The 224,051-nt window shown below is 49.7% G+C and overlaps 5 protein-coding genes across 10 annotated transcripts; all 5 read right to left on the minus strand.

Annotated features, from left to right (window-relative positions):
* Nucleotides 1–2,241: 2,241 nt before the first annotated feature.
* On the minus strand, nt 2,242–9,010 carry ANKRD53 (ankyrin repeat domain 53). Of its 3 annotated transcripts, XM_073002178.2 has the most exons (6): nt 8,838–9,010; nt 7,615–7,750; nt 5,734–5,933; nt 4,867–5,031; nt 4,153–4,273; nt 2,242–3,192 (listed from the first exon to the last, which is right to left on the minus strand). In XM_073002178.2, the coding sequence occupies exons 1-6, from the start codon at nt 8,945–8,947 to the stop codon at nt 2,458–2,460; spliced, it is 1,467 nt and encodes a 488-aa protein (XP_072858279.2). In that variant the 5' UTR covers nt 8,948–9,010; the 3' UTR covers nt 2,242–2,457. The 3 variants fall into 3 exon arrangements, with proteins under 3 accessions (XP_072858279.2, XP_072858280.2, XP_078232918.1); XM_073002179.2 differs by lacking the exon at nt 7,615–7,750 and having other exon boundaries at nt 5,750–5,933; nt 8,607–8,978; XM_078376792.1 differs by lacking the exons at nt 7,615–7,750; nt 8,838–9,010 and having other exon boundaries at nt 5,750–7,580.
* A 3,523-nt stretch (nt 9,011–12,533) lies between these two features.
* On the minus strand, nt 12,534–37,351 carry LOC110079831 (shootin-1). 2 transcript variants are annotated; one of them, XM_020795196.3, is made up of 16 exons: nt 37,224–37,351; nt 35,078–35,133; nt 33,823–33,883; nt 31,473–31,567; nt 30,847–31,003; nt 29,044–29,141; nt 28,380–28,461; nt 27,807–27,901; nt 27,452–27,598; nt 26,498–26,651; nt 24,596–24,728; nt 22,712–22,761; nt 20,819–20,931; nt 20,446–20,505; nt 14,575–14,826; nt 12,534–12,861 (listed from the first exon to the last, which is right to left on the minus strand). In XM_020795196.3, exons 1-16 carry the CDS (start codon nt 37,270–37,272, stop codon nt 12,742–12,744), a joined length of 1,722 nt encoding a protein of 573 aa, XP_020650855.3. In that variant the 5' UTR covers nt 37,273–37,351; the 3' UTR covers nt 12,534–12,741. The 2 variants fall into 2 exon arrangements, with proteins under 2 accessions (XP_020650855.3, XP_020650858.3); XM_020795199.3 differs by having other exon boundaries at nt 34,989–35,133; nt 37,224–37,325.
* A 2,106-nt stretch (nt 37,352–39,457) lies between these two features.
* Nucleotides 39,458–87,241, minus strand: ATP6V1B1 (ATPase H+ transporting V1 subunit B1). Its single transcript, XM_020795195.3, has 14 exons — nt 87,102–87,241; nt 70,666–70,721; nt 66,197–66,295; nt 59,868–59,961; nt 56,247–56,324; nt 54,740–54,879; nt 50,392–50,493; nt 47,903–48,000; nt 46,656–46,779; nt 45,987–46,137; nt 42,255–42,337; nt 41,577–41,681; nt 40,834–40,963; nt 39,458–39,782 (listed from the first exon to the last, which is right to left on the minus strand). The coding sequence occupies exons 1-14, from the start codon at nt 87,208–87,210 to the stop codon at nt 39,622–39,624; spliced, it is 1,530 nt and encodes a 509-aa protein (XP_020650854.2). The 5' UTR covers nt 87,211–87,241; the 3' UTR covers nt 39,458–39,621.
* Nucleotides 87,242–97,091: 9,850 nt separating this feature from the next.
* On the minus strand, nt 97,092–137,563 carry VAX2 (ventral anterior homeobox 2). The gene is made up of 3 exons (XM_020795175.3): nt 136,478–137,563; nt 111,839–112,026; nt 97,092–97,850 (listed from the first exon to the last, which is right to left on the minus strand). The coding sequence occupies exons 1-3, from the start codon at nt 136,782–136,784 to the stop codon at nt 97,353–97,355; spliced, it is 993 nt and encodes a 330-aa protein (XP_020650834.3). The 5' UTR covers nt 136,785–137,563; the 3' UTR covers nt 97,092–97,352.
* A 36,148-nt stretch (nt 137,564–173,711) lies between these two features.
* Nucleotides 173,712–218,837, minus strand: SIGLEC1 (sialic acid binding Ig like lectin 1). 3 transcript variants are annotated; one of them, XM_020795165.3, is made up of 22 exons: nt 218,616–218,828; nt 211,773–211,855; nt 210,035–210,397; nt 208,730–209,026; nt 206,792–207,058; nt 205,491–205,745; nt 204,082–204,381; nt 203,327–203,581; nt 201,709–202,011; nt 199,485–199,742; nt 197,920–198,222; nt 196,111–196,371; nt 193,772–194,074; nt 191,265–191,516; nt 190,121–190,426; nt 188,751–189,002; nt 186,242–186,544; nt 185,405–185,659; nt 183,307–183,609; nt 182,367–182,502; nt 180,658–180,739; nt 173,712–179,324 (listed from the first exon to the last, which is right to left on the minus strand). In XM_020795165.3, exons 2-22 carry the CDS (start codon nt 211,819–211,821, stop codon nt 179,196–179,198), a joined length of 5,232 nt encoding a protein of 1,743 aa, XP_020650824.3. In that variant the 5' UTR covers nt 211,822–211,855; nt 218,616–218,828; the 3' UTR covers nt 173,712–179,195. The 3 variants fall into 3 exon arrangements, 2 of the variants coding, with proteins under 2 accessions (XP_020650824.3, XP_078250545.1); XR_013545739.1 differs by lacking the exon at nt 173,712–179,324 and having other exon boundaries at nt 180,659–180,739; nt 183,311–183,609; nt 218,616–218,837; XM_078394419.1 differs by lacking the exons at nt 173,712–179,324; nt 180,658–180,739 and adding an exon at nt 180,751–181,016 and having other exon boundaries at nt 218,616–218,834.
* Nucleotides 218,838–224,051: the final 5,214 nt, after the last annotated feature.

Consider the following 224,051-nt stretch of genomic DNA (forward strand, 5'->3'; position numbering starts at 1 on the left):
GGCGTTTGCCTGGATCCGGAGGCATGTTGGCATCATCTCTCCCATGGAGGACTATATTACCCTGACATGGTTCTTAACAAACTCTTAGAAGTTTGCAGTGTCTCTGTTTAGCTTTCACTGCCTTCCCCCCGCAATAGTGCAAGAACCTTCGGCCTCCTCCTCCTCTACCTGTCAGACTGTTAGCAAGGGTGGGGAGATGCCCAGCAGAGCCAGGAATCCTAGCCAAACGTGCCCGGCTGGACGTTGGGCGCTGCGCTGAGGTCTCCTTTTCCTTGCAGGATGGTGTCTGTCCACGAAGAAGGCCCCCATTTTTTGGTCTGGAATCTGCTGAGCTTGGGGAGCTGCTTTCAGTTAGACCACTACAAGATGGTCCTGTTCTGGGCCAGGCAGGACTCGTGACTCAGGTGTTCACAGTTGAGGAGGCTCTTGCAGAGCCCAGTCCAGCCTATCACGGCCCATTCTTAAGGTCATGCCTCACAGATATTTGGGGCCATCGTTGCAGCCCCGAGCGGCCTGGCTCTCTGCAGACCCCTGCTTGCTCCAGGGCAGTCTGGTTCCCTTGACCTCGTGGCCCCTGACTCAGATTCAAGACATCCATGGGGAACCACCGGCCCTCAGTCCACCCTCTCTCGGTCCTCCTGATCAGTCTCCTGGATGTTTGATCGAGCAGAGCTTTTTATTACGTTTATTAAAACATGTTTAAATGAGCCCCCATCCATGGATGCTCAGGAGATATACAAAGAGAACCCAAATAGTAAAACCGTGAAGATGGTAGAAACGGCATTCATGTCTCCAGCACGGCAAAAACAGTCAAAGAGACCGAGTTTTGATCTGGCCCTGACATGTTTGCAAACACGGAGCTCTCCCTCCGACCATCGGTCTGATCCCTGAGGGAATAGGAATGCCAAGAACCTGTCCCGTAATTAATATTATAGCCGTAAAACCCACTTCCCAGCTTCTGTGGCTGCTGGCCATCAGCACCTTGCTCGCCCTCCTGACCCCTAAAGGGGGGCGCCCAGGGCTCTTGGTCCCCTGGAGCAAAAGGCAACCCTTTAAAAAACAAATAACCTTATGAATCCTTTTTAAAAAATTAACAAGACAATCAAGTACAGACAGTACCCATCTGTGTTTTCTAAACCCCCGTGGGACTTTCCCTGTTGGGTTGCACCTTTAAACTGGCCGTCAAGGACCCTGTTTCTCTAAGCAACCAGGTGGGGCTGCCAGGTAGCAAAAACAAAGCAAGGGGTGGGGGTGGGGTTGGCCAAGCTCGCTGTGGTTCTCTGGGAGCTGGCGCTCAATCCAGCCCCTCTTGTGAGGTCTCAGCAGGCATCTCGTTCCTGCTCCTTGCTGAGTTTGGTTCTCAGTTCACCCCCCTTAACACCCTGTAAGCAAACAAGTTCCCTGAAATATACCTGTGACGATTCCCCAGTCGTCCACGGTGAGTTGATCTGGAAGTTGAGTCCTAGCAATCGGGACTTCTTCCGTATTAGGCTGAAACCTTCTGCTACTCATCCAAGTAGCTCCTTCAATCTGAGGAGAAGTGGTAGGAGGCTCCGGACAGATCCTCCACCTTGGTTTCACTTCTCTCTTAGATGGACAAGGGATGGGGGGGGGTGAGTGAAAATCCCACCTCTGAAGTCCTCCTCCACCCATTGTCATGGATCGTTCCCTGAAAAGGAGGAGCTGCCTGCTTTCAGCACGTGGCCGTGACTTCCCTTCAGCAGATTAACCTACCTTTGCCAAACACCTGCCTTGGCAGCCTCCTGGCTTTCTACCTTTACAGCCAGCATTTTTTCCCCGTATCTTAGTGGATGGTCCTAATTAAGGCTGCTGTGCTGTGAGGTCCTTGCAATTAGACCACCCCCTACTACTGAATGTGACCACTGAATTTTGGCGCAGCTGCTGTGGCACCTCACCCTCTCTGGTGCATGGTGCTCCTATTGCAATGAATTTCAGACCAATTCAGGAGGCGAGGCCTTTGACCGGAACTGGCGTTATCCAGAGGTTCCTTTCCCTGCACGCATCTCTCGGCCACCGGAACCCATCAGAACTCAAACCCCAGGTAAAGGGTGGGATGACAAACGCCTCGCCCTCATTCAAAAGACAAAGAGGGTGGTGACAGCATGAAATTCTAGCCCACGTTCCTGTGTGGCACACGGTCGCCCTGACTGCTGGGATCCCTGAGCCCTTCTTGGGCACCAAATGAGGACAGTGGGTTTAAAAGAAAGAAAGAAAAGAAAATACCCTTAGATGAACTGGTTTAATGCCCTTTTCTGGTTTCAGTGCTCTCACAACCAAGATAGGGGAATGCCAAGTAGATTAATATTCTTTGGTCCCTAAGAGGGCGGCTGGACAATTGCTGCCCACAGGCTGTGTCCTGCCATACAGCTGGAGTCAGAACGTTAAAAAGAAACTCTTGTGAGTCGCCGGGAGCATGGCGCCCATCCATGGAGCTGGCTACTCCTCACGGCGGCTACTACTGCTCAAGAGGGAAGAGGTCTCGCTGCCCTGGGCGCGATCCAACGCCGGACCCGGAGAGAGCCATTTGGGGTCGCTGTAGCTGGACAAGTGGGTCTTCAGCGTGCCAAGAAAGGCAGGGTCAAGGGTCTGCCGCAGACTCACTGCCATCTGGTCTGTCCATCGGTGCTCTGGGCCCGGGGGGCGCCTGTGCTTCAGATCCAGAAGGTGCCTCGGCCTGAGATCCTCTGGGACCTCCAGGCGCGTGTGTCGGGCACGCGGGTAGAGACTCTTCTCCAGGACGTCAAAGGGGAGGTCCGGCACAAAGGGGACTTTTTCCATGTTGTCAATCTGGATTTCTGGCTGTCCAAAGGCATTCTTGTAAAGAAACAGGAAGGAGGTGAAGTCGGGATCTGGAACCTTTTCTGGGTCAACCCCGATCCGGATGGTGTTGGGCCGGAAGATGCAAGTCGCTGGCGCGGAGGAAGGGTTCGTGCTGAAGTTCCACGCCCAATGTGGCTTACGTGGCACCTGAGCGGCAGGCCTTTTCTCCAGGTCTAGGGATGTGGGGGAGGGCACTGGGACGGGAAGGCTGGTTTTCCCCACATACTTCCAGAGGTTTGCTGACTGGCGCCTGCTTCCCAGAAAGCCCAGGATCCGGTCAGAGGGAAGAGGCAAACCCTTCTTGGCCAACCACTCATTGTACGCCCAGTGGTTACAGAAATCCAACTCCGCCTGCCGCAGAAATACACAAGAGGTCAAAAAAGAGAGGCCAGAGTGGCCAGGGCCTTAGGCTGTGGGTGGCCAGCCAGAATCTGGCCAGCCCTCACCAAAGTTTCCTTCGGAGCTTGGACAGTAGTTGCTTATTTGGACAACTCTTCCAAGAATTCCAGGCTGGAGAGCCTCAGAGTTCTCATCGGAACAGTAACTTTTCCAAGCTGTAGCTTTCCGGCTGGACTTGCATCTGCTCAACAGACTGGACAGCTTGGCAACCTTGCAGTGGTTGGGGGACACTGCTAATTTATATGATCAGATGCATGTAATTAATGTCCTTATTGCCCATATTATCAGTGGTGCCAGGCTATAGGTAACGGACATGTTAATACTTAAGAGTACATGGATGGGCATTTTTAAAAACTACTTCAGGGCTGCAACCCTACACACCCTCAAGGGAGGGGAAGCCTGTAGTGTCTGAGAGAACAGGCCTCAAGGAGTGCGATATAAGGACAGCTTCCTCAAAAGAAACGTGAGAACTGGTTGGGTTGCTGAAATCCTCATGGGAGCTCCGGGCCTCAGGAACCTCGGAAGGAGAAAGTGGAATCATCTCTCCACCTTCTTAGGTCCCTCCAGCTCCCACTGAAACACTTCTTCAGAATGCTGAGGGCAGGATCGCTCTCCACAGTCCCCTCAAGGGAATCGGACAGGTAGCCACCTCTACAGAAATCTTCAGAAGGCATCACCAGTGGTGGGGAATGGCAGGAACCACATTCATCAGGTTACATTTTCAACATCAGGTAATTTCATCCACCCTTAACATGCCAGGCCCCCCCCCTCCATGGCAAAAGAGCGCACTGGGGGTCAGAGGGAGGCAATTTGCTTGGTTATTTTACTGGCAGCCGAAATAATCAAGGAGGGGGGAGTGTGTATGTGTGTGTGTGTGTGTGTGTGTCTTTACCCCTGGGCGGTGCTTCTTACCTGCTGTCTTATAAGGAACTCTTTCCTCCTTGCCTCACATTCCATTTTGATTTCATTCAGTCTGCAGACTTCCTGGGCAAAGTTGGCCTTCTCCCTTTTCCATATGGCACTACGGAGGCACCTACAGAGGACAGAGCACGGAGCAGAGGGAGCTGCTTCAGGTGAGGGGCAAAAGTGACACAAACCCACTCCTCAGACTTGACACCCTTTGCAAAACGATCCCCAGTTTCCTACACAGACATCTCTAGTGGCCTTGGGTCCAGTTCAAAGACTTGGGGGGGGGGCTAAGCGACCCCCCTGGACACCCCCAGGGTTGGCCATCGTGACTCCAGGATCCTATGAGCTTGTTGCTTATGCCACACAAGGCATCTTGGGAGATTCTCACAAGAAAAAGTCATTTCTACGGGGTTAGAATTAGATAAGAACACCAAGCAGAAAATCTCTCCCCCAAGTTTTTTTTAGTGATGACTAAGATCCACCAGAGAAACGTATCAAAACAAAAAAACCACACCAAACCCTGGAGAACTTAAAACGCATGTAGACAATTCAGCAGTTGTCATTTCTGCTAATAAAGGTATTGCTCAAATACGAATTTTAGTTGCAGGATAGGAGAACTCTTAACATAAGGCAGTATGTGGCTTGACGGCCATGGTGTATGTGTGCACACGATACCTCATGGTCTAGTGTCTTGGTGCCCACTGTGCATGTACTCACTTTGCGGTGGCCTTGTGGCCCCACATTTTGCAGAGATCCAGGGGCTCCTGGCTGTCTGCATCCTTGGCATGGACGTCAGCACCAGCATCGACAAGGGGTTGGATGCAGTTCTCACGTCCCTCACTGGCTGCCTTGTGAAGTGGAGACACCCCGTTGTGGTTCTGCCTGACGATGGGGAATCAAGATTTTTCAAGATTCGTCAGTACTCGAAGCCCGAAGGCCTTCCCCCACCCCAGCCTGATGATGTGATTTTGCCCAGTACGAATTCTCAGCTAGTAGAGTGTGCATGAAAGAGAATTACCTGGAGGTCATTGCTCTTGAGACGGAAGGGATCTGAAGCCCTCCAGAATTTTTTTACATGCTTTTGATCCAGAGCCAGGACATGGAAAAAAAATTTTTTGGATTGCAATTCCCAGAATGCCCCAGAGAGTGTGGGTTCTAGGAACTGGAATCCAGAAAGGCATATCTTTGAGGCCTGATTCAAACTCTAAGCTTTTGTCATTTCATTTAATAATCAAAGCTTTGAATACTTTTAAAAAAAATTGTTGACACAGAGGTTAACAACCTTGTGGGGAGGCCAGGACCTGTTGGTTCCCTTGGAGATGTTTGGAATTTGCTGCCGCCTAATGTGGGGGTCCCCAGACGATGCTGGCTGCCTGGCTGGAGGGGAAGACTGTGTGAGCACTGGCTTCCTTGCTTGTCTTGGGTGGGCGGGGGCATCGCTAGCTGAGAAGTGTGCCGCCTTCCTCGTACTCAGCACCCGAGGCTCTTGTTCAAAGGGGAGCCTCTCCTACTCTCTCTTGGCGGCCCATGGGGCAGGCGGGACAGAAGGACCCCTGGGTTATGTCCCCCCCCCCTGCAGCTTACACATTGACGTCTGCACCTTTCTTGATGAGGTACTGCAGGCACTCCAGCGCCATGCCCCCCGCCTCCTTGCTCAGCACCAGGTGGATGGCCCTCCAGCCCGTCAAACTGCCCAGGTCCACACTGACACTGTACTTCTCCACCAGCATCTTGATGCAGTCCAACCGGCCATGCAAAGCCGCCATGTGGAGCGCGGAGAAGCCCTGGGATGAAAACAAAAAGGCAGAAAACGAGGGGACCTCGTTGGTCTCTTTGGCAAAACCAGCAGGCTTTCGTTGCCTTCCTGCTCCCTTGCATCTGGCTTCACACAAACACAGATCGAGCTAGGAAGGTCTGCTGCTATGACTTTAGGGATCCTCATCCTGTTTTGAGACACAGGAGGATGGGCCTCAATGGATTGGTGCAGGCAGAGGGAGGCAGTAAACATGGGACAGGGTCTGGGGAGATGAGCCGACTCGACTCAGCCATGACATCTGCAGGGTCCACCTTGAGGCAATCACCACCTTGCAGGATTATTGTGATGATAAGGTGGAACAGGTTCATGCATGCTACATGAGCTCCGTATGGGAAGGAAGAGTTTATCTATGTAGCACTTTCTGAGGATTAAAATTCAGCGCCTGGACTCCTGCTCTGCAGTTATGCATACAGTGTAACTTTTACAGATGAACTGCCATAAATTAAAAGATTTACGTAGACCTTATTGATTGCGCACTGATTCACACAACTTACAATACAACAGAGAACGTTTCCTGAGGTTTCTTAACCTAACAACAAATCACTTGTAAAACCTATGCCATTTGCTTTGCAGGGCAGCAGGATTTTCCCAGCGAAGCCAATGGCACCTAGTGATTTAAATCACGAGACCTTACTTGTACTTGCACATTGATAAAGCACAACTTTTTTCCCTGACCAAAAGACAGTTTGTGCCAAAACCTTTGAAAAAATGTGCACAATTGCACAAATCTTAATAAAATAATAAGCACTGCTTTGTTGCATGGATTTTTAAGAAGCAGACACCAATGATGGTTCTGTGTAAGCATGTATGTTTGTTATGCTGTGTGTTTGTGAAAAAGAAAATACGCTAGAGATAGTTTGCATAAGCTGCTCTAACAAAAGAGTGGGGGAAGTGCTTCGAGTCTCATTCTTGGCCAGGAGAGGTGTCTCAGAATCCTTTACATCCCGTCTCGGGGAGACAGGGGGGCCCAGCTGAAGGAAGGAACAGCGTCAAGCCCACAGCAGAAATTCTTAGCAATCGTCTGTTACAGAGGGCTCATTCTGCTTCATAGGGAACACAATGGGACGGGAGAGGTAATTACTCCCACAAACAACAAAGGCAGGATGCAGGCCACGGCTCTTGGCCAGTAATGGTTGTTCCCTCTGAGCTACCAGTGCCTTTACTCTATTTCATTCCATCTTCACTTGCTGTATTTCTTAAAGGTAAAAAGGTAAAGGTAAAGGTTCCCCTTGACAATTTTTGTCCAGTCGTGTCTCACTCTCGGGCACGGTGCTCATCCCCGTTTCCAAGCCATAGAGCCAGCATTTTGTCCGAAGACAATCTTCCGTGGTCACATGGCCAGTGCGACCTAGACATGGAATGCCGTGACCCTGTTTATCAGCTCACATTTTTACATGCTTTCGAACCGCTAGGTTGGCGGGAGCTGGGACAAGCGACGGGAGCTCACTCTGTCGCATGGATTCGATCTTACGACTGCTGGTCTTCTGACCCTGCAGCACACAAAGGCTTCTGCAGTTTAGCCTGCAGTGCCACCATGTCCCTTTATTTCTTAAAGGTGAGACACCCCAAATGGATTCGATAGGGTGTGTCAGAAAGGCACCCTTCTCCCCTGGTGCCCAAACATTAACCATAGAGAGGAGGGAATTTACATTAATATCCGCTTGGGTTGGAGTTTCGGCTTTTTGCAGGCAGATCTGGAGCCAGCGCACGTGTCCCACGCTAGCCGCATAGTGCTCTTCCCTTGCTTTAAACCTCACTGAGGGCTGCTGGGCTGCCTTGGAGGCACTAAACAAAAATGAAGAAGCAGGTTGAATTCATTTTGTTGAACTCAAGAGTAAAGTGGTGATTAAAATCATTAACAGTGCAGTATCATTGGAATAACACTGTAGCGGAGTTCCTGAAAAGGCAGGCTGTTGGACTCGATGGGCTTTGAGAACTTTCCCAACTTCTGATGCAGAGAAGTGTCACTGCAAATTGGGATTATGTGAGCAGAGCAGGGTGGAAATTCTGCCAAGGTTGTGGGGAGGGGGGGCCATGTTTTGCGGAAAGGAAGGAAAAAATCCTCACAGTGGCAGTTGGGGACAAAGCCCGAAGAGGACCTGGCCAGCCAGCCAGCCTCTGTGGCCACAAAAGGCTAACTGACCGCTCGGAGGAAAGACGGTCAATCGTGCCTCCAGGAAGAAGAGGGACTTAATGGGAAAAGAAGCCTCTCTGGGGCTGGGCTATTTCCTGGTCCACCTGGACGAACAATCTCTCTCTGGGGACGGAAGGTTGTGGTGGGGGACCTTTTAGAGCTCCAGAGCTTTTCTTTTGGGGGTGGGGGAGAAATGGGGGGGGAGGGACTAGCCCTCCCAGAATCCCCCAAAGCAATCTGGCCTGCCAGCCCCAGCCCCTGGGAGTTGCCCTCCCAGAAAGCAAGGACCCCCAGACCCTGCAGACTTACATCCGTGGGGGGGGGTGCTTTATAACGTGTGTGTGTGTGTGTGTGTGTGTGTGTGTGTGTGTGTGTGTGTGTGTGTGTGTGTGTGTGTGTGTGTGTGTGTGTGTGTGTGTGTGTGTGTGTGTGTGTGTGTGTGTGTGTGTGTGTGTGTGTGTGTGTGTGTTTTGGTGGTGGCTGAAAGCAACACCCCCCCTTTTATACCTTCCTCGGGGCCCCTTTCTCTTTTGAGCGGTGCACGCCAACCCTGCAGGGCTGACCACCAGAGGGGGGGCACCCTCCATCCCTTCTCCTCAGGGAAAGGCAGCCCCTCCCTCCCTTTCATCTGGAAGAGGCGAGGGCCGCCCCTCGGAGGCCCTGCCTGGGGGGGGCGAAGGAACTACAACTCCCAGAATCCCCCTCTCCCCGGTCGGCTCCTCCGCCCCCCCGACTGGCCTGTGGGAGCCGCCGGAGAGGCTGAGGCCGCTGGTGGTGCCGACGCGGGGGAGGCGCCGGGGGCCGCCGCGGGGACGCCGACGCCGCCGGCCGCACTTCGGGCTTCCCATCGCCGAGGACGGGGCGCGCCGGCGTTGCCTAGGCAGCCGCGCCGGAAGCCGCCTGGCCCCCGGGCAGTGACGTAACCGGAAGACGGAAACGCCCGCCCCCTTCGCTGCCGCCGACCAATCAGGGGAGACGGGCCCCGCCTTGCCGCCACGGGGGGCGGGGCGTGAGGAGGAGGACGAGAGGGGGAGGCGAGAGGGGCAGTTAGCTGCTGGACTACAACCCCCATCATCCCCTAACGGCGGCGGGAGGGCATGATTTCTATCAGGGATTGGCGAGGGGAGTGGGCTTGTTGGGGCGCTGGGCTTTTTCTGGGGCGAGGGACTGCAGCTCCCAAGGGCCCCAGCTGCCGGGGATTATGGGAGTTGTAGTCCAAAAGCTGACACTTTTCTCCTTCCTTTCCTTCCTACAGTTTCCAGTAGCCCCGCTCCCAACCTCCGCAGGCCCTGTTGTTGTTACAGATCTATTTTATATGTCGGTATACATAATTATATCTTATATTTTTGTTTTGAATGAATAAAAAGTAGTTAAATTACCTACTCCCACCCCAGTTAAACCCTACTCCCACCCCAGCATGTCTGGCTGGGGGATCGTGGTTCCTTCCAAGTGCCGGGATGTGTTGCACGTTAGTAACGCCTGGCGTTCTTATCGGGATCAGAAAGCAACGTTGGGAAGAGAGGTTCTCCTGTTCCCTCTAGTGGCTGCTTCTGATATTTCCTTTGAAAACACTTCCATTCAATACAGCCGCCTTCTGTCTTGCCATTGAAGGAAGATAAAAGTGGCACAAAGCATCTACAGTTCTTGCCAAAAGGCTGTGAAATGCCTTCTAAAAATAACATAACTTTTGAAAGTCAATCAGAACGAAGAGTGTTGAAAAGTTAAATTTTGTCCTACGGCTCCCACCGTTCCCAGGACGGAGGTTGTGTCTGGGAAATCGCATTCCAAAGAATGAATCAAGACTGGCCACCCCAGAAAACATCTGTAAACATTTATTATTTCTGCAGGACTATATTATACAAGTGTTTAAGACATCTGAAAGGTTCTGTCATATAAATACTGTACATTATTAATTTGCTGATTATTTTGATATATATGTTTAGTGACGGATTATTTCCAAGTGATTTTGGACTAACAGTCAGCCTGAAGAAAACACAAGTCATGGGCCAGGGCGTGGACTCACCTCCCTCTATTACTATCTCCATGCAAGAACTGGAGGTTGTTCATGACTTTGTGTACCTTGGCTCAACAATCTCTGACACACTCTCTCTAGATGTCGAGCTGGATAAACGCATTGGGAAAGCAGCCACCATGTTCTCTAGACTCACAAAGAGAGTATGGCTCAATAAGAAACTGACAACACATACCAAGATCCAGGTCTATAGAGCCTGTGTCCTGAGCACACTCCTGTCCTGCAGTGGGTCCTGGACACTTTGTGCCCGGCAGGAGAGGAAGCTGAACACCTTCCATATGCATTGCCTCCGACGGATTTTTGGTATCACCTGGCAGGACAGAGTTCCAAATAGAGTAGTCCTAGAACGAGCTGGAATTTTCAGCATGCATACATTACTGAAGCAGTGATGCCTACTTTGGCTTTGGCACGTCGTGAGAATGGCTGATGGTCGGATTCCTTTTTTTTTTTTTGTATTTTTTTTTTTATAAGGGATAACAAAAAGGAAAAGGGAATTGGGATGGTCGGATTCCAAAGGATCTCCTGTATGGAGAATTAGTGCGGGGAAATTGCCCCAGAGGGAGACCACAGCTGAGATACAAGGATATCTGCAAGCAGGATCTGAAGGCCTTAGGAATAGACCTCAACAGATGGGAAACCTTGACCTCTGAGCATTCAGCCTGGAGGCAGGCAGTGCAGCATAGCCTCTCCCAATTTGAAGACACCCTTGTCCAGCAGGCGGAGGCCAAGAGGCCATCCTGAAAGCAGCAAAATCAGGGAGCTGGACAGGGGACAGATTGTATTTGTCTTCAGTGTGGAAGGGATGGTCACTCTCAAATTGGCCTTCTCAGCCACACTAGGCGCTGTTCCAAGCCCTCCATTCAGAAGGCATCCTCCATAGAGGATGCCTACACATATTTGCAAGTGTCAAAAACATTTTGTATGCTATTTTGAGCAACTCCTTCACTAGAGACTAAAATCATGGTATAAATTCTTACATGAACATTTGTGAAAATCCTGTTGCTCATGTAACTCAAGCGGTATTAACATCTGGTGGCTAGATATCTGGCTATGGAGTCGGACTTAGGGAGTTCAACCCCCCACCCCCACTGTGCCTCCTGAGATAAGCCTGCGTGGCCTTGGGCAAGGTGGAAGACTCTGAAAAGGGGTGCCATAAGTCAAACTGAGATTTAAAAGGGATAAGTACAAAATTTAACACCTAAGGGGGAAAAATACACAGTTACAAGATCAGGGATACCTGGCTCAGCAATACTACAAGCAAGATCTTGGATTTGTCAAGCGGTCACAAGCTGAATATGAGCCCACAGTGTAATCCGGCTGCAAGAAAGGAAGACTGGAGGAACCGGGCATGGTTAGCCTTGAGAAAAGACTGGGGGAGATAAAAGAACATTTTTTCAAATACTTGAAAAGTAATCATCTGGAGGAGGGGCAGGATCTCTTCTCTTCCATCCCAGAGTGTGGGGCACAATCATAATGGGCTCAAAAAACAACGGGAAGCCAGATTTCAGTTGAATATCAGAGAAAACGACAATCAGACCAATGACCTTAGAAAGTGGTGAGTGCTCCAGTGCTAGAGACATTCAAGAGAAATTTAGACACCCGTCTGCCAGAGATACTTTGATTTCAGTTCCTACACTGAGCACGGGGTTGGACTTGATGGCCTTAGAGGCCCCTTCCAAATCTATAATTCTGCAATTCCTGTCTCTCTAGTAATGGTACTTTGTATTAGCCATCAACTGCAGCAAGGTATCACATATAAAAGCTCTCAGCATTATTGCAGTTAAAAATGCCAGCATTCTCCAAGCTCTGAACTAGATGTATGTGTAACAGACACAGGGATTTAGTGGGAGTGCAGCCATCATACTACATGTGGCACAATCTGTTCTGTGCCCTGAGCCCTCCTGGGCTTCCCATCTCCCAACGCAGCCAGCCTCGCATCGTCAGGGCACGGACAGTTGCCTGCTGTCTTTCCAGAGAAACCCAGATTTTTCCACCATGGGAACTGCTGTGAGATGAAAGATGTGTGTGTTATGTGCCATCGGATCACATGTGACTTATTGTGGCCCTCCTGGGGCTTTCAAGGGAAGTGAGATATTTAAGGAATGGCTTCACAACAACCACCCACGCTTGGTATGGACATGGCAGCTACGCCTGTTGAATGTCTCACGAGCACATCCCAGTCTGTAGCAGCTCCGTGTGATGCTCAGTGGGGTGCCTATCTAGAAAAAAGAGCTGACTCCCCAAAGTCAGGGGCCAGAACCCTCCAGCAGGTACCCGTTTCAGAATGTGACTTATTTGGATGACAGAATTCACCCCAGCCAGCCAAACTTCCACTAATAAGTTGTTTTTACACTAGATTTTAGTTTTGAAGCCGCTGCGCGTTCAGTCTCAGACACAATGGAATAAGTCAACTTTCTTTGATTTTATTCTGCACAGAGATGGGAAGGACAAGTTCTTTGGACTACAGTTCCCAGAACCCCAGAGAGAGGCTAGGCAGGGGCACTCTGGGGGTTGTAGTCCAAACATGTCCTACCTCTGGATCGATGCTTGTCTTTCCCCCTTTTGCCTTTGCAAGGGCGGCATATTCCTCAGAGAAAGGCTGGGTTCCTTCTACTGCCGTGGGGTCGCCAGAATGGGACAGATCCTCTCGGTGCTCCGAAGGGAAGCAGCTGTCTGCCGGAAAGCAAAATCCATGTCCTTGGGGTGGGGACCCAGGCTTTCGGGAATCACCTTCAGAAACAGAATAATAAAGAGCCTTGTGACCCCTTGAAGTGGAAAGTCTGGATCTGAACGCTAGTCCCAACGAGAGGAAAACCCTCCCATTTGGGCCAGTCCCAAATCCATGAGTGTCCTGGTTTAAAGTCTCCTTTCTCAGAGGTGTGGAGGAGAGCGGGTTGCACACCAGGCAGAGAGACGGGTACAGCCTGCATGGCCAGGGGTGGATGCTCAGTGTGAAGCGCGATGCAGGAGGCGAGATGTCAGTCTGTTGCCAGTGCAGGCCACCCACAGACGGATTAAACAGCCTGGAATGAGCGAGGCACTTCACACATGCTGTGAAATATGCCTGCGTCCTCTGACACAAACATCTGCTCTGCAGTTTATTACTGCAATTTCCCTCCTGATGTTGCAAAGGATGGTGGTGGGTGGGTTGGTTGGTTGGGTTTTTTTCCTTTTTCAAGCAAGGATTTGGCCAGACCTTGAAACATTACTTTTTGTATGATCGTTTCCAGAATCTTGCAGCCAACCTTGCCTAAGGACCATCTCCAACCCCTTGTGTTTATTTTGTTCCATTGTGCTGAAACCATTGAGCATCCTGTCCTGCCTTAACAATTTATTAACACTGGCCCCCCACTAAATTGTGGTGATGATCCGATGGGAAATATGTGTAACTTTCAGTGAATTGGGTGTGTGTGTGGGGGGAGGGTGCATGGCAGTCTGATGCAGCAGAAGAACCCCCCACTCAAAGACTAATTGTTTTTATCTGGCGATGGGCGTAAGCTTTGGGGATCACGGCCCATGTCATCAGATGCCTGAAGGGTTGCTAAATAAAACTTGTTAATCTGAAAGAGGCCTCCAGATTTGTTGTTATTTTTAACCTGTGCACTTAGAAATCATGATCCTGACACAAACCATTGGCAATAGAATGGAAGTTGTGAATGTAGGCGTAGCTCAGCTGCCTCTCCTGTTTCTCCTCTAGCGGCAAGGGGATCTGGTGTGGCCACATCTGGAAGGGCACAGGCTCAGATTCCTACCTGGCAACGAAGCAGGTATGAAGTATACATAGGCTGGCAGCAGGCCACTTTAGCCGGCCTTTGCCCTCAGCTGGAGTGCCGTCATCTCTTGGGGACATCTCTTGGTCCCTGGCTTTCTTGCACTGAGCACGGGGCTGGTTGAGATAGTTCTGCAGTTCACCTCAGGGCAGGAAGAACCAACCTATTCCTCTTCCAGATGTGCCTGGACCTCAACTCCTAGCATTCCTCACCATTGGCTGTTTGCTCAACGGGGGCTCCTGGGAGTTGCCCATCAACCCCTTGAAGGCCAGGCCTCTCTCATCCGTACAGGACACAACCTCAGTGGTCACATGGGCATGACTTAGAGGCAAGACGTTACCTCCTTCAGAGAGAGATTTCAGCATTCCACATTCTGAAGGGAGAATTTGAGCACTACTAGGGAGGGGACTCACGAGTCATGAGTTGCTGTTGGGTCCGACTTAAGCCACATGAGCGACTTAGACTCAACTCGGGGGGTGGGGGTGGGGGTTGAGACTCGTCTTGCAACTCAGATCCGTTTGTCCCAGTTGCGTGGCTGAGTCCCTGTGGGCCTTGTGGGAGGGCAGGGCAAAAGGGCTTGAGACTCGGAGTGAAGGCTTGGGACTTGGGACTCGGGCCCCGAGACTTGCCAACCTCCCTGAGCATCATAAAGTTCCAACCAGCGATTTCCTACCTGCTTAGGCTTTGCTGGGCTTGGGGGCTCCTTGAGAGAGGAGCAGACTCCTTGTGCCGTGGCCCTTGGCGCTCCTCCAGATGAGGTGCATTCAGTGGTGGCAGTGGGTTGCATTTGTGAGCTTGGGGTCTCGGCCGGGCAGTCCACCATCCGCCGCCGTCTCTGCAGGATGGACTCCAGCTGGTCATCCGTGAGCTTCTTCCAGAGGCTCTTCCGCTGGCTTGATCGCCTGCTGGGCTTCTTCACAGTATTCTGGGCAGAACAGTGTCAGAAGGGAACGGGCCAGGATATCAGCGGGTCTTGTTTTCCTGCCAAAATCAGAACCCCCTCCCCAGAACAGCCTTTCTCTACCAAGGACTAAGGGGGTGGCGTCTCCTCAATAGAGATATGCCAAAACCTTGTACATGGTTGAGACACCTCAATCCAGCCCATGGAGAATTCCGGGTATTGCTCCTGTCCAAGAGCAAGACACAAAGCACTTTTGTCCAGGTGGGCAATTTGCACAAAAGATCTCTAGCATCTTTTCCCTTTCTGAGGCTAAGCAGCTACACATGCACCCCAAAAGTCAGGCCAATTGCTCACAGAGATTGAAACAGTAATTCGATGCCTCTGACTTATGCAGCCAGAAGGCAGCAATTAAAGTTGTAAGTTTTGCATAGTTTTAAATTTACTGCCCCCCCCCAAAAAAGGCCATCTCACAATGGCTCAAAATTTCTCTGAGACCAAGGGGGGAAAACACTTTCTTCCTAAGGGCAATATTTTTCATGGTGTCAAAGCTTAGTGCGATCTCTCAAGTTAACCTCAGTAAGCCAAACCCTACGCTACAGCACCGGGCAAGGCAGAACAAACGCCTGATCAGTGGCTTCCCACACAAGGATGTTTTACTCATCGGGGCCTTGATTTCATTTGGCCCGACTGCAGAGCAGGGCACTACAGGTGAGCTAAAGGGCTAGACCTGGAATGACCCATTAGCCCATGCAACTCTTCTCCTGATGTTGCTGTCATCAAGTTAACCCCCCTCCCCGTCATTTCTGAATATTAAGCCCTGGAGCTTTAATCTGCTTAACTGATTAACCAGAGGCAATAAAGCTTGATAGCTGGGTGGAGGCATTGTTTTAAAGGCCAGGGGGGCTGCTGAAGGGAGCTTTTCCTTCTGGCGCCTTCATTCCCAGATTCTGCTTTTCTGGCAAAGGTATCACCTTCTGGCAGTTTCATTGATGAATCTGACGCTTTCCCCTGTTGTTTGCCTGCTTCTTCGTCTTCTTCTTAAAATCTTTTTCTCCTATTTGGTTTCATTTGTGTGCTGGTTGGGCAAAAACCACAGCAAACACTGAGGCCTCCCAGAGACAGCCTCAAACCCATCTCGCGCGTTCTTCCTCTAAGAGGCTGGGCTCCTTCCCATGCGCGTCTTTCCCTGTTTATTCTGCTTCGATTAATCTGACGTGCTAACCTGTACATCTTGTTTGTCACTATTTGCCCAAAGTATTCTAGCTGTCAGGGTTCCCCCCCCCCCGAAAGGCTCCAGAAGAAAGAAAGGCAAACATATTATCATCTATGGCGGACATGGGAAGAGAGATGGACAGAATGGATGCTTGCATTTAATGAGATTAAAGAGATTCTAGGGACTGACATAGAAAGATGTCCAATGATTGCATTACTCAATATACAGTATTTGGAAACAATCAGTTAGACAGAGGAAAAATGGAACTATCATTATGTTGAAAGCAGCAAGACTGATACTGTATCTGCAAGGAATTGGAAACATAATAATGAGGTTGGAAGAATGTTATAATGAGATGTGGAATCTTGCTGCTAATATTTTATTATTTATTTATTTTATTTATTTTATTTATATCCCGCCTATCTAGTCAATAGACCACTCTAGGCGGCTCACAACAGGGGTACAACGGTGACTAAAAACAAATTTACAAAGAAGAAAACTTTCAACCATAAAATTATAAACTAAGAAAAAGAAAAAAGGAAAATCAGGATTAGCTAAGGGGGGGTGGGGGGGAAGGCCTGCCGAAACATCATTGTCTTTAATTGCTTTTTAAAAATACCCAGCGAGGGGGCCGCGCGAATGTCCGGGGGAAGGTTGTTCCAGAGGCAAGTTAATGATAAATTAACTTGAGAGTTGAAAGCTAGAAAAGGATTACTGAAAGAAAATAGTTTTAATGGGATATGAAATATTTTTTATTAGGTTAGGTTAGGTGTAAGCATCCTTCAGTCTCGAAAGACTATGGTGACGTGCTCTGTATGGAGGACTTGGAACAGCGTCTAGTGTGGCTGAAGAGGCCAATTGGAGGGTGACAATCTCTTCCACACTGAAGACAAATCCAATCTGTACCCTGTCTAGCTCTCTGGTTTTGCTGCTTTTGTGACTTCCTCTTTGCCTCGGCCTGCTGGATAAGGGTCTCTTCAAATTGGGAGAGGCCATGATGCACCACCTGCCTCCAGGCTGAACACTCGGATGTCAAGGTTTCCCATCTGTTGAGGTCTATTCCTAAGGCCTTCAGATCCCGCTTGCAGATATCCCTGTATCTCAGCTGTGGTCTCCCTCTGGGGCGATTTCCCTGCACTTATTCTCCATACAGGAGATCCTTTGGAATCCGACCATCAGCCATTCTCATGACGTGCCCAAACCAACGTAGACGTTGCTGTTTCATAATGTATACATGCTGAATATTCCAGCTCGTTCTAGGACTACTCTGTTAGGAACTTTGTCCTGCCAGGTGATGCCAAAAATCTGTCGGAGGCAACGCATATGGAAGGTGTTCAGCTTCCTCTCCTGCCATGCACAAAGGGTCCAGGACTCACTGCAGTACAGGAGTGTGCTCAGGACACAGGCTCTATAGACCTGGATCTTGGTCTATGCCTTCAGCTTCTTATTAAGCCATACTCTCTTTGTGAGTCCAGAGAACATGGTAGCTGCTTTGCCAATGCGTTTATCCAGCTCGACATCCAAGGAGAGGGTGTCAGAGATGGTTGAGCCAAGGTACACAAAGTCATGAACAACCTCCAATTCTTGTGTGGAGATGGTAATAGAGGGAGGTGAGTCCACGCCCTGGCCCATGACTTGTGTTTTCTTCAGGCTGATTGTTAGTCCAAAGTCTTGGCAGGCCTTGCTGAATCGATTTATGAGTTGTTGGAGGTCTTCAGCAGAGTGGGCAACAATAGCTGCATCATCTGCAAAGAGGAAGTCCCGCATGCATTTCAGTTGGACTTTGGTATTTGCTCTCAATCTGGAGAGATTAAAGAGCTTTCCGTCTGATCTAGTCCGGAGATAGACACCTTCTGTTGCAGTTCCAAAGGCATGCCTCAGCATGACAGCAAAAAGATCCCAAAAAGGGTTGGTGCAAGGACACAGCCCTGTTTCACTCCAGTTCAGATGTCAAAGGGATCTGATGCTGAGCCGTCAAAAACTACAGTGCCTTTCATTTCCTCGAGGTCGACATCCAATCTTGGGAAGTATTTTAAAAAGGCCATCCCTGCTAACCAAGTCAAATGCTTTTGTAAGGTCTGTGAAGGCCACTAAGAGTGGCTGTTGTTGTTCCCTGCATTTCTCCTGCAAGTGTTGGAGGGAGAATACCATGTCAGTGGTGGATCTATTAGCTCGAAATCCACACTGTGATTCTGGACAGACTCTGTCTGCAAGCACCTGGAGCCTCTTCAGCACCACACGGGCAAGCAGCTTCCCTACAACGCTAAGAAGAAAGATACCACGGTAGTTATTGCAGTCGCCCCTGTCTCCTTTGTTCTTGTACAATGTGACGATGTTTGCATCCTTCATGTCCTGTGGTACTCCACCTTCCCTCCAGCAGAGACAAAAGATTTCATACAGTTCAGTGGTGATGATCTCCTTACCGCATTTCAGCACTTCAACAGGGATGTTGTCCCTTCCAGGTGCCTTGCCAGAGGTGAGGGAGTCCAAGGCCACATTTATTTCTGCTAGGGTTGGTTTGCTGTCCAGCTCTTATTTTTTTTTAGAAGCTCTTATTTTTTTTATAGAAGACGAATAAAGGTTATATCCCAACACAAGAATCATTATATTTTTGGAAAGAGACAGGGCACATGATATAAATTAAGACAACATGTATTGATGAAGATCTATATAGAGATCTATTCCCAATGGTTATGATCGTATTTGTCATTTATGTTTTTGTTAGCAAGTATTGTTTAATGGATACATGTTATTTTTCTTTAACTTTTTAAAAAGAAAGTATAGCTCCAGAAGGTGAGATTTAATAGATTCACATTACAGGAAAGAAGATTTCAGCTGAACATTTCCAAGACATTCAGGACATTAAGTGTCTGTTTGATAGCGGAATGGATGTTTTCGGAAAATCATGGAATCTTTCCTGGAGGTTTTTTAACAAGAGTTTTGGATGGCCACCTGTCAGGGCATGCGTGGGCTGTGGATTTTCTGTATCTGCAGGGGGCTGGAATCGACAAAGCTTCAGTCCCTCCCAGCTCTACAGCTTTATAAGTCTTTGCCTGAAATCCTGCTGAGCAGCTTTTAGAGGCCAATTGCTATAAGTCACACGACTCAACATGCAGCAGCCAACATCTAGGGAGATCTCTCAACTTACGGCAATTCACCTCTAATAGTTCCCCCGTTTGCGTAGCCGTGCAACAAGATTTCAGCTATTTGTTGTTTCTATGATTTCTAAAGTCTTTATTCATTGGTCCTAGTGCTCCTTTAGCAGTCACTCTTGTGGTCTAAATCTTACTAAATCTTTCTGCACTTTAGAATAAGAATGAAGAGCCCAGAAGATTTTTTTCTAGACTAAAACTTCCAGAACTTGCTAACAGCATATTTTTGTAATATGCAAATTTTAACAGTAATTTGCCTAACGAGTTAAAAAAGGTGATTAACTAATTTTAATTATCTGATATTCTCCTATGATCTATTTAGCTCAAAAATGGCAAAAAACCCAAACCCACCCCCTGATTCTAGCTTTTCACTATGGTATATTTACTGCTGACATTACTACATTTCCCTCTGAAAACAGAAGATCTCTCAAATAAGCAACTGAGATGGTGATCAAAGTTAACCAGTTGGGAGTCCCTGCAAGTTACATCCCAACCAAGGGTAAAGTTGGAGTCTGCTCCTTTGTCTGCTATATCTCATCATGATACCAATGAAGAAACTGCTGGATAGCTCAGTGGTTTAGTCATTTGTCTGCAGAGCCAGGAGTTTGATTCCCCCACGGTGCCTCCTTGAGAGGGTCTGCACTGGATGATCCAGAGGGTCCCTTCTAGCTCTGCAGTTCAAAGGATATTAACAGAAACACGTGTTGAACTGCAGCCTGTTTTCTTGTTTGTCCTGGAGGCACATCCAGTAAACATTGCTTTTTGGGCTCTAAATGCATGCTGTTTGGGGCATGGGAAGAATTGCAGTCCAGAACTAACATTTCCAGGTTGTGTCAAAGCCAGCATGAAGACACACAGCAACATCCATCTACTAACTACACAGTAGAGGTCAGCTTCACAATTAGGAGGCGATGAAATGTTTTCATCCCAGAGGTTGCCTTCAAAGCTGTGGTGCCCAAGCAAGCAATTGGCGGGTGAAGTATATGTTTATCTCCAGATGGCCAGTCTTCAAACAAAATTAAGCTAAGCTGTAATCTGCAATGTTGAGAACCTCACACTAGGATAAACAAACGGCTGAAAACCCTTAAGACAGTGGTCCCCAACCTTGAGCCTCCAGATGTTCTTGGACTTCAACTCCCAAAAATCCTGACCAGCAGAGGTGGCGGGAGCTGTAGTCCAAGAACATCTGGAGGCCCAAGGTTAGGGACCACTGCCTTAAGAGACCTCTCACGCTGTGCTCACAGTACATCCATTTTGACCCACAAAGGTGGTGCTCACCAGGAGGACCTGAAACTCCACGACGGTGCTTCTCCGCTTACTCGCTGGAGTGGATGGCAGCTAAAGAAGACATGGAGAGAGAGAGGAGGCCATGAGGGAGGGTTTATTCCTAGCTCTTCTTCCGGACGATCCCTCCTGAGCCAGGCACCCTTCCATCATCTGCGTCAGCATCGCTGCTGCAGATTATGGGGCCTGTTGTCGCTTACCAGGAGGCACCAGTTGGTATGGGGTTTTGAAGAGTCGTCAGGACCTTGTAGAATATGGTTTGGGTTCCCTGAATCAGGCTTGAGATACTCCTCCACCCCCCTGGTCTGGATCCAGCCTTGTTCAGGACCCTTTCCTTCCCACTGCCCACCGCCGTCTGCTCACTTACCCTGGAGGAGTCCCCAGCGTCCCTTCCCACAGACCGCAGCACCACCCCTCCTTTGATCCGGGCCATCATTTCTTCCACTGCTTTGGCTTTCACATCGTCATTTCGAGGGACCTCTGCAGACGAGGGAAGAGGAGAGACAGAGTCATTGGCCTCCCTTTGCAGGACCCGTGAAGTCTTCCTGCAAGGGCAAACTTAGGGGTGGGGTGGGACTGGCCATGGATGCAGCCCTCCTAAAGCCTGGCATTTTACAGGGAGCTCTATCGAACGCCACCCACATCGCCAACAAAGAGCAATGTTTCCTGGACCTACTGTAGCTCCTACCAGAGGTTGTGCCACCATCCATGAAGCCTCCTAACTGATCCTTTGAAGCAAAGGAGAGGGAGCAGAGCAGATGCTTTTTAAGCGGGATGGCCTCTGGAACAACAAGTGCCTCCCCGTTTCTTCTTGATACCAAGAATGTAAGCGTAGACCCACTGGATCAGACCAAAGGCCTGCGTAGCCTAGCACGGTGTTGCCTTCCTGATTTATTAAGACATTTATACATGGCCTTTCTGACTTAATTGAGCCCCAGGGTGATCCGCAAAGCAGCAACACCATTTCGGAATGGACCAGCCAGCTTTCACACCCACCCACCGGCAAGTGGAGAGAACCCTGTGTCGACTCTCAGAGTGACCCACCAGGTCCCCCCGTGCGAAACCCACCAGGAGCAGCTGCCGCACCCCACCCCAGGCGAGTGGTCTCCAGAGGTACAGGGGAAAGTCCCTTGTGATGATCATTCTGCCTTGCAGGAGGAGGGGTTTGCAGTTCAAACAAACAAGCAAGCAAGCAAGCAAGCAAGCAAGCAAGCAAGCAAGCAAGCAAGCAAGCAAGCAAGCAAGCAAGCAAGCAAGCAAGCAAGCAAGCAAGCAAGCAAGCAAGCAAGCAAGCAAGCAAGCAGCAAAAGGGGGAAATTGTCAAAGACCTGGCCTTGTCCATCAGTTCATTTACTGGCAGTAAATGTTATAGACATATTTGCATGGAGAAAGAAGCGCTTTCCTTCAGGGACTCCGGAGGCTCCTGTTAACTGTTTTCACAGAGGGATCCCAACATCTATTATTATGAGAAGGAAAAGCCTGTGTCTCTGCACCAGGCATAATTTTTTGCCAACGTACCTTTTCCTCCTAGTTTGGCTCTTGTTTTGGTCCTGCAACTCCACTCAGCCCCAGGAGGAGTTGAGGCTCCCATTCACCCTACCGTGTCTAAGGATATCTCCCTCTGGTCTCTCCCTGTCCTCCTCCCCTCCGAGCTCACGTCCCGACACCCTGTACATGCATGATATCGGCTTTCCCAGTGCAGAGAACCCAGGCAGACTCCAAAGGAAGCCAAACCCCCTGGAGGTCCTACGGATTGCTTTGCAGAAGCGGCAGAGGAGGAGAAGCCTTGGGGGATTAGCCCCCCTTAGTCTCTGCTGGTTGGAGCCGCAATGAGTCTTGTGGCACTTTCAGGACCAACACATTTCCTTTGTCATTAAGTTTTCCTGTTGTGCAACCTCGGGCCCCCAGATATTCTTGGACTAAAACTCCCAGAAGCCTTCACCACTCGCTGGGCTGGCCGGGGGTTTCTGGGAGCCGCAGTCCAAGAACACATCTGGGTTACTCACGGTTGGGAAGCACTGCTTGTGTCGGAAAGTTTATGCCAGATTTGCTGGTCTTTGAAGTTCCAGAAAAATCTCCAGTGTTCCTGAGAAATATCCCAGAAATGACCTGGTGTTTCTTCACAACAAGAAATATAGGATATAAATGAAGAATGTAGTGAATAGAATAGAATAGAATAGAATAGAATATTTATCACTGTAGTGGTGCTGAGGTTTTTGCAGCAGGATAAGTGCAAGGAACCTGGCCCCGCTCCACTTACCGCGTCTCACCAGCCGCACTGCCCTCCTCTGTCTGATGGCCATGAGGGGGCTGTGGAGTTAAGATCAGGTACAGGAAGAACAGTCAAGGGGTGGCCCACGTGGCACGGGAATCCCACTGCCTGGTTACCGATCCCCAGTAGTCCAAGAAGTGCAGAGGGTGTGTGGCAGCCCCAGCAGGGGCGCTCCTCGGCTCCAGTAGTGTGTGACTTCTTAGCTTGCTCTTTTTTTGGGGACTGGCCTCCAGGCCACCAGCACTTGGTCTGTTTTGGAAGCCTGGTGTCTTACACCGGAGGTACCACTTCTGTGTTAAGAATCTTTTTGGTCCTTGCATCGGGTTTGCATCACTTCCCATGGCTAATTGCAATTCCTTGGTGAGGTACCAGGGCCTGTTTGGGTGGCGTGCTGAGCGCTCAGCAGAGGTATGCCTCAGCACCTCATCCATCAGCCACAACAAGCTCTGCAAACCTTACGTGAACACCACCGTTCGGTTTCCTGCCAGTAGAGTGCATCTCTCTAACGATGGGCTATCTCTAACGCTATAATTTGGCCCACAGATGGTCTTGGCCCCCTTTCCTGCTGGCTCTCCCCTTCCTTGGTCCTGCATCACATTTCCTCACTCCAGAAGACCTTGCTAGAGATGCATTTCACAGGCAGAGTCTCAGGAGGTAGAACCCTAGGTTCCCCACCAAGCCCCCCCCCTGCTCTGGACAGCCCCAGCACTTCACGGCTTTAGGCCCAGAGTCGAGCATTTCCTCTCACCTGCTGTCGGACACGTGGCCCAAACCCTTCTGTAGGCAAGACACGGATGCTCCTCCCCACGTCTCTCAACCCATTTGAATGGTTATGTCTTTGGAATGAAGATGTGCAGTTTCCCAGACCACCAGGGCAACAACGTCTAATTGAGTGGGAAGGGAGTGAAGGCAATGTTCCAGCAGAGAAATTTTCCAGGTGGTTTGCATGTTGTTGTTGTTTGCTCATTAAGTCATGTCTGACTCTTCGTGACCCAACAGACCAGAGCACGCCAGGCCCTCCTGTCTTCCACTGCCTCCCGGAGTTGGGTCAAATTCATGTTGGTTGCTTCGATGACCCTGTCCAACCATCTCGTCCTCCGTTGTCCCCTTCTCCTCCTCTTGTCTTCACACTCCATGATTTGCATGGAGGTACCCTAGTCCTCCTTTCTCTCAGAAATGCAAGGAAGCCATGGGTAGGACCTTCTCTTAGGAAAGGAGGTGGGAGCACACCAAGGCTGAAATGGGGACTGAAACAGTCCAGTGAGGGACTGCCAGGAGGAGACTCTGTTGGTTGTTTAACTAAGGGCCAACCCGGTTGATAACTCGTTAGCACATCATTAAAGGTGGTGTTTCCTTAAGAGGAGAAAGAGGCCTCTTCATCCTAGCATAAACTTGCCCCAGAACCACTATGGGGGGGGGGAGTCAGGTTAAAAGGTATTTTAAATAAATAAAATTTGAATCCACTTACCGTATTTTTCGCTCCATAAGACGCACCAATTTTTTAGGAGAAGAAAACAGGAAAATATAATCTGTTTTCTTCACTCCATAAGACGCACAGACTTTCCACCCCCCTGTTTTGTGGGGGAAAAGTGCGTCTTATGGTGCGAAAAATACGGTGCTCTGTGCCTGGTTATTGGAAGGTTAAAAAGAGCTTGATTTGCACGTCAGGCTGAACTGGACATTGTGGACAGCCCTTCAGTTAGAAGAGGGAGTTCCTTAAGGTCAGAGCTGAGAGGAGGTGCCATGAGTGCATGGACCTCTGGATGTCAGCGTGACTTGCTTTGCATCCAGATGGAAAGGCTGCCCTGCTCCTGTGGAACCCCTGCAGCCTCCAAATTAAACAATGCAGTCTTTACGAAAAGTGGCACTTACTCCATGGGAGCAGAAGGGATTAGGGGAGGAGGAAGAGGTGGTGGTGGTGGAGGTGGAGGAGGATCCGCAGTGGGGCAAGCTCCAGGAGATGGATCTGCATTAGTCAACTTTGCTCCCTCTTCCAAGGATCTCACTGTAAGGAGAGGGATGGGACCGTTAGACATTAAGGAGGGAGGACGGTCCTCATGGTCACTTACTTTTCGCACATTTTCTTTCTTTCTTTCTTTCTTTCTTTCTTTTAAGAACAGAGTGCTTATCTGAGGTAAAAAAAGAGACTCAGTACTGATTATTTTAAATAAATGTTGCATCTAGGGAGTTTTGAAAGCTAGATCTTTTGGTATGGAGACTTGTGGAATGTTCTTTGAAGGGGAGCCAGGAGGCGCATAGGGTGGATCGGCCTCCGCCTGTGATGTCAACAATAAGACCCACTCCTAACCCGTGTACAATTTTGTTCTAAAAAGGATAGAGATGTTTCTTTTAAAACAGGGCTGAGGGACATTTTTGAGATTTGCCAGCACCAACTTGAGGGCCACATTCCCTAATATGCATATTTGATTTTTACATTGAAAATAATGCAACACTTATATTTTGTAAAGGCTCTTACAATAGGTTCTTAAATGAAAGTTTTCTTCAACTGAAAATCCCCCCCCTCCTCTGCCCAAAAAAAGGATGTTTAAGAAAACAGAATTCTACCGGTTATGCCTCACAGTGTAATTCCATCACAGTACATCTCAGCTGCGAGTTGTCACAACTGAAGAAGCTGGCATAGGCATTACCGACTGTGTATCTGATGTGTGGCTCAGCACACAACATCAGATGCCTATGCTGACTTTTTAACTTGTGATAATTTGCAGCTGACATTGATGAACACAGAGTAAGCAAGTGTAATTTTTCAGTTGAATTCTGGCCATTTTTTAAAAAGTGGGATGGGGTGCTGAAGACTCTCAAAACAAGCCAAAATGTCCCCCTTCGAGGGTTCAAGTGGACTTCTTGAGCAACTTCTTCTTAAAAATGGTTTCATGGTGTGCTCTCCCCTGTGAGATCTGCTGGGGGTGCAAAAATGTCCCTGGGTGAATTTTTGTCCAACCCCCCCCCCAGATTAAAACAAAGAGAGATCAAATGGTGGTGAATGAACAGACCAAGGGAGGGCTGTTTCTCCAAGTCCAGCCCCAGTTAAGGAGACACAAGGGGGGAATCGAACTTCCGATCCAGATTTAAACCCCTGAGCAATCCAGCCAGCTAATAACCTTAGAACGGCAGAGCCGGAAGGGACCCTCTGGATCATGAAGTCCCCTTGTCAGGGAGGCAGGGGTGGGCGGGAATCGAATTCCCAGCTTCTCCCTCCGCAGCCAGAGGATTCAACCCCTGAGCTAAAATGAAGAACAGCGGATACGTCCCCCTGGAAACATGAAGCTGCCGGATAAAGAGCCAGCCGCAGACTGGCTGCCTTCTGCATCTGCATCTCTGCAAACCTCCTTTGATTTTTTAAAGAAACACGTTTCTTTCTCCAGGCAACCTCACCCCTGCCCGGAGATAAAGGGGTCTTCAGCCTGGATGTTACCAATCTAATTTTCTTCATTTTGGGTGATTCATTTGGGTTTTTTTTTAAAACCTCTTTGTCCTGCCCTTCCCCCACCCTGTGCACATTTGTGAGTCGTGATGGAGCGAAGCGCAGCTGCACCACCGCCACTCCGACCGACCGACCGACCGACCGACCGACCAACCAACCAACCAACCAACCCCTCTGGGTTTCCAGCAGCCACTCCGGAAATTTCATTCAGCCAAATTCTGCTTTCTGAGACGTTCCTGAGTGTGGCCCCTGTGCTTCAGCCCATCTTTTTCCTGGTGGTCATGACTAGAAATGTGTTTTAAAAATGATAGGTCGTGCAAAACGAGCCGTACCTCGTTCTTCCAGAGCTGCCTTGCTCTCCTCCATGTGGACCAGTCGCTTTTCCAGGCAGTCTTTCTCTGCCTCGGCCAGGGCCAGGGCCTGCTGCAGCTTCTGCATCTCCTCCTGCTGTGGCCGTCGTGCCAGCTGGGCCTCCAAGTCCTTCACCTGGAGAGCCGAGAGGGGGAACGTGTTTGAGAGGCAGACTTCAGCTCCAAGGGGGAAGTCAACACACACACACACACACACACACACACACTGACCCTTGGAATGAACATGGAAATGCCTGGGCAGGAGAGTCATCCAACTTATGCCACACTTCTAATGGGCACTGGGGAAAGTTACTCCTTGAGGATTCCAACTCCTAGCACCAGACTACAACTCCCAGAATCCCCTCCAAGAGGACATGCTAGCTGGGAGATTCTGGGACCTCTTGTTCAGAAAATCTTTCTAAGTAGTAGGGTTTTGTTTTTGTTTTTTTGGCTACACAGAACATACCAAGGACTGAAAAGGGGACTTTGGCAGGCTGAGCACAAATCCTGCCCTTGTGTGGCGGCGCGGGCACTCTTTTGATCTTGTTTTCTTTGGGAATGGAAATATAATGCTGTCTTCCAGGAGGGGCTTGTCCTTTTTCCTCTGGGGCACCACAGCTACCCAAATCCACTGTCCAGCATGGCCAAGGATCCTGCTAGCTAGGGGATTCTGGGAGATGTTGTCCAAAAAAAAAAATTAACATTTCCCAGTCTTGTGTCCCTATGAGGTGTACAAAAGTGTCTGGAGAGGAGATCTTTGTAAAGTTTCTGATCCAATCCCTTTTCCAAATGACACTGGAATCCAGTCCAGACCTTCCCTTTTCCTTCTGGATCATCACCCTGTCTTTCTGGCCCAGGCAGAGACCCTGCCTGACCAGACCCACGGCCGGCCGCCGCCTCTGGGCTCAGCGGCGAGGTCTCCGTCCCACAGCTCACCCGGGCCTGGTGCTCCCTCTTGGCTCCTTCCAGCGCTCGAGTCACGTCGGCCACCTCCTCGAGGGCGTGCAGCAGCCGGGCGTCTGGCCCCACGTTCTGCATCAGGATCACACTCTGGCGGTTGGCCTCCTTCTGCTTCACCAGCATCTGGTCCGTGGGGAGGACAGTGGTCAGCCAAGGGGCAAAGCTCTGGGGACGGACCTCTCCCCCCCCGCCACTGACGAAGCTGGCCAAGTCTCGGCTTCGGGCCACCCGAAAGGCACACGGACCTCCAGCTGCCCAAAAGGGGGACGTAGACAGCACAAACTGAGAGGGAGTTTTTTTTTTGAGGGGGAGGCTCTGCTTGAATTCATACCAGGTGTGCAAAAGTCTCTGCTTCTTGTCTCAGTTCCTTCTCCAGATCCAGCTGCTGAGCCATGCGGTGGTTTTCCTGGGCGACCAGGCAGGAGGCTGGAAAAGGGAACGGAGAGGGTGGCCATCATCACGGTTGCATCAAAGGGGAGAGGAAAGGGAGGATGATTCTAGCAACCAGCCATTAAGGTGTCCCTCCGCTGTGGCTGCTTTGGAGATTGAAGGCTCTGCTTCTGTGTTGGGCCAGATGTTCAAGAGGGAGCCCTGAGTCTCCTCCCATCCCCTTTGAAGAAGGACACGTCCCAGTTCAGAGGGAACCACCCCTGCCTCTTTGAAGCCCGGCTGGTCTTCCTATTCTCATACCTGCTGCAGGAAATATTTCCCTTTCGGTTGCTACACAACCCTCTGGAGGGGGCTTTTAAATGGTATTTAGACAAATCTGGGGGAAGAAACTGCTCTCTCGCTCTGAGCTTCGACAAGCCTGGAAAAGTGACACATGTGTGTGTGTCTGTGCGTTCATGCATGCATGTGTACGCTTGCACACGCATGCACACATCTTCTCAGGGCCCCAGCTCACTTTGTTTCACCGTCTTCCAGGCTCTCTGGCGCTGCTCCATCAAAACCCGCATGGACTGCTTCTCAGCCGCCTCCTCCTCTAGCTTTGCTCCCACAAGATAAAACAAGATAAGAAACAGTCTGTTAGTTTGAAACAGTGACAATAATATTTCATGTCTATATAGAGCACAGTCCATTTCTACCAAGTGCTCTCCGTAGAGTCTTTCCAGAGCTGCAAAAAGTTACTTTTTGGGAGGATAGTTGCCTGAATTGCCATTTGGCTGGGGATTCTGGGGATGGTAATTGTAACTCCAAATAAGTTACTTTCCCAAGCTCTGCCTACTTCTGCAGTCCTTCTGCTGTGCTGGTGAAGCCTTGCTCTGCGGAGCCTCACAACTGGATAACACAAAGCATGCCAACATCAAAGTAATCACCTATGTAGGTTGGTCCCCAGCTGGACACCAATAGGTTCTTTCTTTCTTTCTTTCTTTCTTTCTTTCTTTCTTTCTTTCTTTCTTTCTTTCTTTCTTTCTTTCTTTCTTTCTTTCTTTCTTTCTTTCTTTCTTTCTTTCTTTCTTTCTTTCTTTCTTTCTTTCTTTCTTTCTCTCTCTCTCTCTCTCTCTCTCTCTCTCTCTCTCCCCCTTCCTTCCTTTCCTCCCTCCCTCCCTCAGGGCAAGTGCGATTACCTTATCCTGCAGCCACTGGAGCTGATCCCGGAGCTCCTTCACCTGCAGAGCCAGTTCTTTCTTCTCACCTAGCAGCCGGGAAACCTTTGCTTGAAGGTCTTGGACCAAAGCAAAGGAAAGAAAAGGTAGATAGCAATCGATTGAGAAACATGCCTGAAACTCTGGCTGCGGTTTTAGATTAGACTCTGCAAGGAGCTCTCCGGGGTGCTGAAACCTTTCCCCCCAGAAATTGGTTTAGCAGGTTGAATAGCTCCTGTAAAGGCCAGCCTAAAACCCGGAGTGGATTTGCTCTCTCCCCCTTCCCTATCACAAAAGTTGCCACCCTCCATGGCTGGGAAAGTTATTTTCAAGGACTGCAGTTCCCAGAAAAATCCCAGCTGCTCTGGGTGTGCCTCTGCTGCCCAGTTCTTTCGATACATGGAGTTCAATATTTAGGCCACCGGTTCATACGCACACGGTGCCTGGTTGTGGGGATGGGGGCCACACGAAATGAGTCAGAAACTCTGGTAATGAAAAGGTGAAGCATCCATTGCTTGCATTTACAGGCAGTACGTAGAGCAATTAATTAATGTCATGCATTCATAGGTTGAGGCATGATGGCTGTTTTTGAAGCCCAAGGACTTTTGCCTTCACGAAGCAGCTCATTCTTCCCGAATCACCTTCTGATTCTCAGGCCAGAGTTTTGGCAGAGAAAATAACTTTTGGCTAAGTTCAACGCTGTTGGGGGGGAATCACCTTGTTAGGCTGGTCTCTCCTTGTCTAAACATGGAGCAGAAGGCAAATCTCCCCTCCACTCCCCCTGGCTCCCTCATGCTTCCTCTTGTGTGACCAGTTGCATTGCCAACCTCACAACTGGTATGAGAACAGTGATATGTGATAAGGAGGCTGCAGGAGCAGTGGGACACTCACACAGTTCCACTCTACTTTTAGGTGACAAAATGCTAGCCATACAGTGCTAAAAAGCGCTGGTCTTTGTTTAAGCCTCCAGAGGAATACTGGGATTTATGGCTGTAACCAACTTCAGCTGTATTCCCCTCAAATCTCCCTCTGCAATTCCTGTTTTAGATAATAGCCACCTTGAGATCAGTGATAGTATACTGTGAGATTGTTTTTCTTTCCTCTTTGTGGTGTTTCCATTGCTGGTATACAGAATAAGCAAGAAGCTACCATTTTTTTTTTTTTAACCCCAGGCTGAAAAAAAGGATTGATTTCCCCTTTAACGGGGACTGATCAGCCCCTGGAGGCAGGTCATGACCATAAACCGCCTGGTTCCACTGTATTCACCCTTAGTGGCTGCCTGGCTGTTCCTGAATGGTGTGTCAAGTGATTGGTTTCATGGTGCTCCTCTCTCTCTCTCTTTCCACCCTGATTACTCTGCAGTCATTCCTCCAAATCAATTTGCTTATTGCTAGCCGGGGGAGAGAAGAGTCCTAGACTGTGTCATCCAAGAAAAATAAATTTTCTTAGATGGGCTCTAGGCTAGGGGAGGGACCAAGGAAGGCCTTGTCACAGAGATAGGTTTCATTCTTTTTATGCTGAAGATCCTGGCTGTGATCTCCAAAGGGTGGCTTTAGAAGACCTACTGCTGTTCAGAAGGTGGTCCTTCTAGCCCGGAGATGAACCAAGCCATTGATCTGGTTATGAAGCCACTGCATTGCTCCGAAAGGGCTTCGCCTCCTGTGCACCCCAGAGCTGCAGGTTCTTCGGTTGTGCCAGAGCTCACCCTCCACCTCCAAAGACTGTTGGGTGGTGGCCCCCGAGAGGCCTTTGAGCAATAGGACAACAAGGGGCCCCTCAACACACCTTTGATTTGCTCCTGATATTGACCCACCAGGTCTTCTGCCGTTTCGCTGGGAGCCTCCTCCGCGTTGCCCAGGTTCATGAGATCCCCAGGGAGGTGGCTGAGCAGAGGCAGGAGGGTGGTGCTGATCCATTTCAGGTTCTTGTTCTCTCTGCTCATCTGTGGAAGTGGAGATGCGCCGATGAAAGGAAAACTCACAACAGGGGCATAGAGGACTGCAGCAAACTCTGCCCTGGGACATCACATCGTATGTGTCGTGTGGAGGAGAGAGGAATTATATGAGAAACCAGTGAGAAAGAGGGAGATGTGGGTCTGTTGGCATAGATTCAGAGAACTCTCCAGACCCCACTGCAACTACCACGATCTTTCTGTCTGTCTCCAGGTTGTGCTCCTATGACCACCATCTCTTCTGTTTCGCCCTAAAGGGTCTTGACCACTAATTCTGAGCCCCAACCTCTGTGTGAAACCCCTGGGGGGAAAGGCCACTGTTCAAAGACAGCCAACGGGAAGCCCTCCACGGCACCCCGCTTCGTAGCCTTCATTTCTTGGTTCTCTGGTGCTAAACTGGTTCCGGGTCATGGCCACCCACCTTTGGGCCCTGGCGCCTCACCTACCGAGCCACACCCACCTGAGCCGCATAGGTTTCGGCCTGCTCCCGACATGACTTCTCAGTTTCGTACTCTGCCTCCAGGGTGGACAGCTCTGCCAGCAAAGTTTGAGAAACTGGGAACAAGAAGGTGAGGAGAGGGTGGTTAACCCGAAGACCAGCTCCCGGTGGATGGCACACGAGTTCTTCCAGAGACAATCGGGTGGGTGGGTGGGGTGTTGCTGAGTTGCTATCCTTGATAGGGAGCCCTAGAACCCAAAGCCAGAGAGTTCCAGAAAAAACATCTACTTCTGCTTCATGGACTATGCAAAAGCCTTTGATTGTGTGGACCACAACAAACTATGGCAAATCCTTCAAGAAATGAGAGTGCCTGACCACCTTATCTATCTCCTGAGAAATCTATACATGGGACAGGAAGCAACAGTTAGAACTGGATATGGAACAACTGATTGGTTCAAAATTGGGAAAGAAGTACGACAAGGCTGTATATTGTCCCCCTGCTTATTCAACTTATATGCAGAATACATCATGCGGAAGGCTGGACTGGAGGAATCCCAAGCCGGAATTAAGATTGCCAGAAGAAATATCAACAACCTCCCATATGCAGATGACACCACTCTGATGGCAGAAAGTGAGGAGGAATTAAAGAACCTTGTAATGAGAGTGAAAGAGGAGAGTGCAAACAACGGTCTGAAACTCAACATCAAAAAAACTAAGATCATGGCCACTGGTCCCATCACCTCCTGGGAAATAGAAGGGGAAGATATGGAGGCAGTGACAGATTTTATTTTCCTGGGCTCCATGATCACTGCAGATGGAGACAGCAGCCACGAAATTAAAAGACGCCTGCTTCTTGGGAGGAAAGCGATGACAAATCTTGACAGCATCTTAAAAAGCAGAGACATCACCTTGCCAACAAAAGTCCGAATAGTCAAAGCTATGGTTTTTCCTGTCGTGATGTATGGAAGTGAGAGCTGGACCATAAAGAAAGCAGACCGCCGAAGAATTGATGCCTTTGAATTGTGGTGCTGGAGGAGACTCTTGAGAGTTCCCTGGACTGCAAGGAGAACAAACCTATCCATTCTAAAGGAAATCAACCCTGAGTGCTCACTGGAAGGACAGATCCTGAAGCTGAGGCTCCAATCCTTTGGCCATCTCATGAGAAGAAAAGGCTCCCTGGAAAAGACCCTGATGTTGGGAAAGTGTGAAGGCAAGAGGAGAAGGGGGACGACAGAGGACAAGATGGATGGACAGGGTCATCGAAGCGACCAACATGAATCTGACCCAACTCTGGGAGGCAGTGGAAGACAGGAGGGCCCGGCGTGCTCTGGTCCATGGGGTCACGAAGAGTCGGACACAACTTAACAACTAAACAACAAAAGAACCCAAAAGGTCCCTACCACACTGGGTATTTTCTGGCATTACCAACTTTATCATGACACTGGCAGCTTCACAAGATTTGTTTGATTCTTAATTTATTCAATTAATTTCTACTCCACCTTTCTGCCTATAGAGAGACGACCCCAGGAATGATTCTGTTCCTCTGAGAAAGCCTGGTGCCCATTCTGTGGAGAGGACTGCTGGCCTGTCTAGGCAGGATCTTTGGCAGTGGGATGGAGAATTGCATACCTATGGTCAGGGTTTGGGGGGGCATGGGAAGTGGGGCACCAATACCTGTAGCAAGTGACCTGAAGGGGTTGGGTGGGAGGATAAGTGGATAAATGACCTTAGCATTTGTATCCCCCTCATCTTTTCCAGATCTATGTTTGCATTGCTACTCTTGGACTGGTTTTCTGCTCCTCCTCCTGTCTCTGAAGTTGCCTCCTGCATGTCCTCTTCTTAGCTTGGTCTCATAGCTTCTCCAGAACCTCTGAGCAGAGTTTTAGATGCAGGAGCCACCTGTGGGGGCTTCTCTAATAAGGTTTAGGGCTTTTCCTCTTGCACCATCCCTAGGTGGATTTCCTGAAACAATCAGCATGCCTTTTACTCAACGAATGAGTTTCTGGAGTAGTTAGTCCTGCTTAATAGTGGCAGGTTCAGCACAACCCCACCTACACTGCATGGAGCATAAATATCAAATGTTCTTACAAGGGTTCTGGAGTTGCCTGGGCAACTTGCTTTTCAGCGAACAGAATGCACATTTTGCACAACTCAAATATCTCAGCTGCCGTTGGTCTTCTTGTAGAATGGCACATGCTCCCCCCTTTAATTGTACTTTTTAAAAAGCCTCGTACCTGTCTCCATCACACCCCACTGTGTTGTCTTGATAACCAGAGAGGCAGCTAAGTTTGCAAACTGGGACAAGAGGGTGCCGTGATGCCACAAGCAGCTGAAAGAGGTGTGGCAGCCGGTGGTGTGTGTGTGAACTCACCATGCTCAAAGCACGCCAGCTTCTCCTTCACCTCATCTTTTTCTTGAACAAGAGCCTGGTCCTGGAGGGCGAGAAGGGAACTCGTCTGTCTGCATCTGAGGATTCTTTGTAGAATACTAGCCAAGAGCAGGGTGGGCGTCCTCTTCCTGAAGCAGGGGTTGGTGGAGCAACAGGTGGCCCTGAAGATCTGGTGGGACGGCCACCTGCGCCGGCCCCTAGCCAGGGTAAACCCAAGGGGGCAGCATGCTGGGGGTTGGAGTCTAAAAAACCTCCGCAGGACCACATATTGCATAACCAAGACCAGCATCGTGATACACCAGGACTGGGCAACCTCTATAAGGCCAAGGGCCATGGGTTGACCTGTGGATTTTGGAGAGCTGCTCCTTCGGTTCTCTCCCCCACCCCCACCCCCAAATCTTTTCTTGGAAATAGCAATTGCCTTTCCCCCCTATAAATGTACTCTTGCACCCTCTAGTGTTCATAAATATTTTCAAAAGTTTGGAGACTTTTAATTCTTATTTTACATTATTGCCAAGAAGAATGGCATACGTATTTCCTGATATTCCGCATCCTCAAGATAATGTGGTACTGTGAGGATCAAAGGGCCATGCATGGGGCTGTAAGCATCTCTCCCTCGGTGCATCTCAGAGACATCCCCCCTCCAGCCCTTGCAGGAGCCCCTCCCCTGGAAAAGTGTGTGTGTAGAATAATACCCAGAAAAAGAGGACTTGCCACCCGGACCGTTCCATAAAGGGCATGTCATTCTGAAGTAAGATGCCAAGAGATGTCAGCTTGACTGCCTATCAGCCTCCCTCGATCTGGTGCCCTCCAGATGTGGTAGACTACAGGTCCCATGGTCCTATCAGCAGCTGTAAGGCCATGGGAGTTGTAGTTCACTGCCTCTGAAGATCATCTCACTGGGGAAGCTGTTATACACTAGTGGTGTCTGAGGACTGGGTTTCACTGGTCAGGCTCCAGGCTGGAGAAGCCCTCCCCCCCTTTTGCCCACCAAGGAGGGAAGGATGGGAGGCCCGGGTTCAAGCCCCCATAGAGCCATAAGACATGTTGCATGGTTTGGGGCCGTCCCTTTTTCTCAGACTGATCTACCTCACAGGGTGGTTGTGCAAACAGAACAGGGAGAAGGAGATTTGCGTACAGTACATCACCTGGGGCTCAGGGAAAGGGAGGATGGGATGTGACTGTAAAGAAGTTCGATGTTCGAATCAGCCGCTGAACTGGAAGAGGATCTAAATACCTTGTCTTCTCCTTCGTCTTCTTCAGAATCTGGGTCAGTGTCAGACTCCAAAATAGCTGCAGAGGAGCAGAGGGAGGGAGGGCTCAGAAAGCAGGGCGCCTTTCCAGGAACCCAGCAGGATGATTGTACTGTCATTCTCTCTCTCTCTCTCTCTCTCTCTCTCTCTCTCTCTCTCTCTCTCTCTCTCTCTCTCTCTCTCTCTCTCTCTCTCTCACACACACACACACACACACACACACACACACACACACACACACACACACACACACACACACACACACACACACACACACACACACACACACACACACACACACACACACACACACACACACAGGTACCCTTCACTTCGATGTCTGCTATATCTATGGGTCTTAAGCTGTAATTTATCCAGCAAAAAATAATGCATGCATAAAATATACTGGGTGCCATAACCCCATTTCAGTCAAGGTCTGAGCCCATTGCTTCGTTGCTGGCACTGCAACTCATTTTATGACACCCCTTAGCCATGTGCTCTATTCATGTCCAGGCATAGATGTCCGCTTTTGGAGAGAAGAAGTTCTAATCATTGTCGTTTTGCCCTGGAATGGTCTCTGACATCTGTCATGACTTCTGTGCTTTTAAATTATCTCTCTCTCTCTCTCTCTCCTGGATCTTAACCGCTGGCCAGTGAAAGCAGACTTCCCCCTGCAGTGTTCCAGTCTTGGAAAGATAAATGCCCACTGGCTGTCACTTGATGGATTAAGGACCTTGCGGTTTGATTGATGTACGACTGCGCAGGAGACAGCTCTGTACAGATACTGTATCATCAGCCCTTCAGAAAGGCTGTTGCAGAAGATTACTTGGTGAACATCCTAGCGGTGCTTGGCGTGAAGTTGTGCAACTCCTCTGGCTAACTGAATCTAACTGAATCTAATGGATGATGTGCCCGGGTGCATCGTGGTCCTGCGCATCGTCACACACCTGACTGTGCACATGAGCTCCTTGTGAATTTGTCACAAATACCCATGGGAAGTTATGCAAATCTCATGCAAACACCAGGAGAATTCTAGCTATCACCATCACCACCATCATAATCATCATCTCTAGTTCTATTGGTTCTCGGTTCTTTAAGCCAGCTTTCCCCCCCCCCCTTCCATCACTTAGCTTTTTTTGTGTTTTAACGTGTTGACTTTGCTCATCTCTCTCTTTTTTATTTCGATATTCTTTCAATTCTTGGTTTTATATTGCTCGGACTGTAAGCCACCCAGAGTAGATTCGTTTAGAATCTAGATGGGTGGGATAAAAGCCAAATAAATAAATAAATAAATAAATAACATGAGAAAAAAATGTTCCCAATAAAGGAAGCCATGCCCTGTGACACAGGAGTGTTGTCAGTGTGATTTTGTTCGCGAAGGGGGTCCAGCAGGGTGGCAGGAAAGGAATGGGAAGGTCCCAGCAGCTCCCTGTTTTAATCCTCTGCCTCAAGGTAGGGTCCCATAAAGACCAAGAGATTTTGTGAGGCCCCACCTGTCTGGATCCAGACCTGGTCGCACATCCCACATGTGCTTACAGCATTTTTCCCAGACCTGTTTATCTCATTTTAGTTACATGTCTAGATTTTACAGCATTTTCCAAAATGTTTGCACCTATATACCTATTTGTGCACCTCTTTGTGAGGAAATGTATACAAAAGATGGGGGGGAAATAAATATGGAGAGTTGGCTTAGGTATAAAAATAAAACCGAGACAAACAAACAAACAAACAAACAAACAAACAAACAAACAAATAAATAAATAAATAAATAAATAACAGAGACAGAAATCTCTCTGAGTGGCTGAAAACCTGTCAGTCTTTAGCAGGTTTCGCCAACCTCTCACTGCAGTTTTCTATCTGTGTAATGGCATGCGGAGATAGACAGGTTGGGTTGGGTTGGGTCGGGTCAGGCTTTGCATCGCATTTTTCTGCCTCCACTTCACACAATTGGTTTGTTTGATCAGTTGCTCAACCAAAGGAAGACCCAGCACTAGACAGACAACAGCAGAAAGAGCTCACTGCCCTTGCGTGACTGTGAAAAGGTGTCAGCAGGATCCTGCCCTTTATTTCTAGGAAGACAGGCTCCTTCCAACCCCTCTCTTGTCTGGGTAGATTCTTCTCTCTTCTTACCTGCCAGCTGGCCAACGAGGCCGTCGAGGTCACGGCCAGAAAGCTCCATTGCGGGCTGCTCTGACAGGCAGCTGGCTCACATCGGCCAGTCCGAGGGATGTGCTGCGCTGCTCAGCTCCCTCCCTTCGGCCTCCACCCCCCTCCGCCTGCCCACCACGGTTGCATAAAATTGCTGGGACTTCTCCTGCATTAAATAAGAAGTGAAACCACTTCTCTTCCTGAGCGAGGCCTCTCCCGAGGAACAGCCAAAGAATTTCACTCGCTTTGCATTTGCAGCGATAGAAGCCAGGAAGTGGCTTTAGAGAAGCCGCCGTTTTGGACAGCCGCGCAGAGCAGAGGCCGGAGCGAAGGCTTATGTTTTGCCCCGCCTGTGTGGCCCAGCAGCTCCCTCCATGCAGGACACTCTTCTCTTAAGGCAGAGTTTTTTGGGTGGCCCTGCAGAATGGTAACCAAGGGCAGGGGTGCATCTAAACAAACAAAACAAACAAAAACCACCCACCTGGTTTGGCATGTTTGGAATCGATTTTGAAAATGCTGACTACACAACACACAGGGAAGCACAGATTATTTCACCTGGGAAATGTGCTCTTTTGGTTGGAAAGTCAGGTATTTTACTCAGCTGCAAGAGGGTCGTTTATTTTAAATTGCTAGGGAAACCGATGCTCTTTGAATCCTTCCAGCCCATGTGAATGCCTCTGCTGGTGAAAATTGTGTCTGTGAGGTTTGTTAAGCCAGGGATGGCAGGATATCAAAGTGGTTTGGGGCGGCAGGGAACCCTTGCAGTCTGATCGGAGAGGGAAAGGTTGAGTCAGGGGAAGCAGTCCCTCCTTAGCAAGCCCAGAAGCTGTCGATTTCCTCAGTTCCCCTGGTCAGTTTCTCTTTGCCACTCACTGGTGTGCCAGCCCTCCGGCCAGCCCGGGAAGGCTGCTCTTCTTCTCCCTCCCACTCCTTCTCCATTCATTCCCCCCCCCCCCCCAAAGTGTGTGTTTCTCTCCAGGGATATCTTGCAGTCTGATCGGTTTTATTTATGCCCCCTATTTGTTATACTGAACTAGCAGTAGATTAGATTGCAAGACTTTTTTTTTTAAAAAAGAAAATTTAAAATAACACGACAGCAACAGAGGCTAGTGGCTGTAAGAGGCAGCCAGCCCACGGGCAGGCAGGTGCAGGACAGAGCCTCAAATGCAATCGTTTTTAAAAAATCCGTGCAACCTCCTTGGCCGATAGACAACAGTTTAAAAACTGATTAAAAGCTTTCCCCAAAAGATGCACACGCTGACCCAAAAACCATGTGACTACTGCTTGACTTTAAACCCACTTCAAAAACCCTGATCTTTTCTCTGATGTGTTGACGTAGTGCAATCACACACCCTTGGTGCTTAAAATTTAAAATATCTGTGCTTTCAGTTTCTGTCCTCAGGCAGTGACGATCCCTGGATCTCTCACAACTGTTTGGTTGCCCTGCTCTCTCCCAGGTCCCTTTCAGACAACCATAGGGGCAGAGTTTGGAAACTAGGATCACCAATCCATTTAATGCGTTCCAATGGGGAAAACAGTCGTCATCTTGCAAAAATCGCCCATAGGGAAGCCATTTTGCGAAGTGCCAATCAGCTGTTAAAATCGCTGTGTTGCGAAGCATCGGTCCCGAAAACACCCATTTTGTGGGTCGCAGACCTAGCTGTTAAAATCGTCTTCTTGTGAAGCATTGGCCCTGGAAACAAACAAACCCCATCTTGCAAAGCATGGACCAAAACATCATCCAGCGGAAATCGCCCATAGGAAAGACTGTTTTGCGAAGCGCTATAGTGATCGGAAAAACTCATCATCATGCAGATTTGTCGTTTTCCAAGGTCATCATCTAGCGGGGCACCACTGTGTATATATTTATACAGGACACTAAGGGGCCTATTAGAGGCAGATTAAGGATGTGGATGGGGAAGGGAAGCATGACCTCCCCCTGCGGCCCTGGGAAGGAGTACGCCGTTGGGTCCCTGTTGAACGTTGATTTGCTTTTCTTTGGAAAATCCAAGACAAAGTCTTGTGGCCCCATGAAATGAATGGGGTGTTATTTGCCCGACCTCTGTGTGGACTGTGTTCTCCCTTCCTCAGACTCAAGAACCTGCTATTAAAGGAGACAGGGTGGCCAAGAGAAACTCATGAATCTTTCAGGTGAGGCAAGATTCTTCCTTGCATGTGCTGGAACAGACGCCAGGGGAAGAAAGCCATCCCTCAGAGAAGTTCTGCACTTTTATTTTGAATCAGGACAACGCGTGCCATCCATTCCTTGGCAACCATTCACAAACAGAGAGAAAAGCATGCGATGCGGAAAGAAAACACAGGTGGGTCGTGGCTCTGCTCTTACTCAGAGCAGAGCTCCCTTTAGGGGCCGTGCTGAGATTCAGAGGGCCGTGTCGGCGTTCTGGGTCGCCTTGGCCTCCCGAGGGTAGTATTCGGCAAGGATGTTCTCTGGGATTCGCTTCAGCAGCTCTTTGGGGAAGGTCCGGAGCAATTGCCAGCCAATGTCCAGAGACTCAAAAATTGTCCGGTTGTCGTAGGCCCCTGGGAGGAACGCAAATCATAAGGACATCAGGGCAAAGGTTCAAAATAAAGGATAAGGGATGATCTGGGTCCCGATGCCCTCGTGAAGTCTGGGGGGGGGAGAAGATCCTTGAAACCAAAACATGGAAGTTTGAAAACTAAAGTTCAACAGGTTTTAGAAACTGGAAGTAGTCTAGCTGGTAACGTTTTTAGTCTGTTGTAGCGCAAGAGAACATGGAAGCCTTGCAGCGCCTTTAGGAGTAACGAATTCTATTTTTCATAAGCTTTTGTGTGCCCATGAATAACTTCTTCAGATGAACGGAGTGGCTGTCTCTCTGGGGGCAGTTTAAAACTGTTGACAAGGAGGGTGTGTCAGGGCACAACTGGATTTTGTAGCTGCTACAAGACTTCTGGTTTCCCTTGGGAATACGTACTCTGTTCTGTTCCAAGGGCTCTGATGCAACCATTGGCACGTATAACCACACAAGAATTCAAGAAACTGGCCTTGAGAAAGTCAAAACCTGTCTGGAGATCCAGCTTCAGCCTCCCACTTGGCCATAAAGCTTCCCGTGGGGCCTTTGGCCAGCCACTTTTTCTCTGCCTGACTACCTCACAGAGTTGTTGTGGGGAGTGGGAGAGCGATGTGTGCCATGTTAAGATCCTTGGAAGAGAAGCACAATGTAAATATAGCCATTAAACAATGAATTAAGACTACACTCTGATGAAAAGCAAGGAGAGAGATAGTCACCTGTATCTTAAGGAGAGATCAGAGAATGATCTTCTGGGCTAGAGTATCAAAGGCATCTTCTAAGAGAACTTCTTTAAAATCTCACTGTAAGGTTTCCGCATCTTGTCTTTCAGAAGCTCCCACTTTTTTTTATGGCTCAAGACCAATTATTATCTTTGCTCAGAGATCCCATCAGGCAGGGGTGCAAATTTTTCCTTCCTTCCTTCCTTCCTTCCTTCCTTCCTTCCTTCCTTCCTTCCTTCCTTCCTTCCTTCCTTCCTTCCTTCCTTCCTTCCTTCCTTCCTTCCTTCCTTCCTTCCTTCCTTCCATTTCTGCCCAGCCTACCTTGTGCAATGAACTGCTTCTCGAACTTCTGCAGAAACTCCAAGTAGAGAAGGTCATCAGCAGAGAGGGCTTCCTCTCCAACCACCGCCTTCATGGCCTGGACATCCTTGCCAATGGCATAGCAGGCGTACTGAGGACGAGAGCACAGGACAGGGGTGACTCTGAATCCAGCCCCAGCCCTCACTGAGAAACAGCTGGGAATGGAAGTAGTTTCTGTCCTGATTATGAACAATGCCCCCCCCCCCCCAAATTCTGGGGTATTCTGGGAGCAGTCATTTAATACTTTCCCCTTTTCCATCTCCGGAAACAGCCCTTCTTCTCTGGGCTCCTATGGAAGCAGAACGCTCCCTAGAAGTCAGTTCTTCAGTGTTATCCATAAAAAGGAGGTGCCTTGCCTGGCTTCCTTTTGTAGACAATCTAACCTGAAGTTCCCTTTGCAGATCACTTTTATTTTTGTGAACAAGGTCAAAATAAAACATGACAGGCAAGCAGACACACTTCCCTGCTATCTGGAGTGTGAAGCATGAACTGGTGTATCGTCTAAGGAAACTCAGTGAGACGTGATGTGAAAGCTAGCTCTGAGCCAAACTTTCCCAGGGTCCAACTATTATTGATTTGGCTGTCAGGGACAAGCTCGCCCTTGGAGGGGTCTCTCTCTCTCTCTCTCTCTCTCTCTAGCCTTGGTCCTTGACCAAAAGCCCATTGTAATGGGGAACACCCCTCCTGGAGGGCCGAATGCTTACCAGCTGATTGGAGACATCTCCATGGTCCTTCCTGGTCATGCCTTCGCCGATAGCTGACTTCATCAGACGCGAGAGAGACGGGAGGACGTTGATGGGAGGGTAGATCTGCAACCCAGGAAAGCACACAGCACACAGACCCATTAGACTTTCAGGCACGCAAAACCCTCTCCGCGCGCACACATGCCTACAGATCTACCAGCTCCAGAGGGGCGATCTCCATCTCCATATCCCAGCATCTCCAAAGGACATAGTGACTGAAGGATAATGGGAGAGCTGCAGTCCACCATCCAAAGCAGTAGTTCCCAAACTTGGGCCCCCAGATCTTCTTGGACTACAACTCCCAGAAGCCTTCACCACTAGTTTGGCTGGCTAGGATTTCTGGGAGTTGTCGTCTAAGGACCTCCGGGTGACCCCAGGTTGGGGGCCACTGCTCTAGAGGAAACCGAACTGGAGAAGATGGGGGGGGGGCAAAGTCTCAGATGAAATGGCAGCAGGATGTATCCCTTGAGAAGTTTCCCAGTTTGGGGAAAGACCTTCTGAAGGTCCTGGCTCAGAGACGGGGGCGGCGGGTGAGGAGGGGGATCAGGAAGCTCATCCTTCCCTCTTTTTTTTCTCAGCTCTGAAAAGGTAGGATCAGGAGGACTGAGCGACGGGGGGGGGGGATCGAGGGCCACCTACCTGTCTGTTGTGGAGCTGTCTGTCCACGTAAATTTGTCCCTCTGTAATGAAGCCGGTCAAGTCCGGAATGGGGTGAGTGATATCTGGGTGAAACAGAAAACCAGGCGGGGGGGGGGGAGATTGTTAGCCCGTGGCCAGGTATACGCTGCAAGGGGCCCTTTCCCCAACAGCTCCATAACAGGTAAGTGTCCTGGGACCACAAGCACCGGAAAACGTGGTGACTGCCTTGTGAAGAAAACGACCGCCTCCCTTCAGTGTGGCTTAGCCCTGACGTTGCCCCGTCTGCCATGACTTCCGCCGGTCTTAAAGATAGAAAAGAACTACTCTCAGGGCCGTGCCCATGGTCAACAGCTTGTACAAAGGTTGATCCTAGTAACGGTCCTGCCCTTCTGTGGATAACAGAAAGGAGATCATTTGTGTCCTTCTCCGGTTCTCATTTTCATTCTTAGTATGACTGCAAATTTTTACAAACCAGAAGTTCCTTATAAGTGCATTATCTTTGCTGGTAAATCCACACCTCTTAGAAATGCATGCAGTCACAAGATGGGTCTTTTCCAAATCATGAACACTGAAAGGTTGGCCAGGTGAGGATGATGCCATGGGTTCCTGCAAAATGGAACTATCTTTGTGAAAACACTTTTCTATGAGCACCTTCTGTTTGGGCGAATTCCTGCAAGAGGTCTGTGGGGTGAATACCGATGGCTCGTGTTTCCTATCTCTTCCTATCAGCCTTCTCCCATGTGTGGCTTGTCTACTTTTTAAATTTTGTGTTACTTTTGGTATGATATTTTAGAGTTCGGTTTTGCCGAGGTTCTATTTTGACTGTTCGTAAACTGCCCAGAAAAAAAATGCTTCGGCACTAATGAGACAGTTTGTAAATTAAAATAATAAACAAACAAACTATTGCCAAAAAGAAAATACACCTACGCGTTCCTCCAGAGGACTAACTGTAAAGAAATTAGACTAATTTTTGAAATAGGACTAATTTTTAAAGAAATCACCTGCTTTATTTGGGACATGGTCTGGTTTCAGGACAAAGAAAACGCCCTTTCCTCAGAGCCAGATGCATCCAGCCCGGCGTTGTCGGCTCTGACAGTCCGCTTGCTCTCACCCACCGGTAGACAAGCACCGAGGATTTACACCCCTGGAAGTGCAGGGCCCTGGGATTCAACGTGGATGGGGCTGGGGCTAATGTGTCGCTCTGGCCACGAGCATCTCTCCTGTCTCCTCTTTACCTGCGAGGGGCTTGCACGCTGAAATCTCTGACCCCCCCACCCACCCACAACTGGTACAGCAGTTGCTGTCGTTTAAGGACAGATCCTTCTTTGCCGAAACCAGTTCCCTTGGCATCTCGGGCCCCCGACTCTTCCTTTTTGCCGTAGAAGGCCTCGTTCCAATTCTGAAGACTGAGAACTTCTCAAGAAACTGAAAGCTTTGGGGAATTCTGAGAAGAGGAAGTGAAATGTTGTTCTGCTTGCTCAGTTCCCGTTTCTCACTGGCCACCGTCCAGGGAAAGATCCCAGCAAAGGAGAAGCGACTCAGTTTCCCTTTCCAAGAGAGCCTGTGAATGTGCACACTTCGGGCGGTTGCTGTGTACTGCAGCTCCCATCAGCCACTGCTCACGTAGCCATGGGCGATGGGGATGATGGGACCTGCCGCTCAGCAACAAGAGCCCCCTGACCGCCACCTCCCACTTTAGAAAGGACCTGCTGGAACGGGTCTTGGAGTGGAACCTTCCCTGTCAATCAGCCGCACAATCATCCTCGCAGAAGGGCAGAGCTGGAAGGCATCCTGTGGTTGCTTGAGTCCAGACCCTGCCAAGAAGGCCCGGAGGGGGGGGGAGAACTGAACTCCCAACCTCTGGGTCCACAGCCAGATGGGTTTCAACCCCTGAGCGATGCAGGATAGAGGCTTGAGGCTGGGTGAGGGCAGCCACACGCCAGGGCAATACCTCCACCCCAAGAACTGGCTTCCTGACCTACAGAGCAGAACGGGGGCGGGGGGGGCAGGTCAAGGGTAGTGCAGCTGGGTGAGTAGGGAGAGCTAGAGCCACCTGCCTCCCACCTCCACCTTCCCCTCCTAAACCTGCTTGGCCCCTTCCCCCCCATGCGGCAGGACAGAGTGCTACCCTGATGGGAGGAAGCAGTTTTTGAAAGGGTGGGGGCACGGGGGGCAGGAAGAGGGTTCTGTTCCCCTTCTTGGGTCCTTGGAGGGTCTCTAGAGGGTAGCAAAGACGAAGGAAAAAGGGTACTCTTGGCAGGGACGTTGGCCAAGAGAGGGGTCGCACCAGGTAGGTGTTGGGGGGAGAGGAGAGGAGAGCAGCCAAAGAGCCCAGGAGAATTTCGCTCACCCAAATGAAATTGTTGTTGAAGGAGGCCAGAGGTGTGAGCATGCCGGAGCATCCCTTGGAATTCTCCCCTCACTCACCCATGGGGAGCAACATCTTCAAGGTTACAGGAATCCCTCTCCCTGCAGAGCAAAGGGCTTCCAGATTTCAGGTGTGTGTGTGTGTGTGTGTGTGTGTGTGTGTGTGTGTGTGTGTGTGTGTGTGTGTGTGTGTGTGTGTGTGTGTGTGTGTGTGTGTGTGTGTGTGTGTGTGTGTGTGTGTGTGTGTGTGTGTGTGTTTAAGGGGGGGATGTCTCCCTGCCACATCCGTCACTGCCAGGGCCACCCAAAAACGCAGCATAGAATCCTAGAATATTGGAGTCGGAAGGGGCCTCTAAGGCCATCGAGTCCAACCCCTCCTTGCTCAAGGCAGGAACCCTAATCAAAACGGATCTGACAGACGGCGGTCCACTTTTCTCTTGAAGGCCTCCAGCGCTGGAGCGCCCACCACCTCCCGAGGTCATGGGTTCCCATTGCTGTACTGCCCTAACTGTTGAGAAGTTCTTCCTGATATTCAGCTGAAACCTGGCTTCCCGTTGCTTGAGCCCACTATGACATATTCTGAACTTTGGGAGCATCGAGGGCAGATCCTGCCCCTCCTCTGTAGGACAGCCTTTCAAAGTCTTTGAAAAGTGCTATCCTGTCTCCCCACTCAGTCTTCTTTTCTCAAAGCTAAGCATGCCCAGTTCTTTCAGCCTTTCCTCACAGGGCTTGGTTTCCAGCCCCCTGATCCCCCTTGTCACCCTCCTCTGAACTTGTTCCAATTTATTAGCATCCTTCTTGAAGTGTGGCGTCCAGAACTGGACACAGTACTCAAGGGGAGGCCTAACCAGTGCTGAATAGAGGGGAACGAGTAACTCACAGGATTTGGAGACTCTTCTTCTGTTAACACATCCTGAAATAGCATTGGCCTTTTTTGTAGCCGCATCCCACTGTTGGCTCATTTTTAGCTTGTGTTCTACAACAATTCCAAGATCCTTCTTGCTCATAGTATTGCTGAACCAGGTATCCCCCATCTTGTAACTGTGCATTTTGTGTTTCGCCATCCCTTCACCCACGGGGACGTTCTGTGACATACGAAATGTTCACTTTGTATAGGCTGAGAAGCCATGTCCTAATGGAAGAAACTGGTGGAGATGATGGTGGGGTAAATAAATCCCCCATGAATTTTGCAAACTTATCCTTTTCTCAGCCTTCCCTCATCCCCCCCCCCAATTCCCATCCTTGAAACTGTTGTCTTCTTGTTGTCTGATCCAGATTCATCAAAGCTCCACTTTCTGAGCCACTGACCACGCTGGTATGAATGGAGTGGCTTCCCAGCCCCCCACCCCCAAATCTCCTCCTCACCATCATTGGGCATCGTCAAGATGGGGATCTGCGTAATGGAGCCGTTACGGCCTTCTACACGTCCAGCACGCTCATAGATGGTGGCCAGGTCCGTGTACATGTAGCCTGGGAAACCTCTTCGCCCGGGCACCTCCTCTCTGGCAGCTGAGACCTGGCAAGGAAAAATAGAGAAGTCATGAGCACTGGACCTATCTATCTATCTATCTATCTATCTATCTATCTATCTATCTATCTATCTATCTATCTATCTATCTATCTATCTATCTATCTATCTATCTATCTATCTATCTGTCTGTCTGTCTGTCTGTCTGTCTGTCTGTCCGTCCGTCCGTCCGTCCGTCCGTCCGTCCGTCCGTCCGTCCGTCCGTCCGTCCGTCCGTCCGTTCAGGCAATGAGGAGAGTTACGTGACTAATGTAAGTTACCTGTTTGGCTGTGTAAAATAGGTAGGCTGCCTCTGAAGGATGGATACAAGGACTTGTTTTGGGAAAGGAGGTGGTTATGCTGAATCCAGAATTTTACAAAACAGAACAATGTTTTAGCTACACATAGGACTACAAAGAAAACCAGCTTATTGCTTCCATGAATGATAGCACCAGCTTGGGGTCTGACCTTCCTGCTCCAAGCCCTGTTTGGAGACTTGTGGCCCAGCCACATTGCATGCCACTGACCTCACGCAGGGCCTCCGCATAAGAGCTCATGTCCGTCAAGATCACGAGGACGTGTTTCTCACACTGGTACGCCAGGAATTCTGCCGTGGTGAGGGCCAGGCGGGGCGTGATGATGCGCTCAATCCTGTGGGTGGGTGAAAGGCGTCAGAGGATTCCTTGGGAGAGAGCTTTTTCAGGGAGACCGGGGCACCCTTGCTCCTCATGCAAAGCACCAAAGGACACCGCGCCTGACAACAGGCCTTACACCAGGAGGGGAAATGGTGATTTATTTTTGCAGATTGATGTATAAGCTGTACAGCTGGAACAAGATCTTTGAACTAGTTTATAGCAGGAATGGGCAAAAGATCAGTTCTTGCTGGGAAACTACATCTCCCACCAGCCTTGGCCGGCAGAGTTAACTGGAAGGAAGTCACCCTTCAAGGACAGCTGGAGGACTGCCCTCGGCCGATCCCAATTCCTCTGTCATGATACACCCTCATTTGTAAAGGGAGGAGACTCGTTCTCAGAAGTCCACTGATCCTTGAGACAGGCAGCCTGGACACAATCTGGGAGGGAAGCCTTGCCTTCCCGCGAGGTTTCTCCTCTCCAGAGCAAGAACAAGACAAGCTTTCCTCCCCCTTTGATATTTTTGCAGTTTGTCAGTGCAGGAAACGACTGCCTTCTCCCTTTGCTGAGCAAAACGCACGTGGTCTTATGCAGTGGGCCCAGGAGTACTGGCCGACAGATCAGCGAGAGGCAAACAACTCATTCCATGCTCCTGATTTTTAAAAGCCCAAGGACAGGGCAGAGGCTTTGCACAAATGCACAATTTGTCATCTTTCCCTATGGAGAGGTTGCTCCTGTCAAGGCGCCTCACTTGTATTCACAGAAAATATCTTGCTATCTTGGAGATGAATTTATTTATTTATTTATTCCACTTATACCACGCCTATCTGGTCATTGAGACTACTCTAGGCGGCTTACAACACAAAATATATTTTTTTTTCTAATTGTGTAAACTATGTTATATAACATAGTTTACACAATTAGAAAAAAAAATTCCAAGATGGGAAGAAAGACAAAATAAATCATAACAAAAAGGGGGGGGGGAGGAAAATTAGGAATTAACTGGGGGGGAGGGAAGGCCTGCCTAAACATCCATGTTTTCAGTTGTTTCTTAAAGCGAGGGTGGGAGGAAAGCCGTTTCTTGTTCCTGTGCAAGAGAGAGGCCGGTCAGGGGTGGGGTGGGGTGGGGGGGCCTCACTCACGTGGGGTCATTGGCTAGGTTGAGGAAGAGGCAGACATTCTCCATGGATCCATTCTCCTCAAAGTCTGACTTGAAGAAACGGGCGGTTTCCATGTTCACCTGGAAGGAGAGTTTTCAGTAGGCCGAGTCACAGAAGGTGGGGAAAGCGGTCCCTGGCATTTTGGGGCTGAGGCTTCAGTGAAGACACAGCACTCTGGGCAAGCAGCGAAAGCACGTTCGAGCAGGCGGCTCTCCGTCCACGCTTCTAGGAGGTCTTCCGGAGCAGAACTCCCAAACACCGCTTTGTGTACTGCAGCTCCTATAATTCCCGAGCCAGCACAGATTTTCTACTCATGTCTGTGGAAACTCAGCAAGCATACATTTAATTATGTAGGCCACCTTGCATCCTCTCTAGGAGAGAGGTGGGGTATGTATAAACAAACAAACAAACAAACAAACAAACAAACACACTGAGTATTCTCGAAGGCTTTCATGGCCAGGATCTGATGGTTGTTGTGGTTTTTTTTTGGTTCTTTGGCCGAAAACCCCACAACAACCAAATACACTGAGTTTTGCAACCATTGGTGACTTTGTGATGAGTTGTAAAATGGGGTTAGTTTAGGCTTCTGCCTTAATATCCTTAAAGCAGGAGGCTTTTGAACCGAAATTGGCTAAAGGATGCTTCAGCAAGGTCTTCCTGCATTGACCAGGGATTGGACTAGATGACCCTCAGGATCCCCTCAAACTCTTATCATTCTGTGACTCAGGAGTGGAAGACCTGGATGCTGGAGCAGGTGCTAAACAGAGCGGGATGGCTCAGCGTTGAGTGTATTTTTTTTTTTGTTTTGCACAAATAATCCATGAAGGAGGGAAAGACTGAAAAACTGCATCATATCTTTTCTATCAGATATGCAAAGAACAGGCGTGAGTAAAGCACTGTCTGGGGCCACCCTAAGGTTGCACTTGTGGCTTCTCCTGCCTTTCCACAAACCTCTCTTTTTAAAACTTTCTTTCTGGGAATTTTGGCTCCTGGAAGTCTCCAGGAGGGGCGATGCGTTTTTGGAACAGATCAAACACCCCTTTATTGAACAACCCCCAACACCATTTCTCCCCCAAATGGAAAGAGGACCTCTAGCCACTTCCGTTGTTTGCTGTGTTACTTTGGTATTTGTGTGGCCTGTGCAACTGGGGGGGAGGGGAAGGCAGGAAATGGGCCCCTCGGGCCGAGCTAGTCCCCTGCTCTGGGGCTGGAAGTGCCCGAAGGCACAAGCGCTGCCTGCCATCACCAGACTCTCCACTAGAGGGGAGCAAGGCGCTACCAATTTGCCCACCTGCCAGCCCCGGAGATGCTCAAAGCTCACCCAGGCAGGAAAAAGAAGAAGGAAACCAGGCTTCTCATTGCTTTGGCTGGCTTCCTCTTGCCTTGCTCCTTATGGGCAGGACATTTCAAAAAAAAACCTCGATGAATCACTCAACTGAAGAAGGGCCAGAATTTTACAAGCTCCCCCGCGTGCCAAACCAAGTCTTGAAGCTGTCTGCATCCTGTCATATCACGATAACAGGAGACTCTCACCTTCAAGATTTTTTTTTAAAAGAACCCTTTCCAACCAACGTGATGCTTTTTGTGCATTTTTATCTTTGCTCAGTGGAATGATGAGGCTGTCTAGAATTGCACACAAATGAGGCTCCGGAAAGAGGGGGCCCCTTTAGCACCAAAACACACAACTCAGTGGGAAGTGCTGGGAGAGAAAAAGGAGGCAGATCGATAAAGTGAGGTAGTTCCCCCAGAAAGAGTGTCTTCTCTGAACAGGCAAAGAGGGACGAAGCAGTGAAAGAAAGGATATTGACACTCCCCTGTTAAGAGCGATCTGAGGTCAGTTGTTACTCCTTGGAATCTGGAAATAGGGTCCCTTCCAGAACTGCAGAGCTGGAAGGGACGCTCTGGATCATCCAGTCCAGCCCCTTGTCAGGGAGACACCGGGGAGACATCCTCTCGCTCCGCAGCCAGAGAACTCAACCACTGAGATCTCCAGCAGCTTCTCTATGCTAGAAAGCGCTCGTACTTCCTCCTGAACTAGAGCAGCAAATTCTAAGTAAGTCGCCCGACTATAAATCTCAGGACTTCACAGGTTGGAGCCTTGACAGTCTAAAGAGGAATCCGCCTGCGATCCCTGTAGGGCAGAGACACTCCGAGGGACAGAAGGAGGTGATCCAGACGAGAGGAGTTGGAGGTGGGCAGAGCGGACCTGGCAGGGTACGGGCAGAGGTTTCAGCATTAGAGGCAGAGAGCAAAGGGGGATGATGCTGAGGGAGGGAAAGAAATCCCACCACAGACGGAGCCCGGAAAGTAAAAAAAGGGGGGAAAGCTTCTGCTGATGGTCACCCGGATGGCCACCCTGACAGATGTGGAAAGGAATCATTTATCGGCACCGGTGCTGGAAAAGGCACGAGGAGGCTCTTTATCCCCAAGGTTCTTCTGGCGATGCTCCCCAAGACCCGACTGGGACTCACCCCCATAGCAGCGAAGACGATGGCGAAGTTGTCCTCGTGATAATCCATGACGTCTTTCGACTTCTTCACCAGGCCGGCCTGCCTGCAGATCTGAGCTGCGATCTGTGAGCGGAGAGAGAAATGGAAGATTGGGGACTGGTGAAGCCACAAAAGGGCAGGCTGGGAGGGGGCAGAATCTGACCCAGTGAAGCTCCAGTATTCCCAGGAAGTGGCTGTGCTCCTCTCTGGAAGGGGGGGGGGGAAATCCCAAGGTCCGATTTCTCCTCCAGTGGGAAGGAGATTCCAAACCAATGCCTGGAGGAGGGAGAGGAAGAAGCTAACCCTACCAAGGACTATGTGAAGCAGAGGCTGGACAACAACTCCCAGAAGCCCTCTACCAGCCTGGCCACTGACCATTGTGGGTGGGGGTTCCTGGGAGCACACCCACACCCACCCACCTACCCTGCCAACATAGCTACTGGCCATAGCTCTCTCTCTCTCTCTCTCTCTCTAAATCTCTGTGTTTATTCTTTAAAAAGGAACTTCTCCAAACTCTATTTTGTACATCCGTTTACATCAAGAAATGCTAAGGTACTCTTCATGCTGGGTAGGCAGGAGGTTGTGAGTTACAATTCAAAGAAGTCACTTTCCAAAGCTCGGATTGAACCCTTGTGGGCGGCCACAGGAGGGAGCAAGGGAATCCTAAACTAGGTGTTTATTTACAAGGAACCCGGATGGAAACGACACTCCGATCAAGAATCCGTTGGTATTTATTTATTTATTTATTTGTTTGTTTATTTGTTTGTTTGTTTGTTTATTTAAATATATGCTGCCCATCTAGACATGGTATCATTTGTAGACTAAAAGCACCCCCTCAAATCTCAGTTTCAAGAAGCAAAAAAACCATCACGTTGTAAGTGTAGAAAATCCAATCGGTAAGCCTGGAATACGAGCAAGCTTTGAATGTGCGGGCCATTGTTTCATTCCCTCTTGTGCTGGGGAGCTCCCTGGCGTCTTCCTGATGTTGTGGTCACCCTCACCCAGACCCATTGGCCTCACCCTGTGCCTAAATCCATGCAAAACTGCAGGAGAGATTCTGCAGAGAAAAGCCGACCGTGAAGCCTTTCCCTCCTAACCCTGCTTGGGGAGACTCCGTTGTGCACCCAGACCATGGCTTCCGAGCAGTGAAAAAAGAAGATGAGACTCCGCACAGCTTCAAAGGAACTCATAGGTTCCAGAGCGAGAGAGATGACCCGGGCTCTGTGAGAAAGAACAGGCCTCAAGGGTTCGGGGCTGACCGGAAGCGCGGGAGGTCACGCATTTCTCCAGGAGAGGACAAGACAGAATTCTCAGCTGCGTCAAGTTCCCTACGATCATTTCCCCTGGAGAAAAATCAGACATGGTTTGAGCATGTAAATAAAATAAAATGAAATTCCCATGCATCTTGTCCAAGCGGAAAAACTGCCCGCCTTCTGCTCGGGCTGGCATCCATCTCCTGCCCGCTGTGGACACAGGGGACGAAGGGCCACTTCACGGCCCCTGATTTCCACTCTTTGTGGTTCTGATCTTGGAGCGAGCGACTCATCTAACAGAGGACACCCCTGGCAGTCCTTCGACGAGTGGACAGTCCTCTTACTCGCCACCCACTTACCTAACCCTTGGAAGGAGGGAAAGCCAAAGGCTCTTCCGGTCCTCTCCCAACAATGCCACAGAGCATCCACTCACCACCCTGGGCCTTTTCGAGTTCATCATATTCACTTTTGTCTGTCACTCCCTATTTGTCAGGCCAAGCTTTCCAGCCAATTACGCCTCTCCTTGGGTGTGTGTGTGTGTGTGTGTGTTTGTGAGTGCAGAGACACATGCCGGCTGCTGTTGTTGAGAAGCCCAAATGGGCCCCCCCCTCCCTTCCAAGCCGCACGCTCCCCCCCCCTTGTTCTAAGACGTGTTCCACAGATTAGCCTTGGTATTTCAGGTTTCTCAAAGGGCAGGGTGAAGGAGGCCGGGCTGGCAGCCGCCGCCTGGCATTTCGCTCGGAACGGACGGGCTTCCACTCCGGCTGCCACCACCCAGCGAGCCTCTCTCGTTGCCTTCAACAACAGAGCAGGAAGACATCTGATCTGTGCCTCCCGTCTTCTGCGCTGACTTTTAAAGGGTGAGCAAAGGGACACAGAGATCCTAAAAGTGGGGGTTCGCCTCAGCCGGAGGAACTGTGCTGATGGCCAGGGCTCCCTCCGCGAGAGTCACAACATGTTCTCAGCGGCTTTCTGAGCCTCCCCATGGCAAGACTTCCTGCTCAGACTTCCCTCTGCATCTGCAAAGTTTTCTGGCTTCCCACAAGTCAGGGAACTTTGATGATGATGATGATGAGGAGGAGGAGGAGACATGATAGAGTGGCAAAATTAGTGCACAGGTCATTATGCAAAAAAGATAAACTGCCAGCCTCCAAAAACCCATGGGAACATCAGGTAGAAAAGGTGGCAGAAAATGAGGAAGGCAAGATCTTGTGGGATTTCTGGATCCAAATGGACAGACACCTTGAGCATAACACACCGGGACCTAGTAGTGACAGAATGAAGAAATGTCCGGATCAGCCGCCCAGAGTGGTAGAATATACCAGATGGATGGGATATAAATCAAATAAATAAATAAATAAATAAATAAATAAATAAATAAATAAATAAATCAATCAATCAATCAATCAATCAATCAATCAATCAATCAATCAATCAATCATCAACATTGCAATTCCAGGGGTTGCCACTGTTGAAAATGAAGAACTGGAAAAACTAACAAAGGACAGAGACCTGGCTATCGAAACAGCTCACCTCTGGAAGAAACACACTTGGGTGTCCCCTATAGTCATCGGGGCTTTGGGAACAATAGCAAGAAATTTCACACAGTCCTATAAGCAGTTGCAGATCTCAGAAATAACTCCCATCAGAGCTACAAAAAACAGCAATATTAGGAACAGCATATATGCTGCGCCGATATTTAACAGATACTTTGGTTTTCGGTTAAAACTTGTATCTGTTGTATAACACCATTCAATGTTTTTATAATCTTGATTGACTGTGCCTAGTTTTTTTTCTTCAGAAAAGTAGTTTTTGAAAAATAATGTGCTGTCAAGTCAATTTCGGCTTAGGGCAATTCCTTTTTCAGGGTTTTCCAGGTAGGGAAGTAGTTTTATCCTTCCCTTCTTCTGAGGACACCCTGGGACGGTGCAGCTTGCCCAAAGTCATACAGGTTGGCTCTGCTCGCAGGATGCCCAGTGCGGGAATCGGACTCCCAACCTCTGGATCTGCAAGCAGAGACTTAACCCACTGGGCTTATCCAACCAGGGAACTTTACTGGGTCTCATTCCCCTTTTTAATTTCTCTTTTTTCCCCCCTGTGGTTCACAGGAAATGGCCAAACTCTATGCCACTTTATCCCTTTTCTGGTGAATCCCACACAGGTAGAAGAGCATCCTGCACAGGGACTGTAACCATCCTGAGCAGCTTGTGGTTTCTTCTGCACCTTCCAGGTGAACCCCACGCAGGAAAGATGCTATTCTGTAATAATCCTACGCAGCCTGGCATTTTCTGCTGGGGAAAAAAAAATGGCCATGAAACCTCTGAGAAATTCCAGGAGATTTCTTGTCAGACTTCTCCCGGGTGGGGTGGAGGCAACTGCACAAAGAGTTCTTGCTGTCAGATGGGCATGATTGCCGAACCTGGAGTTCGTGCCAGTTCATTGAGTGCCCTTCCCAGTCCCGCCTCTTCTGGTGGTCGTCCACTCAGAGGCCGTGCCGACAGGAGGAGGCGGGTCTGGGAAGTGCCAAACAATCTGTTTGGCCAATAAACTGGCATTTGCTAAACTGGCAGTCTGAGCCCATCTCTAATCAGAAGTGAAAAGAATGGTTCTCTCTCTCTCTCTCAACTATATACACACCCTTCCTCTGATGAGAGTGCCTCTGTGTGAGCGCAGAGTGCATTTTCTTGTTCTGCATAAGTCCGTGATTTCAATGACCACAGCTCTGATTTTCTCAATACGGTGAGGCTGACCGTGCTTCCCTCCGGTGAGATTTGGGATTAAGTTGTCCTTTTCATTTTCAAACCCTTTGCAGGATTGTGGCTTTCACGTTTGAAAAGAACAGATATATTTCAATGAATGGATGGATGGATGGATGGATGGATGGATGGATGGATGGATGGATGGATGGATGGATGGATGGATGGATGGATGGATGGATGGATGGATGGATGGATGGATGATCTCTCAGACAAGATGCGGCACTCACAGCCTTCCATTCAGAGATGCATCACCTTGTCCAGGAAAAGATGGAGAGCAGGAAGAGCAAAATTTCAAAAGCAGCTTGGGGGTTCAAATACCTCATTGTGGGGAAGACCCGCTGCAGAGAAGATAGGGATCTTTTGGCCCCGGGCGATGCTGTTCATGACATCGATGGGCGAAATCCCTGTCTGGATCATCTCTTCTGGGTAAATACGTCCATGAGGGTTGATGGGCTGGCCTGGAAAAGGCAGGAAGGGAAGGGAAGGGAAGGGAAGGGAAGGGAAGGGAAGGGAAGGGAAGGGAAAGGAAGGAAAGGGAAGGGAAGGGAAGGGAAGGGAAGGGAAGGGAAGGGAAGGGAAGGGAAAGGAAGGAAGGAAGGAAGGAAGGAAGGAAGGAAGGAAGGAAGGAAGGAAGGAAGGAAGGAAGGAAGGAAGGAAGGAAGGAAGGAAGGAAGGAAGGAAGGAAGGAAGGAGTTGATGACAGAAGGAAGGAAGGAGTTGATGACAGAAGGAAAGAAAGAAGGAAGGAGTTGATGACAGAAGGAAGGAAGGAGTTGATGACAGAAGGAAAGAAAGAAGGAAGGAGTTGATGACAGAAGGAAGGAAGGAAGGAAGGAAGGAAGGAAGGAAGGAAGGAAGGAAGGAAGGAAGGAAGGAAGGAAGGAAGGAAGGAAGGAAGGAAGGAAGGAAGGAAGGAAGGGCAGAGGATCAGTTGTTGGGGAGCAGATTCAATGGAGCTGGCTGCTCCCCCCCCTCAGTCTTCCCTGAGCCAGCTGCTGTCCAGATGGACCACTGAAAGCCTAATAGTACAAACAAAGCCCAGTTTTTGTTCACACCATTAGGCTTTCAGCACACCCTGTTTCTCTTGCTTTTTGGGTACTCGATGGACCTCTGACCATCTTGGCTGGGGATAATGGACGCTGTCAGTGACACATCTGGAATGCTGCAAGAGTCGTGGAAGGCTGCTTTGGGGCAGCCGTGCAGAAAAAGTAACTTTCCAATGCCTGCCGATGTTGGCGGACTGGAATAAAGGGTTTTCTTTCCTGTTGGGAATTGGAGCCCCTGGATTCCCTTGTTTGTTTTTATTCCACCTTTCTCCCAAAAAGGGTCCAAGGTAGCTTACAATATACTAAAAAAAAATGAACAGTATAAAACCAAGAAACAGGGAACCATCACAGAATTAAAGAAGAATTAAACAAATATTGTATTAAGAACTCACACATAAAAGCAATGCTTAAAACATATTAAAAACAAGAAAAACAAGACAGTCCTCTAAAAAAATAAACCACCTTTCAGCCAATCACTAAGGGAAAGCCTGCCTGAAGAGAAAGATCTTTGCCTGCTTGTGGAAGGACAGCAAAGATGGGGCCAGGTGGGCCTCCAGTGGCAGGGAGTTCCAGAGTCTCAAGGAGCAGCCACCGAGAAGGCCCTCTCCCATGTGTCCCCATCAAGCGGGCCTGTGAGGATGATGGGACCGAGAGAAAGGCCTCCCTTAATAATCTTAACACCTGAGGAGGCTCATTCCCTTGTGAGCTGAACAAAGAACGGTCACCTCTTTATCAGGTTCTAGCCGGTTCAAAATGGAAAGGAAAGAGAGAAAGCTTACCATTGATGTCCAGGTAGTCCTCTGCCATAACCGTCGGCCCTTTGTCAATGGGCTTAGCAGAACCATTGAAGACCCGGCCTGCAGAAAGAAATGTCCATGGGATTGGGACCCTGCTCTGTGCGGAGCTGGGTGGAGCTTGAAAGACATCCCCCCCAAGGGAGGGGGCTCTTAAATCCAACCTCTGTATAGGTCAGGATATCCTGACTGTTATGTGTAAGATACCCGTCCCTCCTCAGTCTTCCTCCAAGAACCTCAGTCCAGTGGCTGAGATGCCACAGGCTTTCCACACCCGTTCAGCTGCGGGTATTAGCCATGGAGGTTTTTTGGGAACACAGAGCCCCTCCTTTGGGATGCATCCCATCCCGCAAAGAGGCAACGGTGACCCTAGTTGGGTTCTCAAGGTATGTGCAATGGTTGAAGAACAGTTTGCCATTGGTACCTCCCCAGGCAGGGATTCGAAACTAGGTCTCCCAGTTTTTGGGGCACTCTAGAACCGTAGTCCGGCTGCACCTCTGGCCAGCCACCCTTGTAGACCAGAGGCCTAGACCAGGGGAGCTCATGGCCTCACCCTGTACCTCTTTGACTCTACAGGTGAGAGCATGTAAAGCACATCAGCGCATCCCTGGCTTTAGGAGAAGGTGGCTTCACGCTGAGTGGTCAACTTAACCTTTCCGCCCAAGATCTCTCTCGTTTATTCCCTGGAGCATCTTTGCCCCCCCATCCCTCCCCCCCATGTCCCTCCCTTTATAGATTGGTGATCAGTCCCCCCCCCCAAGAGCGGATCAATAGGCTGCACTCCCAACCCTCCTCCCACCTTCGCCTTCCACCGGCAAGTCCCCTAATATGCTCCTTTCTTCCGGTCCTTTAAGGAGGACGGCGGAAAAGTCTTGCTGTTGTCACAGCAGATGAAGATCAATGCCGAGATGGGAAGGGGAAGAGGGAGCTGCGGACCATGAAAGGCCAGTAACCTTAGCATTCACCACGACGCATTCTATTTGTCTTAGACACACATCATTGAAGCACAAAAAAAAGAAGGAAGGGGGAAAAAAGAAGGTTCAACAGAGAGAGAGAGAGAGAGAGAGAGAGAGAGAGAGAAGGGGGTGGTTGTGTTGGTTGGGGGAGAGATGGAGGCAAGAAACCTTGGCTAAATCGAGGCACCTGCAGAAAACATGGGTTGGCGTCATGCTCTGGATAACCTGCCACTTAGCTGCTCGCAACCCCTTCCCGTACTTCGTTCCGGCCCCTTGGGATCAGTGCCGCAAGATCCCAACCCAACATCCCTGTTTGGCTTCGAATGCCACATCAACAAGAACACAATTTTGCAGGTCTGGTAACTCTGCCCTGGTTTCTGCCCAGCACTGGGATGGAGAGACGGGCCTCTCCCGGCTCCCTCGCCTTTATTCGTGGAGGACGTGGGGGAGTCATCAGGCGCACTTCAGGGGGAGGGCTGGGCCCTGCTGTACGGTCCTCTAGGGCACCCTCTATGAGGGCATGTCATAAGCTACGGTCCTCTCTGAGCCTTCCCCATGGGTGAATATACGGAAGCGGAATTCTCCAGATGAGGACTCAGAGAATTCTACCAGCTGATTTGAAATCTAGGGGGAGAAATCCCAAAATCTCAATATTTGACAGGGCCGTGGGGCCAGACAGGGTACCCCTTTGCCCCTTCATGCACACACACACACACACACACACACATGCCCTCAGTGGCCAGTTGCAAACCCTATGCCAGGTCTTAACAGCTGCCCATCATCTTTTATTTTCCAGCTAAAAGAATTCTAGACCAAAACGTGCCCTTTAGCATCCAGGATGCGGACAGATACAATGATGCTCCTCCCCCCCACCCGCCTTTTATTTTTATTTTGCTATGAACACATCATGTCCTATGCCTCATAATCCCATACACCAGCCTGCCCCAAACCAGAGCCCTCCCTGTTTGCACTCAACTGCAATTCCATCATCCCACCCAACATGGCCACTGGCCAGGAAGATGATGGAAGTTGCAGGTCCCCAGATGGGGAGGGCTCCAGCTTCAGAAAAGCAGTTACTAGGTGTCTCCATCCAGCCATCTGAGCTGAGCACGAAAAGACACCCCAGGTGGGCAAGCCTCGTGGCGCAAGGGTTCCCCCAGTGGAATCCAAAGGGGAGATCCTAAACTCCTGAGCAGCTGATCCTAAACTGAGAAGAAGACGTGAAGGGCTCTTTCTCTTCAACCATGAACCTTCCTTTATCGCCACATTGCCACTTTGCCAGTTTCATAGCCACCCCTCATTAGGAAGGAAGGAAGGAAGGAAGGAAGGAAGGAAGGAAGGAAGGAAGGAAGGAAGGAAGGAAGGAAGGAAGGAAGGAAGGAAAGAAGGAAAGAAGGAAAGAAGGAAAGAAGGAAGGAAGGAAGGAAGGAAGGAAGGAAGGAAGGAAGGAAGGAAGGAAGGAAGGAAGGAAAGGAAGGAAGGAAGGAAGGAAGGAAGGAAAGGGAATGGAAGGAAGGAAGGAAGGAAGGAAGGAAGGAAGGAAGGAAGGAAGGAAAGGGAATGGAAGGAAGGAAGGAAGGAAGGAAGGAAGGAAGGAAGGAAGGAAGGAAGGAAGGAAAGGGAATGGAAGGAAGGAAGGAAGGAAGGAAGGAAGGAAGGAAGGAAGGAAGGAAGGGAGGGAGGGAGGGAGGGAGGGAGGGAGGGAGGAAGGAAGGAAGGAAGGAAGGAAGGAAGGAAGGAAGGAAGGAAAGGGAATGGAAGGAAGGAAGGAAGGAAGGAAGGAAGGAAGGAAGGAAGGAAGGAAGGAAGGAAGGAAAGGGAATGGAAGGAAGGAAGGAAGGAAGGAAGGAAGGAAGGAAGGAAGGAAGGAAGGAAGGAAGGAAGGAAGGAAGGAAGGAAGGAAGGAAGGAAGGAAGGAAGGAAGGAAGGAAGGAAGGAAGGAAGGAAGGAAAGGGAATGGAAGGAAGGAAGGAAGGAAGGAAGGAAGGAAGGAAGGAAGGAAGGAAGGAAGGAAGGAAACCAAAGCAGGTGTCATGTTCCCTGCATTCAGCAACCTCCACCCCTTCTGCCCTGGTGTTCCCTCTGTCATAAGACGCAAGGAGATTTCATCTGAAAAAAAAGAGCATTGTTTAAATGCTGTTGGGTTATGTTACAATCCAAATGATACCACAACCCGGAGGTTCCATCCCCGGGGCTTTTAACCACCGTCTCGTGTAGCCCCCACAGATGTCTGGGGTACAGAATCCAACACACACACACACACACACACACACACACACACACACCCCAAAACAATTACGATGGGAATGACCGTGCAAAGCTTTTGAGATGAAAGCAGTAGTGCAAGAGCCGTGCCACTCCGTCCATGTGGCCCCACAGCTTGTCGCGGTTTGTCTCCCCACTCCAGAGCCCCAGTTCTGTGGGGACCCCACTCCTGACCCCCCCCCACTGTGGCCTCTGTACCTCTGGTTTCAGATCCTTTGTGAGAGGGAGCTGCTCCCATCCTGAGGGCTTCTTTGTCCCCCCACCCCACCCGCCTCTTTGCCTGCTGGACTCAGCTCACCACCACCCCCTTGTACAAGTGAGGGTCTTATGACAGGACAGAATTTGCTCTCCCTCCTGGTGGGGGGAGGAGAAGGGCAGTACATACCTAGCATGTCCTCGGAAACAGGGGTGCGGAGAATATCCCCCGTGAACTCACAAGAGGTCTTCTGGGCATCTATGCCAGATGTTCCTTCAAACACCTGCAGCAAAGGAAGGGGCCAGAAGGTCAATTACCAGCAATTAGGGAGGATTAACAGCCAATGAGGCCAGGCGGGTTCAGAGCAGAAGGAAAGGAGAAAGCCTTTGCTTTCTCTGTGTGTGCTCATGTGAGTTGCATTTTGGAGGGCGATCCCCATCCAGGAGGAGGTGAAGAGGGAAGAGGTTTCTGGTCTAGTCTTTCTCCGTGCGCTCCTTCCCAAAACCATCACTTTGGGCCCCCTTCCAACCTGTGCCATACGGATGAGCTGCCGCATTACCCCCCCCCCCCGCCATGCAGGTTGAGGATCAATGGCAGGCCTTGCATGGGTCATGAGACTCATTGTGGAAAAAATATATAACTTGCCAGCCTCTAAAAGCCCACGGGAGCGTCAGGTAGAGAAGGTGTCAGAAGGACAAAGTCAAGATATTGTAGGATTTATTGATCCCAACGGATAGACGTCTTGAAGGTAACACACTGGACATAGTAGTGATAGAATGAAGAAATGTCTGGATCATCAACATTGCAATTCCAGGGTATGCCAGAGCTGAAAATAAAGAATTGGAAAAGCTAACAAAGGACAGAGACCTGGCCATTGAAACATCTCGCTTGTGGATGAAATGCAATTCAGGGGTCCCTGTCGTCATCAGGGCTTTGGGAACCATATCAAGAAACTTCACACAGTACTATAAGCAATTGCAGATCTCAGAAATAGCCACTGTGAAAACCTTGGACTAAAAATCTGCAAAGCATGGCTATTTACAAATCTGGAAGGTTATTCCATTCATTTAATCTTATACACTACTAGCCAACTCATCCTTTCAACTGCTGTCTCTTTATGGTGCCCAAAGATGCTGTACATGATCATGAATTAAGCAACGTCTTCATACTCAGACACAGGAGTCCTCTTTTATAAAGAAAGGTCCTCTTTTTATTCTCTTTTGGCAGGGCTGCCCACTCCAAGGCTAAAGAGAAAGAACTGCCAGAAGGAAGGAGATCAAGGGCTGTGAAGCTGCCCATCATCCTCAGCTCAGGCCAGCTGGCCAAATCCTTGGCAGCAAGCACACAGATCACCTGCTCATGATCTTCCCTGCTGGAGTGAGATGCTTTGCTGGTTCATTTATGGAACCAAAATTGCCTCTAATTTTGCACTGCATAACTTGGCCAGGTGGGTAGTACAGTATAGAAGTTGAGCAAGCAAGCAAGCAAACATACATGCACAGGACTTGGGTGATTTTTTGAGGATGTTGGGTGCTGGTGCTGCCCTGCCCTGCCCAGTCGAGCCTGGTCCCTTAGGGGAAGCATGGCACCAGACCCTGCCCCTCTGGATGGTTGGAAAGAGTGCCAGAGCCCCCACGTCCCCCTGAGAAGGGAATCCAAATGGAATCATGGACCTCTTTTGAGCCCTTTTGAGCCGAAAGCCCATCCTTCCCTTTGGCAGGGTGTGCCATGAGATGGAAGAGGGCCCTCCCCAGGGAGGAGGCAGGGCGCCAGCATCCATTTGCACCCTCTGATGCTGCTGTGGATCTTGATTTCTGTCTCACGCGCCACCCTGTGCCAGTCCTGATGGGCACCCATGTCTCCTAGGAGGAGTCCCTCTGCTACCGGAGCCTCACCCCTCTTGCAGGACCACAGAGACCGTCCCATGCTCCCTCCACCCCTCCCAAAATCTTCTCAAAGCAACTCAGGCCACATCAAAGCGCCCTCCTAATTGGGTCTCAACAGGGCACAGCACACACACACACACACACACACACACACACACACACACACACACACACACACACACACACCAGCTCCCCCTGAGAGACCCCCACCCCAGAAAGCTGATGGATCGGAACAACACTTTGATACCCCTTTGAATGTGCGGACCTCCGCCCAGTCTCTTTCAGGAGATCCGGGGGGGGGGGGCTTGGAAAAGAAGGCTCACACATCTGCCAGCTGCTGTGCTGGGGAGGGTGAGGGTGGAAAGGTGGAATCAGCCTCCACTCGGCCACCCCGCCCCACCCGCCCCCACGGTCCAGCTGAATAGATAGCAGGCTGATCCTCCTAAGCGGCTTCTGCCCCAAAGCCAAGGGGTGGGGTGGTGGCCGAGCGGGCGAGCGTGGGGGGCTGGCAAAGCTTGACTCTCTAATAGGATTAGAAGGGCGCTCCAGAGGTCTCGGCGGCATTAGGGGAGCGAAGTTGGGCGGACAGCCAGCAGAGGCCCCCAGTGGGTCTCCAGCGCGGCTGCCCCACGTCCCTCAAGAAGGAGGAGGACCACTGTGGCCATTGCTGCCCCAGTGAGAGAGCAGCCCAGGGGATCAGCCCAAGGGCCGGTGGCAAAAGGTCAGAGAAGGTTGAGAGGAGCCTCCCCCCCCCGAAGAGACGGCCCTCTTCCCACAGAGGCCAGTTCCAAGAGGGGCCGAGCGGCCAGAAGGAAGAGGGGCCCTGGGCCGTGCTGAGCATCACTGGGCCATCCGGAGCACTCAAGACTATACTGCTAGGAGTGGAGAGGCTCTCCTTTGGTGTATGTGTGTGTGTGTGTGCGTGTGCGTGTATGCAGAAACAAAGCAGGATCAGGCCTGCTTAGTCCTTGAATGGGGGAATCATGAAGGGACAGCAGGGATCTGCAGGAAGAGCTGGAAGAAACCCTTGGGGACTGCAGCTGCCGGCCAGAGCTGGCAAGACGGGGTCAAAGGGACGAAGGGTCTTACTCGAGAAGAAGGCGGGTTCCTCCCTTCCTCACATGGACCCTGCTCCCTGTTCCGACACACAGGGGACACCCACGCTGCAGGAAGATATCTTCTTACAGATCCGGGGCGGGGGGGGGGCTTCTGGCCCTTGGTCCAAATCCCCCCTACATCCTATGGACTCAGCCTTGTGGCCGTGGCCTCTGAGGCAGGGCACGATCCTCGGATGGTCTTCTGACATTTAAAACAGGTTGCCCTTTCTTAAATGCCTCTCCCGCGGCTGAGCTACTAATTGGCCACACGGCCTTTCCGCTAATGTACGTATGTTGGTGCTCTTCACCCACCTCCTTTGCCTTTCGCAGCAGCCCCCCCCCCGCCCCAGCCCCTTCCTGGAGTGAAACCTCCAGGCGTTACTCTGAAATAAAGCAAGCTGGCAGGCTGAAAGAAAGGCTCGACCCTCCTGGAAGATCAGTGGTGGTGGTGGTGGTGGTGGGGGTGTTTCCCAACCCTGGGATGTCCTTAGATGACAACTCCAGCAAAGCCTTCTCCACTCGCTGCGCTGGCCAGGATTTCTGGGAGTTGTAGTCCAAGAACATCTGGGGACCCAACGTTGGGAAGCCCGGGGATAGAGGAAGCAGCTGTCACATCCTGGGATGTTCACAGGCAAAGGAGTTTTCTTAAGAATGGGCCTTATTAGGGTTTCCTTTTGACGCAAGGGTGCGTGGCTTTCCCGAAGAGAGGTGTTGACGACATGGGTGGCCCCCTTTAATAGCCAGAATGGGCCAGGATTGAACCCGGCCAGCTTTCTCATCTACTTTTGTTGTTATTATTGTTGTTTAGTCCTTAAGTCATGTCCAGCTCTTTGTGACCCAAATGGTCCAGAGCACGCAGGCCTTCCTGTCTTCCACGGCCTCCCGGAGTTGGATCAAAGTCATGTTGGTCGCTTCGATGACACTTTCCAACCATCTCATCCTTGGTCATCCCCTTCTCCTCCTCTTGTCTTCACTCTTTCTCAACATCAGGGTCTTTTCCAGGGAGTCCTCTCTTCTCATGAGATGGACAAAGGATTGGAGCCTCAGCTTCAGGATCTGTCCTTCCAGGGAGCACTCAGGGTTGGTTTCCTTCAGAACGGAGAGGTTTGTTCTCCATGAAGCGGTCTTCTACTTTAAGATCACGAATTAGCTGAAACGTACATTGGACCAACCTGGCATTGAGTGCCAGCCTGAGCAGATCCGGTGGTCGGCTTGGAAGGTCAGCGCGATTCTGCCCGCTGGGAGGAGGAACTCCAGCATGGGATGGATATAAAACATCTGGAGCATTCACTCCTGTGATGGCCTGCCCCCCCCCCCCAACGTCCTATCTCCCCCACCCATTGTCACAGATATAACCTTGCTCCCAATTTCATCCAAGATTAGATAACAACCAGGACTTCCCTCCCTCCCTCCCTCCCTCAGATGCCAAGTTTATCCGCCTAGGTCCCCTTCAGATGTGAGAGAAGGGTGGGCGGGTGGGCGGGTGGGAGCATGGATCCAGACACCACATACAAAAATCGGACAGTAACCCTATAGAACGACGTCTCCCTGAGAGGCACCCCTGATTCCTTCTAATCCAACTTCAGCTATATAAATAAAAATTAAATAAACTGAGTAATCAACTTACTAATAAGAAGAAGAACAGCAGCAGCAACTAGAAACAAGAACCTTGCTTTTTGAAAGACTGGTTCTGGTTTTTTGCCCCCAGTTGTGGTCCTTTGTGGCCTCTGACACCAGGATCCCCGCTTCTCACGCTCGGGTTTTCGACCCACGGCAAGGGCTTGGATCCGTGCGACGCCACGCGAGGCCAGGGCAGCTTCGATTTGCTGTGCTGAGTCGACCGCCACTATCTTTCTCGTTGTAACACTGACCCATTATATATTTATGGCCAGCGTCCTTGCAGGGCCCTGCGTTTAGCGGGATGGCACTCGTTCCTCAGTCTGCTCCAGTGACTGGCTGCTGACCCTTTGCTTGTGTTTCAGTGACATTAAACATTAAATGGCTCTCCTACATGCTGACCACCGCCGGAGAGTGACTGCCTTTGCCTTTTGGAGAGGAGAGAAACCGCTCGGGCTGGCATCCTACCCATCCTGATCTGCTCCCCTTTCTCACAGGAGACGTGCCTTTCAACTCTTGTCATTAACCCGCAAAATTATCTTAAAATTAATTTGCCAGAAAGTGATCCTCCATGTTAAGGAAACAAGAGAGTCAAACAGTGTGTTCCAGACTGCAGGTTATTAGAAGAAGGAATCGAGATGGACTGTTCCTAATGATGGAGGTTCCTTGGACTCCAGGCTTGGAAATAGCTACCCACACCACTTACCCACTGCAAACAAAGGAACACTATCTGCAGAAATATTTTGGAATGACCAAGTTGGACTCTCCCCCCCACCCCGCCCTTTCCTTCTCCCTCCCTGTTGAGCACGAAAAGGAATACTTAAAAAAAATTAGTTACAGTCACAGTTCCAAATGCCCAGCGTACCTAATTACAATTATGGTTTCACGTTTCTAACATCAACTATTTATTAGGGCTTGAATAAGCATCTTTTTTACAACTCTCAGAACCCTCTAGTCAACATTTTGGAGCTGCAGTGTTTTTTTTTAAATCCAGGTTTTGATCTTTATGTTGTTATTACTGGAGAGTAATTAAGCAGTTACTTCTAGTTACTTTTAAAAATCAGGATGCTACAAGCTACTAGCCTGTACCTTTAGTGACATGTCTGTAAAGAGGCTGTGGACACGTGGCAATAAAATCAACAGCTGTTGCTCTGCAAAAGGAGTGAGGTCACTCCTTATGCTACAACCTTGGTGATAGGAATTACGCAGAAGTAACTCCTTGGCTAAAATCCTGTAGCACGGCTATACTGGCAGAAGAGGCAATAGTGTCTCTTACAGCGACCAGTTGATGCTAGGAACCGAAATGGCGAGTCATTAACCAGCTGTGAGGGAGGCCGTTGACTTTCTGCTGATGCAACTACGCAAGAGAATTGTGGCCGTTGTTTGTAAATGGCTACTCCCAAGTTCTCTTTTCCCTATCCATAAAGTGGGAATCATACTGTTCTCTCTTGCAAGGTAGTAAAAGAGCAGGCGAGAGCATCTTTGAGGGGCTCAGGAGCCCGTTTTCTGCCCCCAGACGATCTCACTGGCTCTCAAAACCCAAGTCACTAAAATGAAACCGAAGGTGGCAGAAAGTGAAGCTCTCCTTTCCTCTATTAAAAAGTATTCTGGGGTGTTAGGGGAGGCCTGCGACCTATTTGGAAGGGGAAGAGCCATTCCAGGAGTTGCAGTTTACCAAGCTTGCTTGGGGGGGGGGGTGTTGCGTGGCGCTCCATAGTCATGCTTTGCCCACCCCAGGTTTGGAGAACCAGCACAATGAGTGACGTGCTCCACAAATTAAGAGGGTTCCCTATCTGGTGGCACCATTGTCAAAATGCTCCAGTGTTCAAATGAACTCAGGTGGTGATGGACCTTCTGAGACCTCAGTGTCCTGCATGCCCTCTCTCTCTCTCTCTCTCTCTCTCTCTCTCTCACCCACCTGAACAATTGCCTTCAGGCCGGCCACTTCCAGGACTTGTCCGCTCCGCCGAGTGCCGTTGGGAAGGGTGAAATTGACGATCTCAGCATACTGGGCGAACTGCAAGGAGGAACGAATGCAAGGCCACCGTCAGAAAAATGCCAGGAGGACCGTTCCTGTAGCTTTTCCCAAACAGCAGAAACATTCGGCTTAAGTAATGCGGAAATTCGTGCATGTTTATATTCCCTTCGCTTCAGCACATCTGTCTGGAATTGCCCTTCACATCTGAATTTTTGTGTGCATCTTCCCCTGGCATGCACCTCTTTGCATGCAATTTCCCCCCAAGACACGCATTCTTGATGTTTGATGCTGTTTTTCAAGCTGAGGACGGCATGTCTGCCTTCCGTGAACACGCAACTCAAGGGGAGACTGAGCCACAATCTCTTGAGTTAAAAGTTCAGCTGGTTCTCCTGGACATAGGGGTGAAACAAATTTCTCTCCCATGATTCCTAACCCGAGTGCACATTCTGCTGAGAACAAAAGATGTAACCGGGCAGGGCGTAACACAGGATCTGGAAAAAGTTACTAGGGGGAGCAGGGGAACTACACCTCCCAGCACCCCTCCAGCCAGTATGGCTACACCGCAAACACGGAGTTCAACCCAGGGTCTTCCTTGCCAAAACACCCCCTTTCTCTGCAGCCTGAACTTTGGACTTTAAGCTTTGCCACTAAGGGGATTTTGAGAAACAGCAAACTCCCAATTGCTGTGATCCGGCTCCTTAACTGATCTTATTAATCCCCCTGCTGCACGTATCGGAATGAAAGGCGCTATAGAATTGGTGCACGGCCATCCGCGTTACCCAACAAAGTGTATTTTAATTCCTCTTGTAACACATTCTTCTTGGCTGGGACATGGCATGCTTGCGTTTAATTGGCAACATCATGGCCCACTTGCAGATCTGTCAGTCCGGCTGCTTTCGAGGCAGCTGACGCCAGAAATTAGGTCCATTCTACTTTCCTACTGTTTTTCGCTCCAAGCCTAAACAGATTTATGTGGAAGTAAGCCCCTTTGATTTTAATGGAACATGTTTCCCAGAAAATATGATTGCCCTCCATCCACCCCAGCGCCTTCTGCTAGGGTCCTTTGCGGTAATCAGTGGAGCTTAGCTATAGGATAACTCAATAAAACCTCTATGGACCAAAGCAGAGTACCTCTGGGGTCCAGGTGCCATGGATAAAGAACAGAGGAACATTCATTTTCAGACCTCATGACTTGGGCATGACCCTGAGTCGCCTGGCTATTGGGTGCAAGGGATATATATGCGAAAACACAATAAAAACCAGAAAGTTTAAAAGAGACAAAAGCGTGGCAGCACTTTAAAGACTAACTTGTATCTTTTATCTTTTTGTTTTCAACGTGAGCTTTGAAGGACAAGTCCACTTCATCAGACACAAGAGGAGATACAACATGGCAAATATTTATAGATGGCATCAAAGTATGGTTCATAAACGCTCTGCTCCCAATGCAAGACTTTTATTATGTTCTCCGGCCTTATTTAAGTAGGACTTCCCACTGAGCTTCCAAAAGACACCTCTGAGCTAGTGATTAGTTTTTGAACCAAGAGGTACCAGGATCGATAGAACAGCAGCAGGCATAAGTCGAATCTGACAGAACACACAGAAGGGGTTCTTCTGAAAGTGCTCAGGAATTTGAAGCTCGCCCAAGGCTACGCAGGCTGGCTTTTCTCACAGGAGGTCCACTGGGGACTCTTCACTTCGGACCGTGTCCCAAACTCACTGAGCTCCATGGACCTGTTGTTACTCAGCTCAATCCAGAATGACGGTGATCCTTTGCATACTTTCCTAGATCGAGAGAACTCCGTAGGGGTTTACTATTCCCTTCCTCTAGGGGGAGCCCTGGGATGGTGCAGCTGGCCCAAGGCCACCCAGGCTGGCTCTTCTCCCAAGAGGCATCATGGGGGTGGCGTGGGGACGAGAAACTGAATTAAATACCTAACTCACTGAATAATCCAGTCAGCTTCAGGTTCAACCTGCTCCCCCCTCCTCCTGTGAAGGTCTTCTGCTTTAAATACCTTTCCACATCCTTGATGAAAAGGTGAGGTTGGGGTCACAAAGGAGTACACAGAAATCACTTTGTACATGTTCAAATGCTCCATCTCAATTATAAGGTTGTTATTAGATTATACTTTTTAAGAGCAATGCTAAACATCCATACATTACATTCTGCAAAGTCTCTTTGTGTGTGTGTGTGTGTGTGTGTGTGTGTGTGTAGGGGTGGGGGGAGCACATTACTGCAGAGCCAGAGCTGGTAGTTGGATTCTGTGCCTCCCAGGGAGAAAAGCCAGCCTGGGTGGCCTTGGGCCAGCTGCACAGGAGTCCCAGGGCAGCCCCAGATAAGAAGGGAATGGGAAATACTTCTGAGTAGGAGCTCAGAAGAGCACCACAGCATTTACCATCACTTGCCCTGCAGAATTTCTCTCTCTCATTCTCTTATGTCTTATGGGGGAACGAAGGAAGGAAGGAAGGAGACAGTCCGGTGAGAGAACCCAAAAGAAATGTCCATGGATTATCAGAAGCAAATATTTTTCCCCCTTGGCCTAGTTCTTACTCCTCAGTAAGCATACATAGAAGCATAAGCAAAAGATTAATACATAGGATTAAGAACATGTAAAGGAGGATATAGCCTGAAACGGTCTTTTTCACACTCCAGGACAAAAAACAACAGGCAGACTTTCAGTCTCATCGCTCTAACGGCCTCCCCATTTGACCAGCGAAAACGGCCATTTTTCACCTCCTAGAGAAACCCTCGGAGGCTTTGCACTCTTCCTTCCTAATCAATCATAATGCAAGGGTCTTCGAACTCATTCTGCATCAAGCAAGCTATGGTCTAGCCCTCTGGGTTATCGCTGGAGTACAAGTCCCATCAGCCAGGAGTGATGGGAGGTGTAGTCCAACAACATCTGGAGGGCTCCCAAGTGCCAATACACCCTGGTCTAAATAAACTCCATATCCGTTCAAAGCATCCAGCTACTTTATTCCGAAGCTCTAAATGGGCCATATTCAGTCATCCCTCGCCCTCCAAAGATAATCGGGGAGAATACTTGATGGACAGCTCCCAACACCACCTATCCGGCCGCAGGAATGGGAAAACACAGGAAGATTATGAATAGAAGATGACCACACTTTACTTCCGTCTGTCTGTAGAATTTGGAGGGTTTTTTTTGGATGGTGCTATTCCGGCGGGGGGGGGGGGAGGGCATTTCATCTGGTAATATGGCAAAATCTTATAAAAATGCAGCATTGGGAAAATTTCTTTTCTGACAGCCTTGCTGGTTGGGCTTTTTTTGCAGGCCAAAAACTGTAACTCTCCTAAGCTCTAAGGGGTGATCCCTGAGAAAGGCCTCTGTCTCTCTTGCCCTCCGATTCGGGAGATTTAAAGAAGCGTGTGAGCCTGTGGCCACCAGAGGGCGCCCCGCCAAACCAGGCATCCTTGGCAGGGCTAAGAAGCAGAGATGCTCAAGGACTCCCCCCCCCCCCCAAGGGTTGGCGAGTTATGCTCCTTGGATGCAGTCGAGCCCTTTGAGGGCCTGGATTCTGACTTTACTCTCGTGGGAAATCTCAAGGAAAACTCGTCTGAGCCCAAAAGGATGCCCCTCTGGATTTACACCCAGGAGCCGAAGCACCAGAAGAGCCTTCACGGAAAATACGCCGACAGCAGAAATGTTTGGCATGACCAGAACCTTTGGCGAAAGGTGTCTCATGTTAGAGCGACGGCTGGGAAGGAAGGAAAGGTGGGGGAAACGTGGGATTCAGCTTGATCAGCCTTCCCCCCCACCCCATTAATTGGCCTTGCACACACCCCCTTGTGAGCCATGGTCACTGTTATAGCTTAACTACATTAAATACCGCCCATGAATCATACTTCTGCCCTAGCTCTTGTTGATCTGTTTCACTGAGTTATTTTTTGCAAGGGAGCAAGGAAACATTTTAAGCCCTTCTATGGAAAAGCGTGGACAATTTGTGGTACTCCCATAGGTTGCACTGGAGGGCAGCTGAGACCCCGTGGCAGATCTGGACCCTCTGAAAGCGCTGGAAAAGGATGGGCCATCCTGTCTCATGGCCGTCTGCCCAGTTTATTGGACTGCGCACAAGCATTCCTTTATTTTAGCTCCTTAAACTATGCTTACCTGCCCTTTCTCCTTAACAAAAAGGATCCGAGGTGGCTTACCTCATTAAACACATCATAGATTAAGAACAAAAACACAGTAAATTATCCAAATATTTTTTTTTTAAAAAAAGAATTAAACATACTCGAAAAGTTAGGTAAAAGCATTACATTGCTACTAGCTGCCTGTCTTGTCGTGTTTGTTTATGATGAGTTGATTGTTTTATAGCAATTTCATTTTTGGAATAGTCAAAAGGTTTTAATATAAAGGAGTTTAAAATAAAAAACAGAAATTATCCTGTACCTTCACATTGTCCAGAACCACCAGTGGGCCGTTCACGCCACTCACCGTCCAGTAGGCTGTGGGAAAAGAAAAGATGGTGAGGAACAAAGACGTGGGATACGAGATATCATGAGGACTAGAAGAATGAGAAGAGCACAGGGATAGGGCACATCTGTTTTGGAGTCTTGCCTGGCATCATTGCTCCAATGTCTGTAGGCAAAGTTGTTAGTTTAAAACACCCGAATGGAAAGTCCTGTAGCTTTTGTACATTAATTCCATCTGCTCCCATCTCCTTTCTAGGAAACTGCTCTCTGGGGTGCAAGGAATAGTAATCAGTTTGTCTCAAATGACTACAGTAATTTAAACTTTCCTTTGCAAAAGCAGCTTGGTCTTGTGTGCCTTTGGCTTTGCTGATTGCCATTCTGTGAAACCTTGGCTTTATTTTAAGTGCCCCCCAAATGAATTTCCCTTTCTCTCATGTCAGAGGCTTGTTTCCCCATGTGGAAGAAGAGACAGCTTTTTTTAAAAAAAAGAAAGCTGCCTTTTAAAATTATACATTTCCAAGAGATCTGTTCCTTATGTCTACATGAACCCACAGAAAATAATCCCTAAATGTTTATAGGATGGAAATTCATAGTTCGATGGTCAATAAACAAAATCTGTTATAAATATATTGAGTGGATATCCTTTTAACCCCATTTATAATACTACAATAGTTTTGTTAAATATCCTGAAGTCCTTTACCCACTCATATAAATCTAATAAAGTGGAGGAACTAAAACATTTTCCCCTACAAAAAAGGGACATGTCTGCAGCAATTAACAAACAGGCAACTAATTTCAAAACTTTCTGGTGAAAATATTTTAATCTTTAATATAACCCAGAAGTTAAACTTTAGGAATCTGTTTAAAATAATGTTATATTTCTGTTATATTCATCAAACCTGCCACCATAAGGTACCTGCTACAAAACACAATAAAAAAAATAATGGAATGGATTCAAGCCTACGGCTTGATGTCTTCAATGTGTACATCTTTGCGACCCTAAATCTTACTTACATATGAAGGTGACAAATGCTGTCTGTACATATGTTTATAAACATTCTTTCTAATGTTTGTTGGTATGAAATGTTTTACAGTATCATGCAAAGTAACCCTCCCTTCTATATCTTTTCCCTAGTTTTGTAGAAACTAGAAATACTGTGCTTTGAATGTCAAGTTCTCAACATGTATCTTCTCTGCAATTTTTCCAATGAAGGCCATATCGATCATTAATTTGTCACCGAACACAAAGCTCTACATTTTTTTTGTAAGAGAGAAGTAAATAAGGGGGAGTGATTTTGTTTGAAGAACATCCTTTGGAAATTGGTAGATTCTGTGGTTCTGCATGAGAAGACCACCTTTCTGTCTGAATAGTTTCCTCTCTGTGTGTCGATAGATAGATAGATAGATAGATAGATAGATAGATAGATAGATAGATAGATAGATAGATAGATAGATAGATAGATAGATAGATAGATAGATAGATAGATAGATAGATAGATAGATAGATAGATAGATAGATAGATAGATAGATAGATAGATTTTTCTTCTTCAGGAGACTTCTCTCCGACATGCCATGGAGATGGAGGATCAGGAGGAAGAAACACCACTGTTTACGAAGAGAGGGCAGAATAGCTTGCACACACCCGTCCTTTCCCTCTGGAGATGACAGCCTCTTTGGGAAACTGGTCGGCCACTGGTCTGACTCCGCTTGCAGGCTTTCCAGATATCCCTTACACTCCGTACAGGACTTCCAAAGAGCAGCCATGCAACTGTTCCACTGCAAAACCCTCCCGGACTCCCCCTCGTCCGCTATGGGTGCGACACGTTTTATGCACTCTCCCCAGGAAACCGTGGGGTTCTTCGGAGTGCTCCAAATCCCCACTCGAGGTCTGCTCCCCAGTGTCCCCTGCCTGCTGGCTTCCATTAAAGCGGGCTGCGCTTTGGCCACTGCCGGCTCCCCTCCCCCCCGCGCCCCATCCCGCGCGGGCCACATCTCGTTGCGTCAACTCCATTAGGCCTGACACGTCCAGCCACCATTTCTGTAAAGGTCGTGACCTCCCCAGTAGGCCACAGCGAGGCCAGCCTGCTCGGGCTCACACATCTGTGCGCCGAGGCCCAGCTTGCCCCCGCTGTGAGGGGAGCAGAGGGCAGGGGGGACCGGGGCTTGTGTGTGTGTGCCCCACTTAGGCCTCTTTTGTTGTCGTCAATTTCCCTCGGGTTGCCTCTGGGGAGCAGCGGGTATTTCTCCAATTTTTTTTTTTTGCTTTTCTAGTCTTTTTTTTTAAGGGGAAAAATGCAACCACTGATGTTTATTTGGGCAAAATACCTGCCTGACCACGAGGGACCCTCCCCGGTCCACCCCATCACACTGATTACAAACATGTGCACATAACGCCCATCTGCAGCATCGGCATCAGCAGCACTAACAAGGGCCCCCTCATGGATTGCATTGGCTAATGTGTAATTAACATGGGGCGACGGTTCCTGGTCACTCTCTATGCAGGCGTGTGCATGCATGCACACACACACACATACACATACACACACACAGAGGTCTTTTCAATGCTACTTTCAGTTTGGGTGCAGCAAAGATGCCTGATCAGTCATCATGCTGGTCTTCCATTCTTCCAAATCATGGCTCCCTAAAAACACTTTGGAAAACACAGGGGCACCTTGTCAGTCCAAAGCCCGCCTCGTCCTGCATCAATCTAGAAGAACCTCAGGAAGGGCCACTTCGGGGTCCAGGGCACAGAAGGAGCTTCTGGGCTGCAGCTGACCTTCTGCTCGCTTTCGAGTGTGAGATGCCCATTCCGAACAGTCTGGTCTCTTCATCTGTTTGTCCCGTTCCTCTCTCTTCCTCCCCCCTCCCTCGGGGTTTTCTCCAGGGACCTCTGTGTGACGTCCCTCCTTCTCCTTCTCCCCACGTTATCCTCACAAGGACCCTGTGGCGTAAGGCCAGGAGAAGGGGACGCCGTGACTAGCCCCAGGCCACCCAGGGAGCATCCTATAAAGGAAGGGCTTGCACTCATGAATGCTAATCCAGCGCTCTAACCGCTACACCTCCTTGCTTCCAGACAATGCAATGGGCCACTCACAGCCCACATGGATCAGAACCAGGATCAATGGCCGGGCTCAGCCCGAATTATCCGTTCAAATTATTGCCCAGAAAATGTGCCAAGGGGGTGCTGGTGGAAGGGAAACCTTGCCAGGTGGGAGGCAAAGGGTGCCGGGGGGGGGGCAGCGTTGCCCATTGGGGTGAACCGGAGAGAATGAAAGTGGGAGGTTTCTATTTTATTTCATCATAAAGGAACAGGAAGGGGAGATGGAGACCCCTAGACCGGAACACCTCCTCGATTCAGATCATTAAGGGGCTGAGGCACTTCTGGAAAAGAAAAGGGGCATTTTCGTCTTCCTTAGCCCGGCCGGGTGGGTGGCCTGGGGGGGTTCCTCGGTGGAGGTGAGGGGAGTCAGAGGGAGAGGGGAAAAGGTGGCGGAAAAGCTGTTGGGCAGAACGGTTGATTCTGTGAATTTTTTTTTTAAAAAAGAGAGAGACAAGAAAAGACAAGAAAAGAAAGAGAAGGAGGGAGAAGGGGGCAGTGCCTCTGTGTGTGTGTCACACACCGGCAGACACAGAGGCCTTTGAGAGCAGCCTCTGGCCAGCCTGCGATTCCCTCAAATTCACAGCTCCCCATCATTGGCAATCTGAATTAACCCTGACAATTGTGTACTATTAACTCCCATGGGGCAGGAGGGAGAGGGGGGGAGCAGGAGGGGAAGGCCCAGGGAGCAGAGGAAATTGACCGTGCTGACAAAAGGGGACAACCAGCCCAACGACACCCACTCGCTAATTGCTTCCACTCCGCCAGCCCCCCCTTCCTTTCCCTTCCTCAGGCATCTGTGGGGTGGGGGTCCCCCCTTCTTAGACAGGCTTAAGGGATCCTCTGCAAACTCTGTGCTTCCCCCCTCCCCCAAGAGCATCCGCTTTCTGCCCTCAGGGCCTGATCCAGAACCCATGGACAGAGGTTTCACACTGCATTTTGATGCATCTAAATCTGTTTTGGTGATGCTTAATTTTAATATTCAGATTGCACTCTTTTTAGCTTTAATACTGTGTTTCAATGATGTAAGCTGCCTTGGATCCTTTCTTGGGAGGAAGGTGGGGTAAAAATATTTTGAATTTCCTTCCTTCCTTCCTTCCTTCCTTCCTTCCTTCCTTCCTTCCTTCCTTCCTTCCTTCCTTCCTTCCTTCCTTCCTAATTACTGCTGAGTTTAAATGTGTAACAACCAGAGGTGCTTGCTTATTTAAAAAAATATGTTCATTCATTCATTCCTCAACTTTTAAAACTCATGCCTCACTTGGATTTAACCAAATGTACACATCCCCAAACCACAGGCTGAGTGCCTTGCTCACAATGTTGAAGGAAATGGAATTTAATTTGTTGCTGAATAAGCACAACTGATTGTGGTCAGGGAAGGCACTTGAGGGGGAAAAAAACCAAACTCATTTCTGGCTTCAGTTAATAAACAGGCTTGGTTTTCAACCTCATCCCCACCAGCTAATCAGTGAAAAGTATGAATGGAATAAATTGGCCGGAGATTGAGGGCCTGGAAAGAAGGGAGCCAACTCCCAGCCAGCTAAATTGGTTGCCTGCCCAGCCTGCGGACTGGGTGATGAAATCTTTCTGGCACGGACTGAATTCCAGAAGGCAGACGCCTGCCAGGGGCTGGCAGGGTGGGACCTTTAGAAGCCGGACTAGCAATTTCCCCAAGAGGCACCCAAATGGGTTGCCACATGAACAGAATGATGGGCTAGCGATGCTTCCCCTCTTTGGCACTCTTCTGAAGGGCATGTCTTTGAAGGCAGAACCTTCTCCCCTCAGGTAAGGTCAAACCGACCGAGGGCCTTTAACCCTGAAGCTAGTTTGGGTACCGACTACAAAAATGAACTTCCTTCTGAATTTGAGCTTCCCTCGGTTTGTTTTGTTTTTATACGTTTATTTTTAAAACCGTGTTTGTATATTCTTCTTGTTTTTTTGGGAAACGCCCAGAGTAGTGGCTTATCCACTACATGGGTGGGGGTGGGGGGTTTATACATTTAAACAAATAAATTAAATGAATGAAATAACATAATTTTCTCATATGTTTCTGTTTTCTACATCCAACAGTTACGTCCACCTCGAGGAGACCTTTGAATGAATAGGATGCATATGTAAATTGATTTGATGCAATAGGTTTACTCTAGCTGGGATTAACAATTGGATTAAACAAAATGAATGTTGCTCTTTTAAACTGTTATTATTTTGACTGATAACACATTAAAACAGTTTTAATTCAACTGAATTTCAATATTAGACTTTGCTTTATAATCTTTTCCTATTACTGTTGGAGTCCACAAACTCCAACCATTACAACTTGATTCCCAGTGTGGCTTAGTGGACATAGGCTAGGACTCAGCAGGCCTGGGTTCAAATGCCCACATGGAAGCTCATTGAGAGGACATGGAACTGGCAAAGCCACTCCTTAAACATCTCACTGATCTTGAAAGCCCTATTAGGATGGAAGTTGGTCCCGTCTTGGTGCCGTGTAGCAACCATAAAGTGCAATTCAGTCATGCAGTATTTGCACCTGTTTTGGATGTGTGGGTGTGTTAGTTTTGGGAATGTTTTTGGTGCCTGTTTGTGTTTGAGTCCCATTTTTTGGAAGAAAGAGGAGCTATAAATCAAATCTCATCAAGTCAAGTCATTAAGCCTTCACGAATACATTCAAGTCATTAAATCTATGACTAGTTTCATATCATCTGTTCTAAATGAAAATAATCAGCCTGATGATTTACTTTGCAGCTCTGTTACCAAGCGCTGTTAAGCCCTGTTTCTACAAATACTATGCACCCTAACAGCGCAAAACGCATGGGCACAGCCCGCCCCCAACAGCCTCGTTGACACCCAGCCGAGATGCTCCTGCCCAACAAGGCCAAACCAAGCGTTGTTCTTTCTGCTGTCCAGTATCACTCGGGAGGGGCCTCCTTCTTGTTGTCACCCCTTCTCAAGAAAGATATGCAAACACCCTTTAGCCCCCATGGACTTCAATGGGGCTTAAGCCCACTTCTCTTTCCCTGTTTGCTAAAGAGAGGTGCCGCTCTCACTGTCAATGAGACGCTGGAGAGCTTGACTTTCCTCTGATCCCTGCTCAGTGGGGGCCAAATCCACCAGGATATCTCTACTCTGTTCGACCGCAGGGTTTTATGTTTATTGCTAAAAGGGCGGTTGAGGACCCTTCCCCTCTCCCAAGTGGGGCCCTCCAAGTGGGACGTGGTTTCCCATGTGAGCATCTGCGCAGCGGATTCAGGCTGGACAGCACCAGCAGCACTCACTGAGAAATCAGGAACTGCTTAGCACGTTAGGTTCCCAGAGCCCAGCGCAAGGATAATGTTCTCTTAACCAATTGGTTAATCCCAGGGATATCCGAGTGCAAAAGGTGTTTATCTCTTCCGAAAACATTGCACTTGAGAATGATACAAATGTTCTTTTTCTGTGCATGTTGCTTTGAGATCAGTGGCATTCTGTTGCCTTTGGTCTGTTTCCATCACATCCTACAGAAACGTGGCTGCCTGTGTTTAAAAGTCTCTGAAGAGGTGCCCTCCCCTATGTGGACCTTCAAGCCTGCCTCCTGCTGAAGCCTTTCTCCAGCCGTCCTCCCCTGACACGGGCCTCGGACACTACGCCATTCCTATAGTGGTTGCGTGCCCCTTCTGGTGCTGTGGCTCAGTCTTATGGAACCCCGACATTTGCCGTTGGGTGGGAGATGCAGAAGGCTCGGCTCGGCGGCTTCAGGAGAGTGGTCTCCAAACATTCACTGGTCCAGATGTTCTGGACTTCACTTCCCTTGAGCCTCAACCAGCAGAGCTGATTGGCAAGGATTTAGGGGGATGAATCCCAGAACATCTGGAGGATGTGAGGGGGAGAAGCACCAGATGGCTGCACCCTTTTGACTTCCTGGAGAAAGTGAATGTCCAGAGACACCCCCCCCCCCACACCCCCAGAGAATGGAGCCAGAGGAGCTGCAATCCTGGTCCTATTGCTCTGGAGAGAGCATCTTTCAGAGACGAGCCAGTTGGGGAGGTGTCAGAGGGAAGGATCCTTTCCTTGGTGCCCCCCCCCCGATTAAGGAGCTGGGCCTTTAGACACCTCCACCTGGCGCTTTCTGTCTTGGCTACCTTTCAGGTACTTGGTGGAGTCCTCTTCTGCTTGCCTTAATCATCCACACACTTGTGTTTTCGATCACCCTTTATGGGAGTGAAAGCTGGACTGTTAAGAAAGCTGATAGGGTTTTTTAAAAATGATTCATTTGAAATGTGGTCCTGGAGGGGAGCTTTGCAGGGACTGCCAGAAAGACCAACAAGGGGGGCCTGGATCAAATCAAGCCTGAACTATCTTTGGAAGCCAAAATGTTGAAACTGAAGCTGTCCTACTTTGGGCACATTGTAAGAAGACGGGGTGGTCCCAAAAGACAAGAATTCTGGGCATGGTGGAAGGCAGCAGGAAAAGAGGAAGGCCAAGTATGAGATGGACAGAGTCCCTAAAGGAAGCCACAAGCTTGAATTTGCAAGAGCTAAGAAAGGCTGTTGAAGGTAGGAGATGCTGGAAATCTCTGATTCATAGGGTCGCCATGGATCAGAGGCAACTTGATGGCACATAACAACACATCCACCTATGCTACCATGATGATGATGATGATGATGATGATGATGATGATGATGGGATGCCATTGTGACAGGTAATCAGTCATCTGCCTGGCATGTGGCTCCCTCCCTTTGCAAGTCCCTTTTCTGTGATAGTGTAAATTCTGTGCAAATTTTATTTATTTATTTATTTTATTTCTATCCTGCCTATCTGGTCTTGCGACCACTCTAGGTGGCTTCCAATACAAATCACAGAATAGTGATGTTGGAAGGGGCCTAACAAGGACATCAAGCCCAACCCCCTGCTCAAGGCAGGAATACAATCAAAGCATATCTGCCAGGTGATGATCTTAAGTTTTTCTTGAATGGCTCCAGGGCTGGAGCACTCACCAACTCCCGAGGTCACTGGTTCCATTGTCGTACTGCTCTAACAACTAGGAAGTTTCTCCTGATATTCAACTGAAATTTGGCTTCCTTTAACTTGAGCCCATTGTTGCATGTCCTGTACTCTGGGATGATCGAGAACAGATCTTGCCCCTCCTCTGTATTATAGCCTTTCAAATATTTGAAAAGTGTTGTCCTATCTCAGCTCAGCCTTCTTTTCTCTAGGCTAAACATGGCCAATTCTTTCAGCCTTTCCTCACAAGGCTTGGTTTCCAGCCACCTGATCCTCCTCGTTGCCCTCCTCTGAACTTGTTCCAATTTGTCAGCATCCTTCTTGAAATATGGTGTTCAGAACCAGACACAGAACTCTAGATGAGGCCTAACCAGTGCTGAATAGAGGGGGGTTAGCACTTCGTGGGATTTGGAAACTATACTTCGATTAATGCATCCTAAAATAGTGTTTGTCTTTTTTGTAGCCACATCACACTGTTGGCTCATATTCCAGCTTCCGATCTACGACAATTCCAAGATCCTTCTGGCTCGTAGTTTTGCTGAGCCAGGTATCCTCCATCTTGTAACTTCGCAAGTGGTTTCTTTTTTCCTGCTCCCCTAAGGAGTCAGCATCGGGAAGCCAAGTGGGAGAAGTGGGACCAACTCTGGAATGGGTTGTTGTTGTTGTTATGCTTATATATATATGTTGCCCCTTATCTTTATTATTATTATTATTAGTAATAGGTCCACAATTCCTCACACCTACGCTTGCACAACTGGGTAATCCAGCACAATCCCACTAGTGGGAGTTTTCATTCTAACGATGAAGGCGTACCACATTTCTGTGTATGTTTGATGGAGAAAGAACTTTGGGTTCTTAAAAAACAAAAACAAAAAAGTGTGACGAAGCGGAATGGGCAGATTCCATCCCTGCACCCCTTCCTCTTCTTGCATCTCCCTGAAACAAAAGCACGAAAGCACGTGGGTGTTTCCAGTGATTTATCTGTTTGTTTGTTTGTTTGCCTCCCCATTAGTGCAAGGGCACCAATTATCCTTGCAAGCCTGACAACAACCGGGAAGTGTAGCTCATTACATCCATCCTGGAGATTACAGAGAGGGAGGGAGGAGGCTGAGAGAGGAAGAGCGAATGTTTCTCACATGCTGCGAAGTGGACCAGTGAGGGCAGGCTGCCGCCACCACCAGCAAGGGCCCAAGGGCCGCGCGTGGCTTCGGTTCTTCTCCACAGTGGCCGACCCGCTTCTAGCAGCCGGTTGTCCCTTGCGTCGTCGCTGGCCTTCTTGATTGCGGCTCCCTGCTCTTGGCATGCAAATCCCCCCCCCCCCGGACAAGTGATTTCCTGGGGTGCGGCGGGAGAAGTGCATACGCATGGCTTCTTGTTGCAGCAAAAAAGGGGGCAAAGAGCCTTCTGGCGCCTGCATCGTCTGAAGCTCTGGTGAGCTCCGGCCTTGGATGTCACGCATCTGAGGAAGTGGGCTGCTGTTCACAAAAGCTTGTGCCAGATGAAACTTGTCCAGCTTTTGGGCCACTGTTTGCAGGCGTGCGTGGGCACCCGCTCTGGCTCTTCAAGGAAGGCTGAGGCCTTAAGGGTTGAGAGATGGATGGGTGGCTTCATTGATGGATGGGTTGGGGCCATGTCCTATTCCAGGGGCCATTAGGTCAACCCCCCCTACACCTCCCGCCCCTCCTCTACTCTGGCCGCCCCTTGCCGAAGGATCCCAAACTTTTCTGATGGTCCCTAGAGGGTCTGGGTTGGGCGCAACCCCCCCACCCCCACCCCCTTCTCCCTCTCGCTCCCTCTTCTACACCCTGCTCATTGTGCAATGTGTCAGTTTGTGCCGGACTGTCAAACACATCGGGGCCGTCCAAGCCGAGGAAGCCTTGTGAAAGGCCCCGCGGGAGGTGGCACACTATGCCACTAATTAGGGCCTACAGCAAAGGGTTCCCATACACACCTGCACGGTCACGTGACGGCCGGGGGGGGTCGAGGGAGAGCCCGAGAATGGCTGCTCCACCCAAGCGTGAATTCGAAACAAGCTGGACAGCCGGGGAAAAGGAGGGGGTGGTGGTGAAATTAGATTTTAAAAAAAGAGAAATACTTTCTCGCTCTCAGGGGCACATGTGCAGGCAGACAAAATGAACCTGGCATGTACCCAACTTGCGGTACAGCAGGTGGCGGGGCAGGCGGGCAGGTGGGGGAGGAAGAACTCCCCTCCCCGCATCTGGATCCGGTCGGATTCCTGGCTGCCCCTTTCGGAAACATCCGTGATCACCTGGTTGGACAGAAGCCCTAAGAATCGCGGCTTCTCACTCACCTCAAAAGCCGTCTGAAAACAAGACGACAGCCCCCCCCCACGTGACCAGCAAGTGTGTTTTTGCCTTTCCAGCACAACAGCCCTGAGATGTAGACCACAGAGAGAGAGAGAGAGAGAGAGCGCTAAGAGGTCGGTGGCATCCAATTCACAATTTGTGAACTTGAGGGCATAGCCAGGCATTTATGCCATGGCTGAGAGCCCCGGCATATTCCCCTGGCACCAGCTGCTTCGACATGAGTGGGAGCCACAGGAAAGGAGCTGGCTTTGCAAATCGTGCCCCGGCCTCCTTCCCCACCCTGGTGGGATTCAGGGGGCTGCAGCCCAGAGATGCAACGGTTTCTCGGCTCCGCTTGTTTTCTGGGAAAACAGCCTGCTTCTGACAGGCCCCCTGAACTTCTCCCCAGCTTTTGTGGCCAGCTTTGTTTGCCTTTGGCTAGGCTGGGTGGCCTCACCTATGGATGCCTGCCTGCCACCCTGCACAAGGCAGAGGCACCAGAATCTGGAGAGGAGAAGCAGGGTAGAGTTTCTCAACCTGGAGACGCACACGGAGCAGAAAGCCAGGCCAGCCTAAGGCCAAAGTCAGATCAAGCTGTGCCGCGTCCATAAATCTTATCAGGTGGGGTTCAGAGTGCGCTGAGGACCGCGAGCCTGTCCGTGTCTACGGAGAGGTAAGCCCCCCCCCCCGTGGGTTCAAGGAGACTTACTGCTGACGGCCTATATAGGATTCCACGACTGCTGTACAAAGAGGAGACCAAAGCAAAAGAGGGCGGAACTGGCAAGATCCCAGAAGAGCTGAGAGGGCTCAGCTGGACAGGAAATTTGGGGGCTCGGGTTCACTGATGCCTCATCACAAATGGGGCAGAGGCTTCCCAGCACAGCCTTCTATTGGAGTTTTATTTCCAACCTCGCCCGCTGCTTGTAATTTAAGCGACTTTTCTGGGCTGGGGCGCTGCTCTATCCAGTGCTAACCCATAATTCCTTCCAACTATTGACATTCAAAGAGAGCCCTGCCTTTCTCCTGAATGTTCTGTCCCTCATTTTAGTGGGAGTTGTTTGTTGCTGTTGATTTGTTCGGTTGATTGCTAGTGTGCGTGCAGTAAAGAAAGCAGTATACGCAAGACTGCAATTCCAAGCAATTGTAAGTAAAGGAAAAAAAGCTTATTCTTCCTCCTACAACTATCTCAGAGTGAGTTCTTGAACCTCTGAGAATAGTGTGGACACTGGAGAACTTAGTTCCCCCCTATAGATCTCTGTACTTCTACGGAGCAAAAAGAGAAATCAAAAATTCTGGAACACATTCATCCAGGTCGCCCAGAACGAAAAGGTCAGAAGAGGGATTTAGACACCAAAGCGTCTTTCATCCAGCAAAGCCCGCCACCGCAATCCAGGAGCAAGGAAGGGTGCTGGCAACTTGCCAAGGTTGGTGCCAAACGCCAGAACGTTTAAAAAGAAGATTAAAAGGAAAACTGCTTGGCAGCTTCGTCCTGTGGGGCTGGTGGCTGCCACTGCTCCGGAGGTGGCTTTGTGAGCGCTGGCTTCGGCAGCCGGTAGTCCCGTGGCAGGAAAAAGCCAGGTTTCGAATGCTGGTGTTCTTAAAGGACCAGCCTCTCCCCCCCCCCCCCGCCCTTGAAAAGCCACCCATCCTGCACGACAAGGGCCTTAACTGAACGGCTTCAATCTGGACCTGGAGGGGCAAACAACTGGCTTTCTGAAACGTTTCATTTTCTAAAAGGCAAGACTAGCAAAAATTATAAAGTTGTTGTTTAAAAAAAATGCATGAAGGAGATGACGGGGGTCCTCTCTCAGTTGTGTTGGGATTCAAAATGTTGGGGTGATGGGGTGCCGGGAGCCGATTTCCTTGGTTTTGGGCTGAGCCGGGGCCCTCCTGGACCAAAGCCGTTCTCCCAGGCCAGAGTGTGGGTTTCCCTCTGACCCCCCTGGACGTCTCCTGCCATCTGCCCCATTCTCCACACCCTCCCCCCCCCAGCTCTTCCGCTGTGCAAGCCCGCCGTGGCTGGGTGCCTCTGCCCTCCTCTCCTCCTCCTCCTCCTCCTGCCACAGAGGCTTTGACCCTGGCGTGAAAGTCGGCCCTTTCAGAGAGAGGGGCTTACGATGGGAGAGGCACATTCTGATCATACAGGCCTAACCCCCTGACCCTGCCGTTCCTGTGCCCATTAACCACCCGGCATGTTTTCACGCCTGGCAGAAGAGGGGTCTTGGAGGTTATGGGGAACGGGAGGGCCAGGACAAGTGGGGGGAAAGCGGGGCTGTATTGCTCACGGGGGGGGGCTCTTTGGCTCAGCCATGGGCAGCTCCTGCCCTTCTCTGGCGAGAGAGTCTTCTTCCCTTCCTTCCTGGAAACCTCCCTCTCTCTGTCCACCTCTCCTTGTCCACCCACCAATCCTGCTTGTCCTTGCTTAGAAAAGTGGCTGTTTATGGGTACAGTTCTCCTGCAGAACAACATCCTCTTGGCTTTGGGAGCAGAGTAGAACTAGGTCATTCCAACCAAGTACAGTGGTGCCTCGCTAGACAATGATAATCCATTCCACTGAAATTGCTGTTTAGCGAAATCATTGTCTAGCGAAAAGCATTTCCCCATTGGAATGCATTGAAACCTGTTTAATGCGTTCCAATGGGGAAGAATCGTCGTTGTCTAGCGAAGATCGGCCATAGGAAAGCCGCTTTGCGAACTACCGATCAGCTGTTTAAATCGCTGTCTTGCGAAGCTTAGGTCCCGAAAACACCTGTTTTGCGAGCGCGGAGGAAGCTGTCAAAATCGTCGTCTAGCAAAAATCGGTTTGCAAAGCAGGGACCAAACATTGTCCAGCGAAATTCCCCCAGAGGAATCGCTGTTTTGCGAATCACTATAGCGATCGCAAAAAGTCAATGTCTAGCGGAAAAAAACGCCATGCGGGGTAACTGTCTAGCGAGGCACCACTGTAAAAGGAGCCAGCCAGCCAGCCTGTGTGTGTTGTGTATCGAATGTTGGGCTGGGACTCAGGAGGTCTGGGTTCAAACCTTCGCTTGGCCCAAGCCACTCACAGGGGGTGGCAATGGTTAACCATTCCTTGCCCATCCCAGGTGCTTTGAAAAACCTTCAGATGTAATGTGACAGCACATAATACAAACATGGTCAGGAAACGTCTTTTGCAAGGCCTGGGTGAACCTGAGAAGTTACTTTTTGAGTGACTTCTCCTAGAATCTTCACAGTCCCAAAACGTAACTTTTCTGAGCCCTGTTTTCTTCCTTGAACTCCAGAGAGCCCTGCAGCAGTTGACGGACTAACCCGTTGGAGTCCATGTTCACCTTTCTGTGGACGGCAGCCTCTGCTTCCTCAGGCGCCCAGCCCGCAGCTGAAGCAGGCGCCGATCTGCCAACGTTTCTGCCAAATAAAACTCCTTGGACACCATCCAACTGGCGATTTCCACTTAGGTAACCCAAATGGCGTACGCGTTATGGCAGCAAAGTGCCACTCAGCACCAAGGTGCCAGTTGTGTTTCTGGGCACACACTGAGGAACCTAACCAGCCCCCCCCCCATTCATTTGTGTCAATTTGCTGCTGCCCTTTGGCTTGTGGAAAGGCAAACCTGTAGCTACCCGCTTGGGAGCAATCGGAAACGACCACCTAATTGTAAAAAAAGAGCGAAGAACGCCATTCCCTCCTGGTTCCACCGGGACCCATCCACTAGAAATAGCCTTAAATTTCCCACCATGCATGGGGGCTACATCACTTCCATTCCTGCCTGGGGTGGGTGGGTTTCTTTCCCTCCCTCCCTCTGCACTCCCCCGGGTGCTCATCCCCCAAACAGTCCATCCAGAACTCTGAGCAGTGGGGAGGGCAAAACACCGTCCACCTGCTCCTGAATCACCGTTTGCTTTTGTTGCCACTGATAACAAAGCCCTCGGAGTTCACCAGCAAGCGAATGCCTACCTGGGGCTGCAGCCGGTTTGGGCCGTTCATTTCCGGCTGTGCCGAGAAGCTTGCAGGCTCGGGCTGAATCCCGGAGGCTTTAGCCAGGCCTTGTGGGTGTTCCTCTTGGCCAAGGTCACCCGGGCGTTTCCTTGATGGAGGGGGGCCCTCCTGGCTGTGAACAGCACCTGTTTGCGCTGAACCTGGTTCTTCCAGTAGGAAGAGCACGTATTTCTGGAAGCTGAGTAATGAACCTGTCCTGAATCCCTGCCCTTTCCAGAACCATCGGCTAAACTGGCTCGGAAGGATTCTGTGACCAGAAGTCCCCAAACCAACCTTTTCCAAGTTCTGGGCATTTCCATTTCCATGCCTGCACTCTCTCTCTCTCTCTCTCTCTTGCTGTCTCTGACATAAACAAAAGTCAGTCCCACCACATCCGCCCCATGGGGGGGGGGTGTATACTGAATCTCACAACAAGAGAAACCTGCCCATTCCAACAAACAAAGAGATGGGCTGTGTTAATTATCAGGCGTCTGTTTTCAGTGACAGCGAAAGGATGCCAGGGTGCCACTGCCTCTGGGAGCAGAAGTCAGCTTTTTTGTTTCCTTTCCTTTTTTTGCTCAAGTCTATTTCCCTTCCAATACACCCTGTATTTTATTATATTGTTTTTACTTGTCTTCGTTATTGTTTGCCACCCAGAGTAGACTTCGGTCTAGATGGGCGGGGTATAAATTGAATGAATGAATGAATAAATAAATAAATAAAAATTCATCCTCAAAGAACCAACTACTAACAAGCTGACCACAGAAAGTGTTTCTCTTCATTTATGCCCTAGGAGGTTTGTCCACAGGACAAGCCAGGCATTCTTTTCCCCTATCTGAATCGCTGCTGTATAGGAGAAGGTTTGAGAGGATTTGGCAGTATGGGTTTGACGCATCAACAGGTAAAGAAAAGACCCATAACTCTGTTACTGAATGAAGACGCTGGTACAACTCTTCATTCTGTAACAGTGTTATGGGTCTTTCTTTACCTGTTGATGCGTCAAACCCATACTGCCAAATCCTCTCAAACCTTGTTTCCCCCCCCCTCAGAGTCTTAAGAGTACTTAAATATACTTAAATACATATTTTACAGTCTTCTCCAAAAGTTTCTGCGCGCTCGTGCTGCTCTGAATTTCCATTCCACCATCCTGCCTCCAAGGCATCATACATTATCTTCTCATTTTCCTGTCTGCACCTCTAACAGCTTTCCAAACACACAAGGTTCTTCTCCCTCCATCTGTGCATCTCGCATCAGACCACATGCTTAAAATGATATTTATCTTAACATAGACTCAAGCCACACTTGAGCATCCCTAAACACACATGAATGTTGTGTTCCTGTAGCTGTTATAACATGGATGGGTCTGGAACAACAAGGGTCCCAGAAGGAATCTCTCTTTTAAAGGACTTTCCCCCCCCACCTTAGATATTGTACAGGTAGGCAAGGTGAACCCAAGCCTGTCACGCCTCACAGAAGGTGTCTCTTTCCCACAAAGGTGGAAGATCCTCCCTAGGCTTGGAACAGGTAAGGTCTTTTTCTGGTTAGCCTTATTTTGCAAGCGGAAGATAACCCTAGGGCTCAGAACTCCGTACTCAAGGCTAACCTGGAAATTCAGAAGATGGAGTTTCACAGCTTTACTGTTAAACCCAGCAGGCTGTTGCTGGTTTTTTAAATGGTTTGTTCTGGAATATCTAGATGTGGTTTTCTCTGTATTTTGACAGAAGGCAAGAAAAAAAGAGAGGCATAATAGTCCAGGAAGGAAGCTGTGAGCTTTATGACTAAGGGCGTTCATGCAGTACCAAAGTAAGGCTTGGATTTCAACTGAGGGGTGCCTCTTACAGTATTTGAAATCTGGTGGCTTGTCTTAAACAGTGGGTGCAATTTTGAGGCCCTGCTGTATTAAGTGTGAAATCTGTGCAGATTTCAGGGTGGCTACTTCTCATTTTTCTTTTCTTTTTTTTCCAGAAAACACACCCACACCTGTGCACAAACAACATCAAAGAGTCAAAAAATCAGGGAAGGTGATGTCCCAAAAAATGGGTACACAACTCAAACTGTCCCTCACACATACTCACTCAGCCTCGGATGGGTGGTGTAGTCCCTGGTGACCGCATGAAGGTGCTCCCGTGCCCCGGCTAGAGCTCCTGGGTGGCCACTCACTCTCACGTCCACCTTGGTAGCCATGCCCTTGGAGTGGCCCGGGGAGGAAGGAAGCGAGAGCTCACCTTTGCAGTCGTTATATATACAGTACCAGGTCTGTCCGACCGGATCCGGCTGCAACCTTGGGCTGCCCCTCCCTCCTGAATGTTGTGCCTGCACACAGGAGTGATTGTTGGCTGTAAACGCTTGGGCCGCTTGGCAGGTCTGGGCTGCCAGCTGGATCTGTCCTTCCCTCTCATCTGAGCTGTGGAGGGACTGGGCATCAGGGGGTTTTGAGGTCAAGCTAAACTTCCTGCAGAGTCCTGGGCCTGGCACGGACTCTCCTCCTCAGAGGATCGGCGATCGGCGTGGAGGTGAAATGCAGAGGAAGAGAGCTGTTAAGTCAGGAGAAGGGGCCAGGTGGTTTTCTTAGTCGCCGTTTGGCTTTTCGGCTGGACATCAGTCAGCACAACAACGGGACGACGGGAAACCCTAATCCAATTGTAGGAAACTTAATCAGAAGCATCACATCCTAGACACAAGAGGGAAACGTTGGGCTCTGCAATAGCCCTGCCCCATTCGGAGCATTTGGCCCAGGTCAGGATTCGTGGTGTAAGTGGACTCAGGGCTCACAGGACAAATTCAGAGTAACAGGGACTTTGACATCCTTTGTCAGTCTCCTGAGCCTTTCCTGTTCCCTCTGAGACGAGCTACGATTCCCAGGAACTGTGCAATTCTGGATATTAGGGATCGGGCTGCCGAGCAGGAGACTGGGAGTTTGATCCCTCGTGGTGCCTCATTGACAACCCCTGCAGTTCTAAGATGATGATGATCACCATCATCATCATCATTATGAGGTATTCCTGTTGTACTATAAAATATATAAGGGTAAATGGATTTTGAATGGGCCATTGAGAGCCATTAGCTTTCCAAAAGACTTGCTCCTTATTTGGTGAAGTGGACCCACACATTTTGGCGTTCCCCTTATGGGGCAGGGCTGGCTCTGGGGACTGTCCTGATGAGTCGCTGCACTTCCAGGCCGACCGTCCCACAACTGATCAGGATGCCGGGTTTTTAAGAAGAAAGTCAGGAAACTGAAGCATAAAGGAAGGCGAAACCGGCAGTGCAGGGCATGAGAATCAGACCTTCCATGGGGTGCCCGAAAGCGCTTGATCAGTTTTATCTGGGGAAGAGGAGACGGGGAGAGAGGGGACAGCAGGTTTCAAACATCAGCAGGTCTGAAGACAGAGCAGGCTTGCACTCGGCTGCTCCAGAGGGAGCGAGAGGCAAAGCCACAAGTAGAAGAATATTCGGGAAGTGGATCTGGGCTAACGTTCATAGAAATGTCCTTTTGGCAGCTGCAAGAGCCACTTGACAGCAAAACTAACTGCCCGGAGAGATGCCGGCGGCTTCTTTGCTGGAGGCCATTTCAGAGGTGCCTAGAAAGGCACCTATCACAAAGCCCTGTTAGAACCCTCCCGTGTTGTTGAACTACAACTCCCGGAATGCCTCACCGTTATTCATGCCGGCTGGGGCTTCTGGGAATGGAGCCGCTGAGGACTCAGGTTTGGGAACCCCTGCCGTAGATGATGATACATCTTGGGCTGCTAACTTTCTGCCGAGCCCATGAGGCTGGCGTAGGAAGCGGCCTCTTAAGATCCCTCCGAGATTTCTATCTTCTCCACACAGATGAATCTTCCTTTTCAGCAGGACTGTGTGCAGCCGCGCGCACCCGCTCATCCTCACCAGGGTGGCGAAGTGGGTAGAGCGGAGGACCGGGACCTGTGTTCAAATTCCTGCTTGACCATAGAAACTGACTGGTGGGGGGAATGGAATGGTTAAACCACTCCTTAAATATTGCACTTACCTTGAAAACTCTGCTAAGGTCACTGCACTTCGGTTCCTCCTGGAGAAGCACATCATGATAATAGTAATTCTGTCTTCCCAACGAACTCTGGGAAATGAAGTTTTTGTGAGGCCTGGGGGCAGAACTTTCTGACAGAGATTCTCTTGCTAAACTACAACTCCCAAGATTCTTTGCAAGAAGCGGTGGCAGCTGCAATCAAGCTAAACCGACACATAGATGTGTGGGATGAATAGGTCCTTGTTCATGGGGAGATCCAAAAAGAGCTGGACCCATAGAATGTGGCAGGACACAAGGGTGGGCCCCACCCATTCACCTGCCCCTCCTTGCTGGAGAAGTGGGCAAACCCTCTCTGGCCCAAGGGCTGACAAGCCGGGTTGTTCTGGAACCATGCCAACTTTGAAACAATTTGTGTGTGTGTGTGTGTGTGTGTGTGTGTGTGTGTGTGTGTGTGTGTGTGTGTGTGTGTGTGTGTGTGTGTGTGTGTGTGTGATTTGTGCTGTGATTTCTTAGGGATGGAGGTGGGGCAGGAGAAATAAAAAATAGGGGTGTGTGCCTTTTTTTGGTGTACCTGCACAGCTTGGACAGAGAGGTACCAAAGCTGAGGACTGCTGGGAAGGCATGCTTCATGCACCTTGTCCTTGTGGCAACCGACGCGCACTCTGTGCGTGCCTGGCAGAACTCTTTTCCTCCCACACCAAATTCCTTCTTGGGACATGCTCCATTGCTGGAGACCATTGCTGGAGATTGTCCCCCTGCTCTGGCCCCTTGCCTAAGGACACCTAAAATACAAGGCACCCCCCCCCCCCCCCCGTCTGCTGGCTTCCAGTTCAGCCAACCCTTTGTGCTTCTTTGATGTACAGGCTGTTGCCAGAAAAACAACTAGGAAGCATTTACTTTGTGTTCAAATGACGTCTTGTTTATATTGGCAACAATGCAAGTTGATTGTGTCCTTTAAGGAAGGTCAGGCCGGGACGGATGTCCTTTTTGGAAACCAATGTCTGCTGAAAGGATTCAGGGATTGGAAGCACCCCCCCCCCCAAATTCTTTATTTCATTTTAACAAATGCAGATCTAAGCAGAGGGGTTGTCGTGCAGAAAAACCCGCACTCAGATATTGTGTTGAACTAGACCGAAGCTGTTAGGGTGATGAAAATGGCTATGCTGGAAGGCCCTTGATTTCTTTCTATTTCCGTCCCACTCTTTTCTCCACATTTCAACAAGAAACTCAAAACAAAAGCAAAGCATTGGAAGGAGAGATGTGTTCATTCATGGGTTTGAAAATGGGATGTTTGCACTGGGTGGATTCACTCAATCAGCTCTCGCCTTTGCTCGGGCAAGTTTTGTGTTTTTCCATTGGTGGAAAACCTGCAGAACCTGTTTAACCAGAACCAACAATGGGATGAAAGTAATGCCCCCCCCTCTCTGTGTGTGTGTGTGTGTGTGTGTGGTTGTGCATGCATGCATGCCTTGGACAGAGGTGATGAATGCCCCCCCTCTCTCTAAGACCACTTTTAACTCTGTGTCTTGCAAGGGAAGGCTAGAACTCCAGAAGGAAACAGTCTTCCTCAGAAGTGTGTCATCTTTTACTCATCTTCTCCTGAGCTTCCTAGCAAGCAGCCCCAAAGTTTCCAGGGGAGTTGGTGGGAGGGAGGGAAGTATCCAGACTTTTGGCTGCTCCCAAATCAAAGCCTGGCTCTTCTTGGTGGGGTTTTTTCCTGTCTTCTGCCCTTCTCCTTTCTTCCACCCTTTTAGAATCAAAGGCAGCCCTGGAAGAAGATCCATGGATCAAGCAGATCCATGGATCGCTCCTGTGTGTCGGCAGTTCCTCCTCTGCGCGCAGGCCTGCCTCCCCTCCCCTGCAGCGGCCTTAATGTCTCTTAAGGGGAGCATTAGCCCTTCGGTACAGAAGAACGAGGCCATCTTTGCCCAGGAATCATCTGCCAGACAGGGCTTTGCTTTTAGCACCTTTTGCAGTGAGGGGCACCATTTTTAGTGAGAGAGCCCTGGAGGAAGGAGGGAGGGAAGGAAGGAAGGAAGGGGCTGCCCACTCAGCCGTGGTGAGAAAGCCGGAACGCCCGCCCGGCACCCTTTCCTCCAACCCAAGCATCCTGCTAAGTGGCTTCGAAGCACTCTCTGCTTCCTTTCCGCCTTGATCCCAAGAGAGGTGCGCCCGGCCGACCAACGTCTGAGAGATGCTCAGCTCTCTTTCCCATTTCTGTTAAACTCTTCCCTTTCCTCACCCGCACCACCCACCCCTGTTTTGTGCCTTGGCTTTTGAAAGCTGTCAGAAATATTCTGGCAGCACCTGAGAGTTCAAAGCCTGCGGGTTTTGTCCACCGGGAAAATTATGATCAGACCCAAAAAAGAAATCGGGGTTAATTAAAATTAAAAGACAAAAACGTGGCACGCACCAACAGAACAATTCATCACACCCCATAGTCCTTCACGAGGCAATTTTCTTAAACTGTTGCTGTGTCAAACCTGTTTATCAGTGACACAAATGCTGGGACTTCTTCCCCGTATTGCTTATAAATCAAACCATCAAATACTGTATACATAATCACTGTTCCTGACTCAGCAGCCAGAATCTAACTCACTGACCTTTCCAGCTAGCGTAGTTTGGATGTGACAATGATACTGATGAGGATCATGACGTGCCGTCAAATCAGTTCTGACTTGTGGCTACTCTTTTTCAGGGTAGAAAATACCAAGAGGTGTTTTACCTTTCCTTTCTTATGGGGAATCTGCTGGGACCACTGTGCAGCTGGCCCAAGGCCACCCAGGCTGGCTTTTCTCCCAGGAGGCCCAGTGGGGCATGGGGGGGTTTGAACTCCCAACCTCTGACTCCACAGCCAGAGACCTAAACCACTGAGCTAGTCAGCTGTTCCATAATCATTAGTTCCAAAACTAAGATCATGGCCACTGGTCCCATCACTTCCTGGCAAATAGGAGGGGAAGATAAGCAGGCAGTGAAAGATTTTATCTTCTTGGGTTCCAGGATCACTGCAGATGGTGACAGCAGCCACGAAATTGAAAGACGCCTGCTTCTTGGGAGGAAAGCGATGACAAACCTCGACAGCTTCTTAAAAAGCAGAGACATCACCTTGCTGACAAAGGTCCACATAGTCAAAGCTATGCTTTTTCCAGTAGCCATGTATGGAAGTGAGACCTGGACCATAAAGAAGGCTGACCGCCGAATAATTGATGCTTTTGAATTGTGGTGCTGGAGGAGGCTCTTGAGAGTCCCCTGGATTGCAAGGAGAACAAACCTATCCGTTCTGATGGAAATCAACCCTGAGTTCTCACTGGAAGGACAGATCCTGAAGTTGAGGCTCCAATCCTTTGGCCATCTCATGAGAAGAGAAGTCTCCCTGGAAAAGATCCTGATGTTGGAAAAATGTGAAGGCAAGAGGAGAAGGGGACGACAGAGGACGAGATGGCTGGACAGGGTCATCGAAGCGAACAACATGAATTTGACCAAATTCCAGGAGGCAGTGGAAGACAGGAGGACCTGGCATGCTCTGGTCCATGGAGTCATGAAGAGTCGGACATGACTTAACAACTAAACAACAACAATAATTTAGTACTTTAGTTGTGATATACACAGCACTAAAGCAGTTAGGGCCAGGCAATGAACCAGCCCAGAAACGGAGGCCTCCCATGTGGGCTCCCTTGTGGGTCACACCACCTGGCAGCTTAGGTTGGTGAATACGCAGAAGACTGGGCTTTCTCTGTGGCAGCCCACTAACTGTGGGACTCCCTCCCACAAGATGTCCAAGCTGGCTCCATCCCTTTTGAGCTTCCACCTTGCACTGGTTTGAGTGTACTATAGAAGCTGGCTTTAGGCTTGATTTTTAAACAGCACTTCAATAATCTGTGTTTAAAAAGTATTACTACCCCTCCTACTTCACCTTGGGAGCCCTGAGTGGCAGAAAAGCACATGTGTGAAAAATAAAGTAAATCGTTCAGCAGTGCTGGCTGACACAGGCACTGAGGCAGAATGTCCCCCCCCCCCCCCATCATTGGCTCCCTGATTATTTATTCAGGTATCAGCAGGACCCAACCTGGAACCTTTAGCATGCAAAATTTTCTCTCACATATTCCTCTGTCACTTTCAGCAGTTTCAAAAAGGAAACATCTCAATTGCCAAATAGCTTTTCAGACATTCTGTTCTTAATCCAAAAGTTGGTAGGTTTGTCCCAAAAAGGCTCCAAATTGGTAAGAGAAAGAAACGCCTTATTTTCAAAGAATACGGCAGCATTTCCACCTTCAAAAATCTTGATAGATGATATGCTGAAATGGCTTTCCTTTTTTGCTTGTTTGTTTCTAAAGATCTCAAAATGAGTAAGAACTAGAAACACAGTATCCAGCGCAGACACTGTTGATTTCCAGACATAAACAACTGAGTAGCATATAACCCAGCATCAGTTTTCCCGAATCCCTGTTGGTATTTTGTATCTTGGTCTTCGGAGGAACATCCTTACCCTTGAGGATCTTTTCTAATCCCTTCATTCCTGCCCTTCCACGGCTGAGCCTCCTCCTGATTTCTTGGCTGCTGCAGCCCCCATTTGGACGGATGATGGAGCCAAGGTGTACAAAATCTTTCACTATTCTGATTTCTTCATTGTCAATGTTAAAGTTGTGTGGTTCTTCAGCAGGCATGATTTTTGCCTAAGTAAGGACTGCTGCATATAGCTTGGTCCTAGGAGGTGCTGGGGATCAATCCTGGCAACTTCTGCAAGGGAACGTAAAGCATTGTGCTTTCCCACCCAGTGGCTTGCCCTGTCAGCCTGCTTTTCTATGTACAAGGCTCTGGAGCAGCCTCCCTGAACCGCAGAGCGCAAGCAGCCAACGTAGCCTCTGAAGCCCCTTCCGTGAATACTTTGCCACGTGCGAAGCCGCTCCCAAAGCTGCTGAGGAGACCAATCCAGCTCAGACAACCTTGGGACCAGTATCTGGGTTCTGAGATCTTGGGTTTTTCTCTTTCTTATCTGTTTAGGTGAAAGCTTCATACCTGCTCCACCACCTCCTCCTGAGGCTATGTGTTCCATCATCATACTGCTCCAACCCTAACCTAAGGCGCTGGAGATCTGCAGGACTGCAATCCCATGGTGCTGACTGGGGATAGGTGGGAACTGTAGTCAAGCACGTTTGAGGGGCCCCTTGTCAGAGAAAGTTGGTATGCCCTAAGTACGACTTTGCAAGGTCTCCCTGTGATTGTGATTCAGCAGTCCTGAAACCAGCAAAACCAGGGAGCTGGACAGATGGCATTTCTCTTCACTGTGGAAGGGATGGTTCCTCTCGAATTGGCCTCCTCAGCCACAGTAGATGCTGTTCCACGTCTACTATTCAAAGCACATTACCATCGTCCCTCGAGACTGAAGGATGCTGACATAGATTGTAAAAATAAGAGGTCTTTTTTCCTTCATTCTTTAGAGTTTGGTGTGGACACAGGGTGGGCTGGCAGAGCATTGGCAAGATGGGTCTCCCCACCAGAGCAGAGCAGAAGGACGGGGGGCAACCGAAGAAGCAGAACGGTGGTCTGGCAGTACCCTTATCGTATCACTGTCATGCTTTTTTTTAAACAATTGCTCTGTGGCTTTGTCTTCAGTCCCAGACAGACTCATCCACAGAGAGGAATCCAGAGAGGAATCCATCTGGAGTACAGTTAAGAAGCTCCTCCTGCCCCTCTTTAACATGACAGGAAGGTTTGAGTGTGTCAAGGAAGCTGAGAGCCATAGCATCAGATGGCTAGATTTTATTATGGATCTTGAGCCCCAGCAGGGCTGCCCAAGGAGACCACCCTAAACGAGCCAGCCTATTTTGAAAAAAAAAATCCCCCCCCCTTCAGATTCTTCTCAGCCCCACCACATACACCTGTCTTACCTGGCAGGGGAAAAAACAGAATTTAAATAAACTATGTGGTTTATTTCTTTCTCTTCAGTTCCCCCCCCCCCCATGTGATGAGGGGGTACGAGTGTGTCAGGGAAGCCGAGAGCAGTGCGTTCAGAATCCTGGCAGGGTCACCCAAGGCAAAATGTTCAAAACGGAGACACCAGGCTAAGATGCGTACACCTTCTTTGGGAGTAATGGTCACATCGACAAAAGAGAATCAGTTGTTTGAAGAAGGCAAGGATAAACCACTTCTGAATATTTCTTATATTGAAAACCCTATGATAGGTCATCCAAAATGAAACAACAGATAGTGCTGGAAGATGAGACTCCCAGATCAAAAGGCACTCAATCCTCTATAGGGAAACTCTGCATCCAGTGTACTAGAAATAACACACAGCTGTAATGAAGAGATGCAGTTTTTCCCCCTGCAGGTAATACTCCTGTGAATTTCTTTTGTTTGTAAAGGGCATCCGTTTCATTTCTTTGGTCTGTTGCTTAATGGTTGACTGGTGGTTGTAACAATAAATGTTGCTGATGACTGTTTTGGACTATGTGGCTTTAATTCTGCTAATATTCTCCTGATTAAAGACAAAATGGAAGAGAAATCAGATAAGTGTCTCCCCCCTGCCCCACGGCCCCCCACCTTTGTTGTATTTATTATTCCTTTAAAAATGTGCTATCAGGCAAAAACAAAAGAAAAGTAAAAAAATATCCCCAAGGAGAGTCAGGACTCATCAAAATGGAAGGCGCTGCGCAGGGAAGCCACGTTTACCTGGCCGTGTCACTTCTGCGTGTGCGTGCGTGTGCCTCTTTTGCTGACCCGAATGCATTTAGTTTTATGAGCAGCAGAGGTGTCTGACCATGCGTCCTGTCCCCGAGGAGGGTTGGGCTGGTGTGTTGAGATTTTGATGCGACTACAGTAGGTATTAAATATAAATGTTGTTTAGTTAAATGTAAAAGGCCTGATTTTACCTGAGTCATTATACTGATTGTGTTCAGATGTAGTTACCGAAGTTTGGGACTTAATGTTGTACAGCTGTGTTACATGATGAAACTTTGTGTAACTGAAAATGAAATCATTTATTTTTCTGATTGGTCCCGGAACCATACATAAGTCACGTGTAAAAGGGAAATTTTATCTGCTGTTAAGTGAGATCACTTTTTCCCCCCGTGCTGTGTGTCGCGTCATGTCATGTTAAGCTGCCAGATGAATGTCTGTTCTCTCTGTATATATGTGAATAGACTAAGCTGATGGTTTACTCTCTCATTGTCATAGTGTCTATGCAAACTAATATCTCCTTACTTGGCTAACGTTATGAGAATCCACGTATAATCGAAATTCTCAACATCTCTCCCCCATGGCAGGTCTCTGAACAGGGCTGGGCAGCCCGCCATGCATCCATCCATCCATCCATCCAGGAGGCGTGAGCGTCCGCTTTCTTGCCTTGAACAGGCGCTTGGACTAGATGGCCTTTGACGCCCCCACCCTCCATCTCTCCGGTTCCACATCATCCCACTCTGCCTGAGATATAGCAGTGCAGAGGAGAGACCTCCAAACCATCAGAAGAAGTCTGTGCAAAGAGACAAGCGTCATCTCAAGAAGGAGGCCTCCTCACCTCTTCCTTGTCCTCCTGCTTTTCATGTCCAGGGCTCTGTTCTTCCTGGAGGAACATCACACTCGGTCTCTCTCCTCTCTCTCCCCCCCCATACCTGTAGACTGAACCTGGGAAGGAGCCTCATCCTGAGTCCAGCCACCCATCGAGCCAGCCCAGTGGAGGCAGGGAGTCCGTCCGGGTTTCGGGCAGAATTGCTGCCTGGCCCGCCCTGGAGATCCCGGTGAGTGGGGTGTGTGTGTGTGTCAGTGGATGGAGGCGCTCTCTCTTCCAAGTCATAACCAGGCCCAGCCCTGGTTGACTTCCAAAATCAGGTCAGATCCAATGTGTTTAGGATCCTAAGGAGGAAGAGGTGTCTCTCAAGTGCAGAGGTGTCCTGTGGAACTCCCAAACACAGCCCCGTCTTCCCCCACCTGGCCTCCTCTGGATGTGTGAGATGAGCGCATGTGGGCTGCCTGGGGATGATAGGAGCGGTAGTCCCATGACCTCTTCCGGTACCTTTCTCCCCACCTCCACCCCGGTTTCCCTCCAAGCCACTGACTCGAAGGCAGGTTTTGTCCGTAGCCGTCGTTTAATTTCCGTGACAGGAACACACACTCACACGCACGCACACACGCGCAACAGGCACACGCCGCCCAGCAGGTGGACGCGCTTGGTCGACGAGTCTCTGAAGCCCCGCGGGGGTTGGGTCGGGGGGAAGGTCGGGAAGGGGGGGATCCGGTGCGGGGGAGGGGGGTTGCCGTCGGGGGAGGGGAGCCGTCGGGGGGACGAAGCGGGGGCCTTCCTCTGACCGGCGGTGTCTTTCGTGGGGCTTCAGGGTCCGCCCTTCTTGGCGGGCGGGGGCGGCCCGTCCTTGCGCTCCAGCCGCGTGTAAGGCTCGAAGGCCGAGGCGGGGCCCAGTCCGTAGGTGGCCCCCAGCAGGGGCGCGCCGCCGAAGCAGAGCGGCGGGGGAGGCGGGGGCGGCGGCGGGGGCGGCGAGGCCAGCGAAGGCACCTGCAAGCTGAAGGCCGCCGGCCGGGGAGGGCTCCCGCCGCCGCCGCCGCCCCCGCCGCCCCCGGGGCCCGGCGAAGGATGCTCGGCGGGGCCGTTGCCGGCGGGGGGGCCGGGCCCGAGGGCGGGTCCGGGTCCGGCCGGCGGGGAGAGCAAGGCGGGCGGGGCCGGCACGGGCACGGAGAGCAGCCCGCCCTGCTCCAAGAGTCTCAGGATGTTGCAGGTGGCGAAGGACTCGGCGGTGGGGCCGGCGCGCTTCTCCGAGTCGCGAGTCTGGTCCTTCTTCTGCTTGGTGCGCCGGTTCTGGAACCAGACCTTCACCTGCGCGGGGAAAGGACGGAGGAAGAGAAGAAGAAGAAGAAGATGATGATGATGATGGCAGGGGAGGTGGGAAAGGAAAGGGGGTCCCATCACCCAGCCCGCCCGCCCGCCCGCCTGGAGAGGTCAATTCACACATTACGCGGGAGCGCCCGGGAGGCTGGAAAGGGTAGGGGATCAACCCCCCCCCGGCGGCGCTGAGCTGTGGAGGGGCGCGGAACGCGCTTCGGGGGTTTACCTGGACACACGCGCACAGACATCCTCCCTCCCCCCCCCGCCAACGCTTTGGCTAGATTCGGGGTCAAACCCGGAGCGGACTGGCCGAGTTCTCTTCTCCCGTCCCCGCAGGGGGAGTCAGCAGCTCCCACCGACCACTTCGTGGCGGATGGAGACCCTGCTTTGTGCAGGGAAAGCCCCCGGGTGAAAGCCCCGCCATCTCGGAGGGGGGGACAGGACAGAATCTGGAGGGGGAAAAACGGCAGTGTTTTGGACTACAACTCCCAGAATGCCTCGGGCAGCATGGCCACGCTCAGCATGTGCCTTCCTCTGTTCTTATAACAAACCCACAGTGGTAGCGCAAATGGCTGGGGCAGTTCCTTCTCTCCTCAAAACTGAAAAAAAAATCCCGGTTTTAGTTCTGCATCTGGAGAGCGGCTTGCCTTAAAAACCATGCATTCCACACATGTGATGCAGCAGGGCAGAAGCATCAGAGATAAGAAGCCCAGTGCAATACCACTCAAAGACCATGATCCGTGGCTCTAAAATTAATTGAAAGCATGAGCAAAAGAGGCGGGGCGTGCGCGAAATCCTAGCAGGAAAAACGGATCCAATGCACCGCTAAAGCGGAGGTAAAGCAAGGGAGCTCAGAGGGCGCCACCCATCTCTGAGAGGCCCCCTCTTCCCGGTGCACCCCCCCACCTGATCTTTAATGGCAAAGGTACCTACTGTACTCACTAAAAATGCCACCCTTTGGGATGCTGAAATAGGCATTTCGAAATACTGTGTGGGCTCCTCTTTCCAAGGGAACCTGGCCTTTGCAGGGAAGTGAAATCCCCACCCACTGCTCTTTCCAGCCAAATGCTCTTGCTAATGCAAAATATTTTTCTTGCGGCTCCTCTCGCCCTCCCTAAGGGTTGCCTGTTGGTCTCAAAGCCGTCTAGGTGGCAGGGCACCATCTTCCCTGTGTCTGAAACGGGGGGGGGGGAGTGCTGCTCAAACCCGGGGCCACCCCCTTCTCCCAGCCAGCTGAGTAGTGGGGGCCTCAGCATTGCTGTGTGGGGTTTATCGTGCAATAAAGAGGGCTGGGGTGACCTCAATCTGTGTAGGTTCAGCAAGGTCTAAATAGGATGGCCGGGGGCTCCAGAAAGAGTGTGTGATGTGAGGGGGGCCGAGATGACCCAGTGGTGGACAAGGTGGTGGACAAAGAGGGCAGGAGGGAGGCAAGGTGTAAAGTACCACGCTCTGAAGACTTAATGCGCATCTTAAATGGACTGAGCCGCCCCGAAGGAGAAACAGGCAAGCCACCCGGATGTCACCGAGGGGGGGGGGGGCTAAGTAAGCGGAGGCTGCTCTCTGAAACCATCATCATCTTATTGGGTCGAGCAGGCCGCTGGACAAACCGAAATGCCAAAATGAACAGCGGCTGGGTGTTTTGTCAGCGTTTCTGCTGTTGACGCTGCCGGTTTCATTCACTCCCCAGGGAGCGCTTTGAGTGGTTGATTCTGAAACATTTGGCTTTGAGTCCTGAGGATCCAGCTGCACTGATGCTCAAAAAGGGCCGCCCCCCCTCCTCTCTTTCCTCTCACTTCCACTCTTTTTTAAAAAGAGGCTCTGCCTTCCTTTGTAAGATATCTGGGGCAAGAAGGTGCAACCTGCTCCTCTCCAGGCTGAAAACAGTTGAGTTGGCGCATCGTGGGTGGATAAACACCTTTGTTCTTTATGGAGGAGTTTACCAGAATTCTCAAGACACAGATTTGGGAAAATGGGATTTGAGATTAAAAAATAAAAAATAAATCAGAAGTAAAGCTAGCCAATTTTCTCATTTCTAATTATCCTGGTGGTACCCAAACCTGGGTCCTCAGATGTTCTTGGACCACAACTCCCAGAAATCCTGGCCAACACAGCTAGGGGTGAAGGCTTCTGGGAGCTGTAGTCCAAGAACATCTGGAGACCCAAAGTTTGGAACCATTGTGGGTTGAGTGGTTCCCCAGTTCAGTTCCCCACTCAGCCATGGAAACCCACTGGGAGTGTGTGAGTGGGGAAACCAGTCCTTAAATATCACCTTGAGAGCCCTACCAGGTTGCTACAAGTTGGTTCTGACTGGATGGCATATAAACAACCATGATCAGGGGAAAACTCCATCCCCTGCACAGGATTTCCGACGCCCCAGAAAAGTGCAAGTCATCGCTGTCTCAATTCTCTGAGAGTTGGTCCTTATGAATCATAAATCGCATCACCCAGGTGTAAAGAGGGAGCAATCCCAGACCTTGATAGGAATCCAAGTTTTGCAGAAGTTTAAAAATAATTAAGATAAAATCAGAAATGGAGGGGTGATCTCCCCCGCCAACAGCAATGAGGGTGGGGTATGGTCTATGGTAGCAGAATGGCAGGTGACTATTAAAATGGGGGCGGGAGAAAATAGGGTGGGAAGAGAATGGAGTATGCTAGGAAAGGACATGGCTGGCTGGAAACTCCACCTCCCCACAAAAATACCCCAAGCCTTTAATTCAGCAATCTGCTATTGCAGGTCCCAGCTTGGCTTTCTCTTGGGTGCCCTTTGCATGCAATGCACAGTCCCACTTCTGAAACCCAGTAGCATGGACTGATTGGGGCCAAGGAAGAAATGGGTTGCAAGACTACTGTTGACCCAGATGATAAGTAGTGAGCAAAGGAGAATGGTTGTGTTTTGGATATGCACTTTTGCAGTAACACCACCGCCAGCAGCAGCAGCAACAACAAAGTGGTCCATAACAAGATGTGGAATAAGAGGGCTTGCAGTGTCTCCAAAAGCTCGCGCCACAGAGAAGGGAAATAAGTTCTAACAATTTTTATGATATTTGGGGTAAATTTGTGGAATTTGTGTTAGTGAAAGGAAGGGGGAAAGCCTCTAAAGAATACTCAATACAATTTTGGAGAGGTAATCTGTAATAAAATATTATTAAATAGAGTCCCATGGGTATGGGGCACACGTTAGAATTTCATTTATAATAAGCACTATTATTTGTATTTTTTTTCTGTTTTTTTGTTGTTATGTATGTTTTTCTGGTGTTTTTTTTTTGTATTATAAAAAAAAAAATTAATTATTAAAAAAAAACCAAAAGCTCGCGCCACATGAAAACTGAAGGTGCCAAAAGACTCTTCATTAATTTTCTTGCAATGAAGACTAGCACAGCTGTTGTCCTTCTGGAAGCGCATACAATTGACCACTGTTTTAAGGAATGTCAATAACCGCAAATCTTGAAAGAAAGAGGAGGAAGAGAGGTGGAAAAGTCCGTGGTGGTCTGAGGAAGGATCCCACAAAGTGGGTGGGAATTTTCATCCCTCTTGGTTTGACCTCCCAGGGCAGGGACTGAGTTTTCCTGGCTCCTTTTAAGGAGAAAGGCAGGAGAATTATGCTAAATAAATATATTTTTTTGGTGGGGGGCAAAGCAAAACGGAAGAGTGTTTGACAAATTTGACTCTTCTCACTTAGAGAGCCACTGGATCTGTAGCAGGGTAGACCTGCAGAGTTAGCATGCTATAGAGGCATTAGGACAACGGATTGGTTCCAAATTGGGAAAGGAGTATGTGAAGGCTGTATATTGTCTCCCTGCTTATTTAACTTATATGCAGAATACATTATGCGAAAGGCTGGACTGGAGGAATCCCAAACCGGCATTAAGATTGCCGGAAGAAATATCAACAACCTCCAATATGCAGATGATACCACTCTGATGGCAGAAAGTGAGGAGGAATTAAAGAACCTTGTAATGGGGGTGAAAGAGGAGAGCGCCAAAAATGGTCTGAAGTTCAACATCAAAAAAACAAAGATCATGGCCACTGGTCCCATCACCTCCTGGCAAATAGAAGGGGAAGATATGGAGGCAGTGACAGATTTTACTTTCTTGAGCTCCATGATCACTGCAGATGGAGACAGCAGCCACGAAATTAAAAGACGCCTGCTTCTTGGGAGGAAAGCGATGACAAACCTTGACAGCATCTTAAAAAGCAGAGACATCACCTTGCCAACAAAAGTCCGAGTAGTCAAGGCTATAGTTTTTCCAATAGCGATGTATGGAAGTGAGAGCTGGACCATAAGGAAGGCTGACCGCCAAAGAATTGATGCTTTTGTATTGTGGTGCTGGAGGAGGCTCTTGAGAATCCCCTGGACTGCAAGGAGAACAAACCTATCCATTCAGAAGGAAATCAAGCCTGAGTGCTCACTGGAAGGACAGATCCTGAAGCTGAGGCTCCAAGCCTTTGGCCACCTCATGAGAAGAGAAGACTCCCTGGAAAAGCCCCTGATGTTGGGAAAGTCTGAAGGCAAGAGGAGAAGGGGATGACAGAGGACGAGATGGATGGACAGAGTCATCGAAGTGACCAACATGAATTTGACCCAACTCCGGGAGGCAGTGGAAGACAGGAGGGCCTGGCGTGCTCTGGTCCGTGGGGTCACAAAGAATCCAACATTACTTAACGACTAAACAAGAGGCGTTAGAGGGAGATCACGGTTCCAGTTCCCACCGAGCCATGAAACTCACCAGGTGGCCTTGGGCAACTCATTTTCTCTCAACTTTGCAGGGTTGTTGTGGTGATGAAATAGGAAAGGGAAGAGCCATTTAGGTTGCCTCAGCCTCATGGTAGGAAGGCAGAATATAAATTTAACGAATAAATAAGTAAAGGAACCTATAATGCATTCAGGAATATTTGCTATCCGGTTGTTGAACTCGGAAGAGATGGAAAAGATGCCGCAGTTCACTAACCTTCAGGCTCCACATGTGCACATTAAAAGCAGGCTGGGAATTGAGAGGAAATGAACCTCATAGAATCTAGTGCATCCATTTAGTCACATTAAGATACAGAAAGGGAAACTTGAAATCACAAACAGAAGCAATCCTTTGTAATAACTATAATCCTCAGCTGGGGGGTGGTGGAAACAGTTTATACCTATAAAGGGTGGTGATGGTGACGGTTTCTAAAGGCCTGCACACCTGCTTTTCTAAAAGAACTTTGATGCCTGTGTAAGCAGGTGGGCATCATATCTGTGAATATATTTAAAAAATGGAATTCCCCAGCTCTTTTCTGTCCCTGCATGATATGGACAAACAGAATTGTGTGACGCAGGTCATTGATGCATGGTGTCAGGTACACAAGCACAGAGGGAGGGAGGGAGGGAGGGAGGGAGAGAAAGAGAGACTATCACCAGCAAAGGGTGAGGGGAGGAAATGAATTAATTCAAAGTCACACACAAAAAAGCCTAAAACAGGGTGCTAAAATCTTAGCATCTCTCCACTGGACCATTTTCTTCCTTTTATGGAGAGACCTCATTCTATCAGTCTAGAGAGGTTCTAGGTACTGCATCTGTGCTGTTTGTTCCACCTGGCAGCGAAGCAAATTCCGTTTCCTAAGGTGCCTCCTTTATAAGCTAAAGGGTTGCAGCCTTCAGAGCTTGGAAGAGTTACTTTAGGGGAGGACAACCTCTGGAAGAATTTTCCGAGGCCGTGGAGGCCGGTGTGCCTATTTACAAGCTGGCTGCTGCTGCTGCTGATGGGGCACCAAGGTCTGGTCTATCAGATAACAGCTCCCTCCACCAGGACCGTCCAGAGCTGGGCCAATTTCCGCGGTGCTGGATCGGGATTTATGGGCTCCAGAGATCTAGAAACAGGCCTTGCAGGCTTCCTGGGTCTTCACGGCTCTCGAATGGACCCAGGGTTGGAAAGGGTGGCCATCTTTTCACCTGGCTGCTCAGTTTCCGTCCCAGTTGGGAGGCTGTCGGCTGGCTTCCTCCACGCCTTGGGTGGCCGTGCAGGGTGGGCGGCTTCCTTCGGCTCTGCGCTTCTCTTCCCCCCCCCCCCCCAAGAAAGGAAGCACGCCTGGTGTTCCTATCATCACCAGGCAAGAGGGAGGACTTGCTGGGGGGGGCGGCGGGGGGGAGAGTGTGCGCGTGTGGGGAGAGAAGGAATGCCATGCCTCCAAGGCAGACGGAGCGCGCCAGGGTGATATGGCCGTATTTGCTGCCCTGACAAAGGCTGGGTTTGGGGTTGTTGTTCTGTTGTTGTTGTTTTAAAAGGGCCTTGTCAGAGTGAGAAGACTTAATTAGGCACCCAGGGGACTTCGACAGAAAGGGTGGACATATAATTATTTTCCATCAGCAGAAAAGCGTCTCCTCTCCTGTCCCCCCAATTAACTGGGTCTGGACGGAGGAAGAAAAACCACCTCTAGCCGGGGCTGGAGGGGGGGAGCGCTGTGACGGGTGGAAGTGTGTGTGTGTGTGTGGGGACTCTGCAAGGACCCCCCCCCCACTCCCATTGCACAAATGACAGAGAGAGAAGGGGGAGGGAGGGAGAGGCAGGCCCTGATTCATTCTCTCTGCGTCAGGGCGAAACAAAAGCGGGCACAGGAGAGCGTGGCTGTAATTGCAGGCTTGTAGGTCCCTTTTTGATCCGAGCTTGAAAGGCTGGCATTTGTGAGCAGAAGCACTCAAAGGAAAGCATCAGAGCTCAATCTCCCGAGCCATTTGGGGAGGGTGTGTGTGTGTGTGTGAGAGAGAGAGAGAGACGGGGGGGGGGGCGCAAGACTTGATTTTGGCAGGGATGCCTAGTGGAAGGGCACTGAAGCCCCCCTCCTTCCTTGCGTCCCCAGGGTTTTGGGGAAAGGGCTTCCAGGTCAAAGGGCGTGGCTTCTCAGCAACCTTGCAAAAGGACAATTATGGGACTCAGAGGGCAGGCTGGGCTGCGGGTTAGCTCTTGGGAAGAGGGATGTGGGCGCCACGAGAGGGAAGAAGAAGCCAGCCGGGCAGAAGAAGCAGCCCACTCCTCCGACACGTCTGCCCACGGGCACAGCTTTCTTGTGGGGAATGAGACCAGCCCAGGCCTTGCTACAGAGGAGTCACCGGCCGGCCACCCCCAAGCCAAGGGGGCACGAAGCATGTGGCACCTCTCTCCCTTTCCTCCTTGAAGGAGCTTTTCCATGCTTTTAACATGAATCCTTTTGGGGGGGGGTTCTCGGCATAGGTGGGAAGGAGAGGAACGCACCATGGGCCGAAATAATCTACATGCAACAGTATCAGTGGGAGGGGAACACTTTTTTGGCTTATTTTCTCCTTCCTCCAGAACAAACCTCTGAAGAATGTAAATCTGTGCAATAGTTATTTTCTTTTCAATCTACTATATACTTGATTTATTTCTTTAACAACATGAAATGCATAACTATGTCTCATTCATAATTTCGTAAGTACACCAAATTGTGCCCTTCAGTTACATTCTTTACAGCTACCCTTTGGCCCTCCTTGAGTGACATCAACGAGAGAAGCTTATGATGACTGTTTCTGTGCTATCATGCCAGCATGTTGCTTCCGACTCATGCTCCCCCGCTGGATTTTTAAGGGATGTTCTAGGGATGGTTTCATCCTTTCGATGACCCACATAAGTTTCCGTGGTTGATTGCATCCTGCTCTGGTAGATCTCTCCTACACCACATGGATCTCAAAGGACATTATTGCTCAGGAGAAAAATGCACTTTGTGTGCATGCGTGGTGGCGCTGCAGGTTAAACCGCAGAAGCCTCTGTGCTGGAAGGTCAGAAGACCAGCTGTCAAAGATTGAATCCACACGGCGGAGGGAGCACCTGTCGCTTGTCCCAGCTCCTGCCAACCTAGCCGTTTGAAAGCATGCAAATGCGAGTAGATAAATAGGGACCACCACAGTGGGAAGGTCACAGCGTTCCGTGTCTAGTCACACTAGCCACGTGACCACGGAAACTGTCTACGGACAAACGCTAGCTCTATGGCTTGGCGATAGGGATGAGCACTGCGCCCTCCAGTCGAACACAACTGGACTAAATGTCAAGGGGAACCTTTACCTTTACCTTTACCTAGTATTACCTCTGAAAAGTATCCTAGAATCATGGAGTTGGAAGAGGCCTCTCAGGCCATCAGCTTGAAACCCCTGCTCAGTGCAGGGGTCCAAATTGAAGCAGATCGGACAGAGGGTTGCTATAAAAGCCTTGTCCAAGCAAAACTGTGCATAGACCCGGTAACAGAAAAAGAGAGCTGCAAATAACATTGCTCTGTTCAGTTGAAATACCCATCCCTTCCGGTCTTGCCATCTGAGGGGGTGGGGGCAAATGTAATTATGAAAGGTGCATAAAAGATAAAGGGATAATCTCAGTGCTTACCAAATTAAGGGCTATCACCACATGTGGATAATTGATCTTGATTACAACACTGAAGACACTAAACTTTGCAATCTCCATCAGAAATCCCTTTCTTCCCACAGTGTAAATTGCTGGGCATAAAATATCAGTATCAGGCACTTCGTGGTAGTAAAGACTTGTTCTAAAAAGCACCTCTCTCATTCCAAAACAGGGATGTTCTATGTGAGGTTATCTTTTCCACGGTCTCATAGATTTTAAGTTTTTCAACAGGAACAGTTTTTTTTTAAAAAGTCCTTTGAATATTTATATTTATTTATTTTTAAAGGAAAAAAAATTCCTGATCCCCACCCTCCACTTTTGCACCTCTTGTTCTCAATCAAGTTTCTGTTTGGTGCCCAGTACATCATTTTCCCTGTCTTTTGAGCCTGCTGTATGTTTGTGAAAAGAAGCTAAGAATACAAACAGGGTCTGTCATACTATGGAACAGGGCTTTTGGGAGAAAGAAGTACACAAATGTATTGCCCATGCATCATGTCAATAAGTCATCTTCAAAATCTGAAATTATTTTGTTGGGTTTCAAACCCTAGGGGTGCCTTCATTTCCCCTCTGAAGCAGAGCCAGTTCCTGTGGGGTTTCTAAGTGAATTGTGCCCAGCACCAGCAGTGGGGTGGAGAGCAGGTGACCTGGTAGACCCTTAGTAACTCCCGGTTGGGCTGGGAATGCCTCAGGCCTGCCACTCCCCAAAAGCTCATCCCAGTGCAGATAGACTACCTTTCCCAAAGCTACTGCCTTCCCGAGGTGGCGGGGGGCCCTCTTCATCCTGACCTTGGAGCTGGATTTTATGGATATCTGTGAGTGATTCCTCCAGAGGCTAAGCAGACCCTGGAACGGGCCATGGCAGCTGGCAATTCCAGGAGACGTTGCCGGAGCAAGGCGCTCTCCCAAACTCTGTGGTGAAGGCTTCTCCTCAAAGTGTTTCTGTGCCATTTGGGACACTTTCCCCTCCGTGCCGTGGTGCCCACATAGCAGGAACTGGCCAAGTGTGGAGGCGTGGAGGCCGCCACTGCCTGGCGTCTGTCCCAAAGCCTGGGAGCCAGCTGGAGAAGCCGCTTCCATTGTGATGAGTTGCTCTGGCTGCCCTGCCAGCCACCTGGCCGTAGGAGGCCGTTGGCTGCCCTCCACGTCTGCCTCTGCACCGTCATCGCCAGGAGCCACAGTTCTCTCTACTTGCCTTCACTTCCAGAAGTTGTATTAGAGCTCACTGCTCTTTGGCCACGTTGGCTAGTGTTGGCCGGTGCATTAGGAAGGCTGGGGACGTTCACGTGGCTTTGCAGCTGTGGGCAGCCAAATGTTTCTTGCCAACCCAAAATCAGGCCACAGAGTTGATGGTTCTGTCTGTCTGTCTGTCTGTCTGTCTGTCTGTCTGTCTGTCTGTCTGTCTGTCTGTCTTCTGCTCAACATCAGATACACTGCCTCTGTGCATAGAATCTCTGTTTAGATCTTGTAGACAAACGGATGGTGGTCAGTTTGCCTCTATCAATGTGGCTCCATGAAATTCACAATTTATATCAAAAGGAAAAAAAAGCTATGCTTCCAGCGGCATGGAATGGCAGTAAAACAACCTAAGCACGTACAGAAAACATGACTTAAAAGCTGAAGAGTGTCGGAACACATTCAGGTGGCTAGACATTCCAGCATCGATTACAGTACTGTATATCATAAGGGCTCCAACAGGAAATGTGGTGCAATAAAGGTAGGCCTTCACCTATTAACACAAAATCAGTTCAGAGAAACCCAGTGAGTTTTTACCTCAGGGCTGTAACCTAGGAAGGAGAAACTGGGGCTTTGCCCCAGCACACGAAAACCTAAAAGGCACCAGAATCTACAGCGAATGTTCTGGTGAGTCTTAAGGAACTCAATGGCGACAGTTCCCAGCTCAACAACAACAACAAATTGTGAACCATCAAGTCAGTTCTGACTTATGGGGACCCCTTTTGGGGTTTTCTGGGTAGAGAGTAACTCAGAAGGGGTCTCCCCTTCCCTTCTTCCCTTCTTCTTGGGGTGTCCTGGGACTTGCGCTGCTTAGTCACAGCTACACACAAACATCCTTTTTCTTGCTGGCAATGTGGGTACGATATTGTGCAGCATTATCAGGACATTTCCTGGTATTTTGAATCGGCGGTAAAGCAGCACAATATCCCACATTCATAAACCAGAGGGTTTTTTTTTTTTTTGAAGATTTGTATTGCCTAGCTTTTTAACATGGAAGTTTAAGTATATATACACTACACACACATTCCAACAGAAGTCTCCTTCATGTAGAATTAGCCAGAGGATCCCAGAAGATGAGCAGATGATGAGTACGATGGTTGCTGTGAGAGGGCAGAAGCAAGAACAGCTGAGATGTGGCTGAAGTCCCTCTGTGTCAAAATATTTTGAAGGGCTGTTTTGGAGGCTTAATGAAATGATCCAGCAAAGGTTTGAGGAAGCCATCACAGATGATGAGGGGGTCTGGAAACCAAGTCCTAGGAGGAAAGACTGAAAGAATTGGGCCTGTTGAGCCTTGAGAAAAGAAGACTGAGGGATGATAGGATCACACTTTTCATATACTTGAAAAGTTATCATACAGCAACATAATAATGTGCTCAAGCTATTAGGAAAACTTCCTAACTGTTAGAGCAGTACAACAAAAATTAATTAATTTGAAATGTGGCGTTGGAGGAGAGCCTATAGATATCCTAGACAGCCAGAAAGGCTGGAAAGTGGGTGCTCCATCAAGGCAACCCTGAACTAGAGCAAAAATGAGTAAACTGAGGCTATCCTACCATGCACATATAATGAATATACAGAACTGACCAGAAAAGACAACCACCTGGAATCCTTTGATATTTCTGCGAAAAGTATAAAGATCTAAAATGGGACAAATCATCTCAATAACAGAATCCTCAGCTGTTAGTTTGTAAAACTTGAGTAGAACGTAGTCAAAAAGACAATATTACTAGGACTGGGGGGGGGGGAGCAGTAGGAAGAGACAACAACCTAACATGAGATGCTGTTAGTTTGCAAGATCTGAGCAGAGCTCTTAATGATAGGAGATTTTAAAGGTCATTATTTCATATAGTCGCCACCACACCTCAGAAGTGACTCGATGGCACATAGCATCTTTGGAGGGTGGTTTTTTTGGTGGTGGGGCAATTGTACAGTGACAAGATGGGTGGAATGGTTGAAACTATGACAGGATATAGGCACCAAAGCTTTGCTAACAACGAGTAAGTCCATCCCAAGCCACAAAGCAAAAGCCAGTAATTTTACAATGTAAACAAAGGAGCTTCTGAATATTTGTTTTGTATTCTTTTTAAAATATCTTTTAAAATGCTTTTACAACCTGACACAGAATCCCTTTGTAATGCCTGTCTGGCCAGAAGGAGTTAAAAAGTTCTCCTGCTGAGAGTCAGTTAACTGGGTCCTGACTGACAAGGTCAAAAGTTCAGATTGCCCCTTACCTAGAGCTGATTTCCCCTTTGAAGACTAGTGTAGGAGCCTGGTTTCAGAAATGGTTACTGAAAGCACTCAGAGTTGGATAAACACAACTGCTCTGATCTTTTCTAATGCAGAAATACTTTGAATGTGCCTTACAAAGTTGCATACTAATTCCTTGGAGATGCATGACTGTCTCCATAACCTTTCAATGCCCTACAGACTTCCAAACATGAAGGTGCAACAATGTCTATACACTTTGGACTGTTCTTGTGGATAAGCCTGTGTTACAAAGGGGTTTATGCTTCTGGCTGTGGAGCCAGAGGTTGGGAGTTCAATTTCCCACTATGTCTCTTTGACAGGGGCTGGACTCAATGATCCACAGGGTGCCTTCTGGCTCTGCAGTTCTAAGATGATGATGATTAAAGTCACTGCTTTTCCTTTTTGAAAGGACTTTTTTGTGAATCAATATTTCAACCCCTGTGGTCAGGATTCTTTCCAAATTTAAGAAGGTGGGTTGGGCCAACCATTTTTTTTCAGTTCTGTAATCTGTTTTAAATCTGGGGATACTTCCTGTTGCTTGTTTCTGCACAAGGGGAGGGTAAACAGCTTTTTTTTTATAAAAAAAAAACATAACTCAAAACCCCTTTGCCCAAACTTTCCCAAAATTGGCACGGAGCAAGAACAATCTCTCTGCTAAAATTTGTGCCAAATTTAGTGCTCACCCAAAGTCCCATTTCAATGTTATATTTTTTTTTGTTTGGGCTGCCCCCATTCTCAGAATTGCCTTGTAGAAAGCTGATTTCCTCCACTGCACAATAACATCACTGTGCTCTTGTGTATTGATATTGAATTCTAATAGATTCTGATCATTGAACTGAAATGTTAACTTTTTTCCTACTATGGTCATGTCAGTTGGTCATTTGGGAGTTCCAGATGGGGGGGGGGAAGGTAATATTTGCAAGCTCTAACGTGGAGCAAAAGCACCCGAAGATGAAATTCTCACTCATTCCTATATGTGTAACATATTCTCCCATACAGTAACAAATTCCTGCCATTGGCCAGTACGAACGAAATACTGGACAAAACTGGTGTTTGCATAACTTGCTGTGGCTAATTACAGCTGATTACTGAGGTGGTGGGGTGTGTCTCAGTCACATGCCTGATTGTGCGTGTGAGATGCACCCCAACACCTTGTCAATTGATCACAATTAGCCATGGTAGGTTTTGGGCAACCTTACTGAAACACCGACGGGATTCCAGCTACTGCCGCTGTTACACCAAGCCTCCCTAAAACCCATTTTTCAGCCTCTCCCCCCCCCCCCCGCTGCCACCAAAACCCCTGGCTAATCCAATCCGGGCCTTCTCCAAGGACAGGCTGCTGATCCCCTAGCCTTCCTGGCCACCTCACATTCTGCCATTGAGCCTCCCTCAGAGATCAGCACATTCACCCAAGCTCTGAACCTCCCGACAAATAACCCCATATCAGACAGCTGAAAACAATAACAATCTTCCTACAGTGCAGTAGTACAATCCACAAAGGACAGGATGTCACAGCCCGGCAGCGTGTCCAGCAATGCTTCAGCAAGAAAATATGGACCTGCTCAGACACCCCAAGGGTCACCTGCTGCTCCCCCAGGCGAGAGGACCCAGTCTGCCAAGGGGGGGGGGTGAGCAGTCACTAGAAAGGAGCCCCTTTCCCAAACTGGAGAATCTCTCACTTCTGGGCCTCCCTTCCTTGGAGGGGGGGGTCACCTGGCATATCTCAATGGGCAAGAGGACCCTTCTGACCGTACGGCAGTTCCCCCTCCTCTGCAGATACAAAGACGGAAGCAAACACCAGCATTTACACCGAGCCTCCAGCGAAGGCAGGGGGTCCCGTTTAGCTGAGCAGTTGCTAAGACCCAGAGCCTGGACAGGTTTATTGGAACAAACCACTAGCCATGCTGACTGAGGAATCCTGGAATCTATTGTCCAAAATAATAATAAAAAGGACCTTTCAAAGCTCTGCTAAGGCCCAAAGACGGGGCCTCAAGAGTCCCACTGCATTCCCAAAGCCCAGGGTGGTTGGTTGGTTGGTTGGGCCACCATGTCCTCCGATGCTCTCCCCCGTAACCTCCCTGCGCCCCCCACCCCCCGCACACATACCCCCGGCTGCCTCACCTGTGTCTCAGAGAGGTTGAGCTGCCGGGCGAGCTCGGTCCTTTCCCGGCCCACGACATACTGGCAGCGCTGAAACTCCAGCTCCAGCCGGTAGAGCTGTTCTGCGGTGAACGAGGTCCGCGTCCTCTTGGGCCGGTCCAGATCTAAGCCTTTGGGAAGGACAATCTCCCGGATGGTCCCTTTGGCATCTGCAGGAGACAGCAACCACAGAGGGCGACTTCACTCCCAGGTCTGGCAAGCTGGAGGGAAGGACGAGGAGGCGGGTGGGGCCCTGGGGTTCCATACCGTCCACACCAGCCCTGGGGACATGGAGCTCAGCCACCGTGCAGGCCACTGCCCCCGGGAGTGGCCGGGACCAGGGACCAGGGACAGGCAGGGTCTGCTCAGTATGGGGACCTCTCTCTCTCTCTCTCTCTCTCTCTCTCTTGTTGAAGGACGTTTCCTAGCCTCCACCGAGCAGCAAATCTTGCAAGAAGGAAATGCTGCTTGAAAAAAAAAAGATTGGGTTTCACTCTTGCCCAATGAGCTAGACTGGCTTGGGGATTTTGGGGAATCTGTCATTGAAAGGCGGCCTGGCTCTGAGTTGGCTCTTGCGCTTGGCTGGAAGTGGTATGGCTCAGGAGGACCTGTCCGCATGCCACAGAGGGAGCGAGGAGTGTCTCTGGAGCAAGGCATGCCCCCCCAATTGCCACTGAGAATGGCCCCTGCTCCCTCTGCAGTTCTAGGCTGCAGCGGCAAAGCATCGGGCCCCCCTCTCTTGGCTTGCTCAGACCTCTCTCGTCTGACTTCTGGGAACCACCGTTTCAGAAGGAGGTCAACCAGCTGGCTCCTTTCCAGTGGAGGGAGTCAGAGGGGGGCAAAAGGTCTGGGAACGGAGCCATAGGAAGGACATAATTCTGCCTCCATGTTTAGCCTGGAGAAGAGAAAGAGGGAGTCGTGACGGCCCAGCAGTAAGGGAGATGTTTTCTGCAGCTCCAGAGTGCAGGATCTAAACCGATGGGTTCAAATTAAAAGAAAGGAGCTCTTGCCTAAACACTAGGAGGAACTCTCTGACCGTATGAGCTGTTCCGCAGAGACACAGGGGAACCTTGGAAGGCCACAGACAGACTTCCCCTTGAGTTTTTTAAACAGGAGCGGGATGGCCCACCTTCCTTCCATGCAATGAGCTTGGTGCTTGTCTTATCATCTCCTCCCCCCTCCCCCCCCACTGTATTCTCACCACAACACCCCGCCAGGGCAGATCAGGGTGAACAGAGGCAGGTTTTCACTGCACATTGCAGAGGGCTGAGCTCAGCAGCCTTGAATCCCTTCCAACGCTCGCCGTTCTATGATGATTTCAGTCTCTGATTCTGGGGGGGGGGGAAGGCGGGGGGATCTCAGAGAAGTGGCAGCCCCTGGCACAACAGATCCTTGTCGGCACATTTTGTGTGTGTGTGTATGTGTGTGTGTGGCAGGGGGTTCAGAATCAAGGAGCTGCTCTCCTCAAGCTCATGAAAGGGAGAGCAGCACTAAAAGCCAGTCAGGGTTAGATGCTCAGCTGCATTTCCTTCTTTCCCTCCCGGGCACTCGACGCAGCCAGCCTGCTTTGCCTCCTCCTTCCTTTCTCCTCACCACAACAGCCCTGCGAAGGAGGCCAGGCCAAAAGATGGGGATTAGCCTGCAGTCACCCACTGAGTTCGGTGGCGGAGTACAGCAAGGACCTGGCCCCCGCCGAATGTGTGAATCTCGACACCACCACACTTCTGCATGAAGCCACTCTAATGTTTTGAGAGAGGCGAGGGCCAGCATCGACCCGGGCACCAGGCGGAGATGGCCGAGGTGGAGGCAGGTGACGACAGCACATCGTTCTGCCTCTGCTCCAGGGACCACTGTCCAAATCCGCATCGGTGGATTCCGCAATCATCACCTGAATCTATTCTGCCCCCGCTCTCAAGACATGCTATAAAGCAAAGGGAAAACTCCATTGGCCAAACTAGGGTCTGCTGGCCTCACCCAGGCCATCTGGGGATAAAAGACGTTGGGGTCCAGCCCACCTGAAAGGCCTTGCCAGAGAAAAAGATTCCACACCAACCGCGTATCGCACTGGTCATCCCACCCCTTGCAGGTGTTCTTGCCCACTAGCTCCTCAGAAACCTGGGCTGGTCCTTCTGTCCTTCTGTAGCCTGCTGGTCCCACTCAGGCATAACCCTACATCACTGGAGAGGCCGGTTGTCCAGGTTTTTCTGGACCTTTCTTTCCTGTGTGGCATCAAAGGGACAGAGAGACTGGACACTCCTCGGTGGGAGTACCACAGACGCAACCTACGTGGAAGACTCTGGGTGGTGGAGGGGCTGGACTAGATGACCTCAAGGTCCCACATCATTCTAAGGAGTCACCCTAGCATTTCACTCTCTAAGGAGATGGCCCATACCAGCCTAGAAACCCCAAGGATTTCTACAGCTGACTCTCAGCCTTTTTATTTACTGTATTTCTTTTTTTTACAAAGCAGGGAAAAGCCACTCTTTCAGGCTATAACATCCAGAATCCCCCACTGAATATAGCCATGCTGGCTATGGATTCTGGTTATGGTCATTTGCAAAGTAATTCCAAACCACCCCACACCCCACTATGCATGTTCTCTTGTCAATATGCAAAATATTGTAGTTTTCAAGAGTCTTCAAAGGGCTTGCAATATCAGAGCAAAGTCCATGTTCCCTTCTGTTTGCACCAGCAGCAGCCACATCAGCATAGATGATCTTCACCCTTCTGCCCCACTCTGTCTTTAATATCACACAATAAGGGATAGACTGCCTTTGATCAGGGAGGCTCCATGGGAAACACCCTTCATGGGCATGTTCTGCACAAATTGTTTTACCATTTAAAAAGACACTGAAGCTACCCCTAGGCCAGGTGGCTGTGAAGTCCACAAAATAACTGCACACAGCTTTGAAAACAACTTTTTTTTTTGCTACCTTAACCCCACTGCCCACTCACTTTCTGATACTGTACTAGGGAAAACAATGAATTGTGACATTCTGAAGTTGCAAGAAAATGCTGTTCATTTGGCTGGCACCTCACAGTGTATAAATTTACATTTGCAACTAAGCGCATTGCATTCCGGGGCAGCTCAAGGACTGAACTGAGAGGAGCCCCGTCCCCACATTCAGGAGACAGCCGCCCCTCTCTCCCCGGCAGAAACTGGCTGGGCTCAGTCTTTCCTCACATGGGAATGACTCTGGCTCCTTTCCAACGTTCTCCCTCCCAAAGTGGACGCTTTCCTTCCCTGCTTGATTGCACAACGTGGCCCAACCTTGGCAGCTTCCACCAGAAGGAGAGGGTGTTGGCTTTTTCACAGATCAGCCCTTCTGCACCCAGGCTAAACTGTGCATCTCCTAAAAGGACTTTCTGATCATGCAAGGGAGGGAAATATGTGTGAAGCAAATGAAGGTGAAATACTAAGTTTGTATTTTCCTGGAAATGGACATTTTCAGAGGAATTGATCTACTTCTGTCCTCTGAAGATGCCCATGGCCACAGAGACGGGCGAAACGTTGCAAAGAACAACCTTCAGAACACGGCCAAAGAGCCCGAAAAACCCACAACAACCATTTGATCTACTTCTCTTCAAGTACAAGCCATTGTGGTTTCTGTGGCACCTTAAAGTTGAACAAGGTCTTCTTGTTTTGTTTTGGCTTAAACTATTGTGGACCCCAGCCTGCTTCTCCAGATTTTCTTCCCCGGACACTTTCCCCCAACTCCCTCCATCTTTTGAAATCTTCTTCCTCCCCTTTATAAATTTTAGACCTAGACTGCACAATCCTTTTTTAAAAATAAAAGAAGTAGAAATGGAATGGGGAAAAGAAATGGAAAACCAAATGCTTTGCACCTTAAGTGAAGAATCATAGAATCCTAGAAAAGTGAAGTTGGAAGGGACCTACAAGACCTTCACGTCCAGCCCCCTGCTCAGTGCAGGAATACAAGCAGCTGGCTTCACCAAGAAGGAACCGGAGCATGGGAAAGTTACTTTTTGGACTACGTAGTCCCATAATCCCCTAACCTGTGGTCATGAAGGCTGGAGGATTATGAGAATTGTAATCCAAAAAAAAAGAAAGAAAAAGAAAGAAAAAAAAGAAAAAGAAAGAAAAAGAAAGACGTCTTCAACGTCTGGCAATTCATGAAACTCCCTCTCTTCTCCTTCTGAACTCAACTTGAAAGTCCACTTCGCTCTGACCCCTTTTCAGGGTTTCTTCCGGAGTCTGAAGAGCTGCCTTGATTTCAAGTCTGAAGATGTGCTCTGTACCCTCTGTCTTGCTGGAGGAAAGCAAGCTCAGAGCAAGTGAGCAACATGGATATCAGGGGAGTCCTTCCCTCCATGCTGGAAGCCAGGGCCTTGTGTCACACCAGAATTCCCAATTAGGAAAATGGGGCCTGCCCATGCAGAACCAAAGGTGCAGAAATCTTGATAGTCTCTGACGATATGTGCCCACACTAACGTCAGCCCCACTGAGTTCCGTGGAGCCTCCTCTCCAGTAAGTAGGGATGAAGGCACTGGTTTAAAGGACAAAAATGGCACCTGACCTGAGTCTGGAAATTACTGCCAAACGGTTTAACGGCAGGCCGGGCATAGGCGCTCCTCTCCTGGATCTCTTTGGGGGTAATCAGTCTTTTGCAACAGGGTTCCACATGGTACGATTCTGTGGGCTAGGAGGCGGAGCGGTGTGACCTTGCCAACGACAAATCCATTTCCAAAAGGAACACAAAAGCTCCTTAAGACATCACCTGCTGCTTCGCCATTCATCCAACATCCTTTGCACAACAGGAGTTTTAAAGACGACTCTCTTTACCCAGTTAAAGCATTGAGACGGTGATGTTCTGCTTGTCCGAAAACATCCAGCAGCACGAATGGAAATAACAGTAACAACAAAAAGAACCTCTGATAAAAATTCAGTTTCAAACAAAGCTGTGATATGACTAATGCAAAAGAGTCACTTAAAAACACCCTGCAGATAAGCTTGAAAACTAGAAATACAAGGAGGAGGAATAAGAACATAGCAGAAGAAAACTCCAAAATGCCTTTCCTACAAAGAAAAGGCTCTTTTTTTCCTGAAAGGAAGGGCATTTCAAAGCTTTGCTTTGGTCACTCATCCTGGTCAAAAATGGGATGGGTGTGGGTGGGATCCATTGTGGGGTGACCTTCTGGTTTCCATGTTGAACACAGAGAGCGGTGTGATCCTCAGACCAGAGGACCTCCACAGGAGCCGTAACTAGCCAGTTGGGCACCCAGGGCTAGCACCATGGACTCCTGCCCGGTCTGCTTTGAGGCATAGGCGTGGATCCTCAAACAAGAAGATGTTCTGGGAGAACTGTTGTCTCCCAGAAGAAAAGGAACAGGAACAGGAGGTTCACCTTAACATTTTGGTGCCCAGGGGGCAAAATCCCAGGTACTCCACCCTATTTATCACTCTGGCCTCCAGACGGTTTCATTCAGGCTCCAGTCCACACAAAACAAGCCCTGCCCATTTATTAACCCCACCCACTTTTGTCTCTGGCTCCGCCCAGTTACCTCTCTAGCCACACCCAGAAGGCAGACCAAGTCACTTCATTAAGAAGAGCAAATCGTCTCTTCCTTTCCTGAGAACGGTGATAATAAGCCAGTATAGAAAGGCCAGATTTCCGTTTAGACAGTTTGCACAGCTAATCTTGGGGATAATTTTGACTTTCCCTCCTACTGAACTTGGGAAAGCTACTTTTTTTGAACTATAGCGCCCAGCCAGCTAGGTCAGGTACAGAGGAAAAAAAAAAGCTTGTCATGAAAATACAAAACAACAACAACACAAAACAAACAAAACAAAACAAAACTCAAAGACCTTAAAGTTGAATGCCAACATCATCCTCAAAATACATGGGGGGGGGGGTTGTAGAAGGCAGCAGCAATCCAGTCCAAGCAGGTTCCTTACCAGCCAGCCAATTGGCCAAATTCTACAGGAATAGAAACTTCTGTGCCAGCAGGGAAAGGACAAGAGGAAGGGGAAGGGTTTAGCTTTCCTTGGGGTGGGATCCTGCCCCACCCTTGGGAGCAGCTGATGAACCACTTTAGGGTGAGCTTCATAAACTCTTCTTACCTGTCCAACCCATCAGCCAATGTCCCCAGGTTCATTGATGCCTTTACGATCAATCCTGGGGCCAAACCGCCTTGACAGGGAACATTACCTCCAAAAAGGAAGGCGAATGGCATCAATAGGGTGCTGTGAAGTGTGAGTCAGCAGCATTATCAGCAAAACAACTGAGGGAGAACCTGATTTATAGCTTAGCTGGTTTTAAAATGTCCTTTTGTGTCTATTCGTAACGGATATTTTTTCCCCTCAATATCATGTAGCTTATATCTTCTTGTGCCATCTGAGGGTCTTTTCTGGGTACCCACCAAATGAAGGGATTAAAAACAACCTCACAACAAAGCAATAAATACAATATCCATGATAAAAATACAGTGATCCTGGCGCAGAACTCATTATGCAGTGTATAACATAGATGCAGTGGTTCCCTGTTCTGAGAGAATGGCATGACATCAACCAACCAACCAACCAAACAAACAAACAAACAAACAAACAAACAACCAATCAAATGATAGTCTAAGTGAAGGTCAAGAGAACGATAAAATCAGTGCAGACACACCTTTAAAAGCCTAAGATCCTCAAGCCCCCTGGGAAGAACCCCAAAGTACCTTTAGAACTCCTTAGGAAGGAAAATCTTTTGCCTGACGATGAAAAGCCTGCCATGTAGGCACCAGGCAAGCATCTGCGGTAAGAGCATTTGCATAACCCAGCCAGGGTGCCACCACTGCAAAGGCCCTGCCAGAACTCAAGTGGGGAGGGCAGCACTCTGGGAGGGGCCGCCAGCGGATAACCTCAAGCCTTCCCTAGGTGCCTGCGGGAGGGAGAAGTAGCCCTTTGGAGGGCTGGAGGGAGTGGTCATCCTGCCTCATGCAGGGAGGGCCATGTGTGTGTGTGTGTGTGTGTGTGTGTGTGTGTGTGTGTGTGTGTGTGTGTGTGTGTGTGTGTGTGTGTGTGTGTGTGTGTGTGTGTGGTCAAGTTGCTTCTGACTTTTGGCATCCATGTGACTTAATGTCCTCCCAAGGGTCTGTAACAAATAGAATAGTCTTGCAAACTGAAAGCAGAGGCTTCTTTTGCTAAGACAATCCACCTTGTTTTTGGGGCTGCTGCTTTTCCAACTGCCTCCCACACTTCTTAGCCTCCTTGTATTTTCCAGGGATTTATGTGTTTGCAAGACACATGCAAAGCTTCTCTTTTGTTGGTTTAACCTCTACTGAAAATTCAGACTTAATTTTATCTGGAATCCACTTTATTTGCCTTTCTGATCACCTGTAAGACTCTCCTCCGAAGCCACATTTCATAGGAATCCATTTCACCCCTGTCGGCTCTCTTCACTAGCCAGCTCCTCCATTTGTAATCAGGAATGGCAAGATTTGGATGGCCTTGGGTTCTGTTAAGGATCTTTCCTGGCTCCTTGATAGCTGCCTTTCCGAGTCAACTAAGTCTTCTTCTGAATTCTTGGCTGTGATCTCGGTTTGGATTGGTGGTGGAACGAAGGTGTAGGTAATCCTTAACCATTGCAGTTTCTTCATTAATGTTCACAATGAAGTTATCTCATTATTTCATAGTCATGATTTCTGTCTTCTTAATGTCAAACTGTGACCTCCTTTTGCACTTCCTTATTTAACCTCCTTCAGGAGCTAGCTGTTTGGAATCATAGCTGCTTTCTGCTAGCAATATGGTGTCACTGACATCTCTTAAATAATTACTGGGATTTCTTCTACCAGAGTTCACTCTTCCAATGGTCCAATCCAACAGGAACAGTATTATGTTGGGAGAAAGCCTTTCCTCTTATGAATCCAGAAGAACTGAGGATTTTCCACTGGCTTCATGAGGGAGGCCCTGAGGGTATTTTTTTCCCCTTCGCCCATGTAACTGTCTGGCCTCAATAATTGTTTCTGGGTTGCCAGATGTGAACAAAGGTGTAACCAACCAAAGTGCAAAAATCAGAATTTAAAACGTTGAATTGTAAAGGTGATGAACAGACCTTTAAAATTCAGTTCATACTCTCAGCATTAGTCAAGATAAAGAAGTACTTCAATTACCTTTTATTTTAATCGTAACCATTCCAAATCCATACTGGGCGGCTGTCCCTCACTGAGTCTGTTAAAATATCGGGACCTGGCTGTGCAGGAATGTGGCCATATGCTCGAGAAGTCACTGTTGGTTTGAGTGGAGGTTGCCTGCCAGAAATTCGCTGCAGACTGTTTTGCCTGATACACAGCCCTAAACTCATCCACCTGGGAGCCATTGTTATCCACCGCACAGCAAATTTTAATGTACATAAGAATAACAGTAGCTTGGAAAACAACCTATTCACAGAAGAAAGAGATACGGTGTAAGCAAATGCAATAAACACATAGGAGTAAATGTTGATGGAAGTGTAAGTCTATATTTATATTCCTGTATAAATTCCACTCGGGGGCTTAGGCAAATATTAACTCTGTTCATTCAAGCAAACAAAGCGTCAAGGTTTATATTCTTAATTGAAGCAATTTACCGTACTGAATCAGGCAAGCTTTTGTGCAATACACTCGACACAAAAGCGGAACGTTTTCGGTGATACCAATTGACGGGGTTCGCCGAATGCTTGCCTCCCTTTCTGCCTCAATAGACGCAATTAAGCCGGCGCAACGCAATGAAATGCCAGAGAAGAGGCGACGGCTTTGGTGGCAATTTCACAGAAAACAAGAAACCGAAGGCAGGGAGAATAATAGCTGCGGAGCGGGGGGCGGGGGTTGGTGGGGGCGGGGGCAGATCCCTTTCCCCCATGCCGTGTCTTCCAGGTGTCCGACTCCAGCTCCCATCATCCTCGCCCGGCATGGCTATTGGTAGGGAGCCTGTTTGGATAGCCGAGGGGTGGCGAGACTTGGCACCGTGAAAAGCTCAGAATGCAGCGGGGAGAATGGTAGTGTTTTGGCTTTCTCTCTTCCCCCCCACTCCCCAGTAAGGTTTGCAGGGAAGGGATCGTTTGGGGCCTGCGTGATGATGACGATGATGATGATTTTTAAAAGCCACGGACACCCTGCCTCTCTGCCTCGATTACCAGCACCTAAGGGTTTGCTTTGGGGGCCACCTTTTGCTTTCTCAGAGGGAAATGCATCTGGAAACGCCCCGTTTCCCTTACAGAGAAGGTCCGTCTAAGGATCCACACTCAAGGCGGCTTTTCCCTCGAAAGCAGCACCTCGGGCGGTGCGGACCGCATCCGGCCGGGAGCGCGCGACGGTCTCGCCACAGGCGGAGCAGAGCGGCTTTCCGGCGGGGTCCTCCAGTTTTTCGGGAGAGGCTGCGTTCTGTTCAGCCAAGCCTCCCCCTCCCCCACCCCTCCCGCCAGCTTTTCCTCTGAGGTTTTCCCACCAGCTTGCTCCCCCTCCTCAAAAGCTGTCTCCCACATGGCGGGGGCTCTTCACCCGGTTCGCCTCCACCTTCTGGTTGAATCCGGGGAGCCAGAAGTCCGCTAAGAAGGGGGCTCCTCTCCAACCCGGCTCTCCTCCCAGCTTCGCCCGTCTCGCTCCGGGCCTTTCCTTGGCCTGCATCTCGTGGAAGGTCAAGGCTGCTCTGATTCCGCCGCAGACCACAGGCCCGAACCCCCGGACACCTCTGGCTTAATGGGGAGGGGGCTTTTGGGCGCTGCTGGGTTAGATACCTGCCTTCCCAGATAGCCAGGTTCCCACCGGACTCCTTTCGCCTGCGAGGAGGTGTCCTTCTGATCCTTGCCATTAAATGCCCGAATCAAGGGTGACCGCTTCGCCCTTTTCTGGCATCTGCTGAGGCGCTGGGCTCCTAAGGCGCAAAGGAGAAGGTGGGAAGAAATTCCCTCCCCCCGGGATGGAGTTTGAAAGTTATACCTCCAACTCAGCCTGCGGCCCCTCCCCCCGCCAACTCACCTCTAACACCCATCTGCCATGAGTGCTTGGAAACTCTCATTTATAGTATTTCTCTGCATTATCCACAATATTTGGATGCGGTGACCTGAGGAAGTGAACTTTGACCCCGAAAACTCACAGAGGGTTTGAATTTTTTAAAAACTTATTTATTTATTTTTATTTTTAGTGGTCTGATCAAGGTAGCACCTGCTCCTGCATCTGTACCCTGTAAAGTTCTCTTTGTCATTTTCCGTCTCTAAGGGTACATACTTTCTGCCTGACCTGCCTCGCAGGGTCGTTGTGGAGGTAAACCTCTCTCTCTCTCTCTCTCTCTCTCTCTCTCTCTCTCACACACACACACACACACACACACACACACACACACACACACACACACACACAGAGAGAGAGAGAGAGAGAGAGAGAGAGAGAGAGAGAGAGAGAGAGAGAGAGAGAGAGAGAGAGAGAGAGAGAGAACCATGCTCTTAGGATCCTGTGCGCAATCTAAAGGAAGCCACGGAGGCTCAGCACGCGCCAGACTCCTCTCAGACCACCTTCCAGATGAATCGTGGCCACTAGCGGTGTAGCAAAAGCAGCGAAGAATCCTGTGGCAGACAGAAGACTATCAAGATTTATCGGGCAGAAGCTTTTCGTGAACTCCAGCGCAGTTTCCTCCGGTACACGAGAGAACCCAGGAAAGCTTCTGCCGCGGGAAAGGTGCCAGTCTCTGGGGTAACACAGGAATCCTCGTTGTTTTAACGGCAGCGGATTTCGCGTGAAAAGGTCTGCCATTTACAAGGTATGTATCGAGGTATTTACAATGGACGTTCCGTAGATCACGGAGGGACCCAGCAACCGATCCGTCAAAGATATTATTTGCCTTCCATTAAAAACAAAAACCATCACAACCGTGTTGCGCCCCGTAAAGAGCAGCAGATACGTGTCAGCCTGAGGTCTCCTGCCTGACGGTCCCCTTATCAATGTCTTCTCTGTGGAGGTGAATGGCAGGTATTTTCACTATGCAACTGGCGGGCGTCCCATAGCTTTGAGTCACCCTGTCCCACATCATACAAACACCAGGCGCAGGTTAGATTGACTGGAACACATTTTTCAGACAATTCTCTTTTCCTCTTATAAGAAAATAAACCAAAGAGCTAGTTAATTTTGTCAGGTAAGAAACTATGGGTTGCTCTGAAAGGAACTCGTGTGCCTCAGTACTTAATTGTCCTGGTGTGTAACTTGTATATTGTGGACAAGAAGTGACAGAATATGGAGAGAGAGAGAGAGAGAATGGCTTCCTACAGGCAAAGTTGGCAGAAAAGGGTGCGTCTTATCTCCTTATCTGTTCAATCTCTGTCCAGAACATACCACAGAGAAAGCAGGACTGGATCCAGATGAAGGAGGAGTGAACCCTGGTGGAAGAAACACCAATAATCTAAAATAGGCAGAAGACAACATCTTAACCGGCAGAAACCACCAATGACTTGGGACGACTGTTAGGGAAAGTGAATGAAGTAGCGAAGCAGGACTGCAGTTGAATGTTGAAAAGAAGAAAAAAAATCATGGCTGCAGAAGAACTACACAATTTTCATGCTGACAATGGAGACATTGAAATAGTTTTTAAAATTTTGTTATTGTTTTCTTCCTAGTTTCAATCATCATTTCAAATGGAGACGGTAGCCAAGAAATTAGAAGTCTAAAATTTGGAAGAGCAACAATGGAGGAATATTCTAGAAAAAGATAATTAAGTGTAAAGATGTGTCCCTGGAGACCAAGACCAAGATCACCCATAAACTTGCCTTTCCAATCACCATGTATGGTTGTGAAAGCTAGAAAATTAAGAAAGTTGATAGGAAAAAAATTATAATGCCAATAATTTGAAATTTGTTGCTGGAGAAGAGCTTTGAGGAGTACTCTGGATTGCCACAAAGACAATGAAGTTGTTCCTAGATCAAATCGAGCCTGAACTATCTCCAGAGGCAAAAATGTTGAAACTGAAGCTGTCCTATTTTGGGCGCATGAGAAGGCAGAATGCTCCGGAAAAGAACATAAAGCTGGGAAAGGTGGAAGGCAGCAGGAAAAGAGGAAACCCAAACAGGAGATGGACTGAATTCCTAAAGGAATTCACAGGCTTGAGTTTGCAAGACCGTAGCAGGGCAGTTCTGGAGAGGACATTTTGGTGATGCCTCATTCATACAGCAGCCTTGAGTTGGAGGCGACTTCACGGCAGAGGACAAAAACAAGGTGCCAGTGATGTGACCGAAGGAGATAACCGACCCGCCTTACAAAGCTCTTCTAACCAGATAAAAACGAGACATAGCCGGTTTTTTTTTAATTCTACTTATTTCCTGTATTATTAGGTTTCTCCCCGGCCTCTCTAGCCAGGAAGAGCGCTTGCAGGAATCATTACAAACTGGACAAGTTAAAAGCAAACCTGCTTTTTTTGTTTGTTTTGCTTTGTTTTGTCTGACATGATCGAGCCAGTAAGATATATTTTTCTGCAAAAGGCATACATCCAGCCCTCCCGTAAGAAGAAGAGGAAAAAGGCGAAGCGAAAGATAGGGACGAAACTCAGTCCTTCCTCCGAGGTGCCTTTTCGCAGCGCGTTTAGTGCGTGAGGCTTGCTCCCTCGTGCAGAGTGAATAAGCCTCACCATGAAGAGTGGCCTAGTATTATTACATCGGGTCCCATTTTCGACTCTCCGCTCGAACCCCCAATTTTAGACCACAGTTCGCCAGGGGAGGGGTTCTGAGGAACTGGAAAGCTCGCCTTGGCGTACCTTTCGAGCGATCCACTGTTCTTTTTTCTTCTTCTTCTTCCTGGAAGCCCCCCCCCCCAAAGCTCTTTAGACTGGGGGACATATCGTGCGCCTTTGAAAGCAGGGCTGTCTTTAAAACCAAACCAGGAGCGCATCGATCGTCTTTCCGCTTGGAGCTCCCTTCGCCGTTTCCCTACGTTCCTCCCGCCGGCCCCCCCCCTTTCTGTTTTGGATAAACATTTCCTTTTGAAAGTTGCGATTGCAAAAGATCCGGAGCAAGGGAGGTAAACACTTGCCCGCCAAGACCCTTTTTTTCTTTGGGCTGGAAAGAGAACGGACCCAAAGAGGCCGCCCGGGCGCGGCGAGAAGAAGAGGAGGAAAGGCTGGCGATGGCCGAGGAAGGAGGACCGCCGCCGAGAAAGGATAGGAACGTCTTTTTTGGGCACCGATTTCTGTTTAAGCCACACACAAAATGAATTATAATAGCGTTCCTCTTTCCCCCTCCCGTGGCCGCGAAAGGGCCCCGTTTCTTTGGAATTTCCCCGGACACCTTTCGAATGTCCACGCTGGCCGATCTTCCCCCGTTTTAAAAGAAATACGTACTGTTTTTTATAAACATCTGCAGGGTGACATGGATTTAGTGAGCCAGGGGCAACCGAGAGTCTTCTGGCAACTTTATAGCAGTATAGTTTTGATCGGCCTGAGCCTCTGAAGGGCGGCAGAGCCCAGAATCAGCAGCCAAATAACACCTGATCGTTTTTAAAAGGCCTCGAGACTTCTGTTGGTTCTCCTGCCACGGGCTAACGCAACTCAAGCTAAAGGGTGTTATTTTGGGGCGGATTCCGCCCTCCACCTCCGCCGGCCTCAGTCTATTCGGAATTGGATGGGGGGAAAACCTCTCGTGAACATTTCGGAGAGATTTGCCGAGAGGAGACCTGGCAGAAGTACTTGGGAGTTGTGCTTTTTGCTTTTTTCGTTTTTACAAGGGTGGCTCATAAGTATGGCTTGCAGAGGGAAGTTGAACCCCGTTGGTGCTGGACGAAGCGGGGGAGGCTTTTAGGCCTAGCAATGAATGCAGAAGTTTTCAAAACTGCTCCAAGACAGTTGGGCCTGGAGGCACCGGAAGAGAAAACGTCTGCGAAGCGCGCACACACACACACACACACACACACACACACACACACACACACACACACACACACACACACACACACACACACACACACACACACACACACACACAAAAACTGAAGCCCTAATTTTTAGCGCATTTAGAGATGGCCGTGAATGGGTTTTAAAGTAAAAAATGAATTGAGGAATGGATTCGTGGATTCGTCAGAAAGAAATTCGTAAATTCATAATCACTGATTTGCTGACCTTGAATCGGGAATCAAAACGAACCACTTTTTTTTTCTGGTTCGTGCCCATCTCTACCACGATCATAGGGGACGAGAAACGATCTGAGGCCAGCACAGCATCTGAAAAAGAGTGTGGGGCATGCTGCTTAAATTCCGCCCAGAATTGTGAGCCACCCAGAGACCTTTGGGTAGAGTGGGCGGCATATAAGTTTAAATAAATAAATAAATAAATAAATAAATAAATAAATAAATAAATAAATAAATAAATAAATAAATAAATAAATAAATAAATAAATAAATAAATAAATTCCCTATGGTAGGAAGTTCCCTCGCCCGGGAGATGGGCTCAGGATGCTGGGGCTAGCGGTCCAGATAGCTGCCCTCTCCTTCACCGGCAAGGCAGGTTGTGCCCGGAGGAAGGCAGGCGCAAAACGGGGCCAACCAAGAGTCCAGGAGTGGAGGGAGATAAGGGCCGATGCAGCTCTCCCCCAGTTGTCGTCCCGTTCCTTTTCTCCCGGCCTTATCTCTCTTTCCTTCGCCCGCTTCCAAAGAGCGACCTGGAGGAAACAGCGATCATATTCAGGCCGAGGAAGGGAAACATCCCTCCCTCGCTCTTCTTTTCACTCGGGATAAAAGGGAAGGCGGAGAGGCCAAACCGGCCGGGTGCGCCGGAGACCCGTCGCGAGGTGCCCTTTCCACCCATCTTTTGTCCGACTTGGGCTCTCAGGATAGGGCCCGTCTCCAATAGGTTCACCGGACACATCCGGGCGCTTCTTGGGAAGGTCCTTTATGGGTGGGTCGAGGGTGAAGGCCGCGACCCTCCTTTCTTTTAGGTGGTCATATTTAGATCGAAGGGAGTTCTCGGAAAATTCATGGGGTCTCCTTGCGGCTCAGGTAGGGGATACGGCGCAGTTTTTCTTTCCCCTAACCCCGAGTTTCTCGGCCAACCGAGAGGAGAACGTCTCCTTTCCTTCCTTCCTCTTTTACTATTCTTTCTCTTTCTTTCTTTCTTTCTTTCTTTCTTTCTTTCTTTCTTTCTTTCTTTCTTTCTTTCTTTCTTTCTTTCTTTCTTTCTTTCTTTCTTTCTTTTTTTTTCTTTTCTTTTCTTTTCTTTTCTTTTTTCTTTTCTTTTCTTTCTTCAGCCATGGAAATACCTTGGACTACAACTTCCATCACTCCTTTGCGGACATCATGGGAAGTGTAGTCCGACCCATCGGAAGGAGGCCAGGCTGGAGGATGCTGCGCCGGCTGCGATTCCGACCCCATCTCTCCTGGCTGGGGTTCCTGTGCGCTGTGTTTCCTGTTCCTTTTTCCCCCTCTCCCTCCCTCTGGAAGTAAACCTACCTCAGCCTTTTGCATCTCTTCCCAGAGGATCGTGACCTGGGCCCGGCCAGAACCGAGAGAGGTGCGTCTGGAAAAAAAAATCTCCTGCTTCTCATAGAGGATAGGGAAGGTTCCTTGAGCCCTTCTCCCCTTGCGCCTGCCGCCTCTTCTGTTTTCCTCAGCTGCGGCAGAAAGGCGATCCTCAAGCCGCTCATGCCGACGTCCTAGCGTTTGGGGCGCACTCGCGTCAGTGGAACCCACACGGGCGAGCCGGGATCCTTTTCCCGGGCGGAAGTCTCACTGACTGGGCTGTGGACCGGCTGACCGGCCTCGGCCAAGCCTCGATCGCCGAGACTCCGGGGTCCCCGACTCCCGCCCCGCTCCTTTACAAGCTCTTCGGAGGGCAAGCCGGAGCGCACTTACTTGGAAGCTGTTGTTGTTGTTGTTGTTGTTGTTGTTGTTGTTGTTGTTGTTGTTGTTGTTGTTGTTGTTGTTCAGGCGTTCAATCCTGTCCGACTCTTCGTGACCCCGTGGACCAGAGCACGCCAGGCCCTCCTGCCTTCTACTTGGAAGTAAGACTCGTTTAATTAAACGGGCTTTCCTTCCCAGTCTTTTGGGCCCTTTCAACGAGAAAGGCGGGGTAAAATATTTTAAATAAACAAATAGAGACGGGAATGAGATTGGGCCCTGCCTGGAGCTGGATTTGCAGGTGTGTTTGGGTTTTTGTTTGTTTGTTTGTTTGTTTGTTTGCAAAGGGTGGCCTTTCAGTTGGGTGTCGGGGAGAATTAGGCCGACCGTTAACAGGATTGTGGGCGAGCAATCCTACGGACCACCACGTATGTGTCTTATATACATTGCTCTGTCTGCACCCTATTGTATCACTTCCTGCAGAGAGCGAGAGCGAAAGCGTACAGACATACATACTTCACACCAAAGCAGCAATGCCTTTCCCAAGGGCTACGATGGGCTGTCCCTTTCTTTCGCGCATACGGATTCATTCTGCAATAATAATATAATTTATTTTGATTCAACGCGCAGAGGTGGAATAAATATGGAACACTGATCATTCAGAAACACGTCGAAAGTCCTGGCCTCTGTGAAACAAATTAGGAATAAACCAGTTACAAAATGTTTTGCCTTTTAAATTTTACAGAATGAGGGGGAAATAGATGGCTTTCTCTGTCCTCTTGACTCTCAGGCTATAAATAGTCCGAGTTTGTAAGTGGCCAGCCCCGGAGACGAGAATCGTTATTTTCCCTTTCTCCAAATAAAATAAAATAAAATAAAATAAAATAAAATAAAAAGGGCATACTAGAGAAAAATAGACAAACTCAACTTTGAGTAATAAAAGGGCGGAGGAATTAAACACAAATTAACGTGTTCTTGCTGAAAGAGCATGCATGCATTTCCGCTGGAGGCTGCGCGAGAGAAGCGTTCTATTCTGGGCGGTTCCCAAGCCCGCCATCACGCCTGTTGAGAAAATAACAAAAATACTTTTCGAAATAATTCCTGGGGGGCGACTGGCGCCCCCTCCTAGCATCACTCTGCCACCACTTCATCCCCCCTCCCATCTAAAGAAAATACACCCCAACGGTGACCATGAATTAAAAAGGAAGGGTTGTTGTTGTAACTCGGTTGTCACCCCACTGGGCAGAAAGTGCCAGGGTCTCGAACAGGCCCGCGCCCCTCTTGAAGAAATACCCGGGCGGGGGCCAGCCTGCCCGCCGCCCTTTACGAAAAACACAGCCTCGGCAGAAGGAGACGCCGAGAGCGGCCGCAGAAGATCTGCCATTGTTCAAAAGACAGGCTTGGCGGCGGCGGTTCTCTCGGGCCTCAAATGCAGTAGGGGAAAACGAACTGTTCCGAGAAGGGAAGGGACCTGCGCCCCAGCGAATGAGGAGAAGGACCCCGTGGGGAGGCTCTTCCAACGAAACACTTGCGGGGGGGGGGGGGCTGGGTTTGTTTACGAGGTCGCGCGGCGAGGAGTCCTAGTGGACCGTGCCCGGTAACAGGGGATATTTCTCGTTTATTCCCCCCTTCTTTTTAAATAAACTCTCCCCGTCTTGATCGCGTCCTCACCGAAAGCCCGAGGGAGAAAAGTCCACCTCGCCAGCAAAACTGTGGCGGGGATTAGATTCAGAAAGAAATTCCAGGCCCGCTTTCTTTCACCGTAAAATCGTCGGTCCTCAAAACCTATCCATATTTTTCACCTATGGAATCACACCGGGACATTTCAAGGCTATGTGCAAACCCTGCGCACAGACCGCACCACCAGGCCGAAAGGGCTTTGGGCTGTGGGATTCGACACGTTTGCTGTCAAGAAACGACCCTGTAAACCCGGGGGGGGGGGCTTTGATCGTGGGCAAAAAGTGGAAGGGCGCTCAGCCCAGGCCTAGCCGGCCGAGGCTCGCCGCGCACAACAACGCACAACAACTACAGTCCAGCCGCTGGAAGGCAAATCTCTTTCGGATCCGGGCCCGTCGGCCCTCCCTCCCCCTTTCCATCGAATCCTAATTTTCCTGACTTCCAAAATGGAGGGGGACGCACCATTTATAGGGACGGAGACCGAATCTCAAGGCCTCCACCGATGCCCTCGGGCTTTACAATCCGACCGAATATTTGAGACGGGAGAAGAAATTTCGCCAGTGCGGGGAACGGGATCCGAAGGAAGGAGGAGCAGGCAGGGAGACCAGGGCAGCGGGACCGGGCCGCCCAGCCCCTTGGCCTCCGGCGCCTTCTTTAAATCGTCTCCAGTCTCGCTTTTGCCCCACCCGAGGCCAAAGAGCAGGGCCAGCGCCTCAGATCAAATGCAGGTGTGCCGGGGGGGGGGGGGCGGCAAACCTCTCCATCACACCGAGCAGAGGCTGCGGTGGCAACATTTAAAATGCGCTGATTTACTAGGCCTGGAAGCGAAGGTCCCCGAGGCCTCCGCTCCAAACCGGGCCGGAGCCGTCGGGCTCAAAAGGCCTCTCGCGCCGCCGGATCTTTCGACAGGAGTCCCGCAAGGCCGCGCCCTTCGACTCGCGCGTAAGTAGAGGTCACCGGGAAATCACTGTCGTCCCCAGCCTGAGGGAAAAGGCCCGCTCTGGTGCCGTTGGAGCCCTGGTCGCCAGGGCAGAAAAAGCGATAAATAAATTCCTTATGTGAATAAACCGGCATTTTAAAATGGACGCCATCCTAGGCTGTTTTCAAATGTTATTCCAAAGTGTAGCTTCGTTTCTACGCATAGGATACGGACCTTTAAAAAACGTCAACGTTCTGCAAGGAGGCAGCCTTTATCTGGTGCAAACAGCCTTCCTCTGTTAACTGGCCAAGGCGGCATCCAGGATTAAAATACAGGCGTTTGCACAATTGTAGAAAAATTATCCCCGCCGCTTCCGTTAACGGGTAGCAAGGCTTACCTACAGAAGGATCTGTATAGGAGGCACCGTTCCTTTAATAAAGCGCAACTGTAACCCAGGTAAATTCTCATCCCCTCTTCCTACACCTGTGCAATTGGTTTTAATCGAACTGGCTAGCCCTCACTGTAGGCCAGGATCCAGGCCGCCGGAAGCGCTTGCCCTGGGCCAGCCTGAAAGCCACGGGCCTCCCAGGGGCCCTGCGCGTGCTACGGCTCGGCTGGATCCCCGCCTCTTGGCTTCCCTCCTTGCGTGGGGCCGCGGGGACCTCCTGTTCGGAGCTCCCCGGCTCCCGAAGTCCTAGGGCTCAGGATAGGCGCGCTGCCCGCCCGCCGCTCTCATTGCAGAGGCGCGCCTCTGGCTCTCGGCCTCCCCGGCGCGGAGCTCCGGGCCAGGCGGATCGGAGCTTGCAAGCTTGCTCCCGAGGAATTTGGCACGGAGCAGCGGCTCTCGCCCGTGGCCCCGTGGCCTCCCGATGACCCCAGCTTCTCGCGAGGTACCCAGCACATCCTCCAGACGTCAGTCGATTTGTAAAGAAAGCCGAGCTCCGCTTCGGCCCTTCGGGGACGCGCAGAGGCGGCCACGGCCCGGTTGGCTCCTTCTCCCTCAGCCGACCCCCAGCGCCACAGCCCCGGGGCCCTAAATTGCCCCGGCCCGCCACAGAGGAGCCGGTCCCCGCAGACCCGCGCCTGGCCCCGGCCGAGACCAAACAGCGAAGCCGACAGGATGACCTCGGCAGGAGAGGCTGGGTCTTCCTTGCCGGCCGGCGGCCTTCGCACAAGGTCAGCGGACGACCGGACCGAGGCCCACGGCAGTCCGCGGGAGTCCCGCAGTCCCGCCCTCGCTCTCTCCTTTCCTCCCCCGCACACCGCAGAATTACAGGTCTGCCGAAATCAAAATGAATCATGCGAGTAAAGTCGGATTTTAAAAGGACACATTTCGCTTTTCGCGACCGAAAGAGGGGCCTTTGCAAGGAAAGCGAAGCTCCGGCCGTGGTGCGATCAAGATCGCGTGGAAAGAGGAAGCTTGGAAGGGGGCTTATGCGTTTCTAGGGACGGGGGTGGGAACCAGCAGACCCAGAGGATGAAAGGAAGGCTCACATAAAAAGATCGGGGCGCTAAGAGGTTGGGTTGCGCCGCTGGCCCTTGACAGAAGAGGCCTATCCTGCCCCGGCGGAAGGCGACAACGAAGAGCGGGCAACGAGGCCCTTTGAACAGATTTCCACCCTCTTGCTCCCGTGCAAAGGTTCCGAGGCCTGACTGGGGTGGTGGGGGTCCCATATCAATCCTGGAGTTCCTCGCCAGGGCCCGGCAACGAGAGGCCCGAGGCGAGCACCTGCTGCAACGGGGCCCGTTACCCTTATGGTGGGGTGTGTGTGATCAGAGCGCTTGTATAGCGGGCCAAACCCATACACGTCCCCTCAGAATTCAGTCCCACGGAGTTCCAGGGAGGTTACTCTTAGGTAGGTGGAGACTCATCTAACCTCAATCTCGGCTCCCAATGCGTATTTGTTTAGAGCCTTTAGCTTGCTTTCCTTTCCACAGAAGGCCCATGTCTTGCAAGCAAACGGGTTTAATCTCATTGCATCAGTCCTGCAGACCTGGTCTCTCTGTGTGGAACCACACACAGGTAGCGAGTGAAAATTCAGCATCAGGTAGGTAGGGATCGACAACGTGGAGCGATGTGACTATTGCAGGAGGACGGAACTGTACGTCCTACAGTTTATAAAGCAAGGCAGGTTTCCCTACGCTTTACGCTTTCCCCGCTGATATCCACAGAACGTCCACACGTCTCAAAAGCTTTGCCCCCACATCAGATCCTGCGCCCATCTGGTGGTGGAGCATTCTCTGGATCCAGAACGGGTCCATTGCCTCAAACTACCCAGATTTCAGGCCTACGGAAAGCAAGTTGTTCTGGAAACTGGCTTCCCGATCCATGTTTTTTGGGCTGTGGCCTACACGGCCTTTGATACCGTCGCCCTCGGGCAATGGGGGTTTCACACAACCCTTCCCCGCCGGTCAGGGCCCAGAAGGCGAAGAAGCGTGAATATAGCTGAAAGCCGGACACGTGTAAATAGGGAGTTTGCACATCTATGAACATCTCGGATTTATAGGCACAGTATTACTGTTATCTATCTATCTATCTATCTATCTATCTATCTATCTATCTATCTATCTATCTATCTATCTATCTATCTATCTATCTATCTATCTATCTATCTATCTATCTATCTATCTATCTATCTATCTATCTATCTATCCATCCACCAGCAAATCAACACAAATAACGTGTAACAGAACCAAAACAATAACGAAACCAAAAGCAGGATGGCACTCACAGCGGTGTGTCTGTTTCTTTCGGTGCGCCAGGCGCTTTCGTGGCTCAGCCGCCCAGTTCTTGGGAAACACAAGGGACCGGGGCCTTTTGCCAGGACAGAGAAGGCCAGTGGGGAAAACTGGGAGATCCTTCGACAGCAGGGCGCGGAGGGAGCCATCTTGAATCAGGGAGCGACCAAGGCCAAGAGGAGCCACCCTGAGCTCCGGCGCCCTTCCACCGAGCCAGCGCTTCGCGGCTTGCGCTTTGGGGACAGACAGAAAGGATGGCCGGCAAATTCAGATCTCTCTCTTTCTCTCTCTCTCGTCGCCAGAGGGCTGCGGTTTCTGTCTGTCGCTCTGTCGGTCGGTCTTTCGCAGGCCAGCCTCCCTGCGGTCTCCCGCCCGCACCGCCTCTCTCCTGCCTCCGACATTCCGCCCTTCCAAACGAACGAGATTCAACCTGTGCTCCCTCCCCCCTTTTTTTGCTGTCCATCGAAAATAGGGTGGAAGAGATTCCGAACTGGGGGGGGGGGAGATAAAGCAAAATGGACGGTGGGAGCGGGCTTGAGAGGAAACCCAGGCCGAAGGGCGGTGGGCGATGGTCGGTCGGCTCTTTCCACACCCGCTGTGGCCAAGAAAATAAACATATAAATAATAAAAATAATAAATAGAGCAAAACTAAATTTTTGAGAGAAGGATTTCTCCTCCCCCCCCCAACCGCAGGCTTTGCTCTCCAATATTTGGAGCTTCCGCTGCAAAGAATCTCACGCAAAATGCGGGGCTAGGCCTGGGTTTGTGGCGCCGGGGAAGCCAGCCGGTGTCTCTGGAGGAGGCGGCAGACCCGACCGGAGCACAACCCAAGCGGGACGGCCCAAGAGGCCTGGCCTGGCCGGAGGGGCTCGGCCTGCCAAACCAACGGGGAGCGTTTCTCAGCCACCCGGCCGGCCGCCTTCCATCCCTTCTCCTTCGGGGAAAGACCCCAGCAGGGCCGGCGCAGCGCAGCCCCCCCCCCGGCCGCCTTGGGGCGCCTTTACTAGGCGTGCAAGGACTCAAGCCCGGAAGGAGTCCGGATGGGACCACAGAAGGCACTCCCCGCTCCCAGCACCCCAAGGGGCCTCCGCCTCTCCAACGGAAGGCCGCTCTCGGCGGCCCAGATCCGAGAGGAAACCCAGGGAGGAAGAGGCGGTTTCTGGGATCCAGACTGGCTGCCGATCCCCAAGGACAGCGTTGCCCTGGGATCCAAAATATGCGCCGCCGACGCTCGGAAGACAAAAGCTGGGCTTCCAAAACCAAACCCAGCCCCAAAGCCGCCATCCTCGCGTCTTAAAATGGAGCCCCTCAAGGCTAGCCAGACCTTCGGGCTGTCTGTCTATCTCTTAGGCCCCAATCTTCCGACGAGAGAGAGAGAGAGAGAGAGAGAGACGCACTCGGAAATGAAGGGGGGGGGCAGAGAGAGATCCGGAAGCACCAATGGCACAGACCCAACATGAGATGCCGCAGGGTGACAGGCGCGCAGACCTCCGGGCCCCGCAAGGGTGGCACCAGCAACGCCACTTCGATGGCGGACAGGCGGCGGGGAGGGTGCCGCCGGGAGCAGAAGCAGGAGGAGGAGAAGGCCGGGCGTAAGCAAAACACCAGGTGGTAGTGGCGGTGATCCAGTTTTCCCAGTTATGTATTTCCACGTCCCCAGCTAGGCCTATTTCCCTCTGCTTTCCCTCTGCGCTGCCTTTCTGCTGCGGGGGAGCCCCTAGGAATCTACTGCCACCGACCCCTTCCGTGTAAACGGAAACCGAACCAAGGGACACCCCTTTGAGATCGACGCCTGGGTTTCCCTGTGCTTTCCCTCTCCCCGTCCCCCTCCTCGGCCGCCCGCCCGCCTGCTCTGGTGCTTCTCCCTCGTCCGCTCTCTGGGTCTCACAACACCCAGCGCGGCGGCCCTTCCGAAGCCAGCGGGTTCACTTCGGAAAAGGCTGCCCTGCTCCGGGTCCGTTCCTTTAGCGGTGTTTTCCCTGCGCCTCCGAGCCAGGGGGCGGCCAGGCCCGACCCAGTCTGTCATCCTCAGAAGGTGCTTACGGGGGCGGGGGGGGATCTTGGTGGCGAGAGACGGGGAGGGAGGTGGAGAGGGAGACATAACGGGAGATGAAAGAAAGGAGAGGGAAAAGTGGCAAGTGAATTGGAAGCTCCCGCTGGAATCTCTCTCTCTCTCTCTGGCACCAGACGCCGCGGGTTGGGTTGGGTTGGGTTGCTGGTTGGGTTGGATCTGTTGGAGTGGGAAGGACCCCCCCCCCCCGCGGACCTGCGCCCTCCGTTTCCTGGGGAGCGAGCGGCAACTCCACCACCCGGTCCACCTTTCTCTCCCCGGGGGTGGGAAGCGAGGGGCCCGCTCCTGCTCGCTCCCTCCCTGGCCCTGCCTCTCGCCCAAAGCCCCTGCCGGGGGCTCCCAGGGGCAGGAGCGGCCACCCTGGCTCTCCACGGCACACTCGCCAGGCTACGGCCAGGAGGTTTAGCAACGGAGGGAACGCCAGGGCGAGAGAGAGAGAGAGAGAAAATAGCTTTTTGACTCGGTGATGCTGCTGTGACGCTATTTCCCTGCGACAACTGTTTGCAAGCTAGGGCAGCCACCTGGAATTATTATTAGTACAGCAGCACGCACGCTCACGCACGCGCACACACGTTGCCCTCAAAAAAAAAAGAGAGGGGGGGAACCACAACAACGGGGCAGGAGGGGAAAAGACGAGGACAACACCATTAAACACCCCCCCTTCCTCTCCTCCTCTGGCGACCGGCCAAAAACCCCTTTCTATGAGCAGTTGGCGAGGCTGGTCCTTCTCTCCAGTAACACCCCGGGAGAAACATCTGGGATCAGACATACATCCGAATGGCCCCCTCCTCCCCGAAAGATGCCTAAAGCGCAAATCTCCTCATTCTGTCCCCCTCCGCTACCACCAGCACCCCACGCCGGCTGCTCCCGCTTGACAAGAGGCAGGCATAGGGGGGAAGGGGGACATGACAACGAGGGGCCATCTGGGGCACAAGGGGGGGCTGAACGTGTGCGTTTTTGTTGGGGGGCAAGTCAGAAAGGGGAGGCTAGGGGCTCAAGGAGCAACACTCTGATTTGGCGGAGGGGGAGAGGGGTGAGTGAAAAGCCACATCTGGAGGGAATTGGGCAAAGGGGGACGTTGATGTGGCTTCCCACCAGCTCCTGCCAAATCCGAGACCCGGAATAAGCCACGGGGTGCGGGTGGGTCTGCTTGGAGGAAGTGGGGGAGGGAGTGAAGGAGAGAAAGAGGCGGCAGAGAGGGGACTGGTTTGCTTTTGGGGGCGAGCGAGCTGGTCAGGGACGAGCGATGGCGGAAGGAAGCCCCACAGACTGGAGATGCAGAAGCAAGCGGGGGTGGGGAGGAAGGCCAGCTCGGGGTGTCGGTGAAAAGCCGGACCTCCCACCTCCCACCTTCGGTGCAACAGAAGGAGCAGGAGAGCAGCTGCCCTGGGTTTTTCGGGGTAGCAGGCACGCGGATGTTCTCAGCCCTTACCTCGCACCAGAATCCGGCGGCAGTAATCCGCTTCGCCGGCCGAGGTTTGGCTGTCCGTTTCCGGGGCGCACTCCTTGGAGGAGCCGGGGCTGGTGGCCGACGTTCCTGCCGCCAGATCCTTGAGCCCTCCGCCGCCGCCACTGCCTGCAGCCTCGGCGCGCAACTTTGCGCTGTCCAGCACCCCGCGGGGCTCCTTCTCTCGGACTCGATCCGGGGGGCCACCGAGATCACCCAGGAGGAGGGGGCGCCTGCCAGCATCGCTCCCCCCATCGCTCATGCCTGGGGGCACCCCAGAGGGATGGAACATCCACACGCTTCCCCCTCCACTTTCTTCCCCTTCGCCCTCCTTCTCTCTCTGCTCCCCCTGATGCGTTCCCCACAAATGGGGGTCAGCAATCGGGGACCGGGAAGCCCCGCGAGGTGATCCCAGCGGGCAGCAAAGCAGGAGGCATGGTCCCTCCCGGAAGCGTCCAAAGCCCACCTCTGCCTTCACTAGATTATTTTTTTTTCGCCCAAAGAAGAGGATGCAGGTACTACACACTCACAGAGAGAGATTCCCCTAAAATCCTTTCCTTGAGGATAGCGATGAAGCGGCCAAAAAGTCAAAAACTTTCTCCGTCCGCATCCGGGCTCCTGATCTTTCCCACCCCATCTATTCTGCTCCGGCTCCCCGGCGGCCCGGGGGAGACTTCAGCAGGCTGGTTGTGCTCCCTGCCCTTTCCATTCCTTCTCTGCGCTTCTGCCTCGCGCTCTTTCTTTCTATCGCTGTGCGTCTCTCTCTGATGAGCAAAGGGGAGGAAAAAAAAAGACCAGACGCGAGATAGCAGAGCGCGGCTGGCCAAGCCCGCCTCCCTCTCGCCTGCCTGCCTGCCTGCCTTCCCACCTCCCTCCCTCTCGCTTTCCCTCCTTCCCTTTCACATCCTTCCAGGTTGGACGTTCGGCGGGCGGCAGATCGATGCGTCTTTGGCAACATGGATGGATGGATGGATGGATGGGTAGAATTTAGGAGCGGGTGGGGGTGGAGAGGTGGGAGGGAGCCAACCCGATGGAGGAGGAGGAGGGAGGGGAAAGCCAGGAAGACAGCCCATAATTTCTTCTCCGCCCCTCTTTACCCACCCCCGCCTTCTCTCTCTCTTTCCCCGGCTCCTGTTTGTAAGAAAGACGTGCTGTGGCATGGATGCTTTTCGGTCCCTCCGCAACCTCTTTGGCGAGCGAGGGAGGGAGGGAACAGAGATGCGGAGCAAGACAAACAGTGGCAGTAATGCAGCAATTTTAAATTGACTGGCGGCCACACACGTAATTTCCTGCTGGCGAGTCCCTTGCCATTCATCGACAGACAAAGAAGCGCTCCTCGGCTCCGCTCATACTCTTCCCCCGGCCGCTCTGCGTGCGCCTCCGCGTTTCACCAAAATAAATAAATAAACAACCCACCCCTTTTAGATGCAGGGGCAAAATACCCGCCCAGGCAAGCAATTCCGAGACTAATTCTGAAGGGGAAGAGTGGCCATGTCGTCACACTGGTAGCTGCAAGAGCCAGAACAGCCCAAAGAACCATCGGCCTCTCCGGGCGCGCCTGGTTCCGAGTTGCGCGGCTGTGTGCGTGTGCGCGTGGAGAGGGGAGCAAGAGAAGGGTGTGTGCCGGGTTTATTCGGGCTCTTAAATTTCAAGCCATGCTGGCTGTCAATTTCAGGCCCCTCAGGCTCGTCAATTTCGGCTCCTTGTGTCAGTTTCGGGAACCCAGTGGAAGCGAGGGCTCCTTTACCAGGGTCGGGGAGGCTGGCGGCGGCGGCGGCGACTCCAGGGTCTGGCTTAGCAGAAGGGAACCAGTGAGCCCGACAGCCCAAGAGGCCCCCCAAGAGAGAGAGAGCGAGAGAGAAGGAAAGGTGGAGATGGCGAGGTAAAGGGTGCTGCGGATGCTTACTTGTGATGCTCGAAGGGGCTTATGAAAACATCTCGCCCGCTTCGGAAGGTGCCCTTCTGTTTTGCCGCTTCCTGAAGGAAACGTTGGTTACCGTGATGAGCAGCGCGGTTGAAAGGGAAAAGGAAGGGCGGGCGTGATCCTGCAGCATTCTGTCTGGAGGAAGAGAAACGGAGAATCAGGCGGTGCCTTTTACGTTTCCAAACAGGCTTTCCAAAAATAATGGTTTCCAAAAAGCTCAGCAAGGAGGATCCTGTAGGTGAGGCGGGTTCATTGGGGAGAAGAGCTGATTGGATCGCGCGTTTATCACTTGGTGGAGAGGGATCTTTTTCTCTCCCCCCCCCCCAAGCCACGCACGCTTCGGTCTCCCATCGTTTGGGAACGATCTTCCTCTTCTCGTTGATGGTCCAGCAACGCGAGCCATCTTTACTGAACCGAATTGAAGGCGAGGGGAGGGAAGGGCTCTCCTCGCCTGTATTTTCGGAGCTGCTGTTCTTGAATGGCAGGCCGAGGAGTAACTCTGTCAGGAAGCCCCTCTTCATCCCCTTCCTTGTACTGGGAGTGATTTATTTTCAGGGCTGTGGCTAGGGGACTAAACGGGTCCGGAGGGGATCCGGAGAGCAATTCCATAGTCTCACCGCTTCCGGACAGAGCTTCCGTAACCCGGTTTCACGCGTAAAAGGAAACACCACGAAGAAGACTTCACCTAACGTTCAGAGCCTTCTAACACATTATTTGAGATTACTGTAGTTCCGGAGGTGTAACGGCATTGACACTCTTATTTCTTCTGTTCCACTTCTTTCTCAGCCAGCCAGAGTTAGCCGCTGGTCAAATAAAGGGCATCACGCAGTTTTTAGGATTTAGAGGCCCAGGGGCTTTCAAAGGGACCCACTCACACTAAGAGAAGCCGGTTTGGGGCACCTGCTCTCCGCTGCCTCTTCCTCGCCGCCCGGAAAAGACCTGGCAGGCCGGTGGAGGGTTTATTTCCCAGTCACCATTTCCCCGCGAAATGCTGCGCTTCTTTACTGGGAAAGAAACGTAAAGGTTCTTGCTCTCGAGTAGCAGTCCTCTGTCGGCGTTCCCTCAAGCCTTTCCTTCGGCAGCTCCTCGGGGGACTGGGGTTTTCCCCGCTCTGGGCAAGGCCTGGGAGGGCCGCTCGGCCGATCTGCCCGGAGCTGCTGGAGAGGCAGGAAGGCCTGTCGCCGGCTTTCGGCCGTTGCTACTCCCAGCAGCCCGAAATCAAGGGGCCTACAATTGCTCGCAAGACCTCGAGTGGGGTTGAGACCCGGCCGCTGCTCCACCGGGCCCCGTGGCGGAATTTATGGCCGGGCCTGGGGCTTTTCTCCGGGGCAAAAACAACCCACGGGCGTGCGTGTCTCCCGGGTTTTGCGAATGTCGAGCAGAGAACGAATGGGAAGAGGCGAGACGGGAGGCGAGGAAGCAGGGGGCTAGGGTTTCGGAAACATCGCCAGCGACCCCAAATGCACCCCTCGCCCCTGCCAACTTCCTTGGAAATCCGCCTCCGTGTCTTCAGCCGCCTGTGAGTCTGTTGCTTGGCACACCCGGGCGGCACCGGTGAGCTTCAAAGGCCTCCGAACCCGGGCATAGATTTTCGTTCCTACTGAAACCAAGGGCCCGCGGGGCTTTTCCCCCCTTCCTTCTTGGCGTCGCCGGGATGGAACGGGGTGCAAAGCCAGCCCGAGATGAGATCCAGCGAGAGAAACAGGTTCCGATCGAGAAATTCGCCTGTGCCAGCTCCCAGGAAAAATATTATAAACAAACAATTTAAAAAATAAAATAAAAATGAAATGAGCAGGGTCTTCCCAGGCTCCCGTTTCTTTTCCGGAGGTAGCGGTCGGGAGAGGGAACTCCACAAGGATTTTTTTAAAAACTGGATTGGGTCCAGTAAAAAAGAAGGAAGGGAGGGCAATTTTCCACTTTCGTTTCCGAAGAGTCTTTCTTTTAAACTGTGAACAAGGAGATAAATTGAGGCGGTTTTGAGAGGCTGGCAGAGGAAACACTCTTTGGAGCGACCGCCAGAAGCAAAAATAAGCCTAACCATTTGGCAAAATCACAAACACCCCCCCACACACACACACATACCCCCACAATTTGGGTTGCTTGTTCTTTTTTTTAAAAATGCCCTTTAGAAGTCGGTTCGACTCCTAAAGTTTTTTTTTCTGTTCTCATTAGCGAACATCTCTCAGCTCCCCCACCTCCGCCCCCTCCAGCTCACTCCTTGACATTTGTGCGAAAATTGAAAGCAAAAAGACAAACCATTTTTTTAACCGAAAGATTGGAGGAAAAGGAAGAGGCTTCTAGAAACTGGGTTAAGCGAGGACTGGATTTTATTCACCAGGGAAAACCTCCAGGTACAAAACAAGCGCCTCTTTTTAGAAGGAAAAAACCAAACAAGCAGAAGGAGTGGAAGCTACACCGAAAAACCATCATCTCACACCGCTTTTCCTGGGTGGAGGTCCTCGTTTGATTCCATAAAGATCTGTCCCCTTGCAAATCCAAGATCCGGGGCTTATTTTCAGAGTAACTCCCAACTCCATCGGAGGTGCAGGATTTACAGAGAAGATGTTATCTCTTTAGGCTACTAATTTCTCAAAGCTATTTCAGATTCCTAATATGTATCGGTGGATAAAATAACAGTGAGGCCACACACCTAGAGTCACATATTTTTGTCACCTTTCTCCCTGTCTCCCTCTGCCCTTCCTTCCAGTAAAGGATGCGCTTTCCTCTCGTACTGCGAGAAAAGGGACCTCAAAGAGCTAATTCGTGGATTTTTCGCAAGTGCGCCTACATGCTAAACGTTAAGCGACCGGAGGTCGTCTTTCTCCGATAGCTTAAAGAACGCCTGTAACGTTTTTCATGTACAGATCGTGAGCCATATGCTTGGTGGAATATTAAGATTAATGAAATCAATTCCCTTCTGAGCTGGTTTATTTTTGTCCGTCCTAGAGACACAGAGGAAAAAAAAACTTGCTGCATTATATACTGTATTTTGCAGGAATCAGAAAGGCGTCCATATTTATCCGGACAGCCCTGGCAAAGGATCGGAAATCCGCTGGCAGAAAGCCCTTCTCTTCACCAGCAGCTACAACTCACAGCCAAGGGGGGATCTATGCCCCCGATCCTGGATACCTCGAACAGGGCGAGAGAGAGAGAGAGAGAGATGCCCCCCCGCGCCCCCAGACTCAATTCTCAAGGCGTTTTCTCAATCCTGGTACTTTTGTGGGAGCTGGCCAGCGGTATGAGCTGGTGTCCCCTTCCTAAATCTGTACAGGTCACTCCTTCTGGGAACCCACCTCCCGCCCAAGTGCACCAGCCCTTCCCCCAAAATTGGCACCCTTTGTTTGAATGCCTGCTTGCCTGTTTTTAAGGCTTATGTGATTTCCTGTTTAGCTTCCGTATTAATCTTTATTTTATTTTATTTTATTAAATTTATACCCCGCCCATCTAGACAGATAGTCTACTCTGGGCGGCAGAGTAGCCTATCTGTCTAGATTGTAGAACATAAAGAAGGTAGAACATAAGGAAGGAAACTTGGCTTCCTTCTTTATTTTCTATCTGATCCCTTTGTAAAGGGAACACTTTATTTTTCTCTTTTTAATTTCATTCCACCTTTGGGTCTTAATGACAACCTCTGTCAAGGGTGTTGTCCGGAATACGTGTACTAAGAATCCCGGGGCCTCTTTTCCGCGGCACACAAAGCATCAAAGCGGGGAAACCGCCCCGGGACATTCGGAGTCTCGAGTGGGAATCCACGCTACCCGGCGCACCCAAAACAGAGAGGCAGGTGGTTCCTTATTACGAGACCTTGGAAAAAAGCCGGAGAGCTGCTGGACCGCCGCCCCCCACAACTAAAAAAGGGGAGCAGGTTCTCTGGGAAGGGCACCCCCAATTTTCAAATGAAGCCCTAGGGGTCATTCCCGCTCCTTGCCTCTTAAAGCCAAGGGGTCTTCAATCTGAGGGTTCCTCCCGCTAAAAGAGAGACTACTTTTGTGCAGCCGGAGCGAACAGGGAGATTGGGCCCAATGTTTCGGGTGGGTGTCAGAGGCAGGAGCTCTGTTTTCTTATCCCAAACGATGGAGCTCTTTGGCCCTGGCCCGGCCGAGAGAAAGTCGGGGGAAAGACTGGGCAGAGAAAAATGGGGAAAAGCACGCGGTGGCGTCCCTTAGGCGAAGAGAGCCCTTCGCTCTTCTGCCGTGTCTAAAAAGGGTGTACAGTATCCGAGGCCGCCTCCCAATGGGGTCACGGGAGTCGCTTGTCTGCCTCTTGTTTCCAAAGAACGGGTGGTCTCGGTGTATTCCCTTTGTTTTCACACCCTCAGCTAAGGAAACTTATTTCCCCCGCCCCACCCCAATCACGTCCCTTAGCTCGCTTGCTTTCTATCCCCTTCACAACCCACCCACCTCGGTGGACAGGCGGACATTGGAACCGATGGAGGCCAGGCTCCTAAGCATGCTCGGGTGGCAGGGGGGGGTGTCCCTCTGGAATGGAGAAGCAGGGGGCTGACCAGTGGGCACTTTCATTCCAGCATGGACCCCGAGGGGGCTTATACACGTGTCCAGAAAGTCTCCCCGTCCTACTTATGATTAGGAGTATGACTCCCTCTCCCTTAAAAATAAATAAATAAATAACGCCTGTATGCCGCCCTTCATTATTTATTTATTTATTTATTTATTTATTTATTTATTTATTTATTTATTTATTTATTTATTTATTTATTTATTTATTTATTTATTTATTTATTTATTTAAAAACCCAATGAAACTGGAACGGCTTGTAGCAAAGGTTCGGAATGAAAGACTGTAAGTCTTACATTTCAAAAAACCCTCGTGGGATCGCCAGGCCTCGATGTAGCAGGCTTTTTCTCTGAACCGATGTTCCCCCTCCTCTCGGCTTGTGTCAGGCCGGTGCGCGCGCGATGGGAGCTGGAGGGGCCCCCTGGACCCAAGGTTGCCAGCTGAGGCTCCCCCAGAGCACAGGTCCCAGGTCCTTTTCCCAGATTAAAATCAAGACATTTGGGGATTAGGTCCGCATTTTAAAACACTCTTTTGCCCACCTATCTGCTGGATGTGTCACAATATTTTAGACGCTTTTTTAAAAAGACGTTTACGTACATTTGCTTTTATGAGCAAATCTTGAGAGCTAAAGGTAAGCAAAACCGAACGCATACCCTAGAAAACGAAAGCTTAGTAAGATCCAGATTTCTCTTGCCCGCTTCCCTCTTCCCTTCTCCTCCATGGACCTTCCTGATGAAAAGACAGAATTCTGTAACGCTAGAACACTCTTTCGCGCCTTTTCTGACTGGCCTCGTGTCACCGTAGTGGCGGTTTCGAGCTTAAAATATACGGTGCATGAACCTAAACGCCATGGGAAAGGAGTTAAGGAAACCGGCTCGGAAGCCGGAAGGCGTAGGGAAAGTTTTCTGCAAAGGTAGCACTTTTGCTCGCTTACACTCTGTACATGCCTAGGAGTACGCACAGGGGTTTATATCTATACCTGTACGTATATAATGCATGTAGAATGATGCAGGGGTGGTACATCCATGTATTTAGGTATCACTCGGAGGAATTCTCAACCTTTTTCTGATTTTCCTCTGGGTTGGGCCACGATAGCGGAGGCTCTGCGGGGAAGGTTGCCTTTGGCAAGGATAAGGCACCGGGTTCAAACCTCCGCTTCCCTCTCCAAAGGGATCCGGGGGGGGGGGCGCAGGTAGGGGAAATCTCCCTCTCTTTCTGCCTGCAGGGCGGGAGAAGCTGCGTGAGATCCCTCTGGGCGAAGCCGTCCGGTGGCATAAGGCGGCTTCCCTGGCAGGGCGGAAATCTCCGGGATTTGGTTTTTCAGAATCTCCTGATCTCCCCGGCAGAGACATTTCCTTCTTGGCCTCCTTTCATCTTCTGACCTTAAACCGAGCTGGACGAGAAAGAATCGGAGTTGCGCGGGTGGGCGAGGAAGGAGAGAGAGATGGACGGTCTGCCCGCGCACCCTCGGCCCGTTTTGTTCCCCAGAAGCTCAGTTCTGTTTTCCTGCGTTTTCTGCGATCGCTGTATTGAAATATCCCCGCGTTGTTGTTTCCAGAGTAGTTCACAGATGGAATCTCCACAAGGAACAGAAAACAAAACAAAAGCAAGCGAAAGCAAAATAAATAAATAAGGCAAAGACGCTGTTGCACTTTAAAGCGTACTGCTCTATTTTAATGTGAGCTTTCGTGGAACAAGTCCCCTTCTTCAGACATAAAAGATAACACAAAGACTACAGAGACCTGGCAAAACATTCATCGAGGGCTCTCTGATAAAGGGACAGTGGTGGCGGATAGACTCAAGAGGCCCTGAACACTTGGTAATGATGTAAGTAAAAAAAGAAAAAAATGGCTTGTTTAAAAGAATGGTGCTGGAGGAGAGCTTTGCGGATCCCCTGGGCTGCCAGAAAGACCAACAAGTGGGTCCTAGATCAGATCAAGCCTGAATGATCTGTGAAAGCAAAAATGTTGAAAGTGAGGCTGTCCTGCTTTAGGCACCTCATGAGCAGGCAAGAGTCTCTGGCAAAGACAATAAGGATAGGAAAGTTTGAGGGCAACAGGAGCAGAGGAAGACCAAAGACGAGAAGAATAGACACCCTAAAGGAATTTATCCAAGAGCAGAGCAGAGATGTGGCGGACAGGACAGTCTGGAGGTCACTCCTCCATGGGGTTGCCGTAAGTCCAGGGCTGCTGGACGACACCTAGTGACAAGATCAAGCGTGACTTAATAACTGTTAAGCATTCAGTTCTCTCTTGTTTCGAAGCTTTGTTCTTTCTAGACAGAATGTCAGTCATAGACCTGACGGGGTTGCCCATCACCAGACAAATCTAACCAGGAAATGGGACGAAAATGTTTCGAGCAGGCCGTGAAGCCCCCGCGGTTACCGAGCGGCGCTTCTCCCACTGACCCGGGGGGGGGGAGGGAAATCCCGCACCAAAGAGGAGGCGGCTGCGCCGAGAATATCCTCCGGAGCAGCGTTTTGCAGAAGGTCGTCTTTCAAACGAGATGTTCCAGCCGCTCTGAAGTCGATGAGGCGGTGACTAGCGACGAAAATGGAGGGAGGAAGAGAGAGACAGGGAGAAAAATAACACCCCTTACTCTCGAATTTCGCAGACACCGGAAGACCGTGGAGCGTTATTTCCAGTCTCTAGACCTCTCCAGAAAAGGGGTTCGCTGGGCTTTTCAGGGCCCCAATCCGTCGGGAAGGTAGTGGCGAAGGCAGGGGTCCTGCACAAAGCCACTTACTTGCCATTTCTCGTATCGGGGAGGGCATTGTATTTATTTATTTGGTCCGAAACGTGGGCAGACCAAGGAAGAATAAACGAACCGGGCCTAAGACGGACAAACGGGTTCTCCTGGAGAATCAACGCCGCTCCTTCTCCCCGAGGCCTTAAGCCTCCGGGGGGGGGGGGACACCCTGGGATTCCTGGTCGTTTTCAACCGCAAGCCGACCCTGTACAAGCGGGGAGGGTTCTGGACGCGGCATCCCGTGATTTAAGACGGGACGCATTCCTTTCGTCAAAGCCAGGTTTTGTTCGTGCCATAAATGCAGAGCGAGGCACGTGTGTGGGGGTTCAGTCCGGAACAAAAAGGAAAACCCGAATCGGGGCTTGAAAGACAGACAAACCGGCAGGGCCCTGGAGGCGCGGGCGGGATAAAAGACCGGAGGAGATATATATTAGTCTATCCCGTGCTGAAAGGGAATTAGGGGAAAGAGAAATTGCCGAAGCGCTCCTCAATAGCAGGATAATTTTTTTTATTCCCCCCCCCCAAAAAAAACCCCGGCAAAGTAAAAATATGGTTTTTGTTTGTTGTTGCTCTTAAACCGCACCATCCGCTGGGGTTCGGCGTCGTTTCCAGTTCCAAAAATGGTTAGCAGAACGTCTCACTGGCTGGGGTTTTCTAGGGAGGCGAGGTCTCCTCCTTTCTAGAAAATTAAGCGCAGAATTGGATGTATGCAGAGGCCCTGTTAAATTCGGTGGGTTTATCAATATGCGAAGACGTGGGCCATTTCACCGAAAGCGATCGGTCCGCTGTCTGCTTCCACGTCTCGGGGCCATCCTAGGCGTGTCTACTCGGAAGCAAGCTCTATGGAGCTCTGTGACGCTGGCTGGTGGCGGTGATGGGAAACTGCCGCCTACACCTGCTTAAGTCACTTTGACACCCAGGCGCCGGTCCATCCCAAGCACACCCTGGAGCAGAAATTTTCCAGTCTTGCTGACAAACCCGCCGGCTGGCTTTCGCTGCTTCCAAGCCGACCTCCCTTCTGTTTGGGGCCAGGATTCGAAGCAAAGAGCCGCAGCGAGGGAAGGTCTCAGGTCTGCAGTTCTGGGCTGACCTGCCACGGTGTTTTTAAACAAGACCAGAGAAATAAAACACTGTCCTTTCCGGATGCAAGCCGCCTTAGGTCCTTTTCAAGGAAAAAAAAAGTCGTGCTAAAAATATGTTAAATAAGTAAATAAATAAAATAAGCAGCTGCTGGCTAGAGACCCGACTGGAGTCCCGGAGACCCGTATTGGCACTCTCCAGGCTGTTCCTACGCTGCACGCCTCCTTTAGCCTTTCGATGTTGTTTCGGTTCGTCCCTCCATAGAAATGGGTCTAGGAAGCGCGAACTCCCCCACCAGGAAGACTTGAACTTGAGAGGCCGTCCCGGTAAGGAGGAGGTCACGAGAGATTTCCTGCGTTGGAAACCCAACCTAACCTCGTGATGTGTTTCCAATGGAGGCCAGGGACAGGCAGAACCGGACCCTACCCCTAGCCTTAGATTTAAGCGCCTACTGCCAGTCATTAACCCTCGAGGAAGGGCATTTCAACCTTTTAAAACAGGAAAGGCTCACACGAACTCCAAAAAGTAGTCAAACTACGGGAGAATAGGGCGGGGCGGGGGGGACACCTGGGGAGGGCCAGATTTCCGTCCAGGGCTGAGGCCCCCCCTCCTCCAACTCCTTGCTGAAGTTTGGCCGCTAAACCATCCTCGTTAATGATATTGCTGTTTGACTGGCATCGAATACTTCGTGGTTGAAACGATGGGATCCTAACCAAGCGTAGGCAGCCATAAGCTGTGGCGAAGTCTGCGGGGACGGCTGGTTCCGAATTAGCCTTGGCTGGGTTAGGTTTGTAGAAGTCGCGAGAAAGGACCCAACGAGGGCTTAGTTCCGGTCACTTCCCCGCCAGACGGGAGCGATCCGGAATGGAACTCGGTGGCGAGTACGAGGAGGGTCAGCCTGGCTGCCTGATCAAAGGGTTTTGTGGGGCCTTAAAGGTTGGCCATGGCCGAGGAACCCCACCCACCCTTCTGGCGAAAAGCCAGCAGGACTCCGTTTCTGATTTTCAGCGCCACGTGGAATGAAGCACACGCTTCCAGGTGCCAAGGATGCTGGAGAAGTCAGCGCAAGTTGCGCAGCCCAGTGCATTCCGGAGAGTCATTTCCGCGGGGGTCCTCCCGTGGGTTCCTGTCCGACCGGAGGCTCCTCGCTGTTCTTCCTTCCTCCTGACCTGCTTCAAGGAGAGGCCTCCCCTCGATGCCTTCTGCCCGTCTCGGCAGCGATGCCACCAGGATCACCCTAAAGAAAAATAGGCGAAGCTGGCTGGTTGACACCTACAAAATACAAGAGGAGGTAATCTTTCTGGAGGAGGCCACCCGAGGAAAAAGCCCTGGGATTCAACCCGCTAACTAGTACAGTCGGAATGGAATGCCTGCCAGCACGGGTGACCACGGGGAAGGACGGGCAAGGAAATTGAACATTGGTTGTTGCAGGTTTTTCGGGCTGTTTAGCCGTGTTTGGCCCGAAAAAACAACAACCCTGCAACAACCATCGGATCCCGGCCCTGAAAGCGTCGGAGAACACAAATTCACTGCATTTTTGCATGCAAAACACCCTGCCCCGGGAATCTACGCTATGCACACTATTTATGGAAATCAGGGTTCCCACCCTAGCAAAGCCGGCGAAGTGGATTCATCCACAAAAACGTACATTGAAATATAAAACCACTAAGAATCACGCAAATTGCAAACTTTGGTGGCTAAGCTTGCCCATGAAAGCTTGAAATGTGTGTGATTTTTTTTTAAAAAAAATGCTGTTCAATAAAAGCATCATTCTACTTTTGCGTTTCTGCACTTCGGAGCCCCACGGCTTTTTCCTATGAAATATAAAAGTGAGTGGGAATTCTTGCGTTTTGGTTTTTACTTGGTTTTGCTGCTGTCTGGCAATGCTTACACAGACGAAAAGGGCTACTCTTTGGAACACATTCACCGAAATGCATGAGCGGACGCTGCAGGTGGCTATCAGAGTCTGCTCGGGGTTTTTCCGTCATGGTCTCTTCTTCTCCTCCCAGCAGCGAAGAGAGGGGGGGGCACATCGCAGGGTGTGGCAACAACCTCCAGACTGGGGGGGGGAGCTTTCCCCTTGCGGGGTTCTTCCTGCTCCCCCCTGGCTGGAAAGCGTTTTTGACCTCCAAATTTTGATCCGAGACTAGAAGTAGAGAAATTAACAACTCCCCGCAATGTTCAATAAGATGCTCTCTTGAACGTTCAGCCCACCCTGACAGGCTTGAAGGGGTCGGGCGGGGAGGGGAAAGTTTGGGTTAGGGGCCTTAAGGTGAAATAAATATATTCTCATTCCTCCTCAAGAAACCAATCAAGGGGCGCAAACTTTCCTTGCGCGCTGCTTCCAAGGCTCCCCCCTCACACACTCCCGCCCACAAACCCAAGGGTCGCCTCTGGACCACCCCTACCCCCCACACACACACACAGTCCCTTGGGAGACTTAAAAGGAAAGTAGCAGGACTTTCCAAACACTGATCAGGCTGTTAAAAGGACGCCGAGCAGATTTCACCACATGTGTAGATAAAACCTGGAAAATGACGGTTCGAAATGAAGGAACCTGAGGAAAGGGGGAGAAAAAAAATGGGGAGGCCGGGAGGGGAAGGAAATGCGGATATTCAGTAAGAAGAGAAAGAAAGTTTTCGAAACGGCGTCGCTTGACGACCGCGGAAGAAGGCCCAAGGCTCGCTCAGTCTTCCTCGAGAGTAAGGAAGAAGGCCGAATTGGCTAAATCCGCTAAGCAAAGTCCTCTGGGTTTGGCCGATAGAATTTAAGGCGTTCTTATTATTGGGCAGAGTGTTTTTGTTTGGCAAGGCTGGCGGCGAGGAAGTTGGCTCCTGCTTGGAAAACCTTCACAATATATATTTTATATACAGTATATGTGATTCGCCGTCCTTGACCAGTCTTGCTGTGCGAGCATGTGCTCCTCTAATTCCATGTCCTAATCCGAAGGGGCCTGATCACGTTTAAATGTTCTCATCTTTATTGTGATGCATATTCACTGTCCTTCTCTCTCTCTCTCTCATTCTCTCTCTCTCTTTTTTTTTCTCCCTGAGGAGGCCGGCTTAAAACTGCCCTTTGTATTTCTTCTACTTTAAAAGACTACAAATGCAAAACACTGTGAAAGGAGTGCCCTAAAGAGGATTCCTACTGCGGTGTAGTGGGTAGAGGGATGGACTAGAAGAGGGTTCGAATCCCCCCTGCTCAGCTGTGGAAATTCACTGGCGGGAGAGTGGAACTTAGTGAAACCCCTCCTTAAATCTCTCCCCTACCTTGAAAGCCCTGGGAGGGCCCCTCCAAATCGGTTCCCTTGACAGTACAGAACACACACACACGTTGTGGAGCCATGGCGGAAACTTTAAAGGCGGGATAAAAATATTTTAATTTAATAAATAAAGGGAGAACTGTCCTCACCCCCACCCACCCCCACAGAGTGTATGTCTTGGGAGAGGGTCAAAGGTAATGGAAGCCAGCGAGAAAGCTGAGCGCCCCCCCCCCCCAGGGCGGTTCTCCTGCGCAAACTCCTTAGCGCCTGACTCGGAGGACAGACCTCGCTGTTCTTCAGGGGACTGGCTGGGAGAGACTGAGGGGAGGAAGCAGGAGAGTTCATCTCGAGGAAGGGAGGCGCCGTTTCTTCGGTGCCGCGCCCCTCCCCCGTTTAGGATCGGACGCAACCGTTCCGGAACCGGATCCGCCGCCCCCCCCCCCGGCGGCCCACACGCAGCCTTCCTCCCGGGCCTGCGCGCCCTTTTTCTTCTGGCTAATCCGCCTCTGATCCCGAAGTGCGCGACGTGGCTCATCCTGGCCCCCTCCCCCACCTGCTGCCACCACTAATCAACCCTCCGGATATCCCAGCCGCCCTTCAACTCCATCCCGCTCTCCCCCCCCCCCCAGATGCCAGGAGGTGAACCGCGCTCGGGGTTGTGCAAAGGACACGGCCTGCGGCCCCGGGAGGGGGGGGTCTGGGGGTCTGGGCTTGCTCGCCCAGGCGAAGCTTCCCACTCCCGCCCCCCACCCCGCCCCGCCCCGGGTAAGTGGCTTTCGAGAGCTTCCTTTGCGCAAAGGAGGGCCTGGGTGAACTTTTGCTCCCGCCGGGAGGGGCAAGATCCCCTCCCCAACCAGGTGCAGCGGCGGGCCAGCAGACGGGCCCGCGCAGCCCGATGCGCGCGAGGCCGTTTGGGCGCGCCTCCCCGGAGACGCTTCCCTTGCCTTGGCCAGCGGAGGCCGCGCTCGCTTCCACCCGGCCCGGCCCGGCTCGAGCCGAAGCCCCAGCAAGCGGGCGAGGCGCAGGTCGCTGCCTCCCGGTCTCCCGGGCTCTTTTCGGGCGGCCGCACTGGATTCCCCTTTCCCTCGGAAACCGGCGCAGGGAAGCACGCGGTGCCGGGGGATGCGCCGAAGCCTGAGCGCCGGAGGCCCGGCGGGGGTGGGGGGTGGGCAGGAGCTGCAGGAAGAGGGCGAAGCTCCTCATTCTAGACTCCCCAAAAAGCAGGCTTGGCTAATGCCCAAGGAGGAGAGAAGAAAGAGCGCCCGCGATCCATCCCTGGGACCTGCCCCCCCCCCCGTGCCCACGTGCAACTGGCAAAATTCAAAAGAGCCGGCCGGAGGAGATGCGGCGTCCCGCCTTGGTTCATACCCTAGGTTTTCCGATTTTTTTAAAAACCCATTTGCTTGTTTATTAGCTCTGCCCTGCCCTGAAGGAACTGAGAATGGTATATCGGGGTCTCCTTCCCGCTGTCGTTTCCCTCGGCCTGTGAGATGACAGAAGAGGTTAAACATAGAAATCGACTGGCCCAGCAAACAGTCGCATTTTGAAGCCGGGTCTCTCCATCTTGTTTATTCATTTATTTAAAAGGGTCTTACCCACTTTCTCACCTAAAAGGATCCAGTCCATCTCACAGCCACCGCCTGGTGGAGAAGGACCCTATAATTATCCACTATAAAAGGCAGAAACTCCCTCAGCGGCTCAAGGCGGAATCTGGAGCCCACTCTCCTTAAACCGATTTCCAAATAAATACACCTGCGTCTAGACAGGAAATGGCGATCCAGTTGTGGGGGGCGGGGGCCAGGGAGAGAGATCAAAGAGATCTTCGGAAAACCTATCCGGGTCCCTCGAGTAGACGTTGTCTAGAGGGGCGGGGTAAAAATCAAATAAATAAATAAATAAATAAAAGTACCTCTCCCCCCAGCCACCAGCCCCCCCCCCCAGAGCGGCTGGTGACTGTCTGAGTCAGCCTCTACAGTTTGACTTCCGAAAGCACCTGGCATACAGAAATAAAACTCGAAACATTTTTGGGGGGTGGCGACGTAGGCGGAATTCCTGGCGTTGCAATCTAAAAATTAAAAACAATTCCGAAAGTGTGGTTAGGGCCCTCCTTGGACCTAACATTTTTTTACCGGGGCTTCATCAGATGTTTTGTGAACACACACACAAAAATAAAGAGTTTTTAAAAAATGCAAAAACTCGATGGCACTTTAAAGACGGGTTTTTATATGTTTTGAATGTGAGCTTTCCTGGACAGTTCCACTTCCTTAGATATAAAAGAAAGATACCCCTTTCTACAATCAAATTTGTTCTTGATGATGTTGATCATATGGATTTAAAACGCATCTCCCCGTGCTGCCTGGGTTTAGATTAGGCATCCGTCAGTCTCGGGAGACTATGGTATGGTGTTCTGTATGGAGGGCTTGGAACAGCATCTAGTGTGGCTGAGAAGGCCAGTTTGAGAGTGACAATCCCTTCCACACTGAAGACAAATCCAATCTGTCCCCTGTCCAGCTCCCTGATTTGGCCTCTTGGCCTCGGCCTGCTGGACAAGCGTCTCTTCAAATTGGGAGAGGTCGTGATGCACCACCTGCCTCCAGGCTGAACGCTCGGATGTCAAGGTTTCGCTTTGGTTGAGATCCATCTCCAAGGCCTTCAGATCCCACTTGCAGATATCCTTGTATCACAGCTGTGGTCTCCCTCTGAGGCAATTTCCCTACACTCATTCTCCATACAGGAGATCTTTTGGAATCCGACCATCAGCCATTCTCACAACATGCCCAAACCAACGTAGACATCGTTTCAGTAATTATAAAAATTACAGCTTGTTCTAGAACTGCTCTATTTGGAACTTTGTCCTGACAAGTGATATCAAAAATGTGTTGGAGACAATGCATATGGAATGTGTTCAGCTTCCTCTCCTGCCATGCACAAACGGTCCAGGACTCACTGCAGTACAGGAATGTGCTAAGGACACAGGCTCTATAGAACTGGATCTTGGTATATGCCTTCAGTTTCTTATTAAGCCATACTCTCTTTGTGAGTCTAGAGAACATGGTAGCTGCTTTGCCAATGCATTTATCCAGCTCGACATCTAGAGAGAGAGTGTCAGAGATCGTTGAGCCAAGGTACACAAAGTCATGAACAACTTCCAATTCTTGTGTGGAGATGGTAATAGAGGGAGGTGAGCCCACGCCCTGGCCCATGAGTTGTGCTTTCTTCTGTCAGATTGTTAGTCCAAAGTCTTGGCAGGCCTTGCTAAAGTGATTCATGAGTTGTTGGAGGCCTTCAGCAGAGTGGGCAACAACGGCTGCATCATCTGCAAAGAGGAAGTCCCGCATGCATTTCACCTGGACTTTGATCTTCGCTCTCAATCTAGAGAGATTAAAGAGCTTTCCGTCTGAACTAGTCCAGAGATAGACACCTGTTGCAGTTCAAAAGGCGTGCTTCAGCATGACAGAAAAATAATCCCAAACAGGGTCTGCATGAGGACACAGCCCTGTTCCACTCCGCTTCAGATGTCAAAGGAATCTGATGTTGAGCCGTCAAAAACTAGAGTGCCCTTCATTCCCTCATGAAAGGACCTGATGATGCTAAGGAGTCAAGGAGGACATCCAATCTTGGGAAAGATTTTCAAAAGGCCATCCCTCCTAACCAAATCAAAGGCCTTTGTGAGATCTATGAAGGCCACTAAGAGTGTCGTTGTTCCCTACATTTCTCCTGCAACTGTCTGAGGGAGAATACCATGTCAGTGGTTGATCTATTAGCTCGAAATCCACACTGTGATTCTGGATGGACTCTGTGTGCAAGCACCTGGAATCTCTTCAGCACAACACGGACAATCAGCTTCCCTACAATGCTGAGAAGAGAGATGTCACAGTAGTTATTGCAGTTGCCCCTGTCTCCTTTGTTCTTATATAATGTGACAGTGTTTGCATCCTTCATGTCCTGTGGTACTCCACCTTCCTGCCAGCAAAGACAAATGATTTCATACAGCTCCCTGGTGATGATTTCTTTACACCACTTCAGCACTTCAGCAAGGATGTTATCCCCAAGGATGTTATGCTGGAGGCGAGGGAATCCAAGGCCGTTGGTTTGCTGTCCAACTCTTCCAAGACAGGCAATGTTATTAGAGCCTTTTCGGTTACTACATTCTCTCTGGAATATAGCTCAGAGTAGTGCTGCACCAGGCGGTCCATCTGCTGTGCTCGGTCCTGGATGATCATGCCTGTAGTAGACTTCAAGGGAGCAGATTTCTTCTGTATTGGACCTAAAGCCTGCTTGATACCTAAAGCCCACTGATGAGTGGAACTGCAGAGATAGGCTTCTTTCACTCCCCACAGTAGGTGAAACAATGGATCTCAGAAGAGTATTTCTGACCAAAAAGCCAACACCATGTTTCCTGTTTCAATGTTTTTCCCTGCCAGAAGAATGATTTTTTTTTCTTTCTTTGACAGAGCCTGAGTCTGGCAATCTAATCTCTTGCAGGGCAACAATGTCCATCTGCAGTCTACTCAGTTCCATGTTGATGACAGCTATCTTGCCCACATCGTCTATTTCCTGCAGGTCACTAGAATAGCCAGGTGTCATTGTCCGAACATCCCAGGTGCCCAACTTTAGGGCAGAAGTTTTCTTACCATTGTTGCATGGTAGAGGGTTATCGATCTGCTTGTCAGCTTTCACCGTTTAAAAACAGAGTTTTCCTTCTCCTAGATGGGCTGCCTTCCAAGATTGATGAGCCCCACCTACCTGGCCAGCTAACACTTAGAGCATTTCTACCTAGGCACCTCATTGGCAAGAAAACAAACATGCCACAGGTGTTACAAGTGCAAGAGATCCTGCACTCTCCATCTCAACTGATTGGTCAGTGAATTAAAAATGGAGGAAGTCTGATCCTACCTCTAAAACTTTGGTGTCCCCCAGGTGTATACAGTGCTATTTGGCTTTCCTGTTTACCAGGTTAAAGTCAAAAATAGAATAAGAGAATTTGGCTTGCTGTTAGGCGTGTGCTTCTGCTCACACACATTTAAAGCCAAAATCCCACTCTCTCTGACCATGTGGTCAGGGAGAACAAAGGTCAGCCTAGAAGAAAATACCTCACCAAATAAAATGTACTCCCAAACATAGCTCACCTCCTGCCTCAGCTTCCTCTTCAGGAAAAGGGCTTAGAGCTTCTGCCAGCCGACATTTAAAGCCAAAACCCCTTCCCCCCCTCAGACTATGCGGTCAGGGACAACAAAGGTCAGCCTAAAAGAAAAATGCCTGGGTTGCCCCATTGAAATATGCACGAAGGGCGAAAGATTTATACGATCTGAAGGGGGTGGTCATGTGGAGTAGCGAAAAAATACTGGAAGAGAGTACATGCTATGTTACAACAAATTTTGCTCTGTAAGGTGCCACTAACCCCAGAATTGTTAATTGTTATAGATAAGTCAAAGGAACACATAGTTATATACTGTATACTATTACGGCAGCTAGAATTGTATATGCTAGAAATTGGAAAAGTCCGACGGTACCGAAACAAGAAGATCTTATTGAAAAGATACGGGAAATAGAAGAAATGGATATCTTATTAGAAGTCATGAAAGATCAACCCCTGAAAAAGGTAACAGAAAGATGGGACTTACTCAACAAATGGATTGAATCAACAGGCAGCAGCTGAATAATATATATTGAAATGAGAACTTTATCTACAAGGCAGAAAAGAGTAAATAGAATAATGTAAAATCTTGATATGGCAATAGGTATAGATCGGATACTAGTATGTCACTGTCTCCCCTCTACCTCATAAATTCCAATTCCCTTTTTCCTTTTGTCACCCCTCATGTTAAAATAAAAAATAAATAATAATAACAATAAAAAAAGAAATATGCACGAAGGGGAAGGAAGGAGAAGAAACTCTGCAAAACTAAGATCTTATTTTCCCCTTCTTTGTTATTCTGTGGAGTCCAACGGATTCCAACTTATACCGATCCTATGAATCAGGGACCCGCTCCGGTCCTGCAAACCCAAGGCTGTGGCGTGGCTTCCCTGATTTAGACAACCTAAATCAGTTCCATTCCAGATTCCTGCCTCGTCTGCGACAAGGAAGCGTAGATCCTCTGTGTGTGTGTGTGTGTGTGTATGCGCTCTCTCTCTCTCTCTCTCTCTCTCTCTCTCTCTCTCTCTCGCTCGCTCGCTCGCTCGCTCGCTCGCTCTCGCTCTCGCTCTGGCCATCTCCTGCCCTGACGCCCTCCCAGTTCAAATCAAAGCGGGGAGGGGGGCTGGCCCCGACACCTTCCTCCCACCTGCAGGGGAGGGAAGCCTTCCCAGGACTCCAGCCCAAATCTCCCCCACCCACCATCCACCTTTTAGAGGCCCTGCTGGGGGAGGGTGTTGTCTGGCAGTGGGCCCGTCTTCCTAAGAAGGCCACCCGGGACTTGCATCAATGCGGAGTGGGGGAAAGGCCAGTGAGGTGGGGGGGGGGAGGAAGAATGCAGCTGTCGCGGAGGGAAGGGAAGCGAAGGCAAAGGGAGGCAAGAGGTCACCGGAAGCAAAGGTCCTCAGCTCCAGCAGTAGCCCTGCAGTGGAAACCGCCAGCGCCAGGCGCAAAAACCCTCAGGCCGGCGAGAAGGCAGACGCCCTCTCCCCCCCCCCCCGGGGCTTCCGCACGATCCTGGGCCTGGAGCGGGAGGGTTGCTCTTTTGATCGCAGAGGATGCTGAACGGGGAGCGGGGGGGGGGCGACGGTGAGGTTGTGTGGAGGGAGCCCCAAGGTCTGTTGCGGGACATGCGTGCGTGCATGTGCATGCAAGCAGGCAGACGCAAACAAGAGAAGTCCCTCTTCAAAGAAGAATCGTGATGCATTGTATTTATTTAAAACATTTTTACCCAGTCTTTCTCCCGGACAAGGATCCAAGGCGACTTACATCGTTAAAAACACAACATTAAAAGCTAAAAACCATAAATTATTCACATATAATGAGGAAATAATAATGTTATGTTGAAAGGGCTAGGTAAAAAGCATGACTAAAAACAAATTTCAAAGCAGCAAAATATAAACTATCCCTTTTGTTGTCTTCTAGATAGCCAGTCACTGAGAAAAGGCTTGCCTGAGGAGAAAAGTCTTGGCCTGCTTGTGGAAAGACAGTAAAGATGGGGCCAGGCAGGCCTCCAGTGGGAGGGAGTTCCAGAGTCTAAAGGAGTAACAGCAGAGAAGAAGGCCCTCTCTGTGAGGATGATGGGATGGAGAGAAAGGCCTTCCTTGATGATCTGAACACCGTTCCACCAGAAGCATTTATTTATTTATTTATTTATTTATTTATTTATTTATTTATTTATTTATTTATTTATTTATTTATTTCTGGATGTTGAAAGGCTTTTCCTTAAGGCTTGCTGCTGGCTGAGTGGCTGCCACCCCGAACCCACTTCCTTGGGAGTAAATAAACTCCGTTGAAGTCCCTGGGAATTCAGAGTGGAGGTTCATGGAGACGTTTCCTCGGACTGGGGCGCGAGGCGGGGGCGCAAAACCAGAGAGCTTGCGGCGCAGGAGAGGGCGAATTGCGCTTGATCTGGCGAGGTGAGCTTAGAAGGAAGCTGGCGTCCGCGGGAGAAACCTGGTCCCCTTTCCGACGCCACAAGACGCGATCTGGGACCGAACCCGGGCTGCTGCTGACGTCCAGGGAGGCCCAGCGCTCGGAGGGCAGCCCTTGGGCGCTGGATTTTCACGGGATCGCGCGCCGGCGCAACGTCTCGGGAAGGGTGGAGCCACATGCGCGATCCTGAGCCACCAAGCCCTGGCGGGGAACCAAGGCCGCCACAGCTTCGGCTCCTGCTTCACACACACAAGCCACTTCTTCGGTCTAAGGGTGTCAAATACTGGCATCTCAGCTGTAATCTTTCTCGCCAGTTTATTTCCCCACCTTATTAAAAAAACAAAACTATTATTCGTCCCCAGGTGAAAATCTTCGATTCTGCAGTTTCTTAGATCAAAGGAGCCAAGAGGCACCCTTGTCCTGCCCTCCCCTACCCCTTCTGGGGACACCTTTGGCAGCCTTTCCCTTTGGCCCCTTGGGGTGTCGCTAGCTTCTCTCCCCGCCCCCCCGCATTCCATCTTCCCTCAGCTGTCTTTTACACGCACGTGTATGGGCTAAATTGGGCATATCCCTACAGAAAAGCTTTTAGTGTGTCAACAGTCCTGTAAAGTAGTTCAGCGGGAGGGGCTAAGCCCTGCTTTCTACTCTCCCCTTATACAATCCAGTTACCAAACCCTTTTACTCCAGAAAAACGTGTGGTTGAGCCCTGCGCCCCTGCTGCTGGAAGCTGAAAGGACACCGAGGGAGGAATGCATGGCACGTGTGAACGGATCATCCCGTTTATAGAACTGCCCTCCCCGTGATAAACTTTCAGATTGCATCAAAACTCTAGGGCCCCACAAGGCGGCCTGTGGTAATTACGGTACAGTACAGTTATCCTGAGTTGGCTCACAAATACATGTGAACGCAGCCCTTACCATCAGGGTGCTAATTTCCTAGTTGGCTTCTGCGAGGTTTCTCTCGATCAAAATGTGAAACACGGACGTGGAGGCAAAGAAGTGGAAAGTGCCACCGGAAGCCTCCGATTTTTGCAGAAGGCAGGCGGTGCAAACTCTGGGAAACATGCCTGCCAGAGAAAAGGGGAACATTGGCGAAGCAGCAGCATTTATTCTTCAGCTGAGACGTCAAGACATCGGCGGGTCGAGTCCCAATACAATCCACAACAGCCACGAGACCCAAACAAAGTTAAGCGCTTTTCACCCCTTCCACTTCGATGGCCGGAATATGACCCGAACCCCCTGTAACGAAAAACAGGGGCGAACCAGGGAGATTTACTGCGAGGAAATCGCGAGTAAAATCGACGCGGCCACGTCCGTAAGAATTCGTAGGCTTATGCTAAGAATTTTTTTTTCAGTCCTGTTTATGGCTAGTATAAGAAGCACCATTTTGTAATAGCTTGCCAGGCGGGATATTGACAAAATTGTAAGGATCAAGCCCCTTACTCACATTAGGAATGTGTTGACAGTGTTGTAAAAAGATCGGAGGAAATTAAGAACCGGGTGACACGGGAAGACGATAGATGAAACAGTAAAGACAGCAACACTCCGACTGGAACACACACACACACACACTTTGTCCCGTGGAATATACTGAGATTTCACTTCCAAATAAAAATACCCCCAGAATTTTCCTGCTGGGGGACTCTCGAAAAGTTCTGCCGGAAAAGGACGGGTCTGGAGAGCAACGGTCTTCGACGTCCCTGGTCGGTCAGCGACCCGTGCTCCCGGCTGCAGGGCAGCTAACCTGGGGAAAGAGGGACCCGGTGGCTGGTTTCGAACCTCCGCTTTGCTGGCGGCTTAAGCAAAGATGGGGTGCAGACCAAGCAAAAAGGAAAACCCCCGAAGCTCCGATGATTTGTGTCTCGCCAAAATAAAAATGAAAGCAAATCTTCTAAAAGGCCAGGGAACTGAGGTCAGTAACAAAAAAAACTGTAACACCTCTAAAGCAGGAATCAGCTTGACGGATCTGCACTTTGGTTAAAAGGCTGTGGATGCCTTTAAATGACGGGTGGACCCAAAGGAATATATATATGCTGTATATATATTACAAGGGATTATTTTATTCTATTGTTTTACTTGTGTTTTTAATATTGCTCTTATTATGGGTTTTAATAGGATAGATGTTTAATGTTTTTTTAATAGTTTATTATTAAACTGTAATAGTTTATTATTTAGATTTTAGCTTTGTTTCTTTTAATACTATTAGCCGCCTTGGATCCTTTAGCATAAAGGTGGAATATACATATTTTAAATAAATAAACAAATAAAAAAGAAACTGAATTCTAGACCTGGAAGGGATGTCTAAGGTCATCTAGCCCACTGGTTCTTAACCTTGGGTTACTCAGGAGTTTTGGACTGCAACTCCCAGAAGCCTTCACCACCAATTGTGCTGGCTGGGGTTTCTGGGAGTTGCAGTTCAAAAACATCCGAGTAACAAAGGTTAAGAACCACTGAACTAGCCGATCCCTCTTCTACTGATGCAGACTATCTGCAGGTGGATGCCCTACCACGTCTCCAGGCTAAATACAAGCGAGCCTCTCAGTCCTTTCTCACCGGGTTTCCTTCTTAAACTGCCCACAAATGAACACAGGGCTCCAGGGGAGGTCTGGCCGAAGCAAAATTAAGTGGTGTCATTTCCCCCCCTTGATCTGGACACTCTTCTACTCAGTGATAATTCCTCTCTTGGTACAGTGTCACACTTTCCTTCCTTAACTATCCTACACTTTGCCAGAACGTTGATGCTAACCAAGTTTATGACCAGCTTAAAAAAAAAATACAACGCTCGTTTTCTGCATCCCATTTCGATCTGTGCCAGTTCCGGAAAATTGTAAATTGTTGGACTCCAACAGAATATTCCCCGGAGCTGCGAAAATGGGTTGCAGTTCTATAAAAATCCAGGCGGAAAATAACACTGCTGCTCTTTTGTATCATCCGGCTGCGAAAGGCTAACCCAGCTATCCGCGTGCAATGTGGGTTACACAAATACCTAGGCGTAGACGCGTGGGTCTGTAGCACCATGTATGGCAAAAAACACAACAAAAAACTACAACAAAGAATTGTTTAAGGGGGCACACAAAACGGCTCGAGGGGGGGGCTGTCCTGATAGGGACACGAAGAAGAGCCGCCTGGTGCACCCCGATAGCAAGAACCCGCAAGATGTTCACCAAAACGGGGGCAGGAAGAGAGAGGGGTGGGTCTGCACCGGGGAAACTACGTCTTGCGGAAATGTCTTCGTTTATTTTTCAAAAGCAGAAGCGGCGCGTGTGGATCGAGCCCCTTACTTTAAAGGCACACCGAGGGAGCCTGCTCGGGCACCCTGGGAAGGCGGAGGACGGACAGGAACAGAAGAAAGGAAGAAGGCAGAGAGGAAAGGGATGGATGGGTTGAGGGACTGCATTATTTAGAGCCCATTTTCCTCTACTGAAACCTTGGTGGTGTTTTGTTTGTTGTTTGTTTGTTTGTTTGTTTGTTTGTTTGTTTGTTAGTTAGAGACTAAGGCTGGAGGGGTCAAGGAGAGCAGGGCCTGACTGTAGCGGCGTTGTGGGAGGTGGGTGAAAAAGGTCACCATGGAGGCAGGTGTTGGCGTCGAGATCCTCCGCCCCGTCCCCCTGCCGTGAGATTGACACCAGAGAAAGAAGACCAGGCGCCCCTCTGCCCTGCGCGCTTCTTGAGCTGGGCGAGAAAAAATAAAGAGGGGTTGAACCAGGAAGGAAAACACACGCTCCGCGAAGAACTTTGACATTTTAGTGGGAGGGAAAGAGGCACCCTCTCCGCCCCGGACGAGGAGGGCCTGGGGAGCGCAATCCCTACAGAAAACCGCCCGCCCCGCGGCCTGGACACGAACTGGAGATGCGCCTGCGGGAGCGCATCTTGCGCCCGCTCCAGAGGTCCGGGGACTTTCCCGCTGGGAGGAGATGAGGAAGAGGGGATGCTCCCTGGGGGCCCACTTTGGACCGGGGAGTCCCCGCTGGGCGCCTCAGGTGGGGGCCCCTGTCTTCCCGGATGCCCTTCCTTTTTCGCGATCCAGGCGGCCTTTCACAGACTCTGAATTCCGAGGCCAACGCGGAGCCAGCGAAGATGGGACAGTTGGAAGGCACCCGGATTTTTTTTAAAAAGAGGACGGCTTCCTTTGACGGGGCACGTTTTACCCCAGTTGTACTTCAGTGCGAAAATTTTTGCTTAGGAGGCGAAAGCCCGTTGCAGATGGATACGTCTAGAGACAACCTGAAGTTTCGAAGAGAAGAAGGGACCACCTAAAAGACGAAAGCCCGCGGAATATGGGAACTATCCTGTCCTTTGCTGTCTGAATTAATCCTCCTCCTTCTCCAGTGCGTCATTTTGCTTGGAATCCTTACTCACGCGTCCATGGATTAAGGTCTCGCCCTGCAAAGTCTAGGGCATCCGGGTTGATCCCTTGGTATAACATTTACCTTTAACTCTGGTTCGAAAATGGTCTTGTTGTTGTTTAGTCGTTAAGTCATGTCCGACTCTTGGCGACCCATGGACCAGAGCAGCCAGGCCCTCCTGTCTTCCACTGCCTCCCGAAGTTGGGTCAAATCGAAAATGGTAGATAGCTGGAAAAAAAGAGAGAGGAGAATTTTGATCCTACCGCCAGCCTATGAGATAGACCGTCTTCTCTCATTGAAGTCTTCCCAGGCCTTGAGATGGGGGGGGGGGGGGCGCGCTGGAATGGGGCCTGAGCAGGTCTTCCTCTTGGTCCAGCTGCCCTCTCAGGCATAGAAAGGAGAGCTGGTTTTCTTGGTACCGTAAGACAGGGTCTTATATTAATTTTTGCTTCAAAAACTCATTAGGGCTTATTTTCAGGGGACGTTTTATATTTTCTCATGTTCAACCAAATACAGCCCTGTCCTCTTCTTCTGGTTGCTGCACAAGGGTGGAGGGCGGAGGTTTCCCTTCACTGGGGCTTATTTTTGGGGTAGGGCGTATATATTACAAGCACCCTGGGGGGAAAAACCTACTAGGGCTTATTTTCAGGAAACCGGGGTAGGTGCTCCCAGACCCTGGAAGTCCCTCCCAGAGGGGGCCAGGCTGCCCCCCTTCTCTGCCCTCCCTCCACCAGCAGCCCCAGGCTCTGCTATTGCTCAGGTGGGCTTTGGGCAGCCGGGCAGCTTGGAAAGAAAGGGGTTCTTTTGTACGATAATTTTGTTCTACGTTTAAAGGCTGCTAATGATTTTAGTTTATGTGCTTTTAAAATCTCTTCATTTGTGGATTTGTTTTTTAAACAAATGTAACTGGTTTAATTTATATTTGTACCTGTTTCTATCATGATGGGAGTGGCGTTCCAGGCCGGGGAGTGAAGGGCGTTATAAATAAAACCAGTCAGTGAATCAATCAACAACTATATACAGTATTTTTTAAAGTGATAGTGAGAGTATTGTGAGTTGCCTTGAGCATGTGAGTGCAAGTGTGTGCAATTCTCATATAAACTATAAGTAAGTGAATGGAAGAAGGAAGGAAGGAGAGAGATAGTAAGGAAGGAGCTGATGATGAGTAAAAGGAAGGAAGGAAGGAATAGGAAGGAAGAAGAGAAAGAAGAGGAAGGAAAGTAAAGGAAAGAAAAGAAAAGAAAAGAAAAGAAAAGAAAAGAAAGAAAGAAAGAAAGAAAGAAAGAAAGAAAGAAAGAAAGAAAGAAAGAAAGAAAGAAAGAAAGAAAGAAAGAAAGAAAGAGAGCAGCATGCAGAGAGCAAGATGAAATGAAACGAAACCCACGGAGTGGAGTTGATTCGGGATATTTTGGCTACATTTAAGCAGCTCTTTCATTGGATTGTTGAAATATCTTAAGTAGATGAACTATCCAGTCCTGCAGAGATGGAACAACTATCGGGCACTGCAGAACTGGAGGTGGAGTGAGCAGAAAAATGCTTGTTTGGTTTTTTTTAAAGTCCTGGGCTTTTAAACTTTTATGTCCTCCACTTCAAGGTCTGCAATTCCTAGCTTGATGAATGTGGGCAGAATAAAAGGAAAAAGAAGAGGTTGGAAAAAAAAGAGAGAGAAACATTTCATGGTGATGTTTGTTAGATCAAAATCCACTTCTTCAACCCGAAGGAAGTACAAATGCATGCCCTCTGGCCCATGGATACATATCTCCATGGGCCAGTGAATATTCAGATAATAGACCGAGTGAGGGTTCACACAGGAGCGGGGGGGGGGGGCCTCCAATTATTCTTGGAGGTGGGCAGGCCCCAGCCAGGGTGGCAGAGGGTGCGCCCTGCCTATCTGGTGGCAGTCACAGAAATGCCAAGATGTTCTCCCTCCACCCGCCCATCCACCCATCCGGGACAGCAACGTGGACCTCAGGTAATGAACATCCAAGTTTCAATCGAGCGGGGGAGGGGCCCTTTATCTCTTGCCTGCATCCTCATCCGGACACAAACACCCACCCCTTGGGGATGCGTGGAAGGCTAAGGGTGCCTCTGGGGTGAACCAGCTGGCCTTGGAAGAAGTGGCTCCTTGTTTCCCCCTTCAGTGTTACCAACCCTACCGAGAGAAACGAGCAGGTCCGCTTCTGGGGAAACAGGCCGCAGAGGAACCTGGCAGGATTCCCAAGCTGACATTTTAAAGCATACTTTGGCGCCCCCCCCCCTGGATTTTGCAGGGGGACCTCAAGGTTGGGGCCAAAGAAGAGGGTCTCCCCTGGGTGGCCGGGAAATCCCGGCAGGGACCGGAGAAGGAGGGGAAGGCAGGAAGCAGTGGAGACGGGGTGGGGTGCACGGTGGGGGGGGGGGCTCCGAATGCTGGGGGTCCCCCTGGTCGCTCCTGTCCCGTTTCTGGACCGGCTCCATCCTCGCCCCGAGCCTCCGGTCTTTCCCCCGACACAGACACCCGGAGCCGGCGCTCCGAGGCGGCCGCGGCGGTCTCCCTCGGCGCCGGGTCCCAGGTGCTGCCCCGGGGCAACAGAAGCGCTTTTGTTTTCCTTTGATGAAAGGCCGCATTCAGCGTGTTTACAAACAGGGCCAGCCGAGGAGGAGGAGGAGGAGGAGGAGGAAGGAGGCGGCGGGAGAGCGGGGCAGCAGCCCCAGGCCAGAGCGCGTGGCGGGGCCGGGAGAGGGCGGCCCGAGCGCTCCCTTTTGCCTCTCTGGAGCCAAAGAAGAGCGGAAGAGAGGAGCGGGGAGGGGGTCGGTGGGGGGGGGGCCGAGGGAGGAAGGAGCCCGCCCAGAGAAAAGGCGGAAAGAAGGGCGGGCAGCGCGTCCAGACAGGCCGATGTCTCCCTTTTGGACCATGATAGGGGCCGATCAAGGTCTCCACTTTCTACCTACACAGTACAAAAGAAAAGAGAAAAAAAAAAGGCTCGGATTTCAAGGGCATCAGACTTTCAGGACTCTCAGGCTTCCACCCCGAGCGCACAAACCAGACAACACGGGGGGGGGGGGGAGTTTGAGGTCTCCCTGGGAGTTGGAAGCCCGCCTCGCGGTCTCTCGCCCCAACGCGATGGCGCCTGGCGCTCATTTTGCCGGTTGGGGAAGGAAGGAAGGAAGCAGCTATTGATGAATAAAAGGAAGGAAGGAAGGAAGGAAGGAAGGAAGGAAGGAAGGAAGGAAGGAAGGAAGGAAGGAAGGAAGGAAGGAAGGAAGGAAGGAAGAGAGAGAGAGAGAGAGAGAGAAAGAAAGAATTTATTTATATAATTTATTTATTTATTTTAGTTATATCCCGCCTATCTGGTCGGTTAAGAAAGAAAGAAAGAAAGAAAGAAAGAAAGAAAGAAAGAAAGAAAGAAAGAAAGAAAGAATGAATGCAGGCAGGCAGGCAGGCAGGCAGGCAGGTGTGCATTGAAAAGCTGGATTTGAAGTTTCTCCCTTCACTTGAAAAGTAGTGCTTTGACAACATCGATTCATAGCACACGGTTTTGAGAGGCTTCTTTTTTTTTACCCATGTTAAATTAACACCTCGCAGGGTGTTTTTTTTTAAGTCCGAAGCGGCTCGAGTCCACCTAACAGAAACAGCAAGAAAATCATATTTTTACAACCGACTTTTTATTTATTATGTTTTTGTTTTGCTTCTCAGTGCTTATTTGTGTCCTTCCAACCTCCTTCTCAAATTATCCTTCAGGAAGAAGGTTCCTCCTCCTCGTTGTCGTTGTTCCTGATTTATTATTACCATCCTTCTCATTACCTGTTGCTCTTGAAAGGAATTTCCACAGTAGCGGAATTCCTTTATAGGGGACAACTCACGTATATTTCTTTCAGGAAGATTGCCTTCAAAACGTCTCTAGGAACCCTTATATAAACATCCGCAAGACGGTGGCGGGGGTGTCTCACACACAGAGAGAGATGCGCCTTCTTTGGGACGCATTTGCGCCTCCGCGCAGTTTTCCCATATACCTTTCTTGGAGGTGTGGAAATAAAAATCACCTTCGATCTTTTCATTATTTTATCTTCATTCGTATGTCGCCTTTTTTCTAGTGAAGGGACCCAAGGCGGAGAGCCACCAGCGTGGAAAAATGGATCTTCGTTAAAAAAAATATGCAGGGAAACATATTCGCCTCCTGACACCGTTCTGCCAATTGTATTGCAGGCGCTGTCTGGAGTTCTACCTGATCATTAACGAAATGAACCGAAAAAGAGCGGAAGAAAGGTGAAGCTTAGGCATAACCCCGCTCTTATGCCTCAGTTTTGCGTGGATATTCACCGTCTCCCCGCTTTTTACCATTTTAGTGTGGTAATTATTTGGATTTTGTGGTTGTTGAAATATTTGCGTGCTTGCTGTTTTTCAGCTTTTAAATGTCGGCTAACGACGCTAGCCGCCTCGGGTGCTTTTTAAAGAGAAAGGGGGGGGGGCAAAAATAACGTAAATAAATAAATCATGAATGTCTTTTGAAAGGAGCGGTGGACTTTGCAAGGAAAAAGGATAAACGACCCCCCGCCCCCGTGCCTCTCTTGATGGCTTGTAAAGAAGGTGGGGGCCGTTTTCTGGGCCCCGAAGGAAGGATCGGGGCGGGGTTCTTTGGGGGGGGGGAATAAAGTCTCTTTGCTGAAGCTTTGCCCCTCAAAGGTCTCGGAGGGCTTGTTCAACTCTCTCCCTCTCTGATCAGGAAAACACCGACACATGATGTCGTCCCTCTCCCCGTCCGTCCGTCCGTCCATCCGACCAGGCACAGCGACTGAAGCAGGGGGGGAAAAGGCCACCAAGACCTCGGGTGTCGCACAGTGTCATCCTCACCATCATCTCCCGGGCAGATTTAGAGGTGAATCCTCCGGTTATAGCTAGAGGAGGGACCGTAGCTGAGGGATCGGGACCCTGATTCCACCCCTCGCTTCTCCCCTCGGAGCTGCCAGTCTTGGGCTTGATCGGCTTCGGGGAAAGCCGCGGCCTCGATCCACCGCCAATCCGAGGGGGAAAGTCTCCTGGCGCCGTCGATCGAAACGACAGCAAGAGATCTCCCAGCAGGTCTGGACCTCTTTATGAGGAGGAGAAGGACCTGGCAGAAGGGGAGACGGTCTGGCTCGGGGGCAGGGGCGGGGGTGCCTTCGAGGAGGCCCCCCGAAACTCCCCCTTCTGTGGACGGCTTTTGTCTGGAAGGCCACCGCGCATCGCCAAGACACACGCGCTTTCTAAGATGCGGAATGCTGCTCTTTAAGGCTCAGCGACGCCCAGCACCTAAAGGCCAAGGAGCTGCTAAGACATGAGGAAGCGGCCGGCTGCAGCAGCAGCAGCAGGCGCTTTCAAATCAACTGTAGGGCGCTCCCAGGCCTTCTCCGGATGCGTGCTTTGGGGGCTGGGCCGAAAGAGGGTCCCGGGGGGGTGGTGGTTCCCAGAAGCGCCCCCCAAAGCCCACAGCCTGGTAAAGCGCTTCTTAGATGGAGCGAAGCAGGGCGTCGGGGGTGAGCCAGCTTCCTAGAGCCCCAGATCGCCTTTCTCAGGCCCGCCAGTGGTTCGAATCCCAGCGGAAGGAGAAACAGATGTGTTTTGGGGGCTCGATTCAGGAAGCCGACAGGGTCGCAGCCTTTCTGGAGGAAGCGAAAGAGGAGCAGCAGGGAGGTTTCGAGAGTTCAAGGCGGCGCAGAAGCTCAATGGGGTTTTCAGTTCACACCAAGGAATGCTGGGGGAAAGCAACACCTTTCCGCCCCGTTCACCATGTTTTGCATAGAGACGCCTCCGGGCTTCCATAACCCTGAGATCTGTGTCCCTGTGATGTATCACATGGGCTGAGGATGGACTTTGGAAGCTATGAGTAGGGCCTGGAGAGCTGGAGGGGAGGGGGCGCTTCTTTGGGGACTACAGCTTCCAGAACTCTCCAGCCAGCTGGGATTTGTGGCCCCAAAGGAGAACTGCCCGACCTTTCCCCTTGAATCCCATTCAGGTCTATTCTAATGGTTATGGAGATGGTTTGGCCAAGAGTCCCCCCCCCCCCATTGGGTTGAGAAGCGACTGCAGAAATCCAGCCCCCAAGACAAATAGTAAGGATTCCCACCAAGGTCTTCTTGCTACCCGCTTGGCCTGGAACCCACTTCCCAACCTAAGGGAAGCCATCTTTGCGAAAAGCATGGCGGCTAAGAAGAGCACATGGACAAACCAAGGAGTTGGGCTTGTGGAGGAAGGCTGTGGATGTGGCTGGATCTCTTCCCCAGCCAAGATCCCATGGAGGGGAAGAGATCCTGGGAGCTGCACTCGGAAAGGAAGACCCTCCGCCCCCCCCACCCTTGCTGTCCAAGCTCTACTTCTGAGGGACAGGGAGAGTTTAGAAACACGCTCCACAGATGTGAAGCCCTTTTTTCCGTCCCATTTTTTCTTATTTGTGCAAAACTCCAAAGCACAAATTTTACAAGGTCCATCTTCAGCATTTCCCCTTAAAAAGTCCCCCTGGAAAAGGGCCTAGAAATCTCCCCTCTCCGGCCTCACGCTGCTTGCTGCTCAAAATAGGGATTAGACCCACCTCGACCCCCAAAACCCATTTTGAGAGGCAGGTTGGATGATGGAGGCGGAAGGCCAGCAGCATCGAGAGCATCTTGCTGTGCCTTCACGTGTGGCCGCTGGAGGTGGCTTTTTAATCAGATGCAGGGCCCTGAGCTTGTAACAGTCTCTCTTTTTTTGCATTTGAAGAAGCATGGCTGGTGGCCAAGTGCCTTGGTATGAGCCAGGCTGTAGCAAAAAGGTTCAAACCCCTTACGTCCTGCTACCTCTTTGGAAGAAATGTTAAAGCAGACAGAGCCATACCTTTCACAGAACTCAGTGGGGCTCAAAAGTCCTGCTGCCTCTTGTGGAAAGATGTTTTGCTACTGGTCACTATACCTTTCCGATTCATTTTCTCTTGTTTGTTTCGACTTGCTTCATCCCAGAGATTGTTTGTAATATAACCACTCCATTTTCAATGATATTTTAAAGTTAATAATTACTACTATTTTGTTTTTGTGAGGTTTTTTAAAAAATTGTATCTCTTTTGATTTATGTTGTGAGCCATCTGGGGTCCACCCAGGAAGCAAAGCAGGTGATTAAAAAAAAGTCATAAAGCCAGACTGAATAAAATAATAAGATAACAAAATATGGAATAAAGCCATGTCAGCTCCTTGAAGCATGAAGATGGCTTCTGACGTGCAGCTTCCTTCTGTGGGACTTGGCATGGCTTCTTGCTCATCTTCGGTCTGAAGGCGTTTCTGCCCCCACCTTGGCAAGCAGGTGGGAATGCCATAATCCAGGAAATTGGAGGAGCTCATCTGAGCCTATTACATAGGCCCCTGAGATTCCCCAGAGGGAAGGATGGGGAGAGGGGGAAAGCAGGGAAAAACACGATGATGGCTGAGGAATTGGAGATATGGGCAGCCGGGGGGGGGGATGTTTTGATGCTGCAGCACAGAATAAGCATGCCTGCTGCAATGATATGTAATATTAGCGCAACAGATGGATAGTTTGGTAATAAGCTGCAGATAAGCTGGTATTCTAAATCAGTTTTTGAGATTGGTTCCTTTTTACAAGGTTGCAGATGATGCTGCCTGCTACCTCCTAGGAGGTGTTCATGTCCAATACCAGCTCCTTTCTGTCTGAAGGCAGAGCGCCATATTAATTTTGCATTAGAAGATCTTGGATATATATAGATGCCTCTGTACTTTTAAATGACAGTTCTGTGGTTTGAGACTTCACTGACTATCAGCGTTATATATAACCTTTCAAGTATTTCTAAAGGTTTAAAAACGCTATATATGTTTTGTTTCCATTCTAAAATCATGTTCTTGTTGTTGTTTCAACTTAGAGCACTCTCTGAGAGATTTACAACACAATCACATGAGGAATATTAAACAACAACAACCACAGCAACAGACATTGCAGCACCAGAGCTGAAAATAAAGAATTCAGAAAACTAACAAAATGCAAAGATCTGTCAATGGAAACATCTCGCCTCTACAAGAAACACACTTCAGTGGTCCCCGTAGTAGTCACTGGGGCTTTGGGAACAATATCAAGAAATTTCACACAGTGCTATAAGCAGCTACAAAACTTGGCTATATTAGGAACAGCATGCCTACTGTGCCAATATTTTACAGATACTTAGGTTTTTGGTTAAAACTTGTATCTGTTATATAATACTAGTCAATATTTTTATAATTTTGACTGTGCCTGGAGTTTTATAACAACAACAACAACAACAACAAAAAACACTGTGTTAGATAATTCCTGTTAATTAATGACTGCACCAGCACATTATTTTAATGCTAAACATGTGCCCACATTTTAAAAAAAGGATTTTCAATTTGTATAGCTAGCCTATTCAAGTGATGAACTATCACTTCTGAGTCAATCCCGATTTATGGACAGTTGGGGATATCTCTATATCTAATATGATATAGCCTAGTAAGAAAATGTGGCAGTTGAATTTATTGCCTCCTCCTCCTCCTCCTCCTCCTTCAACCAGCTATCAATGGGCTTTATGCACTCTCTCTGCCCCTTTACGTATAGATAAAACCATTAAATCCTGCTGTTGCACTGAAGCTCCATATGAGGAACAGTTGGGCTGCTTTGCTGAAAGAGCAGCCAAGTCCCTAAGCTGGCATATACTCTATTGCCTTCTGAACAGATGGCTCGAAAGCGCACTTTAGATCACAAACGCAATTGGCAAAGTCCAAATGGTTTTCTCTTAAAGCACGAGTAATAAGAGTGAGTTTTCAAAGAGCCTCCCACTTTAAAGTCTTTGCTTCCAAGATCTCTCTCTGTCTCTCTGTTTGAATTTCAACTTGATTTTTTCCTGCAGGAAGCTTAAGGCAGAATCCATAGTTCTGCCCTCCCTTTTATCCCCGCAAGCATCCTGTATGGCAAATTAAGCTGGGCCAAACTGACAGAGGAAACAGCAAGGCTGAGCAGGGTTTTCATCTCCGCCCTCCCTCCCATTGCAGGGCTTCCTCTTCTGGACCACACAGTGCTAGCAGAGTGAGGCCGGTGAGGGTTGAAATTATGGCTATGAAACAGGAGTCAACATCCCTGAAATTCAAAGCTGGATAAAGAGAGAAAATGTCATTCACTGTAAAAAAAATGGAGAGAGAAGGGCAGGAAGAAGAAATGATGGGCTGAAACCCTCAGAGGCTGGTTTGGAGGCAGCACAACATGGAGAGCAGGAGAAGGAGGAACAACATCCACTGCTTCAGGTCATCCATGTAGGGATAGTGCCGGAGAAGGTCCCTGAACATGGTCACAGAAGCCCCTGATGCTGACTTCTATGCATGGGCGGGGTGTGTGTGTGGATGCTGATACCCTTCCTGGCAGAGATCCTATGTGTGGTCTCTTGCTACAAAGGAGGGCAACAGCTGCCATGGCTCCCAAGAAGGAAAGGAGAGAAAACCTTGAGCCAAGCACTGTGAATTTCAGCAAGTGGTTGCTTAGAAAAGAGAAGAAGAGAGAGGACGATGCCTCGGGTTACCTGCCTATCCACCTCTCACCTCTTCTTACCACACTGGTTACTTGTTTCAATGCGCTGTTGCTTTGACTTAAGTCACACTGGTTCTGTGCTGTATGATGCCTTGTAAGTAGTGGCTCCTGAATGGCGGGGGGGGGAGTCACCCCAAAAGTTCAGGCTGTTTAGAAGTTGTTGTGCTGTCCAGGAATCATAGTCCAAGAAACTAAGTTGGCTGAGCTCTGTCACTGGATCAGAAAAAGGCAAACGCGGACAGGTGATGGATACCACGTGAGAAGGCAGAGCTGCCCCATCAGTGCCTCTGGGGCTGCTTGAGTGACCTGGGGACACACACGCATGCACGCACGCACACACAAACACACCAGTGTCACAAGGCAGGCCATAAAGCAGAAGCCTTGTCTCACTTGAGAGGGTAATTGCAGGAACGCAACATGGATTACTCACGATCTGTAGGACAGCAGCTGCCCCCTGTCTCTCCCTCCAAACCCCACAGAACCCAGCAGGACCTCTGAACTGTCATCCGGGATAGTCTTAGGTGGGGACTGCCTGCTAGCGGTCTAGCCCCGAGGTTACACATGTTCGAGGAAGATCTCAGCCAGCTCTCTTCAAAACAGGCAAAGGGCAGAGCACGGCAGACTTTGGACGAAGCTGGCGTCAACTGTTGTTTCGTCATGTACATGGTCTGTGGATAAACCCTGACAGAGACACAGCCGTGACCTTCACAAAAAGGCGGGCCTGTCTCAAGTTCTTCTTTTTGACCTCTGCTGAACCTCTCTGATGTTCTTTCCACCGTTTGTGGGCCTTCTTGGGCCTGCCCTTTCCCAGAGCGTGGTGGAGAAAGGTCCGCTGCTGTGTTTTCCTCAGACGCTGAGCAGACACAGTCGCTATTCTGCATGCATGGCCACATCCCGGCCTCCATGAGGCTGTACCGGGCCCACAATAGATATTCAGGCAGTAGTTCTTTCTGAAGGCTGTAGCTGCCAGAGCATCCTTCACCCTCCACCACATAGCCAGCATGGCTGTTGACTATGCTTGGTGGGGGATTTTGGAACGGTAGCCCCGTGAGTAAGTCTGTATCATGCAATGCAACATATGCTTATTTACGACAAGCAAGATATGGCATCCATTTTTACCTCCATTTTAAATGTTTTTACACAACGTGTTCAATTATATCATGTATATTATGTTATGTATATTATGTATATATATTATATTATGGGGATGTGGTGGTGGTGCGGGTTAAACTGGAAAGCCTCTGGGCTGAAAGGTCAAAAGACCAGAAGTTTGAATCCACATGACGGAGAGAGCTCCCGTCACTTGTCCCAGCTCTTGCCAACCTAGCCGTTTGAAAGCATGTAAAATGCAAGTACTGTACATAAATAGGGACCACCTCAGTGGGAAGGTAAACGGCATTCCGTGTCTAGTCGTGCTGGCCACATGACCATGGAAACTGTCTATGGACAAACGCTGGCTCTATGGCTTGGAGACAGGGATGAGCACTGCGCCCTAGAGTTGGACACAACTGGACTACATATCAATAAAATATAAAACATGATACATTTCATCATGAACTGTCAGATTCAATGGTGGGAAACGGTCAGTTCACTTCAGGATGGTGGATTTGACTCAGTCTGATGCACATCTCTAATTTTTGTTAATTTTGTTCGCCTTAAGCACAATACAATAAATAACAGGCAACTTTAAAAGTTACACATGCTTTATTGAACAATTATAGAAAACATAAACATGGATGGCAGCCATTATAAATACTGCAGAGAAGTGTTATCAATCAGGTAACACCTCTAGTACAGTATAAGAATATTAGCACAGTTGACCAGTGTAGTGATTTTGGGTCCTAACCATCCTGGCTTCATGGCCTTCCTTCTTGGCTATTGGGTTGTCCTTCCTACAGCCCTGTCTATTCTTAGCCAAAGTCAAATATGCTCATGCTTTAAAATAAGTCTCCACCAGTGATACAAAGGCCATCTTTTTCTGTCTCTCTATTCATGGTTGATAGAACACAGAGAAGCTCTTGCCGGAGATGTGAAGCCAACAATGTGTTATAATTAAAGAGGAACGGTGCACCTCATCCATATAATCCAAATTATGCTGGCACTGAAATCAACATTTGAAAAGAACCAGCAGATTTTGGCTGTGACACCCTGCTCCCCCCCCCAGGAAAGGAATGCTTTAGACTTAGTGACAGCAGGGGGGGGGGCTTTGGTTTTGTCAGGTGCTCATTATGTCATCACACAAACTCTGAACCATTTGTTTTGTCAAATTTATTAAATACCATTGTCTGTCAGGTTTCAAATGAAAATCCTAATTACAGCTTGGCTGCTCGAACATACTGTCAAAACTCAACGCATGAAACACACAGTATTGAAAATCAAATTATAGTGGATGCGAAGTAGCAGGTTACGTTCCATATGTGATAAATATTCTGGAGAAAAAGACGTAGGCTTCTGTTGCGTACACTCAAGGCAATGAACACCCCACAAGGACAACAATGTTGATAAGCCGTATTAGAGGACAAGAAGAGAAGCTTCCTTACACTTTGATGGGGATGAAAGAACCCAATGTGCAATAAACCACACCAGAGTAGGTTCTATTGATTCAAATGGGCTTACTCTAACTGTGATTTACTTTAAGATAGTAAGTCACAGTTTGAGTAGGCCCATTTGAATCAATGGAATTTACAGGGAAGTTGATTTGCCAAATCCAAACGGATTCAGTGGGCCTGCTCCAGTGTAACTGACTCTGCGAAGCCACAGGGTTTTGACCAATATTCTCCAAGTGGAACGACCCAATTGCTCAATGGCTGACGAGTCTTTCTAATTAAGATGGCAAAACACAAAGAGGAGGAGGAATGCTTAGATATCATGAGATCCTCAATGGAGAAGGGGTCCAGCTGCCCACAGGCTTCCTGGGGAGGTTGGCCCTTTTAGAAGGTGCTTGACTTACCAGGGACCTGGTGGTTGAAGGACAAAGGTGCTTTAGCCAGCCTCCCAGTGACAATGAATTACTCAGACAAAGGAGCCAGTCAAAGTGAGGAGTTATATGAGGACAGACAGTCTCGTATAGTGGCCAGGCCAGTTCTTGGGAGATCAAGGTTCAAAGCCGTGCTCATGCACAATGCTCACAGGGTGACCCTGAGCCGGTCTCTGTTTCTTAACCCTACACAACAGGATTATTGTTGTAAGGGTTAAAACAGGGCTGCTGGTGGTCATGAGCTACTTCAAAGGGCAGGGGGTAATGTGTTTTGACCAAACTCCGGGAGGCAGTGGAAGACAGGAGGGCCTGGCCTGCTCTGGTCCATGGGGTCACGAAGAGTTGGACACGACTTAATGACTAAACAACAAAATGTGTTACCCATAGGAAGGAAGACCACTAGGCTTATTTTCCAGCCCTACCTCCAGATGGCCCCTAATTACAGCTGAGATCTGGTACATGCAAAGGATGTTATCTGCACATGCTGCATCCTTAAAAAGTACTCATTGTAATGCTAAGCCTGATAAGGCCCAGGGAGGACATAACTGGCCTGGCATTCACCTGATCTTCCTGGATCTGATGGCTGCAGTACCCATTCTGGCCATTTTCAAAGGTGGCGCTGCAGAGCACCAGGAAATGGGCTTGGGGGTTGGGTTTCTCATTCTTTCTTCTAAGAAGCCCCTGTGGCGCAATTGGGGAGCTGGCATCTGGGCCCTGGTGCAAGATTGCCTTTGGTAAGAGCCCTCTGACGGCTCCCACCGTCTTCGGTGCGCTTCCCTGCCAAGGCAGATGTTACGTAGCCATTGCAATCTGGTTTCCACTGCACTCTGACAGCTCTCTGAGATAAAAGCCCTCATCAGGCCCTTGGGGACTCAGTAGTTTAGGCTTAACCCTCCCCCACCCCATCAAAAGGCTCCCAGGTCAAGCCACACAATCCCTAGCAAGAGAGAACCAAAGGTCACAGAGCTTAAAAACCACAACAACACAACTTCATTTCAAACCAGAAATGACACAGTTTTGACTGCAGCACACCCAAGGGAGAGAGGGTAGCTCCACCAGAGAAGTGGGGGGGGGGGAGAAGCGATGCTTTTGGACTACAACTCCCAGAATCCAATAGTCAGCATGACCACTGGAATTCTGGCTGTGATTCTCAGAAGAGCAGTCCAAACTGCCCCCCCCCTTGCAGCCTTTTTACTGGATTTGAGCAGAGACCGCCGCTTCCGTGGTGCTGAGCGGGGCTCTGAGGCCGGCTGGATCACCCGTCTGCAAATGTTGAGGCCACGTTAAGATTGGTGGAAACCTTTAACTGATCTGGCTAGCAGGTCCCCTTCCACATTGCAAAGCCTGGCTCTTAGGCTGGATGGCTCCATCTCTGCTTCAGCACTGCCACCTACACACGGTCCTCAGTTGTGCACAAGCATCCACCCCATAGAGATAGAAAAGATGGGCTCTATTTTAAGCTTTCCATCCTGTCTCAACCAGTCTCTCTCTCTGTCCCTCCCTCCCTCCCTCTCTCTCTCTCTCTGGAACCTGACACTAGGAGATATTTGTTCTTGTCAGTTTCATCCTCCACGTAGTCTTCTCCAGAGGCCAAGTGAGAAAATGCTAAAAGGGGTTGCACATATATTCAGAGATGTGGATCCTTTTCTTTAAAAAAAAAAAAAAAAACCTACAGCGCCTGGAATACCCCAGTCACCATGGTTAGTGGCCACACTGGGTGGAGGAAACTGGAACTGTAATCCAAAGAAATAATTTTATTTCTGTGCAATGGTGCAGTTTGTATAAAATATGATATTAATAGATGTGCGGCCTCTCATTCATATAGAAAGATTCCTTCCTTGCCGACTGCTTCCATTTTTTCAACTCAGTGGAAAGCATCTCATCATTGCTTGCTTGTTTGTATCCTGCTTTCTTGTGGCCCTTGAAGTTCCTCCGAGCAACACGGTTTCCTTGCTTGCTGACACTGGAGTCACTCACAAGCGTCCGTGCGGAAGGACCTTCCCGAATGCCAAAGCAAGGGCTCGCCAGTCCTGTTCCCTACACAGGGAAGCTGAAGGGTGTGTTAACAGAAGGTGGGGAAAATATTCTCCAGGGACAGGAAAGCACATTTCTGCCTTTGCCCCCATGTTGCCTCGAGCAGTGGCTCTGAAACCTTTAAAAAACCCATTTTGCTAAAGAGGAAAATCTCATTCCCTCCCCAATCATGTGAACATTTGCAACTATAGACAAAGCCTTTGCAAATTCACAAACTGGCGACATGACTGCACATCCTATGGTCACACAATACAGCACAGGCTAAGACAGCAGGATATGTAATCATCCCCTCCCCATTTTCCAAATCATAAGTATCATAACCTCCCCACGCCGCTGCCCCCCCAAATAAAACCCTACACAAGCCTCCTCCAAAATTCTGATATCAACCTCTGGAGACCAGGAGCACGGCTCACTAGGTGGGAATAGCAAAGGGACAAAGACCGCGTCCTAGTCTTCAAGGGAAGGTCCCACCCTCCTTTTTTTTTTTTAGAAGAGTGACGGTAAAAGCCATTCCCCATTTAAAGACCAACAACAGCGACTTCCTGCTAGACTGGGTAGGGGAGAAAATAATGAATGGGTGGAAAGATGGAGTAATTCTTCATGAGCCTTCTTAAGCTGGACGAAGGTCTTAAAGTTCTCCATCCTCTCCTTGCCCTCAAGATTACTGTCAGAAAGCCTTTCTCTAGCTGCCTAATTTTTCCAGTTTATTATCAAGAACCATGGTGTTTACCTCTCTCACTCAGGGAGAGGACGCAGAACATAGAGATCCTGACCTCTAGCGGTCGAGACCAAGAGGCCCGGATGGATTCTGTGCCTTGTTTATTCCGTGAAAATGTGCAGGGTTTGGCAGAGAATCAGAATCGTGTTTGGCAGACCAAGCTGTTTCAACAGATTTCATTACCCAGAAAAGTCACAACAGCAGCACCGGGGTGTTAAAGAGGCTGATGAGAAGGATGATGAGAACCAGAACACAGGAAAGGGACTTGGCTCCCAATGGCAATGTCAACAGACAGACTCTTTCTTGGGAGGGGCTGTGGCAAGATGGTTAGAAAAAGGGGATGTCTGAGATTTCGCTGGTGGACTGAGCAGAAATAGTCGGGTAGAGCTAGGAACCTTCCTTTGAGGAAATCATTCAGGACGTGTCATTTTTTGGAAGTAGCTAACTAGTATTAATCATTACTTTAATTGTAGCCTATTTTAAGACACAGCTTTTTAATTTGCAAGAAATTTAGAAACCTCTTCCCCATAAACTGCTGGAGAGCTCAGTGGTTTAGTTCTCCAGCTGTGGAGCCAGAGGTTGGGAGTTCAATTCCCCCACTGGGTCTCCTTGAGAGGGGCTGGACTGGATGATCCCATGGGGTCCCTTCCAGCTCTGCCGTTCTAAGATGTTGCTGCTGATATGTTACAGCGGCCTCCAGCCCTTACCCCAAAAATAACCTGAACATGCTGCCCACCTAAGTAACTTTTAAAAGAAGCGAGGAACAGTCGCACATGACAACATGAATGGAATGACAATACAGGATATTATGTTACCTGCTGCAAAGGGACGCTGTGAGCCTGCGGTTGCAAAAGAAAATCAAAGTATCACCACTTTAAAAATAGAGAGGGGGTGTCAAATGGAAGTGAACCTCATTTGTTGTGGGGGTTTGGAACTAAGGATGTTTAGCTTAACAAAGAGAAGACCGAGGAGGAGAGATGATAGCCCTCTTCCACGATCTGAAGGGTTGCCATCGATTTATTCTCCATTGGGGAAGAGGGCATCGATTTATTCTCCATTGCTCCTGAGGGGTAGGACAAGAACCAAGGGGTGGAAACTTGTCAGAGAGAGAGCCAACTTGGAATTAAGGAGAAATTTCCTGATGGTGAGAACCATCAAGCAGTGGAACAGCTTGCCTCCCAATGGGGTGGGTGCCCTGTTGCTGAAGGTGTTCAAGAAAAGATGGGACAGCCCTCTGTCCGGGATGGTCTGAGGTCTCTTGCCTTGGGCAGGGGGTCAGACTAGAAGACCTCCAAGGTCCCTCCCAACCCTACGATGATTCTATGATTTGATGGTGTTCCCCGCAGCCTCAAAGGATGCCAGGGCAGAAGATCAGCCCCCAATTCTGCCACAGTTACACACACACACCCAATATAGACACCGCTGATGTTGGAAGTGACCCCACCAACAGTTCTGGAGTGTGTGTCACTTGCTAATGGAGTGGGGGAGGGCAGAGGAGGGCACCGGGTATTGACCCTCGTAGAAATATCTAAGGAGCGAATGTACCGAACCAAGCCCCGTGACTCATCCATCCCATGAGGACGTGAAAACTCTTTGATGGGGCGACTGCCAGGCTACACAAGGCTGCCCGCGAGGATGGCAGCCGGAGGGGACCTGATGCCCCACCTGGCACGTGCAGGAGACCAAGGAAGGGATGAAGGAAAAGGTGAGGCCACCACCCCCTCCCTTCCTTTTACTTGCCACAGCTGCATTTCAGAACCTCAGAACTTCAGGCCTCCAGAATCCAGAGAGAAATCAGAAGCTGTGAAAAGGTGTATATTTTCATGCCAGTGAAAAATGGTGTGGATAGAATGGAGAATATGTGGGGTCCTTTCAACACGGGATTAACTCTCATGTCCAGCGTGTTGCCCTTCAGCTGACCATCATCCCACCACATCCCTCGCCCGATCAGCAGAGTTCTCTGGCTGCTTGGGCTCCCATTGGGGAGATTCCCCCCCCCCTTTGCCCTTCACAAGACACTTGTGCAGCTCTGCCCAGGTGAGGCTTCTTTGGGGGGAGCGCCTGTCTTCGTGGGGAGCCTTTGATAGTAACAGCAGAGCCGTCCCGATGGCGGAGTCTCTGGGCTTGGCTCATTCAGCTGCAGAAAGATCCAAATCACCTAATCAGAAAGGGAATCTGGCTGCCGGCTCTGCATTCAACACCACGGCCTGACTAAGAATTCAGATTTTCACAAAATCATTTCAGCCTTGCAGAAACCCACACAGTAGGAGAGGAAGGCTCTTGTCTGGCCAAACCCATCGGGCTTATCCTTACACTTGCCCCGGATCTAGTTGTTATTGCTAGGGTGTTGTGAGGGTTTGTGAATTCAATCATTAAAGGCTCCCGTGAGTCTAAGGCCCCCACCCCAGGGAGCAGGGCTGGCTGTTGCACCTACAGTATGCGTGATGCCCAGTTCTGGAGATGGACGGACACCATTCCAAAGCCTGCATGGCTTGGATCCAGATTCACTCAAGGCCTGCATCTCAGGGGAAGTATACCTTTTCTGGCCGTCCACCCCACAGGCATATTTGGTGAGGATAGGAGGGAGGACCTTCCCATGGGCTGCTCCTAGGCTGGGCCTTTGTCTGCTTTCCTTCCACTGGCAGGCAAACCTCTTTTTCCTTAGGCAGACCTTTGGCCACTTACTGGGAGTCGCCGGGCTGTCCTTTGAATCTGGCTGGAATTTAGAAATTTCTGTCTGGCGTCTTTAACCTTAAAGGGGGAATGGAAGCCTTCTGATCAAACGCTCCGAAAGGATGAAAACAACATGGAGGCTGCGGGCTTCTTCCTTGTGAGTCAGTGCTCTGGACCCGGCACCATCCAAAACAGGGACTCGCACAGAAGCACAGCAGGCAAGCCCTGCAGCGTCTGGGCAAGTCATTCTTTTGCAAAGAGCATGGGGGAAATTCCCTTTTCAGCTCCCAGAATTAGCTACCTGTATATCCACCAGCCATGCTGCCCAGAAGACGTTGGGATTGGTGGCCCCGAATGTAGCTTTTCAAAGTTCTGCTTGAATGTACATGTTAACTGCAGAAATCTCTCTTGTGAGCCACTTAAACAACAACAACAACAACAACAACAACAACAACAACAACAACAACAACAACAACAACAACAACAACAACAACAACAACAACAACAACAACAACAACAACAAATTGGCTGAAAACCTGTTGCACTCTTGGTCAAATTGCATCATGTTAGTTAAGGAATCTCTGTAGATTAAGCCCTTGCACACCAAATCATGAGACCCGATAGGCAACAGATAACGTTACGGAGATTTCTTAACTGACAGCATAGCTGGGCAACAGGATTTCAGCAATAATCTGCTTCCATCCTGGGGAGTTTCCCACAAGGAAGCTTTTCTGTTGGCCTTTATGTTTTGCTGACCAACTGCTACTTCTGTAATAAGAATTTCATATTGGTTTAACCTGGGCTGAGTCGTCCTTGCTTTCCATTGCCAGTGACCCCGCCTCCTTGTTCTTCCACTTTTTCCATCTTGAACGGTGTTCACTGGAAAATAGAAGACAGGTGGTTCTGGTCGTTTCTTTTGACATGATTATATTACATCGTAAGCCTATGTATCCTGATTTCATGCCAGGAGGAACTTAGAGTAAGCAGTTACCCAAAGCTGGATCAGACCAACAGCCGATGTGTCTCTTCATCCTGTTTCCCTGGAGTGGCCAAACGGGTTTTTTTGAGAAGCTCAAAGGCACCACAGGAGTTCAATAAAACTTTCCCAGTAATATGTGTCTTATTCTCCATGAACTTCAGCTTCTGTTCATGTCGTCTAAGGAGACAACCAGACAAACATATAGCTTGCCATAGGGTTTGCTATTTCTGCTGTTTGGTTCACCCTACTGGCTGCAAAAAAAGGCCAGTGCTATTTGAGGATGCATTAAAAGAAGTATAGTCTCCAAATTCCATGAGGTACCAGTCCGCGCCCCCCCCCCCCCTATTCAGCTCTGGCCAGGCCTTGAGTCCTGTGTCCAGTTCTGGATGCTGCACTTCAAGAAGGATGCTGACAAACTGGAGCAAGTTCAGAGGAGGGCAGCAAGGAGAATCAGGAGGCTGGAAACCAAGCCCTGTGAGGAGGGATGGAAAGAACTGGGCATGTTTCGCCTTGAGAAAAGAAGACAGAGGGGTGAAAGGATAGCACTTTTCAAAGTTGAAAGTCTGTCATTCAGAGGAGGGGGCAGGATCTGTTCTCGATCCCAGAGTGCAAGATATGTAAGAATGGAAGCTAGATTTCAGCTGAATATCAGGAAAAAAATCTTAGCTGTCAGAGCAGTACAACAATCAAGCCCATAACCTCAGGGGGAGGTGGTGAGCGCTCCATTGCTGGAGGCATTCAAGAGAAAATGGGACAGCGCTCTGTCAGATCTGCTTGGATTTGAATTCCTGCCTTGAGCAGGGGGGTTGGACTCGATGACCTTCTTGATTCCCTTCCAGCTCCATGATTCTATGTTTTCATGACTCTACGAGTCTACTTTCTGGCAACCACACATGTTTTAAGTAAAAGAGATCCACCCTGCCCTTTTTTGTGGGCTGCTCTGCTTCTTTCTGTCACATGCTGTTAGCTGCTAAATAATCACCACTGGTAACTGACTGCAGCAGCAAATACGTACTATCAAAGCAAGGCCCTCCCTTCTTCCTACAGGCAAAGCATTAAACTTTCATATTCAGACCGATAATAGATAGAAGCGTTTGCATTTATGGATTTCATAGGAAATTTTAGTCATCTTATCTACAAGCCAACTGGACCGTCATGGGACATTTATGGCTGGTAAGCTTCAAATGACCCATCCCTTGAGGAGAAGTCACCTCTGTGTTCCAGAGGCAGAATTTGCCTATGGATTGGGGTGACTTCCTGGTTGGAGAGACAAGACGTGCCGGTGAAATCTGTTCTTGCCTCCTGATGGCCCATCACCAAGTGAGCAAATTTGCCAACGATGGGAGGCGTTCAATAATTGTCTCATTACTTAAGGAGTCCCTCCTTCTCATGGTGGCCTGTGTTCAGCATAGGGCTTGGCTTTATGTAATGAAGACTGCCTGGACGTACCACTCGGGCAGGCCGGCCGGAGGACCAACTTAGGGATTTTTTCCCCCTCTCCTGCTCGAATGGCTGGTGCACGCTTACCAGAAACCATTCTTTTGAATCCCAAACACCAGGCCGCAAAGAACTGCTGCACAGACCAAGCCAATGAATACCCCAGCCAGGATCTTGAACAAATGCAGGTCTGCAAGGGTGGCAGGCAATGCTGGAGAGGGGGTTACTTTTGACAAGGGGAGAAAAAGAAAGGACAGACATTAAAATGGCTTAATCGGATGCCAGTCTCCCCTCCCTCTCCCCCCAAGGGGTGCCTTGTGGATGTCTTGGACTATAGCTCCCATCATCCCCAGCCAATGTAGCCATCAGCTACAGATGATAGCTGGACAGAAGAGCTAGTATGTACACTAGGGAAGCCAAACCTCTTGTACCACAATGAGCCTGTCTGAACTAGCTTTCCCTTGATCTAGAATCTTAGGTCCCTCCGGAGGCCTAGCATGCCTTCCCGTGGCCATCAGCCATTGCTGCCTGGGGTCTTAGACAGCAGGAGGGATTTCCTATCACCAGTGAAATTATCCTTTACACGACACCGTCAGCGGTTGTCAGAACCCAAGTCACAATGCACTCCAGGGGTGTTTGACAACGACTCTGATTTGAGAGGGGTTTTCATCTGATCTTATGGGAGCTCTCCAAAGTGATGAATCCCATTTTCAAAATGGGCTCAGTGCTTGTGAGAACTCCTTCGAAGTTTGGGCTAAAATCCAGAGTGGATTCACCACCCTCACGGAATCGGAGTCTTCCATCTCCGCTTCTTTGCTTTAAACGGAGACGGGAGAAGAAAGTTGTACCTGTGATCTTCCATATGCAAGGCAAATGTTCTTCTCGACCGAGCTATGGGGCTCCCGACCCCCACGGCCAACCCTCTTTAATTTTCCTCTTTGTCCCATGGCTGCCATAAGGATGCCCCAACCTCTCCTGCAGCAGAACCCCCTTCTTTCTTCTCTGCTGTCACCGTATAAATGTGACTTACTCACGGCGCTGAAGTTCATGGCACTGGCCATGGTGCCAAGAGAGTTGCCAGCCCAGCACAGATAATGTCCCGAATCCTCTGCAGTGAGGTCTCGAATCTCCAGCCTCAGGCTGTTGTAGGAGAAGAATGGGATGAAGCGCCGGCTGGCAGCAGATCGAGAGCCGTTGGTGCTAGCCACGAGTTGACTTCCTTTGAACAAAGCCAATTCAGAGCGTGGATGGCTATCGACTTTGCAGTAAATGATGCCCGCTTTCCCCCTTTGATTGTCCAGGTAGGCACTCATGGAGGGGCTCCTGGGTGCATCTGTATGGACAAGAACACCAGGAACGTTGTGCTGGATCAAGCCAAGAAAGGATGACTGCACTACTACCGACAGGTGGGCAGCTGAAGGACTGAGAGCTGCACTTTTAGCCAGCTGCCTTGGGAAGCCCCACAAAATTCCCTCTGGCTCCCGAACCTGGTGCACAGGCAACCCACAAGCTTTTAGCTTCCCCCTGGCATCACAAGGACTCTCAGTGTATGCTTTTAGAGAGAAGTTTTAAATGCTAAGGACTCAGCTAGAGGAGGTAGATTCACAGGCACCGGTTAAAATGCAGTACTGCAGTGAAGGATCTGCTCACAACATGAGCTCAATCCCAACAGGCGCAAGCTTTTGGACACTAGGGAAATGCTTAGCTAGCAGTGCTTTTTTTTGGGGGGGGGAAAGGAAGCAGAACCTCTGCCAGAGCTGAGGAATTCCCGCCGAGGTGATTGCACCTGTCAGCAAATGGAAAGGCCTGCTTAAGCGTGACTCAGGCGAGCACGTGGAAGATCCACAGACCTTTAAAAATGCGCAGTGGCCATTCTAGAAAGGAGTGCTGCTGTTTTGGAGAAGCGGCTGGAGAAGGCACTTCAAAACAACAAAATCAATGACTCATTTCATCTGACATTCCTGTTGCAAAAGCTGTCGCTGCTCCTAGAACTGTAAAATTTCCAAAAAGTCAGCTTTTTTTCTGAACAACAACAACCCACAACTTTTTCCCCGTTTTTTTTTCTGTAAAAAAACGGTCATTTTTGGAAATTGCACATCTCTCATCCTCAGTGCATTAAACATGTCCAGTGTTTTCTGGAAGAAGAAAAAAATGGGGGGGGGGGTTCTGGAAAAAAAATGATATTTTTGGAAACGTTGTACTCTCTAGCCCACTCCACCTGGATGGTTTCCCTCTTGGAAATCTTCCACACACATCCTTCCCCGGTTGTTGCTCGTGAGGAGGGAAAGCCTCCTCAGGGGGAGCAACAGGGAAAATGAGGGAACTGCAACAGCAATGAGATGCAGAGAAAGTGATCTGAAGCAACTGAGGGAGGATAATAAGCCAATCGGAAGGTAGCCTGGAGAACCCTATGGCCTCTTCTACATCTTGGTTTAGATTACTACTCATAGATTCACTTCCTCATTGTCCTCTGAAATCCCTTATTGCTTCCTCCTCCTCCAGCTAAACAGAGGCCTTTAATTCCTGCTCTGGACCAGGTCATCCATTTTTCCAGTAGTGATGTACGGAAGTGAGAGCTGGACCATCAAGAAGGCTGACCACTGAAAAATTGATGCTTTTGAATTGTGATGATGGAGGAAACTCTTGAGAGTCCCCTGGACTGCAAGGAGAACAAACCTATCCATTCTGAAGGAAACCAACCCTGAGTTCTCACTGGAAGGACAGATCCTGAAGCCTAGGCTCCAATACTTTGGCCATCTCATGAGAAGAGAAGCCTCCTTGGAAAAGACCCTGATGTTGGGAAAGTGTGAAGGCAAGAGGAGATGACAGAGGACTAGATGGTTGGACAGGGTCATCGAAGCGACCAACATGACTTTGGCCAAACTCCGGGAGGCAGTGGAAGACAGGAGGGCCTGGCGTGCTCTGGTCCATGGGGTCACAAGGAGTTGGACACAACTTAATGACTAAACAACAACAACCAGCTCATCTTTAGGAGCTTCTGCAACCCACTTGAGCACTCTTCCTCCTGCAGTGTGCCTGAATGCCTTTCCTGAATCAATAAACACAGATTTTCATTCCCCCCCCAACCCATTTATGTTTTTGTTTTTCAGCCCAATTAGAAGACTCACAAAGTACATTCAAGCTGACGAAGGCAGACGTTAGGGTGCCCATCGGTCCCGCTGCCTGGCAGTGGTAGGAGCCCGCATCACCCCTGGCCACATTGCCGAGTAGGAACGACGGGTCGGGACTCTCCCGGAGCCATTGGCTGTTCTTGTACCAGGTATAGTTCATCTCTCCCATGGCTCGGCTGGCAACCACACAGGTCAGGTTGGCTGAGTCCCCTTCCTTGATATCTGGAGAGGGATCAATGTTGATCCTTACACCTGGGGAGCCAAGATTAAACAGTCATGACCCTTGTTTGTCATGATGCAATTCTGACAGACCCATTTGTATAGCAAAAGCTCAGTAGCAGCTAAAAAAAAAAACAATAAAGAGTGAAGTCCACGAAATATTCATGTTCTTCATTGTGAGGAAGAAATTATATGTACAGTACATGAAACTATCTTGCGTTGCCAGGGAGCAGATGCATGAGCAACTCCAAAGACCATTCAAGGAGACCCCCAACACCCTTCATTCAGTGGCTCTTTGTAAATAAATCAATAACTAAATTAAGTCAAGCCACATGGGAGGAGCTTGATAACAGTTCTGGTTGCCTGTGAAGACAACCCACCTTTCAATAATCCTCAGGGTGAAGAGCTGCTAAGAAAATCAACTTGTTCTCTCTTTTAGAGTGAAGGCAATGCCCTTACTCTGAATTGACTTAGTGACATCGTCATTCAAGTCGTATATCACTGACTAGGTGGCCATGTTGACTGTGAAATTCTGGGAGTAATGCTGCAAAGAAGCCATATTTTCAAACTCTGAAAATACAGAGTATATGGGGAGGGTCTAAGTGAATCACTTACTCTCCACGCTGAAGTGTATGGAGACCGTAGAGTTCCCATAAGTGTTGTTTGCTAGGCAGTGGTACTGTCCTTCATCCTCCAGAAGGATCTTCTCGATTTCCACTTTCAGGGAATTATGTGCTGAGACGACGCTGAGCCGTTGGGTAGGGAAAGTCCCAGGATTCCTGGTGGAAGCCAGCAGTAGGTTTCCTCGGTACAGAGCTACCTCGGATGGAGGGTGGCTCTCCACTGTGCATTGTATGATGGCACGGTTCCCTGACTGGGTCTCCAGGAAAGAGATCAGGGACGGCTGTTTTGGAGCATCTGTGGGGGGAAGGTACAAAACCATATGTCAGTTACAAAAGGGAAATAACAAAGGAGGTGGGGGCAGAAACACAGGGTATGCCAAAGCGTGTGAGATCGAGATCTCCCCTAGCACAGGGACACAACGCTATGACACCACAACAAAGTGAGGGGTGTTGTTGTTATGTTCCATCCAGTAGGGAACTGACTTAGGGTGGCCCTAACAGGGATTTAAGTGAGATATTTAAAGAGTGGCTTAAGCCGTTCCACCTTCCCCAGGGAGTTTCCATAGACGAGCAGGCATTTGAACCCAGATCTCTTGACTCTTAGTCCATCGCTCTATCCACTGCACCACACTGGGGGTATCCAGAGTAAATGTAGTCCCAAATAATTGACAACTCCCACGGTCTGGGAGGTTTTGACCCAGAATAACTTTAGTTGGCCTCATATCGTTGATGACGCTGATGACACCCGGCTCTACCTCTCCTTTTCTCCAACCACAGTGGATGCCGTCCCATCCCTTCGCCGCTGCCTGGAGGCTGTACTGCAAGGGATGCAGGAGAATGGGCTGAGACTGAACCCGGACAAGACGGATGTCCTGAGGGTGCGTGGCCCCTCCATCGGTGGCTTGGGGGACTCCATCACTTTTGGAGGGGGTGACTCTCACCACGAAGAGTGAGGTTCGCAGTTTGGGGGTCCATCTGGATCCATGGAAACCCAGGTGGTGTCAGTGGTCCCCTCTGCCTTTTTCCATCGGTGGCGGATTGTCCAGCTGCGTCTTTATCTTGATGTTGGGGCACGCACCACTCTGGTCCATGCACTTGTAATCTCGAGATTAGACCACTGTAATGCGCTCTACGTGGGGCTGCCTTTGAGATTGATGCGGAAGCTTCAAATGGTGCAAAATGCGGCGGCCAGACTTCTCACTGGGGCGAGAAAATACCAGCACTTCTCTCCCACTCTGGCTGCCTTGTATTGGCTTCCCGTTTGTTTCCACATTGATTTCAGAGTGTTAATGATGACATATTAAGCCCTAAATGGTTTAGGACCTCAATATCTAGCGGAACGCCTCCTCCCACCTAGATCTATCCAAATCACTTGTTCTAGCCAGGGAGGGCAGCTGAGGGGCCTAATGCCGAAGGAGGCCCGGAGAGAAAGAACAAGAAACCGGGCCTTCTCGGCAGTGGCTCCTTGCCTTTGGAACAGTCTGCCCACACAGATCTCCCTCGCTGGATGTTTTTAAGAGCAAACTTAAGACCTGGCTCTTTAGGCAGGCTTTCCCGCCTGTCATCACCTGATTATTTTTCCTATCTTGACCTATATTATTACTATTGTTTTTTATTTTATTATATTGTTTTTATTTTATCTATTATTGCTAGCCGCCCAGAGTAGACTTCGGTCTAGATGGGCGGGGTATAAATCCAATAGATAGATAGATAGATAGATAGATAGATAGATAGATAGATAGATAGATAGATAGATAGATAGATAGATAGATAGATAGATAGATAGATAGATAGATAGATAGATAGATAGATAAATAAATAAATAAATAAATAAATAAATAAATAAATAAATAAATAAATAAATAAATAAATAAATAAATAAATAAATAAATAAAAGTATTGCCTAAGCTGGTTCTCAGCTCTCTTGCCTGGTCTAATACAGCTATCCTTCCTGTACTGTTTACGACACAAGGATTTCTTCTCCATCAAAATATTACTGTTGGTGGAAGCCACATGTACATGTGTATTATTTACAGCTCAGTATTTCTATCATCATCATTGACACTGTTGTCAAAACATTTTGTCTTAGTCTGAAAGAGATAGGAGGGGGTTGACTGATGATATGACCTCACTGGCACTAGCCAATCAGTACAACTGGTGTAAAGGGAAAGCCTGCTGCAAGGGGGAAAGGACTCCCTTAAATTTACTCCAGTGGGCAGACATCAAGACAGTCTCCATCACTTCACACATGATAGCTGAATCCTGTGTTCAGTAACGAAAATGGCGTAATTGCTGTAAACTGAGACATCTTCATAGACATCTTTTCCATGAAGAATTGCGTGAGGTGTTGTGCCATGTATGCAGAGATTTCTGAAAGCCATTTGCTTTCAAAAGTTAGGCCATTTGCTGAACGGCACAAGGGGATTCCAGCCAACCATCCCCCCCCCACGCACGCACACTGTCAAGTAGAAAGGGTTTCTGTCAAAGACCAAGGTACTCACAGAGCACGCGCAGAGGGACAGGTGGCGAGGTCCGTACGCCTCTCGCGCTGCGTACTTGGCAAGAGTACGACCCCACGTCGTGGGTGGTCACAGCTGGGAAGAAGAGGGAGGGGGCAGAGCCCTCCGACAGCCACTTGGAGTTCTTGTACCAGGTATAAACCACGTTTGGGGCAGAACTTAGATCTTCACAAGTGAGGGAAACGTGAGCCCCCTCGCGCACGTCCGAGTCTGGCTGGATCACGACTCTGGCAGCTACACAAAGAACAAAAATATGGCTCAAGTTGGTTGGATGCCAAGGGGATGCCTCCATTCCATTGGAGGGGGGGGAAGGGCCCATATGGCTTTTATGCTGGTCCAGCCGATGGCTGGAACGTGGATCTTTTCAGGGAGGCTGAAGGGGGTTCTGCTCGGTTTTTAATATGCAAATATTTAACAGGGCAACATTGACATGTCATTTTAAGACAAAGTGTTTTGTTTTTTGGGGGGGCCGGAAAAGATATTCCAGAGCCTGGATGGAGGGGCCATGCTGACCTGGAGATGTTGGCAGGAACGCCTGCACGGGTGGGGCAATGACTCGGTGAGACGCATGCTTTGCCCAAAGCAGGACCTGATCTCCTCCTCCTCCTCCACAACATCTCCATCTGGGTTGGGAGAGACCCTCGCCTGAGATCTTGAAGCTCCAGTGACCCCTCAAACGCTCAAGGCTGTGCTCCTGACGGGGGATCATGAATCTGCTGTGGGTTTTAGCTTGAACTTCACAGGAGCCTTTCAAGACACAGAACCCTTGAATAGGTCTCTCAAAATTCTGGGTAAAAACCCAGAGCGGATACACTACTCTTCACCATGTTGAATCAACCAACTGGCTTGGCCAAGATCAGGCTCATGTGTTTCCTGGAGAAGAATCTTTGTCAAGATTTTCACGAGACTCACATATAAAACTCGCTGGGGGATGCAAAACATCATGTTTCTGGTTTCTTCTGCTTATCTTCTGCAAATAAGCTTATCTCATAATTTGTGAACAAGGAAGGTGGTGGCGGCACTTTTTGCCTTGACCTGGTCCTGCACACCAGGGGCGTTGGAGCTACCAAGAGTTTCTGGAGCTCAACCCCGCTGCTCCCATCCTGATGTACTGCTTGCTAAGGATTCAATGAGGAGCCACAGACGCTTCTGCCTCTTAACTGGCTACGATTTTGGAATTGTTTTGAAGGGAACTCCTTGAAGGAGGTGAGCCCATGTCTAGAAACATCAATTTCTGCTCAAGAAGCTTTCTGTGAGGAAGGGGCTGGCAGTGGGTGACCCCCAAATTCTCCCCCAGGGTGGATCATCTCCAGGGTCGGGTGAGAAGGTCAAGCGCTTGCACCAGTACTTACTCTGCACGGTGAAGTCTAAGGAGGCCATGGTCTGGCCTATGGCATTGCTAGCCAAGCACTCGTAAGTCCCTTCGTCGTCCAGGCTGACCTCTTTGATCTCAAGTCTCAGGGAGTTCCGGGAGGAGACTGTGCTCAGCCGGTGGCCGGGCACCCTGCTCCCTTGGAAGGCGCTGGCCGCCAGGACTTGGCCAGCTTGGCGGAGCAGCAGGGTGGAGGGGGGGTTGCTGTCCACAGTGCAGATCATGATGGCCACCTTCCCATTCAGAGTCTCCAAGAATGACTTCATCTCAGCATTCCTGGGTGGGTCTTCCAGAAAAAGAGAAAGAGAGAGAGATGAAGAAAGGAGAGAGAATGAAACTAGCAGATCAATGTGTCATCAACTCTGACTGATGGTGTTCATCCCAGGATTTTCTAGGATTTTCCACCCATGTTTCCCCAATCCTTCCTTCCGGTGGCGCTCTGGGGCTCCCATGTCTGCACAGGGAGCAGAGCCCACAGCCCACCAGCCCCACACACTCGGGGTGGTCTTGGCTAGCACCTTCGCTGGGAGGCACAGCAGGGATTTGAACTCCCACCCCCTCGCTCTGCAAACCAGGTGCTCCAATCCACTGAGCTATATGAGGACTTGCCGCATAAAGTGCAGGCAAAACGGTGTATATTGACTGTTAACTGACATTAAATCAGGATACTTGCTAACAGCAATGTTTATGTCGGGCAAACCGGCATACGGATACTTGTGTTTGGAGAAAGGCATGCAAAAATGTGCACACATTTTGATACCAATTGGGGGAAAAGTTCTCAAAGTTCAGGATGAGCTCAACTTAAGAGTGGAATAATTCTCAGAGCTGAAGATAAACCAGACTTCAAGATGGGCGAACAGGAAACGAACCCACATTGGTCTTTCAACCAAACTGGCCGTTCCAGGAAGACCTTGCTTAAGCAGTGGTTCTATCCCGTTGTTTGCCCTCCAGATGTTTTGGACATCAATTCCCAGAATTCCTGTTTGCCACTAAAGCAGAGATTGCAAAAGAGCCACTCTTTCATCCAACCAGCTCTTCTGCAAGACCTCTCACCCTTTAAGGAAGGGAGAAGACATGCAAACAGTTCTCCAGCCCGCCCCCCCCCCCAGCCCCCCAGGACCTACAGAGGACGTTGAGTGTGCCAAGGGTAGAGTTCCGAATCCTCTCCCGCATCTTGACGGTGCAGTAATAGGTCCCCCCATCTGCCACGTTGGCATGGGGCAGGGTCAGCATCTGGGAAGGCCCTTCTGAGAGCCGCTGGTTGTTCTTATACCAGGTATAGTGTGCCTCACTGGAGGCATTGCTGTCGACGGCACAGGTCAGGTTCACAGAGTTCCCTTCGAGGACATCAGGAGGCGAAATCCAAATCCTTGCAGCTACATGGGAGGCATACGAAGAAAGATCTGTTATAGGCAAAACTATTTGATTTATTCAATGTCACCGAATCACAGATGTGCAAAGCGGGTGGGGATCTCATAGGCCATCTAGTCTGGCCTCCTATAAATACAGGACAGACCCAGACGCGGCACCTTCTTCGCCGTTAGGGCTGCACAACGACGGAACCCATGCCCTCGGGAGGTGGCGAGCGCTCCGACGCTGGAGGCCTTCAAGAGAAAATCGGACCAACCTTCTGTCCGATCTGCTTCTATGTGGATCCCTGCCTTGAGCAGGGGGTTGGACTTGATGGCCTTTGGAGGCCCCTTCCAACACTGTGATTCTATGATTCTATCCCTGAAAGATGATCCTCCAGCCTGTGTGGAAAATACCTCCTACCAAGGAAAGCCTCCTGCCTTCCAAGGCCGTCCATTCCAACCCTTGTCCCAGCAGGAAGTTCTTCCTAATATTTAATCAATGTCTCCTTTCTTGACCCTTCGAACCTGTTACTTCGGGTCCTACCCTTGGGAGCGGCAATCCCTCTGCCTTGTGGCCGCTCTTCAAACATCACCTCCCGACCTTCTCAAGTCCAGCATCCTCCATCATGAGTTACCTCCAAGAAGTTCAAGGCATTGCCTCCGGCTCTCTTGGTCCCCTGCTTTCTCCCACAACTCTCCTGAGTGATCGATCGAGCCGAGAACGGGTGGCCCAGGATGACTTCAGAAGCTTCATGGACAGGAACCATTTCTCCCTGGTCCCACTCCAACACCCTGAGCGGGACACTCCCCTGGCTGTTTGCAGGACTGGTTTCTAGGCAAGTCTTAAAGTCTTCTGAACCTCCCTGTGAACCGTATCAAAGCTCCACGGAAGAACTGAATGCAGAGGGTCCCGGGACAGGGTGCTTCTCTGCTTGTTCTCTTCCACAAGCTTTCCCAGCCTGCACCAATCTGGCACTATGAATTCGAGCACCAGAGAATCTCCCCCAACAATTGCACCTCCAAATGACTAAGCATTTTGTGACACCTTAAAGAGGAATATATTTTGTTTGTCAGAAGCTTTCGCGGACGGCAAATGGCTGTAGTGTACAATGCTTGTTGTTGTTGCTGTTTAGTCGTTAAGTTGTGTCCAACTCTTCGTGACCCCATGGACCAGAGCACGCCAGGCCCTCCTGTCTTCCACTGCCTTCCAGAGTTGGATCAAATTTATGTTGGTCACTTCGATGATCCTGTCCAACCATCTCGTTTTCCTCTGTCGTCCCCTTCTCCTCTTGCCTTCACACTTTCCCAACATCAGGGTCTTTTCCAGGGAGTCTCTCATGAGATGGCCAAAGTATTGGAGCCTCAGCTTCAGGATCTGTCCTTCTAGGGAGCACTCAATGGTTAGTGCCCAATAAAATTTCATGATTTTTAAGGTGCCACAAGGCTCTTCAGTGTGTGTGTGTGTGTGTGTGTGTGTGTGTGTGTGTGTGTGTGTGTGTGTGTGTGTGTGCGTGCGTGCGTGCGTGCGTGCGTGTGTGTGTGTCTGAGTGGTGTGTGTGTGTGTGTGTGTTTGTTTGTTTGTTTGTTTCTGGGGTTCCAGAAAGACCAGCACCACGGGCCTGAAAAGAAGATGGAGAACTGCAAGGAGAGATGGGATAGCGTGCCTGAGACAAATCTGCAGAGGGTGGCAAGACATGAAAGTTTCTATATCAGCGGTAGGAGCTGAATGGGGAAGTGCTAAATGTGGACTTTTAGCACCAGACAAGAAAAGGGGAAGCCAGCTGGCTGAAGTCAAGTCTGTGGCAGAGGGAACAAACTGTACACAAAGGAAAGGGCGCGTTCCTGCATGGGAAGAGATGGTATCTGCCCAGGAAGTCAGAGTCTGACCCCTGCTTGCCCACAAGGGCGTTCTATGCCTATAAGAAGGATGACCCAAGAAAGAGACTGTGGGCTTGGATCTGCGCTGCAATGATTGCTCCCATTGCTCTTACTGAGAGACTGATCACCTGTCAGGGAAGAGTCCAGGCGTGAGTATCGTGTGAATGGAGTGTGAAAGAGGCCTCTTGACACCTTGGTCTTTTGTTGTCTTATGAAGGAAAGCAATAAATGGGACATGAATAGTGTTATAAACCCCGAAATTTTGCGGACGGTCTTCTCCCAGTAGCCTGGCTGGACTCTCTCTGTGTGTGTCCTCTCCTCTCCTCTCCTGGTCCCTCTCCCCAGGATATAAAGGACATGGATCCCCGCGGGGATCCCCCAGTTCCCACATATATACTCACTCTCAGCCGTGAACATCAGGGTGGAGCTGGCCTGGCCGTAGGGGTTGCTGGCTGAGCAGGCATACTCGCCTTCGTCCTCCAGAACCACCTCCCAGATCTCCACGTCCAAGCGGTTGTAGGAGCTGGAAACCTTGACCCGCTGGCTGTGTGCCGGGTGTGGGGGGAGGCTGGAGGCCAAGAGCTCCCCCCGCTTGGAGAAGGCCAACCGGGACTGGGGCTCACTCTCCACCGTGCAGCGGAGGACGGCCACTTCCCTGCCTTGCCTCTGCAGGAAGGACGTCACCTGGGGGCTCCGAGGTGGGTCTGCGGGTGGGGGGGGGGAAGAGAGAGAGAGAGAGAGAGAGAAATTGAGAGAGGAGACAAGCGGTCCATAGGGTGAATCGCAGGGCTTGGCTCTTCTCCTCCCTGCTTTGTCCCCACAATGACACCCCTGCAAGGTAGGACAGGGTGAGAAAGACCTTTTCAAGTTTCCCCACGGCCAGACTCTTCACCAAAACATCTCCCTCCATATTTCCCAGTTTTCAACAAAAACAAGACTTTTGGTCTCCTTTTTCCATTATTCGCCTTTTCTTTTGCACAGAAAAGCCTGCTGTTCTCAGCTCAGTACAGGACCGTTTTTGAAAAAAAAATCTGGTATAGAAAATGCAGCATGCCTTTGGTTTGTTTTAAACTGAAATTGTAATAATTGTGGGCAGGTTGAGAAAAACATGGCCACACATGATCCCAGAAATCCTGCAAGATTTCCTGTGAGGTTTCGAAGGAAGGAAGGAAGGAAGGAAGGAAGGAAGGAAGGAAGGAAGGAAGGAAGGAAGGAAGGAAGGAAGGAAGGAAGGAAGGAAGGAAGGAAGGAAGGAGCCGATGATGAATAGAAGGAAGGAAGGAGGGAGGGAGGGAGGGAGGGAGGGAGGGAGGAAGGAAGGAAGGAAGGACGGACGGACGGACGGACGGACGGAAGGAAGGAAGGAAGGAAGGAAGGAAGGAAGGAAGGAAGGAAGGAAGGAAGGAAGGAAGGAAGGAAGGAAGGAGCCGATGATGAATAGAAGGAAGGAAGGAGGGAGGGAGGGAGGGAGGGAAGGAGCTGATGATGAATAGAAGGAAGGAAGGAAGGAAGGAAGGAAGGAAGGAAGGAAGGAAGGAAGGAAGGAAGGAAGGAAGGAAGGCAGGCAGGCAGGCAGGCAGGCAGGCAGGCAGGCAGGCAGGCAGGCAGGCAGGCAGGCAGGCAGGCAGGTTGGTTCTCATGATGGATAGAAGGAAGGAGGTCACAGAGGTAAATTTCACTGTGAGGGAAAAAGAAGGGATACTTTTCTTGGTTTCTCATCCTGAGAAACAGGAGGGCAGGTTCATATTCCTATAAGCTGGAGCCCCCAAGGGCATCAACGTGAGAGGGCAAGATCTTCGTTTTTCTCTTCCTTGCATAAAGGTTTGCTATTCATTCTACAATGACTTCCAAGCTTAGTTTCTTAAATGTTCTCAGTGTCCAGGTTGCGTTTAATGATTTTATTGTTGCATTTTATTATCCTAAGAGGCCACCAATTTCAACACACACACACACACACACACAGAGGGAGAGAGAGAGAGAGAGGGAGAGAGAAAGAGGCAGGTGCCCAGAGCATTTCCCCTCCCATTTGAAGGCAGGAGGGGGAGCTTTTCCTAGCTGTGCCTTTCAACCAGAGCATCCCTTTACGGAGTTGGTACCTAAAGCAAGAGCGCCACCTGCATGCAGCTGGAGGAACAGCAGAAAAGCATTCCCCGAGATTTGATGGGGTCCCAAAAAGGGCAAATGTTCACACAGGTGTTCCAGGTCACTGGCCTTTTCCTCAGGCAAGAGGTTGTGCAAGGAAATGTGGGAGAGGGCAAGGCTCACAGCCCGGGAACCTTGATGGCCTCCTTGAGTTGTCATGGAGGAGCCAGGCGACATGGGGCTCTTCAGATGTTGTGGTCAGCAGATCCTATGAGTAAAGGAGCAGGGCCATTTGGCCCTGGGGCCTTCCCTCACTGGGGAGGCTTCCCCTCAGCCTAAGGCAATTTTTTTTATAAATTAAGCTTTCATGCACTCTACGAATTCTTTAAAAAGTTTTCTTATGCCCATCTTTACAATAACATATTTTTAAAAATCAGGGCTGAGGAGCAACTGCTTCATCGTGACCTTAGAGAAAAATCTTTTTTGGGACTCTGTTCCTCCCTCTATGTCCCCCAGCCAAACTGGCCAGGGGATTCTGGGAGTTTAGTTCCCCCCCCCCCAAAAAAAGAGGAAAGTCTTCCAGTCTAAGCTTGGTCTGAAGAGGACAACAAAGAAACCACGTCTGGCTACAGGCATTCGTGTGACTTAACAGACTTACAGAAGACTGTGATGCTGACCGGCGGGGAGATGCTGACGGCCCCCTCCTCTGGCCCGTGGGCCTTGCAGTGGTAGGAGCCGGCGTCCTCTCTGGTGATCCGTGGGAAGGCGAGAACATCGCTGTTTTTCTCCTGAAGGCGCCGGCTGTTCTTGTACCAAGAAAACGTGGTCCCACTGGGGGAGCTTCCCACCACGTCACAGGTGAGGTTGACGGCGCTCCCTTCCAGCACCTCCGGGAATGGGGTCACCAGAACCCGGGCCGCTGGAACCCAGGTGGAAATCACAGGAAAATAAAATTATGCAGGGGATGGATATAAAGTGGAGAGAGGGAAGTAATCTCCCCTCTCACGCAAGACCAGAACCAGGGGACATCCACTCCAACGGAGGGTTGGGAAAATGAGAACAGACCAAAGAAAAGATTTCTTGACCCAGCGTGTTGTGAGTCTGTGGAACACCTTGCCACAGGATGTAGTGATGGTACCTGGCCTAGAAGCCTTGAAAAGGGAATAGGACAGATCCTTGGAGGAAAAGTCCCATCGCAGGTGACAAGCCATGATGGGGATGTATCATCTCCAGGCTTTGAAGGAAGGTCCCTCCAAATGCCAGATGCAGGGGAAGAGGGGGATCAGGGGACAGTTATATCTAGTGGTCTCAGGGGCTCCCAGAGGGCATCTGGTGGGGCCCCTGTGAGATACAGGAAGCTGGACTAGATGGGCCCTTGGCCTGATCCTGCACAGGGCTCGTCTTCGGTTCTTATGAAAATGTGAGAACAGGCTTGAATGCTGCGTTCCTGAGACATTTCAGCCCTTCAAAGTGGTGTTTTGTTGCACAGAACCACACCTACAAGGTAGATGTTCTCAGTCACTGCCACCCGATGAGTTGCCAACACTCGTGTTTCCCTCTGACACTCAGAAAACTGGCCCTTAATGGTGCAATTCGGATCCTGGCAACCCCTGTGCTTATTTGTAGCCAGAGTGGAAATTTTGCCCCATCTGGAGGCAGCCTTGAACAGTCCCAGCCGGTTTCTTGCATTTTATCACTGGGCTATTATGATTTTTTAATCACAGCAAATATAACATATTGAACAAAAAAAGACCCCATGCCATTTTTCAGCACAACCACGATGCTGAGGAGGCCCGAGGAACTTTGCTTATCAAGAGCTTAATGGCAGGACAGTGGAATATTTGAGGAGTTCAAGAAATATGATTATATTCAGCCTTGCCACGTATCCTAGCTCCAGTCTCAACACTGCTTTCTGGCTAACCTGCTATCACCATCTATTAATTGTAAATTAATTAAGGAGCCACTTGTGGCCCGTGAATAGCTGCTTCTTATTTACAGGGAACAATAAAAGTATGTTAAAACGTTCACACCTTTTCCCCCCTGATAAGCAAGGAGAGCCACATTTTCCACTCCTGTGGACCATCGTCTATTTCTAATAATTCTGAGGTGTGGGAGGGAGGACAGTCCCAGAACATTTCATTCGAAGTGGACAGGAGCACCTTTTCCATGACCAACTTCACCACAGATCTCAGCTGGCAAAGACCAGCGAGCGCTTAAGATCTTGGGACAGTTGCGTTTTCAGACTAACATCTTTCATCATCCCCCTAGCCTGCAGGGCAGGGCCAAGAGACAACGGCCACTGAGAGGTTCCTAGAAGTTGTAGCAGGGGAAAGAAAAAGGGGAGAAAAATAATGTTTCCATATTCTGGATCGATCAACAGAGAGTTTTCAACTGGGTGGGATATCAAGGGTAGAAGATCTTCCTCAAGACAGACTGGGGAGGGCTGTCGATCCCCCTTTGCACTTACTTTGCACACGGAGGTACAACAAGGTGGAGGAGGAGCCGTAGGCATTGATAGCCGTGAGGTTATAGCGGCCTTCATCCTGGGGGTCCAGATCCTTCATCTCCACCCAGAGGGAATTGCGGGCCTGCTGAACGCGGATCCTCTGGGAGGCGACGCTGTTCTCGGAGCCACTGGAGGCAATGAGGTCCTCTCCTCTGCGCAGAACCAGTTTAGCGGCTGGGTTGCTGTCCACCGAACACTGGAAGAGGGCCAGCCTGCCTCGCTCAGTCTCCACAAAGACGGTCACCTGAGGAGTCCCAGGGGGGTCTGAAACAGCAAGGAATGCAATGCAGGTCCACAGACACACACACACACATGCAATACTGTTTTGTCTTCATGTTGTGGGGAGGCAACACAAGGGAGACATGCCTTTGAAAGGCAAGACCCCAGCCTGCCATCCTCTGGGGCAGAAATGGTCCATGGGCGGATTTCAGTAAGACCTCCCCATGCAATCTCAGACTCAGGAGTATAATAACCAAGGAACTGGATCCTCTGGTGCAAACAGATGGCTGTGGAGAGCAATGCCATAAACATCCGGATGGCAACACTCCAGATCGCTATGCGTAGAAGCCTTCGGGGACTTACAGATCCTGCCTGGGCTTCCCTTCTAACAACCCATCGCAAAACAAAGCTCACCGGAACTGCAACGGACGAGGCTCAGTGAAAGCAGGTACTTTGAGCATCAGCCATCGGTCACCACTTACAGGAGCAGTGGTTATGATGAGGGTGGGGAAAACCCCACCCTCTGCTTTGAGCCATGGATGGTATGAAAGGTTTGGATGGCCTCTGGGTGTCTTGCTAGAGAGAGGGACTTCGCAGACACCCAGAGAGGCTAGACCTGTCCTGGGAGGGGACGGTATGGACGGCCGGACGGCACATCAGGGAGAGAGATGAGGGACCGGAAGGGTCGGCTTTCAGAACTCCTCCTTCAGACCCTCCCTGTATATGGGGCAATGGGGCAGAGACCTCAACAACCCCATGGGGTGCCTTGTTAGGCTTCGTTTGGGTCACACCTTTGGCCCCCCAACTCCTAGGATTTCTTGATGGCCTCTATCTGAGTTGCCCCCAGCCGAGGTGAAGGAGCAGGACTCCTCAATAGATGAGGAACTCCACTGGCTGCTATTTTTCAGAGTGAGTCTTCGGAGTAGCCAGAGTGGCTACTGAAATCTTCCAATTAGAAAGGAGTGCTGGATTTCACCTTTTCAGGACCACAGAAGCGGGGGGATTCTGGGGGCTGGTCCAAGACAAGTGATTTCTCCAAGTGTGGGGTTGCCCCTCCTATGTATTGCTATATGTGTATCAAAACAATAAAATCAATCAACCCGAATCATTCTAGAGTGTTTCCCAACCTTGGGTCACGCAGATGTGTCCTTGGACTGCAGCTCCCAGAAATCTCGGCTGGTACAGCTCGTGTTGAAGGCTTCTGGGAGTTTTAGTCCAAGAACATCTGGGGACCCAAAGTTGTACCTAGACCAAGGGTCTCGCGTGAGAGCATTGGGAACAAAGGGGGGAAAGCCAGGGGTGCTTACACAGCACAGAAAGGGCAACCAAGTTGGAACTTTTGCTGGCTCTCAAAGTCTCCACTCGGCAGCTGTAGATCCCGGCATCTCCTCTGGCCACTTGCTCGAACTCCAGGGCCTCCCCGTGGTCCTCCACGGAGAGAGAGCGACCCCCCTTGAACCAGGTGATGTTTGCCAAGGTGGAGGGGATGCTGCTCACGGCACAGGACAGACGGACCGCCACCCCTTCAAGCACCTCCGAAGAGGGAGTGATGGTGACTTTTGCAGCTGAAGGACAGGGTGGGTGGGAGAGAAGAAAGATGCCAAAATTGGTCAGAGAAGAAGAAGGAGCAAAAGAGCAGAACAAAGCAAGTCCTAAAAGTCACGTTTAACCACAATTGTTTTAGGACGAGGTTCCACCGCCACCGTCCGTCAGCAGTCCTGTTTATTCCTGCCTCCAGCTAGTGAACAGCTGGAGCGAATCTGTCCTTTACCCATATTAGCAAGATCCCCCATGTTAGCAAAATCAGAGAGTGGCTCAGAGCAAAAGACTGCAAAGGATTCAGTGACACTTCAAGGCCCAACCAGTTTATCTGACATAAACTTTTCAGAGTCTGTGTCGTCCGATGCTTTGAGGCGTTCTCTGAGTTGGCAGCATGGGGAATATAAGTGTAAAACATGCAGGCCCTTATGATGATTGCAACAGTGGACGTTCAATGAATATTTGCTGGGAGGCCAGAGTGATCTCTCAGGACAGGTAAGCAGATGCACCCTGGTACATCTTAGTCCAATCCAAGTGGACGATAAGAGAAAGATTTACCATCTATCCCCAGACAACAGGGCTTGGAAAAGCTATGCTTTGTTAGAGGACTGGATCTCTCTTTCATGTCACAATAGAAATCTTGGAAAGCATGTTTGAAATTCGTAATCTGGCTTCCTAAAGTGTTGAAATGTACTCTGTCTCTTGCCACCACTGTGCCCACCACCACACCCTCCCCACCATCTGTATATTCAGCCGGCTTGTCAAGAGCTTGGAAGAAGTAATTTGCAAGCAACAAAGTCTTTCTTTCTTTCTTTCTTTCTTTCTTTCTTTCTTTCTTTCTTTCTTTCTTTCTTTCTTTCTTTCTTTCTTTCTTTCTTTCTTTCTTTCTTTCTTTCTTTCTTTCTTTCTTTCTTTCATTTGATTTATATCCCGCCCATCTGGTCTGGTCGACCACTCTGGGCGGGTTCCAACAGAAATGTATACAATACAACATAAGAATATTACAAACAGTCTAAACACCTACAATAGTAAATCAAATAAAGTCACCTGTAACTAATTACTTTTGGGTAAAGTAATTGACAGGAACCAAGTTACAATACTGGTTGTCTGGATATCTCAGTGGTTTAAGCCTCTGGCTGTGGAGCCAGAGGTTGGGAGTTTGAATCCCCTCATGGGGCCTCCCTGTGAGTAGAGCCAGCCTGGGCGGCCTTGGGCCAGCTGCACACAGTCCCAGGGCGCCCCCTAGAGGAAGGGAAGGGAAGACCTCTTCTGTGTATTCTCTACCTTCAAAACCCTGAAAAAGGGTTGGCATAAGTCAGGATTAATTGATGGCCCATGATTATTTTAACGAGCCGTGTTTCTTTCAAAGGTTTTGGACCTGGCCACTACTAGAGGGCACCAGAGAACATTTCCCCCTAACCCCTCCCTCCCCCAACTGCAACTCAATAACAAAACAACATTAAGAAATGCGACTGAGATTGTGCTATGGGGCTGTAACTAGAATGCAGCAAATGGGGCTTGCCCCCCCCAAAAAAAAACAGCCGGCATCAAATCTAGAGGTGAATCTCTTGATGAGTGTTAGGAAAATAAACAGCCCTGCCTTGCAGTCACACACACACACACACACACACACACACACACACACACACACACACTGACTTCCATCCTCTCTGTTCATATCCCCAGTTATGCCTACAAAGTTCGCCCCGTAATAGTCTGTTGACGGTACATATTTGGTTCCTCTTAGAACGACCGTAGCTCCATCTGACGCGTGGGACCTGTAGATGGGTGGGATCCTTAGAATCCTCTGCTGTGGTTCAGGGAAGGGCACGAGAGTGCAGTTAGCGATTCGTTTTAAGGATCTCATCTCACTACAAACCCCAGGGTTCAGTCTAAAGAAGCCATGACAACGGCCACGGTATGAGACTCTGCTGTCCGCGGGTCGGGTGGATTCCCCGTGAGAGTGTGAAGGAGTCTCCTTCGATGACTTACTCTCTGCGGTGAAATCCATGGAGGCTGTGGACTCCCCGTAGTGGTTCTGAGCAGAACAGACATACTCGCCTTCATCCTCCAAGGTCACGTTCTGGATGGTCACCTTCAACCCATTGTAGGACGGGGTCAGGGTCATCCTCTGGTCAGTTGCTGAGCGGGCAGTGCTGGTGGAACCCAAGAGAACATCCCCTTTGTATAAAGCGACCTCAGAGGGTGGGTCACTGTCTACCGTGCACCCGATGATGGCAAGATGCCCCCCTTGGGTCTCCAGGAGAGAATTCATCACAGGCTCTCTTGGGGAATCTTCAGAGGAAAAGGAGACATTAGTGTGGAAAACTGGCTTTCTTTTTTAAAAAAACATGTGTTATTATCCCTTAAAAATCCTCCAGCTGAGACTACTCTCAAAGCTTGAGTCTCCATCTCTTTATGACTGTATATCCCACTTAGGCGAACACACAAAGTCCCCGGAGGCTTTCAGCGCCAGGGTCCACACTGGCTCTCAATCTCATGGGGTTTGATCCATCCTCACAGCTCATGGCTGCCCCACGGGCTGTGGGGAGACATCAAATACCCGCCACCTGGGGACTTCCACTCTCCTTTCTTATCTTACAGGCAATCTACCACTAATCCAGTAAACCAAACTACTGTATTTTTCCGTGTATAAGACACCACATGTATAAGACACCCCCCACCTTTCTAAACCAAAATTTTTAAAAAAATCAAAGTGGGGCTTAGGAAGTGGAGGGGAAAGCAGGGATCAAAGCCCTACAGGATCACTTTGATCCCTGCTTTCCCTCCACTTGTTTTTTCTCCTCCGTTTACTTCCGTGTATAAGACGACCCTCAATTTTTAGTCTAAAGATTTTAGACAAAAGTATAGTCTTATACACTGAAAAATACAGTAATATGCCAATGCAGTGCAAACGTGACCTAGTACTAAATTCACTAGGTTTTTAAAAAAATAAATAAATAATACTTTGGGACGACTAGGGACAAAGATTGTGGGGGGTTCCACTGTCCCCAAACATCATGCTTCAGCACAATATGTTACCATAACATCTTTTTGTGTCCTTTTGTGAAATGAAACAAGTGACCACTGGCTGTGACTACATTAACAAATACTTCGGGATTCGCTCCACAATTAGCATGGGTGAAGTCCTTCTCAGTGGTCACAGCAAGAGAGGAAACACCTCTGCATCAGTATCGGAAAGTCCTCTGAATCCTGATCTGAATTTTAAAAGTGTTGTCCAGTGTACCGAACCCCTCCCCCCCTTTTTTTGGCCACTTGGTTAAAATTTGGACGAAAACCCGGAGTGGTGGCACTGCCTTGTGAAGCTGGCATCACCAGCCTCCTCTGCTCTGGAGGGTCTCTCGGAAGTCCCAAAATCCCAAGTGGTTTGGTTGGGTGGGAGCATGAACCCGAGCTTTTCCATGACAGAACCTTCCCCCCCCCAGCTATGGATGCTCCCCCGGAGATGAAGGGCTGATGCCTCTTTTTCCTCGGGCCCCCTCCCCTTGATTTCACCACCACAGAAGAGGAAGGCTGAGCACAAGCATGTCCCAAGCCCTTCCTCCCATCGCCCGGGATTGTAGGAGAGGCAAGGTGGAAGGCGACCTACACAGCACACGGAGAGCAACCGCTGGGGATGTATTTCTGCCTTTCTTGTTCTGAGCCATGCAGTGGAAAGCCCCAGCGTCATCGCTGGTCACGGCTGGGAAGACCAGGGAGCTCTCCTTTCCCTCCCGGAGCCACTTGCCATTTTTGTACCAGGTGTAAGTGGTCTCTTCTCCAGGCTCCAAGGTGGCCGTGCAGGTCAGGGCGACTCGGTCGCCTTCAGGCAGTTCCTTGGCAGGCTGGACCACCACTCTGGCCGCTGGAAGATGGATGTGGGGAGAAGAAGACAGGAGAGGGTCAGCGTTGATTGTGAACGAGGTGCCCTAATACAGTGGAGACTTACAAGAGGCTCCCTCCCTGTGATAAGTGTGCAAAAAGGTCTTGCCACCCAGAGCTTGGAGAAGTGGTTTCTTTGGACTATGAATTGCAGAAGGCTTTCTAAAAACATTTGAAAAGGAGGAAAGATGGTGAGGGGCCAGCCCAGGCTTTTGGTTCCTCTTTGTCTCTCTTGGTACTGATACGAATCCTTTAGACCAGTGGTCCCCAACCTTTCTGAGACTGTGGACCGGTTGGGGGGGGAACTGGGGTCAATGCATGGGGGTGGGGCACCTCCTGCGCTCGCACACATGTGCAAAGGCACAGTGCTCAGAAAAAAGATGGCCAACCCCCTGCACACAGTAGGGTGCCTGCGGGGGAGCATATGCGCTCCTTCTGGATGAGTCAAAAGCAGCCTCGTGTATTGCAGAACCACGGACTTACTTTGAGCCCCAAAGAAGCGGGTGGTGTTCACACTCCCATAAGCGTTCGTTGCGATGCACTGGTAGTTCCCCTTGTCCTCTGGGATGACCTTCCGGATCTCTAGTTTCAAAGAGTTGCGGGTCGTTGTTATGCTGATCCGCTGATTGGGAGCTGAGTGCAAGCTGGTGGTTGCAATGAGTTGATTCTCCCGATAAAGACTCAGGGTGGACTGAGGGTTGCTGTCTGCAGTGCAATGGATGATGGCCAGTTGACCTTCCTGGGTCTCCTGGAATAAGGTGAGTGAAGGTGACCTGGGGGGATCTGTGTGAGGCAAACAGATCGTGGAATACATGCCTTAAGAGAAGGTTCCTCCAAATGTCCAAAGGCGTTGGAGTACGACTCCCGTCATCTGGGACCCTACCGGCCAGAGACCGTGGAGGTTGTAGTCCAACACACTTGGAAGTCACTCGCGAGAGAAGCCAGTTGTAAGTCCACAGATGAGGAAGCATCTAAAAAACCCATTGACAGAACTGGAAAGTGTTCCTTTTGGACTACAACTCCCAGAATCCCTCAGCCAGCATGGCTGTAACTGACTTTTAGTCTGGCCAAGAAACCCTTTCAATCTCTGCAAAGCAGCACAGGTGACTACAAATGCATTGTAAGGACATGACGGATGTCTCAACATCAGCTTTGTAGGAAAGCATGAAATTCAACCATGTGAGTCTTCCAGTTTCTCTCTCTCTCTCTCTCTCTCTCTCTCTCTCTGTGCTTTCCTAAATGGCTCAGATGCAGCCTTGCCTGTCATCCTTCTCTTTCAATGCAAAGTTAATAAATCCCTGCTCTCATTTGTAGTTCTCTGGTGAATGTAATTTAAAACGGGCCCTCATCCATCATGATAGTCTGGCGCCAACAGCTTTTTTCCTTTCCGCTGCAGAGAGTAGAGGCTTCCTCCCGTTTAAGGGCTTCTAACTCTGTTGACATGACGCTCCCTTTTGGGCTGAAGTGGTGGTGTTGGGGGTAAACTGCACCCTCCCTTTCCAGCCTGTAATTAAGAAGAAAACCAGCCTCTTTTCTTAATCCATCAGCCGGTCATAGAATGAGTGCCATCTCTTCTGAGCTCAGCTCCTGACCAAACCACCCCATGCCACGCTCCTGAATCGAGGGTTGCCCGCTCAGTCCATTCCCCAAGATTTCAGGGCTAACGCTGAAGAACAGGGAATGGATGACCATCATGACAGAGGAGGGACAGCTCAGGAAAGAGGCCAGGGATGAGGCAAACAACGACCCTGTTGCCACCAACGATGGGAGCAATCTCGCCAGCCACTGGGAAGGCACCAAGTCCAAGGAGGCGGCAGCCATTCCCCGTTGGGGTTATCCCTTCAGAACGGGCTCCGAACATAAAGCGTGAAAAGGGGTATCTGAAAACTCACACAAGACGTCGAGCCTAACGGCTTGGGACATCTCGCTCCCTTGTTCATTCTGCACTTTGCAGGTGTAATAGCCGGTGTCTCCGACTGCAACCTCCTGGAAGACCAGGCTCCGGGAAGCGCCTTCCTTCATCCAGATGTTGTTCTTGTACCAGCTGTAGTGGATCGCTTGCTTGTCTCCCCCAGGAACGTCACAGGTCAGCGTAACCATCTCACCTTCCCGTATGCTAGAAGAGGGGCTGATGGACAGCTCAGCAGCTGGGAGGACCGAGCAGGGAAGACGTGGTCAGGTCAGGCTCCCTCCCTCCAGTCAAAGGACACAGAAGCCCTCCGAGGGCCCAGCGGTTCTCCCTGTTTCTCCCTCTGAGAGGACCAGCCAACCACCAAAGAGCCACGGCAGCTTCCTCCCCTCTAAATCAGGGAGGGGCAAGGTGGGGCCAACCTCCAGAACTTGCTGAACGACAACCCCAACAGAGTGTTAACTGTGAGGCCAGATTTCCAACTGCCACTGGCGGAGGGCTACCTTTCATGGGAGGCCCCGGTGAATTTCCTCTCTGCCTTGTCCCTCCCCAGATGTGGCCTCAGAGTGTGTGTTTGTGGGGGGGGGAGAGAATTGAGGAGACTGAGAAGGACAGACAGAAGGGGGCAGGGAATCCAGATGTGATTGGGTTGCATTCTAATAAGAATAGAGCTGATTTTGCATTAACACAACTTATCCTAAAAAAATGGGGATACCTCTAAATTTTGCCAAGGAGTTACCAGGTAAAAAAAAATAATCCATGGACATGTGTGTCTACTCCAGAGTAAAACAAACAAGACACTGTGTTTAGCTTAATGTCTGACTTAAAATTGAAGCATTGAGTAGGTCTGTCTTTTGGTTAATTGGTTTAGAATTGTCACATTGGAGAGGCCTCATGATCAGGGTAATGGGAAACCCAAATAAATAAGCACACCGTCACACACCAGCCAGGCGTCTCCTGTGGTCAAAGGACAACGGAGGCGAACCTTACAAATCACAAACTCATGACATTCGGTACTGTACAGCAGTGAATGGGAAAGGCAGATGGACAGAATTTCGAGGAGACTTTGCCCTGCAGCATATTTGACTGACTTTTAAGAGTCCACTTTATCTGTACCATTGGCACAGACACCGTTAAAATTTCCCTAGCCTGTTTAAGAGGCAAGCGTGAGCTGCTAAGTCTCATGGTGGGCATGCACACAAAAAGGTGACAATCTGACCTTAGAGATGAGCACCGAGCCCACGTCTGTACCATCCGCATCACTTCCCTGCTTCAGATACTCACAGAAAACAAAGAGTGTTACTCCTTCGGCCACGCCAGTGCCCACAGAATTTACTGCTTCACAGCGGTACCGGCCATAATCCTTGCGGGCAACCGCCTGGAAGGTCTTCACTCTCCCTCCTCCACTAGCGACGCCGTCTTTGAACCACCGGTAGGCCGTGGGGACTGGGTAGCTGCTGTTCACGATGCAGGTCAGAGAGGCTGCATCGCCCACGCGGAGGAGGTTCTTTGCCGATGGAGTCAGGGAGACTTTGACTCCTCTGGGGGCATCTAGGAGCCAATGAAAGAGAGGCCCAAAGACTTTGAGAAAGGCAGCAGTCATTTTTTAGAACTTTAATGGCAACTAGATTTTTTGGGGGGGTAGAAGAGAACTCCCCACACACCCCCAGGGCAGGACTGAACTCATTGGTCTCAAGGAAGGGGAGCATTTTAGCTATAGGGAAGCAAAAGTGTGCTGTTTATATACCACCCCATAGCACTTAAAGCACACTCTGGGCAATACTCTGCTGGAGAGCTCAGGGGTTTCAGTCTGGGAGTTCGATTCCCCCATGGTGCCTCCTTAACAGGGGCTGGACTGGATGACCCAGAGGGTCCCTTCCAGCTCTGCAGTTCCACGATTTGTCTATGATTTACAGTTTAATTATGCAGGCTACGAACATGTTTGTTTCCCCCACAACACATACATGCGAGTTAGGGACTCAGTTTCGTCAAGGAAGGCTGAGTGAACCTCGGGCCATCTGCCTGGGATTGAACCCTGGCCATGAGCAGAGTTTAGTCTGCAGGACTGCAGTTTAGCTATTGCACCACGAGGCTCTTTGAAGCAAAGGAAAGAGACCTGGAAGCCGAATGCAGTAAGTTATCCCCAGGCCTGCCATAGCTCCAGCCTCCACGCCTTTGTTTATCCGTGTTTAAAATTCGGAGCCCTTCAACAGAGAATCGAAGGGCGAAAGGCTACGATGAGATGGGAAAAGTCATTTCGGAGAGGGCTTGGTAGCTTGGTTAGTCCTCCAACTGAAGTAGGCTCATTGATCCGGAGGTATTTACCTATATGCGGACTCACCGTTCAGCCCTTAAGCCACTGGATCTGCTCTTGTGGAGGCAAGCCGTGGGACTGAAGGTTAAGCCCAGAGTAAAATGCTCAGGCCTCGTTCTGGCTGTTTCATTCTTGGAGCTGTGATTCCCCAAAAGGGACCCTTTTCTCATCCCTGGGCAGGACTTAACTTTTTCCCACTCATATTGTTTTCCACAAGTTTTTTTTCCTTTGGCCTCAAGCAGCTTTTCTCCTCTAATGAAAAGGTGCATTTATCTCCCATTCCCCACCCACATTTTTTCTTTCCCCCCCTTTCCTTTGCATAAAGAGAGAGAGAGAGAGAGAGAGAGAGAGAACCTGGTGAATCTGAATCAGGTGAGGACGCCAGCTTACAGGTGAAAAAACCTCAGGCAAGATCCCCTGCTCAGCAACTTTTGCTCACGTTCCGGTCAGTCTTCAAGCATTTGAAGGCTGCTTTTCATTGGGGTGGGGGGTGGGGGGTGGGGTGTTGAAACTCAAAGAAACATTGCAAGCCCCTAAGAAGTAACTAGGCTTGGGATTGGGGGGGGCGGAGGGGGGAGGCCATGATCCGCCCAAGCCAGCAAGGAGACTTTTCCTCCCATCTTTTGGATCTGATGGGGAGCTTTCGGACCATTCCCCTCCTTTCCTCCCTGCCTGTTTTTCATCTCTAGAAAAGCAAAATTAAAAGGGGACATTTCTGCAGACGGATCTGGCGCTTCTTTGTTGGGAACGCAACCTGTTTGAAGGCGAGGAAGGGTTTCTTTTCGCTTTTCGCTCTTTCGCTGAAGTGGTTAATGGAAGCCACGCAGAATGCTCCCACGTGGCCAAAGGAAGAGGAGGACTCTGGTGATGATCCTCAGGCCCCATTGTGCCTGCCTAAACCCACTTACATTTCACGTGGAGCGTGACCTCCTTGGTCACCTTCTGGATCCCAAGAGACAACTCGCAGCCCAGCTTCCGGTTGTGGTCCTTCCAGGTAAGAGCGGTCTTGAGGATCTGCTTCTGGAGCACTCCAGAGGCACCCTCTTCGACCACCTCAAACAACTGGGACGTCTCTGCGTTGTAACCCGTCCATCGCAGGGAGCTACGGTCGGGACAGAAGTGCAGAGTGGAGCAAGTAAAATTCGCCTCCTGCTGGCCCTCACGCAGATCCACTGGAACAGCGATGCTGGGAGTAGTTGGGTTGTCTAAAGAGGTAAGGCAAAAACGAAGCCGGTGAGATGCAGCAAGCCATTCTTCTGCATTGGGGGCCGGGGGGAGGGGGAGGAACAGCCCTGGGCCCTGCCACATCCAGGGGGGGTGACTTACACAGGCATCTCGCCCATCTGCTGTGGGGTGTGTGTGTGTGTGGCTGGTTCGCTCCTTCTGCTGGTGACCCGGTGATGTAACTGCCAGCGTAAATCAGCCCATCCCTAGACATTCCTACCCACACCCCTCTGGCGGCTTGTCGTGGGGTACTCTTTATTTTATTTTATTTTATTTAGGCCTAGGCAGGATGGTTCCATTTTGGTCCTTTTCTCACATGCACGATCACTGAGAAGTCCAACCAAAGTGGGGCTTGTGGCTGTCAATTCCCTTCCATTTTCAATTTCTCAATATCGTTAAGTGGCTTAAGAAGACAGCTTAGCCACTTCACAATATTGGGAAGTTAAACACTTCCTCTGCTCCTCCATGGAGGGGCAGAGGAAGAAGCAAAGTGTTGTTTCTTTGTTTCTTTGTTTTTTTAAAGCTTATTAGGCTAGCTCTAATGTGGTGTATCTTTTAGACACTGCAGGCTGCTTCTGCCCTGAGCAGTTGGAAAATCCACAAAATAAAACAAAACGTCAACACCAGAAATGGCTAGAAGCCCACACTGCTTTTGTCTGTGGTACCCCAGGAGTGGGGGACACCGTGCAGAGGGGCTGAGCCTTGTTTTCACAGGAAAATACTAGTCCTGGAAGCTACTAGGCGTGGAAATTTACCTTCGGGGGGCAATAAAGATTGTCAGTGGCTAAAGATGCCCATCTAAGAGGAGTCCCTTGGCTAAACAATGGGTCCAGGCCACGTTTGGATCATCCTTGCCTTACTACCTCATGACTGACGGTGATGGAATAAAGAACGGTGACTTGACAGCCGGGTTCCTCTCTCCATTTGAAGACAGGCGGTGCTGCAAGGCCTGGGAGATGGTGGAGGGAACCCTACCTCTTAAGGCTTACCGAGGACGGTCAGCTGGACCGGCCTCTGTTCGGTCCAGCGATTCCCCTCGCTGATTTCGAAACGGAAGTTGTACTCGGAGCCATCCTCGCTTCGGACGTTCTTCAGAAGCAAAGTGCAGTTCTTCTGGAGAGGATTGCCCAGCAGTTCTGCACGGTCTCGGAACTGGGCATCGGCCGTGCCTGGATTTTCTGAATGGAAGATCACGGTCCGCTGGCCCGCCGGGCCCTTGTACCAGATGGCTGTGATGCCGGCGGCCGTGACCGTCACGGTGCTGGGAAAATGGAATGTGCAGGGAATGACGACGCAGGAACCTTTGACGGCCTGCAGCCTTTCAGGGTACGTGGCACCCCACGAAGCAAAGGCTAAGAAGAAGAAGAACGGGGGGGCGGAGCCACAGAAGTGAAGGAGGCAGAAGAAAAGGAAACAGACAGAGTCATATACCTCAGTGGTTCTTGTTCTGCTTGGTCACAGTCTGGAAGATTTGGTTTCCTTACCCTGCAAAAATCCCACTTAGGACTCAACAAAAGCAGTGTGGACTATTTTCATTTATTAAAATACTGCCCAGAGAAATGCAAGCATCTCGGCTTCACGGCAGCCTTCATCAAGGCATTGGCTTCAGCCTGAAGCACTCTGTGAAGTTCACAAGCTTACATCCATGAACTGACTTCTCTTTTTAGGACCAAAACAGGAACACTTATCCACTATGCAGGAACAACGTCTCCCTGTGCATCTACGCTCAATCATTGTCTCTCTCTCTCTCTAGAGAGAGATCATCTAGCATCTACATTGCATTCATTTAGACTTTGGACACCGATGTGCCATTTCTCGGAGCTTGGAAAAGATGTTTTCTGGGCTATAAAACTGGTTAGGGAATTCCGGGAGTCATTTTTTAAAAGTCATTTTTCACAGTTCTGCCTCTTCAGGGAGGCCAGTAGTTTTAACTTGTTCCTTTTACTGCTAACTAGCAGTACCCAGCTCCATCCAGGTTAGAAGCCCATCCCTTCCACTCGGACTCCACTTACCTGTGCCCTGCCTTCCCCCACCCCATTTTTGCCTAGACACTGGACTCCTTCCTCCTTTCCTCCCAATCTTCAGCCCACCACTTGCTCTGGTACCTCCAGGTGCACGGAAATGGGGATCCCTATGTTGAAATTTGGGAGGTGATGGTTGCACAATTGCATTCATCCAAATGTCTTAGCAAAATTAAAGGGGGAACCGACTTATTTGTATATACTCATAAAAAGGGAAAAAAAGTATTAATTCCCCCCCCCAAAAAAAACATGCAAAACAGCCCAGAATGGCTTCTTCTTTGGAAACCTTCACCCAACTATTACTGTCCTAAAAACCAACAATATTTTAGCCTACGTTGTTTGTAAGATTTATTTATGCCATGGCATGTTATCTCCTGTGCCAATTTTTTAAAAATACTAATTACAAAACACTAGAGATGGGCATGAACCACAAGTCCAGTTCATACCAGGTCATTTTGTGGCTGTAAAGGTGTTTGGTGCTCCCAGTCTTGCCTCCTCTGGTGGGCACCCACTCAGAGGCAGGATTCACTGGGGTGCTGCCTCTGAATGGGCACCCACTGGACGAGGCCAGGCTGAGAAGCGTAGAACACCTGTTCAGCTAATAAATGAACCAGTGGGTTTGTGCCCCTCTCTGCTTGAAAACCCCTTGCTTTGTGATGAACGGCCCAGATCCTCCCCAGCTGAGTCCAATGTTTGGGAAATGTACCTTGGCTAACCCAGTGAGCCAATCCCAGAAGGAAGAGGAGGGCAGACATCGTGATCCACACCGGTTAATCGGAGGGTGAGTGTCTAGGGAGCAAAGGAGGGAGAGCAGGTGGTTAGGTGCAAGACTCTGCGGAGACGGGTCCCTCTTTGATGTTATGGGCTGGGCGCCTAGGAAGCTGCCTCATTCCAGGCCAATGCTAAGGTGGCCACTTTCTCTCCTAGGAAATGGCCCTGTGTCACACACACACACAAAAGAGGAAACACTGATTTGCATGTCTGGTGGCAAGGTTGGACATGATTTTAGAATTTGTACAGTATTGCAGTACATCTTGTTTAAGTAGAAAAGATGTTCACCCAGGGACCCAGGTGCTAGCTGCTGAGTTCAACATCTGGGAAATTTATATACAAACCCAGGGGGTACCCATGGTGGATGATGGCCAACTTCAATGTCCCTCATCTCTCTCCTTCTTGGTTTTTTTTTTAATTTAAATTAAGATCGGGCTGGTTTGCTCTTCAAGAAATGGACCCCTCCAGCAGAAAGAAGAGTCGCCTTTGGCAGCCTTTCCAAGAGAGGACTGTGAAAGAGGACACACACCCATCACCAGTGAAAGCCATTGGTACCATCCAGCCCAAAGCAGTCTGCTGGGACATGCTGCCAAATGTGAGGCCACTGAGTGTCCCAAAACCTGCTCCCTGAGAGCCTTTTGTTAGAAAGAGCAGTGTTTGCCCCAGCGCTCAGAGAAGTTACTTTGGGGGATTAGGCATTTCCCGACAGTTTGGTTCATTTATTCTAGTCTGAAACAATATCATTTCCTAGCGCTGGAGACCTCCACACATAGAGCATAGGCTCTATGAGTAAGCCTTGGAGAAAACGCAGAACCCTAAACGGCACAGGTGCATTTCAGGAAAGCACCTGCCAGAAGATCCAGGTGACTCTAGCAAGCAATTCCTCTCCTTGGAGCATGACTTCCTTGTTGGTTGATTGATCATTGAAGTTTCTACCATGACGTGTCCTTAAGCTCATGGAAGCAAGCATGGCTGCTCTTCCTTCTGCCCTCCCTTCAGAAGAGCTCTCTCAGAGGGAGAGGGAGGGAAGGCGGAAGGCCGGCCAGCCCAAGCCGAAAGAGTTTCACAGCTCAGGCAGGACATTAAAGCGAGCTTTCCAGTTCTCTGGCGGTCCTCCTCTAACTGTCTTGGGTGAATCTTCGCTGCTGATGTTGTGCACTGCACAACGGAACCTGCTGGGTCATTAAAGCAGAATAGAAATCTCGTGAACAGCCATCCAGATGGGCATGATTCACAAGCTGCCTGCGTGATTTCTCTCCTTTCACTGCAGCTTCAGTGACAGGGAAGTGCGAGGGAAAAGGGAAACCCTCAGCCAGGCAGCGATATCCAGTTTGGGGGCAAGCGCTGCCGGATGTCATGCAAGGGGACATGTTCCTGAAGCCAGAAATAGCTGCCTCCAAAAACCCCTGGTGACGTCCATCAAGGAAAGAGAAGGAAGGAAGGAAGGGGGCGTTCATCTTGGCCACTTGCTATAAACACCCCAATGTTTCTTGGCCTCCACCCGTCATGCTGCTCTTGTTCCAAGTTTCGTTTCTCATCCTGCTGTAGTCTGCTCTCGGCAGAGCCCGAGTCTATTCTCAAAGGCTTTCGTAGCCGGGATCTAACAGTTGTTGTGGGTTTTTCAGGCTCTTTGGCCGTGTTCTAAAGGTTGCTCTTCCTGATGTTTCGCCAGTCTCCGTGGCCGGCGTCTTCAGAGGACTGGAGTCGGAACTCTGTCCATGCCGAGTTTGTTTGGCTTCCTTCTTTTATGGCAGAGGAAGAGAGAGGCAGCAGCCCAGCCTGGCCCAGAGGCATCTCCAGAGGTGGACGGAGGAGAAAATCTTTGTCTGACCTCTTCAGTCTCCTTTAGAGATGGGCACGAACCACCGGGTTCGGCAGTTTAGGGGGGTGGGTTAGCACTTCCCAGCCCCGCCTCCCCTAGCAGGCACCCGCTTGGAGGCATCGCCCACTGGAGGAGGTGGGGCTGGGAGGTGCAGAGCACAAATTGCAGTCTGTGCCCATCTCTCATCTCCAAGCACAGCAAAACCTGCAGAACCCATTCATCTCTTTCCTCACCAAAGCCAGTGTGACCTCTTAGAGCAGTTGGCCTTGGAAACCAATTTTTCTATGAGTTAAATTCTGAAAATGTTGTCTATTTTGGAATAGAAGGGTTCTGTCCTGCCAGAATCCCCAGGACAACATGACTGGCTGATGGATAGTCCAGAAAAAAAAAATTACTTTTCTAAGCATGAATGTGAACATTTCCCAGTCATACAATGGCTGGTTAAATACTGGCCACCACAACTGGTACTAAGTGTACTTCTGCATTTAAAGTGTGGGCTTCATCACCGAATAATTTGCCCTCCATTGGGGCAGGGGGACATTTGGCCCTACAGATGTTTCGGACTTATAAATCCAGACAATGTGATCCATAGTTTACAAAAAAAAATTATAAGGGGCCTGTCACCCGGAACACTGGAGGCCCCAATGTTTCCCAAGTCCCACCCTACTTACATTTTCTAGGCTTGAAGTGAATTTAAAATTGCTTCTGCATAAATGTGCCAGAGAAAGGCAGGACCGAGGTGAAGAAGTTTAGGTTCTTCATCGGCCATCTGTGCCTTTCAATCAACCTTTTCTTTTTAAAAAATGTATTTGTGATTCTATTTGGGACTTTTGCATCATCAGAATGAACATCAAAATGGATACGGGTATTGACGTGGCAAGCCTAATTCATTCAGGGATAGCACCCCATTGGTAGTCCCACCTAGAGTAGACCCACTGAAAGATGGGGTAGTTTACAAGCTTACTCAGTATCTTTCGCCTCTGCAGAGTGGAGGCTCACAGCCCTTAGAGCAGCGGTTCCCAACCTTGGCTAACCCAGATGTTCTTGAACTACAACTCCCAGAAATCCTGTCCAGCACGCAGCTCGTGGTGAAGGCCTCTGGGAGTTGTAGTGCAAGAACATGTGGAGACCCAAGGTAGGGAACCACCGCCCTAGAGCAGTGGTTCTTAACCTTGGGTTACTCGGGTGTTTTTGAACTGCAACTCCCAGAAACCCCAGCCAGCACAGCTGGTGGTGAAGGCTTCTGGGAGTTGCAGTCCAAAAACACCTCAGTAACCCAAAGTTAAGAACCACTGCCCTAGAGTAACGGTAAAGGCTTGGGATGGTTTTGGATGAGGATAAAGGAAGTCAATAGAAGCCAGACTGAGTGGCTTTACCTGCAACTGAAGGGATGAATTGATCGTCCAAGATGAAAGTCTTGGTCTGGAGAACATGAAAGCCTCGTTTGCCTCACCCACGGCTTTTCCTACGAGGAGGTTGGTAGCCTGACTCTTAACGGAGAGGCAAGCTGGGATTTCAAGATGATTGTGGTGTTTTTAAGATGGAGACGTGAAATTTATTCTTACCATCTTCTTTTTATAGGCTTTCTTGTCTCCAGCAAAATGGGGAGGGGGGCCATTCAGGGTGAAATCTAACCTTCTTTGAGAAGGTGCTGTTCTTTCCTCTTTGCATTTGCGCTAACATTGAGAGCTTCCCCCTCATCCTTTTTCTAACATGATAGGTAACAAAGACATTTGTTATCTCAACAGATCGGAAAAGAACACAGTGTAGGCTTTGCATGCAATCTGAAAGCAAAGGTGGGTCATACCTTTATTAGGTCCCTAAAAATATCAGTAATGGTACCAGGGGTGAAGCACGGAAGGACACCCCCCCCCAAAGCCTGCTTTAGACTCCCCTCGAGAGGAGGATACCTGGCAAACTTTTTGCTACACATTTCTCAGACATTTCATTTATAATTTTTCTGCACTGCTCACAAGTTACTGGTGCATGCCTAAAAAAGTGGGTTGCATTAATTGTGTAATGACCTCACAGCCTCCTTGGTTATTTATTTATTTATTTATTTATTTATTTATTTATTTATTTATTTATTTATTTATTTATTTATTTATTTGTTTGTTTGTTTGTTTGTTTGTTTGTTTGTTTGTTTGTTTGTTTGTTTGTTTGTTTGTTTGTTTGTTTGTTTGTCTCCCTGATATTTTTGGTCATCTAATAAAGGCATCACCCATTCTCGCTCTCCATTCATGATTCCAAAAGCTTGCAAAAAGAGATATTTTTGTGCCTCTTTCCTGATGCAATTTTGCAAGATTGGGGAGGGTGGAAGCAGAGGAACACCTCATGAACCTTGTGTTCCAGTGTAGACATCACTCAAGTGAGTATTTTAAAAGACTGCACTGAACATAAGACCCTTTCATACATGGACAGGATCTCACTAAATTCGCCAGGGTGATCGGGCCCATGAATGTCTCTCCCCCAAGTCACAGGTTTAAACAGGATGCCCATCTGATTTTGTAGGTATTTTAGTTATAGATGCTCTCTACACTGTGTTGCTAGTAAATAGAAGACTCCCTCCAGTGTAGATCTGGAGGCGCCTTCGCATGAGTGTTGGGTTGCGCATTTGAATATGCAGGTGAGCAAACAGATCCGTACACCTGTTCTGGGACAGAATCCTGAGCGATGGTTATGATATGCACAACTTAACACAGTGTAGGATCAGGTTTCATAAACGGTGGAGACCTTCACTGGCCTGATGGATTGAGGTGGAGCAATAACCCTGGCAAACCATCTCCTCCACCTGGAAGTTCTAATGAGCAGCCGCTGAGGGAGATTTGGGCTGAGAGTAAAGAGCCCGATCACTTGTTTCATTTCATGTCGAGTGATAAGGAAGCAAGTCCCACAGGGAGCTTGTAGAGAAGGCGCAAACATATATATCATTGAACCCTACAGAAGACTCCCCCCCCCCAAGTAACTCAAAATAATCCAGAACTCTAATATTAAACTTACAAAATCAGTAAACTTTAAAGAAAATATATACAAGATATTTTATAGACGGCACATGACTCCAACCAAATTGTCTAAAATGTATATAAAAAAAACCTCCCAAAAATGTTGGAATGTAAAATGCAGGAGGGTACTTTTTATCCTATGCGGTGGACATGTAGGGAAATAAAAAGCTATTGGAGATCAAACCTTTCAATATATGAAAGGTTACAATTTCTTATGTGATACCATTTAAACCGGAATTGTTTTTACTGAATGTTAGGACTGAAATTGTAGATGAAGAAATGAGAGATTGATAATACCTGCAATCGTGGCATCGAGGATACTATAAGGGAAACGTTGGGAGAAAGAAGAGGTACCATCTCTGGAGGAACTGCTAGAAAAGACACTGGAAGTGGCGGAGATGGATGTGCGAACAGAAGCAATAAACAAAAGATTGTGCCCAAAAAGGACTCAAAAAAATGGGAAAGGTTTCATAACTGGATCCGAAATATGGACTGGAAAGCATAGATGGAAGAAGTATGAGAAGGTCCAAAGAAATGGGAAGAGCTGTAAAGATAGATGCGTACTCTGGGAAAACTGTTACATGGTTTACTTATGTGATTTCCCTTTTAACATAATTAAGTAAGTGGACGTAAGAATACTCTTTTGCTCTCTGGAGTTTTACCCCTTCCCCACCCCGCTATCCATTTCTTCCTTATTCCCTTGTACCCACTCCCAACCCTCAACCTTATTGAAAATGAATAAAACTTTTAACAACAACTACAACTACAGCTACAGCTACAGCTACAGCTACAGCTACAGCTACAACAACAACAACAACAACAACAACAACAACAACTACTACTACTACTACTACTACTACTACTACTACTACTACTAATACTAATACTACTACTACTACTACTACTACTACTACTACTACTACTACTACTACTACTAATAATAATAATAATAATAATAATAATAATAATAATAATAATAATAATAATAATAATAATAATAATAATAATAATAATAATAATCCAATACTCTGCAGGAAAGCTGGGTTCTCCTTACACTTCTCTCTCCTCACACCTTGCACAGGTTCCACTCTAGGTCTGAGGTTGATGTCCTGGAGAGGGAAATTTTGAAAAGGGTGGTTGGAAATGTCAGGAAGGAGAGGCAGGTTCTATTCCAGCGGCTTTCTGTGGGCCTTTCTTACACCCTTGTTCCACTGGTGGATCTACTGCCTTCTCGTTCTCTCTCTCTTTTTTTATATAATTTTATTTTTTAACATAAGGGATGACAAAAAGGAAAAGGGGACTTGGGAATTTATGGGGAAGAGGAGAGACCATGACATGCTAACAACCATTCTAAACTTAATGCCATATCATAGTTTTAAATTGTTCTGTTTTCTCTTTTCTGCCTTTTAGATTAAGCACACATTTCAGTATATGCTATTTACATGTTGCCTGTTAATTTAGTCCATTTGTTGAATAGGTCCCATCTTTCTGTTGCCTTTTGTAGGGGTTAGTCCTTCATGACTTCTGATAAAATGTCCATTTCTGCTATTTCCCGTATTTTTTCAATAAGATCTTCTTGCTTCGGTATCGTAGTACTGCCTTCTCATTCTCAAATCATGCCTGATATTTCCTAAATATTATTCCACCCTCTTTATGTGTGTCCTTGAGTTTCTAACATGACTTCCCCTCGCGTGCAGCCAGGTAGCTGTCTTTTGAAGCCGAGGTTTCGTTGGCATGTTCTCTCCATGTCTCCCTTGGCTGAGTCCCAGACAGCTCTGGGCGTACCTTTTATTATAGCCAACAAGAGAAGCTAAAAGCCGTTAAAGGTTGCTTACAAAGCTAGCAGCAGGCCGGGCAAAGGCCAGGAGAAACCAGCCTGGATACTGGTGGGAATCTGGAAGAAGCCTGAACCACCCACCGACCGGGTAGCAGCGCAACAGTTGTTCTGTCTTACCTTCTCGTGGATCGCAAAGAGGGGCAATCGTCAGTGCTTTCGGTACTGTTGGAACGTTTTGGGACTGCTGAGTGATCCTGGATCCTGCTCAGGGGCTCCAGATGGGATGTGGGATCTTAAGGACATGACAGTCCAAAGATGATGCTCAGTTTCCTCTTTAAGGCAGCTTTATAATGCCTTCAGATTTGGGAAGTCCCCTTTGTGCTGTCAGCTGTTCTCATTCAACATGATGTTCTTTCCAAAAGCCATAAATGCTGATGAGGCTCCTTTGGAGGAGGGGGGTGGGGGTGGGGGTGGGGGTGGGAGGGCAGGGCAGGGGAGGGGAGGGACTGAAGTGCTGGGGTAGTGACAGAGAGGGGCGGGGGATGGGTTCTGGGCCCCACAGTTCTAGATCGATGTTGGTGACAAATTGCAAATGGTTTGGAGAACAGCAAAAGATGGAGAACTTTTTCTTAGAGAAATCCTATCAGGCAAGGCTTGCCAAACTAGCAACTGGCAGGCCAGGTAGAACATGTCGTGGTGATGTGGAGAAACCAGGACTGAACAGAACCATCCTTATCGCTCTGTCTATACGAACCAGTCCAATAGGAAAAACCGGCCGCTACTGGATTTGGCCAAAGGATGAGCTAGTCCAGTCCCCTAATGCTTTTGAAATCATACCTCACCCCCCACCCCCCATCCATGCTCAGGAGATGACAGAAGCTGCACCCATCAGCTTCACTCCCCAGCAACTGCCATTCTGAGTCACTCTGCTTGGGATACTGGAGGGAGAAGATGATGTGTCCACTGTGACAAAGAGCAACAGGCAGTTGCATCCTCCACGTGCCTGTGCCCTCTGGTGAAACCCTCCAGGGTGGCACCTGCATCACCACATCCTGTGGGGGGGGGGGAAACGTCCGCTTTCGGTTTACTCCTCAACCAGGGCTGCTCAATAAACCACCCACACCCCATCAGTAGGAGCTGAGATCCAATTGTGTTGGGGGGGGGGACTCAGCCAAGGGAGACATGGATAGAACCTCTGTTTGCTTCCTGATCGTTGCTCACAAAACAAAGACAGCTAATTTGCAAATGACCAGAGGCAATGAAATGCCTGCTGTGACAACCAGCTGTTGCTCTAAACTTAAGGAACCCCCTCTTCTTCTAATGAACACCTGAAAGATCCACTTGGCCCTCAGCTCAGCTAGGCAACCCTCTCCCCCCCCCCCCGACAGAGTTCTTGTAGTAAGACCATCAGAGAGACAGCCGCGCACGCTCACTCTCTCCCCTCTCCCCCCCCCCCCGGTCCTCTCTATTTTCTTTGTAGGTAACTGGCTTTATAAATGGTCGCCCCACCCCCAATTAAAAGGGTCCCAAACCTTTTCGTATGAAGAGGATTTTTCTAACCCCTTCACCACTGAATAATTCCCTTTTTTACAGTTTTGCACCTGTTAAGATTTCACCTTGGAGATGCCTGGTTGTGTCTGTATCAGATGATAAATACAGATGCATGCTAGAGTTGTATTAAGTCACCACAGTACACATCTCCTAATTTGGATTCCTTCACACAAATTCTCCCCTTTTCATAGTCATTTTATAGTAAATTCATGTTTTCTTGGAGCTGTCTAACTTGACCCCAAAACCTCTATCCTGGCTAATCGTGGTTCATTCGGAACCTTCTAGCAGTTGATACCTGCTTCTCATACTATGTATTGAACGTACTCTGCATTTCATTTAGTGAACCTGGGAGATGTTTGCTGTTTTGCGGCCGATCAGGAAAGGATCCTTAGCTGAGGAACGGTCCAGCTGCACTTCAACCCCCCTGCCAATCAACTGGTTTTTGGCTCCTTTTTAAATTCAAGGACCTTCTGTTTTTGTTTCCTTTGCAGAGATTGGATTCATTGCATTGCATTTCTCAAAGATTCTCTGACTTTCTTCCCTTTTCTCTCTTTTTCAAGCAGAGAGGCAGATTATGGCCGATTCCAAATTCCCTTGGGCAACATAACGTGTAGGGCATCTCTCAATCCGGACTTCGTGGAGCAACCATTTGCTTCAAGATTGTGGCTTCAGCTGCAGCCGGATTCTCAATCAATCCTTTAAGAGAAGGCAAAGTTGTTGTGGTTGTTGTTGTTGTTTAATTAGAACAGATGTAGCTCATCAGCAATAGTCGATATACAGCCAAAACTTTTTTTCACTTCCCCTGCACCTCTGCCAAGAAGCAGAGGAAGTGATTAATTTGCCAATATCCTGAAGTGGCTCACTTATTAAGCCACTTCACAATATTGGCAGGAGCAATTTCCATATGAACCCTGGGCTTGATGGAATTACTTTAATCCAGCCCGACCCTTACAAACCCTGCTTCTACTGTAGCCCTGCGCTTTGTCCATCAGCCTAATCATTAGACCACGCTGGATGTCAACAGGAACTTTAAGTAGTAAGATAAATTACATTATGAACTAAGTTGGGAATTGACAAATGGAAACAAGCAACTTAATTACGTTTTCAAAAGATCATTTAAGTTTGCATTTTTTGCGTTCATATTCCTACCAAATAAAGTTAGTGGAAGCATTAAGGTGGTGCTTTTTCTGAAGCCAGGAAAAGCCACAGGGTACAGTGCTGGGGTAGGGTTTTTCTCAGGTTGCCTCCAAATCAGCAGAGCTCAGTTTCCTCAGGAGATGCAGGTTCGAGACTCCACCGGCCCTTCCAACTCACTGGGTGAAATGGGGACAGTCCCTCCCAGTCCATCAATCTGACTCTCCTTGGGTTTTGTTGTTGTTGAGGGTATAGAGGGGTATGCTGCCTTAGCTCACTGCAAATAATCAATAAACAGTAGTAAATAAATAATCAATCCAAGTTTCAAGTAAGTAACAAGTATGGAAAGGCATATTTACGTATAAGCCTAGGTTTGATCTGAAAGTTAACTTGGGAAGATAAAAAAGGAGTTAAAAGCACAGATGCGCACTTGCACCTTCAGTTTAGGAAGGTTTTTAGGATAATAATTTCATAATGTAAATTTAAACACAGGTTTAAAAATTAATAGCTGAGATCATGTTGCTTAGAGTAGTAACTTGGAATGGGAATCGGCCCGTTGGATCAGGCACTTCAGGTGGGAGAAAAAAACCTTTTGCTGTGGATCTCCTGTAACCAAATGATCTAAGTAACTTGTGTTCGTCTTGTATTAGAGGGTGGTTGCACAATGGGAGTTGACAGAGCAATATCTTGATAAGTGTCTGGTCCCTGAATGAAAAGGTAGGATCAGATAACTGTCCCGCTGTTCGGTTCATTGCGGGAATGGGCTGGTTCACCTCTTTTTTCTGGCAATCACATGACATAAGAACCTAAGAAGAGCCCTGCTGGATCAGGCCAAGCTTCGTCCATCTAGTGCAGCTTCCTGCATCTCACAGTGGCCCCACCAAATAACCGCTGGAGCGAACCAATCTGTCCCCAGAGTGGTCTTATCCATACCTTTCTAGGCCCCTATCAGAGGCTACTACTTTTCTGATACTGTTAGGGTCACTTCATTTTGGTTTGTTTCCAGCCTATACAATGGCTGGAAATGAGCCAAAGCAGGGCTTGCCACTTTAAATTTGCCACTTTCTTTCAATTTCCAGTATTGTTAAGAGTCTTAAGAAGACAGGCCATTTCACAATAGTATAGGGAAATAAGGTACTTCCTTTGCTCTATGTGGAAGAACAGAGGATGTAGAAGAGCTTCCCCATGAGCCAGGCGGGGGATTCTAGGAAGTCCAAAAACCCATCTTTTTTTGACCCTAGGCTGTGTGACGTTGCGGTGGAGATGAAAGAGAAGGAAGCTGGCCAAGACTTTAAGGGGACTCCACTGGGACCCTCAGAGAAAAACCCCTCACAAATCCTAAGGGCCTGAGCAATGCACCCTTTAGTGGTGCGGGTGCTTCTGGAGGGATGTCCTCTACCCGTCCCCTCCTCTTCACATATTCTATGGCTTCCTGCTCTGGTGTCTTCTCATCACATATGGCAAAAGAGGAGGGCTGACTCAGCAGTTTTGCATGCTGATGGTGCTAAAATCAGCCCAGCCTCACTGGGTGAAAGAGCTGCTGGTTTCCTTCTGCTTCACACCTCCTGCATGTGGAGAAAGAGAAAGCTAATTGTCTGTGGAATACAGTTCTTCCTGTTCCTTGTGAGGTTGAGTAACCCTAGACACTCCCCCCTCCCCCAGTTTGTTCCTCTTGTGTATCAGCACAAAGCAAAGACTTGGCACTTCTGGTCTTATATGGTTCAAGTCAAAAGGACTGAAACATCCTAATGCTATGGGCACCTCACGAGAAAACAAGACTCACTGGAGAAGACAATAATGCTGGGGAAAGTTGAAGGCAGTGGGAGGACCAGACATAAGATGGACGGACTCCATAAAGGAAGCCACAGCCTTGAGTCTTCCAGATTGAAGCAGGGCAGGGCAGGGCAGGACATGGCCTTTTGGAAATCACTGATTTATAGGGTTGCCAAAAGTTAGAGCTAACTTGATCACAGCATCAGAGAATAATGGAGTTGGAAGGGGCCTCTAAGGGCATAGAGTCCAACTCCCTACACAAGGCAAGAATCCAAATTAAAGTGTATCTGATAGGGGGCTAACTTTCTCTTGAAGGCCTCCAGTGTTGGAGCCCTCCCCACCTCCCGAGGACATGGGGTTCCATTGCTGTGCTGCTCTATCATTTTTGCCCCCTGATGTGCAATTGAAAGCTGACTTCCTGTAACAGGAGTCCATTATTACATGCCCTACCCTTTGCAATGATTGAGAACAGATCCTTCAACTTCTGTATGACAGAGTATTGTTCTCTGTATCACAGCCTTGTACATATTTGAAGCGTGTTGTCAACCCTGAGTGCTCGCTGGAAGGACAGATCCTGAAGCTGAGGCTCCAATCCTTTGGCCATCTCATGAGAAGAGAAGACTCTCTGGAAAAGCCCCTGATGTTGGGAAAGTGTGAAGGCAAGAGGAGAAGGGGACGACAGAGGACGAGATGGCTGGGCAGGGTCATTGAAGCGACCAAGATGACTTTGACCCAACTCCGGGAGGCAGTGGAAGACAGGAGGGCCTGGCGTGTGCTCTGGTCCATGGGGTCACAAAGAGTTGGACATGACTTAATGACTAAACAACAAATCCTATCTCTCCTGAGTCTTCTTTACTCAAGGCTGAACTACAATTTATTTATTTATTTAAAATATTTTAAAGTAATAAACTTGACCACTTATTTCAGTCTTTCTTCACAAGGCTTGGTTTCCAGTCCCTTGATCATCCTTTTTGCCTTTCTCTGAGCTTGTTCCAATTTGCGGACATATTTCTTAAAATGTGGTGTCCAGAACTGGATACAGTCTACACAGTACTCTAGACAAGGCCTAGGTAAAGATAAAGGTTCCCCTTGACATTTAGTCCAGTCTCTAGGGGTCGGTGCTCATCCCCGTCTCCAAGCCATAGAGCCAGCGTT

Source organism: Pogona vitticeps, chromosome 5 (assembly GCF_051106095.1).
Source record: "Pogona vitticeps strain Pit_001003342236 chromosome 5, PviZW2.1, whole genome shotgun sequence".
NCBI lineage: Eukaryota > Metazoa > Chordata > Lepidosauria > Squamata > Agamidae > Pogona > Pogona vitticeps.

Coding starts and splice junctions, on each gene's coding strand:
- ANKRD53 (XM_073002178.2), bottom strand. CDS start 8,947: ATGGGAAGCCCGAAGTGCGGCCGGCGGCGTCGGCGTCCCCGCGGCGGC. Junction 7,751..8,837: donor CTCTCCGGCGGCTCCCACAG/GCCAGTCGGGGG, acceptor ATTTTTGTTTAG/TGCCTCCAAGGCAGCCCAGC. Junction 5,934..7,614: donor CAACCCAAGCGGATATTAAT/GTAAATTCCCTC, acceptor TTTTCATCCCAG/GGCTTCTCCGCGCTCCACAT.
- LOC110079831 (XM_020795196.3), bottom strand. CDS start 37,272: ATGGAGCTTTCTGGCCGTGACCTCGACGGCCTCGTTGGCCAGCTGGCA. Junction 26,652..27,451: donor AGAGGGAGCACCAGGCCCGG/GTGAGCTGTGGG, acceptor TCGGCTCTCCAG/GTGAAGGACTTGGAGGCCCA. Junction 24,729..26,497: donor GGCAGCTCTGGAAGAACGAG/GTACGGCTCGTT, acceptor CTCTCCTTACAG/TGAGATCCTTGGAAGAGGGA.
- ATP6V1B1 (XM_020795195.3), bottom strand. CDS start 87,210: ATGGCTACCAAGGTGGACGTGAGAGTGAGTGGCCACCCAGGAGCTCTA. Junction 42,338..45,986: donor CTTGACGATGCCCAATGATG/GTGAGGAGGAGA, acceptor TGTTTCACCCAG/ATATCACTCACCCCATTCCG. Junction 41,682..42,254: donor GACAGCTCCACAACAGACAG/GTAGGTGGCCCT, acceptor CCTGGGTTGCAG/ATCTACCCTCCCATCAACGT.
- VAX2 (XM_020795175.3), bottom strand. CDS start 136,784: ATGTTCCATCCCTCTGGGGTGCCCCCAGGCATGAGCGATGGGGGGAGC. Junction 112,027..136,477: donor CCGCCGGATTCTGGTGCGAG/GTAAGGGCTGAG, acceptor TGTCTCCTGCAG/ATGCCAAAGGGACCATCCGG. Junction 97,851..111,838: donor TCAACCTCTCTGAGACACAG/GTGAGGCAGCCG, acceptor TTCCCCGCGCAG/GTGAAGGTCTGGTTCCAGAA.
- SIGLEC1 (XM_020795165.3), bottom strand. CDS start 211,821: ATGTCTGCCCTCCTCTTCCTTCTGGGATTGGCTCACTGGGTTAGCCAA. Junction 205,746..206,791: donor AGTAACACTCTTTGTTTTCT/GTGAGTATCTGA, acceptor CGGTCCTCCCAG/CTGCTGAGCTGTCCATCAGC. Junction 204,382..205,490: donor CGTTAGGCTCGACGTCTTGT/GTGAGTTTTCAG, acceptor TGCCTCACACAG/ATCCCCCCAGGTCACCTTCA.